General features: G+C 41.6%; 2 protein-coding genes and 1 pseudogene across 3 annotated transcripts; all 3 read left to right on the forward strand.

Annotated features, from left to right (window-relative positions):
- Nucleotides 1-589: 589 nt before the first annotated feature.
- On the forward strand, nt 590-94,019 carry MYZAP (myocardial zonula adherens protein). Of its 2 annotated transcripts, XM_004056249.4 has the most exons (13): nt 590-811; nt 12,974-13,060; nt 26,743-26,898; nt 30,304-30,396; nt 34,453-34,566; nt 38,360-38,512; nt 41,076-41,201; nt 42,258-42,386; nt 46,339-46,418; nt 48,079-48,184; nt 70,113-70,196; nt 83,650-83,750; nt 93,061-94,019. In XM_004056249.4, the coding sequence occupies exons 1-13, from the start codon at nt 737-739 to the stop codon at nt 93,155-93,157; spliced, it is 1,401 nt and encodes a 466-aa protein (XP_004056297.1). In that variant the 5' UTR covers nt 590-736; the 3' UTR covers nt 93,158-94,019. The 2 variants fall into 2 exon arrangements, with proteins under 2 accessions (XP_004056297.1, XP_055220013.2); XM_055364038.2 differs by lacking the exons at nt 70,113-70,196; nt 83,650-83,750; nt 93,061-94,019 and adding an exon at nt 54,787-57,465 and having other exon boundaries at nt 608-811.
- On the forward strand, nt 77,128-77,184 carry LOC115930868 (uncharacterized; annotated as a pseudogene).
- Nucleotides 94,020-113,672: 19,653 nt separating the features above from the next.
- Nucleotides 113,673-124,697, forward strand: POLR2M (RNA polymerase II subunit M). Its single transcript, XM_004056254.5, has 4 exons — nt 113,673-114,147; nt 115,900-116,544; nt 119,157-119,361; nt 121,679-124,697. The coding sequence occupies exons 1-4, from the start codon at nt 114,035-114,037 to the stop codon at nt 121,820-121,822; spliced, it is 1,107 nt and encodes a 368-aa protein (XP_004056302.1). The 5' UTR covers nt 113,673-114,034; the 3' UTR covers nt 121,823-124,697.
- The last annotated feature ends 138,469 nt before the right edge of the window (nt 124,698-263,166 follow it).

Raw genomic sequence — 263,166 nt, forward strand, 5'->3', positions numbered from 1 at the left:
AATGAGGTAACACACGCAAAGTGCTCTCCAGGCAGGCCCACAGTAATCATTGAATAAATATGGGCAGTGTGGCCCACTCCTACTTGCATTTCAGGTCTTAGCTTAGTCATCACCTCCTCTGAGGTTGGCTGTGTGCTCCCGTAGTACACGGTATCTCCTCTTCTACCACAGCCCGGCACCTGTCATCCCCACCACACTGCAAACTCTCCGAGGCCAAGAGCCAGTCGACTGTGTTGGCTGCTGGTGGGGACGCATAATAGGCATTCAGGAAACACTGAATGAATGACACGGGGTGAGGGTCCCAGTGATACGAGGGCGTGCAGAGGCTGTAGGGGGCAGTCCGGGGTGGGGGTAGGTCATGAGACTGAATGGGCAGGTGGACCTCAACTCTGCGGGGGACAGACAGAGCATGGGCGTCCAGGCTGTCCAGGGCTCCTTCTTGCCCTGGGACTGACCCTGGGAGGGCGCAGCGCCCTGGGAGAGGATGGTGCTCAACTTTAACCGGGTCGGCGCCCTCGGGAGAAAATGCAGCCTGACGGGTCGGGTGAGCGCGCTCGGCCCCGCCCCGGCCCGGCCCGGCCCCGCCCCCGGCCCCACCCCCGGGCCTTCGCGGTGCAGCTGGAGCTGCAAGTAGCCGGCGCCGTCCCGCGTCGCCCCCGCGCAGGGCGGGCCCCGCACGCTTATTCTGCCCGGGAGGAACGCAGGCGTCCAGCCCGCTACCGACCGCCGCTGCGGGATGCTGCGCTCCACGTCCACGGTCACCCTGCTCTCGGGCGGCGCCGCCAGGACGCCCGGGGCGCCCAGCAGGAGGGTGAGTAGCTGGGGCGGGAGCCGCCGCCGTCCCGTTCCCCCATCCTGGCCGCCCCCTCTAGAGGGGACTAGGGATGGGAAAGCTCGGGAGCCAGCACCTGGCCCCGACGCCCCACCCTGGCCTCAACTCCCCGGTCCTGTGCCGGCTCTGGCAGTGACCCTCCCTCTTGAGGTTTCAGGGGGCCCACCAGCTGGCAGGAGAGGGCTTAGGGGACTTTATGGAATTCCCAGAGATTTCCTCTCCTTCCTGCCTCTCTGTCAAGCTGAGTTTATTGGCGGCACCAGTTTAAAAATCAAGGAAGACATTTGTGCAGTGTCCCTACCTTGAGACTCAAAAGTAATGAATGTATTTAAAACTCAAACTTTCCTTCTTCCATTAATTAAAAGAAAGACGGGGTCACTTGTGTCCACTAGTGATAGGGTAATTCTGGAGTGGGGTTAGCCAAGGTGGGCACCACTGTGCAAACCAGAACAGCAGCCGGCCGCCCAGGAGCCCGACTGTGTGGGACTCCGGTTTATGTAAACCGCTTTCTTCTGTCTGATTTAAATATTAGCACAGTGACAACAATGGCAGCACTGAAAGCTTGGGACAGCATCTCCAGGGAAGGTTTCCCTTTGGAAGTGCTGTTTCTTTTTGATCTTTGTGGCATCTTTTCCCATCTCTCCAGATGCTCTGTAAAAGAAATGCTCCATCTTTCTAACAGGGTCAGCACCTTAGAGCCACAGCCAGGGGCTTGGCTTGTGGCTTTTTAGTTCTTCCATTTATCATGATGTTCAATACTTATCATTTGATACCTCTTTGCTCTGATTGAGACTTCTGTAATCGTGTTTCCTCAAGATTTAAACAGGTGATTAAGTCCAGAGCAAAACCCCCACTGGTCCTGTCTGCGTGCAGGTCTTGGACCTGCTTATTTGCTTTTACATGCCTTAAGCGAGTGATGGTGGTCACCTTATAAGCTGTCTTTCTTAGCTCTAGAAGAAAGATGTGTTACTCTTGGGCATGGGCCAACTGATGGATTCTGGGGTGTGTGCGTGCGTCCACTCACCAGACACTTAGGTTGTGTACACACGCGCATGCGCGCGCACACCCCCCCCGCCCCCAGAATCCATCAGTTGGCTCATGCCCAAGGTTGACAGAACTCAAGTTGTCCAATCATTAGCATCATAGAATAAGATCTACACTGGGTCCAAGGTGGTTTCCAACCACAGTCCCGGCCTTACTCTAAGTTGGGTGTTTGTATTTTCCTATGGAAATCTTTCTCATTTTGAACACAATTGCAACTGAGAAAGAATGAAGTCACTGAAAAGCTAACCCTGAGCCCTGAGAGGATCATATGTGTGACCAGACTGCATGAATTGAATGAAATTCTCTGTAACTTCCCTTCCAGAGGTGGGGATTTGTTGGGGTACCTAACCTAATACGGTGGGTTGATACAAATGTGGCTGGTATACAAATAACATTTCTGAAGATTTTGGGTCAAACATTTCCTTTGGAGTATTTATTTAATTGTAGGTGCTTTGGTGTCGGGCACATTGTGACACTCTTGAAAAGACTTTGCCTTTTGAATAAGATGGCAGACGTATTTTGGACTGGAGAACTCAGGGCTCGGGATCAGGCCGTTCAGGGCTGTCCTGGGTACACTGGTACTTGTTTCTGGAAAGAAGGTATCTAAAGGTTCTAGGGTTCTGCCCATCTTTGTGGTTTCTAGCTCTGCTCATGATTTGCAGATGTTACAGGTACTATCTGTGTGTGTGCTGGGGATTGTGTGTGTGGTGGGAAGCTGTGAGATGTTGATTAATTGATTTATTGAACATTCATAAACCTTTTTCTGTGTGGTAAAGGGCTGGCATTGGGGTCCGCCCTACCTGTAGAGGCAGACATTTTCCCAAACTCACATCAAACAAAGTGGTGATGGTTATAGTGGGGTGAAGAGTTTACAAAGTTCTGTAGAAGCTAAAATAAAGGTTCTTCCTGAGGCATCAGGGGAAGGCCTCTCACTACAGGTTTGTTTTTTTGAGATGGAGTCTCACTTTGTCATCCAGGCTGGAGTGCCATGGCACGATCTCGGCTCACTGCAGCCTCCACCTCCCAGGTTCAAGCAGTCCTCCTGCCTCAGCCTCCCGAGTAGCTGGAACTACAGGCGCACACCACCATGCTTGGCTAATTTTTGTATTTTTAGCGGAGACAGGGTTTTGTCATGTTGGCCAGCCTGGTCTTGAGCTCCTGACCTCAAGTGATCCAACTGCCTCGGCCTCCCAAAGTGCTGGGATTACAGGCATGAGCCGCCCCGCCCCGCCTACTGGTGATGTTTGAGTTTAATCTTGCAGGATGAGTAGAATTTGTAGGGGAATTGACATTATTGGGATACTGAAAGGAGGAAATAACCATCTCAATGGAATACTTGGTATATATAGTCATGTACTGCATAACCACATTTCGGTCAACAGCAGCCAGGATATATGACGGTGGTTGGAACAGTAGGCTATCTCATATCGCCTAGGTGTGTGGTAGGCTATACCATCTAGGTTTGTGTAAGTGCACTCTATGATGATTACGCAACGACAAAAATCATCAAATGATGCATTTCTCGAATGCATCTCCACGGTTAAGTGACACACGACTACTTTATCATGATGGCAAATTGGACCTGCTTTGGGACAAAATACCTATTGTTTAGAAAAGCAGGAACAGGATGACCTGAAAATAAAATTGTAGACCAAATAATCATTGGAAGTGTACCTTTCATTGAAAGTTGTTCAGCAAATACTGTATTGTTCTGTTATTCCTCTCTGATGGTGGACAAGTGATGGTCTTGAACATGTTAGCCATTAAAATTGTATTTCTGGTTCATCCAAAGAGCTCGTCAAATTGGGGACTGCAGGGGAAACCAGCCTATGTGGGTCCAGATATTTAAGCCAACCAGAAGTGGTGGTGACAGCTGACACTGAGCAGGGACTCCTGCGAGCCAGCTGCCAAGGGTTATGTGGCTGGCTGGACTGCCACCAGTTAGCCTTTGTTCAATGGCTGCCACCTGCAATTTGTATTTCCTTGTTATCTGAAATCATCTCTCAAGGAAAAAAAACAAACAGGTGGAGAGAGTAATTTCTGTCAGCTGATAAACAAAGCTCTGAAAGGGATTTATGGATGCCAACCAGCAGAAGTTGTGAAATTAAAAAAACTCCCTTCAAACCAGTTGTGCACTAAAAATAGTTTTATCTATGGCAACAGCAGGAAGACAAATTGACTGGAGAATAACCACAGCCAGAAGATGACCTTGGGGAATGGGGGGAAACGATTTTAAAAATATTGACCTTGCTTCATGCTTTTGAAAGGAATTTTATAAATGCCAGTTAGTCTTGCTAAATGGGCCTTTGAAATGGAAGGTTGGTTGTGTGGCTGGGTCGTGTGCTTTGTGGGGACGGCATGTGTTGCTTTATGGCTTCCCCACAAAGCACACAACCGGGTCACACAACTGACCTTTCGGCACAATACTTACTGCCGAGTATTTTTGGCTAAGCTGTTCTGATCCCAGGCTGTGGAATGATAGATCTGTCAAGGATCTTCTCCAGCACCTTGCTCTCTTGATAATAAAAGACTGTTGGCTGGTGTTGCTGCTATCGTGTCCCCTCACTGGCACAGAAAAAAAACAAAACCCAACAAGGTCACAGGATAGGACTGACTATCTCCTAGCCTGCCCTTGCTGATAGTTCTTTCTATTTGGCAAAGGCTTCCTCTGTTAAACACTGGAATGGGCCTCCTTGGCTAATGTGTCCCTCTCCTATGTCCCATTGCTGCCTGACTGGGCTAAGTTGTGAGGGTTTGGAACCATGGCGTCCTCTGGGCTAAGGGCAGGGCTTAAACCTGTGCCGGTCAAAAATGATGGTTGTAGGCTCAGAAAAAGAGGTGCCCAGCTCTATGCTTTTGATCTTTCACATTGCCTTGTTTGATAGAGGATGAACAGACCTGAATTCTGGAGACTCGTAAGGAAACTTGATTTCCCCTAGACATTTATGGAGATCCCATGGCTTTTCTACAAAGGATATGGAATGTGATTTTGACCCATTTGTCTCTGGGGGCACTGATGGAGTGCTGCGTTTGAGGTCCCTGTTGTAGTTTACCTATGCTGTGCATCCGTATCTGAACAAGAGACCTGGAGGCTGGTGTCACTAAGCCCTGGTCACTGGGGAAGCCTTTGAAGTCAATTAGCCTCAAATGTTCTTGTCTAATTGAGTTCAAGGAGCTGTGGGCCCAGGACTGACTAACTAGAGACCATGTTAAATATTTCAACCCAAGATACTTCTCAGCACTCATCATGCCTTATGGTCTTACGGAATTCCAGCACTTCTCCAGCACACAGAAGAGCAATACAGTGGTGTTTACCTCTTTCCCTCTTTGGTGAGTGACAGTTCCTAAGTGTCAACCACACTCCTGGCTCTTTTTCACTCTTAAAGGCCGGGGTGATCTTTCTAAAATGCTAAATCTAGTCTCCTGACTCGTCTGCTTCAAGAGCCTCCTCAGTACTGCCAGGAAAAAGTTCACACTCCTTAGTGTAGCATCCAGGCCCTCTGGTTTGGCCCGTGCCTGTCCTGTTTCCCCTCCCTATATGTGGTCTTCTCAGATATTCCAAATCGTTTGCCATTTCCCCGAGCTTTCAATGCTGTTCCTTGCCTCTTTGCTTTTCTTCATGTTTCTCCTCTGATGAGTGTTGCCTCCTCTAGGAAGCCTGCCCTGAAACCTCAAACCTCCTTCTCGTGTTCCCGTAGAGGCCTGTGCATGCCACCATTACTTGCGTCACCTATGATTACCTACTGGAAGACACGGCTTAGGAACCACCCCTCCCCAGGCTTGGTGGAATAGGCACTTAAAAACAGAAATCTCACCAGGTCCTACGTAGAGGAGCCACGGTTAACACTGAATTGGCAAATGGAAAAACAGGAAGAGAAGCCTTGAGTTAAATCCATCCCATCACCTCTGACCCACCTGGGCAGGAAACGGGTGACAAATACATGGGAATGCTGGCCCAGGTGAGGAGTATGACAGTTCTGGGAAGTCCTCCAAATATTCGAGTTGCCTCATCCTGCTGCACAGTTGGAGCTTCATCCCTTTGGTTCAGTCAGTGGTTGTCAACCGGTTATACACAGAATCACTGGGAGGCTTAAAATAGCCATGTCCAGGCCTCATCCCAAACCAATTAAATGGGAACATCTTAAAGTACAGAAAAGCATGAGTATTTTTTAGGAAGCTTCCCAGGCGATTCTAATGTGCAGCAAGGCTAAGAATATTTCTTTAAGCATTACTCCCTTCTATAGCTTTCTTGGAAATGCAGACACTCCTGGGACAGTGTTGCAGAAAGGTCCCTTGGGCCTTGTGGGATGAAGGGCAGGGTGGTGATGGGGCAGGGCGGGGGAGTCCTCGCACTCCAAGTCACACTGGCATCTTTGTGTGCCTTCATCCACCTGTGTTTTCTCTCTGGATCTTGGCGTTTGGGGCACATTGTGTGCCTGGTACAGAACACAGCCACAGAGAGCAGGAATGTTTTGTATGCCTCTGAGCTAAGAATGGTTTTCACAGGGGCCTGCAAAACCTAAATATTTACTGTCTGGCTCTCTACAGAAAAAGTTCGCCCCACCCTGATGTAGATAATTGGGCTGCAAGTTCAGGGCCACAGCAGAGCCAAGAGGTCTAATCTAGATGGGGCATACACTGTTCCGCATGCAGCCTGCTGCAGGCTCCTGGGATTTGATCCTTGTGCTGAGCAGAGTGTGGGGTCTGTTCCCCCCAGCCACACTTACAAGGGCCCCACCTTTTATCATTAAGGGGAGCTGAGCAGGGACCCACAGTCACAAAGTGGAACAGGCCTGAGAGAAATATAAATGCACTTGGCTAATTTTCTTAGGGAAATCCATCTTTGTAAACTGGCAAAACCCTGTCACCTCCCTGAATCATCTTCTCCACTCCCTTTTTATGTGAGATAGATATTTTTCCCCTGGGTGAGCCAAAGTGCCTGAAGTTGAGAGCATGATGTTACTGGATCCGCAGAGTACCCCCTAAGTGAGACCCAGGCCCTTGTCTCCACAAAAGGGTCAGAAACAAGGCCTGAGGGGACCCATGTAGCTCCCCAGGGGCCCTGAGTTGCCAAAAAGGGTTTTGTTGTGCTTTTTCTTGTGGAGGAAACCTGAATGCTACCTGTCCCTCCCTTGCTATCCTTCCCAGGGGGGTTGGTTTCAAGAAAGTGCAAGGCACTCCAGGGAGTTTCAGGTATATTCTTACTTTGTTTTAGTTCAACCTAAAAAAACTACAAAACCCAACACTGAGCGAGTGCCCATCATGTGTTGATACTATGCTAAGCACCGTAGGGGCTATATAAGTGGTGACGGTACAAAGCTTACTTGATCACTCCCCCTGTGTTTTCCCTTCCGTCCATTGTGTGGTGCATGGAACACTGGAGGCACTGAAAAATGACCAGTTGGATTATTGAAGTGAACTCAGATTTGAATGTTAGTCTCTTCCTCCAAAGATTTGAATGGCTCCTCATTGTCTTCTGACTAGAGCCAGTGCTTCTCTATCATGCATTTGTAGATTGATAGTTCAGCCCCTGTCTGTTTGTCCATTTGCCTGTCCTACCCAGGCTTAGGCTGCAGGTTCTTATTCTTGGAACTTGCCAACATCTGTGCGTTTGGCACAGACTGGAACGCCTTGCCTGATAGCTGTCTGTTGTTGTTATGACGGTGGGTTCTCCAAACCTCACTGACCTGTAAAGTCCTTTCTGTCCTTCTATACCCAGCTCAAATTGTATCCCGAGGGTCCTTCCTGAGGGACTTTCCCATATATTCCCACCTCCCATTAAGATTAGTGTTCTTCTTCCTATATTCCCATGATAATAAAGAATGTTTACAGAGTGCTTAATGCGTGCCAGAAATTGTCCTAAGCTCTTTACACACATGAGCTAATTTAATCCTCACAACATTCCTAGGAGGGTACAGTGTTGTTAGTTCTTTTTACAACTAGGGTAATGGAAGCACTGAAGACTAAGTGGCTTTCCAAAGGTCTCAAAGCTAGTAGGTGTCAGAACCAATATTGGAAGCCAGGAAGTACATTTCCACTATGATTTAACCACAAAGCTATCCTGTCTCTCTACACCTTGTATTGGTTATTGCAGGTGTTCTTGATTGCCTTGTTTGGGTATATTTCTAGATTATGTACTCCTTGGAGGCACAGCATTTTTTTTTTTTTTTTTTTTTTTTTTTGCCATCGTCATACCCTCATAGTCCCTAAAACTTTTCACAAGTAATGGGTGCTCAGTAACTGAGTAATAAAGTATGCTGAGTCCAGCTTCCTGCTTTGATCTCCTGGAAGGAACCCTTGCCCCCAGGGACAGCAGGTTCGGTAGCAGTGGTGTTCAGGGTAGGATGCAGTTCTTCGCATTGTGCATAACACAACCAGCTGCTTTGGGAACCCCTGGGAATAAAGTGCCCTACCTGCCTTTCAGGCACTGCCAAGCCTGGGGCATCTCTGGAGATTGTGTATCCGAGTTTCAGGAGACCATGGAGATCAGCCTTGTAAAATGCTCGGAGGTAAGGAATGCTGCCTTGATGTTACTCAGGGGGAGATTTTCCCATGGGGAGATTGCGGAAGGTGAATGAATGGAGGGAGGTAGACTGTACTCGGACAACTTTATGGGTGGTTCAGGGGTTACTGTCCTTAGCGCTTCTGTTAGGGATTCAGAGTACCTTTTAGACCTTTAGAATGTCCCCCTTGCTGCTCCTGAAGCAGTCCTGTGGAAGGATTAGTCTCTTTCTGGATCTGTCTCTTCCCGACATATTTTCTCCCAGTCTTTGTTATTACTATTACTACTATTATTATTTTAATCAAAAACTTACATATCTTAACATCGTTGCCACCAACACAGAAATCTGTTTCCTTAAGAATATCTTCCCCCTACATCTACGCAAGTTATCAGGGTATATTTAAAAAATTAAAATGGGATTATCCTTAATGTTTTGTTCTGCAACTTTCTTTTTTCCCCATGGCCGTACATTTGGCTATCTTGTAAGGAAGATATGTGATTCTGTTCTAAGCTGGGTTTAAATTGCTCCTGAACAGCCAGTCCATCAGTGGGTCAGTATTTATTAAAGAAAAACTAGCTGTGCTCCTTAATGTTTTGATCAAAGCACTTCTGTTGACAAGAGTAAACTTCAGACAGGGTGCTGCAGTAGCCTCAAGCACCAGCTGCAACTGCCAAATGTCTTTGAAGTCATATGTTTTATTTTACAAGTTCACTGTATTTTATGCATTCTGTTTACCTTGTGGCTTTGTATACCTCAGGGTATTGCTCAGTGTGAGAGCTTCATATAAGGGTTGCCCAGCTCATCATAGGAAGTGTGTTGAGGAATATAGATGGGCAGATGAAGAATGGGCTCAAGCCAGGGGAGGGACCATCTAACTTTTGAGTGATTGGACCCATGGGACCCCCTTTCTGAAAATTATGACCGTTAAGGATTACCCCTCTAAAATAATCAACCAACCGAAAGTCATCACTTACAGTGTTAATGTCTCTGATTCATTGACCAAATTGTTATTTTCATGGAAACAGGACTGTGAGGCTAAGCAGGTCTGTTTCATTTTGAAGCACATAGGATGATGATAATATCTAGATAATAGTAAAAATATCTGGCTGGGTGCAGTGGCTCATGCCTGAAATCCCAACACATTTGGAGGCCGAGACAGGATTGCTTGAGCCCAGGTGTCTAAGACCCATGTGGGCAACATAATAAGACTCTGTATCTACAAAAAATAAAAAATTAGCTAGGCATGGTGATGCATGCCTGTGGTCCCAGCTATTTGGGGGGCTGAGGTCGGAGAATCACTTGAGCCCAGGAGATTGAGGCTGCAGTGCTATGATTACACCACTGCACTCCAGCCTGGGTGACAGAGCAAGACCCAGTCTCAAAATAAATAAATAATCAAATAAAAATAAAAATATCTAATATTCATAGAGGCTTACTATGTGACACTCTCCCTTTATCCCATTTTACCCTTGAGATTCAGAGAGATTAAGTAACTTTCCCATAGACACACAGCTAGTAGATGTTGGAGCCTGTGTATGTGTGTATGTGTGATAGGCATATATGTACGTGTGTGCACAGTCGTGTGTGTGTTTGTGTGTGTGTGTGTGTGTGTGTGTGTGTGTGTGTGATGTGGTGCAGGAGAAAAGGACTTCCTTTTCCCTGCAGAATTATGCATGGACTAGACCCAGCCTAATAGGAGATTGTTGAGCACCACAGGTTGGGATTGTCTATGTGGTCTGAGTTACACTTTGATGCTTGTGCAAATGTTAGACTGGTTTCAACCAGTCTGAGGGGCCTGGAGCCAGAGAGTTGCCTTTCTCTGGAGGGACTCAAGATTCCCTACTCAAGATCAGTGTTGTTGCCCACCAGGAAAGAGAGCTACCCGGTAGTATGGCTTGGTTTCTTTTTGGCCAACATGACTGACGGTGAGCTTTGAAGGTTGCTTGTAAAGTTGGCCGCACAAGAGGCAATGATAGCCCTGGGGGTCAGGCCACATCTGATTTCGGGGTCCCTGGGGGATGATGCTTGCCAAGAGGAGGATGAGGATGGAGAGGGATCTTGAAACCAAGTCATGTGATTTAAAGAACTGGGGTTGTTTCGTCCAGAAGAAAGGAAGTTCAAGGGACAGGAGGACTGTCTAGAAAAAGGGGAATTAGTTTGCAGTCCGAGGACAACCCTGGGTCCATTAGGTAGAAATTCTGGTGTAAGCTCAGATCAGCAAGTTAGACGTGCCTGGTAGCAAAATGCAATGCCTTGGAGGGTGGTAATGGTGTATGTGGAAGTGCTAACATGGGTCCCAAACCTGGGCTCCCTAACCTGTTCATGGAAAATGAATAGGTTGGTGCCACCTGTCAGGTACATTTTCGGGTGTTGGGTTTCTTCATAGGTGGGCAGATTGAACTCAAGAGATTTTTGACATTCCCTGTAGCCCTGGGCTTCTAGGCTGCAGGGTGGTTTTGCTAAGAGGCCACCCTGTGGACCAGTGCAGATCTGTGAACCTGCCAACCAGACTGGGACGGGGGTGGAGAGGATTTGTTTGCTAGGGCTGCCATGAAAACTACCACAACGCCAGTGGCTTGAACAACAGAAATTTCTTGTCTCACAGTTCTGGAGGTTAGTGGCCCAAAATTAAGGTATTGGCAAGGTTTGTTTCTTCTGAGGTCTGTGAAGGAACTCTCTGTTCCAGGCCCTTCTCCTTGGCTGTTGATGGGTCGTCTTAATGTTTATACGATGATCGCCCTGTATGTGTGTCTGTCCCCAAATTTCCCACTCTTATAAGGACACCAGTCATTTTGATTTAGGGCCACCCTTATGTTCTCATTTTTACTTGATTACCTCTGTAAAGACCCTGTCTTCAAATAAGGTCACATTCTGAGATGCCAGGAAGGCGGTCAGGACTTCAATGGATGAATTTTAGGGGGATGCAATTCAACCCATATTAGGGAGCCAACAGCACTCCCGCGAACTGAGCCCACATTGCATTTCAGGCATGTGATGGGGGCCATGAGTATAAGAGCTAAGAAAGTAAGCCCCGGCGACTGCCTGGGTTCAAATCTCAGCTCTGTCATTTCCCAGCCATGTAACCCTTCAGAGGCTTAGCTTCCTCATCTGAAAAATGGGGCAGGTAAGAGAATCTCTTACCATAGGTTTGTGGTGAGGCGTAAATGAATAAATACCTGTAAAACACTTAGAAGATGCCTATACATGGTTAGCTATTACTATTATTACTGTTATTGTCCCCTCGTACTACAGATTATAGTAGTCCATTTTTCCCTCTGTTGAGTAGGAAAATGACTTTGCTCCTAAGTCACTCTTTGTCAACAGAATTTGATAAATCACACAAATTATAGCTTCTCTCACTGAATGGTATAATGCTTTTTTATTTTTAACAGAAATGGTGCAATTTAGACTTTAAAAAATCATTTAGGAATCTTTATCCGATATTTCAGTGAAATTTTTTGGCAGCCTTTAATAAACTGACATGAGAATCTCAGTGACTAGTGACAAATATTCATGGTGACATAGCTAATTAAGGAGTCAGATGTCTTACCAAAACTCATAAGCATTATATTTTCTTCTCCTAAGCCTTTCCAGCTAACTATCTTACTTTTAGTCTGTATCCAACAAGCAGGGACAGCTTTTTTTTAAAAATTGTAGCAATGTACTTGTGAGATTTACCATTTTGACCCTTTTTAAGTGCATAGTTCAGTGGCATTAAGTGCATCCACACTCTTGTGCAACTGGCACCACCATCTATCTCGAGGATTTTTTTCATCTTCCCAAACTGGGATTCCATGCCCATTAAATACTAACTTTCCCTGTATCCTTACCCCCGGTCACCACAGTTCCACTTTCTGTCTCTATGATTTTGATTACTCCTGGTACCTCATCTAAGTAGAATCATACAGTATTTGTCTTTTTGCCACTGGCTTATTTCACTTAGCATAGTGTCTTCAAGGTTTATCCATGTTGTAGCATGTGTCAGACTTTCCTTCCTTTTTAATATTGGGTAATATTCCATTGTATGTATAAATCATATTTTGTTTATCCATTCATCTGTCAATGGACATTTGGGTTGCTTCCACCTTTTGGCTATTGTGGATAATGCTGCTATGAACATGGGCATATGGACTTTTTTGAAAAAAAGTTGTGATTAAACATGTACATATATATTGTAGAAAAATTAAATATATAGGCAAGTAGAAAGCACCCTCCCTTCCCAATAGAGATATCCACTGTGTATATTTTGGCTTCTTTCCCTCTAACTATATTTTTGCCTATACTTGTGAAATGAGATCATTCTATACATATTGTTATGGAAACTGAGCCATTGGTAAAGAAATGTTTGAAATAGATCAAGTGATTTGGTAGTTTCCTTCCTTGAGCCCCAGGGTGGTGGGTGCCTGTGCTGTACCAGGCTGGCCTGGTACTGTGAAGATAAGGCTGGCCTTGTCTCCTCTATGGCTCCTGTATGATCAGGGCAGTGTTCCCCATTGGAAGTAGGGGAAATGGGCTGTGAGAAGCCCAAGGTCATCTGGCTCTTTCTGCCCCAAATGCTGACTCCTAACTGGCCTCTCCTTTCCCTCTCTTCTAGGCAAATGTTTGCAGACTACGGCTGACCGTACCTCCTGAGAGTCCAGTTCCTGAGCAAAGTGAAAAGAAGATTGAGAGAAAAGAGCAGGTAAGGTATCTCTGAGGCAAAGCCCCAACACGTTCCAGCCTCTATACCCTTAACCCACTCTCCCATCTCCTAACCAGGCCATTCCCAGAGGCTGAGTGTCTGCACCTCTGTTGAGGAGAAGGCCCTCTCAACCTTCCCACCTCATCTCCCATCTTCCCAGAAGACAGAGAGCACTCCCTAGCCGGCTCTGCCAGCGACGTGCCCTGCTCTTGTTTCTTGGTGAACACTATGGCTTTGTGTTGCCTTGAAGCTGCAGGGACACTGGCCTTAGTGACAGGTGCTGTGGCAGGGAACGTGGGTTTTCCTGAAACAGCCCAATCCAGTTGCTTCAAAGGGCCTATTGTGAGCAGCTGGCAGGGCTGGAACCTTTCTCAGCAGCTTGGAGCAGCAGCCGGGGGCTCTGCTCCCGCAGAAGAGAGGAAAGGCTGGCAGGCAGCATGGTGCAGGGAAAGGGCACTTTCTTGGCTGGGGGTAGGAGGCATTCGGCAAACATTTTTGTGCCAGCTCCTGTGCTAAGTGCTGAGGCGATGAAGATAAGTAAGTCCTTGCCTTGGAGGAATTTGCAGTTTTCTGGGTGAGACGATGATGTGATATTTCAGGTGTTAAGATCCAGCCCTATATGACGGAATCTGGGAACACAGAGAAGGGAATAACTGACTGCTTGGGAGGTGACAGTGAAGTTGGAGGCTTGAAGGATAAAGAGGAGGTCCTGCTGACCTCTAGGCCTGTGGTCCTGGCCGACCCATTTTACTCATTCATAATTATGGGGCACCTACTGTATTCCAGGCACTGTTGTATACAGTAGGAATATAGTAGGGAACAGAGCAGTAAACCAGATCTGTCATCCATGGAACTTATATTCTAGTGGGACAAGAATGGAAGTAGACAAAATAATTAAGTACGTTTTATAGAGGTTAGGAGGTGGTAAGTGCTGATGGAGACAAAGTAAAAGAAGGGGTAGGGGTGCCAGGAAGTAGGCAGTACTTTTTCTTGAGCATGTATTTTATATGATTATAAAATAAAACAAAATAAAATGATATAAATTTCATAAATGGAGTCATAACATAGTGACCTCTTGAAATACAAGCTTGCTTTAGAGTTAAGCACTAATGTGGTCAACTATAAAAAAGAAAGCTTCTCGTCGACTGCTAAGTGTTTGATAATGTCCCTAAGTTTACCGTAGGTCTCTGTCTCTCCTTGCCCTGTCCTCCCCACTTTCTACCAAGGACAGAGAGCTGCCTGTGCTGATGCAAATGATGAATGCCAGGGAAAGGAAGTAGGGAGAAAAGCAAATGAAGTTCTGACTAGAGAAAGGTGAGGAGTAAAATTGCTGATCTGCCTAAAAAGAGTGGATGAGTTCCACTAAAAAGATCCAGAAAAACAGCTAGTTCTGGGTTGCAGAAGGGAAAAGATGAGGGGGATATGGGACCTCTGGAAAATAAGGTTTCACTCAGAGATGAATGGGGTCCTAGTAAAGGACCTAGCAGCCAGTTTGAATGGGCTTTCACTGGCCAAAATGGGAACAGCTGGAGCATCAAAAAGAATAATGACAGTCATGGGTTATAACACATCGAATATTAAAAAAAATCCATACGTTTATAGTGATAATTGGAGAAGGGGAGTAGAGGCACGAGATCAGAGGATAAAATAGGGAAGGCTCCCTTTTTTTATAGAACACTAGCTAATAAGTTTAGAAAATCTTTGTTTTGTAACCTCCAGGTATACTCATCAATAGATGCAAAAATAAGTTGGTGAAAGATTATTGTAGGATATTCTCAAAGTATCACCCCAAAGGATTATTGATTCTAAAGGGACAGTGCCTTCACAGTGGAGTAGGCAGGTAGCCAGCATTTCAACCAAGTGATCCAACGTAACTTCACCAATAGTGGAACGAGCTGATGTTACATGACTTCTGAGGTGATTCACCTAAGAGGTGCACAACATCACGTATGTAATATTCATGCCAAACTTGTTTAACTGAATCTAATAATAAGGAAACAGAACCAAAATGTGGGACATTCTGCAAAACAATTGGCCTGAATCCTTCAATAAATTCAATGTTATTTTTTAAAAAGATGAGAATTTGTTGCAGATAAGAGACTAAAGAGACATAACATTAAATGTAATGAGTGAACCTGGATTAGATCTTGGCAACAAAAATTATATAAAAGATAGAGCACATGGACTCAGGAAGGGGAACATCACACTCTGGGGACTGTTGTGGGGTGGGGCGGGGGGGAGGGATAGCATTAGGAGATATACTTAATGCTAAATGGCGAATTAATGGGTGCAGCGCACCAGCATGGCACATGTATACATATGTAACTAACCTGCACATTGTGCACGTGTACCCTAAAACTTAAAGTATAATAATAATAAAATAAAATAAAAGATATACTGGGATGACTATACAATTTTGTATATGAACTATATATTACATATTATTGAATAAATGTTAATTTTCTTGTGATGATGGTACTATGGTTATGTAGTTGAGTGGCTCTTTCAGCTTCTCTGTAGCTTTGAACATTCTCCAAAGACAAAGTTTGGGAGTAAAAGTCCTAAGCAGAGAGTGGAAGTGGTCAGGCTTCAGCTGCTACACCCCTGCTGATGAACAGGATTGAGTGGGGCCATCTGTCACTAGGGAGTGTCCCCTTCTGTCCTCACTGCTCCTCTCCCTGCCTGTCCCTTTTAGAGCTGATGGCTTGGTCCAAGACATGGGTCTGGGCTGTGTCCAGGTGCTCAGAGCTGCTTAGAACACTTTTTGAAGAAGTGGCCTAAGCTGGAGTGAGGGACAGGACAAGGGCCTGGTGGCTGTACCTGTTGGTACAGATGGTAGAGGAATTGGGGAATATAGTCTTTTGGAGTTAGACCCAAGCTTCATGCCTTGGGAGATGTTCGTGAAAGGTTTCTGAGTGCCAAAACTGGGGTGGTAGGGGCTGGAGGACCCTGGAGGGTCTGTAACCACTGAAGAAGAATCAAGTAATCCCAAGGAAGGAGCCTCGTGTGTTTAGCTGTGTCGAGTGGAGTCAACAAATTGTGTGTCAGTTTGCCTATTTGGCTTGAATAGTGCTTTTCAAACTTGTCAATAGGACCCTCTTTTTTAAAAAAAAATCAGAATGTTTTACTGAGCCCTCATATGCAAACCAAGCAAAAGTGGTGCTAACGGGGGCCCAAGTCCTCCCAGTCTCCCTTTACCCCTCAGCCCCCAGACACCCTCCTGTGGTTGCTTGAGAACTCCAAGGCCCTGAGGAGCACAGGACAGGCACTGCTGGGATAGCGTATGCACCAGGATACTTCTTACACCAGGTGGACCAGGCATGCAGTCTAAGTGCCTATGTGTGGCACATTGGTGACTCATTGCAGAAGAACTGGGGTAGAGGGGAGGAGGGTGGGGCTGTTGTTTCCCTAGGGATGAAGTCCTTGGGTGGTGGCAGCCCTTGAAGTTTCTAGGGGTAACTGGGAGGCTGCTTTGAGTGATTTTATCACCATGTCCTGGCCTGGTTCCTGGCATGAGTCACTGAGGGCCAGGGCCATGCACTGTCGAGGAGACTCTGTAGGGGCCACTTCCTTGGATGTGGTTTCAACATGGCTTCCCCTCCTTGGAACCCATGGAATTGCAAGAGGCCAAAACTCTGGATGACCCTCCCTGGTCATGTGACTTTGGTTCCTTTGAAGGGGCGTCTTCTGTGTGCAAAGGCCAGGGGATTGGAGCTGGCTCAGATATGTGAGGAGAAAGTTGTAAATGGCCCGATCGACTTCTGTTGCAGTGAGACTTCTCAAGGATTTCCAGGGCCCTGTTAGAGCCGCACATGATGAGGGCAGCCTGGGCCTTCCTTAGTCTTTCACACTGTTCTGGGAGGTGTTTAATATTGCGGGGATGCCCCGATGCCATGGGACAGCTGGCCATGCATAGAGGCTGCTGCCAGTTGGGCCATTCTTCCATTTGCTGTTCTCCAGTTATTGGAGAAAGGAATTGCTCCCAATGTGGGTGTGTTGTGGATGGCGTATTTTGCCCATTTCCACAAAGGTGTGTTTGGAGGCTGCTGGATGCAATTACAACAGAGTCAGCACCTTCTTATGGAGTTAAGGGTTTGTGGGGTGTATTTGGAGGTTTTCTACCCCTAAGGCAGATGCCCTGGCTGCCTGTTCCTTTTAGTCCTTCAGGAGACATCAAGTGCCCCGACACTGCTTTATGCTGACCATAGATGAGGTCCCAAATGCACAGCTTCCTCATCTTTAAAGTAGACACAACAATGCCTGGTTTCAAATTGTAAATAAGCTAATATATGCAAAATGCCCACCACAGTGTCAGGTTTATAATATGGATTAAAGAGGTAATGACTAAACACTGAATCTCTTCCCTTTGAATGCCAAATCCAGTGGCCCTGGGTCTTTGTTTTTACCCCCTTAGACCTTCTGGAGTTATTCTCTTGCCTGAAGTTGCCTGTCTTTATTTTCCAAACACATAGCATCTCTTCCCTCCTCATAGCACTTGCTGAGGCCCTAGCCATGCTTGGAGTCCCTTCACTGCCATGTCTCAGTTTATCTAAGTCTTCCCTGTCCTTCAAGGCTCAGCTAAAGGCCCACTTCCCTTCTGATAACTTCCCAGACTTCTGTGTGCTGGGGTGGTCACTCTTCCCTTAACCTACAGGACACCCAGGCTGCCCCTTTCACTTGGCACCTAGCCATATGCTGCTAAGAACTCCACATAGGTATAGATATACATTTTTGCAAAATTTGTGTATAACATATATGTAGGCACATACACACACACAGAGAAATGAGGTTGAGTCTTTTTATTCTCTCTTCCCAAAGCCTAGGTGGCTGCCTTGCACATAGTAGGTGCTTAATGAATGCTTGTTGATTATGATGATTGAGTTTTATATTAGCTTCCTAGGGCTGCCACAGCAAAGCATGAAAAACGAGATGGCTTCAATAACCGAAAGTATTCTGTCACGGTTCTGGAGTTCATACGTCTGGGATCAAGGTGCTTGTGGTGCCCCCTCTGAAGGCGCCAGGGGGAGAATTCTTCTTTGCCGCTTCCAGCTGCTGGTAGCTCTTGGTAATCCTTGCCTTGTGGCAGCATCACTCCGATTTTCACATGGCATTTTCATGTGTCTGTGTCCAGATTTTCCCCTTTTTACAGGGACACCAATAGGGCCCAGTCTAATGGCTTTCTCCTAACTTGACCTGCTCTCCATATAATTCCTAGGTACTGGGGGTTAGGACTCCAGCGTATCTTTTTGGGGGACACTATTCAACCCATAACAGGTTCTTTGAGGAAATCACCTTGAATTATAGTAACAACTCAGATGAATTAGCTGTGGGCTTTTACTTGAATATTGAACATTAAAAATCATTAATAATATGGGAAGGAGGATGCTGATTAGTTTGTGGGCACAAATTACATGTTGAGAAATTGATAAATGTAGAATATAATGTTTATAAACATGCTGAACATTCAAATTAAAATTGGTAATAGTTTTGAAATTAAGTACCTGTTGTTTTCAAAGAACTCTCTAAATTTATGTATCCATATTCTTATCCATAGTCATGTGCAACAGATTCCTATGTGTATATGCAGGGACACACACACACAGAGACAGAACCCACACCAGCTATTGCAGACTTAGCATATTGAATCAGGGCCTCACTGCACAGTTGAATTTTAGGGAATCTGATCTGAGTTGATTCTGTGTCTTTATGATGGTAAAGTCCTTTGCAAATAGATAAAATAGCTTGAGGCAGATACTGTTTTAAATAACTATTAACATCCCAGCTTTGGAGGTGTCCTTCAGTGACCTATTGTTTTTAAAGAAGCTGTTTTCTCTCTAGATCTTTGAGAATGCTGAGTGAGAGAGAGAGCAGATGCGTGGGTATGGATGTAGAGTTGGGAACTTTCATAACCCAATAAAATGTTGAAAAGGAGGAAGTCCTTGCCAGTAGGTTTTATAGTCCTCTTTCCTTTAAAAGCCTTGGATGAATAAGCCTGCTGAGTTCTCGTCCTTGGCGTGACTGTTTATACAACCTCGCGGGCTGTTGCCAAGTGAGCGAGTGTGCTGCCATGATTCAGAGCTTCAGGTGGGGGCCGGGCTGCCCTTTGTGACAGCACACCAGGGACTCTGCGTGCCCCTCAGAGATAACAGCCCCTGGAGGATGGGGAGAGACCTAGAGTTTGAGTCCCGGCTTCCTCATGAACCCCTGTGGTGGTTGGGCCAGTCAGGTCATCTCTAGGGGTCTTTGCTGCTTCTTCTAGCAAATAGAAATGTTAGTCTAGAGCCAGTGTTTTTCCAAACATTCCTTTATTCACGTTGATAAATGTGGAAGTTCTATTGGTAAAGCAGTCAAGGAGCAGTGGGTGGAGCTGAAATAAGATCAGGGCTATGTTGGCTGCCTCCTTCAGGCCCCCAACTCTTCACCCTACAACCTTGTCAGACATGGAGGAGGAGCTGGGAATAGTGTCTGAAAACACACTGGACTATACAACTCTTTTCCATTTTTCTAACCTTCTGAGACTTTGTGATTCACTACCCATGAAGAGAAACCAAGGCCACTTTGGGGGTGAATATTTCGCTGTCAGAGCCACTTTGACAACTGTAATGAGAACAGCCAAAAGACCAAGAAGAAGGTGGACGGACAGACAGACTCATTCAGATAGACATGTAGAGTTGAGTAGGAACCCATATACTCAAAAATGTAAAGAAACCACACCACCAATACTAGAAACTCCCAGTATCTACTAGTATGCTATTAGCACACTAGGTGTTTTGTGTGTTTTATTCTGTGTATTCTTTAGACTGCCCACTGAAATTGGTGGTATGATCCCCATTTTAGTGTTAAGGACCCTGAAGCTCTTTAAAGTACAGAAAATAACTTTCTTAGGGGCACACAGCTAGTAGATAGTGGATTTGCAATTCCAACTCAGGTCTGTGACGGGCCATGTTGCCATGGGAACATTGACTTGCGTGCCTTCTCCTATCAGAGAAACTCTGTTTAGGATATTTACATTTTATCAGTCAAGGTTACCTAAGGTGTGTGCTATACCCCTGGGTTCCAGAAAAGCAGTTCCTGATTTTTTTTTTCCTCCTGTGTATTCTTCCCTTTTCCACGGGGGTTATTAGGCCTAAGCAACTATTGTCTGCGTTGAAGCTGTGTACTAGCTGCACACTAGTCTGCATGGAAGCTGTGCACTAGCTGTACGCTAGCACTCCTATCAGGCTGCTATCATTACAAATGCCACTCTCTTTGGGACTTCTGCTTGGCTAGAAGCTTTCCTTTTCCTTCTCATCTTAAGCTTTGAAAATGATCTTTTCTCCTGAGTTTACTTACGAAATGGGCACTATTCAGTCTGTGAGACTGTCAGAAATAACTAAATTAGTTTTATTTTTTAGAAACAGGGTCTTACTATGTCATCCAGGCTGGAAAGCAGTGGCTATTCCCAGGTGCAATCATAGTACACGATTGCCTTGAACACCTGGGCTCAAGTATTCCTCCTGTCTCAGCCTCTCAAGTAGCTGGGACTACAAGCATACACCACTGCGCCTGGACAAGTATTTTGATAAGCCAAAGGTTTCAGTTTTTCTGAGAATATTTATTTCCCAGGCTGTGGAAAGGCCCTTTGGGCTCAGAGGTAATGTTCATTTTTGTCCAAGAAAGCAAAACAGTGTTAAGTATGAGTAATGACCTGGGCCAAATAATTTGCTGAGATAGATACACAGGTTGTACAAGCCAGAGCACATTCCTGAAGTGCCAGCCTCTGCCTGCAAGATGGGCAGGGAACCCAGTGGCTCTGTGCTCAGCAGTCCCAGGTTAGCTGCTGCCCTCTGGCTGGAGAAAAGAGGTCTGAAGTAAGAAGTTTTGGAAATAACTTGGCTTCCAGTCTGGAAGTCACACGAGTCACATTATGGCCCTTCTCAACCATATTGGCAGCCAGGATGTGTGACCAGCTGCCCCTCCTGGCTGGTGGGGCGGGGGACTGGCTGTATTAGTCTGCTATTGTCAGTTTGATGCATGTTGAGCTGCATTTCTGCTCTTATTTCCCCTAAGAATGCTGATTGACCAAGGGATTTTCTTTTTTTGCACAGATTAATCCTCAGTGTCAAGGATGACTGTATACTCCAAATATTCCATCTTTCTTTTTCCCTTCAAAATGTACTTATGGAGCATCTGTTTATGCTGGGTACCAGAGATAGAGCAGTGAATAAGGCAGATGTTGTCCCTGGCTTTTTGGAGCTTGTTGCATTGTAGGTTCCTGTCTTCTCATTTAAGATTTGGACAATATCATTGACCTTGTTAATCCAGACTCTTCAATGGCCAGTAAATCCCTTAGGAGAGGAATTTAGGCTGAGTTAGTTTTCTGTAGCTGCTCTTTCTTTCTAAGGCACTGGCTGCCAGATGTATCTTTAGGGAGGTCAGCCATAGTATGGGGCCTGTAGGTAGATTTTAAGCTGTGAGTACTCACAGGAAACAGCTTAATCCAGAGATTCTGCGTATGTGTTGGGAGTATGGAATGCCCTTTCAGTCAATTTTCCTTCTTTGTAATAACTTTCTTTTTATTCTGCACTTTAATTAAGCCTTTTCTTTTCTTTTTTTTTTCGAGACGGAGTCTCGCTCTGTCGCCCAGGCTGGAGTGCAATGGTGCGATCTCGGCTCACTGCAAGCTCCACCTCCCGGGTTCACACCATTCTCCTGCCTCAGCCTCCCGAGTAGCTGGGACTACAGGCGCCCGCCACCACGCCTGGCTAATTTTTTTGTATTTTTAGTAGAGATGGGGTTTCACCGTGTTAGCCAGGATGGTCTCCATCTCCTGACCTTGTGATCCACCTGCCTCGGCCTCCCAAAGTGCTGGGATTACAGGCATGAGCCACCATTCCTGGCCAGGCCTTTTATTTTCAAGCAAATTCTGTCTAGTATTGTTTCATGCCCAGGAGGCTTTTAATAGAGTACATTTTTTAAAATTTGTTTTTTTAGTACCAAGTAGCATTATAAAGAGGCTTTTGATTTTTAATTTAAATTTAATTTAATTTAATTTTCTTGAGATAGGGTCTTTCTCTGTCGCCCAGGCTGGAGTATAGTAGTATGATCACAGCTTACTGTAGCCTCAACCTCCTGGGCTCAAGCGATCTTCCCACCTTAACCTCCCAAGAAGCTGCGACTACAGGCACACACCACCACATCAAGCTAATTTTTGCATTTTTTGCAGAGATGGATTTTCACCATGTTGCCCAGGCTGGTCTCAAATGCTTGGACTCAAGCAATCTGCCTGCCTTGGCCTCCCAAAGTGCTGGGATTATAAGCATGAGACACCGTGCCTGGCCATAAGGAGGTTTTCAAAAACTTAATTTTGGAGAGTTTCAAACATACAAAATGAGACTGGATCATGTAATGAGTCATTGGTCCTTTCTCCAGCACCAGCAACCTCAATACATGGCCAATCCTGCCTCATCTACATCCACGCTGTATAAGGAAATAAATATACATCATCTGTATCTCAGCATGTTTTTCTAAAAGAGACTGTTTCTTAATATCATCATAATGCTCTTCTGCCTAAAAATCAATACTTTTCTTATTGGGAGGTATTTTAAAGGATACAAGAGGAGAGAAATTTAGCCACAAACATCTTGCTCAACATATCAGCTTTTTTCTTTTTTTCCCCGTGTTCAGTTTTTGACCAAAAGCATACTGACATTTTATAAAAAGGATAGCCATCTATGCTCGTAGCAGCTTTTCTGGGTATACATGTTGTGACCGGGGTAAACATTAACTGTCTGTTCCTCCATCTAAGAAGAATAACAGGTATTCACTTCATTTGGACCATATTTATGTACCCTGAGTAATTCCCAGACCTCTCCCAACTTCTAAAGTTCCCTATTCATTCAGCAAATATTTATTGAGAGACTCATTGCATGTCAGTCACTGTTAGATCTGGGAATTACGGTGGAAAAGAAGACAAAGTAGGCCCTGGACTTGCTGCAATTTACAGTTGATAGGGAAGCAGGGCTTCCCCACACAAGGATACTGACATACACCAACAGTCGCTGGGCTGCAGCTGTGGTGAGTGTCGTGGGGAAGTGCTGTGAGAGTGGACCGAGAAGACCTCAGGGGTCTGAAGGGTCAGGGAAGGCGTTCTTGATTCTTGAGGAAGTGACATTTCAGCCCAGCAGTGCAGATTGAGGGAACAGCATGTGTGACTACCTTGAAACAAGAAGGAGGCTGGCTCCTAAAGGAACAGAAGGGAGGCAGTGAGGCAGGTGTGGGGTTGGGGATGGGCAGGGGAAGTGGAAAGAGCCCCCCATCCTGGGCCTGCCTCTTCCAAATGGCCCTGGGACCTGAAAGCAGGCTCTTGGCTTCCTACGGCTGGAGACCCTGGGATGCTACATGGAGACGTGAGTTGCAGTTCCTCTCCTGACTGTAGCATTGTAGTGAAAAAAGAGCTCCAATTTGGAAAGACATAGGCAGGCACTCGCAGGCTGTTACCCTGGAAGAAGAGAAGTCATACTATTTACACAGTAGGGTCATTGTGAGGATTAAAGAAAATATATATTTTATTATATATTATATATAATAAAATCACCTGACAACAAATTTCTTCCCCCTCCTCTTTCTTCAGTAACTTACTTCTTCACTTTTCCTGTCAGGGACCATCAGCTCCTTGGGCTGCCTCAGGAGTCCTCTCCCCTGGTGTGGCTGGTGCTGATGGCCCTGCTCCCCAGCGGGTAGAGTCCTGGGGCCATGCCCTTCCTGGGGGCCTTTTATTTAGACCCTGACATTTACACAAATGTTCAATTCAAACATAATGCTTTTTTCTTTTTGCCAAAAAACATTCAAAGTCTACCAAAGAACATAAAGGAAAAAGTGAAATCTCATTTTCCTGAGGAAACTGTCGTTAGAGATCTGGATTGCATCCTTCCAGCTGTTTTACATACACAAACACACAGTCTTCAAACAAAAAATGAAAATTTGAAATTTACGACTTTTCACTCAGTGTATCTTGATCTCTTTCTGTGGGTACAACTTTGAGACCTGGGCCACTCGGGAGTGTTCCACAGACCTCATTGTTCCTGGCATTGCTTGTGTTTTCCCCGCTCCGTGGCAGCCTCATCTCCCTGCCTGGGCCAGGGGCAGGATCCTCTGTGTCTGGCCACCTGAGTTTTCCTGCAAGCCAGTCCACCTCTGAAAGCCTTTGCTTTGCAGAAATGCATTTCACCAAAGCGTTGTGTTGTCATTGGCTTGTTTTTTAGGAACTGGGTGGAGTCCGTGACTGAAAGATCTTGCTTTTGTTTCCTGGTATTTGGGGAGTTTCATTAGAGCTTTTCCTCTTCCTGGTTATATGTCCAGTAAATTGGGGATAACTTAATGCCAGCTCTTGACTCTGCTGCAAGCCATATAACAGCTCAGTTACCCAAACTTAAGCACAAATGTAAGGATAGCATCAGTGCCTTTGGGGCCCAGCTGTAAGGGACTCAGGCATTTACCAGAAGCAAGTGCAAGGAATCACAGCTCCTTGCATCCCATGTCTTCCCAAGTGTGGGAAGAAGGGCAAGAAGCAATGGTTGTAGTATTTTCTTACTTTTTAAGAAGCTTACATTGAAACGAAGCAAAACAAAACAAAAAACAAGCAATATAGAAAGGTATAAAGAAAAAGGCAAAAGTCATCCTGATCTCTAGCACCCCTACCCCACCCATGGTTCCTTCCTTAGAGACCTGTAAGGTTAATCATCATCACATAGCTTTCTAGACCTTTCTTTGATTTTGCAAACTTTGCATGAATGGGATCATAAAGTACTTAAAGTACATAAAGAACTTTCTGTTCTGCCACAGTGAATGATTTTCAAATGCAGATTAAAGTTTTGTGTGTTAAAAAATACTTTGTGGGCCATGCAAGGTGGCTCATGCTTGTAATCCCAGCACTTTGGGAGGCCAAAGCAGGCAGATCACTTGAGGTCAGGAATTTGAGAACATTCTGGCCAAGATGGTGAAACCTTGTCTGTACTAAAAATACAAAAATTGGCCGGGCGCAGTGGCTCACGCCTGTGATCCCAGCACTTTGGGGGGCCGAGGTGGGCGGATCACAAGGTCAAGAGATCGAGACCATCCTGGCCAACATGGTGAAACCCCGTCTCTACTGAAAATACAAAAATTAGTTGGGCGTGGTGGCGCGCTTCTAGTCCCAGCTACTCAGGAGGCTGAGGTAGGAGAATTGGTTGAACTCAGGAGGCGGAGGTTGCAGTGAGCCGAGATTGCGCCACTGCACTCCAACCTGGCGACAGAGTGAGACTCTGTCTCAAAAACAAACAAACAAAATATAAAAATGAGCCCATGTAGTGGTATACACTTGTAATTCCAGCTACTTGGAAGACTGAGGCAGGAGAATCACTTGAACCCGGGAGGTGGAGGTTGCAGTAAGCCACGATCACGCCACTACACTCCAGCCTGGGTGACAGAGTGAGACTCCATCTCAAAAAAAAAGTGTTTTGTTTTTTTTTTTTTTTTTGGTGAATACATGGCAACAATCTCTGTGTAAAGGCAGTTGAAAAGTTAGCAGGACAGCAGAATTACCCTTATGGAATTTAGGTTTCTGTGCTGTGGGATTGTCGAGGTACCTGGGTCAGCCCCAGGGAAAACTGGGAGAAGGCCAGTTTGTCTGAAGTCTCAGTCCTTAATCTTGGATTTTTTCTTACTTCTGTCCCTTCCATGTTGTGGAGGCCCCTACTCTGTCCCCCTCCATCTAAACATAGCCTGCAGTATGGGGAGGTGCCTAATGTCAGACAGAATCACAGAGCCAGGCTTGAATGTAGGTGTGTGTCCATAAGCAAGTTGCCTAACCTCTCTGAACTTCAGTTTTCTCATCTATGAAGTGGAAAGGACAGAAAGGACAATTGCTGTGTCATAGAGTGGTTGTGAACATTAAATGTGCTTAGGATTATTTCTAGCCTATAGTAGGTGCTCAACAAATCTTAATTTCCCCCTTTCCTGCTTGATAAGCCTTCATTCTATAAAGGCGTGTTAAGGCTTGGACATGTTACTGTTTCTCAAGGGTATTTGCATTTCAACAATGACCAAAACTTTAACTGAAGGAATTAAGAACCAGCCAACAGGACTGGGAGGATCCTTTTGGGCTGAAGTCACACCACCTCTTCCTGGCTTTTCAGAAATATTTCATGAATGGTCACAACAGGTTATGTACTAACACTACCCCCTTTTCTTAGAACTTGGCCCCAGGACCAGCCCTACCCTCAGAGGACAGTTTGGCTGCTAGATGACTGCCAGCCTCAACCTTGTGCATTGTATTTAGTGTTGAGGTTGACAGCATATGGAGAGGCTGGGGTAAGGGGAAAGACAGCATTATTAAGAGCATGAGGTTTCAAATGCTTGCTCTTCTTACTAGGACAACGCAAGTCCGTCTGGTATCTTTGTGGGAATTACTCTTAGGTGAGTGCACAGGCCCTTATAGACATTAGCAAAGGGTGCTCTTCCTCCGGGGTAAAAGCAGCCCAAGCCTATGCCAAATCACCTTGGTGAACAGAGACCAGATGGGATTTTTGCTCCCTCCATCTCCACTGCCAGGCAATGAGTGCTGGGCACAATTTGCATAATCATACACAGTGGGCCCATTATTACAACTGTGCATGAGGCCTAAAGAGTTATTATTCTTTTTCTCTTTTCCTACTTTCTTTTAGCTTCTTGACCTGAGCAATGGAGAACCTACCAGGAAACTTCCTCAGGGTGTTGTTTATGGTGTGGTGCGAAGATCAGATCAAAATCAGCAGAAAGAAATGGTGGTGTATGGGTGGTCCACCAGTCAGCTGAAAGAAGAGATGAACTACATCAAAGATGTGAGCCATTTAAGAGTTTTTGCCCCCCATCTGTATTCTTTTTGTAGTATGCAAGAGGATGGAGTTGGAAGCATTGAAGTGAATGTAATAAGGCATTTTGAAAGAATTCTTAGTGTTATCATTTTGGCTGGAAATGTTTCTGTGTATCTTCATGGTAATGTTAAAGTACAGATGTAAATCTGCAAGGAAGGAAAGGTTGAGCTTCTGCTGGATGGATGTTACTAGGTAAGTATACTCAGGAGAGCAGATGGCTTCCTCCTTCCGTGTAGGGTTTGGAGGCTCTTGAGTGGTTTTTCTATATTGCACTTACCAGTCCCAAATGCATCCCTGGCAAGAGGAATAGGAAGACTGTGGCTGATTCAGATTAATCAGTTGGGTTGAAGCAAATGCTAGGAAGTCAACCACAATAGACTTTGTCCAACCAAGCCAATCAATGCCATTTCCTTGTATTTAATAGTTTATTTCCTATCTTTTAAATTACATGTTCTTTTGAGAAAATTTGGGAAATATAAACATGTATGAAGAAGAAAATAAAATCACTCATAATGTCACCATTCAACCAGAGCAATTGTTAACATTTTGGAGTATTTTCTTCTTCTCTCTCTCTCCATTTCTTTTCATTCCATCCTGTGTTCCCCTAGATTGACTGATTCCCCTCTTGACCAAACCACCCAGCTTATATGGAAGAGGAGACGGGCTGCTCTGACACCGATGGGCTCACATTACAGACCAGTAGCTTAGAAAGTGCTTGTAAGAGGCAGTGTGGGGGCAGGGAATCAATCTAGACCTGTGAGCTCACAGACCTTGCTTCGAGCTCCAGCTCTGTGTCTGGCCCAGCAAGTCACTTTTGCTCTGTGCAGGCTTCAGTCCTCATGTTGAGATTGTGGGGGTTGGCTGGGCTTTGATACCTAAGGTTAAAAACACAGCTCTGTGAGCCCCATTTTATTTTGTGGGTTTTCAGATAAGATGCAAACTCACGATGTCTTCGCTTTTGTGTGAGTTTTTAAAAGGAACATTTCTTGTTGAATTTAAAAAATAATAAATGCTTAGCAGAAAATATGAGGAAAAGCCAGAAAAATTAACACGCATATACATAATGTATATGACAGCCACCAACCTCAAACTCCTAGTTATCCCACCTTTCAAACATAATTTTTAAAATTTATTTTATTGTATATTTTCAAGACAGGGTCTCACTCTGTCATCCAGGCTGGAGTGCAGTGGCACAATCACAGCTCACTGCGGCGGCACAATCACAGCTTATTTCAGCTTCTACTTCCCCACTCTCAAGTGATCCTCCTGCCTCAGCTTCCCAAGCAGCTGGGACTGCAGGTGCGCGCCACTACACCCAGATAATTTTTTGTAGAGACCCAGGCTGGTCTCAAACTCCTGGACTTAAGTGAATCTCCCACCTCAGTTTCCCAAAGTTCTGGGATTACAGGTGTAAGTCACTGTGCCCGGCCTCCAGACATAATTTTTAACCATTCAGAATATTCAGTTCCTGAATTTCCTGTTAAGAATAGCTCAGACATTTTAACTTTCTTGTATTTTTTTCTCAAGGAAATACATAGACCTTCCTCATTTAAATGCTCCGGAGGTATGGCTCCTCCCTTAGTAACCTTCTAAACAGAGTCCAGAGTCCCAAATTGCCCAAGACAAAGGCAGGAGGAGATGTTGGCTAATCCTGAGCTGTGGATGACATGTGCCAAAGTCACGTGACCTGGGATTACCACCCTCCACTGTGATCTGCAACTTAAAACTAACTTTCAGGTCCCTCCTGCCATAGGTGGCTTCAGTTCCATCCCTGGCCTGGTCATTGCAGTATTTGCCTTCGGGAGGGACATGAAGCTCAAGATTCCACCCACTCACCACTGGGAGCAGCACAAGAGCCAGCTCAGGGCCACACATGAAAGCCGTTCTGCCTGCCTAGAATGAAAAGTTGTACTTTTAGCCTCATTTTCCCAAAATGTTTGTACTTCATGGCAAGAAAGTAGACTCAGTTTTTAGAATTCATGTGGGGAAGTCTGGGGATCTTGACTCTCCCTTCCCCCAAATCTCCACCAATATCCAGTAACCCCTAATAAACATGCTGTCTAATTTAAAACAATGTGCTTCAAAATTAAGCCTTCCAATACTATGTCCTAAACACTTACATTCTAACCAAACTGCTATCTTTAGGCCCTTCCTAAAACAGAAATTCTGGAGTGTGCTGGAGAAAACTCCCTTGAGACTTCCTGCCCTATCTGAGGGTTCCTGAGTACTTTCCCCATCCTAGGGATACCAGAAGAAGGGAGGAGACAGGGACTGTTTGTAAGGTCTTTTGTTGTGTTTTGAAAGTTTTTAAGGTCCTGCTAGCCCTCTGAAAGTAGTACTGTAGAGAAACTTGAACAGAGTTTGTGTAAACAAGTGTTTTTGGGATCACTTGAACTTTTGTTATATTTACTGCCTTGCGTGTTATTGGTGATTACTGAGGAACTGACTTTCAAATTTATGGGCTCCCCAGGGTTCATATTTTGCTTCCTTCCATTCCAGATATTTGATTGCTCTTTGGCAGTCAGGGCAGATAGAGGGAAAATTAGAGGTTGCTTTTTGGTTTCTTTGGTCCTTTTAGCCATGAGTCTATTAAAACACATTCTACTTGTAAAAACATGTGATGGGAAAAGGGCAAAACTTTGCCCAAATGTCATTTGAGGGTGATAGGTGAATTTCAACAAACCATTTTTTCTTCAGAGTTTATTTGGCTAATTAATATTTATTATGATAGTTATGTGTAATTATATATAATTTTATGTAATTAATATATATTAGCATATATTAATATATTCTATATTAATATATGCCTATATATTTTATTATGTATATAAAATATATACATAATAAAATTATATATATATAAATTATTTGGATAATTCCGAACTAGTTTCTAACTAGTTGTTGGGGGTGACCTTCTCCCTTAATTTCCTGTCTTGTTCTTAAGATTATTTTTATGTGGGGTCCTTTTTCTTTTTCTTTTTTTTTTTTGTTTTTTGAGATGGAGCCTTGTTCTGTTGCCCAGGCTGGAGTGCAGTGGCGCAGTCTCAGCTCACTGCAAGCTCCGCCTCCCAGGTTCATGTAATTCTTCTGCCTCAGCCTCCCGAGTAGCTGGGACTACAGGTGCCCACCACCACGCCTGGCTAATTTTTTGTATTTTTAGTAGAGACGGGGTTTCACCATATCAGCCACGGTGGTCTCGATCTCCTGACCTTGTGATCCGCCCGCCTCGGCCTCCCAAAGTGCTGGGATTACAGGCTTGAGCGACCGCACCTGGCCGGGGTCCTTCTTTCTTTAGAGTTTCTTAAAAGTTTTAGAAATCTTGTATGAAAATGTTATGGCTTGATCTCTAACTAGTATCTTTGTGCGCTACAGGTGAGAGCCACTTTGGAAAAGGTGAGAAAGCGAATGTATGGAGACTATGATGAGATGAGACAGAAGATTCGACAGCTCACCCAGGAAATATCTGTAAGTCATTATCTCAGTTGCTTGGAGGTAGGGAGGCATGGCAGGCTCAGAGTAGTCCCTCAGTGGCTAGTGCCTAAAGATATTAGAGTATCTAGTGTTCTTTATCAATAGAATTATATTTTAAATAAACTGAGAAAATTTTATCACAGAATGAAATTTATTACCTAAAGGGAAATTTTTGTGGTGAGAATAATCTTATTCATTTTCAAAGCATTCTCACCAAAGTCAGGAGCAACACAAGGAAGCCAGCTATCACTATTATTATTTAACATTGTTCTTGACATACTAGCCAAACAAAAGAAATAAACATATAGGTTTAAAAATGGCATAGGTAGATGTAAAACTATCACTGTTTACAAACTATATGATTGTATACCTGGAAAGCTCAAGTGAACATGAAATGATGAAAGAAAAACTACTACAAACAAATAAAGAATTTGTTATTTGTAGCAGGGTATAAAATTTTATATACACACACACACAGAGGATATAAAATTAATATATAATATGCAAAGAGGTTTCAATATACAAAAAATTCCCAAAATATCATCAAAAGAAAAATACTACATAAGTAGGAGTCAACTATAATAAGTGGAAAGAAACACCATGTGCTTAGAAAGGAAGATTCAGCATCATAAGATCCACATTACTGTACCAGTTTAATATGACCCAATAAAAAGACCAACAGGTTTTGTTTTTTATTAAGTGGAGTAGGTGATTCTAAGGTTTATATAGAAATTAAATAAAAAGATTGGGAAAATAATGGGAAAAAAGAGCAATGAGAGACAGTAGCCTTACTAAATGTTGAAAGAAAGTGAAAAAGCCTCAGAGAATGAAACAGTATTGTAGTGACACATAAATAGACAAACATCAATAAAAAGTACTCCAGAAATGTACCCCTATATGTGATAAATGTAGCATCTCAAAAAAGGAAGGAAAATGGATTAGTCAGTATGTGCTATTGGGAAAACTTATGTGCTTTTGGAAGTCTTATATCTGGCTAAATTCCAAAAGTATCAAATATTTAAATGTGAAAAATAAAACCCAAAAGTTCCAGAAGAAAAATATGTGTGAATTCATTTATACCCTTGGGGTAAGGGAATGCCTTTTCTTATTATGACATAAAATCCCAAAACCATGAAAAGAAAGGCTGATAACTTTGACAACTTTAAAATGAGAAACTCCTGCTGGTAAAAATGTCAAAGTCCAATGACCAGGAAAAATTATTTGTCCTTCGTATCATACATAATAGGCTCATTTTCTGAATATTGAAAGATCCCCCAGGAATCAAGAAGAAAAAAGCTACAACTCATAAAAATAGGCAAAAGATTTGTAACAGGTAATGTATACTAAAGGAAAGATGGAGAGCTCTTTTGTGTATGACAGGATGCTCTGCCTCACCTCATCGTAAGATAAACGCAGGTTAAAACCATCCCATAATATAATTTTTATCTATTAGACCCGCCAAAGTGCAAGAGTGGGTCAGGACATTGTTCACAGGCCTGTGGGCAAAGAAGAGAGTTGCCGATGAAAATGCAATTTGCTATTACTCTTACAGAGAACAATTTAGCATTATCGATCAAAATTACAGATGTTTAGATCCTTTGACCTAGCAATTCTATTCCTAGCATTTATTCTACAGATAGATTCTCACATATGAGGAAAGACATAAGGATAGATTTATTTATTGTAGCATTGTTTGTAATAGTAAAACAACTGGAAACCTAAATGTGTATCAAGAAGAGGAAAGTGGCCAGGCACGGTGGCTCACGATTATGATCCCAGCACTTTGGGAGGCCGAGGCAGGTGGATCATTTGAGGTCAGGAGTTCAAGACCAGCCTGGCCAATGTGGTGAAACCCTGTCTCTACTAAAAATACAAAAATTAGCCAGGCATGGTGGTGCAGGCCTGTAATCCTAGCTACTCAGTTGGCTGAGGCAGGAGAATCACTTGAGCCTGGGAGGTGGAGGTTGCAGTGAGCCAAGACTGTGCCACTGCACTCCAGTCTGGGTAACAGAGTGAGACCCTGTTTCAAAAAAAAAAAAAAATAAAGAAGGGAAAGTAAGATAAATGATGTATCTCTACAATAGAATATATGCGGTTGTAAATAAAAAAAAAAAAAGAAAAAGCAAGTAAGCCCTTGAAGGGGAGATACAGAAAGATGTAGATGGTGAAAAAAAGCAAGATGCAAGAAAATATGTAGGAAAAAATTGCTACCATTTGTATAGAACAGGAAGAGAAGATAAACATATCAGGATTGTTCTGTGTGTGCACAAAAAGTTACTAAAAGGATAATCCAGAAAATAACTAACAACTGTTTCTAATTGGGAGGCAGGGATGGGCAGGGTGGTAACTGAGCAGGGTGGTAATTTTTTATAAAAATATAAAAGTAACTTTATACTTTTGAAATGTTTGCACCATGTGAGTGTATTACCTACTCAAACATTTAAGAAAAATATCCTTCCTCTAGTTTAGCCAAGCTAATGCTTGTGGACATTTAAAAAAATTTGTTATTAATATTCCCAAAGATAAAAGTCCCTGTCTATATGACATACCTTCCATAAGAGTTAATATCTGTGGGAAAGAAGGGCAGTTACAACAGTCACGCATTAGAGTTCAATTTATGGCTGGGCTGTGAGATTAAGTGCTTAAGTAACACCTAGTACCTTGATTATAGGAGTGGGGCTATGTAAATTTATCTACCTAGCCCCTTCCTTGATTATAGGAGTGGGGCTATATAAACATATCTACCCAGCCCATTCCCACTGGCATGTGGGAGGACATTTGTGAAATTCTCATCTGCTTATGGAAAGTCATTCTGCCATGACTGTCATACACCAATGACTGTCATCAAAGCCAAAGTATTGAATTTGCAATAGATGCATAAACAAGACTCTGCTCCTCGCTTTCCATCACCATCTCCTACACACCCTCATTTTCTCATGCTAGAATTGTCCCAGAAACCCTGTCTCTCTGCCTACAGGTCTCCTCCTTCTCCAAGTCATCCTACCTACTGCAGCCAGATTAAGATTGCTAAATTATTGCTATTGAAACACACTGCTGAACACAAAGCTGCCACATGCTCCTGGGCCTGGCTTGCTGCTTCAATTCTGTCTCCACTCCCCAGAGTGCAGCTCCTGCTCTGCTGTGCCGGGGCTAGCTTTCTGCTGCTCCCAGAGGCCACATGGGGGGCCTTCCTGGGGACTTCTACTCTCAGTCCTAACAGTATCTAGCGTCTTGCCAATATCTAGGTCAAGAATGGCTTCTGACTCAGACATGTTAAACACACACACCCAACAAAGACAGCAGCAACAACAGCAGCAACAAAACAACTCTTTTTTTTTTTTTAAATGAGATGGAGTTTCGCTGTTGTCACCCAGGCTGGAGTGCAATGGCGCCATCTCGCCTCACTGCAACCTTGGCTCACTGCAACCTCAGCCTCCCGGGTTCAAGCGATTCGCCTGCCTCAGCCTTCCACGAAGCTGGGATTACAAGCGTGCGTCACCATGCCTGGCTAATTTTTGTATTTTTAGTAGAGATGGAGTTTCACCACGTTGGCCAGGCTGGTCTCGAACTCTTGACCTCAGGTGATCCGACCGCCTCGGCCTCCCAAAGTGCTGGGATTACAAAAACACTCTTGAGAATTGAGTGAGACCAAAGCATATTCTCTCCATGGTGACTGCAAAGAACAAGGTGGCTGCAGAAGTTATTTCAACTGGGTTCTAGTTCTAGGAGTGCCACTTCTGAGCTGTTTGACAGTGAGCAAATCACATAGCTTCTCTGATTGTTTTCTTCCTTACAAAGGACAACATTCTGACTCCTGCACAGTGTTGTTGAGAGCGCTAAATGAGGGTCTGTCAGTAAACACTATCCAAAGGAAGGTGATTCTTGCCCTTCTCTCTGGATCATGCAGATGTTGACTTTTAATTTAAAGCTTTGCTTTAGATATTGTTGAAGTAGATGTGGCTTCTAACAGAAGAAAGTTCCATCCTAACTGAAGATTGTGATGAACGTGTAGGGATTGATTTTGTGTGACTGTCTCCTCAATCTGTCCAGGTTTCCCATGCTCAGCAGGAGTATCTGGAGAATCACATCCAAACCCAGTCGTCTGCCCTGGATCGTTTTAATGCCATGAACTCAGCCTTGGCGTCAGATTCCATTGGCCTGCAGGTACTCATCTGCTTACTGCTATGACAGGGCAACCCAGCTTAATCAAGAGTGGGGCCTGTGCCTTTGTAGAAAAATAAGTCACAGAACATCCTCCGCTCATGATTCAGAATTCTTTAAGTAGAACCACTGTGAAGACTGTGCCCAGAAGACAGTGTAGGAAACTGAAGGAAGCATTTCCAAGCTGAGACTCTAAGGCTTTGTTTTTGCTCTCTGAAAAGGAAATTTAGACCCCAAGTTTAGTGTGAGAGATGTCGCTTGCTTCACCAGATACCCGAGTGGTCCTCAGCATCAGTGCCTAACCCCACACATCAGCCCTCTTCCTCCAGTCCCAGTGCCACAGGAAGTGCCACCTAATCACAGAATAACACAGACTTCACTAAGGACAATCTGTACTCCTTCATGGCAAGCAATATAAAAAAGGCCTGTAAACACTTTTTTATAATTAGAAATTATTTTGTATCAGAAAGAATCATGTATATTCCACGTCTTGTAGTAGCAGACAGGGAAACAGAAAGACCTGGTAGCTTATATTTGTGAAAATGCATGTTGTTATCTCACTTTGAGGGATTGTTTTCTTGGTTGATTTGGTTTACTAGGAGCTAACCATTCAAGTGCTTCCCATTCTTACTCTTACAAGTCTTATTCTTACATGCAAATTAATTTGAAAATGTTCAAAGCAAAGCATTGTATGTATTTGAAATAGCTTCCCTTGGTCTTCATTTCCAAATATATGAACAACAGTTTTTACCTCTCCTCCAAATTTATTTGGCTCTTATCTTTTTACCCTCCTCTCAAAAGTTCCAAAAGCTATTTCAAATCCTTTCTGGTTCTATATAAGTAATTTGTTAAATAAATAAATTTTCACGTTGGGATTCTCCACTTCCCCTAATTCTCTGATAACGGTTGGTATGGCAGCAGTGACAACAGCAGGGCTCGGCCACTGTCCTGGAGTGGGTCCGGGTGGCCTCGTGTTTGGGGTCATCTGCGATGCCCATTTCTGGTGGGGCTTCTGAGTCCCACCCTTTTCCTGGCTCTCTTGAGTGTATGCCAGCTTTCCCCTGGCCTCAGGCCAAGCCCCACTGGGTCTGGTTTGCTCAGCAGCCTTTGTTTTCCCTTCCTCCTGTGGTCAGGGGGGCTTGCCAAGGCTCCCTTTCCTCCCCTTTCGGACGCCGTCTCATTCCTAGCTCACCAGCAAGGGCTTTATCTCACCTGAGTTCAGACTTAGTTGGCATTTGTACTACATCTCTGGTTTTTCTTCCCAGAAAAAAAAAATATATATATTTGCCAGTATTTTCTGGCAATTCTTGTGCTTTGCCATCTGGCGAACACTCTGGCATTTACTGCAGAGGTCAGCTGTTTGAGCTGGGCCAGCTCTGACCCAGGCACCTTGACTGATTCCTAGTTATCATGCAGGCTCTTAGTCCTGGACAGCCAAAGGAGCCTTATAGCTAAAACCACTGAGAGAAAGAGAGAGAGAGAGACAAAGAGAGAGGGAGAGGGAGGGGGAGGGGGAGGGGAGGGGCAGGGGGAGGAGGAGGAGGAGAAGGAGAAGGAGAAGCCATCTCACAGCAGGAAACTCAACCTGCTAGAGGAAGAGGGCTGATGCATGGTGTTAGGCACTGATGCTGAGGACCACTCGGGTACCTGGTGGACTGAGTCTGAAGAGAGCTGGCTTCTTCCTTATGCAAGACCCCAGCCTCTTCCACTGGCCCACTCTGTCCACTTTCATTATTATTGACAGGGAGACCAGACCCTTGGTTTGATTCCATAGAATGTCAGAGCTAGAAAGAACTGAGAGGATCTCAGTTTTATGAATAAACAAACTGAGGCCGACAGAGAGAAATGACATGAGCAAGATGCCTGCCTAGTGACAGAGCCAGGATTAGAAGAATCCTGGTCTCTTGGACCAGAGTGTAGGTTTTTGTGTGGATACACAAGTAGAATCTGTGAAGCCAGTGGGGCTAGGGGAGTGGGTGGCTGGCCTAGGTGGTTTCTAAAGCCCCTTGAAGCTCAAATGTTCTGTGACTCCATGCTTCCAAATGGCTTCAGTATTTTCTTTAGTATCTAATCACGTCCTTCAGAAATTCTTTTTCTTGATTCAAGTAGGTTTAGGAGTGAAAGGCTTATATTGTCCAAAGTAGAGGCTGAGGAATTGAGGAAGCTTCAGAGACTGATCATCTAGACAAGAGCACAGAGGTGTTAGAAACAGTGCCCAACACCAGGGTTTTCACATCTTCTAATGTGAAATTGTAGATGACTGGGGACATAGGAGAAGATGCCTTTCCAATGGCATGGATTCTGTGGAGGCCATTTATCTCTAAGGAGAGTTAACCAAGTAGAAACCAAAGCAGTAAATAGCACCACCATTTTTTTTCTTTTTCTTTTTTTATTATTTTTTTAGAGATGGGGTCTTGCTCTGTTGCATAGGCTGGAGTGCAGCAGTGTGATATAGTTCACTGCAGCCTTGACCTCCTAAGCTCAAGTGATCCTTATGCCTCAGCCTCCTGGGTAGCTGGGGCTATAGGTACACACAACCATGTCTAGCTGGTTTTTAAATTTTTTTTGTAGTTGCTCAGGCTAGTCTTGAACTCCAGGCTCAGGTGCTCCTCCCACCTCGGCCTCCCAGAGTGCTGGGATTACAGTCATGAGCCATCACGCATGGCCAACACTATTGATTTAAACATCCTTGCTTCAGTGCGGCCTGGAGCAAAAATCACTTGTCTGCATTACCAAATTCTGTTCCTTAGTACTTCTTTATTACTACCCATCTCTGCCTAAGGGAGGAAGGTGAAATGTTTGCAGGTATGTGAGTATTCTCAGTCATGTTGTCACTATCCTGGAAGGCAGTCTAGAAGCACAGAAGGGATAGCTCTTTTAAGAAAAAGAGGAGGCTGGGTGTGGTGGCTCCCGCCTGTAATCCCAGCACTTTGGGAGGCCGAGTCAGGTGGATCACAAGGTCAGGAGTTCGAGACCAGCCTGGCCAATATGGTGAAACCCCATCTCCACTAAAAATACAAAAATTAGCCAGGCGTGGTGGCAGGCGCCTGTAGTCCCAGCTACTCGGGAGGCTGAGGCAGGAGAATTGCTTGAACCTGGGAGGCAGAGGTTGCAGTGAGCCAAGATCGTGCCACTGTACTCCAGTCTGGGTGACAGAGTCAGGCTCTGTCTCAAAAACAAAACAAAAAAAAAAAAAGAAAAAGAAAAAGAATAAAAAGAGGAATATCTTTATTCTATAAAGCTCGTATTTTGTTTTCTGATTTCATTGTGGCAATTTGGGAAATACAGAAAAAATAAATAAGAAAATAGATATCCATAGCCCTATCACATAGTGAAAACTATCATTCAGATTTCCTCCTAGTCTTTTTCCCCCCAGTGCATAAACATATATTTGAACCAATGCTTATATATATTTTTCAAAATGGGATTGTACTATACTTACTATTTTCAAAAGCTGTTTTTTTTCCCATGTGAAATGATGTATTATAATACTTTTCCTTGGAAGGACTCCATTTTAATCCATTTCCATCCATCCTAAGCAGTGGCAAGTGGTATTGGCAGCAGCTATGGGATGGTATGGGAGAGGCTTTCAGTCCCTCCAAGCTACAGGGGCAGACCTCTTGGCCATCATGGGAGACCCACAGTCCCTCACAGCACAGGGTCCCGGACTGGCAGCTGCTGTAGCCTAGGACAGCTACCCCAGTGGTTAATGATAAGGGGATGCCCCAGCGTGTGGTGCAGCCCATGTGTTTTCACGCCACCGGATCTGGTTTTGTTTTTATTTTCATCCTCACAGAAAACCCTCGTGGATGTGACTTTGGAAAACAGCAACATTAAGGATCAAATCAGAAATCTGCAGCAGACATATGAAGCATCCATGGACAAGCTGAGGGAAAAGCAGAGGCAGTTGGAGGTAGCGCAAGTTGAAAACCAGCTGCTAAAAATGAAGGTGGAGTATAAAAGCCTAGATTTATTTTCTATGAACCTTTCTCCTCTTTACTTCTCCCTTTTCTCTTCCCATCTTCAACCTTTCCATTTCCTTTTCTCCATTCTCTTCTTCATTGTATTTTTTTTTTTTTTTGAGACAGAGTCTCGCTCTGTCACCCAGGCTGGAGTGCAGTGGCACAATCATGGCTCACTGCAACCTCCGCCTCCCGGGTTCAAGCAATTCTCGTGCCTCAGCCTCCTGAGTAGCTGGAATTACAGGCGCATGCCACCTTGCCCAGTAATTTTTGTATTTTTAGTAGAGAAGGGGTTTCACCATGTTGGCCAGGCTGGTCTCGAACTCCTGACCTCAGGTGATCCGCCTGCCTTGGCCTCCCAAAGTGCTGGGATTACAGGCATGAGCCACCGTGCTTGGCCCAGATTGGGGCTGCTCCATAATTGCCTCCATTGGGCATGCCTTTCTTGGCCTCCAGTCCCTTCAAGGGCTCTTTAGACACTTGCCATGGGGCTGTTGTTATGTTACTGAGAAGATGCTTGGGATGCCCACAGATCTGGGACGTCAGAAGCCTTGGAGATCTCTCCCTTCACTGTTTAGATTTTCTTTGAGGTCCCAAGGCCTTTCTGTTTGGCTTGACAATAAAGAGCTGAGGGGCACACGATTAGCTGGTACTTGGGCTGTACCCCAAGTACAATATTCTCAAGAAGAAAATTGGTGGGTGACTAGGGACACTGGGGAATGTCCCATTTGGCCCCCTAGGCTGGGAGCATTTCTTGGCTGAACTTCTAATGCCCTAGAGGCATTAGTGCCCCTCCCAAATTTAAACCGTGGATAGACTTCCTACCTGGTGACAGGAGCAGATCCATGAATGGCTCCTGGAGGGCACTTAATAAATTATATCTTGGATGAATTCCTTTTTATGTAAGTCTGTGGTTCGAAAATTTTGCTCAGCACAGACTTAGGCTATCTTATGAGTAGCGTATCCACATAGTTTATTGCTCAAAGCAGAATATGTGAGAGAGTGAAAGGTGGTACTATTGGTAATTTAGTTAGGGAGACAAACTGGGAAGTGTGGGCCCCTTCACAGGGGTAGGCTGGGTGGGGAAGAGGGGCTGCCAGTCCGCCGCCCGGTCTCTGTATTGCCGCCCTGGGGATCTGCTGCCAGTTCACTTGGCCTGCCACAGCCATGGGACAGATCATCTCCTCTCTATGTTCATTTCTTTTCCATATAAGAGTTACTTTGTCGGTAAGAGTTACTTGGGGGGTGAAAAAAGTTTATGTTGCTAAAAAAGCCTGAAATTACTGATTTAAGTAATTTTTTTTCAGCTTAGGGGATTTATTCAATCATTCATTCCACAAATATTTATTGAGTGTCTATTCTATGTGTGTGTCCTGTTCAGTCCTGTTGGTTCCAGAGGTGGCCTGTCACCAGGCATCTGGGGACATCATTAGGCTGCTTGGCTATCTGGCTGCTTCCCCGGAGTCCAGGCCTTTAACTGCAGCCCACAGTTGCCTGTTTTAGAGACTGATGCTTGTTTTCATCCTGACAGTGGAGTTAAAAAGGTTTCTCCTACTCCTCCTATTTTACTCCCCAAATTGAAAAAAAAAAAAAAGCTTCAGGAACTCAGGGTATGTTACATGACCTGGATGCAGAGTGAATGGGCCTCCAGGGACAGAGCCCTTCCAGCAAGCTGTGCGTGCACTGCAAATGGAGCACACAGCACACAGGGTCTCTCTCAGCTGGTCATAAGCTCTGCTTAGGATTTTCCACTTTGGGACTTCTTGGTGCCAACACTTACCCAGTGATGAGAAGGGAGAAGTCAAGGGCGTCAAGAGAGACTTGTCACATCTTGGAAATAACATCATGTAACCTATTGAGTTTGAAGAATGCTTCCGTTTTCCAGAGTTTAGGTGTGCAGCAAACTCAGCTCTCTGCAGTAGGCAATAACCTGGAAGGAGGGGATGAGAGCAAACCTTCTGCAGCATAAAATCAATGGTGGGAAGTCTGTGTGTGAGAACGTGGCCTGGCAAACAGGAGGCACCAGCCACCACCAACCTAAGCCCTGCCCACCTGCAACTCCACTGACTTTTTCTCACCTCCTAAGCCAGGCCTGCTTCAGTACTAGGGGTGCCAGCTTAGTGTTCCCCACGCTAGGTTGGAATGTTTCCAAAAGCAACATTTAGGAAAGCACAAGGGTATGGAAAGGGTGAGTCCAGATTTCTCCTTTGAGCTTAGCTGGTCTTACCTAGAAACTGGCTTGGCCAATGCAACTGATGAGATTGCGTAGAGAAATAAGTTTCTACCTTTTGAAAAAGTCACTCATGTGGAGCATACCTTTGTCCTGAGAATGCCCCCAAAATTCGTGTGAAATGCCACTTTTTATTTTTCTGTGGCTCTGCTCACCCCTCTTCCTCCCTTTCCCTGTTAGGTCTTGCTGTGTCTCTCTGCTGCAGAACCCAGTGGATGGGCTCACTACCTCTGTGAGTCCCCACATGAAATGTGCAGTGGAAGCTGCCAATTCCGCTGGGCCCTGCAAAAGCTGTCGTTCTGAAATGAGTCTCGTTGTAGGTGGAATCGTCCCAAGAAGCCAATGCTGAGGTGATGCGAGAGATGACCAAGAAGCTGTACAGCCAGTATGAAGAGAAGCTGCAGGAAGAACAGAGGAAGCACAGTGCTGAGAAGGAGGCTCTTCTGGTGTGTGTCTTGTAGCTGCCGATGTAAACTTACCGGGAATTGTTGGTTCATTATTGTTGGTGATGTATACGTAGTAGTGTTTATTCTTAGAGGTGGGTTAGTGGACTCAGCCATGGGTAAGGGATCAAGGAATTATTCATCTGCTCATTCACTCCCCTCCCCTCTTCCCCTCTGCCTTTATTCATCCCCGTCCGTACTCAGAATAGCCCCTTGTCTCTGTCTCTAAATACACACCTTTTTCTAGCTCATCTGACAGTTTGCCAGCATCTAAGCAAACCCTGGGCTTGCCCGCAGCTGTGCCCTCCCTCCCTCCCTCCATTTGGTTCTCTCTACCTGAAATTCCCTCCTTCCCTGTCTTTGATCTTGCCTAAGCTCCCTAAAAGCCTTAAATGCCACCCTCTCCATGCCTGGAGTCTCTCCCAGTCATGGAGCCAGAAGCATTATCTGTCCTTAGGAAGCTCACTCACTCTCTCTCTGCTTTTACTTTGGAATTCTTTTATACCTGCCATTAGAGTGGGGCTGTGCGTCTCACATCTTGGCTTTTCCAGGAGATTATAAGTTCCTGAAGGCAGGGACTCCATGTCGGGCTCATCTGTGTCCGTAGAGGCTTAATACATGTTCTGATGATTGACTGGGTTTTCTTGTTGGTAGTGAGCTGATGTATTGCATTATGGGAGAAGGATCTGGGAATTCTGCATTCAATTCCAGATCTGGTTCTAATTCCCTTACACTTCTGGCAAATACAGTGACATTCTGAGCATCTACTCAATGTTATTAAACATTTGTAGGCCTCTTTTACACCTTTTGGATATAAAGACTTAAGGGAAAAAAGGGGAAAAAAGTAGTGAGGCCCATTAACCAGCCACATGATGTATCTTTATTCATAGGTGAGAACCAGAACCATGAGTTTGAGTTCATGATCTGTGAGACACTTTCAGGTTCCAAGGTCATGTTTTAAAGATAAATCATGATCTAGCAAGGCCCGAGCTGATTGGATCCCGGTGAGTAGCCTCGGTACTCCATGCCTGTACTTAGGAGAGTATATTTCTTTTGCAGGAAGAAACCAATAGTTTTCTGAAAGCGATTGAAGAAGCCAATAAAAAGATGCAAGCAGCAGAGATCAGCCTAGAGGAGAAAGACCAGAGGATCGGGGAGCTGGACAGGCTGATTGAGCGCATGGAAAAGGTAGGACACAGCGTTGGGCCTATTGCCCACTTGCCCAAACTTTTCCCTGTAGGTCCATCTGAGATACGAGAAGCCCTGGATATGGATTCCTCTCACCTCCAAAATTTGCAATTAAAAAAAAAAGACAAAGCTATAAAATAAAGTATAAGAAAGTCCAACAAAGTTCTCATTTTTCCCATGATAACTATTTTGATGCTTTTAAAAAATATTACTTGTGAAATTCTTTAGAAAAAGTAATATTTTAGCAGCCTTGCTTTGCTGGTGCCCCAGGTGTGAACTTAGTTTATCCATTGAATTATCAAGCCCTATTTAGGTGTTACATCAACACAGCAACCCTGTTGTTTCTGGGGCATGTGTCTCAAGGGTGGCTTTTCCTTGACACGCTGGGGACTTGAGAGAGTAGGGAGGCCCCATTTCTCTAGGTGTTGTAAGCAGGCTGGTGAGTGTGGTGGGGGAACCTGAGGAAGGCGGGAGCTCAGCTGGGATAATGAAGCCTGTCTAGTGAAAGGGAAGAGGCCAGGAATTAAGTAGGAAGTGGAGGAAGGGGAGGAAGTGGTGGGAGAAAGGAAAGAGGAAAGGAAGGAAGAGAAGGAAGAGAAAGGATGGGTGACCTTTAGCAGGTGACGGCTGACTTCTGGACCCAGGAGTTCAGGGCCAAGTCTGTGGCTGGTTTCTGGGAATGGCTCCCTGGCTGCATATGAGTTTGCAGAGAGCAGTGACCTGCCAAGACCCTGACATTATTAGCACCCTGTGACTCATTCGGGATGCCAGGAATCTCCAATCTGATGATGGAGGCAGAGGTGGGGCAGCAAGAGCAAGGTCACTGTCAGGCTTCATGTGATGCTGAGAAGAGGTCGCCTTAACTCATGGTGTTTGCAGCATAAGCCCCTGTACTGTCCCCTCATAAGGCGAGGTGTCGCCACTATGGGAACTGCATAAAATTCAGTTCTCTGGAGCTTCAGAGCTCACTGGGTGCTTCGTTTTAGCTCTTTAGCTTTTTACTTGGGAGAGACTTGGGCAAACTAAAGAGTCAATTACAATCTCACTTCTACCCCCTGGGAAAACAGAATCCCATCTTTTATTGAAGAGTAGGTGATTGACTTAGTCAGGACTAACATTAGTATTGACCAGAGGGGGTGGTGGTGAAGATTGGGCAACAAGGGGGCTTTCTAGAGCTTGCGTGAGCTTCCTGCCACATTATTGTCCTCCTACAACAGCAGAAGATCCCAGTTAACTCAGATGCTCTCTCTCTGGGCAGCAGGTTTTTCTGCAGCGTAAAGAAGCAAGGTGAGCAGGCAGCATAGCAGGGTGGTCTGGGGGAGATGCCGTCATACAGAGAAACCACAGGTAGTGGTCATGAACATAGGCTTTAGAATCAGACAGTCTGGGGATGTGAATCTTGTGTCTCTTTGTAGTTGTTTGCACTTACTTGATTTTTCCTAACTCAGTCTCCACTTATGTAAAATGCTGATAATGGTACTTCTTATTCTTAGGGCTTTTGTGAGCAATAAATGAGAAAAATCCACGCCAAGTGCTAAGCATGGTTCCTCGTATATAGTAAGGGTTCGATCATTTGTGGCTATGATTTTTACTCTGTTACAAGGTTGCCTAAGTGTCTACCCTCAGAGTCAGGTTGTCTTTAGCGCGACCCATTTATGCTTATCTTCATTGCTGTCTTGAGATTCTGAAAGTTTCTTGTCTTTCCCCACTGATTTTCACATGGAGCCCTCATGTGGGATGAATGGGTAGAGCCAGGAAGCTGGTAAGGCCAGCCCTCCCTGCCAGCATTTAGGAAACACAAAACCTTCCCCAAGTGGTGTTGGCTTCTTCTTTAGTGATTGGAAATTTATTGTCCTTTCTCTAAATCTTCCTTTCCATTTAGGCTAGGGAAATGCTCTATTTATTGAACTAACATTAGATAGGCCAATTTACACTGTTTCCTTTTCAGGGATAAATCTTTGAGAGCAGAAATCTGGCCAAATCCCTGTCTCACACTACGTGAATGGCATGTCCTAGGCAGGGCTGTGGCAGTGTATGTATCCTGCTCTCAGTTTTGGATTTTGCTCAAGGACAAACCATGTGCTTTTGAATGGCTTCTCTGCCATATACCTTAGTTTACTGTTTCTCTTGCTGAGCACTGTATTTCAAACACCTTTTTTTTTGATCAGTAAGAATCTTTTAAGGAGTGTTCTCTACCAGGGACCCTTCTGGGGAACAGATAATAGTCTATGCCATAATCTGGGCAGTGGTTTCACAGGTGTTTACAAATGTAAGAAATAATTGTGCAGTGTACACTTAAGATTTACTGTACCTCAATTTAAAACAAATTTTAAAAGTGTGCTGTAAGTTAGACCTTGTTCTACTTTATGACAGCCTTTTCCTTTCTTCCTTTTTTTTTGTTTTTTTTTTTCTTTTTTGGAGGGAGGCATTCACTTGTGAAAGCTTTTATCACTGTTATTTCGGGGCTAATGTAAAACTTCCAACCACATAGGGGCAGGAGGAATGTTCTGCTCAGGCCAGGCCATAAGAATGTGCATTTGTTGTAGAGATTTAAAAACAGTAACAAAACCCCAGTCAAAGTTGATCTACCTTTGTTATTTTAAATATTTCAGAGATAATATATTCTTCCTGCTTAAGGTGGACTGCTTCCCCACCCCTTTGGCCTACCTCTTGGTATACCACTGCTTATAGCTTCAGAAGTTGTGGCAGTTAAATTTTCAAAGATTTGCTTTTAATAATTTGGTAGAAAAGAGGTTTGGAATCTATGTAGCTAGTAAGAGTTTGCTGGGTGGAATTTCCGAACATAAAGATGAGCAACATTAGTTCTTAGAGAAGGACCTAAAGTAAAATAATCTCCCAATTAGTGAGCGGGATTTGATAAACTTCCATTTTAAGGAAATTTGTTACACTGACATCTGTAATGTATTTTTAGCACAATTTCGGTTATGACGGGCACCATGTTTTTATGAACATTTTTCAGCTTTGTCCAAAGAAATGATTCCAGACTCTTTTTTGGGCAAACTTCTAAATATACATATATATAGCAAAGTGTACAAAGTGCACAGCTTAGTGCGCGTATGTTTCCTATTGCTACCATAGCAAATTTCCACAAGGTTAGTGGCTTAAAACAACACAAATGTATTATGTTCCATTCCTAGAGGTCAAAGTCCTAAAATCCAGGTGTTGGCAGAGCTGGATTCCTTTTGGAAGCTCTAGAAGGGAATGCACTTCCCTGCCTTCTCTAACTTCTGGAGGCCACCTGTACTCCTCAACTTGTGGCCCCCTCCTGCAGCTTCAGAGGCAGTAGCAGAGCATCTTCCAGGCTCCTTCCCTCTGATTCTAACCCTGCTGCCTCCTCCTTAGAAGGGCCCGACTGGATAACCCAGGATCTCCCCATTTTAAGATCCTTAACTTAATCACATCTGCAGAATTCCTTTCTCCATGTAAGATAACACATAGCATTCAGGAATCAGGACATGGACATCTTTGGAGGGCCATTAATCTGACCACAACATATTTTTACAAGTGAATACACCTGTGTAAACACCACGAGTTAGAATATAGGATATTGCCAGAATTCCAGAGCCTCTTTTCTTGATGATTCAGAAAATAATAAAGAATTTTGCAGTATCACAAGCCACCAATTTAAAGTATTGATTGTCAGTATTTGGAGCTATAAATTTTCACTGATCCTGGGCTGATGGAATACTTTGGAAAATGAATCTTGAATGGTTTTATTTAGGATGTTTTGTCTCTGACCCATAAATATATCTATAAATACACAACAACAGACTTGGCAGTTTTGAGCCTTGTTTGGGCTTTGCTGAGCAGGTGTGTAAAACCCAGGGGGTGTCATATAGACTTGGACTCCCTAGTGCTAGAATTGCTAAATAGACATTCTCTGTCAAACTTGGGATCCATTGATTAAAATATCAGTTTCTGTTTGTTTTAGGAACGTCATCAACTGCAACTTCAACTCCTAGAACATGAAACAGAAATGTCTGGGGAGTTAACTGATTCTGACAAGGAAAGGTAAGACGTAATGCCTTTCGTCTTGTAATGGATTTAGGTTGTGGACACGCTGTGTTTTTATGACCTCATTTGACCCTTGCATTTTCATTTGTGTGGTTGTACCTTATTACAGACTTAAGCATACATAACATTGGGCTGAGAGTTTCCAATATGGAACAAGTTTCTTTGGAAGCCTCCAGCCACATCTTGCAGATCATGGCTGGTTGTTAGTGTAGTGGAACACATCAAATACTTTCACAAGTGCAAAAGTTCGGTCTATTAATGTTCTCCATCGCCTTGAACTCCACAGGATACACCTTGTTGATGAGAAAACTCATCAACTGTGACTAATACCACTTGCTTTGGAAACCAATTTAAAACATCTTTCTTTGTTTCCAAACTTTGCTTAGTAAAACCTTGCATTATCCTCTGGCAGTGAGTATATACAGCCCTACATGAAAAACACGGAATAGTACGCTGTCTGTTCTAGAAATCAAAATGCAGAGAGGCCATTCAGGGGTCTCTAGTGAAGGAAAACAAGGTTGAGATGATTTGAGTGTTTTGGGCAAGTGACTTAACCTCCCTGAGTCTTGCTTGTGCCACATGGAAATTCATCTTTAAACGGGGGAGACGGGTATGACGGTGATAACAGTGCCCATCTCGCTAGGTTACTGTTGTTAAGAGAACTGTTGGGCTTGCTGCCTGCCAAATAGTACGTGCTGAAAAAATGCCCATTTTTCCTTCCTCATTTGCAATTTCAGAGTTTTCAAAGTTACAGGAGGCTTGCTAGTCATTAACATAGTGCTGAGGCAGAGATGGGGCACGGGAACTAGACCACCAGACCTTTCCTCCAGTGCCCAGCCCCAGCGGCCCCAGAGAACTGAAGAGTCCAAGCAATGTTGGAGAATAAATTGTGCTGTTGTAAAACAAAAGTATGAAATGTTTTGTGATGTGGCTTGCTCTGTTTGGATGTAGAGAAGGTCTTTCAACTTGTCCCACATTTGCCAAAAATAAAGGATATGTAGAGCAACTGTGATTCCAGACTTTTCGGTATTCTGCCGTTGATTTCAGATATTTTATTGTGTTGCTGGACCCCTTCTTCCCCGTCCTCCCCTCAAAGTAATTTACTGGATGTTCCAATATGTTATTAACCCCAAAACAGAGAGCTTCTCAGATCTGTAAATGGTGCAAAAAAATTATCTCTCAGCCCCTGGAAAATAATCATCCTTATATGGGATAAAACTTGCAAATGAGAACTTGAAAAATAGTCCTGTGCTCCTCTGTTGTGGTAGTTTGTTAGTAATCACACTATTTTGTGTGGTCATAACATAAAGTAAGAAGAATGGATCTTAGAGTTTAATTTCTTGTTCTTGGAAGTATTTTTAAATGTTTTTAAATTTACATTTTTTTTTTTACCAAACCTTCCCCAAAAGATACATGTTGTCTATTTTTATTTATTTATTTTTTTGTGGAGATGAGGGTCTCAGCATATTGCCCAGGCTGGTCTCAAACTCCTGGCCTCAAGCAGTCCTCCTGCCTTGGCCTCTTGAAGTGTTGGGATTACAGGCATGAGCCGCCATGCTTGGCCCTCTTGGCAGTATTCTTTAAAGCTGTGACTGTTGCTACTGCTGTTGCTGCTTTGGTTTAGGACTCATTTGCTTTTTTCTCCTATTTGTGTTAGGTATCAGCAGTTGGAGGAGGCATCAGCCAGCCTCCGTGAGCGGATCAGACACCTAGATGACATGGTGCATTGCCAGCAGAAGAAAGTCAAGCAGATGGTCGAGGAGGTAAGCATCTGCAAAAGGTCACAGGCCTGGGATTGCTTCCTGTGGTGGGGAAGCATCCCCAGAACAAGTCTGCCTTGCCCCTCCATTTCCTGTGGCTCACAGGCCAAGGTGCTCAGGCCACTGCCATCTAGGCCCAGAGTGGGATTTCCCCACATGTCCCCCATGGACTGATGACGATGATGCCGCTAAAAGAGGGGTTTCCTCGGGTCAAAGGGTTACAGTTAAGAAAGCTGGAAAGTGCAGTTCATAAGCTCACCCACTGTGAAAGGACAGCGATAGCCTGAGTGGGTACCCACAGCTCAGGGGACCCAGGGGGGTGGTGGGAAGGGTGAATTTAGCCCAGGTCCCTGCACTGCCTCCACAGCCGTCTGTCTGTCTCTCTCTCTCTCTCAGCTACCATTCTTGTCCTTTATCGTTTTCTGGGTGTGTCTTTCATTCCCTTTCCTTGTCTGTTTCTCTCTTTTTTCTCCCTCCTTCCTCATTCTCTTCTCCCACTCCTGCTTCTTCTTCCTTTTCCTTTGCCACCATCCTTTCTCTCCTAACTGTCTCTGTAACAGGAAACCAAGCTATACATTTACTGTTTGGGCATAGTTTACTATTCCCTTTTTTCTAAATGAGAAAACGGGTAAGTTGAACATTTCTATTTCTCTAAGAGGAACAAAACTTTTTTTAACTTGTGTCAATATAATCTGCCTGTCTTGTGGTGATGTTCCAAAGAAGAAAGTCCGTGCTCTGTAAAGCTAATCACATATTATTGTAGTTTTCTTCTTGCTCAATTAAAAAATCCGATTGAAAAATCTGATAGAAAAAGAGCAGTTAGTACTAACAGGGTTATAAGAATTCCCTTGAGTCTAATTCTCTAACTTGCAAAGAAAAAAAAAGGTTTCAATTTAATCAAACATTTGGTTGGCAGTGGAAAAATGAAAACACATTTTCCTTATATTAAGTACTACTTTAAAAAGTTATGTTTTATTAATGAATTATTAAAATTAAAAGCATATCTACTTCTAAGAAATAATTCATGTACATGACAGACAAATGGAAGATTAAAATATATCTATTTTATTAATCTCTAAGATATTGGGGATATTAATGTTGGGGAGTTAAGGTCAGAGAATTGTGAGTATGGGAAGGGACATCTTTTTTTATTGTGTGTAGGATAAACATACACATTAGATAAAAGTTTGTCCGCAAATGAGAAGTGCAGTTATACTGTGCTGAATCATGTACATCTTATATTGGTTCACACACAAGTTTCTGGGGAGCAGTGGAATAGCAGAGGAAGCCATGCACGCACCTTTGCAATCGTTTTGTGCATCCAGGCAGGAGCACTGCCCTTAACAGTAATGGGGAGGGAGATCCTGCCCTATCGTCAACACTAGGTAGATGTCAGGAGTGTGTTTTCCAAGGAAAAGCATCACTTTGCCACAATTAGCATCTCAGTGAGCCTTGGCTGTCGGGGCATAGTTTTTCTGCTTTTGAATTTCACACCCACGAAGTCTGGGGCAAGGGTATCCCTTATTTTCCCCTATGTGAGTCTCTAACTGTGAGCACTACATTTCTCCCACCTCACCACAGGGGGGTGTCTGTGTCATTCTTGTATCTAATCGTTAGAGAACTATTGAACAAAACCTCATACTGGTTGGCTTCTGATTCACTTAAACCCTTACCTGTAAGAGGTTAAGGCTGTACCAGAATCAGAGACATTGTTTTTTTAAAAGACATTTTCAAAGAAGTTTAGAATTCTCTGTTTCCTAACTTACTTCCAGAATATAACAAACATACCAATTTGAAGGGAGTGAAGGAGTGCCCATACATACACACGTATACATATGTGCGTATGTATATGTGTATTTATACATGTGTATACATATGTATATGTGTGTGTGTAGGGATGCATATAAAGATCACTGTCCATGCTTTGCTTTTTTCTACCTGTGATTTCATATCTTCCAGATAAGCTTCTCTAAGCTTTGATGTGGTCTGTGGTCTGGAAGGCCCAGTCACTGGAAAGAAATCACCAGCTGAAATTTAGGATGCCATCAGAGTTAGCACCCCCTAGGGGCTGGCTGGGTTTCAACAGTGAATGTAGACCACCACCACCACCAGCAACAAAAAGAGAGAGAGACACTTTTTATTCCTAATAATTTTTACTGCCTGATTTAGAAAGTTTGTGTTTGCCCAGCGTACTACATTAACTTACATAAGAAAAAAAGGATAGCCTAGAATCTCAATTGCTATAGCCATTTATGTGAATATTTTTTTTAAAAGTTAGAAACATGGTCAAGGGGCATGGACAGGTGAGCACATTCAGAAGAGCAAGACCAGGTTGGAAAGGAGTTGAGAACCTGAGCAATTCAGGGAACTGGGGAAGACATGCCCAAGGAGAGATGGGAGCTGAATTCACATCTTATAAAACATGAGGGAATATGTCTTTGTTTTGTATTGTGAAGCAAGGCCAGGCCAGAACCACTGGGTGACACTTTCAAAGAGGCAAATTGCAGCTCTTCATTCACAACAAAGAAAACATTTCTAATACTGGCTGCACTGGTAAGGCATTTAGCCCTTCATCATGGTTACATTCTTTACAAAGTAAGAAGTTGATTTAGAAGTTCTCTAGTGTTCCTCCACAAATTCTGTGTTCTGTAACCTTAAAGACTGTGTGGAGGAAGTCTGGTAACTTCAGTTAAGTGTTCATCATATAAAGAATTCTCTATTGTTTACTATGCTGTGCCTGTTTTTGTGAGCTCAGCCTTATCATTATGTTGCATAATGAGCAAAATCAGCAAAGTCGTAACTAAATCACTTCAGATCACTTGGAGCAAATTTTGAAAAATCCAGAGTACTAAATTGGTCACTTGTGAAATGAATCTTGAACTCTGACTCTAGAAGAGAAGTATGTTTTCATCTGTGAACCCCGGCTCCCCAGGCATATAGGCAGCCTTTAAGTGTAGCGGATGTTAAGGACCCTTTTTCTTCCCTCACATGATGGGTCTGGGAGCTCGTCTTCATCATAGCCTCACTTTCACCATGGATGGAAGTCTCGTCTCCATCCATTGTTGGTATCATTTTGGCCATAATGTCCATGAGGAAACTTAGTTTTTTTAAATGATGGGCTTCTTTTGTTTAGCTCAAAATGTCCAGGTGTCACTACTGCGATCCTTGGGAATCCTTAAATGTTAAGCAACATGTTTCTTCTCACCTTAGTGGAGTATCATTCTATCATAGTAATAATAAATAATAAAATAACAAATAATGAAAAGTAACTGGCCCAGGTTTTGTCATCCTTAGCTCATTAATGACTTGATTTCCATGGTGGGAGACAGTAGGACTTGTACTATGTAGGAAGGGCTCATGGTGGGGGTGAGCCCTTTTGAAATGAAGGATTAGTATATATCTTACGGGGTCAAGTTCATTGAGAAAAGACAATGCAAAACGTTTTCTGTGAAATGTGGAAGCAAGTACCTCTCACTAGGCTAGGTCTTTCTACTGAATTAAGTCTCCTGTCATGGATGTCAGGGGGTCGGGTATCTCCCCCATCACTAGTTCTTCCAGCTGATTCTGGCTTTGATAAAAATGAGAAAACAAAGCCAAAAAAGCCCCACGTGTGCCTCTTATATCCGGAAAATATAGAAAAATGCCGAGGGACTGGAAAGAAAAAGCCCTCAAGGGGAAATTAATTCATTCATCCATTCAGGAGATACCCACCAGAACCCGCTTCGTGCTAGGGCTGGGTACACAGTGGGGAGTCATGCAGACATGGGCCGTGCTGGCACGGATCTTACCCACTGGTGTCACCCGAGTTCCAGGGTAGTCTTGCCTTTGGGTTTTATTATCCTGTTGAAAAGCTTTGTTGGGATTGGTCTTTGGTCCTGAATCAAGCTGCATTCTTTAGATTGCCAGGAAAGGCACTGGGAGAGCTGGGAGGAGTGTAAAAAGTAAGAGAGCATCCTGAGGCCCCCACAGTGCCCCTCTGCTCACACATCTTTGAGTGTGACTTCTTCAGTCCACAGAGTCATTCACACCCTCTTTACCTGCTCTCACCATGGCTCTCCTGCTGCCAACCAAAGCAGCTCTCCTGCCAAGGGGAAAGTGATCTTAAGGAAAAAATCAACTATTTGCCTTCCAAGAGGGTGGGTTTACATTTTTGCCAATGGGCAGGGATATTGTTTAGCTGAATAAACAGTAATTTCTTAAGAGGTTTTTTTTTTTTTTTTTTAGCTATATCCCAGTGCAGCCATTAGGCATCCTTTCATTTTATCATGTCTTTCTTTTGATTTCCCTTTGCCATTTGTGATATAGGAAATGTTTCTTCCAACAGGGTCTGAAGGGAGTTTCTTTTCATTTGCAGAGGAGGCATTTTCTTTAGACTTCTTTTGCTGAAAGCAATTACACTCTACCCCACTTTGCTATAATTGAGATGTTTAATAAGTGCAAAGGTGCAAGGAATTGATTTTCTCATTAGTGCTTCTCCACCCAAGCTACACATTGGAATCACCTGGGGAGCTTTAAGACATGCCTGAACCTGGCAGATGGGATGGAGGCAGACTGAGCACTGGGTTTTGTTTCATTTTAAAAACTCTGCAAGTGATTCTAATATGCAGCCAGGATTGAGAATCACTGTCCCGGATTCTCAGAGTGGTGGTCCGACTCTCCTTGCTGGGTTTCATGTCCATGCATTTGGCCAGCATCCCTCAGAAGCTCCTATGCCTGAGGTGGGAAGCTGCTGGTGAACTCAATAGGAAGGGCTCAGCAGAAAGCAAGCCAGGGAGACAGTCACCAGGGACCAGGAGCACAGAAGTGAGAAAGCTGGTCCAAGTCTGTGACTCTCTGGGCACTGTCAGGGGACCTTCACTTCTTGCCAGCCCCCGGTCCTGGGAGGATTCTGTGACAGCTCACTCTTTTTTTATTTTTTATTTTGTTTTAGAGACAAAGTCTTGCCCTATTGCTCAGGCTGGAGTGCAGTGGTGCAATCATACCTTCCTGCAGCCTCTAACTCCTGGGCTCAAGTGATCCTCCCCACTCAACCTCCCAAGTAGATCGACTATAGGCACATGCACCCATGCCCAGCTAATTTTTGTATTATTATTATTTTTTATAGAGACGGGTTTTGCTATGTTGTTCAGCTGGTCTTCCAACTCCTGGCCTCTAGCAATCTTCCCATCTTGGCCTCTCAAAGTGTTGGGATTACAGGCGTGAGCCACTACACCTGGCCTGACAGCCTAATCTTAATAGCTGTACTGGCCTGGTGGTATCCAGATAATACAAATTTCCCAAAGGCTGTTTAGACCCATCTAGAGAGATGTTACTAAGGTGGGAAGAGGTATGCTTGTTAAATAGATAATAGAAACTTAAAAGGACAGAATCCAATCCACCTAAGTCCTTGAAAGCTGGACTACCACTAACAGAGACTAAGAGTGATTCTCATGGATCCTCTTCCAACTGTGCATGTATGCACGTGTCTGCCTCGCCCTGCTTTAAATTATTCACTTCTGTCTATACAGAAGACGTTACAATTGGCCACATGGTACCCCTTTAGAAAGAGAAGGCAAAAACATCTTGGTGAAATACTTATATTAGCAATGACCACTTCTCAAATTCAAGGCAAAGCAGAATATTATTTGTGATTCCTAAGGAATGATTTTGAAAGTATTTAACGGTCATCTCTTAGATTTTTTTTAAAGAGTGATGCTGTAGTCATAATGCAGCAGTTCCTTGGGGGAAACAAACTGGATCAGGGAGAATAACAGATGAGTAATAACTCTTCAGAGAGTTGAGACTTTGATTATCTGGCTCTCTAGCCAGTTGGCCAAACAAGGCTTTACATTACTAGTCCCTAAATCCACATGCACCTGCCGTTAGAGACCTTTATGTGTCTACAACAAAAGATGGCCTAGAAAAATAGCAACAAGTATGGACTTTAGCATCAGACAAACCTGCATCTACTAGTTGTGGACCTTTGAAAAGTTATTAGTTTCCTTGTCTATAAAATAGGGTTAATAATAGTATCTACCCAATTTTTTCTAAGAGTTAAATGAGATGACATGTATAAAATGCACCCCATGTTAATTGGATCATAAGAAATAATAAATATTAGTGGCTGTTATTATTACCACCTGTAAATGGGTTCGGCTGTGTATACCTAAAGTTAAGTGAACTAAAAGCAAAAGTAGCTATTGTTGATTTCCTGAGCAATGCACAGGGCTGCCCTTTATCTTTCCCTTTGGGAGTCTTGTTGGCCACATTCAATCTTTGGGTATACTTCTCTCTTCTCTTTTGTGTTCTGTGCTGTTTTCTAGCTTAGCCATCAGTCTCTTCACAAGAATATTTATACAAAAAGCAATTTTTAAGATTTAAATTTACTTCATTGCAAGTATCTTCCATTTTTACATGGTTCAGTCATTTGCTGGCACACAATTTAATTCAAAACTGTTGTGTGGTGTGCTGAAATGTGCAACACCCGAAAGTACATTTTACTAAATGCCCTGTGTTTAGAGGATTTCAAGTACTTCTCATAATTGGTAATTAGCCAATGGGGGTAGGGGAAAGGAGCCATAGCACTGAGCCCACAAACCTAATCCACTCAATTGAACTGTCTCCAGATCATGTCGCACGAGCTCTTCTCCAGATTTAGTCTCCGGCTCTTTGGAAGATGATAAATTGGTAGCCTGCTCTGGGTTGGAAGCGATTCCTTTATTGTTCGTGATTAGAAGAACACTTGTACACTCTCTGCTGGGAAGAGGTGGTATTTATCTATGATGAGCCAATGAACAAAACAGGAAGGACATATTATTTAAAGGAAAATTTGACCATGTGGGGCTCTTGTTTGTGAAAACACCCACATACTGTCACCCTGACTTGTACAGCCTCAAACTGCAGAGTCAAGAGAACTCACAGATCCACAGAGTATTTTTAGGAACTTGAGTAGACATTGAAGAAGGAACTGCAATGAAAAAGACTACTGAAAAACCATTCAGAAAGATCCAGGTGGAGGCTTGGAAGATGAATCCTTACTTATGGAAAAGCTGCCAAAGACATCTGCTAAGGAGATGGGAAGAGAGCTTGAAGAATGTTAGTGCTCTGGGAAGGAGGTGCTCCCACCAGATCACCCCCCAGAAAGTACAGGAGCAGCCAGGTGTCCATGTGGTTTGGTTCTATTTGTATATGGGAGGTGGCCCTGAAGGTGTCCTTCCTGAATGGATATCAATACTCATCTTAGGACTCTTCTAAGAGGAGTTTAGCTTGCTTCTATCACCATAAGCATTTTGCCTGAATTGGTTCAACCAACTTCACGAAAAGGAGTGTATCTGATAAAGAGAAATCTATTTGGCTGAAATATGTTGAACTGAAACATCCTTCATGTATGTTTTATTTTTATAGAGGTCTTTCTTGAGATTGCTGCAGGCATTGGTGTTTTATCAGAACATGACAGTTTTGCTGAGAACTAGCCGTGGTAGCCGCAGTCATAGCAATGGGTGGCATGAGTCTACATAAGCTGGGAGATGGGGCTCGTGGAGTGAGTGCGTTCAGAGGCCCAGTGTCCCTCAGACATTGGCTAGTTCTCCACTCCTATCACTCCTTCATGGCAAAGCAGGCATGAAGATGCTTTCTTGCTAATATTTGCCTTTGCTTTCATTTAGATGCTTCTACCCAGCTTAAGCAAGGAGGGAGGGGATGGGAAAGAAGCAGATGAATACTTTTCCGCATTAGTTATTAACCATTAATATTGTTCACCTGTGCACGGTGCTGTGTTTAGACACAGATCCCCAGATACGATGCTGGGTATTCAGACTTCCACTAGGGAGACAGAGGCAGATTTGAGAATCTCATCTGGATGTTAGCTTAGTGTTGTTACCTACACTGTTTTTTAGGGACACCTTTATTGCTGTAATGTTTTTCTAAGTCTCTGGTGGAAAAGTCACTGGCATTTGTTCTAGCAGCATTGACTCATTGCCAAGTTTTAAAAAAGGAAATAATTAAGAGAATGCAATGACCTTTAGAGAAAACAGGTCACCCATGTAAGTCCCGCTTTCAGGGTGGTGTGCTTTCTTCTGCTTTTAGAGTTTCTTTTCTCTTTTGGCCTATGAACCGTACCTGGAGGCCAGGCAGGCCTTATTCTGGAGCAGATAGTGAGTGAGGTTCCTAGAATACTGCATAGCCTGAGAGTGCCTCCTAAGTGGATGCCCTCCACACCTCCTGCACTTGGCCCTGGCCCTGGGTCCTAGGCTCATTGTTGATCTTCTTAGATCTGGGTTCCTTGCATTGCAGGACCTACCTCAGCCTGCTCTTGTCTGCCTTTGCTGATGCCCCTCAATTCACCTCTTTCCTGCCTGTACTGTGATATGGTGTGAGCTTGACTTACTGCTTGTCAAACCTGAGTCATGTGCTGAAATCCTGCCCCGCCACCGCTTTCCTCCCTTAACTGGATCCTTAGTCTTGGACTTCAAGGCTACAGCTCTGTCTTGTGGCCACTCACGCCCCACCCAAAGGAGGTGCTACTCAAAAGTTTGAGGCAGGAGTGATTTATCGTAAATGACAATGTTATAGTTTCTAATTCTAGTGTTTAGCATGGTATTATTCACTTATTTATTTTAAAATCTTAGACAATCTATCTAAAATGTCAATTTTTAGAAGGTATCAGAGCACAATTATGGCAGCCTTTTTTCTGTATGTGTTATATGTATTGTTAAAAAAAGCAGGTTCATTCTATGACAGTATTGGTTTCGGTATTCACAATATAAATTGTCTTTTCAAGGGAAAAGATATTTTCTTTGGAAATGTCATTGAATCTATGTTCTCTTTATCAAAATTGTTCTAATTGACTTTGAACTGTTTCTCAGACACCTGGTGCCCAGTTTCTGGCCATAGAAACTATGTGAGGCTAAGTAATTCATGTTTTGGGTCACTACCAGTCACGAATGCTTCTCTCATTCCAAGGCTATGCATATGGATGTCACATTCCCATGTCAATCATCTCTGGAAGGTATTATTCGCCCAGTTTTTTAAGCATGGGAAACTGAGGCTTAGAGTCTTAAAAAATAAGTAGCTGGCAGTCTCTCAGCAAATAATGATGGTTCTGCACTACATACCCAGATCTGTGACTCCAAAGCCAGCCTTTGTTCTTTTCTTCTTGTTACTTTTAATTGGAAAAAAATTTAAATTGCAAAAAGTTGTAGAGTGATAAAAACAAAAAATCCATGAACGCTCTTCTAGGATTAACAAATGTTGCCATTTTGGCATACTTGTTTCTGTTTTTTTTTTTTTTTTTTTAAAGAAAAGAACACATCACAGATAAAGAAGAGGTTCTCTTTTTACCTGTCCCTGATTCTGTTCCTTTTCCTTCTTTCACCCTCTCTTCTTCTCAGAGGCAGTTTGGTCTCTAGGCCATGCCTTGATGATTTTACTGTGTGTGTATATATATATATATATATATATATATATATATATATAAAATTAGTATGTGGCTTAGTTTGTGTTTTAAATTTTATGTAAATTTTAATTTATAATTTTAAAAATAAATTGTATCGTACATATTTTGCAACTTATTTCTCAGTTTTGTTTTTGCTGTTATTCCACATAGATCTGGATTATTCATTTCAATGGCTAATATCCTTTTATTTGAATATATTGTAACTTATTTATCCTATTGATAGACATTTTTATTCTTTTACAAACAATACCAACATGTCTCCAGGCTTCTCTAACTAGGAAGTATACGTAGAGGAGGAATTGCTAGGTCATGGGATTGGCACAATTTCACCTTTTCTAGATATTGCCCAATCGCTGCCCACAGTGCACATACCTTTCCACCAGTCACATGTGAGAGGGCAGATTTTCCAAATGCTCATCACCACTTGGCACTGTGTGGACTATAATTTTGGCTAGTTAGGAAATGGCATCTCATTGTTTTCATCTTAATTTGCGTCAGCCTGATTACTCATTGAAACTTGTGAGGTTGAGAAACTTTTCTTAAGCTTATTGGCCATTCAAGTTTCCTCCTTTATGAAATGGTTGTTCATGTCATTTGCTCATTTTTATATTAGATTGTTTTTCTTTTTTCCAGCTGACTTGTAGGAACTCTACGTCTTATCAATATTAATCATTTATCGAAAACTATTTGGGTGCCATTATCTTCTCCTAGTCAATGTTTTTTGTTTGTGATATCTTTTATAATATATAAGTTTTTAATGTTGGCAGAAGTAAAGTTAATCTTTTTGGCTGTGTTGTGTGTCTTGTTTGATGTAAAGATAGTTTCTGTAATAGTTTTGAAGTTTGATTGTTCATCTTTAGGTCTTCAATTACAACCTGCACATCCATCCCCTCTATCCTCTTTCTTACTCTGTTTTTCTCCATAGCACTTATCATCCAATAATATGTCATGCAGTTTATTTATCTGTTTTGCATGTATATTTTGTCTGTTACCTGTTTCCTTCCACTAGAATGTAAGTCCCATGAGGGCAGAGACTTGCATCTATTTTGTTTGTGGTTGTATCTCTAACACCTGGGATAGTCACTGGCAAATGATAGTTGCTCAATAAATATTTGTTGGACAAATAATGATCCATGTAGAATTTATTTTTGTGTATCATATGAATAGGACTCCTTTTATTTTTCGCTCACGGAAAGCTTGTTTCTCTAATAGCATTGCCATACTGATTTTTTTCATGTCGCTTTCGTCAAGCTGGAGTTGTTTCCCCTGTGCCATTGTCTTTGAACAATCCTGTTTTCCTGCCCCTCTGCTGAAGACTGAAGGAAACCCATTCCTTGGACTTAAGAGTGGGAATAAGGATGAGGAGGAGCCAGGTACAATTTATAGGGAGCTTATGGGACAGCTGGTACACATTTAAGAAGAGCCTCTTATGAGCATGAGCGCAAAAATGGACATGAGTTCCTGCTCTCAGAGGACCTTCTGGCTGACATTTAAACTCATTTGAACTTGAGGCAGAATGTCATAGGTGCTGGAAACACAGAAGCTGGAAAACTTAGTGGTTAAGTTCATAGGCTTTGAGTAAATTCAGTCTGCTTTTGCATCCTGCCTCTGCTACTGACTAGGCTTTGTATCTTGAGCAAATTATCCTCTCCAAGATTCAGTTTCCTTATCAATAATATGGGAATGGTCATAACATTACCTCCTCAAGAGGTAGTTGTAAGGATTGACTGATGTGATGTGTGCTAAATGCTTAGCACAGTTCCTTCCAGTACAAACTAATTCTGATGTGGGTGGAGAGTCTTTAGGGAGGAGGTAGTGTTTGACCAGGCCTTGTAGGATGGGTTGGATTTTTCTAGGCAGGGATTGAATGGGTGGACATGTCAGACAAGATATAGAATAAATAAAAGCAAAAACATGCAGACCAGAAAATATAGGGTGAGTTCACAGAGCATTCATCTAGTTTGGATAGTACGAGGGAGTGAGAAATGAAGAGGCTAGAAATATAGGTTGACACCAATTGTGATGGTTTATTAGCACCAAGCCAAGAAGGATGTCCTTCATCACTCTGCTCATAATTCCTCAATGGCTCCCCATTGCCTGATCAGATCTGAGCTCCAGAGTGGTGCCTCTGGCCAGTGGGTGCTGGGTGAATAGGAGGGGAGAGGAGCACGGAGGACAGCAAGAAGGCTCCAAGGAGAGCCCTGGCTAGTGCTAGAGTGTGTTCACTTTCCATGCACTTGAACTTTAGGAAGCCCTTCCAAAATGCAATTTTTTAGCATCAGCTTTGTGCCAGATGTGGAGCTAGGGGCTTCCATATATATGTATTACATGATTTTGAAGCAGTTCACTCCCTTGGACACTCCTGTTCAGGATTTGGTGTTTTGTCTCTGAAACTGAATTCATCGAGAAAAGCACAGGGGTAAATAAGCTTCTTCCCCATCTCCATTCCATCTGCCTCCTCTTGAATCATAGAGGGAAAAAAAGAACAGCCTAAAGAATTAGGGCCCCAGCAGATCCTTTGTGACAGAAGATATCACATGTCAACCCTCCTCCCAGCCCTGCCAACTCTCCAGGGCAGCTTTGCAGCCATAGGTTGTCATCACTGGGAGGATGGAAGCAAGCAAACCTCTGAACAGGGTGTGGTGTGAATAGGACAGCCTGAGACTTGCCCTCACAGATGCTTACTTGGGTCGTAATATCAGCCCTATCAGCATCCAGATGATTGTAAAGGGAGTGAATGAATGATGAAAGTCTTGGCACCTTAGTTTCATGGTCTGGTGGGGATAACCACATAGGGTTGTTTCTGAGAATCATGAGCTAAGCCAGCAAAGTTCCTGGTAGCTTGCACGCTCCTCCTTTCTTCCTTCTCAGAGAATGTGCTCAGATTGGGAAGCAGTTTAACCGTCCTTCCCTGACATTTGTGCAGCCAAGTCATGTTTAGGTACCCGGGGGAGCCAGAGTGCTCCTCCTCTCCTTCTGGAGAAGTTGGGTTATCTTTAATATAAGATAGAAATCAAACCAAATTACATTATTTTACCTCAGAACCCCGTTGCAACCGATCCTTTTGAATGGTATAGTTCTATTATTATATATTACTTCAAACTTAATAGGAAAAAATTGATTAAAATATGTGCCATGTTCATATCTAGCCTGGCTGAATGCCACAAGACACATTAATTGAAAATGAATTTCCACAAACCCAATCAAGCGTCATGAAGATGAAAAATGTACCTTTTTCCCTCCATTCCTTCATTGATTTTTCATTTTCCCCACTCAGTGCTTCATTTAGCAATTTTTCAGTTTCGTTTTGTTGTGGCCTTAATTCATTTCCTTTACTCCCCCCCAAATGAGATAATATACCATTTTCTTCATCCTTATTAAACTCTTCTTTCATGCTGCATTAGTGCAGGGCAAATTCTGATCTTGTCATATTTCTCTATACATTTTTTTTTTTTGTTAAAAAGAGGCTAAGCTTTATTCTTTTTATTCTTACATTTTGTGGTGGCTTTTATCAAAGAGAATGGACTTTAAAAAATACAATAACCATGAAATTACGATGTTACAGGACTTCCAAAATATAATTAAGGAATGCTATGCAAAAATAAAACACTTTTTCTGAGGAAGAGTGTAAAATATCAATTATTCTAATAGTCACAGTGGGTATGTGGGGACCAGACACAATTCCTCTTTTGTTAAGAGAATTGGAAACAATGGTTTACCAGATCATAGAAGGATCAAGAGGTTGGGTTAAAGACACGGCACTGTCAGGAAAAGAGCAGGCAAAGGGAGACGACGGCTGAAGCCCAAGTGAGCTGTAGAAGGTTCTGTCCCTGACCCAGTCAGTTCACCATTTCCCTGGATTTCTAGGGGTTTTGAAAACAATAATGGGGATCTTCAAAGTATTTCCTTGTAAAATTTTCAAATTTTCAAATAATGTGATGGCATAAATTTCCCCTGAAAAGGCTGTAAGAACTCACAATAAAGTATCATATTCCTCTATTTTGACCTAGAATTCATAGCCCTAGTAATCTCGTTTCGATTAGATGCTTTGATTGGCAGTTATACGTCTTTGATAACATTTTCAATGTGAAATGAATTATTCTTTTGTTAAAGCCATTTTAAGCAGAATGTCTATAAATGAGGGCCCATGAGAAGGAATAACAAAGCAGGGGTGTTGGGGATGGTGGCTGGGGAGCTTTGGTGTATTTATTAACCTGTGGTTGAGTTTTGCGATGTGTGCAAGTACACACAGCCCCGACACTCTGATTTTGAAAACAATGAAATGAAAATGAAATGAAAACATTATAAAGAAATTTCAAATAAAATAATTTAAAATGTTTATTTCAGGGGAAGTTTATGCCATTACATTATTTGAAAATTTGACAGTTTTGCAAGGAAATAGCTTGAAGTTCCCCACAGAAATCCAGGGAAATGGTGAACTGACTAGGTCAGGGATGGAATTTTCTAGAGCTCACTCAGGCTTCATTCATTTAAAATGAAAACAAAATAAAACAAATTTTAAATAAAATAAACAATAATGTCAAATAAATGTTCAAATAAAATAAACTTAATGTGGATTTAAAATACTGAATTCCATGTTCCTTATAAGATTTAAACAGTTTGATTAAATGTGACCATCAGTTTTGTTTTTCGTTTTCTGTTTTTAAAGAGTTTATTTGAGCAGGCAGCACCAGGCCACATGCAATTGAGGGCTTCACCTAGGGGGCTTGAGGGAAAAACTTTTATAGGTGTTTATGGAAGCAAGACAAGGAAAATATTTGATTGGTTAAAGCAGAAAGTCCCTACTTAGGCCACACCTGTAATCCCAGCACTTCGGGAGGCTGAGGCAATAGGATTGCTTGAGGCTGGGGGTTTGAAAACAGCCTAAGTAACAGAGCGAGACCCTGTCTCTACAAAAAATTAAAAAATTAGCCAGCACAATTGCTCACACCTGTAATCCTAGCTACTTGGGAGACTGAGGTGGGAGGACCCATTGAGCCCAGGAGTTTGAGGCTGCAGTGAGCTATGATTGTACCACTATGCTACAGCCTGGGTTACAGAGGGAGACGCTGTCAAAAAAAAAAAAAAAAAAAAAAAAAAAAGTCCCTATTTAGAGGTTAGCTGGTGTTTTCTGATTGGTTAAATTTAAATTTCATTTTCCTAAGCTGTGACCATTCATTCTGAGATGGGTTTCAGTTTGCTTAGGTCAGAACCCAAGGCACTGGAGCCACCTCAGCCTAATGGCCTCCCAATTAATTATTTTAATGGTTCCCCTCTTTTGGCTAGCCTTTCATTGTGAGAGATTGATCAAGTTTTAGTGTGACATCTTCTGTTACCATCATGGCTGGTTTTCCTTTGTTTCAGCGGGAAACTCCTAAGTGTGACGTTAGTTTTAACCTACCTCCTATTATCAGTAAGAGGGGGCAGGAGGGGGAGTTGATTCTACACATGACACTCCCAGTACATAATCAAAGTGATGTGCACCTTTTATATGCTCTGTATTGGTGTGTTTCCTGTTTTACATAAGGCATTTTTCGTGTTTGTTATCCTTTGCCAGCTGGTGAAAGAAAATACCCCAAAGCACAATTTCTTAACAGCCCATGTCAAGCGCTGTCTGGTATTTAATACTTATTTGCTGCTGTGTTTTCTTCATTAATTTCTCTCCAAGTTCAATACGGAGTTATGTTTCATGAGTCTTGCACAATTGAGTGCTACTCACATGACTACAATGCTAGAGCCATCTCATTTTCTGTCCTCTGATGTGAAATGGACTGTGTCCTACATGTTACTAATGGGAAGAAATTCCAGGAAGTTGAGAAGCCTCACAACTTCCAGCTGTGGATTCCTCACTGAATCCATAACAGAACCATACTACACTTTTGTACAATTTCACTTTGGTCTGGTTGACGTATAAGCTCTTTTCAAAACATATTGGGGGGCCTTTTTTTTTTAACTATAGCAATCTGTTTCTAACGCAGTTTTTATTTAAATGTGCAGATTGGCAAGGGTGATTTCAGCTCCTGAGAGAAGTTATCTTTTATATGAGATAATTGATGCACTAAACACTTGTTCCCTGTGGGTTTGGGGTCTAGTACAAGGGAAAAAAGTCAACTAAGGATGGCAGTAACTATGATGTGTCCTAACACGGGTAGGTTCAAAGGCTGAGCTATCACAGAGAAGGGGGACACATAGCCAGCCTGGAGGACTTGGAAAGCGCTGGCCTAGGTGACTGTGGGTAGATTGTGACAGCAGCAGTTTTTCTGGTGGAAAAGGGGATGGAGGGTGGGGAGGCATTCCTAATGGAGCCACCAGCCTGTGTGTGCGAAGTCCTGGAGGTGGGACCATAGTGTGTACATGCAGTGCTGAGAGGATGGAGTGTCCTAAATATAGGGTTCATTGTAGGGACAGGATGGGCATGAAATGAAAGTGGGAAAATAGGGAGCACAGTGGAAGGGCCTCCCGTGCCATGCTAGTGAGTTCGAACATTAAAAGCGTAGGGGGTTTTTAATTGGGAGAGTGAGATATTCTGCATTTCTGGTGCCAGAGCATCTGTATTTTGCAAAAGCTCCCTCCATGGGTTTCCAGCGTGTGGCTATGGTAAGGATGATTACTTAGCTCAAACCACCTATGCAGGTAACTCGATTGTAGCTAATGTGAAAAAAAAAAGCCATGATCAGTTTTAAGAAACTAAAAGAACTTTTATTTCCCCTCCCTCCTTAAATATCAAACTGGCCTGTGTTCTAAGAGACTAACATCCTGCATGATTGATTGGGCTGCAAGGCCCATATTCACATATTCAGTCTGAGTTACAAAGAAACATGCTCATCAAAACAAAAATTAGAAAAAATTCTATTAACATCAGTTAAAAGGTCCCAGATTTTATGAAAATGTATTTTTCCCCTTGTTCTATAAGGGAGCCTACTGTTTCATATTTAAATTTAGCTGTTGCAAGATTCTGTTCTTGTATAAATCAAATAGGTGAGGTCCAGAAAATGAGTGCTTCTAATTTCTCAGTTCTTAATGCCCTGGTTTGAGCTTGGTAACTTGCGTCATTTACCACCACCTGGTGACAGCTAGAACTAAATGCAGCTTTGTGAAGGGTAAATTGAAGGTCAAACTTAAACATTTAATGCATCAAGAAGTGAGATCAAAGGTGCCTAATGGATTTCTTGCATACCAGCTATATGGTACCCTGGATTTTGGAGTAGCTCCTGATTTGGGGGTTGCTCTGGGGACATGTGTTTAGCAAGATCATCTTGGCCCAACTGGGCCTCCAAGCGTCTGATCCAGACAGTTTTCCCCCGGAAGTCTATGGGATGGATTGTTTAGGAATGGCTGGATGGATTTGTTGATTCATTCATTTGTTATCTGAGAATATAAAGATGATCAAGGTCTTTACTCTTGGGAAACTCACAGCCTAGGGAAGGAGAAGCATCAGTAATCATATAATAATAGCTACCTTTTGAGTGTTTGTCATGTGCTAGGTGCTACAAGAGACAATATTTCAAGGTTCTTTGAAGTTAGTAGTCAGAAACAATACCAGCCACACAAGTGTGTGACTTAAAGTTTGTAAAAAAAGAACCAAAGGCTTGAGAGTCAGATGTTCCTAGCAGGCTATCAAACCCAGGAGCATGTGAGTCTACTTATTTTAGAAGCTGAGTGCGTCACTTAGGAAAGGGATGGGAGGTTCTTCGGGGCAGACCACTGGGGAGACTAAGTTGGGATTCAAGGTTGGCACCCCTTGGGGCCAGCAGTGCACTGACTCTGCCAGCCTTAGCATCCTTAGTGCTCTTATCTGAACAAGTCAATTCAGATCACAGAATATACTAGAAAAGATGTTTCTGTAAGAAATGTTCCAGGATAAAAGCAAATCTGCACAGATAGCATTAATTCAGCACAATAGCATAGTTGTTTCTTGGAGCACCGTTGCTGAAAACCATGAGCCTTGTTAGAAGCTGCAGCACCCTCAAATCCTACTCCTGTCCAGCTCCTTCTCCCCAGAACCAAGTGTCTCTCCAGACTAGCATCAGCCCTCTGCTCTCTCATGAGAAGTCTAGAGACCTTCTCCTTATAGCACTCTCTCTAGGTGATGTATTAACCATTCACTGATTTATTTTTTAAACTACCATCTAGGGGACAGTGACCAGTAGGATCCTCTCAATATCTTACTATGAGCTGCTCATTAAGGTGTTTTAAAACCACATCTCTTGCTTTCCTTGCCTCACAAGCCACTCTGATTTCTTCAGAGATAGTGAAACGAGTGTATTTGAAATCACTTTTTACATCATTTGATTAAATATTACCCCTGACTTTCTTGGAACCTTTTAGTTCCATTTTGCCTTTCATTTAAAGATTTTAAAAGTTAACTTTAACAATCTTAATACTGTAAAAAGGAGTGAAAAAGGCATACCATGAGAGTAATTTTTGGAAACTATTTCTACAAAAATGGAAGGAAGTTTACACAAAACAAACTTTAACCCTACCACAACCCCAGAAGTATTGCATTTATCCAACTTCTCTTCCAGCTTTTACTTTCATCATTGTAAACTTTTGCTTTTCTATCCCTTGAGGCTTTTTGTAAACTTTCCGTTTTGCAGTATATTTGTTTTTAGTGTTTGTGTAGTATACTCCATCAAATTGATATTTCATAATTTATTACCCATTCCTTTAGTGCTAGACATTAAGGTTATTTAGTGCTAGACATTAATCGTCCATATTAATGGAAATAACCTTATTTCTCTCTATTATAAATAATGGGAGCAAGAACATCTTTATATATAGAGCTTTTTCCTATGTTTGAATTTTATCCTTAGGATAAATTCCCAGGAGTGGGATTAGTGGATCAAAGGGTATGAACAGCTTTATGGCTCTTAATATTTATTGCTAAACTGCCTGAAGGCTCATACTAATTCACAATGCCACCTGCAACACAGGAGAGGAGCTGCCCCTCCCAGTCCTGCCAACGCTCATTTCTTCAGTCAATAGTTTTGGGCAAATTTAATAGGTAGTCAAGGGTAACCATTGCTGTTTTTAATTGGTAATGTCTTTAATTATTATTAACATTGGACATTTTTTCTTACGGGTGTTTGTGTTCTATTTTGTATGGTTTACTTTTCATGTCAAACGATTACATTTTTTGACACCATGTGAAATTTAAAATATTTGATAATGAAAATGCCAAATGCACACAGAACAGAGACAGTAATTGATGGAGCCCTCTACATTACCCAGGTTCAGCAAAAAGCAAGATTTGGCCATACTTGCTTTATCTACTCCTTCCTCTTTTTTCCCCTCTTGTGCAGTGTTTTAAAGCAAATCCCAGACATTCTGCATATGTTTCCTATACACTTCACCGTGCATCTCTGAACATATGGACTTTTTCTTACATAATTATAACACTATCATCACACCTAACAAAATTAATGATAATTCCTTGCTACTATTTAATACCAACCTGCAATAACATTTTCCAAAGTGTCTTTTCTTCTGATGCTTTGTTCCAATCAGCATACACTGTGTCTACATTTAGTTATGTTTCTAAAGTCTCCTAATCTAGAGCATTGCTGCCCCCATCTCTCCCGACTACTTTTATTCCTACCTAAGAACTGAGTCAGTTGTCTTGTAAAAATGTTCACATTCTGGATTCGACTTTTTGTGTCCGTGTTAGTTCTAGAAGCTTGATTAGATCAAGTTTCAACTTTTCGGAAAGGCAAGAACACTTCATGGGTGATGCTGTGTGTTTCATCGTGTATCACTTCTGGGGTGTATAATGCCTGGTTATTCCACCTTGGGTGATGCCAAGGCTGATAATGGAGTCAAGTGGTGACAACCCAAAACATGATTGAATGTTTTTTCATCAGCTTTTACCATCATGGTTTAATCTACTGAGGATGGATGCTTGAAGCCATTATTTCATAGAAATTGCAAAATTGTGATTTTCTAATTCTGTCATTCCTTGGCCATTGATTAACTGGAATTATTCTGTCAAGTAAAACTAGGGCTTTTTAGAGTCTCAAAATGCAGTTTGAACAAAGAAGGCAAGACAGATGCTTTATTTTTTCCTCCAAACTCCTTTCCAAGTAAGGAGTTGATGCCTTTTTTACATCCATTGGAGTCCAGTGAGCTGTTACTGTTTTTTTCTGAAGAAATATAATACTCATGTTCTTTAATATCTTTATATTTCATGTGTTTTACTCAATCACACTCATTATTATTTTTGATGTTCAGAATGTTCCACCCTTGGCCCAAGGGGAGACACCTCATGTCCTTGTTTTCAGGCATAACAAGGTATCTCAGGTTCATCTAGTTTATTTTTTTGTCCCCTGAAATGAGCCATTCCACCAAGATGTCGTGTGTTTTTTTAGTGGGGAATGCTATTTAGAGACCACAATCTGCACATATTATGTTCTTATTGTTTCCAGGTTTTCTCAGTAGATAGAGTAGAGATACATATTTTACAAAAGAAAATAAAAATTATGAATTCATACTGATATTGTCATTTTAAATTGAACAAAATTTTGTTTACTTCTTTGATTTCATACTTGTATTGCGTTCTCTTACAGTAAAAATCTTGGTTCCAAACATGATGATACTACAATATATATCAAACGGTTTCAAAATAACTTCAGTGTTACTACTAACAATCTTCTCAGTGAATGAGAGATTACTTTGCAGCTCTATTTATCTTTAATAATCCACTAAGAATATTGAGTCAAATTACTGTATTCTAACAACACTTGGATTAATACTTCTCACCAATTTGATATACATCGTTTCTTCAATTCAGTCTGTTCTCAGATTTTAGGGTTCACTTTTTTTCTTTTTGGCTTCATTTTATTTTTTGAATCTATAAAATATGCTTTCAAAGTTAAACCTATGTAACAAGCCTTATGTTTATTACATAAACCTATGTAATAACTTATCCTGTCTCCTTCACGTAAGTTCTTCCCTTTCCCTATTGGTAGCTATTTATTAATAATTAGGGTTCATTTTGTCTTTGCAGTGTTTCTTTTGCAAATACATATGCATTCATGTGTCCCCACCTGTTTTACATCGAAGCGAGTATACTGTCTACCTTGCCATACACTTCATCAGTGTTTTTGAGATCTGCATTTTTTGGAAGGTTACACAGACCTCCATCATACCATGGTTTAACCAGTTGCTTGTTGATGGAGTTCTGTTTTGTGTTTCCTAAAATAACAAATATCCTTTGCTCATATCATTTCATATTTTGGCCACTGTATCTTTGGGATGTATTCCTAAAAATGGAATTGCTGAGTCAAAGGGTTAATGCATATGTACTTTTCCTAGATACTGCTATATTCGCTTCCATAGGAATGGTGTCATTTTGCATGAGAAGGATTTTAAAATTTGTTTTGTTTTCAGACAGGGTCTCACTTTGTCAACCAGGCTAGGGTGCAGTGGCACCATCATAGCTGACTTCCACCTTGACCTCCTGGGCTCAAGCAATCCTCCCACCTCAGCCTCCCAAGTAGCTGGGACTACAGGGACACACCACCACACCCAGCTAATTTTTTGATTTTTTGTAGAGGCAGGGTCTCACTATGTTGCCCAGGCTGGTCTTGAACTCCTAGGCTCAAGCAATCCTCCTCCCTTGGCCTCCCAAAGTGCTGGGATCATAGGAGTGAACTACTGTGCTCGGCCTGAGAGTGATTTTTTGAAATAATTTTGTGAGCACACAAATTTAATATACAGGATTTTTGGAAAGTTAATGTGTTATTAATGATCCTACATACTGTTCCCACTATTATGCATAACACGGCCTGGTACAGAGTACTCTGGTTCCTGCCTTCAGGGAAGCTATGGTTTGTCTAGGGAGACATGATGTATGATTGGAAAACAAAGAGTAGTCTAAGATAGAATATATTATAAAAACAAAGATGGGTCTTTTTAGGAAGCCTTTCTTGCTTACTCTGGGCCACATGAGTCTTCAGTCCTCTGAATTTCAACACTTTTAATGAGACTTCTAATGATCCTTTTTTCAAACCAACTTTTGACACTTGGTTGAACAAATATGAATGTATTGAATAACACAGCCAAATGTTTGAAATGCAGGCTGCCCTGTAAATTCAAGCTGAATAATCATTTTTTGGAGAGTTGTATCTACATTTCCCAAAGCATGTTCTCTGGAAGATCTTCTGGCTGTTTTAAAGGGTTACACAGCAAAATCAGTGTGGAAATGTTGGATTAATCAAAGCTGAGGAGCTGTGACTCCAGAATCATGTCTGCTGCCCCACGCTCACCTGTTCACACAATCCGCCTGTCATGGAGCGTCTCGCGTTAATACCGTTCCACGAAACACAGAGAATCAGTATGCAGGCTGTTTCAATGAAAACCATCCAGCCCCACTGGAAATGAGGAAAAATAGAAATAGAAATAAAAATAAATGAAAACCAAGGGCATCTATTGCAGTTGATAAACCTGTACTTACACAATTGTACATTTTTGATTAACAATTTTCCATTCCTTTCTTTCTAGATTGAATCATTAAAGAAAAAGTTGCAACAGAAACAGCTCTTAATACTGCAGCTTTTAGAAAAGATATCTTTCTTAGAAGGAGAGGTAAGGATCTGTGTTTCTTTAAGTTGATGTCTTCCCTACCGTTAAATTTTATGTTGCTAAGCCTACCACCGACACTTAATTAAAAATATGGCTATTTCCTGGCCTTATAAAATTGATTGAGGGTTAAGTGCCAGCCTTGAAAATGAGGTTCTGACAGCTGTTTTTCCTTTACCATCGGACTCCCCTCATTCCAGTTGCTGCTGACTTCTGCTTTTTGGCTCTAGTTTTTCTTATTAAAGAATCATCCTAGCAAGCCTGATAAGCTGTTGATTAGCACTGATAATTCCCCACATTTGTCCAGTGCTTTATAATTTGTGAGATATGTTCATATACATTCCTTACATTATCCTCTCTGCAACTTTAAGAAAGGCAAGACTAAGATTATTATCTCTGTATTAATACATGAGAAAACAGAGGCACAGAGAAGACAAGACAGGTGGTTTTGCTCAAGGTTGCCCAGCTTAATAAATGTCAGAGCCAGGCTGAAAGACTCCTAAATCCAGTGCTCTCCTATCACAGCAAGTGAAGATGTGTTAGAGGGGACTTAATTTTACCTAAAACTTTCAGATGCTTAGTATTCTTGACTTTCTGGCTTTTTGAAAGTCATTTGGGGATTTTGTATAGGTTCCAGAGAAGAAAATTATGGGGTTGGAAGAACCTTACAAGGAGAAGTCAAAATCTATTTGCTCTAAAGGTTCTTTATTAAGAGCTTGGCATTGAGCCTTTGCCTTTTGAGACTTCGTGAAAAGCTGGTTTGCCAAGCACCTGTCCTTGTCTGTGTTCCTCGTTATAGTCCTTCCACAGTGAGAGAGCCCAGCAGACAATGATAAAGTAAGAAGAAAGAGAAGAGAAAACTTTGATTAAGCCCTGCTGTGTGTTGGGCACTGTTAGTTACTTTGGATATGTTCTGTGTAACACAGAAGTTAAGAGTGGAATCCAACTTACCCGAGTGTGAACCCTGGATCTGCTTCTTATCAGCTGGGTGATGTGGGGGAAGTTTCTTATCATTATAAAGGAGGGATCATAACTGTGCTATGTGTGGGTGACAGTGAAATGAGAATGTATAGAAGGTGCCTGGCATGTACTAAGCACTCAATAATTTTAAACATATTATTGTTGTTCTCTCTTTATTAAAAGGGACACCCTCTGAGTTAGATGATATTTTCCCCCTTTTATAGATAGGGAAACTGAGGTTCAGGGGTATTAGGAAGTCTGCCCAAGGTTACAGTAGAGATGGGTAAGCCCGGATCCAGATCCTGAGCTCTGAACCACCATGTTTGAGTGGGTGGTGAGCTGAGCCTTCATTTACTCTGTTTTTGAGGGGTTGCCTTACAGCAGTCATAACCAGAAGTCCCTCATGGCCCGTAGGGGCCTGGCACCAGATTCAACGCCCAAGAGTCTCTGTCTTTTGAAGCTGAGTAAATGGGTATTTTCCCCATTTCCACTCCTGTCTTCTCTTCCACAGTCATTGGCTCAGTGCCAGCCTTGTGAATGAACATTTCTGTTTCTAAGATTCCTTTCTGAAATTGCAGCTCCCTGTGGGAGGAAGCACACCTTCCCCAGTAAGAGTCAGAAAATGAGTGCCCTAGTGGAAGCCCATGTGTCCAAAGAGAAGGCAGTCACAGGAGAGAGGAAAGACAGACTGACAGGAGAGGCAGAAGGTCCCCCAAGACAGTGCCCCTCACCCCCACCTCTGGCTGTGCTGCTAAAGCAAGCTCTCCTACTGGTAGATTCTTAAATGTCCAAGGGAATATTGCACATGGGGAGTAATCTTAGAAATAGCTATGTTGGTTTATGCTCAGTGTATTAAACTCATGTCTTACCTTAGTTTGGGTTGCTCCAGACCTTGAAATGTGGAGTCCAGATAGTTTATCTGGGAGGCGATCTCAGGAAGCCCCACTAGGGGAATGGGGAAAATGAGACAGGGAAGGGAAGAGAGCCAATAGCGGTGCCATATCAAGGAGGTTGCCCTGAGGACAGCTGAGGCTCGCTCCTGCTGGGGATCTCTGGGAGATGGTGTGGAAGTGGCCCTGAGCTTTCCTTACTGAAAGGCCAGAAAGCTGGGGCATTTATCCACTAACTCCCATCAGTCATTAGCTGAGGCCTGCTCTGGGGGGTTGTGGCAGTTCTAGCCTGCCCTCGGCAGAGCCAGTTAGACTCTGGTGGTCAAAGGAAGCCTCCAGATGAAGAATCACCAGTGGCCTGTTAGGAAACAGGAATGCCCAGAGGATGTAGGGGGGTGGGTGGCAGTGTCAGCTATGTCTATCTAATAAGCAAGACTTTGAAAACCAGTTTTTTTGAGCATATCAATAATGATTATCAATTTGATTGATTAAATTCCCTGAAACTATTTAAATTCCAATACAAATTTATTTTGACTAATTGCTTTTGGCCACTTCACACATCCACCGTAAACAGCAGACAATATATACAAAAAAAGTTGCATAATAACAAGATTTAATAATACATTTAGACTTAAACCTATTCTAAAATACTAAATATCATGGGTTTTAATTTATTTTGTCATTGTTTCTGTTCTTGTTTTTTTTTTCAAACCTTCCTGAGGCCATTGTTTTACTTCTTTCAATATTTTCTTAGGGCTAACATCATTTTGACACCTTTCAGACAGGTGCAGTCATCTTTGAGATCCAAAAGAGAAAGGATATCTTCTCTAAATTGCTAAGATTAGAGGATGTGGGTTACATAGGTTCTTGGTTGGGTCACAGGACCCTCAGTGGCTTCTTCCAAGGTGATTCAAACACAGGACTCCTTATCACTGTCTTTAGCACTATTAAAAACATATGCATTCTTTATCAATATTTCATCATACATAGCTAGGCCATGTAGAGATCTCCTCTCCTAGGAAATCAGAGGTGACATTCAAATACTTAGTTTTCCTCTTTGGCTCTCAGACTAGCTGATCATTTACACACACTCTGCCGATGCTGTTCCTTGCTAATTGTGGATGATCGCTAATGCTGACACGTTGCTGCCCAACTCTCCACCTGATTGCTCTACGGCACGGATGCTGAGCAGTCCTTCTCCAGGCCCTGAAGTCCTGGGGTGACTTAACTTACATGTTCTTTAGTTATTCTTTCTAACATAACAGAAAACTTTTAAATAGATATCTAATTAATACCTCCTAAAAGAAACCACAAAAGTTTTGGTAGATAAATCTGGTAGCTCCCCATCTTACTATTAAGTAGCTACATTTGTTAAGAGTGCAATTGCAGACTCCAGACTCAGACTACCTGAGTACAAATCTCAGCTCTGCCTCTTAGTAGTGATGTGATATTGAGCAAGTTAATTAACTGTCGTATGCCTTAGTTGGCTTATTGGTAAATAGGAACTCTCTCTGTGAAGTGGCATCCTCTCCATAGAGTTGTTATGATGATTAAATATGTTAATACTTAAGTGATTAGAAAAGTACCTGGCTCATGGTAAATGCCATATGTGTTACTGTTTCTTTAATTGCCTGGGTCCCAGGGACTCTTTTATTGTCATTGATAAATATTTTAAATTTTTAGCTATGTCCCATAATGAATCACTCTTTCTCTTTTGCTCATCCTCAGAGTTGGAGACTGTCATCAAACTCAGCTGTGTGATAATTTAACAAAGAGAATTTCACCTTTAGGTGAACATGAGCAGGGCTTGGACAAGCCAGGTCCTACTAGCAGGCCATAGGGCCCAGCAGTCCTTTGCCTGCAGCAACCTGAAAGGTTCATCCCGGGAGGGTGAGGCTGGACGTGAGTCTTATAGGCTGGCAATATTTCAGCTTCTTTTAGCAGTTGGCCCCGATATTTGCAGAATTCATAGGAGTTTGGGATTCATATCAAGTCTTAGAGTTTAAGTGTCATAAGCTGATGGTCTTGTATGATGTCATTACTCCTATTATTTATTCTGGCTCCATGCCCAGGCAGTATTTGGGGATTTATTGATCATGCCTGTGCTCCTCTTAGCCACAATGCTGTTGGTTTTAAAGAAGCAACCCTTAGTTTCAGATTGAAGAGCCTTGGCTCTTACACATGTCCTCAGTCCAGTTCCTAGCTGCTCCCCAAGAACACTTTAGCTGTTCTCCTTCTTGAGCTACGGGTTCAGGACTGCATGACATATCCAGCACTGTGCTGGAGCTGCTTCATACTGGTTAATGAAAGCCGAAGACATGCATCACTTCTCAGGTCTCCATTTGGGGATGTTATGTTGGTCGCTTGCAATTAGCTATGGAGGAGGTCTTTACACCACAGAAATTGACATATATCACAATCAGAGCTTTTTAACCTAGGGATTTTATTGTCAAAAATTTACTAGTGCACCATTAGTGTTATATAACTCTGCAGTTATACCTAAGGGCTTTGCGTTTTTACCCTGACACCTCTGCTTACAAGCAGAGTAACTCTGGGCAGGTAATTCTACCCCTCTGAGCATTAGTTTCAGCATTTGTGAAATAGGTATAATCCCTCCCACTTGAAAGAAATTTTTTATGATTAAATAATAGATACAAAACACTTAGAATTGTGCTTGGCACAGTGCAAAAGATGGACAAATGTTAATTCTTTCTTAATTACTCAACCTTTTGGAGACTTCGGTTCTGACTCACATTCTGCCATTATCTGTGCATGACCTTGGGCAAATCATGCCACCAACAACCTGGACTCAGTTACTTCATCTTTAAAAAAGGGAGAAGGCTTAGATCAACTCTGAGTTTATTACCATTTTTAATGTTTGAAAACTTTGTTGAAATGTTGAAATCATATTAGGATCCTAGACAAACAGTTAAGGGAACACCCTCTACCTGATCCTGGGCTCGGAGAAAAGGACAGGCCCTTTCCTAGGTCACGGCTGACACTCTAGAACCCTTCTTCTTTTCTTATAAAACAGAGAATATGGATTATTTTAGTCCCTGGATTCATCATTTGTGCTTACCTCGGCTTAAACTCATTAGATTTTGAACTCCCTCCTCCCTCTGCCCCAAATCCAAATGACACAGCAGACTCCTAAAAGCTTGCTCTAGCCTGGCCCTGTCAGACTATATTTTCATTAACCAATTTAAAATCTTCCTGATCCCGCTGATAAATGAGAACATGCGGTGTTCAGTGGACATAAACACGGGAACGATAAACACTGGGGATTACTAGATGCGGGAAAGAGGGAGGGGGAAAAGGTCTGAAAAACTGCCTACTAGGTACTATGCTTATTACCTGGGTGATGGGCTCAGTCATACCCCACACCTCAGCATCCCACAATATACCTTTGTCACCAACCTGCACATGTGCCCTCTGATTCTAAAATAAAGGTGAAAAAGAAAATCTTCCTGATAACAAAAATATGCCCATTCTTTTTTCTTTTTCTTTTTTTCAAACAATTTTTTATTAGCTCAACTTCTGGAGAAGAAGAAATATTCTCCATTTCCAATATAGAGAATGTTCTTAAAATAACATTGCAAGCATTTATCTTCATAAGCTTTCTGAAACTCTGAACAGATTTCGTTACACTTTTCTCTGTCAGATATACTACACTTACAGCTCAATTCAAAAGTCAGAGGAAAGGAGTCAAATGTCTTGGTTTTGTCCATCCTGCATTTAATGTGTATTGTGTAGCACCTGAGCCTCTCAGTGTGTCTGTTATGCATTCTTGGGACTATTATTAATTTTTCTGTGTAACGTTGGAGCAGCAGCACCAGGCACCGGGCTCCCCACATGCATTTTATGGAACACACATTCAGTGTATGTGCTACAGCCCCCGACCTGCCCACACCCCTGGGCCTGAGGGAAATGGTGGGGGAGGTGACCGCCAAACATTCGTGACATAATTTCCAAAAAATGTCCAGAGGTGCTGCACATTTTCTCCCTTCGTGAAAGGCACGTGTGCCTCCCAAGCCATTGGGTTGGTATTCGTTACACATATAAACACAAGGGGGTGGTGTTTGAAAGCAGGAAAACCATGGAATTTGCTTCTCAATCCCAGAAGCAATCTTTTTTGTAGCACAGTCCAGGCAGCAGTCTGAGGCTATTCTTTGTCGTTCCACTGTAGTCATATTCTGCAAGACTAAGAAGGAGATAGTCTTGATGTATTGTATCAAATCCGTTAATTTAATTTTTAAAGGCTTTTCTTAAATCTGCCCCACACTCTCTAACTCTCCTCTTACTGCCCATGTTCAGGCTCTCATCATCTTTTATTTTTTACCTTATCAACGTAGTTATTTATTAACTTACATAAATAAGTTTCTGTTATTTATTAACTTACATAAGTGTTTCTGTTTAAGCGTATAATCCACTGAGTTTTGACAGTGTTTATACCCATGAAATAACCACTACAATCAAGATAGAGAGAATTTCTATCATCCCACCAAAGATTCTGTTTCAGTTTGCAACCCAGCTTTCCATTCATCCCTAGGCAATTCTTGATGTTTTTTTTCTGTAGGTGGTGAGTCACTTTTTATCACTTTTGGTCACTATAGATTTCCATTTAGTGGGAATCCACTGTATGATTTCCATTTCTAGAAATGGAATCATACAGCATGCCCTCTTCTGTGTCCAGCTTCTTTCACTCAGCATAATGATTTGAGGCGCATCTAAATTGTATGCATTCCCTTTTGTTGCAGAGTGGTATTCCATTGTATGAATATATCGCAGTTTATTCATTCAGCTGACAAAATACATTTGAGTTGTTTCCAGCTCCGGGCTATTGTGAATAAAGCTGCAGTGAGCATTACAGTACAACTCATTATGTGAAGATAGTTTTAGTTCCTCTTGGGTAAATTCCTGGTAGTGGAATAGCTGGGTCGTAAAAGGAGGTATAAGTTTAACTTTTTAAGAGACCGTCAGTTTTTCAAAGGGGTTGTAGTATTTTAATTTTCCAGCAGTTTGAGTGTACCAGTGTCTCCATATCCTAACCCAGACCTAGTATTGCCAACCTTTTAAATTTAGCCATTCAGCGTTATAGCTCTTTTAGAATTTGTCTAGTAGGTTTTCTGGCTTTGAAAGCCCCAAAATAAAAATAAAAACAAAAGAAAATAAATTGAGCCATGCTAGGGGATATAGAGTGCTGTCTCATGTGGTTTTAATGTGCATTTCCTTGTCAACTGGTGATGCTGAGCATCTTTTCTTCTTTTCGAGAATCTTTTCATATGCTTTTTGCCATTTATAAGTTTCATCTTTTGAAGTGTCTGTTCCAATCTTTAGTCCATTATTTTATTGAGCTTTTAGTTTTCTTACTATTGAGTTGGAAGAGTTCTTTATATATTCTGGATTCGAGTCCTTTGTCAGATATATGTACTATGAACATTTTCTCCCATCCTGTGACTTACTTTTTTGTTTTCTTAGTGATGTCTGTTGAAGATATATATATATATATATATATATATATATTTTTTTTTTTTTGCAATGGGGTCTTGCACAGATACCCAAGCTGGAGTACAGTGGTGCAATCTTGGCTCAATGCAGCCTTGACATCCTGGGCTTAAGTTATCTCCTACCTCTCAGCCTCCTGAGTAGCTGGCACTGCAGGTGCATGCCATCACGCTCGGCTAATTTTTGTATTTTTAGTAGAGATGGGTTTCACCACGTTGCCCGGGCTGGTCTCGAACTCCTGAGGTCAAGTGATCAGCCCATGTCGGGCTCCCAAAGTACTGGGATTATAGGCATGAGCCACCATGCCAGGCCCTGTTGAAGAGATTTTTTTATTTTTGGTTTTCAATTAACCGTTTATTTCTTTTATGATTTTTGTCTTTTGTGTCCTAAGAAATATTCGCCTACTACAAGGTCACAAATATTTTCTCTTGTGGTTTCCCCTAAGAATTTTATGGTTTTTACTTTTTTATTTAGATGATCCATTTTAAGTTGATTTTTGGGTTTTGTGTGAAGCAAAGGTATCAATATTCTTTTTTTCTACACAGATGCCCAGTTGTTTACTTTTAATGTCTCTTTAATTTCTGATATTATTTGTACCCTCTTTCTCTCCCTATCTTATCCACTCTGTGTCTCTGTCTCTCTTTCTCTTTCTCTTCTTTAACCAGATAGTGGGTTATCAATTTTTGTTGATTTTAAAAAATAATTAAAATAGCTTTTGGCTTCGGTGATTTTCTCCATTGCGTGTCTGCTTTCTATTTTATTGACTTTTGCCCTGATGTTCATTACTTCCTTCCTTCTAATTATTTCGGGATTACTTTGCTCTTCTTTTTCTAGCTTCTTGAGGTAGAACTTAGGTCATTGATTTTAGACCTTTCTTCTTTTTTAATATAAACCTTTAAATCTATAAATGTCCTTCTAATCTCTGCTTCACCTGCATCCCACAAGCTTTGATATACTTTACTTTTATTATCATCCAGTTCAAAATATTTCCTAATTTCCCTTGAGATTTTTCTTTGATTTATGGATTATTTAGAGGCAGGTTATTTAATTTCCAAATAGTTGAAATTTTTGTTGATATTTTTATTTCTAATTTAATACTTTTATAGTCAGAGAACACAGCTTGTATGGTTTTAACTTTTAATTTATTGGGACTTATTTTATGGCTCAGCATATAGTTTCAATTAAATTTTTGTGAAAAAATATATATTTTGTGGTTGTGTATATCCTACAAATACCAGTTGGGTTTAGGTGGTTGATAATATTGTTTAGATAACTGACATTTTTCTTGGATTTTGTGTTAATTGTCCTATCAATTGCCGAGAGAAAGGTGTTATATATAATCCCTTACCATGGTTTTAGACTGTCTCTTTCTTTGTTTTTACTTTGTGTATTTTGAAACTCTGTTACTAGGTATATACACATTTTTGTTATGTCTTGATGATGAATTGATCTTTACAATATGAAATGTTGGTCCCTACCTTTGTTAATACTCTTTGTCTTGATATCTATTTTAACTGATATGAATGTAGCCATTTTTACCCTGTTATATTTACTGTTTACGTGCTATATATTATTCCAGCCACTTACTTTCAACTGATTTGTATCTCTGTATTTAAAGTACATCTCTTATAGAAAATAGTTGGGACTTACTTTTTTATACATAGTTATAGTCTCTGCCATTTAATTGGAGTATGTAGTTTACTAATATTTAATTATATTTATATGATTGGATTTAGAGCTACCGTTTCATTATTTGTTTTCTGTTTGTTCCTTCTGGTTTGTTTTGCTTATTTTGCTTGCTTGTTTGTTTTGTTCTTCCTTTTTGCCTTTTGGATTGTTTCAATTTTTAAAAAATACCATTTTAAGTTATCCATTGGCATTTTTGCTGTATCTCTTTTCTCTAATATGTTGGTGGTTACTCTAGGTATTGCAGTATACATCATTAGCTGTTCACTGTCCACCTAGAGATAATATTGTACCATTTCTTTTAAAATGTAGAAGTCTTGCCATGATATACGTTCATTTACTGCTGTGCCTGTGGTTATAATTTTATATGTATTGTATCTATATACATTATAAAACCATGATACATGATTATTATTTTTGCTTTAACAATCATATGTACTTTAAAGAAATTAAGAGAAACTAGATTCTTTCATATATACTCTATTTCTGAAGGTCTGAGTTTCTCTCTGATGTCATCTCGCCTCAGCCTGAAGAAATTTTATTTCGAATTTTGTGTAGTGCAGGCCAGGTGGTAAAACATTCTCTTAGTTTTTCTTATCTGAAAGTAAGGTTTTTATTTCGCCTTCATTATTGAAAGATATAGAGCTCTAAGTTGCCAGTTTATTTCTCTTGGTTCTCATTGTTTCTGGGTTCCATGGTTTTTAATGAAATATCTGTAGTAATTCAAATGATTATGCCCCTGTATATAACAGGTTGCTTTCAAGATTTTTCTTCATTTGTGGTTTTCAGAAGTTTGACTGTAATGTGTTTCTCTTTGAATTTATCCTGTTTGGGGTTTACTGAGCTTCCTGAATTTGTAAATTTATGTCTTTCACTAAATTTGGGGAGTTTTCAGCTATTATGTTTTACAGTAATTTTCTGCTTTAGTTTTCCTCTCCTCTCTTTCTTTAACTAAAAAACCCGTATGTTAGGCTTTTCAAATTGCTTCACCGTTCCACAGTGCTCCATTTATTGTTTTCAGTCTTTTGTTTATCTACTTTCAATTGGATAATTTATATTAATGTAAAGTTTACTGACTTTTTCCTTTACCATCTTCAGTCTTAAGTCCATCTAGTGACTTTTTAAAAAAAAATTCAGGTATTGTACTTTCCTGTTCTAAAATTTTCATTTAGTTCTTTTTTATATTTTCTATTGTTTTTTTTACTACTTCATTAATTGTAAGCATATTTTTCTTTGTCTCACTGATCATTGTTATGATGGCTGCATTAAAGTCTTTGTCTGAAAATTCCAACATCAGAGTTACCTCAGGATTGGTGTCTGTTGATTCTCTTTTCCCTTAGGAGTGGGTACCTATTTTCCTGACTCTTCATATGTCACATAATTTTGGATTATAAGCTGGACATTGTGAGGGCTTTGTTGGGTTCTTGTTTTAAAAGGCAATGAATTTAGCCAGACCCAACTACATCCTGCTTGTCTGTGATGCTGATGGCAGATCTCAGTTCAGTTCTTTAAACATTAGCTGCAAACTTCTTTTAGTTTTCTCCAGACATGCATGGTTCAGTGGTCTACCAGAGACTTGAACTGAGTCTGTATACAAGAATTTAGTGTTTTCCCCCAACTCTGACTCTCCTCTTTTGCCTTCTCCCCTGCTGTTAGTAGCCCTGGCATCCTTCTCCGGGTTTCTTCCCCCAGAAAGATGATCTTTCTGTTAATATTTTACTTTATCTGTACTGCCACCACCATGACTGTGCTGCTCTCAGGGCAAAGCTGCCAGCAAAAAGAAAAATAATAAAACACGGAGAATATAGAGAACTGCTTGCCACATGCTTCAAGTTTCACCTCATCTCCAAAACTTGCCTGTCTTTGTTCACTTCTCTAGAGATCTCATTAGTTGTTTCTAATCTGTTATTCAGAATGTACAGCTGTGAGTTGCAGCAGGATCAGTGTGTTGAGTGCATACTCCTCTCTACTGCAAGTGCAGCCCCCACTCTTTAGCTGAATAATTGCAGTGGTCTTCCTGCTGTCTTTAGTCTTATTTTCCTCCAATCCAACTTTCACTTGGGAGCCAGGTGGTTAAAATAAATTCTGGTGCTGACCTTGCTATTGTAAGATTGATTTCTAACTTCTTGTAGTGGCATACATAGCCTTTCGTTACTAACTTCTACACACCTGTGTAATGCAATAAGGTGCCTTTTCTCAACCCAGTGTGTTTCCACAGTTCTGGAATACTCATCATCTTTGCTTTTTCTTACTCTCTTTCCCTTGCCTAACTCCAGAAACTCCACCGCTGTCCCCATTTTGAGTCAGATGTCCCCTCTGAGTTCCCTCTTAATATTCTGTGGATCCCCCTATAATGTTACTTAGCACATCGTTCTATTATTTGCTGCTCAGTTATCTGCATTCCCCCAAGACCGAGCTCCTCAAGGGTTGCAAATCATGCCATATTTCTTTAACTTCTAACTCTTCCCTCACCTAATTTCACTGCCTGATATATAGTAGATATACAATAATTTTTCTACTGATTGCATTATATTCTCATGAGTATACATTTTTTATTTCTGTTTCTATGGGTGTCTGTTGTGCACACACAGAGTTCCCATGAAATAGAACAAAGGATTTGGGGTCACTTGTCCTCCATTCACTGTGTATCAGTTGCGGCATATTTGCTAACCTTGTCTTTTAGGCCCCCTACCTATAGGTATTAGACGCAGCATGCTGTGAAATCCTTATGATTAAAGTCTTTACACTAAGAAGGGATAAGGCGATGGTGTTACTGGAGTATCCAGCAAAGGCAGGCGTCTTCTGCCTTTCTCTTTTCTTATAAATTGGAGAGTTCAGACATTGCTGGGGAAGCTCGCTGTCTCTTTCTCTCTCTCTCTCTGTCTGCACGTGTGCGCGCGCGCGCGCGCGCGCGCGCGTGTGTGTGTGTGTGTGTGTGTGTGTGTGTGTGTGTGAATGCTGATGACTCTCCGGGAATAAGCCAGCACCGTTCTTCCATACTGGGGATGAGGTGATAGATTCAGAACCCATCGATCTGTCATAGCATGTCATCTACTAAGGAATCTGGAAAGCATTCTCTTCCTTTACACCATTTCTTATTTATCAGAAGGGATTCATTGACTTTTACATTGTACGAAACATGGATTTTCCCAAGAACTGATACGTTGCTCCTTGGTATCAACCTTTCAGAGCGGGAGCTAATGAATGTTTAACCCTCATCCTTTCTTTCAAAACAAATGAGCTTCTGTCTCCATAGAACTTTTAAACTTTCTTGTGTTACCTAGTGTCTTAGAATAGTGCCTCAGCTTCAGCTCCAACTTAAAGAAGAAAAGAACAAACGGTTTCATTTCTAGTTATGCAAATAAAATGCTCATTGTAAAATCATTTATAAATTTATTTATTCAGCAAATATTTATCTTGTATCTGCTGCATGCCATGCTTTGAGCATACAACCAGGAAGATAGATATGATCACTGCTTCATGAACATTTAGTCTAGCGTTACTGAAAAATATATAGAAGGACTTTTTAAAAAGCATCCCAGAATCTCAATACGCAGACATAACCACTGTTCACTTCTTTCTGAATATTTTTTTTTTTTTGGCATTTTTGCCCTTCGGATTTCAGGCACCAGCACTTCGTCTATTTTCATTTCAGTATCTTCAACTTCTTTGTCTATTTTCATTTCGGTATCTCTTGCTTCTTTGTCCTTCATTTCCCCCATGAGGCAAATCTCCAATTGCTGAGCATCTAATCTTCAACTTATGTAATGTTTGGCTCTGGCCCGAAAGAAAAAAAACTTTTCAGAATGTGAATTTTAATCCCAAGGAGCTTGTTCTACTTTATATGTGTGAGATTCTGAATTTTCCACACCTACGAAAGACTAATTAAGTTATAGAGGTATTTCCCACTGTTAAATTAAATTAACAGACTTGCTCATTTTATAGTTTAATGAGGAGGTGTTAAAAGTTGGGCTGTACCTTATTTATAATGGCAAAAACGTGATAAATATCTAAATGCCCATCAATAAGAGACTAGTTAAATAAATAATGTATCCATACAATGGAATACTATTAATGAGTTAAAATAGTTTGTTGACATAAAAAGAAAACTAATATAGATGGAAAGATAGCTACAACAAATTAGTGGCTGAAAAAGCAGATTATAACATAGATTACAATATTTTGTTTTCATTTATGTAAAATTGGATGCACATGTCTGTACATGCATAGAAAGCCATTTGTATGCATTCAGTCAATCTATTTCTTCAACAACTATTGTGTAAGTGATGCTCTGTAAATACATTGTGATAGTTGCCCATGTCATGGGGCAAAATCAGATAATACATATACATTGTATCATGCATATTTGGGGGGAACATATTTGACTTACTGAAAGTACCTTTTTTTCTCATCTCCAGAATAATGAACTACAAAGCAGGTTGGACTACTTAACAGAAACCCAGGCCAAGACTGAAGTGGAAACCAGAGAGATTGGAGTGGGCTGTGATCTTCTACCCAGGTATTTAGGAATTTCCTGATTTTTTTTTTATTCAAATTCCTCTTTGGCTGAAGAAAATACTTTACTGGGCTGTTCTTAGCAGAATTGCATTCTTCCTATCAAAAATATTTCTGCAAAGCCAAGTGGTGGCTGCTGAGAGGCTTGACTGGTTTCTGTAGGAACAGGGGCATTGTGCAGGGTGGAGGGGTCAGCAAAGGAGAGACCTGGGGAAGCCATTTAGAGAGAGATGGGCCCTGTCAGTGAGTGAATGCATTTGTTCCTTCCTTCCTTCCTTCATTCATTCAACTAATGCTCTTAGTACCTTCCCTGTGCCAGACAGTTATGACACAGAGAGGAGTGAGATTTGGTTCCTGCCCCAGAGTACAGTCTGGAGGGAGTGACAGGTATGTAGGCAGACATATATAACGGTGTGAGAGGGGCATCCAAGGTGCTTTAGTGATATACAAGAGGGAGGATCTAAACCTTGAACAAAATTCATCTGTTCCTCAGTACTGTAACAGGGTATTGTCAAGCACTGGATCCAGTTCATAAATACCTGATCTGCTTGAGTCATCGGCAGATATGTGATAACTATAACTTGGTTTGTTCAGTTACATTCCTGAGCTAGAGGACTGACCTGTTTATTGTTAAGCTGCTTCCATGCTTGTGTCTCTTCCTGGTGACATTAGAGCCTGTAACACAGTAACCTGCCTCTGATAACTAACTCACCATTCCCGTGTGCTCACAGCTGTGCCTGGCCTCAAGAGGACATAAAACAAGTTTACAGCAAAGATGCTAATGACATGTGACTTGTGATTTAGGTAATCAAAGTCACAAAAATGCCTGGTATCCTATGTGCAGGAGGGTGGATTCTTGTGTGAACAGGGGCACTTGTGTGTGCTTTGCTGGACATAGTAGTCTAGAAAAATGTCGAATCCTGGAATCTTGAGTGGTTACAGCTGGTGGGAAGTAGTAACGAGCCGATCACCAAGCCGGGGTGTGGAATACCTGGTTCTTGTCCTACCAGCCAGCAGCAGGATGCCTTCAGACAGGTTCTTCACTGGGGCCTCGGTTTCTCAACTTGTAAAGTCAGTGATTTGACTAGGTAACTTCTCAGGCCTCTATCAGCTCTAACATTGTACAATAAGGCCTCCTTTCCTTACTTTATTAATTTTTATTTATTACTGGTATTGTCATTTTTGTTAGTTAAAATGAATCACTTGCCATTCTCAAAGAATTTACCAAAAGCGGCATTAGGTTCTTTCTTTGACAGTGTCCTCAATTACATTGCTTGCCTTCTAGTAAAAAGGCATTTTTTATCATTCCAATATAATTAACAGAAAATGTTGAATATATATATATATATATATATATATATATATATATATATATATACACACATAGACTCCGGATCTCATCATATTGAGATATATTTTCATATATGAAAATATAACCAAAAAGAATGATCAATTGTGTTCAGAGACCTTTTTGAAATATAAATAATTTGGCCATTTCCCCCCTTTTTGTATTTTTCAAAAGCCAAGTGGCCTAGTCCACTCTAATTGCCCACATAATAAATCTTGTTTGGCTAAGACGGGTACAAAACTATGTCTGAAACCAATAAATTGTTTGTTTTCTAATTCCCACATTTTGGCTTAAAACAAGCTTTTCAATTTCTATGCCCAAGTATAGCCTGAAGCAAACTTTTATGGCTAAGTTATGAAACCACAAAGCGGTTTTCATAATGGAAGTGCTGACAGACCCTTAACTTATGGCCATGGTGAACTTGGAAGCCACTTCAGTATCTAAAAGCAGCTTTTCCATAAATGTAACATTTGGTTTCCCCCAGGATCCATCTTAGCAGTTTAACTACCTAGGTCAATCAGCAGAGGAAATGAAAACTACATATCCGTGTTTCCGAAAAGGCAGAATAATATTTCATTCGTTTCCTCGCAAATATTTATTAAGTGCCTACTATGTGAAAGGCGCCAGGCAAGTCTGGGTGGGGAGGAGCCCAGAATCTTTCGGTAACTCAGGGCAGTGGCCTTCCACCTGCGCTTCTTGGAACTGCCTTACTGTGAGCTGGGGCTCCTGGAGAGGCTTCGGGATGCCCGGGGGGATGAGGAGGGTTAGTGAGGGGCTGGACCGTGGGACCCTTCTTCCTCCCCAAAACAACTGAGAAAGTCAGCTTTTAGTTTATTTTGACTGTTGGATTCCAAGTAAGATTCTGTTTGAATAAATAGCTCTATGGGCAAAAACAAATTGGAACTCCCGGTCTAGTTAATCCCCGTGTGTTATGGATGCCAGAATTGGGGCTCAGAGAGATCAAGTGATTCACTGGAAGCCACATAGCCAGAATTAGAACCAGGCCTTCTTGAGTCTTGGTGCAGTACATGTGTAGTTTGAAAATATGTAATAAATAGAGAGCTACTAAATGGTGGTGTGTATGTTCTAACAAAATTCCTGGTTCATACTTGGACTTCAAATTTGCACCTAACTAATAAAAGATTCCATGGTATTGTCCAGAATGTTTTTTAGATTTTTTTTCTAGAATGTTTTAGACCAATACAAGCATTGAAATTAAGCCTGAGTTATGCAGAAGTGTTTTGTTCTTTGTCCCTATTCTTCTCCTACAAGGAATTCACCAGTGTGGGACAGTCAGGGAGGCTCAGGCTGTCCAGTTCCCTGCCCAGCCAGCTGCTAGCTGAGCTCAGCCTTGGGCAAGTTACTTCATCTCTCTAAAGCCTCAACTCTTTCATCTTTAAACTAAGAATGAAGAGGATAATATCAAACCTCATTGGGTTGCTTTGAAGATTAAATGAAAATGTGTACATAAAGCATTTAGAGACTGGGCATGATGGGTCACACCTGTATTGCCAGCACTTTGGGAGGCCAAGGCGGGAGGATCCCTTGAAGCTAGGAGTTCAAGACCAGCCTAAGCCACATAGCAAGACCTTATCTCTACCAAAAAAAAAAAAAAAAAAAAAAGAAAAGAAATAAAAAATAGGCCAGGCATGGTGGCTCATACCTGTAATCCTAGCACTTTGGGAGGCCAAGGCAGTGGATTGCCTGAGCTCCAGAGTTCAAGATCAGCCTGGGCAACTTGATGAAACCCTGTCTCTACTACAATACAAAAAATTAGCCGGGTGTAATGGTGTGCACCTGTAATCCCAGCTACTCAGGAGGCTGAGACAGGAGAATAGCTTGAACCCGGGAGGCAGAGGTTGCAGTGAGCCAAGATCATGCCCCTGCACTCCAGCCTGGGCCTGGGCAACAGAATGAGACCCCATCTCAAATAAATAAAAATAAAAATGAAAGCATTTTAGCATGGTAACTGGACCAGAGTTAAGCACTTAATAACTAATAGCTATTACTATTAATATTAACTAAACCCAAACTCTGATTTTCTATGTAGAACACTATATAAAATATAAAAAACTCTGAGTATGCTAAGATGATTTCATTAACTTTTTACTGGTGGTAATCATTGATTTTATGAAATGGATTGATAGCCTGATCAAGTATATAGTGCTTCAGTATGCATTGGGCTCTTCAGTTAAACTCTCTAGACACCCCGTCTAGACACTGTGTAAAACTCTGGGAGGCCCAGTGATTGATAAGGTCTCTGTCAGCTAAGACCTGAGAGTGGCCCCTGCGTGCTGTAGGCATGGGGCACTTGTCTCATTGTAGAATAGCATGGCCTCTCCTACTCACTCATCTGTACAACTGCAAGTGTTACATGCTGTGCTACTGCTAATAGCATTTTTAGAGCTGCTCTACTTTTGTTTTGTCTTGTGTGAAAAAAAAATTGCATTTAGTTGCCGGGTGTGGTGCCTCACACCTGTAATCCCAGTACTTTGGGAGGCCAAGGCGGGTGGATCACCTGAGATCGGGAGTTTGAGACCAGCCTGACCAACATGGAGAAACCCTGTCTCTACTAAAAATAAAAAATTAGTCAGGTGTGGTGACACATGCCTGTAATCCCAGCTACTCAGGAAGCTGAGGCAGGAGAATCGGTTGAACCCAAGAGGCAGAGGTTGTGTAGAGCTGAGATCGCACCATTGTACTCCATCCTGGGCAACAAGAGTGAAACTCCGTCTCAAAAAAAATGCATTTAGTTGATGCTCAATAAACATTTGTTGGGTGAATAAGTGAAAGATACATACCAAATGAAGAATGTAGGCAGGTGATCAGTATTATCACATGATTTATTTATTTAATAAAGGCCTTGGATGAAGTGATTCCTGCTTATGTTTTACCTCTTTGTGTGTGTGTGTGTGTGTGTGTGTGTGTGTGTGTGTTTCTCTCTCTCTCTCTGTCTCCTCACTAGAATATGAGCTCCATGAGGGCAGGGATTTTCATCTCTTTCACTAATTGCATTCTCCCTGGGACCTCCTTAGAGCAATGCTTGGCACATACTAGGCACTCAATATTTGTTGAATGGAGCCATCTCCCTGTAGCATTCGACAATCCTTCCTAAGAAGAAAGGAAGGATTCCTCAGCCTATTTCTTACCCTTGCAGGACTTTTCTCTCCTGGTTCTCCACCTATCTCCCTGGTCTGTCCTTCTCCAGCTTCTCTGATGGCTTCTTTTCCTCCTCCAAGACCCTCCCATGGTAGTCCACATGGCTCTATCTTGGTTCCGGTACTTCCTGCAAAGATTACATCAAGTCTCACAGCTTCACCTCTCCTCTCTTTGGCTGAGCCACAGAAGTGTGAACCTTTCTCTTGAATACAAGTCCTTGTTCCCCACAGCCTTCTGGGCACACTCCCAGCTGGTGTCTGCTTGGTCTTCATACTTGCCGTTGCGTGGCCGAGTGCGCCATCTCTTTCTTCAAAGTCTCTCCTCCTAGGAGTGACTAAGAATACTGGCTTGGAAGTTAGACCTGGGTTTGGGTCCTGAGTCTGCCTCCTGCTTTATCTGCAGCTTTGGCAAATTCCTACCCTCCTTGATTCTCATCTTGAAAAGGATGATTTTGGTGGCAATCCCTTTGGAAGCTTGTTGAGAGGATTAAGGGAAGTAACAGGCATAGAATGTCCAGTGGAAGTGCCCCACCTTTTCATATTTCTGTGGCTGCAGCCACTGCTTTCCCAGCTACCTAAACTCAGTATACTGCAGTCACTTCTGAGTCAGAGAATTATTTTGCTCCTTGACTCACTCACTCATACTGTGCTGTTCTTTTCCTTCATGACTTGACTCCTTCTTTCCCATTCCTCTTGCTGCCAGCCTGCCTGAGACTGTCTAATCTACTCAGTACCATCTCTCTGCCTCACTTTCTCCTCCTCAAATTCTTCCCCTCCTTCATCTAATCTTTGTTTTCCATAAATTTCTAGTGACCAAGGATCTCTTCATAAAGAGAGAGGGAAAGGGAAGGGGTGAGAGGAGACTCACTGTGGGTTCAGGAGTTTACACACACACACACACACACACACGCAAATGTATGTGTGTATTTAAAGACTCAGGAGTTTAATTTGAAAACTTTGATATATGTTAATTAAAGCCATTGAGAACAAGTGCAGGTCATCTAGCCTTCATTTACAAAGAAAAATGAAAAAACAAAAACGAAAGGAAAAGTGACTTTTCTTTCTTCTGCCCTGTAGTGAAACTCGGTTTCCAGCAAACCAGCAAACTTGGTTTTCATCAATTATGTCTTAATAGGTGCAATTTGATGAAAAATATTCCCCATGGTCATAAGTTCTCAGCACTTAGTAAGTGCTTTAAAATGCTTATATTTTCGTATTTCTGTTGCAAAGACCAGAACACAAAGTAGCTTTTTGTCAAAGCTTTATTTGCTGATTCTGCTATTGTTTTCCCCAGGGGAACTGCCCCTTTATTGATTAATAAAAGGTTAACAATAGCCTAAATGTGTTAAGGCAAATGGTTGGGTTTCAGTTTTGTGGTTGAGGTTATTTGTGTTCTTAAAATCCTGTTGTTTCCTAGTGATCAACAAAATAAAATACCCCACTTCTTTTTTAAAAGATCGGGATATGAGAGCCTGTTTTTGAACCTAGAAGGTTCACCTTTATAAATATTTCTGCATTTTATGGGCTTTCAGGATATTGTCATTGGAGACTGTTTCTGTTATGTGGAATTTTCACAGGAGTTGGCACAAATAGCCATCTGGCTTCTGCCCCTGGCATTCCACTAAACTGCCTGGTCAGGTCAGTGGGGCCTCCTGGATCACCAGGTCCCATGGATTGCTCTCTGTGGCAGGTGACACTGGGACCACTTACTTCTTGAAACTCCTCCAACCTTTGGTTTCCTTTGTAATTCATATGTGGGGTAATAGCTCTGTGGCTGGCTTCTGTGAGCTGCTGGATTCATGGAGATGACGGAGATGTGGCTTTCACCCTTAAAGAAATTATACCTAGCAGTGGACACAAATGTGTAGACTAACAAGTGCAATAAGATGCTATAGAGGCTTGGCGTGGTGGCTCACGCCTGTAATCCCAGCACTTTGGGAGGCTGAGTTGGGCAGATCATTTGAGGCCAGGGGTTCAAGACCAGACTGGCCAACATAGTGAAACTCCGTCTCTACTAAAAACACAAAAATTAACCAGGTGGTCATGGCACGCACCTGTAATCCCAGCTACTTGGGAGGCTGAGGCAGGAGAATTGCTTGAGCCTGGGAGGCAGAGGTTGCATTGAGCTGAGATCGTGCCACTGCACTCCAGCCTGGGCAAGACAGAGAGATTTGGTCTCAAAAAAAAAAAAAAAAAAAAAAAGTGATGGAGGTGTCAGAAGCCTCTATAATAGTGATGTTCAAGGTGTATATGGGGATTGGGTGGAGAATATGGAGAATCTCCTGGGGGAGATATGCAAAGTTTAAAATACACCCCCGCCATGCTTTTAATACATCCTCTATCACCTGGTGAATGACTGGATGTGGGAAGTTAGGGGAAAGGGATTCGACTCTTAGGCTTCATATACACATTTTGTCATCGTGTTGGTTGGGATAAGGAATGTAGCTATTTGAAAGAACCCACAGATCTTGGTGGCTTAGCATGGTAAAGATTAATTTCCCATGTCACAGTTTAAGGCCATTTGGTATAGGTTTCACTCCACACAGTCTTTCAGGAACCCAGGAATTCCTCCATCTAGCAACCCTGCCTGAGCTTTGGAGTCCTCCTGGATTCTCCACTTGTATGCTCTACATAAAAGGGAAGAGAGAGAGAGAGAGCGTGGGGGATTATGTAGATTTTTGTGGGTTAAACCTGGAAGTAGTAGAAGTCATTTCTGCCTGTTAGTCACATGGCCCACCTAATGGCAAGAGAAGCTGGGAAATGTAGTTGAGTTATGTGTCCAGGAGGAAAAAGAAATGGGATGTCTTAGTCACCCAATCCTGTTAACTATAACTCTCAAATGTCTCCCTAAAATCTCCCTGCCACTTCCCATCAAGTGCTTCCGTCAGAATTCAAGTTCTCGTGATCTCTCTTTCACCTCCTGAAGAGCAAGAATTTTCTAACTGACCTGCCTTCAGAATAATCCTTCCCTAGTCAACCCTCGATAGTACCAGAGGAATCTTGCTAGAATAACAATATGAGCAGATCATGGCCCTCCTTAAAAACCTGCTGTAGTTCCCTGTCCCCTTCTGAACTCCTTAGCCAGGGACATGGGACCCTTCTCCACCAGGCCTCATCTTCTGCCACTCTCCATTGTGAACTCTTTGTTCCAGTCATTCCAAAGGAGCACACGGTTTGCAGTTCCACATCCACAAACTGTGTGCTCACCCATCTCTGCCTTACACATACTGCCCCTTCTTCCTGGAGTTCCCATCCCCACTTTGCCCACTTGATGAATGCTAGGCATCCTTCAAGATTCACCTTCTCTGTGTGAATTTCCAGATGTGAATTTCCTGGTGGTGCTAAATTGTTCTGCCCTCAATTTTCCCATCATGTGTTCATGCTCATTTTGTTCAGGTCATGGCGGGAAGGGAGGCTTGAGAGTTAATTGAAGGGACTGTTGTGGATGTTTGGGCAACTTTAAGGGAAATAAACAAGGGACAGTGGCAAGCTCTGGAACTAGCAACAGTGGAAGCTGTTACCACCCTTGCCTGAGGAGGCAGGGGAGAAAGCTGGGGAAGAGAACAAGTTGGGGAGCTGTAGCTATGGGCCCTGGTAGAGGGATGCCGCCAACTACCAAGCTGCAGCCTGGCTGGGAAAGGAAAAATGTCCTGACCTCTTTGTCCTCTCATTCCCTGATCCCCTGCTACCACCTTGCAGTAGGCCAAAAGGAACTGAATTTGAAGGGCAATTGATGCTGACTTCTCCGGGCCACAGAGTAGGGTGGAGAAGGGGGAGAGTAGGGCTGAATGGCAAAAGAAGAATGCCCAGCACAGCTGTTATGTCTCTGTTATAGTTCCTAACACAGTACATGAAAATTTTTTATGTACATATCTTTCCCACCAGGTGACAAGTCCCTTGAATGCATGTTTCATATTTTTCTGAACCATGGATGCCTAGTACAACCTTTACAGGTTGTTAAAAATAACTTTTTTATTTTTAACCTGTCGTAGTCTGTTCTGGCTGCCATAACAAAGTACCATAAACTAGTTAGCTTATAAACAACAGAAATTTATTTCTCACAGTTCTGAAGGCTGGGATGTCTAAGACCAAGTTGCCAGCAGATCCAGTGTCTGGCAAGGACTTGCTTTCTGGTTCATGTATAGTGTGTTCTTGCTATGTGCTCACATAGCAGAAGGGATGATGATGAATATTTCTGGGGCCTCTCTTTTTTTTTTTGAGATGGAATTTAGCTCTTGTTGCCCAGGCTGGAGTGCAGTGGCATGAACTTGGCTTACTGCAACCTCTGCCTCCCGGGTTCAAGCGGTTCTTCTGCCTCAGCCTCCTGAGTAGCTGGGATTACAGGCATGTGCCATCATGCCCAGCTAATTTTGTATTTTTAGTAGAGACAGGGTTTCTCCATGTTGGTCAGGCTGGTCATGAACTCCCGACTTCAGGTGATCCCCCTGCCTCGGCCTTCCAAAGTGCTGGGATTACAGGCGTGAGCCACCATGCTGGGCCTGGGGCCTCTCTCATAAGGCCACTAATCCCATTCATGAGGGCTCCACCCTCATGACCTAATCACCTCCCAAAATCCCCACCTCCTAATACATCACCTAAGGGGTTAGGATTTCAAAATATGAATTTGGGAAAACATAAAGTCCATTGCAGGGCCTGTTTGTAATATTTAAATGAAGTATTAAGCTGCATTATTGTCTTTTTATTTTTAAGCGCTTAAACACCATTTTCTAGAGTTGTCTTACCATGTGAAGCATATGGGGGGTTTTGTTTTGTTTCATTTTCCTGACCTGCCTTTTCTCATTTCTTAGCCAAACAGGCAGGACTCGTGAAATTGTGATGCCTTCTAGGAACTACACCCCATACACAAGAGTCCTGGAGTTAACCATGAAGAAAACTCTGACTTAGGCACTCAGAGGCATACACTTTTTACAGATGGACAAAAGCTCTGGAACCCTGTGGCTTCAAATCCTTTGGGAAGGGTGACTGTTGTTTCCCCTACACACAGTGTAAGCCGGAATGGAAATTGCTGAGGCTCTGATCCACTTCTAAGACAGGAAGGAAAGTGAAGGCAGAGTGAGCAGGTAAGAGAGGGATATACAAGGTCACATTTCAGACACCCACTCGGCATACCCTGCTGTACTGCATCATCATTTGTTTTCTTTGTAGACACTGAAATCCTATCAGGAGGATTCCCTCACAATGTATTTTATTTGCTAGACTTTGGTTGGGAGGGAAAAGGACATTAATTTGAAGTTTCATGTTATTCATGCCACTATTGTTTGATAGAGCATGAAGGTTTTGTTTACCCATAAAAGTATTAGAGGCAGCGTTTCTCTGGTACAGAGAGGCCTGTCCACAAGGAGCATGGGCACCCAGCCAAACTTGAACCTGGAAGGGAGGGTTCCCGGCCTGCAGGTGCTCTTTCCTCTTGGTCCCAAGCATCTGTGCAGGGTCGTGGGAGCCACAGTGAGAGACTTGTGTGGGCCAGACAAGCTTCATTCTGATGTGCTAGTCCCTTGGTTTAATTTGTGCCTTATGCATTCATTGGACCAGCTGAAATCACTGTATTTATTCAACTTGCGATTTTTTTTTCTTTCTCACTTTAACTTAAAGAGAGTTTTATATGTCATGGAAATTTAATCATTTAGTGTTCTCAGTATCAGTTGGTGTTTTTGTTAAACAAATGAATCATCTGTTCATGCATGCTCTACTTTGATATTATAACCTATGTCACATGTGTTTAATAAATACCATATATTTTGTTCTACTAATGTTGTCTCTGTGTTTCATCCATGACCATGTAGAAGGGGCAGAGAGCAGATCAGGCTCTGGAATGAGTGTCAAAGTCAAATCACATGATCTTCCAGACAGTACAATCCATACAAGCATCTGTAAGCCATAAGATTGACTGTGTGTGTCAAGGGGAGGGTGGGGGGCCTATCTGTCTTTTTAATTCCTGAACTTTAGTTAATACACCATGTGGAAAAAGCAAGATACGTTAATGATCACAAAGTACAAAAATAGATTTTACTTTTAAAGCTTTCCTCAAACCTCCCACCCCTTACTGTCTCCACTTCCAAAAAACCAAAGAAATAAAAAAGTAAGAAAGCAAAGCAACTCAGTTAGATAAATCACTGTGAGTCAGAATCATGCTAAGAGGAAAATGTGCATTTGGGAGCCACATTTGTATTTAAACACTGTCCGTGGGACCTTGGGCGAGTCGTAAAAGCTCTCTGAATATTAGTTTCATCCTTTAAAAACCTCGGATCATCACACCTACTTGATAGGCTGACATGAGTGCCACATGAGGTCATTCCCACATAGGGACTGGGCACTGCTAGGCACATAGGCAGTGATTGCTGTCATTCTGGAGGTTTTAGAGCACTGCTGATTGCTGGTTGAGTCTCACCACTGGAGGTATTCTAGCAGCAAAAAACCATGTTCTGTGGCAGCCACCAAGGAGGAGCACTTAGAGAAAAAGCTGTCCTTAGGACCAGGAGATAGGGAAGCTGGACTCAGAGAGAGGCAGAGAGTTCTAGGAGCCCATCCCCCTGAAGAAACTGGTCTGGAAGCAGTTTCTAAGTGAAATGCAATGACTTAAAAAATGTCAATTTTAATGAGACCAAGGTAGGAATGAAAACTACTCTGCCAATACTTCCACATTCGCTTCTTTCTCTCTCTCTTAAAACAAGCAAGGAAAAGAAAAACTTAGTAATTTTAAATTTAAAGGATACCAGGGACCATTCTACAGCTCGGGCCTTTGTATTTTAAAATATATCTTCAACATATGGAAAATTCTAAATATGATTTGAACTACTCAAGAAGACTATTAAAGAGAGTTCCTAAATTGTGCAGACTGAAACTGAAAGAAGCTGAGAGATAATCCTTCCAGATCCTTTGTCAACATTAACTCTAGTGCCCCCCAACCCTCCATCTAAAGGACTGATATTCATCAACCTCTTCATGAGCAGGGGTATTACATAAAATTGGGAGAATGAACTCTAACATTTCATAGTAAATTTATCTTACTGAAATGGAAAGCAGCAGTGTATGTAAAGGGTTTTTAAAAAATAAAACAACATCCTATAATCTTCCAATTAATATCTTCATTCCAGTCCTTCCAGACTTTTAAAACACACCCGCTCCATTTTGTTTTTAAAATAAATATAACCCTATACCGAGAAGCGGAATCATGTGATTTTTAAGAACGTGGGAACACTCGAGTCAGCTATCTGAGCTTAGTCACTAGTGTGTATGTGGGTAAGTCACAAACCTGTCTGAGGGCCTGTAAAATTGGAACAGTGAGAGTTCTTTCCTAATGGGGTTGGTGTGAAGAGTAAATGAGTTAATGCCTGCATGGTTCTTAGAATAGTGCTTGGCACATGACAAGCACTTAATATATGCTACCTATTAACATTACATACTTTTGTAGCCACTCTTTGCTTACTTTATATATATATATAAATATATATATACACATATATACACACACTTTATATAGTTTGCTTTATATATATACTTTATATATAGTAAGTTTGCTTACTTTATATATATAGCAAGTTTGCTTACTTTATATATATACATATAATATATACTTTTTGCTTATTTTATATGTATATATACTTTATATGTGCATATAACATATATGTATATAATATATATTATATATATTATACACATATATGTATACAATATACACATATATATTATATAATATATGTATACAATATACACATATATATTATACATGTATACAATATACACATATATATTATACATGTATACAATATACACATATATTATATATAATATATGTGTACAATATACACATATATTATATATAATATGTGTAAAATATACACATATATTATATATAATATATGTGTAAAATATACACATATATTATATATAATATATGTGTAAAATATACACATATATTAATACATATATAATATATGTATATTATGCACATATATATGTGTATAATATACATATATATTATACACGTGTATAATATATATTATATATGTGTATAATATATATTATATATGTGTATATTATACACATATATGTGTATATTATATATAATATGTGTATAATATACAATATATATTATATATAATATATATGTGTATATAATATACAATATATAATATGTGTATATAATATACACATATATGTGTGTATATAATAGTATATATAATGTATATAATATATACTATATGTATATAATATACAATAATGTATATAATATACGTATATATAATATATACGTATATAATATACGTATATATTATATACTTATATATTATATACGTGTATATAATATATACATATACACGTGTATATAATATATACATATACACGTGTATATAATATTATATACACGTGTATATAATATGTATCATATATACGTATATAATATATCATATAATATTCGTATATAATATATCATATATATACGTATATAATATATCATATATGATATATAATATACGTATATTATATATACATGTATGATATATTATATACATATATCATATATAATATATCCGTATATTATATATGATATACGTATATATTATATATGATATACGTATATATTATATATATAATATATATTATATATATAATATATATTATATGTATATATTATACATATAATATATATTATATGTATATATTATATATATAATATATATTATATGTATATATTATATATAATATATTATAAATATAATATATACACATACATATATATGTGTATATATAAAGTATATATACATATAAAGTAAGCAAAAAGTATACATATGTATTATATATAGAAATATATACATATACATAAAGTAAGCAAAAAGTGTATATATACTATATATATAATCTACACCATTGCTTCTTATAGGTAATTGGATTCCATTTTTTGATGTCCCATAATTTATTTGACCCATCCCTTAGTGTTGGAATCTTGGATGTTGTCTTTACTTTTCTTCAGCAGTCCTCTGATGAACCATCTTGTGCACACGTTTTTGCACACTTGACTGATTATTTTCTCAGGATCAGTTCCTAGAGGAATTGTCTGGTCAAAAGGTGTGCACACTTTTGGTGCATATGGTCCAATATGGCCTATGGAAATTTGAATTCATTGAAATTCTCACTAACAGGCTGAGAATGTGACTTCCTGACTCTTTTGCCAACATGAGGAATGAGAAACAGAGTGTATAACATGGCTTTCTTTAGGCAGACCTGCCCCCCAAACAGGTGGTGAACAAAGTTCCTTCAGCATATTGCCTGTGGATATCAGAACTCAGGGACATGCAGGTGTGAGCTGCGGGCCTGGAGGTGTCCCTAGGGCCCAGAGAGTGCCTGGGCAGCCGACAGGAAACTGGATGGACTCAGAAGGAGCAAGTGTCCGTCAGGATCCAGGAATCAAAGAAGGCCTGCCGCTTAGTGAGCCAGCATCAAGAGCCTGTCACTCAGGCCACATGCCTAAGATGCGGTTTGACTCTGAGTGGGGCATGCCCCCTATTTCAGGGATAGCCTGGGAGAGAGGATCAACATTTGGGAAGTGCTTGGAGGGTGCACCAACCAAGGCTGACCCCTGAGCTGGTCCATGTGTCCACTGTGAGCACCCACTTTCTTCCCAGTGAATGCCATCTGCCTACTCCAGGAACTCTAGGATGGTCACCAGGGCAAGGAGTGAGGGTGATAGGAATGGGTCCTGGCTCAGGCCCCACTGGGCCATGGTGCTCTTCTTGACGGCCAGACTGAGAGGGCCAGTTCAGTTCACCCAACACATGCCAGGGTCACCAGGGCAAGGGGTGGGGGTGACAGGAATGGGTCCTGACTCAGGCCCCACTGGGCCATGGTGCTCTTCTTGACAGCCAGACTGAGAGGGCCAGTTCAGTTCACCCAGCACATGCCAGGTGCTTGGAAGACAAAGACATGCACCTCGAGACCCTTGCTGTCTCCAAAATCTTTTCCAGCAAGTCCAGGCCCTCCTGATCTTTCCCATCTCTGAATCCCAGGGGAACTTATTTTCAGCCCCTTCTTTATTCTTACATCTCATGACCAATCTTTGTGTCCATTTATTATCTCTCCAGTGACATAAACTCCTCAGGGGCAGTGTCCCATAAGGGGCACACTAGTCATTTGGAGGGAAGCCATTGTAAACCTTGATAAGCATGAAGAAATCTACAAATGAGGAGTATTCCAGAAAAAGCCTCGGCTTTGGGGAAGTAAATAATACCAGGAGTTACTGAGCTGGACACAGCACACATACACTGAGTCTTTACAACAGTCCTGCCTGGAAGATGTTATCACCACCATTTCATGGATAAGGAAATTGAAACTCAAAAAGATGTGAAAATTGTCTGAAACCACTCAGACCTGTCTGATTTCAGAACACAGGTGGGAGGCCTGGAGTCAGTCCCAGGTCTGCCATTAAATCACAATACCTCCTTGGTCAGGTCACTACAGCACTCTGCAGCTCCGTGCCCCAGGATGCAGCTTTTTCGATGAAGTAAATGGAATTGCATCCCCCACCCAGGCTTGCTGCACAGATCATGGCATAGCATTGACAAATTTCCTAGCAGTTCATCAGAGATATGCCAATAATTGATACCTGCTACTGTTACTAGTAATTACTGGGAAGCCAGTATTGCACCAAGAATATTTGCAAACCCAAGGATTTCTTCTTATTGGACACAGAGATTTAACGAATGCTAGCGAATGGAATTGTGCAGAAGACAAACAGGAGTGAGGGAAATGCTACTGGATAAGCAGGAGGTTAAATAAACTGTATCTCCTTTTGTTTAGATGTGAATTTAAGAATAATCTATTTTACTTTGTCAGGGAAGGAAAGGCCTGAAAGGGAGACTAAAGGTGAGTTGCTAAAAAAGAGAGAACAGAAGCAAAGAGACCAGAAGGTGAGTGCTGCTAAAGCTTGGGGTAATTCGTTAGGCAGGATTAGATAACTAATACATGGTGTGAAAAATATAGTTGCCTTTTGTTTTTGCATGCAAATATCTAATTGTTTTAGCACTATTTGTTGAAAAGACTACCCATTTTCCACTGAATTGCCCTTGTACCATTGTTGAAAATAAATTGGCCATATATGCATAAATCTATTTCTATACTCTCTATACTGTTATATTGGGATCTAGTTGCTTATCTTGACACTAATACTATGCTGTCTTGTTTGCTGTAGCTTTATCATCGGCCATGAAGTCAGGTAGCACAGGCTCTCTAATTATGTTTTTCTAAGTTGATTGGGCTATTCTAGGTCCTTTGCATTTCTATATGAATTTTACAGTCTGTCAATTTCCACAAAAGTGCTATTGGGATTTTCCTTGGGACTGCATTGAATAGACAGGTCACCAAGGATAACATCAAACCCTTGCTGTGTCAGGCCAGCTCCTAGCAACACTGCAGCCCAAGTTGGGAGCACTAGGTTGGCTCCTGGATATCAGTGACTGCTCTTCCCTTCCTTAGCTGGAAAGGTACTGGGAAAAACCTCCATAGTGTATTTTGGTAAAGGTATAGTATAATCTTTGTGGGATTCCGAACAAAATATTATAAGAAACATTCATTTGTGCCCAAGGGCCATAAACTTGATGTAATCTGAATGCAATAAATTATAAATAAATGGCAAACAGTTCTTGATGGTTTTCTCTTAATTTTTCAAGTTTTAACATAGAGCGTTTACAGGATTCACCTTCCTGATTTAGGGATGGGAGGGGGGTTGAGAAATAATTAGTAGGCAATTTTTTGGCCCTGGGACTTTTCTTGTAAATGTTTTCTTTGGCAGCCATACTCTTGAGAACAGGAAGTTACTCTCTTGTTACAGATTTAAGACTTTTCTGAGCCAAATAACAGAAAGCTGGATTAGTTCTGAAATGAAGTGGGGGGGAAAAAAAACAACTCTAGGCTCTTGCTGGAGATTAATGACATCTTGCAAATATTTTAATTCTCCCCTTTCCTCTTAACTTGCTACCTCCTAAACAAAACACACTCAGACTGAAAAAAAAAAAACAAAAACCTTAACTGATCACTTTGTAGCCCAACCTTAAAATAAAATATCTTTATGGTGCCCACAAATTTATGTAAACATTTTTGGGGTGTTAAAGGGAAGGAAAACAGGGCTGTCTTAAGTTGATCCTTTTTTTGTTACAAAATCCCCAATATGAAATTTAGAGCATAAAATGTAGTTGTAAAGATGCTAATTTTTCTATGATAATCACAAAGATTCATAATTTTCTTTGATCTTTTTAAAATGGCTTTTTAAAAATAGATAAAAGTGTTTAATCAAGCTTTGAAAACTATGCCTATATGTTGTTTGAGATGGTTGCAATCAATTCTTTAGGAATTGTTCCAAATGACAGGATTATATCCTTTGACTAGAGCATCTCTGACTATAAAACAAAGCAATTATTTCCTCCAAAAAGACTGAGTCCTCACAGAAGGGCATGCTAAGGTAGAAATAAAAAGAAATTCAATTTTTACACTTGATTCTAAAAAAAAGTTGTAATCTTCATGAAGTTTATAATCTGGAGGAACGTTAATTCCGTGAATTATCTGAGAACTATTTGTGAGGATTCTTTTTAAAATTGCTTCAAATGTAAAAGTTTTTATTTTTTGCAAGGATTCTTAAAACACAGAAAGCCTTATAAAAACTTTGAGATTGAGAAGTAAAGAACGCTTTCCTGTAACAAGTATATATCTTCTACTAGTAATCTAGGAAGTTTCTATGGTATTAACTGCAGCCTCAGAAAATAAAAGAGTTGGGCTAAGTGTTTTATTTACACTTGCCTCCTGCACCCAAATTCAAATGCCCTGGTACCCAAGAAGTTTGCCTACAGTTGAGAAGGGTAGGATAATAGGGCCAGTAGCTGATGGGAGCAGGGGAGGATGCTTCCCTGGGCTATAAGAACATGCCTATCCTAAAGTCACTCAAATTCCTAAGTCTGAAAAACACTGTGCTGCCAAACACACCCATCTGTAATTTGAACGTGGCCAAAGACCCACAATTTGCCACCCTTGACTTGCATTATCTGATGTTTTTCTTTCTGTATATTATGAAGAGGATATTTATTCCTTCATACTAACTTTCTTCAGTCTGCTTGAGGTGATGCCCTTCCACATTATTCATAATAGTTTCTTGTCTTCTACTATTTTTGACAACTTCACTTTTTTAACCTTATAAACAATTTTAAATTACTCAGAGCTGTCATCCATTAGATATAAAAATTAAATGGAGCCCAGGAATTCTAGGTGATGGGAAACATTATCCAGGGCTGTAAGACATGCACAACTATGGGAGTCCAGCAAAGGCTGATAAGCCTGGAGCTCCAGCAATGTTGGGTGAGCGTTTATTTAAAGGGAGCTACTTGCTTCCTGGTTTGACTGCATACCAAATATATCTTCTCAACATTTATGAGCTTAAATAGATGCAGATGTTGCCAGAGAATGTATTATAACATTCATCATCCTAGAATCATATAATTTAAGTGTTGAGAGGCATCTTGGACTTCGGTTCAATACTCTCATTTTAAGCAGGAGGAAGCTGAGGTTCAGAAGAGTTAACTGACTTGCCACAAAGTTAGTGGTCCACAAACCCTGCCCCATAAAAACATTGTTGAGGGTTGACAAATTTTACTACCACCACCTCCGTTCTCTCATCCGGATTGCTTTTATTGTCCTATACACTATGCTTGACTATTATCTCCTCCCAATTTTCAAGAAGAAAATTAATGAGGATTTTTTGTTTCCTGAATAATTCTTCTATATATTTCGTGGGCATCCCTTACTTCTCTCCATCTCCCCACTGTTGATGATTTTCAGAGCTGTGTTCTTTCTCATGTAAGATGGAAATTAAAGGTGACCAGACACTGACTTTGGCCAGGTCTAGTGAGAGGAGAGGGGTTAGTTGGTTTTCTCTAACTCTAGCCTGCTGCTGATCACTAGTTTATTTATTTCATGGCCTCTGATGGACATCAGACTCCAAATAGTGAGAGCCATGGTGTGCTGACACTGTAGCAGAAATCAGTTCTTTCCATTCCACTAAAAAGACAACTACCTCCTTGGTGAAACCTGAAAGGATCTTATGAAATCTCATCCTGTAGTGACTTTGCAAATCACCTCACTCCTCCTTTTCTGTTTTCTCATAAATATATGTGCAGACTATCTTTCCTCAACCACAAAGGAAGTGTAAACATAGTTTATCTGATGTTTTATGAATTAAATAATTTTTATAGCCAGACTTATATGATGTACTTGATGTTTTATGAAAAATGTTCAGTGAGGCCCATTTAAGTGTAGGACAGTCTGCCCTCCAACATAGAATTTGAACCAATTCTAAGCAAAGTTTGGCTGTTATATCCTCCTACTTTCCTGCCCTACATACTCTCCAAATCCTAGAGATGAGTACTCTGGGGTCTTCCTATTATCCTAAACTCACTGATGTAATTGTCTGGTGTGTTCTTCTTCTCAGATTACTCAAAATTCTCTCCACTTTCTCCCTTTCCCTCCTGAACAAATTTCACTCTTTGGGTGTAGGTCATCGTCTCAGCTAGGCTGTTATGAGGAAGCATTTTGGAACTAAATAATACTCACATGTAAATGACTAATAGATCATTTATGTTCTCAAAGGAAGATCTTTGTTCACATATAATCTTCTTATTGGTGGAATTTCACTCAATGTGTCAAAGGGAAGGAAAATAAGTCAAGGAGAGGGGAAGGTATTTTTAATCTTGTTTAAGATTGTATGTCTTAAACTGAGAGGAGGGGCCTTAGCTACAATGTCTATATAGTCTGTGTCAAAGATCGTGTGCTCTTTCAAGGATTTTTTTCCCAGTTTGTGAGTTTTTTCATATTTAAAAATCTTACAAAGTTTTATTATTCAATCACAATTCAGTTGGTCACATTTCTAACCAGCAATCTTCATTAAATTTATTAAAAAGTAAACTTACATGAAATTTCAGAGTACCAAACATTTAATAATTTAAAAAACTATATCTTCCCACACTATCAAGATCATAAAACACAGTGGTGGCCTGAAATGGGACATTCGTCACTAAAAAACACTTCAGCCATGTGATGGTATTAACAGAAAAGGCTTCTTTTCCACCAACTTGAACCTCACTTGGCTGAGATTTTCTCATCACAGTCTTTGTATTTTTTTTTCCCATGGGCAACTGCCCCCTTGATTAATCCCATTTCCCTTAGTCCTAGTTTTTCCAGGCAGCTGAGCAAACAAAGATGCAGGCAGCCATTTTAACGTGCTTCCTCCCTCAAGCCCTCTGGGATGGGCCGTCTGTTCATCCTGTTCATAAACCAATGGCCTGAATGGGCTTGGAGGAAGCAGCAAGGATCTTCTGTCAGGATTAATTTTAATAGGCCATAGTCTGTCACCCGGGAACCATAGCCCAGGCAAATGGCTTTAAATTACTATTTGCTGATAAAAAGGGAGATATGAGCTGAAAATTTGGTTCCTCATTTCAAACAACTTGGATAACTAATGCAAGAATTTACTTTTAGTGTGGAGTGCAGGCACTTTACAGCCTAAACCCTTGGGTAGCTGAGGAAAATCTTTTGTTGCCATGGGATCACAGTGAAATATAAAGAGGGGAAATGTGGCATTTTGTAGAAGTATAGAATTTTAGAGCTGGAAGGGAAACAAAAAAGGTATCTGTGACTTCCTAAGGACTTATGTTTAGAGCTTTATGTTTCTGATTTCTGTGCAGAGAAACATGATTCCTCTTATTGCCCCTTCTTATTTTTTGTCTCCCTCTTTACCAATTCCTTTCTCTTTCCTTTTTTCACTGTTTTTCTCATACCCAATTCCAGTTCCTTGTTCCTTCCCTTGGTTCCTCATCCCTCACCAGTCAGGCTCCTGTCATTTCTCTGTGAAGCTCTGCACTGGGGGGCACATGGGGTAGCATGGTGAATGTAGCCCCTAGGCAAACAAGTCAGGAGGCCCTAGCTCTTGTCTCTTCCCCTGTAAAGTGTGAGAAGGCAGTTTGGGGGACTGACTGGAAGGGATGGTTTTGTAAAATGACACACAGATGTCAGCCATTATTGTTCAATAAAGTCCTCTGTGTACCATTCATAAGTAATTTTTTAATTAGCTATGGCCATTGTTTTGGTTTGTTTAAAAATTCATAATGTGGCTGGGCATGGAGGCTTACATCTGTCATCTCAGCACTTTGGGAGGCCAAGATGGGAGGATCATATGAGCCCAGGAGTTCCAGACCAGCCCTGGGCAATATAGCCAGACCCCATCTCTCTCCACACACACACACACACAAATCAGCTGGGCATGGTGGTGCACACCAGTAGTCCCAGCTACTTGGGAGGTTGAAGCAGGAGTAACCTTTGAGCCCAGGAGTTTGAGACTGCAGTGAGCTATGATTGTGCCACTGCACTTCAGCCTGGGTGACAGAGGGAGACTCTGTCTCAAAAAAGAGAAAAAAATCAGTGTGTTCCATACTCAAATGGATGCTTCCAAGAAAAATCATGGAAGAAAATAGAATTTGCTTCATACTTCTTTATGATCCTTGGTTCCCATCTCTTCCTTTCCAGCCAGCTCCCCTCAACTCTCATAGATCATATCACTTGCTCATGGAGAAAATGTTCTCCACATTCCTTTACAAACATGATTGATACCATAAAAAATGTTTGGTGCAAGTTCTGTAATCTTTCTTAAATAGCCCAGCCTGAGCACTTGAGCAAGAAGGCTGGTGGCTAAAATTAAACGAAACATAACAAAACCAAAAACAGGCTGGGCGCGATGGCTCACGCCTGTAATCCCAGCACTCTGGGAGGATGAGGCGGGCAGATCCCTTGAGGCCAGGAGTTTAAGACCAGCCTGGCCAACATGGCAAAAACCTGTCTCTACTAAAAATACAAAAGATTAGCCGGGGGTGGTGGTGCGCGCCTATAGTCCTAGCTACTCGGGAGGCTGAGGCAGGAGAATCGCTTAAACCTGGGAAGTGGAGGTTGCAGTGAGCCAAGATCATGCCACTGCACTCCAGACTGGGTGACAGAGCAAGACTACATCTCAAAAGAAAAAAAAATGCAAAGAACAAAAACAAAACCCAAGTGTCAATGAAGATGTTGAGCAACTTCATTGCTGATGGAGTGCAAAATGGTATAGATACTTTGTAAACAATTTGGTAGATTCTTAGAGACATTCATTTACCCTATGACCTAGTTATCCCACTCCCAAGTGAAATGGAAGCTTATGTTCATGCAAAAACCTATACACAAGGTTTATAGTGACTTGATTCATAATCAGCAATAACTTAAAGCAACTAAAATACCTTTCAACTGTTTAATGTATAAGTAAACTCCTACAATGGACTACTGTACCCATAGAATACAACACTACTTAGCAATAAAAAGGATCAGGTTACTGATACCTGCAGTGGCATAAATGAATCTCAAAACCATTATGCTAAGAGAAAGAAGGCAGATTCAAAAGGCTACTGTATGATTCTACTTATATGACATTCTGGAAAAGGCAAAACTCTAGGACAGAAGACAAACCAGTAGTTGCCAGGGATAGGGGTTCAGTGGAGAGGCTGACTACATTTTGGGGGGCATGATAGAACTGTTCTATATCATGATTATGGTGGTCGTCACAAAACCGTATGCATTTGTCAAAACTCAGACCTGTACACTAAAAAGGGGGGATTTTACTACATGTAAACTATATCAATAAATCTGACAAAGAAAAGAAATATACAGTATTAATTTGCATGTTATTCATCTTAAAATAAATGGTATTGTTCTGCAACTTGCTTTTTTCACTTAACCTTAAGTTTTGGAGATTAAACCTTGTTGAAATCTGTAGATTTAGTTCCTTCATTTTAATTGACGTAGTTTTCAGTTTTTGCTACCACTATAAACAATGTGGCAATGAATGTTCTGACACACGTCTTCTTTAGTACATACACAGAGTTTCCTTAGGAAGGCTAGTACATAAATGCTGTGTGTTGGATTGCAGAGTAGGCACGTCTTCCACTTTACTAGATGTGACTGCATATCTTTCCTAAGTGTTTCTGCCAGTTCAGTCTCTGTAACACATGAGCTCCTGTTTCTCCAATCAGAAAGAGTTTGGAAGTTTTAAGATTTTTTTACTTTGCATTTCCCTGAAGTTGAGGATCCTTTTTTAAAGCATGTTTTCTGGTTTTTCCAGTTTCCTCTTCTGTGAACTGTTTGTATTTTTCCTTTTTTTTTCTGACTTGTTTTGCTTATTGATGTATAAGAATTCTTTTTGTAAAGTGTGAGTTTTTGTATTCTGGATGCCAGCTTGCTGTTTATATGTATAATAGCCTTTACCCTTCTACACTACAGAAGTTTTTGCCTTAATGTAGTTAATTTACAAATTATTTCCTGTAAAGTTTGTAAAATGTGTCTTAAGAAATCCTTCCTAAACTTGTGATCATTAAAATGTTTTTCTGTAAACATTATTTTTCAATTTTAAATAGTAGTTTGTTAATTCCTCTGGAATTAATCCTCATGTCTATTGGAAGTAGGAAACTATTTATATTAATACTTTTTCCCATATACACAACCAATCTCTCTAGCACTATTTATGAAAATTCACTCTTTCCTCACTAATCTTAAATCTCAAATCAAGTTCCCATGTATGCATGGGTCTATTTTGGTGTTCTCTATTTTGTTCCATTGGTCTATTTGCTGCAACAATTATATAAAATTAATAAAATGTAATTAAAAGGCCAGGCACACAGTAGGGCCAAAGCAAAAGCTAGCTTCCCCCCCCTCCTCAGTCAGCTCTCTAACCCTAAAGTCTGGTCATCAATGAAGTCTTGGTTTTTCTAAAAGAATGATGCTGTTTGGCTCCCTTGTTGGTGATCTTTATTCCCACTGACTTCATCTGGTCCAAATCTCTGGCCAGCCTCTCCTTTAAATTCCCTTTTGGTACTAGCTCCCCACTAATCATCAATCTGCTGCCTGCATACCCCCAACTTGGCCCACTGTCACTATGGCCAAGTCTAGGCATAGAGGCTGGACATGCTTCTGCATTGCCCCATAATACCCCCACCCCCTCATTCTCCAGCAATCCCCATGTGGGGGTCGGGCCATTTCTCATGCTGAGAGGCCCAACAAGTGTGCAGTTGAACACTTTCAGTCTTTGTACATTGACACTAATGTATCCCACATTAGTAATCCAAGTGAAGGAAGCAAAATTAAATTTCTTAAAGGAAAAAAGGCTGGGTGTGGTGGCTCATGCCTGTAATCTCAGCAGTTTGGGAGGCCGAGGCGGGCGGATCGCTTGAACCCAGGAGTTCAAGTCTAGCATCGGCAACATGGTAAAACCCTGTCCCTACAAAAAAATTTAAAAAAAATTTAGCGGGGCATGGGACACACACCTGTAGTCCCAGCTACTTGGGAGGGAGGCTGAGGTGGGAGGATTGTTTGAGCCAAGAAGGCTGAGGTTACTGTGTGCCATTATACCACTGCACTCCAGCCTGTGCAACAGAGCAAGACCCATCTCAAAAAAGAAAAAAAAGGTCAGAATTTAAGAGGGGAAGAGAGGGTTGAAGGAGGGAAATACAAATTCAGTTTTGGACAGGTTGAGACTGAGAAACCTTTGAGACATTCAGGTGGTAAGGCCTTTACCCTGACTCTAATTCTAGTCCCAGAGCAAAACCCCAAAAGACTCCTGTGCTTAAAAGCCTGGAGAGATTGGTACCTTGGAATTTATGGTAAGAGAGAGTTTTAGGAAGGAGAAACTGCTCAACAGGGTCAGATGTTGTGAGAAGGGGAAGGACTAAGATGTATTCCTTGAATCTGACAGCCATGAAGGGATCCATGGTGCTTGCAAGATGGTGAAGAAATGGAGTCAGAGAATGTGGACAATTCTTTTAGGATACGTATCTCTGAAAAAAGAAGGCAGGTGGAAGCTGGGGGCAGCTTTTAACTGCTTTATTGGGGTATAACTGACATGCTATACACTGGACATGTTTAAAGTATACAGCGCAATAAGTTTTTTTTAATTTTCTCTTTTTATCTCTAGAAGTAAGTTTTGACTTATCAAATGAATACACCCATATAACCATCACCACAATTAAGGTATTGAGCATCCCCGTCACTCCCAAATGTTTCCTCCTGCCCCTTTGTCATCCTTCCTCCCAGCCTCTCCCTGCCACCCCACAACATCCGATAATCACTGATCTGCTTTCTGTCACTATAGATGAGTTCGTATTTTTTACAATTTTATATAAATGGAGTCATACGGTGTGTAATTTTTTCCTGGCCTCTTTCTCAGTATACTCGAGATTCATCAGAGTTGTTGCATGTACCAGAGTATTCGATTATATGGACAGACTACAACGTGTTTATCCACTTACCTACTAATGGATTGTGTCAAGTTTTGGGCTATTACAAATAAAGCTGCAATGACACTTATGTGCAAGCCTTTCTATTAATATATGCTTTCATTTACCTGTTTCTCTTAGGTAAATACCTAGCAGAAGAATGGCTAGGTCAAACAGTATATTTTAAGAAACTGCCAAACTGGTTTCCAAAGAGTTTGTACTATTTTGCATTCCCATTAGCAGTGTATCAAAGTTCCAGTTGCTCTACATCCTTTACAACACTTGGAATGGTCAGTCTTTCTGGTAGGCATGTATTAATATCTCATTGTGATTTTATTATTTCTTTTTTCTTGGATATAGAGTCTTGCTATGGTGCCCAGGCTGGTCTTGAACTTCTGGGCTGAAGCAATCCTCCCACCTCAGCCTCCTGAGTAGCTGGGATTACAGGCATGAGCCACCATGCCCAGCTTCTCCACGTATTTTTAATTTGCATTTTCCTAATGGCTAATAACACTGGTCTTCTTTCATGTGCTTATTTTTCACTTATATATCTTCTTTGGTAAACTGTCTTTTCAAATCTTTTATTCCCTAATCTGGGAAGTGGTGCCCATCATTTCTACCATATTTATTAGAAGTGAGTCAGTTAGGTCCAGTCAACATTCCATGGGAGAGGATTACATTGGAGTGGGACACTGGGGGCCATCCTAGAGGCTGTCTACCACGTGTGGCTTCCCATTTCTTTTAGGGTAAAATCCAAACTCCATATCCTGGTCTACAAAGCCCTGCTAGATCTAGCCCCAGCCTTCCACATTGCCTTTTTTTGTTATTTGAACATGCTGAGCTCCTTCTCCTTTTACGGCCTTAGTATCTTCTCTTGCCTCTACTTGGGATGTTTTTCCATCAGATTTTCCCACAGTTGATCATTTGTCATTGAAGTCCCAGCTTAAAAGTTACCTCCTCAGAAAACCCAACCTCAGTCACCCAATCAAAGTAGTCTACCAGTCACTCCTTATCAAATCACTCTGTACTAATTCTCTATGTGACTCTTAGTACAGATAGAATAAAAGTTTCGATGTAACAGGAAATTTCTTTACCTCATTCATCGTTATATAACCAAATCCTAGAATAGCGTTTCACTTGTGATAGACGCTCAATAAATATTTACTTACTGAACAAATGAATGAGATCTCCAAAGAAGCAAGAACAGATGGGATCCATGGTATAGCTGAAGGGATTAACCTTGGATAAAGTTCCTGTTACTACTGCTGTTTAATAAACCACCCCAAATTTAGAAAAGGGATAGTGAAGATGTCTCTGTTCCACAATGTCTGAGGCTTCAATTTGGATGTCATGAAGGCTGGAAGTGACTGGACAGTTGGGGCTGAAATTATCCAAAGTTTTGCTCACTCACATGTCTGGTGGTTGATGCTACCTGTTGGCTGAAACTTCAGCTTGGGATGATAGCCAAAACATCTACGCAAATGCAGACTTCTTCATGGCTTGCTTGCTGAGTTCCAAGAGTAAGCGCTTCAAGAAAGCTAGGTAGAAGTTGCATCACCTTTTGTCATCTAGACTAGAAAAATCACTTTTGCTCTAGTTATAAGCACGCCCAGATTCAAGGATAGAGAAGAATAACCCCATTTCTTGACAGGAGGAGTGTTAAACTCACATAGCAAGAAGAACACATTTAGGATGGGAAATATTGTTGCTGCCATTCTGGTCAACTCCAACTATATCATGGCCAGTTTTGTGGCCATTCATGCCCCAACAATGACAATCAATGCAAGAAAACAGAGGAGAACAGCCTGGAAATTCTAAACATTTATGTTTATCAGTTTTACAATTGATTGTCAGTTTTTATCTTCAGCTAGGTAAGGACAAGTGGAAATCACTCCCAGGTCTTGTTTTTGTTCAAACAGTGTCCTTGTGTAGCTTCGTGGCAGTGGGATGTCTATAGGTCATCTTGGCAGCACCTCACGTGACTAATGAAATTTTCCTTCCTTTAATTCTGTTTTGAATTTTCCTTCCTTTCAAGCGCAGCCAAATTTATTAGTTTACTCTGAGAGCAACATTCAGGAGATTAATCCAAGTACCACTGGAAAAGTGATTCATCTTTTTAATGAGCATTGAAAAACACAAACAAAAAAACCCCAAAACACTTGCCCAGATTCATTTATATAACGGATGGGGTCTTTGACAGGCAACTGGAATTCTTTAGCAGAGATTAGCTGTCTGTGGTTTGTGGGCTCCATTTCCTTTCAAGTGTTTGGTTCAGCTGCAGACAGGTATAACCTGTAGCACTCATTGTTTCTCTCTTTAGTCTTCATTTCTCCATTGTTAAATTTCTCCATTTTATATCTTCTTCTCTAGACACTGCTGTGAAAATTTGTGTCCTAGATATTTATTTTTTGTTTCATAAATTATAAAAGAATACTTTGCCTATTTTCCTTTTGAAGTGTAAATAGGCTGCAAGTAGTCTGCTTCTGTTGTAGAGTGATGTTTTCCACTTGCCATGCTTCTTGGTTACTGACAAAATTAGACAGTTTGTGCTTGGGTGCTGGTAGGAATTCAGATCTGTATTATGATATCTTGAAGCCCTAAGCCATACTGTATAAAAGATTCTATCCCAAACCACTGAAAAATCTACACAGTAATTATGATTAATTATATAAAAAGCTTAAGATTTGCATATAAGAAACATTTCATTAAGAGAAAGAGGAATATGGGGGAAAGGTGAAAGAGGAATATGGGGGAAAGGTAGAGAAAAAATATGAGAGAAGGAGATTGTGTCAATTACTACATGCTATGTTCCTGAGTGGAGACAGAAAAAGTACAATTATAGCTCCCTCACAGAAAGGACTTTACAATTTTGTTAGGAAAGGAAAAAGAAATCTCGATGCATAACACAATTAGAGAAGTATAATATGCTTCATGCAGTGAGGTTCCAACTTTAACTAAGCCCTACAATTGTGCTCAAAAGAAAGAGAAGTTTGGTTTGGAATAACATAGGAAGGTTCAGGGAGGAGGTGAGACTTCAGCCAAGACTTACAATTGGCAAGGGGAGAAGAGATAGCCTTCCACAAAAGGGTAACAGAAGGGGGCAAAATTCTGAGGCCTAAAAGAAAGGCATCCTTGCCTTGGGGACACCTGTGGCCTACAATCAGCACATGGGGAGTTCACTACTGTGGGAGAAATAAAGGCCTCCAGCTGGGGTCCAGGGGTGGGGTGAGGGAGGCTTGCGGGGTGCTTACCACTGTAAACCAAAAATAAAACTTGAAGGTCCGCCCTCAATCGTCTGAATGGACTTCCTCCTGTAGTCCAGGGTCCTCCAAATTTAACCTAAAAGACTGGCTTAGGCCACGATGGGAAGCGGAGGTCAGACATGCCTCATTATGCCCTTCTTTCTTTTAGAATCCAGGAAAAGCTACACAGCATTTAATATCAACACATACCTTGAATCTGATAAGAAACACAACTTACTTTCTCTGAAGCCTGCTAACTGGAGGCTTCATCTGCATGATAAAACTTCGGTCTCCACAAGTTCTTATGCTAACCTAGACATTCCTTTAAATCAATTACCAATCAGAAAAAAACTTAAATTTACCTATAACTTGGGAGCCCATCTTGCCCCACACCCGCTCTGCTTTGAGTTGTCCCACCTTTGTGGATTAAGCCAATGTTTATCTTAAATGTATTTGACTGATGTCTGATGTCTCCCTAAAATGTATAAAACCAAGCTGTGCACCAACCACCTTAGGCACGTGTTCTCAGGATCTCCTGAGGGCTGTGTCATGGGCCATGGTCACTCATATTTGGCACAGAATACATCTCTTCAACATTTTACGGAGTCTTTTTTTTTTTTTTGTCAGTACCACAGACAACCACCTGACTCGAGGACCTTACCTATTTCTCATTCAGCCAATGCTCGAGCAGGTTATTAACGTCCTTGAAAGCAAGTCTTATACAGAGAAAACTTATTTTGATATATTAATGAATCTGATCAGAATGGACCAGATTGGGGGGATAGATAAATGGTTGCAATTGTGCTCCCTGGAATAGCTTTGGAGTTTACCTAGATCTTCTGTCTCTTTAGGACAGAGCTGCTTGTGTTTATACAGCATCTTATACAGGATTGCGACAACTTCAATTTCCTATATCAAAAAATCGGGGGAGGGCGGTGGTTTTGGAGGTTATGGGGGTGTTCAAACCTCCCAAGTGACATCTGCTGTGACTGCATGTCTTCCTACTCTTTCCATTGGGATGCACCTCTGGTAGCTGAACTATAACGAGAAGGTAAAAGCTGTGTCCAATACCTATTAAGCTGCCTTCTTCTCAACAGCTGGGGAGGTGGGGGGGGGGGGTGGGGCGGGGGGAAGTCTTTTCAACAGTTTTACACATTTGGAAATAGGCCTAAAGTGAAGAAGGGGATTTTCAAATTGGTGTGTTGGAAAAGGGGCTGGGCTTTTGAGTTTGAAATCTGGTGCTGTCACTTACTGGTTTTGTGCCCTGGGAATATTTATTTCAGTTTTCATGCCTCTGTTTTTCTATAGGCAAAGTAGAAAATTCGAAAAGGTCCTCAACGAGTTTGTACAGCTGCTCCCACTCCCTCATCACCTCTTGTGGGCCTTTGGAATGTATGTTGGAGGAGACATTTTGGATTGTTGCAATGACTTGGGAGTGCCATAGCACGTAGCAGGCAGAAGCCAGAAACACCAAATGTCTTAACAATGCTTGAGGCAGTGCCACAAATGAAGTCCTTTTCCAAATGCATTGAGCCCCAAGAAAAATCGCTGATTCTGAGGAACCTTCCAACTTTAACAATTTCAGGACGTCCCTAAGCTGAGCTAGGAGGCACCACGCACAGGCCAGAGTCTCCCAAATCCTGTCCCGCACTCTCTCCTACCTTATTAATGGCCAGCTCATCTTTCAAGTTTCGACTTGAATTTCACTTCTCAGAGATATCTTCCCAGGTGCCCATCCCAACGTTACTATTATATCATAATTTGATTCTCCCTCCCCCCATCCCCCCGCCAACTCTGTAAACCCCAAGTATAACACAGGACGTTGCTATTTGTTGACTAACACATAGTGCTTGGTGAGGTCACGCTGGCGCTGAATACTTTTTGTATAAACCGACGAACAGCTGATGACCGCATGAATGCTCACAAAAGGGGAAAGGGCGCCAAGCCGAGGCGCCGGCGTCATCCGACGTAACTTCCGCCCTTTAACGCTCCTGCGGACGCCCCCTTCTCCCGGTCCGTGTTTGTTTCCGGCATTTCAATAAAGCTCGATTCGGCTCGAAGAAGACCCCGTTCTTCCGGGAAAATGGCGACTCCCGCTCGTGCCCCGGAGTCACCGCCGTCCGCGGATCCGGCGCTAGTAGCGGGGCCTGCCGAGGAAGCCGAGTGCCCGCCGCCGCGCCCGCCTCAGCCTGCGCAGAATGTGCTCGCTGCCCCGCGGCTTCGAGCCCCAAGCTCCCGAGGACTTGGCGCAGCGGAGTTTGGTGGAGCTGCGGGAAATGTTGAAGCGCCAGGAGAGACTTTTGCGCAACGAGTAAGCTGGGGTCCCGCGGAGTCTCCGCCAGGCTCCTTCAGCTCGAGCTCCCTAGGCGCTCCCCTCCCCTCCCGCACTCTGTTCCCTTCCCTGGAAGGTGACCTTGACTCAGTCACATTCGCTTCAGTCCTACGGGCGAGTGGACGGAGGGCTTGCTGCGGCAGAGCCGTGCCTCTTCCTGGCCAGGCACGTATGCCTGCGAGGATAGCTCGGATTGAACGGCTACCTAACGTTGCAGGGAGTTAGTAGCCCCTGGTCGGTTTTATTTACCCGGGGACTGTGGTGGTTCCACGAGTCTGCATTCTAAACCCTTTTGTCGCCCGCACCCCTAACCCCATAACAAATTGTCAGCTTCATCTCTGGATTCTCTGCTTACAGGAACCGTAGGAAATGGGAAGAGTGGGATATGAAGAGGGGTTTATTAGGCCGGGAAAGTTCGACCCTCATTCAGCTGGCAGATTGAACGGATTTTAGCAAGGGAGCCACGTAATAAAAGTGATTTTGTTTTTTAGGCAGCTTTGTTCAGCAGCTTGTTGCAAAAGATGGTTTGAAGGAATAAAAAGCAGAAGACAGTAGAAGGATATTTTCAGAGAGGCTTCCCACCAGACAGTTGTAAGAAAGTGAGCTAGGAAGGGATTGGGAGAACTTTTAAGCATGGACTAATTTAAATGCAGTTGACAGAGATGGCTGAAGTTTCCGATCTATATGGAAGACCACTAGCAAAAATAGGAAAATTCAGGGAGAGGAATAGATCCAAGGTTGATTTTACTTAGGGTGTGCAGAGTTGAGAGGAGAGCAGGACAGACATTTAGTTAATCGAAAACCAAACACTTAAAAGCTGGAGAAGTAGTCATGAGGCTCAAGAGAGAACCCTGGAAAAATATAGAAAACAGGAATTTCAGCTGTAGAGTGTTGTTAATAGTTGAAATTGTGGGGATGAATGTAGTGTCAAAAAGAACAGAGGACGTAAGGTGTAATTTTTTCTCTCCATTTATTGTATAGTGAAAAGGGAATCAGAAAAGGAACTCTGTCATCCAGCAAAAGGGACAAATAAATAATTGATTGGGATCAAGACACGTGTTTTGACCTTGTGAAGAATAGGTTTTGAATGTATAGCAGTGAATTAACTTTTTGGTCTCAGGACTCCGTTATACTTTAAGAATTATTGACATCCCAAAGAGCTATTTTATGTGTTGTATCTAGCGAAATGTATTTACTTATCAGAAATACATCTGAAGCCTTTAAAACATAAGCATACACAAGCACACATTCTATTCTAGAACAATGATGTCATCACATGTCATGTAGCCTCTGGAAAACTCCACTGTACCCATGCGAGAAAATGAGAGGGAAATAACATCTTAGTATTATTATGAAAGTAGTTTTGACCTAATAGGCCCATCCCCACACTCCACCCCATCCCCAAATTTTGGAGATTGCACTTTAATGACTGCTGGTTCTTGGAATGTCTTATGTGATTATTATATGCTTAAAATACTTTTGCCGAAATTCTAATTTGCTGAGACAAATGAGGCATATATTCCCTATTCTTCCTGCATTCCCTTGTTTTTTGGGCTATTTGGATAATGACCATTTTAATTGTTTTATTCCTGTTCTGGGGCAGTTAGAAATCAGATATTTGACTTAAAAATCAGCTTTTTTTTCTTTGAAGATAATGCCTTGCCTTTTTAATGTTATATCTCAAGTTAAAAAAATGGCTGTAATGTAATAGTATTCTTTTCCATTTGACAGAAAATTCATTTGCAAATTGCCCGACAAAGGTAAAAAGATCTTTGACTCTTTTGCCAAACTGAAAGCCGCCATTGCAGAATGTGAAGAAGTTAGAAGAAAAAGTGAACTGTTTCACCCTGTTAGTTTAGACTGTAAGCTAAGGCAAAAAGCAATTGCAGAAGTTGATGTGGGTACAGATAAGGCCCAGAATTCTGACCCGATACTTGATACTTCATCACTAGTTCCTGGATGTTCCTCTGTAGATAACATCAAGTCATCTCAAACCTCACAAAACCAGGAACTTGGACGTCCTACTCTTGAAGGTGATGAAGAGACTTCAGAGGTTGAGTACACAGTGAATAAGGGCCCAGCTTCCAGCAATAGAGACAGGGTACCACCTTCATCTGAAGCTAGTGAGCATCACCCGCAGCATCGTGTTTCAAGTCAAGCAGAAGATACTTCCAGCAGCTTTGACAACCTGTTTATTGACAGGTTACAGAGGATCACCATTGCGGACCAAGGTGAACAACAGTCAGAAGAAAACGCAAGTACTAAGAACTTGACAGGCCTTTCTAGTGGGACTCAGAAGAAACCTCATTACATGGAAGTGCTAGAAATGCGAGCCAAAAACCCAGTGCCCCAGCTGCGTAAATTTAAAACCAATGTGTAAGTACCATCGGAAACAGGCCTGTAACAGGAACATGATATTTGTTAAACTCAAAAAGTTACGAGAAACTGGGTGTGGTGGTGCTTGCCTGTAGTCCCAGGCTACTCAGGAGGCTGAGGTGGGAAGACAGCTTTGAGTCCAGGAGTTGTAGACCAGCTTGGGCAATATAATAAGACCTTTTCTCTTAAATAAGTCAGGAGAATGCTCGAAGTTCCGTGGGCTTTGTATGAGAACTACTTGTAGTTAGGAAATAACATGTTGTGGAAACACTGAGACCAGCCTGGCTGGAGTAGAAGATTCATGTTGAAAAATATTTAGTTTTGAAACCAAATAGTCGACAAGGTCTTAAATAGCACATGGGGGAGTGTTAAATTTCAGGATGCTTAGCCAGTATTTCATAATAAACACAGAGGTGGAGAAAATTTATTATGACTTCTTTTTTTCAGAACCATTTTTTAGTGTACAGCTTTGATTAGTGTACTATCAAAGTGTACTCTTTTTGATTAGTCTGTGAACTAAGGGTAAAGCAATTGCAGGAGCTGATGGGCTTTCCAGCAGAAATTATTTGCATGCTCACTGTATGTAAGCAAGCAGCAGGTGTTGTGGGGACACAATTAAGTCAAGATTCTTAAACTCCTTTGCCTTTTTTGATGTTAAATCTCAAGTTTAAAAACATGACTGTAATGTATACATGTGTAATGTAATACAATACCATGTTCTTCAAGGAGTTTCAGAGCTACATGAGGACCCAAGGTTTACACACTTGGAAAAGAGTTAAGCTACATAATAATAACAGTTTCAGGGGGAAGGAAGCTGAGAAGAGGTTTGAAAAACTGTGAAAATAGATTCAGGCAGGATAGGCAAAAACTCTGCTTATCAGTTCCTTGCCATAAATTTGTTTCTGAAATTTCAGGAAAAGTAAAATCTTTTTGAAAATAATTGCTATTTACTTGCAGCAAATGTAACATTCAACTCAGGTAACTGGTACCTTCTTCCTATATTGTATTTACAAGTATGTAACATCAAAGTTAAATCATTACTACCTTTCTTTGAAAAACAGAAGACCTCTAGTGAAAAGTACCTAAAACATGCTTCTTTTTTGTTAGACTTTAATTCTACCCCAGCATTCATTTTAACCTCAAAACATTTTATTTCTGCTGTATAGAAAATCAGGATTATACTACATTAACGTGATCAAGTACTCTCTTGTGTACAGTGGGGTATCTTTCTTCACTTCCAGGATGACATTTTAGAAAACTAGAACCATCATCTAGTCAATAAATAAAACAGAATACATTAATCCCAGTTCTGTATTATGGTCATTTAGCTGGGAGTGGGAGAGAGGTAAGGGAATAGTGAAGAGGGCTACCAAGAATTCAGGAAGTTTAAGAGACAGGGAGCCTCCTGTATAATAAGTTAGAGGAGAACAGGAAAGGCAGGGCTTTGAGGAGTCCTTAGGCCATAGACAGGTAGGGATTGAGAGGGTTCCATGTGAGAGGTGGCTTGGAGGTTGGAAGAGGTGGGGTCAGGTAGTGTCCTTTGGGTCCTTTCTGCTCTTCCTTCTGCATACTCTTCTGGCTTCATGTATCACCTGGATGCTGGAGGCTGACCCCTGTGCACCTCTATCCCAGATCTTCCCAGAACTTTAGGTTTGCATAGCCAATTAACCATGAAACTTGATCACTTGGGTGTTCCCAGGTACCTCAGCTTAATGATGTACAAAGTGGAACTGCTGTTTCTTTCCAAGGTAATTTCCATATTCCCTAATAGTGCCACCACCTTCTTGGTTTTCTTCCCCTAAGGTATCTTCGATTTTTCTCATCTCCATATCTGCTAGCCATGAAGACCTACTTATTTCTTTGATCTTCATCTCTATAATTGTTCTTCATCTTCTGTCGAAGTGAAGACTCTCATCTCTCTCGGGCTGTAATTGTGGCCCCTTCTACCTCTAGTCTTAACTGCCAGTCTATCTCCACTGCTGCCAGAGTGAAATTTGTAAGATGGAAATCCGAACTTGTTACGGAGAACTCTTCATTGCAGTCTGGGCCTAGGCTACTTCCCAGCCCTCTTTCTCGCTGTCTTTTCTGTGTAGCCAGAAAAGCTGAGTCTCTCTACCTTCTGTACTTCCTCTCACTCCCCTTGCTGGGATGCACTTCTCTCCTTATTTACTAGGTAAGCAGTTATTATTCCAAGACTGTTCAAAGCTTTTTCGAAACTTTTCTTATAGCCTCCCTGTCTCCCACTAGAACTGGCCATTTCCTTATGTTCCAATGTATCTTGTTGAGATATCTGTCACAGTATCTCTGGTATTGTATTGCACTGAAACTTGTGTATTTCTTTCTACTGGGCAATAAGCCCTTTTGCAAATGTTCTTTGAATAAATGAAAAAAAAATTCCAGATGAAATACAAGGTTTGAATAAGGAGGGAAAAGACAAAGAGCCTGTGTGCACACAAACACACCCCTATTTGTTAGAGCAATGAATACTGGTAAATTACTATTACCTTTGGAGGAGAATTAATTGCTAAGGTAAAGGCCATTTGTGTGAATGTTTTAAATGTGTCTACAAATAAAATAGTCTGATTGTATAACACAAGTTTTCCTTTCATCAGGTTACCTTTTCGACAAAATGATTCATCTAGTCATTGCCAGAAGAGTGGGTCTCCTATTTCCTCAGAAGAGCGGCGGCGCAGGGATAAGCAGCATCTTGATGACATCACAGCAGCTCGGCTTCTACCACTTCACCATATGCCCACGCAGCTGCTCTCCATAGAAGAATCCTTGGCACTTCAGAAACAGCAGAAACAGAATTATGAGGTATTTAGAGTATTTTTTTTCTTGTCTGTTTGTTGGGTGCTGCTTACATAAGCTAGAATTTACTCCAGGTTCAAGGAGGAAGGAATGGAGTAGAGGGGATTAGGTGCTTCCATGAGCTCAGATCTATGCCACTAGTTTTCAGAGAGTCACAAAGTTGCTAGAACTGCAGGAAGTAGCTAGAGATGATCACAGCTACCTTCAACATTAAAGTGGTGATTTGCCTGGAGATGTGGGGAGACTTGTAGAATTTCATGTCTTAAAGCTCATTTACCTGCCTGTTCCTGTTAGGATAGAAGTAGCATCGCATCTCTCCCTTTCACCTTGTAAAACTCATGTGACAGCTTCTCAGTGGTGGACTCAAACCCAGACCCCTTGTTAGAGAATGAGGAGAATGTAGTTCCCAGGCTTCCATCTCCTGCAGTACAGGGGAGGGCATAGAAGGAGTGGGAGGATAATGTTGTGTAGCCAGCAGACAGTGAGACACTGCTTTAGAGCATAATCCGCAGGCCCATGTGAAGAGAGAAATATCTCCTGCTTTTGGCAGCTTAATCAGTTTTGCATAGCACTTTGTTTCCATGTGTTTTGCATTGAACTTCAAACATGTATGTTGAGAGTTTGTATACAGAATAATGGGATGGGAGAAAATAAGTGTGAAGGACCATAGGGGAATAGAAAAGTTTAGAAGTATTTAGTAATAATTTTAGCCTCCAGGAGAACAGTATCCTGTCTCACTTCCTAGGTATTGATTAGCTAGATTTTAGTCAGGTACTAGTGCACCAACTAGTATAACACCAGACTGTTCAGGAGTTCGAGACCAGCGTGGGCAACATAGCTAGACTCCATCTTTACCAAAAAATTAGCCGGGCATTGGGGCATGCAACTGTGGTCCCAGCTACCCGTGGGGCTGAGGTGGGAGGATTGCTTGAGCTCAGGAGGTCGAGGCTGCAGTGAGCCGCAGTCACACCACTGCACTCTATACAGCCTGGGTGACAGAGTGAGACCCTGTCTCAAAAAAAAAAAAACAACAAAACAGGCTGTTAATCTGCCTTGGCTTTTCATAAAAGCCTTGGCATGGATTGGCATTTTCAAGGTGCTCTTTTTGAAAAAAACCATTTTTCTTTCAGTGCATTAAAATTACTGTCTAGTTATGGCTGTAGCATTGAGGAAGTGTTTATTGTCTCTGAGCTCTTAAATGCCTGTCCTAAGATATTTTTAGGTTGAATTAAACCCTTCATCTTTAAATTGTTTTTTTTAGCAGAGAAGTTGTAGTGGTAATAGCTCCCACTTTTACTGACCCATATTGCTTGAAGAGGAGGACATCAAGAAGTTCAAGAAAGCATGAGAAAAGGGAAGAACTGAATTAGGAATGACATTGCCACCTACCATCAGTTGGTGGTAAAGTCCTTGGGAGTTTTTAAGTACATTGCCAGTGTCTGAAATTTACTTGGACTTTTTATTGGATACTAGTTGCTGTAGGACTTTATTTGGAGAGGGATAGTCAGCTTTTTAGTAATTTCTTGATTTTCATTTTGCCATTGAAATGTAATTCCCAAGTCTAGAAGTCATGATTGTAATTAGGGAAGAAGGTTCTGTCAGTTGTAGAAATCTAGACAGCATTAGTCCTTTTTTTTTTTTTTTTTGGAGATGGAGTCTTGTTCTGTCACCCAGGCTGGAGTTCAGTGGCGCAGTCTCAGCTCACTGCAAGCTCCGCCTCCCGGGTTCACGCCATTCTTGTTCATTCTTGTGAACCTGGGAACACGCCGGGTTCACAGGCACCCGCCACCACGCCCGGCTAATTTTTTGTATTTTTAGTAGAGACGGGGGTTCGTCGTGTTAGCCAGGATGGTCTCGATCTCCTGACTTCGTGATCTGCCTGCCTCAGCCTCCCAAAGTGCTGGGATTACAGGCGTGAGCCACCGCACCGGGCCCCAGCATTAGTCATTTTTGACATTTGATAGGTCAAATTGTTATGTGAGTGTGTATACATGTGCATGTGCCCACATATTTAACGCATCTGTATTTATAAGTATTGTAGTGCTAAGCTCATTACGCAGTTTCTTATATAGAGGAGTGTATTTCAGTGCAATGTTGTATATTAATGGAGGTCAGTAACTCCAACTCTAGCAGGCTGGTGGCTGTCAGAAGCATTACCCAGTTGTGTCTGATAGGGCACAGCCATCAGGCTTGTATTGCCCAAGGGAGCACTCAGTGAGGTGTCAGTGCCCCTCTTATTGCTGATTCTAGGTAACTTCCCATTGAAAAATTGTAAGGAAGAGATGTGAATGTGTAACTTTGTGCTTTGCTCTTTGTTTTAAAGGAGATGCAAGCAAAGCTCGCAGCGCAAAAATTAGCTGAAAGACTGAATATTAAAATGCGGAGTTATAATCCAGAAGGGGAGTCTTCAGGGAGATACCGTGAAGTAAGGGATGAAGATGACGATTGGTCCTCTGATGAATTCTGAAGATAATCTCCTAAATCACTGACGTTGAGATGTCATCATCTTACATCAGACTTTCTAACTAGTATCAAGATCAGTGTCAGATATTGTTGAGGGAAGTAGTTTTATAAAGTTACACAAAGGCAGTTATTAAAAAAAGCCCCGTTTGTCTTTCAGAAGATGACTTTCATGTGCTTGAAAAGTTTAATATTTGAATGTTGTGTTTAACCACATGGTATTAAAATTTTGCAATATATTGTGTATTGGTCTGATATTTTAGTATATAGTAGAACATACTTTTTTTTTCTTTAAGCCAAATGAAAAGAGGTAACTTTGCTTTTTTCCTTTTTCTTACCTATCAAATAGCATTTATTACATGTCTTTCAGTGAAATACTTAGTTGTTCCAGGCACCTAAAATCAATTAGGAAGACATAGTTCCCTTCTTTTTTGGGTAATGAAGGGAGCAGTCTAAAGAATTGTATGCATGTTTGCATGGGGTTATTGAGACATTGGATGTGAAATACCTAGGAAGACATGCATGGAGAATGCTTAATAAATGCTCTTCTCCTTTTTCTGTCTTCCCTTAGGAAGAACGTTATCTCTCTTCTGATTAGGAAGGACTTCCCTTTTGAGTAGATGCTGGAAAGTGGAGGTTTTTTTTGTTGGTTTGTTTGTTTGGTTTTGTGGTTTTTTTTGAGACGGGGTCTTGCTCTGTCGCCCAGGCTGGAGTGCAGTGGCACGATCTCGGCTCACTGCAACCTAGGTGGAGGTCTTTTTAAATAACCTCATGTTACTTCAGGCAAATCTGGTGCAGGAGAAGCCCAAGCTAACTGAGCTGGGTGAAGGCTTGTGCATCACCTGGCTTGAGTTCCTTGCTATCACAGATGATAGGTTCATGTACACAACATTAATGTTTGATAAGGAAAGCATTTTTTTTTTTTTTGTTAAAATTGAGTTGTCAGTACTTTACTTTTTTCCCTCCAAAGAGGTATATATAGACTGCAGAAACTTCATTCCCATATATAAACGTTCATGTCATTTTAGAGGATTATATGGTTGTCTCCAGAGAAATTAACTTACATTATCAAAAAATCTTTGTCTAATATATTGGAGTCTTTAAAAGTGTTGAAGAATAAAATATTAATTAGAACAACTTCAAATGCTAAGGTGATGTTTTACCGGGACTTAATTAAATATAACTTTTTTCTTTCGAAAAAGACTGTTCACATTTGCTTACAGGTGTAATTATTGCTTTCATTCCTTACCCCCCTCAAGCAAATGTGAAAAGTATACTGACCTAAGATTCTCATTAGTTTTAGTTCTTAAAAAGAATAGTAAATGATTTCACAGCGTAAAATTTGATGTTATTTCTGGAAGCTGGATGATATGGAAGAGCTCATGTGCCTGGACACACAGTTCCCTGTAATCCTACCATCTAGGGAGATAACCTCTGTTAACATTTTGATGTTGTGTTTTTGCTTATTTTTCTATGCATAGTTATGCATTTATATTCTCAAAAATGAAATCATAATGTACATTGCTTTGTAGTCTGCTCTATATATTGTCAACATGTTCCCATATTAAATATTTTGCTTTTTAGATAGCTGTAGGATATTTTATTTCATGGGTATACCATAACTTTAAGATTTATTTCCTATTCAGCAATTTGATTATGTATTATAATCTGTAAATAGTGATATGATTAACATCTTAATTACATCCATAGAAAATGACTTATTTCCAGAAGATACCGCTCTAAAAATGAAATTGTTAGGTGAAAGTGTTTTTGAGAATTTTTATATATATTACTCACTGCAGAGATCATGTTCATTTACATTCCCATTAGCAATATATCCAATGCTCAGAATTGAAAATTACTACTTAAAATCTTTGCAAATTGAATAATTACAGAAAAGGGCTACATTTAAAATTTGTATTTGTTTTTCTTACTTAGTGAAGGTTGTGTTTTTTTTCATATTCATTGGCCATGCTATATTCATTCTTTTGAGAATTGCTCATTCATATTTTTTCTGTTGCTTGCTTGGAGAATTTGCTCTTTTTTTGGCATATAAGTTCTTAAGAATGTCCGTCCTTTGTCATATATTGTAACTTTTTTTAGCCTTATTTGTCATTTAACATAGTTTGTGATATTTCAGTATAGAAGTTGTTTTCTTTTGGAGTCTACCTTTGTGTATGTGCTTGAAACTATTTTTGTAATCCAAGAATGGATAAATGTCCTTATTTTCTTTTAGTATTTTCTTATTTCACTTTTACACCTGTCTTTAAAAGGAATTTAAATTTTGTTTATATACATTAACTAAATCAATACAAGTTTGGGGTGAAAAGGAAATTTTTAACCCATCTCAAATGTATTTGGGTATATTATATAAGGTAGGGATTTGATTTTATTTCGAAGAATTTACCAATTGGTTCAGTATGTGAAACCACCATTTCCCCTCTGATTAGTAATGCTATTTTTATAGAATATTAAATTCTTATGTGTCTTTTGTGTCTTAGGCCAATTTCTGGGCCTTCTGGGTTTTTTCTACACTGTCAATAATTATCGCTTTAATTGGTGTTAATATTTGGTAGTACACAGGTTCTCCCTTGTTCTTTTAAATTTTGTGAAATATAACTTACAAATAAGTACTTAAAACAGAGTTTAATGGGTAAAGCAACAGCTGTGTAATCACAAACTAGATGCAGAGGAGGTCTTGCCAGCACTCCAAAATCTCTGTGTGTCCCCTCTTGACACTCACGGTTTCCCCCAGAGCTAACTATCCTGACGTACGGTAATTCTCCCTCTGTCCTTTTAAGAATTATTTTACCAGTTATGTGTGTAACAATATGGTTTACATTTTGCTCACTTTTGACTTATATAAAAATAGAATAATACTATATGTTGTGTTTGGTGTCTTTCAACATCGCATGTAAGATTCGTGTCACATGGTGTGTTTCATTCATATTCATTGCTGTATAATGTGCTATTTCATTAATACGGCTATTATTCCACTTTGATGAGTGCTTTGAGATTTTCAGTTTTTGGCTATTATTAAGTAATGCTTCAGTAAGCATCTTTGTGTACATAAACATGTTTCCATAGGATGTGTACCTAGGAGTGGAATTGCTCAGTTTTAAGGTACACACACCTTTAAAATTTTATATTCCCACCTCTGCTTCCATGATGTATGAGAGTGCTTGTTTATCAACACTTGGTGTGGCCGGATTTTAATTTTAGCCAATATGATGTTTATATAGCAGACGTTTGTTGTGTGTGTGTGTGTGTGTTTTCTCTCTCTCTTCTGAGATGGAGTCATGCTCTGTCACCCAGGCTGGAGTTCAGTGGTGCGATCTTGGCTCATTGCAACCTCCACCTCCTGTGTTCAAACGATTCTCCTGCCTCAGCCTCCCGAGTAGCTGGGACTACGGGCGCATGCCACCACGCCAAGCTAATTTTTTGTATTTTTAGTAGAGACGGGGTTTCACCGTGTCAGCCAGGATGGTCTCGATCTCCTGACCTCATGATCCACCTGCCTCCGCCTCCCAAAGTGCTGGGATTACAGGTGTCAGCCACCACACCCGGCCTCATTGTGGTTTTATTTTACCTTTTCCTGATTGGAAATGGCATATGAGCATTTTCTTACGTTTATTGGGCACTGGATTTCTTCTTTTGAAAAGTGCCCATTCAAGTCTTTTTTTTTTTTTTTTTTTTAAAGAGACAGTGTTGTTCTGTTGCCCAGGCTGGGCTGGAGTACAGTGGCATGATCACAGCTGACTGCAACCTCTAACTCTTAGGCTCAGGGGATACTTCTGCCTCAGCCTCCTGGGTAGCTGACATTACAGGCAGGAACCACTGCACTGGACTCCATCCGAGTTTTTTCTTTTTCCATTGTGTTGTGTCAGCTGTTTTTCTTCTTATTGATTTGTAGGATATATTCTGGAGACTAATCCTCGGTATTCAATCAAATAATTTGGTATTTGGTTGGCTATATGTGTTGGAAATATCCTCTCCATTTGGGGGATTATTTTTCATTCTCTTTTTTTTTTTTTTTTTCCCAGAGATGGGGTCTCACTATATTGCACAGGCTGGTCTTAAACTCCTGAGCTCAAGTGATCCACCTCAGCCTCCTCAAGTGCTGGGATTACAGGCATGATCCACCACATCCAGCCCACATTCTCTTCTTGATGATTGATAAATTCTTAATTTTAATGGCAAATCTATCTTACGTTTAATGCCTTTTGTGGCTTGTTTAAAGGGCTTTTCCTATCCTGAAGTCATGAAGATAATCTTTTATCTTTAAAAATCTTTATAATTAAAAAATGGTTTATAATGTTGACTTTCACGTTAGGTCTTTGATTCCACCTGGAAGGTATTCATGACTGTGTGAGGGAGGGGTCCTTCTGGACAGCCCTGGTGCTAGCATTACGGAGTGCAAACGCAGTCATTCCCAGCTGCTCCTCCGTGCACTCCTGCCATAGATCAAGCATCTGTATATGTCTGCATTACCTTCTGGATTCTTTCTTCAGTTCCGTTAACCCATTTGTGCTAATACTCCATTGCCTTGTTTATGATAGCTTAATGATAAGGCTGGATCAAGGCCCGCCATCTTATTCTTCAAAGTGCCTTGGGAATTTTTGGCCCTTTGCATTTTCGTATAGATTTTAGAATCAGCTTGTCATGTTCAATACACACAAAATCCTTGGTGTAGTGCAAATTCTCATTCATTTTCAAAAATATGTTTGATAGTCTGTCATTGATTAACTTTTCTAACAATCTATATATTGAAATTTAGGAGATAGGGGATTTGGAACTTTGCCCTTGACTAAAGTACGTTAGACTTGTTCTTTCTATACCGATGACTATTTTTAGTTTCTTTGAGTTAAATAGAAAATTCAGAATGCTGTTTTAGTGTGACTACCTGAAGTATTGTGTAGTTTTGACTGAGGAAAAACGGAAGAGAAAGGATTTTTTAAAAAGTCACATTTAGGTTTAAACTGGGAAAATGGAATGAATGCAGTAGTTGTGAACTCTTGCCTTCAATTTTCAAATGACTGTGTCTAGGGAAGGAAGGAAGCGCTAAAGCTTGGGGCTTAACCTAAATCGTGGAAGATGTTACGAGGATTAATCTCATTATATAATAGTCATCTACAGGAATGATAATTCTTCATTTTCACAGGACCTGTCTCTAATCCACATCGCATTCTCTGGGGAGCCAGGCTGTGAGCTAATGTGGAAGGTAGTTTGTGGGATTATCTCCCTTTCCTATAACTGGGAGGTTGAGGTGATTTGTTCAAGGTCGCTCAGAGGCAGCCAAGAAAAGAACCCAGCACTCAAGATTTTAGGCCCTTGACTGCATGGCCTTGCAGGTGAATACCACAAATCAAGGCTGCGTTCAGGTGTTAACACGTGCTAACGCCAGACAAGAGCTCGGATTACTCTGGGGGTGTTTGTCAGGTCTCCATGACATTCTACAAGAGAGCTTTATTCTTCTGATGATTTTTTTTATTTGCAGTGTTTTGTTTTTAATCATCTTATGGCTGTGTGATCATTTCAGTCACTGCTGGAATCTTCATTCCTCCCTCCTTACTTGATGGTCAGCTGCATAAAACTTTTCAGGAGAAGAGATAAAAGGAAAAGTAAAGTGTCATAGGCTTTACTCAGAGGACCAGGTCAATCTGGCAGTTTAGCCTTCCCAGGCTTAATGACATAGTTTGTAACACTAAAAGTAAAGTTGTTAGGACAAAAATAATTCTGTCTTTGCACAAAAAAAGTTGGGAATGCCTGTGCCAAATAAAAGGATTATATATCCAGCTTTTATGGGGAGCATATAGTCATTTAAAAAATATGGCAAATCACATTATTGGCTAGCTGCTTGCTAAAGGGGGGTGGAGTGGAGGAGTTTCTTAAAGCTATTATTTTAATTTCTGGCTAAAGTGAGGAAGCTTTGATACTGGGCTGATGAAATAAACCTGGTGTGGGATAATACTGAACCAGGGCCAGACCACAAATCAGACGCGATTCTGAAAGTACAGCATAAAAGCCTGAACAATTAAATATGATCTATTACTTCCCAGATGGTTTTAGAAAACTTGGAATTTGAAAAAAGGCAAAAAAATTTAAAAAAGAGGGTAAGCCACTGGAATAGCATTAGATTATTAGATTTAGGATTTAAATACCACTATTTCCTTTGAATCCAGTGGGAAGTTATGTACTCTCATGACTATTAAGTCTGTAAGATGAGGTCAGTGACCCCTTATCTAATGTATGAGGTATGTTTTAAGAGAACAAAATTTCAAAGTGTGGTCTTTATAGAGCATTTTGAGGTCTAAAAGAGATTCTGTATGAAAACCTTATTGTAACGATGGTAACAATTATGATTGAAGTAGTTTAGAAGGTACCTTTGGCCATATGAAGTAAAATGTTTTAAAATCACCACCATATGAAACTTTTAATTTAGTGTTAAAATTAACTGAGAACAATAGGGACTCCCTAAGAAAGCTATTTTGACAAGGGGAAATTAGGACATTGAGCTAAGGAGAGATCCAACTTCATATGGAAAAATTTCACATTATTAAGGCAAAAGAATGAGAGTTGTAAATCAAGTCCTTATTTAGAGCATACAGAAATACTCCTTAAAAGAGGGAGACTCAGCTCAGTGCTTATAAATTTTGTCTGAAAATATTGCTAGTAAATATATCCTTTCTCCTAATCAGTACCACGTATATTTGTATTGAATTAAATAGCTTTTCTAGTGATTGTGTTGTAAAAATGAAAGCCTATCTTCTGTCGATATTTAGATTTTTAATAAAAAAGATTTTTTTCTCCCCTTTGGTTACTCTTAGTGGGGTAAAAATGAAGCACCATTAGAAACACCGTAACTGGCAACAGAAAACAAATCTTACATCGAATTAACATCTTCAGTTTTCAGGGAGGGAAGGAAGCTTAGTTATTTGTTCCAAACCCTGTAAGTGAAGAAACCGAGGCACAGAGAAGCACGGAGACTTGCTATGATTGGGCAGCTGGTTCCGACACAGCCAATTTTTTTCTTTCCTAGTTCAGTGCTCTTTGATTAATATGGAGTCCTCTGATAATTAATTAACACATGTTTACAAAATGATTGAAAAAGCGCAGTGCCAGAAATCTAGTTTCTAATTTTAAAACTATAGATGTTTTTAAAGATAGTCATAACCACTGCAACTAGGTCCGGTACTACAATTTTCTTGAACATGGGTAATGTGCTGCCCATTATTTATAAGCATGACCCCATTTTCCTTTTCACTGCCTGACTTGGTCTGTTTTGAATGTGCCCATTTTCACACCTCTTCCTTTCCATCTTCAGCAGTTCCACTTCCATCACCCTACAGAAACTTCTCACCTGTCCTTCTGAGACCTCTTAGTCTTTTATCAGCATCCAAGGGTAACAAGAGTCTTGGGGTCTGAACAGTATAGCTGGCTAATTAGCATCAATCAACTCATATCAATATCTCAGTGCATATCAGTTTATTAGATGATTTTTTCCTGAAGGAAGGTAGGGCTTAAAGCAATGGTAAATGGAACGGGCAAGTTTTTTGAGGGATGGAGGGTGGTAGGAGAGAAGAGAGAAAATGGAACATGAAAGAGGAGGAAAAGGATAGGAAGCAGCCTGGAGGGGCCCTGAACAGCCAAAGGGTAGCAAGAAAGCATAATTTGGAAGAGTTGTCTATCACACTGTCAGCTCCTCCCTTCCCATTTTCTCTCACATCCACTTAAATTTTAAGTATTTGCTCCAAACATTTTCCTGAAAAAGCTTTTGTCAAGCTCACCAGTGACCTTCATGCTGCTAAGTTCAATAATCAATTTCCAGTTGTTTTTCTTGACCCCTTAGCAGTTTTTGATATAGGTGATCTCCCCCTCTTTCATGATACATTTTTTTTTTCCTGGTTTCTGGAAAACCACTTCTGGGAGGTACAGGCATACTTCATTTTATTGTGCTTCCCTTGATTGTACTTCTCAGATAAGGCATTTTTTTTTAAACCAATTGAAGGTTTGTGGCAACCCTGGGTTGAGCAAGTACATTGGCGCCAGTTCTTCCAACAACGTTCTCACTTCATGTATCTGTGTCACATTGTCACATTTTGGTAATTCTTGCAATATTTCAAATGTTTTCATTATTATTATGTCTGTCCATGATCTTTGATGTTACCTTTATAATTGTTTTGAGGTGCCATGAACCATTCCCCTATCAGATGGGGAATTTAATTGAGAAATAAATACATGTGTATTTTCTGACTGCCCCACCCACTGGCCATTCCCCCAACTCTCTCCCTCTCCATGGGTCTTCCTATTCCCCGAGACACAGCAATACTGAATTTAGGCCAATTAATAACCCTACAATGGCCTGTAAGTGTTCAAGTGAGAGGAAGAGTTGCATGTCTCTCACTTTAATTCAAAAGCTAGAAATGATTAAGCTGGCCGGGTGTGGTGGCTCACGCCTGTAATCCCAGCACTTTGGGAGGCTGAGGCGGGCAGATCACCTGAGGCCAGGAGTTCGAGACCAGCCTGGCCAACATGGTGAAACCCTGTCTCTACTAAAAATTCAAAAATTAGCCGGGCGTGGTGGCGGGTGCCTGTAATCCCAGCTACTCAGGAGGCTAAGACAGGGGAATCGCTTGAACCTGGGAGACAAAGGTTGCAGTGAGCCGAGATCCCGCCATTGCATTCCAGCCTGGGTGACAGAGTGAGACTCCATCTCAAAAAAAAAAAAAAAAAAAGAAATGATTAAGTTTAGCGAGGAAGACATGTTGAAAGCTAGATAGGCCCAAACTAGGCCTCTTGCAAAAAACTATTAGCCAAAGTGTGAATGCAAAGGAAAAGTTCTTGATGGGAAATTAAAAGTGCTACTTTAGTGTACACATAAATGATAAGAAAGTGAAACAGTCTTATTGCTAATATGGAGAGAGTTTTAGTGGTCTGGATAGAAGATCAAACTAGCCACAATATTTCCTTAAACCAAAGCCTAATCCAGAGCAAGGCCCTAATTCTTTTCAACTCTGAAGGCTAAGAAAAGTGAGGAAGCTGCAGAAGAAAAGTTTAAAGCTAGGAGAGGTTGCTTCATGAGGTTTAAGGAAAGACACCATCTCCATTAACATAAAAGTGCAAGGTGAAGCAGCAAGTGCTAGTGTAGAAGATGTAGCTAGTTATCCACGAGATCTAGCTAAGGTCTTTGATGAAGGTGGCTGCGCTAAACAGATTTTCAATGTAGACAAAATAGCCTTCTATTGGAAGAAGATGCCATCTAGGACTTTCACAGCAAGAGAGGTGAAGTCGGCTGGGCGCAGTGGCTTACGCCTGTAATCCCAGCACTTTGGGAGGCCAAGGCGGGTGGATCACGAGGTCAGGAGATCGAGACCATCCTGGCTAACACGGTGAAACCCCGTCTCCACTAAAAATACAAAAAATTCTCTGGGCGTGGTGGCGGGCGCCTGTAGTCCCAGCTACTCCGGAGGCTGAGGCAGGAGAATTGCATGAGCCCGGGAGGTGGAGCTTGTAGCGAGCCAAGATCGCGCCACTGAACTCCAGCCTGGGTGACAGAGCGAGACTCCGTCTCAAAAAAAAAAAAAAAAGTAAAAAAAAGAGAGGTGAAGTCAATGCCTGGCTTCCAAGCTTTAAAGGACGAGCTGACTTTGTTCCCCCCTAGGGGTTAATGCAGGGGTGACTTTAATTTGAAGCCAGTGCTCATTTACCATTCTGAAAATCCTAGGGTTCTGAAAGATTATGCTAGTTGTACTTTGCCTGTGTTCTGTAAATGGAAAAACAAAGCCTAGATGATAGCACGTCTGTTTACAACATAATTTATTGAATATTTTAAGCATACTGTTGAGACCTGCTACTCAGAATGAAAGATTGTTCTCAAAATATTACTGCTTAATGACAATGCACCTAGTCACTCAAGAGCTCTGATGGAGATGTACAAGGAGATTAATGTTGTTTTCATGCCTGCTAACACAACATTCATTCAGCAGCCCATGGATCAAGGTCTAATTTCTGCTTTCAAGTCTTACAATTTAAGAAATACATGTCATAAGGCTATGGATAGTGCCATACATAGTGATTCCTCTGATGAATTTGGGCAAAGTAAATAGAAAATCTTTTGGAAAGGACTCACCATTCTAGATGCCATTAAGAATATTCGTGATTCATGGGAAGAGGTCAAAAATCAACATTAATGGGAGTTTGGAAGAAGTTGATTCCAACTCTCATGCATGACTTTGAGGGGTTCAAGACTTTAGTGGAGGAATGAACTGCAGATGTGATGGAAATGACGAGAACGAATTCTATTAATTCTGTTAGAAGAAATTCTAGTTCTAGAATTAGAAGTGGAGCCTGAAGATGGTACTGAACTGCTGCCATCTCATGAAGCAATCGTTTTCATTTGCCATCATTTCAGAACTTGAAATGATGAAGAGTCGCTTCCTGTGGCAGAACAAAGAAAGTGATTTCTTGAGATACAATCTACTCCTGGTGAATATGCTGTGAATATTGTTGAAATGACAACAAAGGATTTAGAATTTTTTTGGGGTGGGGGGTCTCGCTCTGTCACACAGGCTGGAGTGCAGTGGCAGGATCATAGCTCACTGAAGCCTTGACCTCCCAGGCTCAAGCAATCCTCCCACCTTAGCATCCTGCGTGTAGCTTGGATTACAGGTGGTGCGCATCACCATGCCTGGTTAGTTTTCTTGTATTTAGTAGAGATGGGGTTTCGCCATGTTGCCCAGTCCGGTCTTGAACTCCTGGTCTTAAGGGATCCACCCGCCTTGGCCTCTTACAGTGTTGGGTTTACAGGTGTGAGCCACCATGCCCAGCAGGATTTAGAATATTTCATAAACTTAGTTGATTAAGACGTGGCAGGGTTTTAGAGGATTGATCCCAATTTGGAAAGAAGTTCTGTGGGTAAAATACTGTCAAACAATATCACATGCTACAGGGAAATCTTTGGTGAAAGGAAGAGTCCATTGATGTAGCAATCTTCATTGTTGTCTTGTTTTAAGAAATTGCCAAAGTCACCTCACCCTTCAGCGATCACAACCCTGATGAGTCAGCAGCCATCAACATTGAGGCAAGACCCTCCACCAGCAAAAAGATTATAATTCGCTGAAGGCTAAATTATAATTGTTAGCACTTTTTAGCAATAAAGTATTTAAAAATTAAGGTATATACGTTTTTAGACATAATGCTATTACAGAGTTGATAGACTACAGCATAGTGTAAAGATAAGTTTTATATGCACTGGGAAACAAAAAAAATCTGTGTGACTTGCCTTATTGTGATATTTGCTTTATTGCACTGGTCTGGAATTGAATCCATGTTCTCGCCAAGATATGCCTGTGTTCAACAGCCACTTCCTGTTAGTCTCCTTTGCAGATTCCTTCTCATCTTCACAATCACTTAACATTGAAATCCTCAGGATTCTCGCCTCTTCTCTACCATGCTTGCTCCTTCGGTGACCTCATCCAGCCTCGTGGTTTTAAATACCATTTATATTTGATGACTCCCAAACTTTTATCTCTAGTTCAGACCTCATCTCTGAACTCAACTGCAACAAAAGTGCTCTGAGGAGAGTTGGAAGCTCTTGGGTTAGGAATCAGGGGATAGAATGGGGTGGTGGTGGCAGTGGTGGTGGTGGTGAAGATGGTGGCAGAGTTCTTGCTTTGGTATTAGCCAAGTCACTTCACTTCTTGGGATTTGAGTGTTTTACTTTCTAAAACGAAGGATTGCACCTAGTCAGTATCTCCCAAAATATGTGTCTTAAAACAAAAATCCTGAGAAAAATGGAATCTGATGCTCAAATAAACTACCATGCTCTGTTGCCTGGACCAATCGCAGGGGCTTCTGATCTGGTCTCCCTGTTCCAGCCCTTGCCCACATGACAGTGAGGTCTCATCATGGCAGCCAGCATGCGTCGTAAAGCCAGAAGTCAGATCAGGTCATTTCTCTGCCCTGAGCCCTCCAGTGGCTCCCATCTGACTCAGAATCAAAGCTAAAGTCTTTATGGTGACTTACAAGACTCCACATGCCCCCGCTTCCAGCACCTCTGACAGTATCACTCGGCCCCAGCCACATGGGCCTCCTTGCTGCTGCCGGAACATGGCAAGAGTGTCCCTGCCTAAGGGCTTGTGAACAGCTGGCACAACTTCTTCCAAATTCCTGTTAATGTTGATATTTTGACCTCTTCCCATGAATCATGAATATTCTTAAAGACATCTAGAGTGGTGAGTCCTTTCCAGAAGGTTTTCAATTTACTTTGCTCACGTTCATCAGAAGAATTGCTATGTATGGCATGATCTATGGTTTTATGACATGTATTTCTTAAATGCAGCTGCCTTGAACATTCACTCCCCAAATATCAGGGAGGCTGGTTTCCTCCTTTCCTACAAGGATTGGTTCAAATGTCACCTTATCAGGGATAACAATGAATATAACATAGCCCCCTACTGCTTTATGTGTCTTCATAGAATTGTGTGTTTTTCTGTTTGTTTATTGTCTAAGATCCCCCACTAGAATATGAGTGCAGGGATGTTTATGTGTTTATTGCTACATGTCCAGGCTAGAATAGTGCTAGACACATAGTGGGCCATTCAATAACATTTGATAACTGAATGAATGAATGAATGAAATGAGAGGAGACAATGAGCGGATGGAGCGGAAGAAGGGCAAGCTTGGAGGGCCACATCTGCACATCCCTGAGGGCCTGTTTGCTTCCGTGTGGAGTAACCCTCTCCCATGTACCTGGCAATTCGTTGTGGAGGGGATGATTTTGCATCTGTGGTTTCTCTTGGTTCTTATGCCTGCCCTGACGTAGGTATTTTATCCCAGCATTCTCCAGAGAAGGAAACTCAGGGCTAGCGAGGCAGGGGCTTTCCTGAAGTCACACCCTCTTAAGGCCTGGGCCTGTTTTTCTCTAAGTCAAGCACCCATTTTCATTTCCTGAGCAGCCTTTGCTGTTGTGCTGTTTGTTTGAATTCCAGGCAGTTAGTGCCTGGCTTTCACAGAGGACTAGTGAGGATGGGGTGGGGAAGAAACCAGAGCATGTCACCAAGGCCCTCACACTGGGCCCTGGGCGGACCCTTCCTTTGGTCCCGACAGCAGCGCTGTGACCAGCTGCAGCTTTCACAGGTATTCTCCTTCATGATCAGGGAGAAGAGGGGAAACAGAAGGCAAGAAGCACAGAAACAGCCCAGGGTAGAGCCCCTCTCTAGCTCACGCTCCCTGATCTTAGACTGTGCCTTCTGCCACCACTGCCTCACCGGTAGCACCAGCCCTGCACTTAGGCACCTGCCCGTGCCAGCAGCTCAAACCCACCCCTTACTCACAGGGCTACGCTGAGCGAGTTTCTTAACTGCTGTAAACCTCCTCTGTCTGAAAGGTGGGAATAATCATCATAGTATCGCCTTCGTAGGCTTGTTGCAAGGATGAGACAGTCTTGACATAAACAACTGTTACTCCTCTGGCTTCCAGCCTGTGAGGCGGGTTCCATCTTAACATCTTCCCGCCCACCTCCTGACTCTGATTCACTGCTTTATGGAAGAGAACAGAAGAGTCAGGTTGCCCACCTAGAATCCCTCCATGAGGCATGGCTTTGCCTTTTGGTTCTCAAGACTGATCCCAATTCATATGTCACAGAAGCCACAGCATTCACAGAGGAAGACCTGGACATTTCCTTCGGTAATGAGTGTTGTCCTGTCACACTGTGGTTCCTAAGTTTGGAAGCTAGAGTGGAAGGAATGGAGTTCACAGGATGAGAATATGCCTGAGGTGATGACATGGGCACTCAGCTTTGGAGTACCTGTGGTGGTCCTGCAGGAGATCTTGCAGGCAGGTCTAGGGGGCCACTGGCAAGGCAAGCCTGACTTGTGGGAGAAAGGTGGTGGCTGGTGACTAAGGATGAGGCTCCTTCATAAAAGAACGTGGTGAAGCCCATCGATGAGATGCCCAGGGAGGCCGGGCACAGTGGCTCACACCTATAATCTCAGCACTTTGGGAGGCTGAGGTGGGCGGATCACCTGAGGTCAGGAGTTGGAGACCAGCCTGGCCAACATGGTGAAACCCCATCTCTACTAAAAATACACAAACTTAGCTGGGCATGGTGGCACACACCTATAGTCCTAGCTACTTGGGAGGCTGAGGCAGGAGAATCGCTTGAACACAGGAGGCAGAGGTTGCAGTGAGCCGAGACTGTGTCACTGCACTTCAGCCTAGGGGACAGAGCGAGACTCCTTCTCAGAAAAAAAAAAAAAAAAAAAAAAAAAAAAAAAAAAAAAAGCTGCCCAGGGAGAGCACAGAGCAGGAAGAGAAAAGGACCAACGACAGAGCCCTGGGAGGCACCATGGCAGGTAAGCAGTTTGGGCTTCACATGCAGCAGACCATGCTGGACTCAAATCCTGCCCTCGCAGACCTTCTAGAGCTGCCACAAGCACACAGCATCCTTATCCACAGTAGACAGGACCACAGGAAAAAGAAAGCACCAATGGCATCAGTCACAAGCATGGGGCCAGTAAGACGCCATGAAAGAGAGGGTCAGAACCAGTTCTTGAAGCAGGGTTTAGGATATGGATGGATGATACAGAGATGGGTAGACACAGCATTTGCAAAGGAAGGAAGCAGGAAAATTAAGGACATCTGGGAAATGGAGAAATTGGTAATATCTGGCCAGAGGTACCTATAGAATAATGCAGACTAGAATTAGAATGCAGAATAATTTAAAAAGTATATGGGTCACAGATTGAAGTTTAGGGGGATTTTGAAATGCATGCGAAGATGGCAGACACCGAGATGGAGATTAGTGTGCGAGACAATTATTAGGCAGAGCTCCTGAAAGAAACACCTGTGAAAGGGAAGAAAAAGAAGCAGAATTGGGCAAGGGAGAAGCTGGGGTGCCTCGCTGGGCTGTGATGAGATCTCAGCAAAGGACTCAGGCAACCTCACAGGGAGGTCTGGAGCTTGGGCAGCCCTTCAGTTCAGTTTCCCTGTCAGGGGTGTAGTGGGTTGAACAGAGGCCCCAAAAAGATATATCCTAGTCCCAACCCTCAGTACCTGTGGATGTGAGCTTATTTGGTCTTTACAAACGTAATTAAATGAAGGAGGTTAAGGTCAGATTATCCTGTACTTAGAGTGAACCCTAAATCCAATGACTGGTGTCCTCATAAGAGAAAGGAGAGGGAGATTGGACCGTCAGACATACAGGGGAGAAGGCCAGGGGGAGACAGGAGCAGAGATGGGAGCGATGCATGTAATACACGCCAAAGAACGCAAAGAATTGCCTGCAGCCGCCAAATGCTAGGAGAGAATCATAGAACTGACTTCCCCTCAGAGCCTCCAGAAGGAGCCAACCAGGTTCCTGCTGACACCTTGATTTCAGCCTTCCAGTCACCACAACTGCAAGGTAACACATTTCTGTTGTTTTATGTATGTATGTATGTATGTATGTATTTATTTATTTATTTTTGAGACGGAGTCTCGCTCAGTCAGCCCAGGCTGGAGTACAGTGCCGCGATCTCGGCTCACTGCAAGCTCTGTCTCCTGGGTTCACGACATTCTCCTGCCTCAGCCTCCCGAGTAGCTGGGACTACAGGCGCCCACCACCGTGCCCAGCTAATTTTTTTTTTTGTATTTTTGGTAGAGGGGGTGTTTCACCGTGTTAGCCAGGATGGTCTTGATCTCCTGACCTCGTGATCTGCCCACCTCGGCCTCCCAAAGTGCTGGGATTACAGGCGTGAGCCACCGTGCCCAGCCTGTTGTTTTAAACCAACCAGTTTGTGGTAATTTGTTATGGTAGCCCAACAAAATGAATACAGGAAGCCAGGCCTTTCTACCATGCACGATCCATCACTGGCTGTGGACTGCCCCTGGAAGGATGGGTGTCCTCGGGGGAGCCAGCTGTCTTCAGCCGAAGCAATCCTCAAAGAGGGCTGACAGCTGAGGGCCATTCTCTGGCAGCACTCCCAGCAGCTGGGGGATTAGATTCTTTATTCCTGAAGGGGATCTGGGTGGCACATTAGAGCAGCCACTTCCCTGACCCTCAGTTTTCCCATCTACATAGTGGGAATAACAATAAGACCTATCTCATAAGGTTATTAGGAGATTAAATTAGATGATCATACTAATAGCGAACATTAGTGAGCACTCACTGTATACATGCCAGACACATCAAGTACCTGAGTTCAAATTCATCTGTTGCCCAGCATATTGTAAGCCCCTGGCAAACAGTACTTATTATTAGTGGATGTGTCCAAGGTCACCCAGCTGTCACAACCAGGACAGAACCCAGATTTCCTGACTCTTGGGCAAATGCTTCTTCTGTAATAGGTCCCTCCTGCATGTACCTAAATATGTCTTCTTTTCATGATGGCCATAGTAATTTTATGCAATGAAACAAAATTTGTGCTGCACAAAAGAAATGCTATTTTGCCTCATCATCTGAAAGGAAGAGCTGTGAGTTGTCTGAAATTCGTTCACACTCTCTCAGGCAGACCCTGTGTGACCAAAGACATTAATTTGCGGGACAGGCTGGGGCAGGAGAGGCTGGGCACAGCTCCCTGCTGCCTACAGCTAATTGGCCTCTGCGGCCCCACGTTCCAGTCCCAGCATCTGCTGACATGGCATTCTTAAGAAGAGGGGAGAGGCCAGATACTATCATTTTAAAGAGGACAAAGTGAAGGACAGAGAGATTAGCTGATCTGCCCCCTTAATTATGCGGTGAGCTCGCAATGGAGCCAAGGATTGAATCCAGATTTCTCAAGTCCCAGATGGGTTTTTTCATCAGGAGGTCCTGCCACATTCCTTCTCTTGGAACCGCCCCCTCTCTGGATCCCAGAAACACATACCTGGGTTGAGTTCATGAGTTTGTGTGTGTCTCTGTTCCCTTCATGTTATCTTGATTCTTAAAAGGAAAGGAAAAAATGCACTTACCCTTAGAAAATGATCACTTAATTGAGATTAGTAGGATGATGCACACATTTCTTAAATGCTTTTTTTTTTTTTTGATACAGGGTCTTCTGCTTTGCGGCCCAGACTGGAGTGCAATGGTGTGATCATAGCTCACTGCATCCTGAAACTCCTGGGCTCAAGCAATCTTTCTGCCTCAGCCTCCTGAGTAGCTGGGACTGCAGGAACAAGCTACCACACCAGGGTAATTAATTTTTTTTTTTTTTTTTTGATAGAGACAGGTTTTTGCTCTGTTGCGCAGGCTGGTGCTGAACTCCTGGGCTCAAGTGATCTTTCCACCACAGCCTCCCAAAGTGCTGGGATGATGGTCCTGAGCCACTGCATCTGGCCTAACTGCTTTTAACCACCTTTATTTTTCAAGAATTTTTGGCTTGACACATCCAGAGCCCAGACAGAAGAGGCCTTCAGATTTGACCCACGCATTTCTTGCCAGAAGAATTTATATATGAAGGCGTTGTGCAAGTTATTAACGTTAAAAGGAATTTCCTCTTCCAGTAAAAAATCTGAAATAAAATTAATATTGGCACAATCTGAGACTAAGAAGAGACAGTGGCCATCCAGGAGTTTCCATAGGCCACGCTCCAATGTGGGCTTTCACCACTAGAGGGCGTGATCTGAATTGTGCACTCAGCGTTTCTTCCAAGAGTAATCGTTCCCAAAAAGGTAATTTACCAAAGAATTACTTACTGTCGACTTTAGATACATATCCCAATTATGTCTCCCCTCCCAACTAAATTCTAGATTTAAGAAGTATGGACAGTATAAGAAACAAAGCAATTTGCAAACGTTTATCTAACTGACCACATTGTTTCTATTTTGGTTACTCTTTTTGGGAATCCGCCAAAGTAAATACCCTCCTGTGAGTTGGCTTGGGGTCGGTCATCCGGCCTGGTCTCCTCTGCCCAGCCCCTTTATCTCAGCCTGGATCTTCTTTGGAAACAGAAATCATTTTCTCTTCCATCTTCTGGTGTTGATGTTTAGTCATTCTTTCCTTCAAAGAGCTGAGAAGTCCTTTAAAAGCAAGACACAGCTTGTTGGTTGGTTCATTTGGTCATTCATTCGTTCCATGGATGTTCACGAACATGAACATACCATGTGATAGACTGTAGAGCTAATTCCTTGACCTCTTAAAATGAACAGTGTAGGGGGAAACCATAATAGTTAAAAATAGGGAAGTGTACTGGAAGGGTGCTATGGAAGCATGAATTCTACTTGCCCCTGCTCACCTTCACAAAGGTAACTGATCATCCATACTCAAAAGAGACCACACAGTGCTAGAATTCTCATGGCACATCACCAGGTAATGCTGCATTACCTCCACTGTTGGCTTTAAAAGTGTATTTCCTTTAGGCTAAACTCGTAGTAAAAATAAATCTATTAGCAGGAGAGCAACAAAAGTGCTCTGAGGAGAAAAGTCCTGGGCTATTGGGCTAGGAATCAAGATATATTGGGTGGTGGGGAAGGGGGTGGGAGGGGAGGTGACAGCTTGAGGGGGTGGGGCAGAATTCTTGCTTTGCTGTTAGCAAATTGAGTGCTTGGCCAAGTCACTTGACTTCTTGGGATTTGCATTGTCCAGTTTCTAAAATGAAGGAGTTGAACCTGGTCAACGTGTTCCAAAATGTGTCTCTTAAAACAGAAATCTTGAGAAAAACGGAATTTGGGGATCAGATGGGTTTCGGAAATACAGCGTAATATCTGCCCCTTTTCACCCACTCTCCCATGGTAATTCCAAATCACCTTAGCTTATTAAAGGTTTGAGAGGTCCTAGAGTAAAAAGCCTGCTTAAATTTATTTAATTCAGTATTTCCCAAATGTATTTGCCTGGAGATTTAGTTTTATGTGATAGCTATTAATGTAGAAATGCTGGACTAGATATTCACTGAAAAGCCGATAAACATTTATTGAATGACTACTTTGTTCTAGGAAGCCACCTCTCTGGCTGTATTACATGAGTCTGTGAATTTTATGATTTAATCAAGTAAACAGGAGATTTTCCTGTAGGTTACATCTTCTAATTAATCTGTTCACAGTTTCCAGAAGATACTGTGTAGTATCATTAGTGGTTTTTCACATTTGTAGCAAACTTTGTCTTCACTTTATATTGGAGTTCAAAACAGATTTAATTCTTTTTAATTAACATGGTGAACAGCAGAGGATAAATAGTGTTGACCCCTTGCTGGTCTTAACTCCCCATCTGATCGTAGCTTGGACCAACCTTCAGATGCACTGGGCTCTTTTGAATGTTCATGCAAATTTCATTTATTCATGTCCCCCCTTTTTTTCAGTTCTAGGTACTTTAACAATTTGGATAAAATTCATTTAGTTTTGGAAAGGAGAAACTTTTAGTACATGCTTTCTTTTGTGCAGCTGATGAAAAAAATCCCCATCTGGTTAGCTAAAAAATACAATCATGTTGTCTTTTGCCACTTTCACACGAAGGAAAAGGACATCATATAATCTATCTTTAGAGTGTTCTCCCAGGTGTCTTACTCTGCAGAAACTTTAGGAAGTGAGTTTTGACAGAGGGCCTGGTTTCCTTTACTTTAAAGTCATTTTACTTTAGGTTTGCAAAAGAAGACAGGGTACATGACAGAGAGGGAGGGGAGAGAATGCACACGGGCCATGGTGAAAAATCCCATTGCTGATTCTAACTTTGCCTTACATAACATTAGGAGAAAAGAATAGGCAGGAAGTTGGAATCTGCAAGTAAGACACTCTAAAATCTGGATTCTGTATTCTTTTTTATTCTCTTAAATTGACTCAATGCTGCTGGTTGTAATGTCTAAGTGATAGCTGCTGATAAATATTATCTTTGTGAACACACAGGGCATCATCAAATGTCAAGTCTGCAGACTCATTTTTTATGCAAGCCTAGCAGATTTTTGTGGATATGGGCCAGGAATTTTAATGAAAGAAAACATCAAAGATGCAAAAGAAATGAGAATATTAGTCAAGGAAGATACACAGCGATGCTCTCTGATAACCCCTAGTATTGACATTAGAACTCTGTGGGAGCAACTTAAATAAACATCTGGACACTGAGTTTAGACATTTTCAGTGACAAATCCCAGACAGATCTTTTCGACTTGCAATAATAAATATTTCAGAGGCTATATGAATCAACTGAAAATCCTGTTTTCAATTATTCTAGTTTTATAAATAGAGCATAATTATTCAAGTATAGAATTTCTTTTGAAGATTAGGTGAATTTTATATTTCCTTTGTCCATATTATACTTCAGTTTTATTATTCATATCAAATTTATGTCTGTGTGTTCAAAAATAATATAGTTAGCTTGCCAGATACTATTAAATCAGAATCCAGCTGAGCTTGATTTTTTGTTACTTTATTTTCAGGAAAGACCGTTTTACAGCCCTCAGTACTGCAGTTCCATGAACTTGTTCAGCTTGGCAGCCGCAGCTAAGGACACCCGTGGTAGTAAAAGTGGGAAGATGGGCTCCCTGGCTCTTCTTACGAAACTCTGATTGTTTGGAGCAGTTTGACCATCATTTAGCCAGGAAGGCACCAGAAGGATGGCGTGCTGGTAATGCTTCAAGACAGCCAAACTTTATAAAAAACCAGGTGGAAGTAAATATAGCTAGGCAGTCAGTGACCAAAGCTACTCGGATGGGCCTGTTGATTGCTATTGTAAATTTTATAATATGAATACAGGCTTTTCTCTAGAGATTGAAAATAAGAAAGGAAAGTGAACCGTGATGAATTGCGTATATTACCTCCCGAGAGCCTAAACGCTCACATGTTAAAAGTTAGCATCTGCGGCAGGTAGTCCTTAATATTTATGATCCGCTCTGGCATTGAGAATGGGACATGAGAGGGACGTAATGGTTAGAGACTGGCTAGATAACTCTCGTTACTTGGTGCTTGCCAGGGTATCCTTTGTGAAATAGTTACGTACACTCGTGCTTTTCCTCCCAGTCCCTGAACAGAATGACACTTATGGACCGGGACTGCCTCATCCTTGGGTCTGACACAGATGCCCTTTTAAAATGCTTTGAATAAAGAAGCCCTAGTTCTGCTTCTGACAGTTTCAGGGGAAGGAAGCTTTAGGCAAGCCACAATGTTTCTATTCATCCACTATCAAATCTATAATTTGATAATAGTAGCTAGTGTTCACTGAGCCCCTACTAAATGCAAAACACTTATTAGGACCTACATTAAGGAAATACATGTATATAATAGAAAAAGTCACATAGAACTAGAAGGCTTATAAGGAAAAACAGAAATCCTCTTCTCAGTCTCATTCCATCCCTAAAGCAACTACTTTAGTTATTTCTCAGTTACTTATCTCCAGATTTATAAATAATGTGCTTATAGTGCTATTGTTTCATTTCTAAGATAGACATTATCTACTGGATGAAGAGTGTGGTTTAGGTCTTATACTTCATCCATTCCCATTCTCTTACACTTCCACTCCCTTCATCCTTTCTATTTTAAATTAAATATTCAGTGTTTATATTATAATGACTATAAATAATATTTTTATTAATATTTTCAAAGTGTAGTGAGTTTCCTTCTTTACATGACTTGAGTTTGCTTTGGAATCTATAATCACTTTGTTTGTTTAATTTTCTATGTGTCTAAAAATGAAGTCTCAAATTTTCCAGCAGAAGCATAGAGCTCCTTTCTGTATTGTCAAATGAGTCAAACAAACTATTTTTCCATTCTCTTTGACTTGGAGGCTTCCCTGCTGGAGTTCTCTGTCCTTCTGCATTCTGGCCCGATGGGTCTAGTGATCTACCACACTCTGTCATTCTTAGACTTCCCTTCACTCTGACCCAAGGAATTCTCTTTACCACACTCCTGTATATGATCTGCTTTCTGGATCTCATGTCTTCGTCTTTCTCATTTTTCTCTCCAATGTTGAGAAAACACATCTTTCAGCAAATATGAAAGTTGCGAAAAGGCAGCATGGGAGACAAATTTTTCCATACCTTGTATGTTTGATGATTTGATTTGTAGTTTGGCTGGGTATAGAATTCTAAGTAGGAAATCATCCCCCACTTAGGATCTGGAATGCATTAATGACTCTACTGTCTTTTAGCTTCGAGTTATGGAGGAATTCAACGGCATTCTGATTCCATATCCTTTACATGTGACTCCCCGCACCCCTTTCTCACTCTTCCTCTCTCTTCTGCACTCAGCATTTAGGTCTTTTTTCTTTTTAATCTCTAGGATATTAAAATTCCATGAAGAACTCACTCAATCACTTTGGTGTGAGCACCCTCCACCCCTTCTTTTTTGTGGAGATGTGGGGAGAGCTGGTGATTGTTGGGCTCCTTTAATCTAGGAAAGTCTGTCTTAATTTCTGAAAAATGTTTCTTGTATTAGTTAGTTGATAATTTACTCCTTGCCAGTTTCTGTCTTCTCATGTTGGAACTTCTGTTAGTCAGGTATTGGATCTCCTGGATAATTACTGTAATATTTTAATTCATTATAGTTTTCAAAAGTTCTCTCTTTGAATTATCTGTTTCTTTCAAGTGCTTCCTGCCTGCCCCGCCCCCTGCACCCCATTTGCTTTTGGTCTCTATCATGTTAGAGGCTCTCTTCTATCCTTGCTGTCAGGTGAATTACTAAAAGGTTGCGGGGAGGTTCTGTGGGTGGGCCTGGAGTGAGGGGGCACCCAGCCTTTGTTTAGGAGATCCTCAGGTGTCAGCATCTGTCCCTCTATCAGGTTCTTTGGAAAGTCCCCTGCCTTTAGGGTGTGTCCCTGGCTGCCAGCATTTGGAGGATGGTGCTAGGAGTCTCCCATTCAACTTGCAGTCATTCATTCTATCCCCCTATTTTTGATAAATTGCCCCACCCTTCCTTCAGCATGCACCCTTGTGTATGCTTGAGTGTCTACTGAGTGTCCTTGAGTTCACCCCTCTCTGGTCTCTCTCACCAGCTGCAGGGGTTGGACAAAGGGGTGTGGGGGTCTCTCCACACTTCATGCACATCATGAGCAAGTCCTATGGATTTTTGGCCCGCCTCTCAGTCTGACTTACAGAGGATCTCACTGCCTCCCTCTCTGAACCTTTCTAGGATTCAGTGGTGTAAATTGGCTTGCTTTGTATTGGTTTCTCCCCTCTGCAGACAGTTTCATATTAGCTTTCTTTACACTAGTGAATGGGTAGATGAGTTGGTATTTTTTAATTTTAATTTTTATTTTATTATTATTATTATTATTATTTTGAGATGGAGTCTTGCTCTGTTGCCCAGGCTGGAGTGCAGTGGCGAGATCTTGGCTCGCTGCATGCTCCGCTTCCTGGGTTTGCACCGTTCTCCTGCCTCAGCCTCCTGAGTAGCTGGGACTACAGGCGCCCGCCACCACGCCCAGTTAATTTTTTGTATTTTTAGTAGAGACGGGGTTTCACCATGTTAGCCAGGATGGTCTCGATCTCCTGACCTCGTGATCTGCCCGCCTTGGCCTCCCAAAGTGCTGGGATTACAGACGTAAGCCACCGCGCCCGGCCATGAGTTGGTATTTTTAATACTATTTTTATCAATCTATGTTCATTTCAGCAGGGCTGCAGGGTAGAATGAATTTAAATGCATGCTTCAATCTGCATTGTCTAAGTGGAAATCTTAAACCATCAATGCAACAACCTCATAATGTGAATATTATCCCCATTTTACAGACGGTGAAACAAGCATAGTGTAGGCCAAACAGCTAGGAATTGAGAGAGTTGGATCTTAAGGCCAGATGTGTCTGACCTCGTGTCTTGGAGGACTGAACTTAGTCATCTCCAAAGCAGTGGTTCTCAACTCTATTTGACATTAGAGCCACCCAGGGAGCTGTAAGAAATGCTAATACCTAGGCCACACTGAAACCAATTAAATCAGAATATCTAAGGATGAACTCCAAGCACTGATATTTTTTACAGCTCCCCTGGGAAATTCTAATGTGCGTCCTGGATTGAGAACTGATGCTCTGAATGTTCTTCCAGCTCTAGGGTTCTATCACTTTCCTTTTAGAGCAGAGGATTAGTGTGCAGTGTGACAGTCTGAATCTGTCTGGGAGGCTCCTCAGGCCATTTCCTCAATCACCTTCCATCCTTTCCTCCTTGGGCACTTTTTTACTGGCTTTATTCAGAGAGAGACGTCAATTTAGCAAATAAAAATACAGGACACCCAGTTAAATTTAAATTTCACAATGAGAACACATGGACACAGGGAGGGGAACATCACACACCGGGGCCTGTTGGGGGGTGGGGGGCAGGGGGAAGGGAGAGCATTAGGACAAATACCTAATGCATGTGGGGCTTAAAACCTAGATGACGGGTTGATAGGTGCAGCAAACCACCACGGCACATGTATACCTGTGTAACAAACCAGCACATTCTGCACGTGTATCTCAGAACTTAAAGTTAAAAAAAAAAAGCAAATTTGAATTTCAGATAACAATGAATACTTTTTTAAAGTATAACGTTGCATGTAATATTTGTGACATACTGTACTTTTACTGAAAAATTACTTGTTGATTCTTTGAAATGCAAATTGAACGGAGTGTTCCTTCTTTCATCTGGCCACCCTATATTCAGAGCCCCAGTGTGCAGAGCAATGGAGGTTGGTGGGAGCTTTCCTCTGGAAGTAGTCCAACTTCGGGTCTTCTGTGCCCCCCAGGCTCCCCTGGACATGGCCGCCCCTCCCGGAGGAGAATCCAGTGCCTGGGCAGAAATGATGCTCCCATTTTGCTTCCTTTCCCTCTTATAAATAGTATAAGTATTCTCAATGCCAGCTTAAATGCTACCTTTTCCAATATATCTTCCCCACGTTTTCTGGTGTCCCCATAACACTTTGTTTGGTAGTCATTAACAGTTGCAGTTATGGAGCTTCATGCCCCATGTTGTGAGATGGCACCTGCCTGCCTCCACCATGTGACTGAAAGCATCTCCAGGGAAGAGATCTTGTCGTTCACCTTCCCGTGCCCTCACCACTTGTGTCTCCAGGTTTCCAGGGTTTGGTAGTGGGACATGGGGGCCCCTAGGAATGTGGTTGAGAAGTTATGTCTTCATTGCCCTTAGGCTTCTCCCCTAACCCCTAACAGCTTTCCCTTGCTTTGGCAAATCTCCTTTTCCTGTCAAGCAAGACGTTAGGGCATACACCTTAAGGGGGCAGTCACTCTCAGGGAAGTGCAGGTTCAGGGTCAGTAATCGTATGGCCCTGAGACTGAGGGCCACCTTAAATTTTACACCCCTTGCCTGGCTTGCCCCACCCCAGGCTGGCCCTGCCTCTTTGGGAAGGCAGCACCCACCCCTTGGCCCAAAATAAAACAGGCCTTGGATCACTCAAGTAGTGAGGTGTGTTTCACAAGCTCCATGTGTTTGGTTTTTGTCCCCCTTGCCCATCCACTGCATGTGGATGCTGAGATCTGTTTCTTTGGTCCATAGGCCACCATTGCATTGCCAGCACATGAGAGTAGGTGTGTGAAATGTACACCCTGGGTACACAGAATTGCCTGCAGACAAATATTTATTGACAGTTAAGAAAATGCATTAACAATGAGCATCAGTTCCTGTCCTTAAGGTATGTAAGAGTCTTATACCTTATGGTATGAAAGAGTGTTAATTATATACCTTTTATATTCTATGCCTCTCTGTTAACAAAAATATATTCCCTCCAAAAAGAAAAACATCACAGAGCTTTCTATTCTGCATTATCTTGAACAGAAATAGGGTCACTGATGCCCTTAACAGACTGTGCTGCTGTAGAAAGCCCTTAACCTTACAGACTTTGGTTTCTTCATTTGTACAACGATGGGGGATCAGGTGAAACAATCTCTGGAACCCCTCTGTATTTTAAAACTTCCACAATTTCCCTATCTTTGTATTTCATTGTCTACTAAACTGGTACTTAAGTCTTATGAAGCAACAAAAATATTTCAATTTTGGATATCTTTCTTCGTTTATCACTTAATCTAGTTCCATATCCTGGCATACTGCTTTGTCTAAAACCTATATTTTAATTTTTTTAAGTGCAATTTATCCTTTATAACTCTTTTTCATGTCCCATAAAAATGATGGATAAGGGAAGGTAGATAAAGCTGCAGATCAAACTGAAATTCTGATAATCTAATAAATGCTTTGAGCACCAATCTTGCAGTTTACGACCTCTTGCCAATTGATTTATGGCCCCGTAGTAAATTTTCTCTCCCACTTATCAAATATTTATTGGAACATCTTGTTCTTAACAGACAAAGTACTGTATAAAACATCTGTCAAAACAAAAGCCAATTCAATTAAATATCTTTTACTTCCAAATCTACTTCTCTGGTTCTCTCCAGCATCCAGATTGCAAAACAACTAGTCATGTTATGCACAATGTTTGAGCAAGTTTTCAGAAGCAAAAAATGTATACTAAAGTTAATTTGAAAGGAGTGAAAAATCCCCATTTACTTCACAGTGGAGGGCTGGCCCACCCAGTAACTCCTGATCTTTTCATCAGTAATGGCTCTGTTACTCATTTTCTCCTCACAGACCCTATAATTTGCAAGATTTTCTTGAGAAACAAACTTCATTTACTTGGTAGTCACTCGTTTATTATTAGTCCAAAGATGTATTCACCACTAGCTCCCCTTGTTAGTCAATGATAATCCATGTCCAGTCACAGAGTTGATGTAATTCCAGCTAAAACAAAGGAAAATAAATGTAAGTACAATTTCTTTTGGCATTTTGAAATACTAAAATAATCTAAGGGTCTCTCTGTTACTGTCTTTGAAGAAACAACTAAGCAAGTGTAAACTCAGACATTTTTCACTCAGATTCTCTTTTTTTCTACTGTCAGCTCCCACCAGAAAAAAAGAAAACAGCATTTAATTTTCCAAGAGTGGTAGTGGTAAGAGAGCACTTTGGGCTTTTTGTAGCAGAGATTCGCATCTGTACTTCCTTGAACATTTTCTTTATGTGTGAGTGAGAAATGCTCAAATTTGTGTCCTCCACCCCTCTTTTTGACCTGCAAACCTCTGAGCTACGTTCTGAAGGTCAGTTTATGGAAGATTTGAATGTGTGGCTTAGTGAGCCTGACTCGTAAGATTTCCATAGTTTAAATTTCTCCAGAATTCAAGGTTCCAATATTATTGTTGTTGCTAAATGCTCCCCAAATGTAGCATGGATCAATGACATATTGAAAGCATATGTATGTTTACCTCCATATTGATGTCATTTCCTATAACATCGGGAATTATGTGTGAAGTGCAGGGGGGCGGGGTGCAAGTGAGGAGATCTGACAAGCAGAAGCAAATGCAAAATGTGTTCCAAGAGATGGCTCCATAGGATTTTCAATGCTAAAGTTGAAATCTGAAATATACACTCGACTTAAAGAAAAGACAAAGCATTCTGTGGATGGGCTTTAGTAGTACCGGAGCCATTTTCTCTTCCGTGTATGAAAATTTCTTTTCCATAGGAAATTTTGGAAACAGTCTTAGCTGGAAAGTCATATTAATTGCCACAATCGTAGCTACTTTCCCCCTGGACTGAACCTTTCAATTGTGATATTCCCATCGCCACAGGGAGCAGAGATAGAATAGGATAACTTTAGTCAACAGATTTTCAAACTTGTTCCCTTCTACCTCTTTTACACAAGTCCCCTTGCTGACAACTGTAGGGAAAAGAAGGAAAAAATGCAGGTTAGAATAACATAGAAGTGGGGTTTTGCAAATGGTGGATTTTTGTCATCTCTGGCCTGGGTGCTCCGAATTCCTCTGTGGACAGCATGTATTTTAATTTCCATCTTTAAAACTCAGCTACTGAAGGCCAAAAGTAGTTTTTTAAACCTTGCAAATTGTCCTTGGGCATTTAGCATTTTAAATGTTAGCCCTGAGTTTCTCTAACACTGAAAAAGACTCCACTGAAAGCAGATGGACTTGCAAGTCCCTCCATTTGACTCCCACGGTCCTGGGGCCCCTCCAAGCAGTGCAACCTCCAGAGCAAGTCTAGAGCAAAACTGGGAGGAAGCACTTTTTTTAGAAAGGTCGTGAAGTCATGACTTGCCATGCCCGTTTCCCCTGCCTTTGTCCTGGGTGAAGCACAGCTGCACCAAAGCTGCCCACTCAGAGACCCCTCAGGGCCCTGTCTGCCTGTCCCAGCTGCGGCCCTCACTGACCTGCTTTCCGTGGGCCCAAGACTCCTGACCCCGGGAGAGAATAGGCTCCCAGACCAATTAGCCCCCATTTGGTATTTACTGGCTAAACGATATTGGGCAAGTTGCTCAGCTTCTTATACCTCAATTCCTTACCTGTAAAATGGATTTTGTGCAGATCAAATAATATGATGCATGTAAAGCACTTAGTAGAGTGCTCAGTACTTATTAGGGGTACAGGAAATGTTAGTTCTTATTATTAATGTGATTAACAACTGTTGCAGGGAAAGTGTCCGTGTGTGATAAGGCCTCAATATTTTCCTTTGTATTTCCACATCCAGATGTGTTAGGCAAGAGTGTGGAACCCCCTGGACCTTGACTTAATGGCACTGTGGTAGGCTGCCTGAGTCTAGAGTGTGTGACAGGGAAGGAGGCCTTGGCTGCCTTTAGCAGCCAGAGCGTGAAAGGCCACAAGATGGCGGTGAAATACACCAGAGAAGGCTCATGAAGGCAGCTGGAGCTCTTTCTTGCTGGGTGCAGAGTCTTGGGGATACAACTCTAGCAAGACAGAGCCCGTTCCTGTCCTCATGAAGCTTCTGGTTTGGCAGGGGAGAGAGTAGCAAACAAACCATTGCCCTGCAATTCTCCAGCAGGGGTTTTCTTGTTTGTTTGTTTTTTCTATTTTACTGGCTACATGCACCCAACACAAAGTCTGGGCCCCTTCTCCCTGCTCTTCCCTGAGCCCTCTCTGTCATAAGTCCCCACTACACTCTTAGGCTCTGGTCCTTGAGCTCACCTACCCCCTTAACCAAGTCTGGTCCCTGTAACTGTGCACAACCAGCAGAGAGTGAATTTGTTTTGTCCTGCAGATTCTTCATGTTTCTCAGTTGAGTTTTCAGGTTAGGGTCTGACTCAGTGGGGTCAGTTCCTAGGGAAGCTCCATCTCCCTAATATTCCTACTGAAAAGTAGTTTCAGGAATTCAGATAACATTGATTGAACTTGCAGTATGTGAGAAGCACCATGCTAAGCACTCAGTATACACGATCTCATTTAGTTCTCTTAGTCGACCTTTGAAATTGGTACTATATTTACCCTAATCTTATAGATGAGGAGATTGAGGCTAAACAACATACCCAGATGTCAGAGTTTGTCAGCTGCAGAGCTGGGATCTGAATTCTATTTATGTTCTCTCTGGTTCCATGCAGCTTCCGTGGGGGCACAGGCACTTCTTTCTGCCTTGAGCCTTGCCATTTCTGATGTTCAACTTTTAGCCCATCCAAAGCTCTGTCTCTTTGACATTCTAGGACTTTCTCAGCCAGGAAGCAGCCAGCCCTCTGTCCCCAGGATCTGTGTCCTGCCTGCTTCCTCTCAGTCATCCCAGTCTGCTCTCCATGCTGCCCCACTGGCTGGTAGCTCTGGTCCCACCTCTGCCAAACATCTCTACACCCTCCCAGGGGCGGCTCAAATGGCACAGATGGCTCCTCTCTTCCACCTGGCTCTCCAGGACTGCTTCCCTCACATCTCCTGTAACACTGTACACTGGCCTGTGCAGCTTTTGTCTTTGCATCTGAAGGGTCAGCTGTGCAAGCTCTTGTCTAGCTGTCTATTGTCCTATGACTCCTAGCACTGAGCACCACACACTGAAGGCACAGTTTTGCCTCGGGCCCAACGTCTGCCTGCCCCATTCTGCAGATGTGGTGAAAAAGCAGAACTCCAGGTATCCTGTTGATCCAGCCTCAGCGGATGATTACTGCTGGTTTGTTTGAGTTTTGCTGTGGCCATGTTGGACAGTCAGTCAATAAACAAACCCCAGGAAACCGCTGACAACCCACGACATGATGCCTCCTTTGGCATCATCAATTACAAATTGTGCCATATTTGTCACTTGTCCTACCTCTTCTCTTGGGAACCCAGTGATCTGTCGCTTGTCCTTACACTGTCCCAAACCTGCTTGCAGAACGGTCATTCACACTCAGTTGTGACCAAGTGATAGTGCTCCTTTTGCTCCTCTTGGTAGGGGCATGCAGCCTGTTTTAACCGGAACCAAAGCTGAAGCTAAAGGAAAGAAGGGTCGATGGAAGGATGGCAAACAACCTCAGGCAAGGGACCATGCCTACCTCCAGGAATTACACCTAGGCCACCTGATTTCATCTTTATCTTGACTTTTGATATTCTCTAAGGGATAATTTTCTGCAGAAAGATCTCAGGGTGGGGAGGCTGGGGCCCTGTTGACTGTGAGAGTTCCTTCGCCAGCTGATAAGTGTGTCTGTCAGCTCCCAAAGAAAGGGGCGCCCCATAACCTGACCTTGCTCTTCTCCTCTTACCTTCTGGGCGGCTCCTTCATGGGCTCCTCGCCTTCCTCTCACTCTCCAACAATGGGCTTCTTTCAGCCCTGGCCCCTTCCCTTTGCCATTTCCCTCTCTCTGAGCTCGTCTATTCTCATGGTTTCATTAGCACCTCTTTGCAGATGACGGGCAAGTCGACCTCTTCAGCCATGACCCTTTCCTGTGCCCCACACCGCATTTCCAACCGCTGACAGGACATCTCCACTCTTAGGTCCGAAGGCCCCTCAGTGTGCCCAAGGCAGCATCCTCCATCCTCTCACTCCCTTCAAGATGGCTTCCTCAGTGGGCATCCATTCAAGCAGGCCTCCCACCAGGCTTCCTAGAGTCCCTAGCTAGCAACTTTGGAGTCATTTATCAAGTCTATTGAATGCTGGTCTTGCATCAGGCATCAGGCATCAGGCATCAGGCTTGGGCTAAGGGTAGAGAAATGAATAAAAGTCACTGAGAGACCTTGAGGGACTCAGCGTAAAGAAGAGAAATGCAGAAGAATTTAAGACAATCACAAGATTGAGAGAGGTGTGGAGGGTGCTATGCAGGGCAGCATTCCATAAATGCTTCTTGGTGAGGAGGTCTTAGTCTTGGCTGGTCTTGCTTTTCCTTCCTGTTCCCACTGCGGCCATGTTGGTTCAGTCTCCTGTCACTCACAACAAGATTAACAGCAGTGTTCTCTTCTCTGTCTCCTTGATAGTAAATTTCTCTTCAGTGCCAACTAATTTTCCCACAATATTGCTCTTACCAACTCTCAAGAAAAAAACCCACTTTGTGCTCCATCCTTTCTCTGTGGCCTTATTTTATTACAGTGGTTAGCAGGTGAGCTCTAGTGTCAGGCTCACCGTGCTAGAATCTCAGCCCTGCTACTTAGTTGCTCGGTGACCTTTGACAAGATACTTAACCTCTCTGTGCTCTGCTTTCCTCATCAGTAAAATGGGGATAATAATAATACCTATCTTATTGAGTTGTAAGGACAGAATGAATTAATACAGGCAAAAATTATAAGCCCTGAATAAGTGGTAGCTATTATTATTGTTCTTTTCTATTGCTTTTAAGTAGAAGGGGCTCTCTGTTCCTTTGAGGCCTCCTTGAAAGCCTTGAGGAGTTTTCTCTCTGTTCTCCATGATGCTACCCTTACCCAAAACACTGGCTTCTCTGATTATGTTGCTCCTGCCCATTTCTCAGAGCCAGATCAGTCCTCTTAACTTACATGGAATGTTCCCCAGTACCTGAAATAAATAAAACTTTCTTTACAAAAACACATGGTAGGCCAGATTTGGCCTGCGGATTGTAGTTTGATGAGCCCAGCTCCAGATGAGAGTCAGTTTGCTGGACAAACTCACTGCTCAGCAAGCCTCTCCGAATTTTCCTCCTAGGAACAGATGCCTTCCTCGTTGTTTGGACTTGAGTCAGTCCTGGCAAATGTTTAAGTGGCCTGGAGAGCTAAGGTGAGCAAGCGCTCCTTGTCTGACAGCTTTGTTCCTGAGATCAGCCAGAGCAAGGGAGGATGGGACCCAGGGGGCTGAAGACATTTAAGCAAAAGAAAACCAGAAGTTCTTCTCATCCCTTTCTTCCTCCCTAACCCACGGTCCATTCCCGCTGCCCTCAGCCCTGGTCCCAGAGGTAAATAAATAGACGTTTTATAACCACCTCGGACAGATTTTTGTTATTAAGAAAGGAAATTAAAAGTCTCTTAAGTGTAGATAATATGGAGCTTGCTAGACAAATTGACAATAGCCAGGAAATTTGAAACGCAGGGCTCCAAGCTCCTCCACCAGAGTGACTTTCGTTTGTGATCTCTCTGGGCTTGCCTGGCTTCCGGGTGTGACGGTGCAGCCTCGAATGTTCTGTCAGTGGACGCCGTGGTTTTCCGTGAGAAACACATTCTGTGGGCTGTGCTGCTTTGCCCAGTATTGATGAGGCATTTGTGAGGACCCCTCCTCCTCCTCAGGCCCCGCTTCCCCTTTTTCCTCCTTGAAGCTTGGGGGAAGGCAATGAACTCCCCCAAAAGAGCCCAAATCCCTAAGCTCTGAGGCACCCTCTTTTAATGGAATCCTCTTTTAAGGGATACAGAAACATTTCTCTCAGGAACTAACTGTCCTGCTTGCATTCTCCATAACCCCTTTTGTTGTCACCAGGGGAGTAATTATAATTTAAATCGATGGGTACTTGAGAGAAGGCGAACGATTTGCCCTCCCTTAGCACTTGACATTTTGAACATTGGACAATGAGAGGTGACTTTGTTTATTTATTGAGCTATTATGGCTTAGTGCTTAGAGGAGTTCCTGCCAAGATCGGAAAGAAACCTCCTTTTTGGATTATGTCTTTAAGCACAAACTGCTTTGTTACTGGTCAATATTTGGGGGCAAAATCCAGTGAAAGCTATGTTCATTTGATATATCATACATTTCCCTCTATCTCACTGAGTATGCCGAAAATAAATGCTGTCTTTAGTATTTCCGACATCTGGTCTTAATATTTGAAAGTCTGTGTTTCATGTACTTTTTTGATAGACAACATTTTTTTGTGGAGCATTTTGTTATTAGAGTATGTGAAATGTTGATATTAATCTGAGCTGCCCTGGTCTTCATGGAACACAAGGCCAGTCTGAAACAATCCTTGGGAGCATCTTTGGGAGAGTATTTTTGGGATCAAGCAACATATTTTGACATCCTTCCAAGGGCATTTGACTGTGTTTTGTGGAAACACTGTGTACATTTAACCTGGAGGACCGCTGGGCAGGTTTGCTGCTCACATCCAATCTCTCCAATCAGTATATCTGGTGCTACTATGGTAGGAACGTTGACAGGTTCAAAGAACAGATGTCAGGATTGACCTCCTCCACTCCGTGTTCCTGGACCCAAAGGAACTGAAGGGCTCTGTGAGTAGAGGGCTGAGCTGTGTTTTGAAGGGGCCTTCAACCCTTTCTGGATTTGAATGGACATAAAAGCTGAGACCCATTCTCAAATAGCCTGGCTCATGCAGATCTTTTTTTTTTTTTTTTTTTTTTTTTTCTGAGACAGGGTCTCACTCTGTTACCCAGGCTGGTGTGCAAGACACAGCCTTGACTCATTATAACCTCTGTTTCTTGGGCTCAAATGATCTTCCCACCTCAGCCTCCTGAGTTGCTGGGACTATAGGGGCACACCACCATGCCTGGCTAATTATTGTATTTTTGTATTTTGCACTTTCATCATGTTGCCCAGGCTGGTCTCCAACTCCTGGACTCAAGTGATCTGCCTGCGTTGGCCTCCCAAAGTCCTGAGACTACAGGCATGAGCCACTGTGCCTGGCCCCATGCAAGCAGCTCCACAGACTTGGCCAGATCTGATGGGTACCAGCGCTCTGGTCATATGCAGAGTGATGTCCACTATCCCTGTTAGCTGCTCTAGGAAAAGAACCTGCTGATGAAAGTAAAATGTATAAAGTTCATGAGAATTAGGGTGGTGTGGAAGAATTTGGGATGAGAAGGTATGGTGAAGTTGAGGCAAGGGGATGTGACAGTCACCAGCATTTTAGACTTGGAAATTCTTAGACCTGGCTAAGGTCACAGAACTAGTTACTGTTAACTAGACTAGATCAGGGGACCAGAGCTGTGTGTCCCCACTTACAAATCAGCTGGGACCAGAATAGAGAATCTGTTCGTCCCTGGTCAGAAATGCTGATTGCATTTACACGTATTTTTTTCTTTTTCATATAAATTAATAAAGTGTCAGTAAAACTTTCTAATGCAGATTCCCTAGATGAGTGTAAAAGAGCTAAGACCAGGACACTGAGAACCCTAGGGACATAGTCAAGTATTGACTCCTGCAGAACAGCCCCCTGAAGCCACCTCTTCTCAATCTTCTTTCCGTTGCATCTGCTTCATTGCAAGAGAATACTATGGTCTTGCGTGTGGTTTCTTTCTTTCTTTCTTTTTTTTTTTTAAACATACAAGTCTACTTTGAATTAAACTTCATTACTGAATTCTTGATTCCCAGATGCTCTCTTCTTAAGTTCACTGAAGAAGAAAATTAAATAGAAATGCACACAGTATAACAGAAATTTGTCATCCAATTGAATATATTAAGGTAGAAACCCTGGATGAAAAAAATCCCAGAGTATTCTTGGTCATAGTTTGGCGGTGCCTTGAAAGAGAAAAGATCTTGTAATCCCCAGGATGACATTCATTTTGGCAACCACTCATAAAGACTTCTTATAAAGTTACAGGGTGCTCTTGGAACCATGGTGGCCTTGTCCAACTTGTTTAAATTCTACTTGTTGATGAAGAATCTCCAAGATATGTGGTTAAGAGAAACGACCGTGGTGTAGACCAGGGTGCATAGTATATGGCTATGTGGTTAAAATTAAAAAGAACATCTGTAAATGTGCATATATGGAATATATAGGGAAAGATATACAAAAGCTGGCAAGCTTGCATCAGGGAAGATGACCCCAATGGCCAGGGTCCAGGGTAGGAGAGGGACTTGCTTTTTACTGTATAGTCTTTTGTATCTTTTGAAATTTATACCACGTACCTGCATTATCAGTTCCAAAAAATTAGTTGAAACCAGTAACTGAAAAAATAACTACTTAATGAGCCCTCTGTGTACCCTTTTGGAACCCAGCTTTCTAAAAGAAGACAAAACCTACCAAACCAACTTATAGAGAAAAGTACTCTCACCCCTAGCTCGTTTTCATTCCCTGGCTGACCTACCAGCAGAACCTCTGCCCCGCTGCGGCCCAATACCATCATTTTTAATGAAGTTAATTTTTATTTTTATTTTTACTATTTTGATAACCACTTTCTGTGAAACAATAGTTTTTTTTTTTCAAAACTTGGCTCATATCTCCTTTTATGTTAGCAGTCATGGCATAGAAAAGCTGCCCACAGAATGACATACATCAAAAACAGTTTTCTGTTTAGACGGATAGCTTTAAGTGTGTGCAAACAGGTGCCTCTATGTGTGGAAAGAAGACATGCTAGATTATTTGGGGTCCACCTGCAGAGGAACGAGCTAATTTACAGAAGAGTGAGGCAGGCTCTGCACTGAAGGCCAGGGTTAAGGCATATAGCTAATGATAAAATAAATGAACGTGACTTTCTAAAAATGTCATGGGGGAGAAGAAAATGAGGAGGAAGGGAAAACTGGCTTCTATAATCTTGTAATGTTACAAATATAATTGCCATGTGACTCAGATCTTCTCAGAGGTTAGAGGGCATAGGTCACTTTTTTAGTGGTGCATCTTTGTCATTAGACGAAGAATAATTGGGAGGAAATGATTTCACCCCAGAGTTTAATTTCCTCGGTCACTGCTTCATTTTCTTCCGTAGATCCATAGGAATCTCCTGGGAGTAAAGTGGAGCCTGTGCATTTCCTAGAGTTGGGCTTTTTGGGGTTTTGGTTTGGATCTATGGTGTTGCTCTCTTGGGGACAGAAAGTATGGACAGGGCACAGGCACAGAGACAGGTCGCTCTCTGTGTTTCATTCCCGTCCTGCCACTTTCTAGCTGTGTAGCTTTAGATAAGCCACGGGACATTTGTGGATTTGAGTTTTTGCATCTGTACAATGAGTTACTAATACTAAGCTGGAAGGGTGCTAAGGGGACTGAGTGTGAAAATTGGTATCCAGCTCTAAGAAGCGTTTCCTTTCCTTTTGCAGGGAGTGCTAGAAGGGAGACTGCTGTCCCCACAATGGCTGCAGCCCCATTCCTTTTTCCAAGCTGCCTGGGTGAACATTCCAGGATCCTGACATTCTGTGGAAATTGATGAGTGCTTGCTCAAAGGTCGATGATGTGCTACAGATGGCATCACCTGTTAGAGACAGAGTTTTCTCAAGAGGAGCTTTGATTTCCTTTACTTCCCGAACTGCTATTTCACAGTCTCTCAGTAGATGTCAGCAGCACAGCAAACATCTCGGTGCCCAACATGGAAGCAGGTTGGTTCAAAAACTTTTCCAATTAAAGAAAAAAAAAAAAAAGAATTAGTTCTTTCCTTTGCAATTTTCTTCAGAAGCCCCAGAACCAAAATGGTAAGATCTAGTGGCTTCAAAGTAGATTCTTGAGAGGATTACTCAGGGTGTGTTTGCATTTTAAAGACAACCTTTTATTCCCTGTAATGAAAACATCACCCCTGAGATGGCTAGGGATTATAGCAACCTTTTTGGAATTTTCTGCGAGTTTATCTCACATTTACACTCTAGGCAAGAGTGAAATAATAGAAGATGTCCAATATTTTGCTTCTTCCTGTGAAGTAAATCAAAACCCTGGGAATGTTTTCTCCTAAGTTAATTAAGTGCTGTCTCCTTATCTATATCTTCATTATATTCAATTAACCCTCTGATTGCTACTGCAGACAACTGCCACAAGCTCAAAGAATAAGGCAGAGTTTTCTCATCAGAATGAAAGAGATGATTTGAGCTGCTCTGGAGGCTGAGGCTGGAGAATCACTTGGGCCTGCGAGGCGGAGGTTGCAGTGAGCCCAGATTGCACAACTGCAGTCCAGCCTGGGCGACACAGCAAGACTCTGTCTCAAAAACAAAAACAAACAAACAAAAAAAGAATGAAAGGGATTATTTGAATTTGTGCCCTAGCAGTATTTTGAGGTGATGTCCACCCAGGCTTTGCTTATGACATTTCCTACCTAAGCTGACTCCCCTTCCTGCTCCCTCCATTCTTGCCTGCCCAGCCCCAGGTATGATAGGAGCAAGGTCAGCACTGCTAAAGGTGGGAATGTCTCCATTGATTTACCTACCCTTTTGTCCCCAGTAATATAAAATTTTGCTCTGAAACTTTACTTGAGATTAAATTGGCTCTTGGGTATTATATTTACCTTGCTTCTGTTCCTCATGGCTTTTTACTGTGAGGAAGTTTGCTCCTTGATTCGTCATGTTATTTTTTGGCATTAATGTTCATTTCTTGCTGTTGCATTTAAATGGTATGTCTCTTGATCACTGCATTTTTCGGTGCCCCCTTCAATTTTACACCAAGGAGTGTGCCTCACTTGCTCCCCCTAGTCCTGGCCCTGGGAAGAATGCACCACCAGGTTCATCCACAGCAGAGGGGCCCCATGGGCTTCTCAGAGGCCCCGTGGGTTCCCAGATGGGCAGTGTTGTCTCACCCACTGTCTTCAGGAGGAGCTAGCCTTCCTCGGGAGAAGGCTCCTGCGCCGCAGGACTGAGTGCAGGGCTCGCAGAGCCTGTTGGGGGAGCTGGAGCCAGTGTCTCTGCACACAGTGGGCGGCCACTCTGATTGCCCATCTAAGGAAATGCTGGGGTCCTGTAGGAGTCAGCTGATGTAAACTCCTACGGCCTTTTGGTGAGAAACCAAAAGCAAAAGCAAAGTGTGTTTCTCCATTTCCAGGATTAAAATTAAGCAAAACCAGACTTTCTTTTTCTTTTTCCCTTTATTTTTTATTTTTATCTTTTGGTACGTGGAGGTAGTGCGAATGCCTGTCTTAGGCAGCCAGGGAAGGGGGCAAAGGATGGGTCCTGCCCAGTGCTGGGCAGTTGCCAGCTGGTGGCTGCAGCAGTGTTGCTCCTCAGACCCAGGGCCAGAGCTGGCAACATCAATGGCAGAGAATAAAGCTCAGTGGGTACGTGGTGCCGGGAGCCTGGCTGAGCGGAGACCTCCCAGTGAGGGCTGCCTCCTCCCTGTGCCCCAGGCTCGTTTGGATCTGGAACTGCAGGTGCATACACGCTTCTTGTAGACTTCTTATTGAAAAAGCAAGAGTGGACCAGAGTATTGTTATCAACATGGTGTCATGAAACAAGGTCAGACTTGGATGAAGAAGGCCTGATTGCAGGCCCAGCCCTACCCGTGGCTGGTTGTGGTGCCTTAAGCAAGTCACTGGGCCTCCCAGAGACTCACCCCCAACCTGCAAACTGGGGAGAATAGAATTTATGCTGCCCACCCTAGAGATATTCGTGAGACTTGACTGGTTAATATTTGCGAAGGTAAAGGTGTGTATAAGGTATAAAGACTCCACAAATAGAGGCATGATTGCTGTTGTGGTGGTTATTGTTATTATCATTTGCTCCAACTCACAGTCCATGCTCTTACTATGTTGCTTACTTCCTAATTAAATAGGGAATTTATATATTTGAGCCTGCCATGGTGCAAGGTTCTGTGCTATAAAGCAGATAATGTGTCTTCCCACCAAGGGCCTAGGAATAGGACAAATATATAGAAAACGGGAAGGTATGCTAGAAAGGGACACTATTTCAGGAGAGACAAGCAAGGGAGGAGCTGTTGCTTCCAGTTGGAGGAAGCCGGGAAGACTTCATGTGAAAGTAGTACTGGAGCTGAGGCGGTAAGAAAGAGGTGGGACATTTGCAGAGTGAGCTGGGGGGGATGGGAAGGCATTGCACAGTCAAACAGAAGCTGGGCCCTGCTGGGGAATGTATAGGGAAGCTGAGCCTTTCTTTGGTTGGACTGTGGGCAAATGAAGCGAATAGTGGGGCAAAATGTTGGAAAGTATGTAGGGGCCAGTCTGGTAGGGGGTGGGGATCTGATAGAGGTTGCTGTTGGCTTGACTAGATTGCCTCTAAAATTCAGGTGTTGCTAATGTGATGTTATGAGGAGCCTTTAGGAGATGATTAGGCCATGAGGGCTCCTCCCTCATGAATAAAAGAGGCTTTGCGAGCATTGGGCTTGCTTGTTCTTCCACTGCGTGAGGATGTAGCCCTCATCAGACCCTACATGCTGGTGCCTGGATCTTGGACTTCAAGCCTTCAGAACTGTGAGCAATAACTTTCTGTTCTTTACAAGTGACCCAGTCTGGTATTTGTGATAGTAGCATCAGTGGACTAAGACATGCTGGAAGGAGCATGGGCTTGGTTATTTGGGCAGCTTTGTCCCTGAGAGTGAGCAGGAAGCAGCAGAATGTGATGTCCATATTAAATCTGTGTGAGTAGGACGCAGGTCCTCTGCTGGTTTTTCCAGGCTCTGGGTACCACTGTTTTGCATCCTTTTCCTTACGGGCCTCACTGATGTATGCTGATGGACGAGCTCTCAGGGTGTCCAACCTGCCTTGGATTAGAAGATCCTTTATCTGCTTCCTCAGGGCCTTGGGGGCTCAGAATGTGAGCAATCCAGTAAGTCTGTGTCGTGCACCTTCTGTGATTCAGACCCTGGGCCAGGGCCAGGGGTTCCAACTGTGAATGAGATTCAGTTCCTACCCTGAATCTAGTGGGAGAAAGAGTCGGGGATTGGGGGCTGTCATGCAGGGTGGTAACTGCTAACCAGAGTGTTGGGGAGCACAGGGCTGGTCCCTAAAGGGGACTTGGGAGCAGGTGGAGAGTGAAGGGTCAGGAGGGATTTAGAAGGGAAGGAAACTGAGCTGCAACCTAGAGTCTAGGTAGAGTTATCCGGCTAACGTAGTGAGGATGGGCTAGGCAGGCTAAGCATGCTCCAGGGGTTGAGAGGGCAGGATGTGGGGGAACTTGCAAGAATCTGAGTGGAACTGGAGCCTAGCATTCAGGGACTGATGCTGTAGGCAGGTCAGAGTGCTCAGTTTTCTTCTGAGGTCTGATTGTTGTAGAGACTTGGTCAGATTTACCCTATAGAAAGGGAACTTTGGGTAGAGTGAGGATGACTTGAGAATTGGCACAGGAATGCAGGACATATCATAGATTCCAAGTAGGATCAGTAGGACTTGCTTTGAGGTTGGGAGTAAGGCAGAGGGAAAGTCAGAGACTGACACCTACTAAATTTCATCTTAGACCTCTATGCTAAAATGTTGTCTGTGAGGATTTTAGATCAATTTAAATTTAATCCTCTATTCATTCCAAATCTAATGGGTCTTAAATGCCCCCAAGTGTTTGAACTTCACAATTGTGATCTTGACTGTTCGCGAGCGCTAGTGTTGGACGTTCCCATACTTTGTGACGTTAGCACTACAGAAGGGACCCTAGAGAGCAATACCCAACCTCCTCCTTGTACAGGTGATGAAGCTGAGGCCCCTGAAGTGGAAGAGGCTCATTTGAAGTCTCTGACCTTAAAGCAGGTGAAATGAGTGGTTGGGGCTGGGAGGTGTTTGCTCACCAGGGTGTCGGGGAGGGTCTCACCTTTCTCTTGGCTGTCTGTGTTGGCTGTCAGTATAAGGCCCAATGTCATCTCTGCCTCCACTCTATGTGTATCCCAAGTTGTGTCTGCTAGAAACAGAAGCTGATTTCAGGGCAACCCCATGGCAGTTCAGCGGGGCTGACAGTGTCTCCCACGTGCAATGCTATGGAGCAGCCATCACCCACCTCAGCATTGCTCTGCTATGAAAAGCCTTCCTGTGTCATGTGTGCCTGGGAAGTGCTGCACCCTAGCCATCTCCCCCTTGGCAACTCACAATACGTGCAGCACACTAAGGCATCTAAAGGGATGCTTACTTAGCTTAATTTATCCCAGTGTCTCCCAATCTTCTTTATCCATAGAATCCTTATTTTTTTCTATTAGCATCACAGGGAAGCAGAGTCTGAAGAACGCCTGGGAAAATGGTCTCTAGGTGGTTCTAATATAAGACAGGTTAAGGCTTTGCTGCAGCTTACGAATTCCCCCAGGTGATTCATATGCACACTTAAGTTTGAGAGGCCTTGTTCGAAGTCACCTGTTCTCAAACGTGGCAGGCCATGCATTGGAATCAAGTGTGGAGCTTTCATAAATACAGATACCTGGGTGCCATTGCCAGTGGTTCTGGGGATAAGGCTGTGGGGGTAGTGAATTTTTAACACTGGTATGGTAAAGTAAGCATAATATAAACTTTATCACTTTAATCATTTTTAAGTGTACAACTCGGTGGCACTAAGAACAATCACAATGTTGTGCAACCATTATCGTGTCCATAACTTTTTCATAATCCTAAACAAAATTCTGTGCTCAAACAATACGGGCAATGGAATTTTAAAAAGCTGTCCAGCTGATTGTAAATGCACGAGAGTCTGAGAACCAACCATCCAGACAAACTGATCACTACATTTAGAATGTTCACCAAAGGCTGTGAGCCCTTTTAGAGTGAAGCCTGGGCTTTGCACCCCAAAAGACTTTCATTCAAACATAGACTTTCTGATGTTGCCAGGTCAACCTCTCAGAAGGTCTGTTCCATTTACATAAATGTGCAACAATACCTTGGAGTGTTGTGGCAACAATTATCTGAGAGCCTAAGGAAAGCATCTGGTCTGGCGTCTGGCCTCAAAATGTCAATGAAGAATCACAACTATTATGCTATGTTATTTGGAAAGGCAGTTTAGCATTGCAAAAAGAACACAGGTTTTGGAATTTATCTGAGATACCTGAAAAATCCTGGCTTCACTTATTTAACAAGAATAGGTTATTGTATCACTCTGAACCTGATCTCTTTTCTGTAAAATGGGGATAACACTACCCACCTCACCTCATAGTATTGTGAGAATTAAATGAGACAAACATGTATGGTGCCTGGCACATAGTAGGTGCTCAATAAATGGTGGTAGTTATTTACCTACAGGAGATGTGTCATTACTTACTATGAATGGAGTGCTTCAATTTTCTCTATCATTTGTTATCCAAAGATAAAAGAATCATAGACTTTTAACACTGAAATAGTTTTGAGATGAAAAATTAGTATTGAGGCTTTGAAATGTCCCCCTTTTATGCAGTACCATATGGGAAGCAACTGTTATATAGTTATTAGAGTTCAAATATCTGGGTTCTTATTAGTGGTTTGTTCTTGAGAAAGTTAAACTCTCAGGGAATTGGCTTCTTCATCTGAAAAAATGGAACACCTAAAAATGATATATGTATATCAACACATGTGTGAATTTGAATATGAGAAGTTTTTCCGGTCTCATGCCTTTCAGGGACCTATCAAAATTTCGTTCTTTCCATTCCCCATGATTTTGCTAAGTTTCCAGGGTCCAGGATAGGCCTCCTCCTCTTCCCTGCCGTCCCCAAATCAGGGCCTCTTCCATTGCCTGAAGGGTCTGACATACGCATAACACTTTTAGTAATGATCACCTTGTTCTCACAGATATCCATTAAATCAAAAATTCTTTTCGGCATCCTCTCCATTTACTCTGAACCCTCAACCACATAAAGATCTTTCCTAAAACAGGATCAATTTTGTTTGGGCTGAGATGATTCTGGTAATATATACACAGTCTGAACCTCCAGGAGGAAATGTCAACATGTTATTAATACTATTCAAAATATATACTGTCACATATGTTTTCCAATTTCTAATCGTATGTGTCAGTTTATTCGATCATTGTGTGGCATGTGGGGTTATATTTGTACTTCTCATGCATGCTTTTTACAGTATTGTAGTCAGGATGAATTATGCTTGAAGGTTTGTAGACTTTTTGTTCTTGATGGCCTAGCTTTGATTTATCATCAAAATGACCTTGGTTACATGATTAAACCAAATGTTATCTTCTTTTCATGGATGTTTTGGAATGTATCATGCTGATAAATACTAGTGATTTAAGATTGAGCACCATGCTAAAAAATGTCTCTTTCATTGCTAGATGTTGTGTTTAAAAGACATCAATGAAAATTAAGACATGGAGTCATATTACCGAAAATAGTTCAAAATTGCTGAAGAGTGTGTGCGTGTGTTGAGAGGTAGTGGGAAGTAAATCTGAGGGGTCCACAGGGATGAGGTCATGAAGGGCCTGAAATCCTAGGCCAAAGATTGGCACTTTATTCTGTGGACTAGGTGTCACAAATATGAATGTGACCAGGCAGCAAAGAATGAAGCAACAGTGAATGAAGAGGTCTAGTAGAAAAAATGATATCTTTGACTCTACTTTTTCTAATCTGACACCATTTTCTAATACAATGTGTAGGACAAAATTTCATGTCTACAAAGAACGGTGCATCCTCGTGTTTCCATAAGAGTGGCCCTTGTGAACTATTTTCCACTCTTGACAGAGGCAAAGAGAAATTTGTCTACTATAAGAAAAATCACAGTGTGCATGGCACACAGTGTGATGGCAACACATTCTCACTTCAATGTTGGGGAGGCAGAGTCCAGGGGACTGTGACTGATCATACCCTTCAGGCTCTGCCGCCGGAGCTGTCCGGGGAGGGGTCTGCTTTTGTTCAGTTCTAGCTAAGGTGGTGTTTCTGAGGGAACACAAGCCCCATGTGGATAGGTCTGAGTTTCTGAGAAATGTCAGAAATGTACTTTGTGTGAAATCTCTCATTTTAAATGTTTGCCCACCAACATGTGCATGTAAACCACAGGCACATAACCCACATCTGTAAACTGGATTCCATCCAGGGATGGCCAGCTTTAAACTAGTGCAATCAAAGGGCTTTAAGGATCTCAGTAATGTGATATATTTACATTTCAAGAAAATTTACATCTAGTAGCTGTTAATTCAAAGGGTGCTCTTTGGTTCAAGTAACATCATTGGCGTATTTTTAAAAAATGTATTTGACAAATACTCATATGATAACTATGCCCAGGAACTGTTCCAAATGTTTTGCAAAGCCTGGGTACAGTGACTTGGAACTGTAATCTCAACCACTTGAGAGACTGAGGTGAGAGGATCTCTCCATCCCAGGAATTCGAGGCTGCAGTGAGCTATTTGATTTTGCCACTGCACTCCAGTCTGGGAAACAGAGTGAGACTGTTTCTATAATTAAGTAAATAAATATTTTGCCAACATTTACTACTGTCAACAGACATGTATGATCAGTCCTATTCTCCCCATTTTATAGACGAGAACTGAGGTACAAGGTCAGCTAGTAAGAGACAGAGCTGGGATTTGAATTCACGCAGTCTGGCTCCAGAATATGGTGTTTAACCACTATGCCATGTTGCCTGTTAACAGTAACTAAAATGGTTTATAATGTATCCAGAAGATTGCGTATGTGTGTTGTGGAAAGTAAAGGTTTGACATATGATTATATTCTGATTGTGGTTGAAGAAAAAGTCTGTTGGTTAAACAACATTGCTAAAGGAAGAGAATATTGGTTCCTTTAGAACAGTAAGAATTAAGGTATCTGTTGAAAGAGTAGAAAACTACATCAGAGTCACATGGTAGCCCTTCTCCACCTGCAGCTGCCTGTGCAACTCCTTTTCGCCTCTTTGAGAGACTCCTGATAATGTGAATTTCCAGCTTGCCTGGAACATTAACTACCTATGTATTCATTTTATATGGTTGCTATCACAAATTACCATAGTCTTAGTGGCTTAAAATAACACAAATTTATTATCTTTCAGTTCTAGAGCTCGGAAGTCCAAAACAGGTGTTATAAGGCTAATATCAAAGTGTTGGCTAAAATCAAGGGCCGCATGCCTAGGCTTTCAGGGGGAATCTGTTCCATGCCTTTTATAGTGTATAGAAGCCACCAGCATTCCTTATCTTGTGGCCCTTTTCTTCATCTTGAAAGCCAGGTGGCATCTACAGATCTCTCTGCTACTCTGACCCTCATGGCTTTCTCTTATACAGACCCTTGGGATTCCACTGGGCCCATTTGAATAATTCGGGATAATCTCCTATTTTAGTCTGCTAGGGCTGGCATAATAAAATATCATGGACTAGATGGTTGAAACAACAGAAATTTCTTCTCTCACACTTCTGGAGGCTGAAAGTTGAAGACCAAGGTACTGGCAGAGTTGGTTTATCCTGAGGCCTCTCTCCTAGGCTTGCACATGGCTGCCGTCTCACTATGTCCTCACTTGCATACACCCGTGGAGTCTCCTCCTTATAAGGACACCAGTTATATTGGATTAGGGCCCCACCCTGAAGACCTCATTTAACCTTAATTATCTCCTGAAGGGTTCTATCTCCAAACATAGCCACCTTAGGGGTTTGGGCTTCAACATTTAAATTTTGTATGACATGGATCCATCTCAAGATCCTTAGTCTTATCACATGTGTGAAGTTCCTTTTGCTGTGTAAGAGAACATACTTGCCAGGGACTGGTGATTAGGACATGGACGTTTTCGGGAGTGCCATTACTTTGTCACATCTTCTGAGCCTCAAATTCCTAATCTGAAGAGTGAGTTATCCTCTAAAATATCAAACTCAAAAATTCTACAACTCTAATTGCAAGTTCAGAGAACATATCTAGGTGGAGAACCCCCAAGCCCTTTTTTCTCTGTGAAAAATCCAATTTTTTTTGACATGAAGAATTAGTCATGTAGCCTGTGAGAACTCTGAACAGCAGGAGGATGAGTACCCTAATGTTTGTCCTCAGTTCTGGTACACTCTAGGGCCCCTTGATGTGTGTCTTACTGCCCATGTGGTGAGGGCTGGGGAGTGGGGAGGTGGAAACCAACCTTCTTGTTTCTGTAGAAAAGGGTGTCCTAAATACCAATTGCCTATTCAGGTCTCTTCTCCTGCCCAGCACTGAGAATGGGGCTCCTCTGGCTGCTGATTCCCCTGAGGGACGAAATGTTCACTTTTCTTGAGGCCACAGAACAGGTAACTGAGGAGCCAAATATAGGCTCTAATGGACTTAAGGAAATACGACAACTAAATGCAAAATTGGACCTGGGATTGGATACTGGGCCAGAAAGAGATGATTAGTAGGACAATGGATGATGTTTGAGTAAGGTCTATAGCTCAGATAAGTGTTGCAGACATGTTAATTTTGAAATCTTGATGATTGTACTGTGGTTATATAAGATGTTTGCATGTGGGGAATCAGAGATGAAGTGTGTTTGGGAATTTTTTGTACTGTCTTTGCAATCTTTTTGGAAGTCTACTTCAAATTAAAAAGTTAAAAAATAAAAAAAATGTAAAGTAACAGACTCTTGAGGGGTGCTGGTAATCATGTACGCTTCCGAAGCACGGGAGTGAGCCCAGCACGTGCACAGAGATAGGCCTCTGGGAGGGTCTGCAGCAGCTGGGCTGAGAAACCCATGTGCTGTGGCTGTTGTCCTGATTTTCCTGAGGGGTGCTGGCTTACATCAAAATAACCCACGAGAGTGCTTTTGCTCTGATATAATTTCCATATGAGGAATGCTGTTGGGAGGACCTACCCTTGGATCTTGTGGTAGGGGTAGGCACAGGAGAACTTTGGAGCTGGACATGAAAGCTCAGGTAGTCTGGGTCAAAATCAAAGTGTGTGTGGCTCAGTGGGCTAAAGGAGTGGACATTCCACTAATAACCAAATCCCCACAGGCAGATCACAAATTTACAAAGAATTCAAATACCAGGGAATACACTTAGTGCTAAACAAGTAGGCTAGGCACATTCTCAGCTTGCTTTGGTGATTGAGAGGCCCTTCAAGATTTTATAGGAACCACATAATAGGCACCAGTGGGTACTGATGATACACAGAAGTGTTGGCTTTCACCCTTCTCTAGAAAGAACAGAATGTCTCAATTCCTTCTGATCTTGGTATTCTCTTTCAAGCAGAACTAACTCATGAAGTAAAAATTTCATCTGGGACTTTTGGTATACTTAAAGACTACAATAATGATCACGAAGGGGATGATGACTACAAAGAGTAGTAGCCATCAAACTTTATTGCTTTTCATAATTCAGAAGAATTTGAATACACTAATCTTTGTAAGTTATTAGGAGTATAGAGTGGAGGTCAAAAGGGTAAGAATGCTTCAAGCAGAATAGAGAAAGATCAAACAGACCTCTCCACACTGGGAAGAGGCGTCGGTTAACTTTATCTGGGAGCAGTAGAAGATGAGCTGTGTCAAGTACAAACCCTTGGGACCCAGGGATGAGGTCCTGGGAAACAGGGTCGAATCGGGGTCCTGGAGTCTGGTTTGAGCAGATATGTCTCTCCTTGTCTTGGACAGGAGTGAGGAGAATATGGGGAGAGGAACAGTTTTTTCTTTCACAATCTTGGGACTCACAATATGTATCTCCCCTGCCAAATGGCTTGTTCTTTATTTGTGCTATTTGTGATATGGTTGCTCTTGAAAATTTTTCAAGCTGGGCCACAGCTCATGAGTTTGGCTCATGGGTCAGCTACCCTAGTGCTAGATGGTATGAACATCTTTGGCCCTAGTGGCTATGGTCAGGGGTGCAGGGTCGCATGCAACTACTTTAGAAAATGTAGAGTTCCCAGCTGGGCGCGTTGTCTCATGCCTGTAATCCCAGCACTCTGGGAGGCTGAGGCGGGCAGATCAGCTGAGGTTAGGAGTTTGAGACCAGCCTGGCCAACATGGTGAAATCCTATCTGTATTAAAAATACAAAAATTAGCTGGGCATGGTGGCCCATGCCTGTAGTCTCAGCTACCTGGGAGGCTGAAGTGGGAGTATTTTTTAACCCAGGAGGTGGAGATTGTGGTGAGCTGAGGTCACGCCATTGAACTCCAGCCTGGGAGACAGAGTGAGATCCTGTCTCCAAAAAAAAAAAAAAAAAAAAAGTAGATTTCCCCACTGTGTCTGCCAATGGTTCTCTTCCGAGGAAACACTCCTAGCTTCGTGCTTTGGAGCCATTTCTCAGGAGAATCTCTCTGGAGAATGATTTCCTCCTTGTTATTCATCACGGTCCTTTCAAACTGAATTAAATCGTCCTGCTTTTGGATTTTTGTTTGCTCAAGGAACTTAATTTTACTAAACTATTCTCTCGCATTTATGGGATACTTTTCCCTCAAGAGCAAAACTGGGGCAACTTCAGAGCACACATGTGATATAATACCTCTCCTGGGCACTACCAGTCTGAGGACGAAGTAACTGACATGAATGTCAATAATGAAGTTCCTATTCTCATTCCCTCACATACTCGAGTCTTCCAGTCCCCTACAAAGTCTCCCCAAATATTTCTGACTTTACCAAGAGAAACCTCTCATGTGGCCACGAACCAGCCTGTTGTCTGTAGTCCCCAGGTGGCTCCTGCCATGTTCTTCCCTCCCCTGCCCCCGTCTTGGTCTGTGCAGGTGGCAACACCAGCCTCTGTGCCCAGAGTAGATTCTGCTCCCACAGACACCCCTCTCAGGGGCTTGGGTGCCTAAGTGGAGCGACAAGAGACCTCTCCTGCTGTGTGATGTTTGTCACCTGGATCCCAAAGTAGCCCTACTGTTACTGTTTCATCCAGTTCCTCTTGACAACACCCTCTTTCCTTCTGCCCTAACTTTCTCTCTCTGGAGTCCTGAGAGATTTGGTAGGGATGGGTCCATGTGACAACTTCCTTGTTCTCATCTCTCTCCTTTATCTTAGTAGACCCTGCAAATAGCTGCACAATTTTTCCTTAGCCCCAAATTGGAGGTCTCTACTCAAGTCAGCTCATATACAGTCAGGACCAGGAACCCAGGCAGACCTCAGATTCCCTTTGATATGCCCTAGCACACTGTGCTGTATAACCAGTGAGCAGTTCCCTTTAATGTAGAGAAATTCTTGAGTTAAGCTTGAGAAGCAGTGAAGTAATATTCTTGACTTGGAAACCACAAATCTAGTAAAGTGAAGATTTTCTTCATTCTTGTAACTCACTAAAAGTCTTTCTACTTAATTGTATTTTTTATTTTATTATAAAATGTACATAAAATTTACCATCGTAACCAATTCTAAGTGTACAGTTTGGCATTAAGTACATGTACACTGTTGTGCAACCATCACCACCATCCAACTCTAGAACTTAGTTTTTCCAAACTGAAACTATGTACCCATTAAACAAAAACTCTTCACTCCCTTCAGCCCCTGGCAACCACCAGCCTATTTTCTGTCTCCATGAATTTGACTGCTCTAGGTACCTCATGTAAGTGAAATCATACAGTATTTGTCCTTTTGTGACGGGCTTATTTCACTTGGCATGATGTCTTTAAGGTTCATCCACATTGTGGCATGTGTCAGAATTTCCTTTTAAAGGTTTATTAATGTTGTATTGCATTTATATATCAGTTTATCCATTCATCTGTCAATGGACATTTGGTTTGCTTCTATCTTTTGGCTGTTGTGAATCATATTTTTAATTTTAAATTTTCTAGTAGCCTCATTAAAGAGTAAAACAAGTGAAATTACTTTTAAAAATGTCATTTAACCTATATCCACAACTTTATAATTTCAACATATAATCAACATAAAGCATTTATTAGTAAGATATTTTATTTTTCATGCAAAGTCTTTGTTATCTGGTATGTATCTTACATTTACAGCACATCTCCATTTGGGCTAGCCACATTTCCAGTGCCCAGTAGCCACATGTGGTCATTGGCTATCTTATTAGATGGTGCAGATCGAACTCATCATAGGGGTAGAGTTTGGGGATCCTAACAAGACCCCCTTTCCATGTCCTTGGATTGTCTCTGGGAGAGCCAGTGTCTCAAATGAATCCTTGGCATGTTATAGATTGTTATCACTTCTTAGCTAATTTCTCAGACACGTGCCTGGAGTTCTGAATTTCTGTGGCTCCAAATGTTTTAACTCCATGTTCAAGAAGCCATTCCAGCTGACATTTTGAAAATGAAGGAGAATGATTTACATCCTTGCTGGGCAGAGGGACACATGCCATTACTTGCATACTCCAAGTTTGTTATGCACTCAACATACTCAGGGCACCAGATATATTTTATTTATATGTGGCCCAACATACTGATTATATTTCATATGGACCTGCATATGCATCTGAAAATAATACTGCACCACAACCTTTTGTTTATTCATAAATCCAATGATGACCCATTGGGCACCTCTCACGGGCCAGGCACATGCTAGGCACTGGGGGGTCTGCCCACAATGAACAGAACACAGTTCCTGTCCTCAAGAGGCTTGAGCTGCAGCTGGTGGTCTCTCCCTGGCTGCAACCTTGACACTGGTTGCCATGAAACGGGCATGCTCCATCCTTCTCAGCCTGGGCAAACCTCTGCAGTTCATTTCTCCCCTCTAAGCTGAAACTTGCATTCTTTTGATTGTCCATGCCAGTGGTAAAAGAAACATTTCTCTTTGGAACTTTATAGGTTACTGTGTCACGTAAATGACATGGGAATTTGGGTTATAAATATCAGGGTGAAGATTGTCAGAAAATTACCAAAAACTGAAGCTCACTAAATGATAGCCAGGGTAGCTAGGGTGAATTTTCTCCACATCCCCAACTCCCACAATGGGCGTATGGGTTTTATTTCCCAAGAGTTTTGTTGTGTTTTGTTTTTGTTTTTGTTTTTTTTGGATAATGAGGGCCCAGGTGGCTTAGTCCATGTCATGATCAGCGTGCTTCCTACACAGAGGCTTCATGATCTATGGTGTGAAGGCGTCAGGTGAATCTGAGCCTAATTTTTTTCTGCCTATTCAAAAAACATGTAGGTGATGCCTGAAAATGCCCTTAGTCCTCTTTCCTCCTCCCTGTTCACATTCATGAGAAAATCAGATTGTCAGGAGTTAGAACACGTGGGCCCTGCCCGAGAATTAACTGATTGGTGTGTCCTTTGAATTGAGGTCTTTGAGCTATATCCACATTTCCTTAGGGAAAATTCCTTCAGATTAGTACGTTCTAATTAGTTACCTCATTGTGAATAAATGCTTCCATTCAACTGATGTCTAGAATTTTAGGTTAAAACTGTGTGGATTTGAATGGAGGCTATGCTTCGCTTCAAGTTTCTGGGGACCTCAGGTAAGAGTTTAGTAGAGGCTTCCACTTCTGTGAGTCCCTGTTATATCCTCTCAGACATGGTCCTGGAGGTGGCCAGGGGAAAGTCAAGTTTATCTGTGTTGTTGTTCCCACCATCATCAGCCAACTCAGGAACCTGGCCCCTTTCTGTCTGCCCAACCATGTATCATCCCCTTGGTGCCCACACAAAATCTGTCAACTCTGGGCCCTTCTTCTACACTTTTCTTTGTTGAGCGTGTCTTCCCATCTTTCCAACACCAGCTCAAGCATCACTGTCTTCTTGAAGCCTTCCCTGAGAGACATTCTAAATAGTCCATGCTCTGTTCTTAGCGTCATCTGGTTCCTCCCATTTGACTCCTGCCTCAGCTCTTAGCAAAGTGTTGATGGTACATAACCTCAATATTCCTAAGTCTTTCTGGGCTGTGAATGTGGATAAGGTTCCATCAGCATGAATGCTCACTTCCTGTTGACTCCAACCCCTACTTGTTGTGGGGGGATAAATTCAATTTCTTGCAACGTCTTGCAAATCCTCTAATCTTGCAGCTTCCTTCTCAGTAGAGCACTTCATCTTACCTGCCCTCCTGAATCAGTCAAGGCTGCCACTCACTGCTGGCTTCTGTCACTCTGGGTTCTACTCTGCAGCCTGGTTTCTGCTCCCTAAGACAGGCTGGCATGGCTGCCCTCCCACCCTGCATGGGCCTCTGGGGCACCAAGACTTGCCTGCTGAGCCGCAGAGCAGTGCTGACTTGGCCTGTCCCAAAATTTTCAGTTCTCTTGGTGCTGCTTTATGGGGCCAGCCTTCCCTGTTAGCACCAGGACATGTGTGTGCTGCCAGGGGAGCTGGCAGGGCTGGGTTCAAGGTCCGCCCGTACCCCATCACTGCACCATCTCTAGACCCTCAGGCTCACTTGTGGAATCTGGATTGTCGGACTTGTGCCTCAGTTCTTCTGCCACAGCCTTAAAAAATTAAGGCAGAAAGATGGGGAAGAGAGGTTGTTTGATGCTGTGTTGAAAAATGTAACTTTTATATCCTGAGACAAGTTATGTTCTATGAAAGTTCTCCTGTCCCCAGCGCTTTCTCTTTTAGACATGGATCTCGGACATTTCTAACATGCAGTTCTGAATCTCTACCTGAGAGGTGGTTGCTGCAAAAATAGAACACTGCCCTTGGGCACTGAGGCCCTTTTGAAGCATCTCCTCATGATAATAAAAATACTAATGCCTGCATGGGAACTGTATATCTGTTAACTTCTTCAGTTCTCCGAAGGCATTATCTACCCCACTTCCTAGGGAAGGAGCCCAACTACACAGCTGGGGAGAGTTCTGCAGTTAGGCCAAAGCTTGGTGAATGGAGCACAGGCCCCCATTTGCTCCTCCAGCTGGGCACAAACGTGTACAATCACTTGGGGGCGGGCATAGTCTGTTCTAATCACGGGAGTCCTTGAGGCACTACAGCAATGTCTTTCTATTTCATGAGTAAAATTACAGGAGGCAGATGTTCTGCCAAATCCCTGTCAACTCCAGTGGGGAAGGCACCAGTTTCAAGAGGCCAAAGAAGAGACCCAGAGTCAAATGAGACATGGGATTTTATTGGGGACTAAACACAGGGGGCAGTGTTCGGTGGTTGTGGGCTGGGCAGAAAAACCACAACTGCTTGTAAAAGGCATGCAGTTTGTGTAGCATTTTCACTTAACACCCTTCACCCTAACAACCTCCACCTGGCAACCTTCATTTAACCTAAAACAAAGGGCCTTGATCCCCTCTGTGGCCTTTGTGCCATGGAATGGGACAGGCAGGGGGCTCAGGTGTTCTCATAGATAAGAAATGGATCTCTGAGTTGGCCACTCCTGGATTCCTTAGCTCAGAACTCTGAACACACATTCAGGTGTATCTGCTGTACAGGGTCATTCTCAGGGTATGCTCCAGTCAAGTTATCTTTGTCAGGTGCAGCTACCATACAGCAGGGACATGGGATGGAGCCATTGTTCTGCCTGTTGAGGGCTGGCCTTTCACGGAGGCAGTACAAGCTGCTGGTTCTTTCATGTGCTTTCGAGGGATACAGGTACCTCTACGTGCTGCTTGAAATCTCCCCATGAAGCCTGGGATTTTATTAGGGACACATTTGACTTTGGGCTTCGCTCCTCTCAGGTGTGCACATCTTAAGTAGGTCTCTTCATCTTTCTCATCTTTCTGAGACCTGTTTTCTCAGCTGAAAAGTCGAAGGATTGGATAAGGTCACTGATTTTTTTTTTTTGATTGAGATGAATTCATGTACTATGAAATTCACCCATTTAAAGTATACAATTTATAGTTTTTTAGTATGTCTTCAAGGTTCTGCAGCTATCATTACTATCCAATTCTAATACATTTCTATCAACTCTAAAAGAAACCCTGTATCCATTACTAGTGACTCTGAATTCCCCATTTCCCCTGACCCGTGCCAACCACCAATCTACTTTCTGTGTCTATGCATTTGCCTATTCTAGACATTTCATATAAATGAAATGTCGTTACGTGTGGTCTATCGGGTGTGGCTTCTTCCAGATTCATTCATATTATAGCATTGATCACTGGTTTTAAATCTTTTATTTGAAAAGTAAAATGCCCTGAAAAGAAATTGTGGTTGGAACCTTGATAGGTAACTCCGTGACCACCTGAGGGCCCTCCCAGCCTGGCGGCAGCCTCAGGAACACATCTGCAGGACTCGCGGGCTTCACAGAACAGAGTTTGACTGGCTCTGAGCTCAATCATTTCTCAAGTGCCTTTAGGTTCAAAGACCTTGTTTCTCTGAGGTTTTCTTCAAAAATACAAATCATCCTGCCACACTTACTTAAACTTGAAATAGTTTCCAACACCCCTCTCTAAAACAATTTTGAGAGGTCAGAAAATTGAGCCAATGGGAGTCAGATGGGAGAAAAGCAAAAGATCATTTAGTAGCTTTGACACTGCCTTGGAGAGGCCGTGGCAGAAGACAAACTCCGGATATCTTGGGCAGTGGCAGGCATCTGCAAAGAGAGGCCAGATAGAAAAAAGGTATGAAAGGCAGTGGAAGAGGCTGCTTTGTAATATTGCTGTGGCCAGGGCCCCAGTGATATTTCTGAGAAATGTTCTGTTCTTTGAGGCCAATAAGGATTGTATGGTCTGCAGCTGACTGGAGCTCTTCTTTCCCTGGGACCTGATTGCCTTTCTGGGCAAGGAAAAAAAAAAACCACATAAATCTCTGTCCAAAGTCAATTATCTGAGATTTGGAGTAGTGCAGCCTGCCAACGGAAACTGCAGGCCATGTGTATGCGGCCTGGTATGTGGGACGCCTCAGAAGCTTTTCTGGCGCAGCCCTCCATCCTCATGGGAGCCCTCAGGCAGCTGCAGCAGCCTCGTCGGCTGTTATCCACCCGGCTTGGCCCTGAAGGGAGTGAGTGAGTTTCTTCTGAGTCACCATCCGCCATCTTGGTCCTGCTGTGAAGCCATGGCGGGGACACATCTTTTCTCCCTGCATGGTGCCTGAATCCACCACGGTGCCTGAGGAGAGCTCTCGATGGGAGTTGGGAGAGCAGAGCTGACCAAGGAGATGAAGAGGTTTTAATAAGGGCTCTGTCTTCTTTTAGGGAAGTGCTAATATGCAAGTAGTGTTTTCTCTAGGAACCTCAGTTTTCTCATCTGTAAAATGATTGACTTCCCATCTTGTTCCAAAGGCAGGTCTTTTGTAAATTCAAGGCGTTAGACCAGATGATCTCTATGTTCTTTTTGTTCTGCAGGTTCTAAAACTCTTCTGCAAGGTGGATGCTGACTTAGGATTTAGAGCCTTTCAAATATCCCAGCAGGTTCTCCAACATAACTGAATAGCCAGCTGCCTTGTCACTTCCTTTCTCTTAACCTTATTCACCCAATAGGCCCAGACTTCTAGCACTTAAACTTAAGTCCTCTTAAATATGCCTGCCAGATGAGGAGGCTGATCTAGATTAATGGAGAGTTAAGAGATGTGAGAACCTAATACAATGTGTGCATCTTAATTGGATCTTGGATCAAAAAAAACCCCAACTACCTACAGTGGACATTTTTGGAACAATTCAAGTTTTGAAACAAAGCTCCCCCAGCCTTCCCCAGAATGCCTTCTTTACTCGGCTCATCCCTTCCAACTCCCACTGGTCCTCTGGTGCCCAGCTCATACCTTTACCCCAGCAATACCCCCCAACCCCAGATGCTCTGGCTTGCACCGACTTCTTCCTCCCCTTGCCAGTGCACCTCACTTCTCCTGAACTCGCTTCATATTTGCCATTGCCTACAGCCTTCCTGTCGATGGGAGTTGCTTCATCTGTACATGAATGTGAAAGTAGAAGTTAGAGGCCAAGGGACCCAGCTTCTCTGCTGTTCCCAGGCAACACGATAGTTTTGCTATTGAATTTGGGAAAGGTCTTCAAATTGAAATTTACTGTGTTTTTCTGCTAAAGGCAAAGTTTCATATTCTAGGCCTTCTGCTAATTTTTCAGAGCTGAGGGCAACATGGGTAAGATCAGCCTGGGTCCTGACAAAGCCCAGCCACCCCCAAGTTCAGAGCCCTGTGTTTATTTTACAACAATCAGAAGCACACAGACTCCTTTGCAGACAGGTTAATATATCAGGCTAACTTGTGCAACGCCCCTGCTCAAACATGCCTGGTGCAAGGATCTTGAACACACTTTAAAAACTACCTTGGTAACAGGATATTAAGATGTGCTTTCCTTGTTTCTTTAGAAATAGTCACCAAGGCCCCAGACTAGAGGCAAAGAGGCATTACTACCTCCCATCCAAAAGAAAGCCCCCGAAAACTGGCCAAACCACCCCCTAGGTCTTACAGAGAAGGGCCTGGGCCAGCCTATCACAATCAACCAGTCCCTTCTCACTAGCTTAGGGGGACACTAACTGTGGCTCACTAGCTTAGGGAGATACTGTGGTTTTTATCCCCTCCCCCTGCTCTCCTGGCCTCCAAAGTGTGAGGGGCTGCAAGAAAAAAATCACATCTAAAGATGAGCTCAGCCTGCAAGGGGAGATGGCACCATTATCCAATTGCATGCCTGCTTGGGCAACAGATCTGTCAGTGTCTAGAGACATTTTGGGTTGTCACGGCTGGGAAGGTACAATAGGTGTCCAGTGGGTGAGGGCCCAGGGATACTTCTAAACATCCGACCATGCATACGATAGTCCCCCACAACCAAAAATTATTCGGCCCAAAATGTCAATAGTGCCACTGCTGAGAAATCCTCTTGTTAAACAGGTATTGATCAAAAGGGAAGGGATGTTGTTACTCCTGGGGACACCTTCATAACCGCATCATGTCCTCATGTCCTGGGCTGGCACACCTACTGATAATCTGTTCTGTGTTTTTGTGTTTTCTTACACAATCTATTCAGGTTGTATCCCACACTTTTAGGGACTCACCTCAGGCATTATGACCTGCTAACTGTGTAATCCTACATAGGTGCTTTTGAAAGGTGCTGTCTTAAAAATAATAAAAAAAATTGCTGCACATTAGAATCATCTGAGGGAGCTTTTAAAGCTCCCAATATAAAAGCTGCATCCCATGTCAATTAAATTTGAATCTCTGGGGTGGAACCTAGGAGGCTGAAATTTTAAAAACTCCCCCAAATGATTCCAATGGTTTGCCAAGTTTGAGAATCTCTGCTCTCACTACACATGCCTTACTCTCCTGCTGTGTGTCGTTAAGTGAATCTTTCACCCTGTATCTAATTATTCCCAAATGTAGGGCCATCATTTGGAGCGTCACACTGGCTTTTGCTCTATTGGTGGCCCTTTTCCCCTGGCCTTGTGTGGATTGCCTGGGCTCTCAGCCCTTTGACAGTAGTTCTGTCTCTCTAAAAATGTGTCTCTGCCTTCACTGTTATTACCACCAGTTTACTCTTTGTTTCATCTGTTGCTCTTCCCCTTTGCACTAGACTCAAACTGCTTAATGCCCAGATCAATAATTTTGGCTGCTGTGAATGCTGGAACATTGGGAGGTTTTTTAAAATGATTTTTAAATTAGGTAATATATAATGAGAATAGAAATAATAATATATACATTGACAAGCATAATAATCAAACACCTGTTAGCTTGCCTATGCCACCCAAGAGCTCGATGACTGCCCACGGCCGGTGCACATAGTACCTCTTCATCCCTCCACTTTGCCACCAGAGTCAGCAATGTCTGGTGTTTTGTTTATAACTGTCTTCCCATTTGAGAAAAAAACTTTTTGGAAGTACAGATGGATTCTTGAACAACATATTATTTTGTTTTGCTTGTGCTTGCACTATACTACAATGGCAGCATGCTGCATGTGATCCTTCGTGGCTTTTTACTTTCTGGGGTGTTTTGTTGCTATGATTCATCCTTATGTCACCCAGGAGGAATTGATTCATTTTCAGGGCTGGATGATATTCCATTGTGTAACTGTACACAATTTATTTACCCATTTACTGTCAATGGGCATTTGTGCTATTCTTGCTTTTTAATCATTGTGAACAGGGCCGCAGACATGCTCTTAACACTTCTCCTGCTATATGTGAGCAAGGATTTCTCTAGACCATGGCTTCTCAAACTTCAGTGTCTATACGGATCAGCTGGGGATCTCATTAATATGCAAATTCTGGTTCAGTTTGGGAGGAGTCCTGGAAGGGACAGCAATGCTGTGAATCCACAAACCTCACTTTCAGTGACAAGGCTCTGGCACAGGATTGGCCAACTTTACCTGCTGATACCACATCCTTCTAAAGGGGTGGTGTCGATTTACTCTCTCACCAGCTATGTATTTTGATACACATCTTCTCAGTGACTTGCTATTGTTATCTCCCAGTCTTAGTTTGCACTTTCCTGACATTTATTAGGTTAAGCAATCTTTTATGTTTATTGGCCCTTCACATATATCCCTCTTTCTGTGAAATGTCTATTTGTATCTTCTGCATGTTTTTCTTTTGGGTTGTTGGCCTTCTTATTAATTTGTAGGGGCTCTTACCCTTCTTTTGTTCTCATTCAAATCCTTCATTTCTTACATGTGTCACAAATATTCACATCCAATTTGTTTTTTCTCTTTTACCTTAAATTTTTTTGAGACAGGATCTCATTCTGTTGCTCAGGCTGGAGTACAGTGGTGCGATCACAGTTCACTGTAGCCTCGAACTCCTGGGATCATGTGATCCTGGTGCCTTAGCCTCCAGAGTAGATAGGACTACAGGAACAAGACACCATGCCTGGCTAATTTTTTTTTTTTAAATAACTTTTAGTAGAGACAAAGTCCTGCTGTGTTGCCTAGGCTGGTGTTAAACTCCAGGGCTCAAGTGGTCTTCCTGCCTTTCTTTTACCTTTCTTTATGGTGTATCCTTTGCGTGGAAATTCTTAGTTTTAATATGGTTGAATTTATCCATCTTTTTTTATGTTTAGAGGATTTTTTGTATGTCTTCAAATTCTTAATCTAATAAAGTCTATAGATAATAGTATTGTACCAGTGTTCTTAGTTTTGATAATTATACCATGGCACCACATAAGATGTTACATTAAAAGGAAGCCAGGTGAAGAATACAAAGGAACTCTTTGTACCATTTTTGCAGCCCCTCTATAAGTCTAAAATTAATATTTAAAATGTTAAAGTTAATCCCTGTCCTAAGGTTATAAAGATACCTATATTTGATCCTAAAAGTCTTGCTTTTCACATTCAAGTCCTTGGTCCATCTGAAATTGGTTTTGTGTTTGGTGTAAGGTGTGGATTTAATTCTGCATTTTACCCCATGGATAGTCAGTTGTCCTACCGTCGTTTCCCAAGTAGTGTCTTGTTTCCCCAGTTCTCTGCATCACCGTCTTAGGCATACATCAGATCTACAGAGGGGGGTGGTTCCTTACAAACCTTCAAGCTATAAGCAACGCAAAGATGAAATTCTATGAAGCGTGCTCCTAGGAAGACATAGCACAGTGTCCCGAAATCCAGGTGCCCTTTACTCTGCGGTATTGCCTCTGGGTGCAGCAAGATCAATGGGACCTTTTGCCCATGAGTTTGCAGCTCATTTCAGGGCTTTCAGTCGTGCCCTGCTTAAGTTTGTGCTTTTGACTCTTAGACTTTGTCAGACCTGTCTTGTTCATGTTGTCTTTTGACCCACAGACTGTTGAAGTTAGAAAGGAACATAGGGATGAAGTTTCCTAGCCTTTTCAGTTGAGAGTTAGGAAAACTTGAGTTAACCGACGTATCCAAGGCTGGGTACTTGGTTGATGGAAGAGTTTAGATCAGACCCAATTTCTTGACTCCTAATTCTACATCCAGAATTGTTTTCTCTCCTGTGTTATTCTTTCCAAATACCAGCATCACTAACTACTCAGCCACTCAAGCTAGCAATTCAGAGACTCTCCTCGCTGTTTCCTACTTGCCACTCTGCACTTTCTATTATGGCCACCTTCCGGTGATTCTGCCTCTGAAATCTTTTTCAAATGTATTCTTTGACATTCATTCCCATGTCCACAGCCCTATTTCGTGCCCTTCTCAATGCTTGATTGGATTACAACAAGAGTCTCTTTATTGGCCATCTTGTTTCTAGTCATTTCTTTCCGTAATCCATTCACTTTCTTAACTACTCTTAAAATGTAAATTCTAAAACGCAGACCTGGTCGTGGCTTCTTGCCAAGAGATGACTCAACTTTTTTTAAGTTCTGGTGTAAATGTGCAGGATGTGCAGGTCTGTTACATAGGTAAACGTGTGCCATGGTGGTTTGCTGCGCCTATCAACCCATCACCAAGGTATTAAGCCCAGCATGCATTAGCTACTTTTCCTGATGCTCTGAATCATCTGCTCCCAATCTACCTTCTCTTGTTCATCTCTTATCACCTTTCTCCTCTCCTCCAGGTACCAGGGCTATATCCACATTGAAATATTGGATGCTCCGAAGAAATGCCACATGTATCTGGGCCTCTGATACTTAGCACACGCTCTGTACACTTGGAACATCTTACACCGTTTTCTACCTATTGGAATTGTATTTACCCTTTAAAACTCAGTAAATGCTCTCTCCTACATGAAGCCCTCCAGAATGCCCTAGGTGCAGCTAATCACTCATTGCATTTTATATGATCCTATGAACATATGCTGTAACAATGGGACTAATGTTTCTGTATTTCTTACCAATCTGTGAGCCCCTTGAGTCTATAACCATATTTTTTTTATCTTTGTACCTCAATTGTCTGGCCCACAGAAGACATACTGTTATTGATTGAATCATTAAAACAAAATATCTAGAACATCTTTTTAATATTTAAAATGTTTTAGTCTGACACATCCTTATTTTGGCATTGCTTATGTATTAGAATACTTGTAGCAATTACAGAAATTCTATCTGCATAAACTTAAGTCAAATAAGAGACAAGTATTGGTTCACATGACTTGCTGTGAAAAGGGTAGTGTAAAGCTGACTTTCTGGGCAGCTGAAAACAAGGATTCAAATGTGCTCAGAACTCTCTACTCCAGATTCTACCCTGCACGAGGGCTTTATTCCTTCCATGGATTTTCTTCCAGGGAAGTTCTGAATCAATATTAACAGCAACATAACAGAGATGAAAGAGCTTTACTCCTAAATCCAGTGTGAAACATTTTGGAGAACTCTTATTGGCTGAATTTGGGTCAAATGCTTGCCTCTAAACCATCTGGGAAAGTAGAGTCAGCTAAGGGAATGAAGAAATATGGCTAAAATAGGGAAGAAAGCAGACACCCCTCAAAATGACAGGGATAACACTGACAGATGATGAAGTAGACAGTCCCTTCCCCCTAAGTTTATGTCCATTTAGAGGATAAGAGAGAGAAAATGACTTTCTTGTTCAGTCATAGAGTTTGGACAAGAAAAACATAGTATTTGCACACTCCGCTGGAATACTTGATGAAGTGAATGTGTCTCCCTGTAATGAAGTTATTCCATCTTTTGGGCAATGTCTTTGAGCTTGACAAGTACCAGGGACTTTAATTGAAAATTACTTTGGGAATCTTGCCAGACATTACAAATTAAAAATATGAAAACCTTTCTCCTGGGTCAGGAGTGTAACAAGCCCCATGTCAAATGTCATTACCCCACGTGCATTCTAGGACTGTGCAGGTGGGAAGCTAAGTGTTGATTGCATATTTTAGCCCAAGAATAATTTCCTGAATGGCAATTTGTTCCTTTATTTGATGAAACTGAGGTTTTCAACAGCAGTAAAAGGCAATCTTTCCAGAGTATATTTCCATGGGTTATGAAGATTGATTATGCTGTTTAACGAGAGATTCATTATTTGGTTATTTGGACCATGATTTATTAAAAAAAAAAGGTAAAAAGCTAATGATTTCCAGTTAGGCTTGTCCCCTGAACAGTGGTATTTAGCTCAGCATTGCTTCTAATTGATAGTGCTGGGGGGGTGGGGAGGAGGGGGAAAGGGGGAGCCTGGAGACCAAGGCCTGCTTTAAGCTGAGCCATTGGCACTTTCTTGGACGGCAAAGGGGCCCCCTAATTGCTTTGGATCTCAGGACTGAATCCCCCTCCTCACTGCCCCAAGCTTGAGGGGGTTGGAATTTTGACTGTGTAGGAGAACAAGGGGTTGGGGGCAGAGAAAAGGCTTGGCCAGGGCAAAACTGACGACCAGAGAGGACACAGAGCCTAGAAAAGACCCAGGGAAAAGCAGAAGGCAGAGAGCTGTGAGGAGGAAAAGGAGAGGAAGAATCAAGGAGGAGAGTGTGCGTGCCAGTGTGAAGGAGACAGAGGGAGAGGGGGTCCTACAGAAGGATTCAGACCTGGGCAGCAGACTGCGAGACGGTGGCAAAGACTGAGGTGAAAGAGTTATAAGTGAGCCTCAGCTCATGTGTGGGTGCGGGTGTGTGTGCAGGACCCTCAGCGGGGCTAAGGCTGCCTGTGTAGACCATGCCCAGCTGCAGAGAGGGGCAGCCTCTCTCAGGCCACACACTCCTTAACAGGCCATTTCAGCCACTGCAACCTTAAGGACTCTCACTTTAGAAAAACAGACAAACCAATCAACCTGTTTGCAGCTTTGAGGATAAAAACAAAAAAACAAGAAAAAAGGGCGGGGTTGGGGGGGCATGTGGGAGGAATATCGCTCAGATCAAGGAGGAAACTTGCTCTGCTTGTGTCTGTCGTCCTCCAGACACCTGCCTCTGCGGTGGCACCTGCACTGTCTGACCCCATGGAGGGACAAAGAAGCGCCAAGAAAGGGCCTTGTTCCTGAGGTCTTCTCTGTGGGGGAAGCTCAGTGGTGAGAACGAAGGGGCAGACAGGAAATCCTTTGTTTCTTGATACAAACCAGCCCTAAATACTAGAAAATTGCCAGAAAAATCCCAGAGCGAGAGCTGAGACGATGATAACCATAGTTACTAATTGTTGGGCTGGGAAGTGGCTGGGCCCTGACAGTCATGATGTTAAACCTTCTAAGGACCATGCAGGGCAGGCTTTGTTATTGTTCCTTTTTTTTCTTTTCTTTTCTTTTCTTTTCTTTTTTTTTAAATGGTGCTGTCTTCTCTCTTCTACCTTGGAGGAAACCAAGGCTCCAGAGAGCTGGGTATCTTTCCAAGGCCTTGACTCTGGGAGGTGATGAGTCAGGGTTGGCTCTAAAGCCCAAGCTCTTTTCTTCACACCCTGATGCCGTCTAGCCTGTCCATGGACCAATTAGAGCCAGTGACCAACAGGTGAGTGCGCATTTGGACACATTTGTACTAGACTTGAGAACCATTCACATCCATCAGTTGGTTTCACTTTAAGGCCACACGTGAGGCAGAACAGGCCTCCCAGAGCAAATGAACAGGAGAGGTAGCAGGAACATGGAAATGCCTTCTAAATGGGGTCTCTGGAGTTTGGAAATCCAGCTTTGCTGGCCACCCTGTCTCAGGAGAGGGTGCCTCTGACCCTGCCTCAGATCAAAGCACCAGGGTCCCACTGAAGGAGGGATGGCTTTCTTGCCAGGCTGTAGGGGGGAGCAAATAACTCCATCCTTGTGATCAGGGAGTGGGGAGCAATGGCACATGCAATGGAGCCCTGCCAAGGACAACCCCCGATTTGAACTACAAAGCAATCCAAACTAGGAGAAGCACAGTCACTGGGGACAGAACATCCTTTATTGTTCCTTTGAGATGGTCCCAACCCAGTTTCTACAAAGTCATGCCTTGAATTCTTTCAGCATTCTTACATTTTCTTATCATGTCTCAGGGAAAATCCTAGCCTCTCAGCACCCAGGGATCTCATTTTTAAAGATATAATTAGGAAGTCCAGTCAAATGGTTCGTTAAAAAATTCCATTTTCTGAAAATATTGCTCTGTAGTAACAAATTTTATAAGTTGCTGTTTTGCCACGTCTCTCTTAAGATTTGCATGAAATAAGTTCTTTTTAAGTCCATACGGGATGGGGAGATTGTTTTTTCACACTTTCTACATGTTATAGTTTACTGTGGAGGAAAGGAAGATTTGATGAGCGTTGCTTTGGAACTGAGAAACTCAGAGCTGCCTTTTATGGTGCATTTTCAAGTAGCAAAGGCAATACTTGGCCTGGAGTACCAAGAAGAGCTGGGCAGTGGTAATGAGACTTTGCTGCACATTCAGAGTCTGCTTGGGTTTCATTCATGGAACTATAAATGAGAAACTCAAATTTCAAAATATAACCAGGGGATGGTATCAGCAAGATGGTAGAATACCATCACTCTCCCACCCCCAACAAGAGTACAACTGGAAACTATTGAAAAACCAGAATACCACCCTAAATTCACCAGAACTTGGGGGGAAGCAGAGAAACCCCCTCAGCCCACAGAATCGAGAGACGCCTAGACTGATAGCTAGAAGAGAAGGTCTTAAAAATTACCACCATAAAGAGATGATCAAGGTCTGAGGTGATGGATACACTACCCTGATTTGAATCATTATACGATGTCCACATGTATTGAAATTTCATACTGTAACCCCAAAACAAACAAAATTATTGTGTCAGTTATAAAACAAAAGTTAAAAATTCAAAAATAAAGGACATAAATAGGGCAAGAGACAGAGGAAAGATGATGTGAAGACACTAGAAGACAGCTATCTATATACCAAGGAGAGAGGCCCTCAGAAGAACACAACCAGCCATCACCGTGGTCTTGGACTTCCAGCCTCCAGAACAGTAAGAAAATAAATTTCAGTTGTATAAGCCACAAACAACACACATAAACAATAGCTCCCCCCACCCCGCCCAAGCACACATAATCAGAAAAAGGGACACAGGAGAGAATGCATTGGCCGTGGACACACCCAGGATGGGTGTGTCTCTGTTCTTTGTGCTTTTTTTTTTTTTTTTTTTTTTTAGTGGGGTGATTATGAACTGCTAAGGTCTAAGACTGTGCCGTTTTTGGTCTATTGCTGTATTCCTGAGCTGCAGCACTGGGCTTTTCTTATGTGGTTGGACAACCTATGCCCTGCACAGAACTGCCTGGATATTGGGGGTGAGAGTGCTGAAATGCAGCCTGTTCCCAGTTTGCCAAGCCAAGAGGCCTGGGCCTGCCTTCTCCTTTCTAACTCACACAGTCTGGCTTACTGGAAGCTCTGCCTAACACAGCACAATGTCTGGCATATCAATTATGTTTTTAAAAAATTAACTGGCTGGACCGGGCATAGTGGCTCATGCCTGTAATCCCAGCAGTTTGGGAGGCCAAGGTGGGTGGATCATCTGAGGTCAGGAGTTCAAGACCAGCCTGGCCAACATGACGAAACCCCATCTCTACTAAAAATACAAAAATTAGCCAGGTGCGGTGGCACATGCCTGCAGTCCCAGCTACTTGGGAGGCTGACGCACGAGAATCGCTTAAACCCGAGAGACGGAGGTTGCAGTGAGCCGAGACCACGCCATTGCACTCTAGCCTGGGCAACAAGAACAAAACTGTCTCAAAAAACAAACAAACAAAAAAAATGGTAACCGGCTGATCTTGTGCAAGCCATAAAAACGGTCAGTTTCTTTATCAATGAATTTATAGTATTATAAATGCTTAATTTATAGGACAACTGGGAAGTTGGGATTAAAAACAGAATATACTTTGCAAAGTCGTATATGACTGTAAGATATTCTTTTAGTGTGGCAAAAGCTATAGAGCTTCTATCTTATCAGTAACTCCCAAGTCAATTATCCATACAATAGTCAAATTTGTAGCTCCATTTTTATATGCCCCAATTTTTAGTTCACAAGGAAAAAAAGTACCAATCCCAATGTACCTTTCAGTCTCATTAACCTAACCCATAGAACATTGGTTATTATTTACTTTCTGAAGTGGAAATCTTAACAATACCCTCTCTGAAATAATTGCTGTTTTGCAATATTAGAAATATTTCAACAGTGACAGCTTGGAAATGTTTTAACTTTTAAATACTTAAACCAAATAATAAATAAACCCTTGTGATTAATGTTTCCAGAAGGGATGAGTAACATTATCCTTACAGCTGTTCATGATATAATATCAAAATGAAAAACATGCACGAGAAAAACAGCAAGCCCATGCTGACTTCATGTCACTTTTTTTGCAAATAGTTCTAATGCGAAGACATCCTTGGTAAGACTCAACCAACGATATTTCATCTGATCATCATTTAGCCAAACCACAACAATACTCCTGAGGCCTCTTCAGTTTCACTGACAGCATCTGTCATTTCAGTTACTGCAAATGTGATCTCTTGCAATGATGCTAGCTGGGGCACTCTGTGGCCCGAAAGGAAAATGAATCTCTTTTTAATAAAAATTTTAATGTTTTATTTTTGAGGGAGGACATAATAGTAGCTTAGAAAGAGAGGTTTTTGATGGGTTTGTTTAGAAGGCTTAGAAAATAAAACCAAAACATGAATGTGCAAAAATGCATATGTTACTGATTTAACTATGTACCTGAGCTTCTAAATTGTTAGAATTCCTGTTTACATCCAAGGTAGTTTTAAAGAACAGAAGGCAGAGCTATAACTTAAAAAATCCCTAATCTTAGTAGTCAATAATTTATTAGCAGAATTCTCCAGCAACTTATAATTTTATGAGAATAATAATAACTACCATATGTGGCAGGCTTGCTCTGTGCCAGAGGGTCTGTGCCACAGGGTGTGTTAGGTGGCCTTAAATGCCTTATCTGCATTGACTTTGTGACAGTCCCCTGAGGTACGTACTATTTCTCTCATTTGGAACCTGGCACAGATTGGTTGCTGAGCAGGACTCCAGCACAGGGTTGCCTGATCCAAAATGTTGCGCTTGCCCACCCTGGAAGTTTAGATGCCAAGTTACGACTGTCAAACGAATTGGTGAGGAGACAGTATTGGCAGAATTGGTGAGGGTCTGGAACTGTCAAAGAGTTTTAGGTTGTGAATATGAATTCCACTTCTTAGCTCCCTCTGCCCCTTGGCTTTTTTTTTTTTTTTTTTTTGAAATGGGTCCTTGTGATGGGGTGGGGTGGGGATGGGAGTGCCCTCCTGAAGACCTGGCAGTTGTGTCTCATCTTTCCAGGTACATCAAAATGACATCCCTCCTGGATGGCACATCCTCCCCAGACAGCCTGCCCATTCCCTGGCTCTGACAGGCTAGCAAATCCCTGATAACCTCAGAATGCCTCAAGTTGTGTCAATGAAGGGCATTGAGGCTTTGATGTTGGACAGATGCCCCATGATGGATGGGCACTGGCTGATACAGTTTCCCACAGTGGCTCAGAAGTGCGAAGGAGAAAGGAGGGCTGAGGTGCCAGCTCCAGGCAGGCCAGGCACCCCAGATGTCAGCACCTGCCCGACTGCCTCTGACATACCCTCAGACATACTTTTGGCATGTGGAGCCCCAGGTGCCTTTCTTCATGTCCAGATAGGATGACTCATCTTAAGGGGTGTGGCAGGAACTGAGCATGTGTACCACCACCTGAGCTGCAGTTCTTGTTTCTGTAAGAGAAAATGCTCCCATGTTATCCTGCTACACTCTAGACCTCAAAGGTGAGGCAGAGCGTGAGTCAAGGGATCTGAAATGAAAGCAGTTGTAGTGAAAAGCCCATGAAATATAGCGCTCAAGGGTAGCTGAGTCTTGCAGGCTGTAATTTATGCTGTTTCCTGCTTTGAGAATGTATCCCAACCTTTTGGTTACTAGAAAGCCTCAATTTGAATAGTAAAATACCTGAATTCTGGGTCCTCTAACTTCTCTTCATGTGTGGCTCAGTCTAACCTGTAGTTGAAGACTCAGACACCATGCCTTCCAGGAAGCCTTCCTTGATGTCTCCAATTCTACATTAATTCCTCCAGTATGAGCTTCCACAGTAACTTAATCTTACCCTGAGGTGTCTATATCAAACTGCTTCCTCACTTGAGGGAAGGCACCAGGTCTTGTTTACATTTTTGCTCTATATCACTACAACACAAGAGAGAATGTGATAAAGGTTGTAACAGACCCAGAAAAACCACTCTAGGAGCTCTGAGAAGAGTAGTTCATGTAAATACACACACATATACATATAGTTCATGTAAATATATGTATGTATATACACACACACACACACACACAGCCTTCATCAAGGAAGAGATTGCTCTTAGGATGTTTTCAGATTCAAGATGCTGTAAAATTTGTATTGATGATTGCTTTTCTTTCCATCCCTTGTAATTTCTACACTTACAGCTCATTGATTGTTCTTCTCATAGCGTTAAAGTCTTCAGCATCTGGCATGAGTGGCTTGTTTTTTGTTGTTGTTGTTGTCGTTGTTGTTAAAAAAAAAAAAGTATGTTAAACTATGTTGAGCAGATCCATTGAATAACCACATTCAGCATACCTAACAGTCATAGGATGTGACTTCATTTGAAGCACAGCGATATCATTTGCTTGGATCCTTTCCATGGTCTTGTTGGGTCGAATGGCTTTGGTTAATTGCTGTTACGAACAAGCTGGGGTTCAGGCAGGTTTAGGTCACCAGGCAGGGCTCAGCCCACAAACCAGAACATGGATCTCCTAAGCCCCAGTCAGGGTTCCTTTCCTTTTGGTAACAGCAGGTCCCCTTTGGCCCACAGTCGACTCACATTTGTTTCCCCAGGGTGTGGATGGCTACAGGAAAGAGGCCAAGTAGAAGCTGGGGGTGCAGGAGGTTGGGCCAAAGTCAGAGTCCTTGAAAGATAAAGGTTGAACAACCAGGACAGGAGACTGTCAAGAGTGAGAAGAAGAGTCCTGGGCTGGCTGTGTGACCCCAGCAAGCCATGCAACTGCTCCAGCCATCGGAAAACCTGTGCACTGTTGGTCTCTGCAGGACCTTCTAGCATGTATATTCCATAAGTCTAATTCTAGAAACTCACAATTTTTGAACATAATGAAAAGAATGAATCAAAACTTGGAGTTTCATCATCTAGCTCTTTTGCTGTCACCCTCTTTGTATGACAAAGCATATCCCCTGGAGGGCAGAGTCTATTTTCTCCGTATTTACATAAATATATTGAAGGAGACCACCTTGTCTTTTTTTTTTCCCCCTCAAATGGGAAGTAGCATTATACATTTTCCCTATTATAAAGGAAATTTTGAAATACAACTCTTACATAAGAAAATTCACAAATACATAAAAGAAGCAATCCATCTATAACATTAGGAAACTACTATTTTTACGTCGTTACATTTTTTCCTATGCCCATATACACATGTTAGTAAATATTTGTATTTTATAAAAATAAACTTATTCACATGATTTTGAAGGCTGCTGTTTTTATTTAAATGTATGGCAAATATCTTCATTTCAATGAATGGGGTCTAACACACATCTCAATATCTGTGTAGGGGCATGATTGATTTATCCAGTACCTAGTGTCTTAATGTCCAGCAGTATTTTGCTATAATAAACAACACTGCGGTAAATACGCTCATGAACTCACTGAAGGCCTCAGCATCTGGACTTACAGAAATGGCTGATGAAGGTGGGATCAGGAAATAGAAGCTGGGAGCTGTGGCATTCTGGTGTTCTCAGATGCCGTCTGTGAGCCTCAGGAAAGCAGTCAGTTCTGAGACCAAACTAGGAGTTTGAGTCAGCAGTGGAGAAGAACTGCTTAGTGTTGGAACTGGCCTCATCCCCAGGGATCCTTAGGAGTGGCAATGACCTAAAGCTTCAGGACATACTTCCTGGAGCTGGGCATCTCCAGTGGGCTAAGCCTAACGGCATCTTCCAAAGAATAGACATTTCGCCCAAAGGAAAAAATGACTAGTTGTATTTTGAAAATTCCTTACACATTAGACAATTGTCTGTTCATGTTTGGAGGCTACTGGAGCCTGCTGTTTGTGCTACAGCCAATGAGTGTGAGGGGAGAAGAGAAGGAAACACCAGGATGTGCGGCTTTGGAGGCTTGGTCTCCGGAGGGGAAGTTGCTGTTGGTGGGTGGTGTCAGATAGACTAAAGAAAGGAAAGTAGCATTTGTGGAAGGTCCCAGAAGTTTCATGTCCCTTCTTATACTGAATTCTCACAGCAGCTTTTAGAGTTGTTCTCCTGTTTATGGATGAGGAAATCGAAGTGAGCGGATTCGGGTCACTATTCTAAGGCCAGCTCACAGTGGCAGAGCTGAGAGTTATTTGGACCTTTGTCTTTCTGGCACTTTCTATTAAATCACGCTGAGAAGTTTGGGAATTGTTCACAACCCCATTGAAGTGAAAACTGATTAATATCAATTTTGAGAGTGATGAGTTATTAATTACACATGTAAGAAAGCTGAAGCTAATGATGATGTTAGGCAGCAACTCACCTTCCATCTCATGTGGTTAGACCCTTACTTCTAAGTTGCTATTTTGCCTTTAGACTGTGAACCTCATCATGTGTGTTGACATTGTGGCCAATGAATGTGGTGCAGGCTGGGATCTGGCTTCCACGGGGCTCTTAACCTCTTCTCTGTGCTCAGAGACTTTACAACAAGAGCTTAGAAATAAGTTCGCCTCTGGGCTGAGACTAGGGAAGGAGTCTGAGAGCACAGAATAGCTAGAACATTCCTTTAGTTGTCACTAGTGCATTTCCCGCTGTGGTAAAGATCACACTCCAGCCAGCCCCAATGGTCACAAAGTCTCTGATGTGCCCATTCAACTTTTTCTTGTTACCCTAGTCCAGGGGTTGGCAAACCAGTTTTTGTAGGTCAGACAGTAATTCGTTTAGGCTTTGTGGGCCATACATCTGTCACAATTACTCAGCTCTGCCAGTGAAGTGAAAAAGCCATAAACAATACATAAACAAACATGACTCTGTTCCAATAAAACTATTTGGCCGGGTGCAGTGGCTCACGTCTGTAATCCTAGCACTTTGGGAGGCCGAGGCGGGTGGATTGCCTGAGCTCAGGAGTTCGAGACCAGCCTGGGCAACATGGCGAAACCCTGTCTCTACTAAAAATACAAAAAATTAGCCGGGTGTGGTGGTGTGTGCCTGTAATCTCACCTACTTAGGAGGCTGAGGCACGAGAATCGCTTGAACCCAGGAGGCAGAGGTTGCAGTGAGCCAAGATTGCACCACTGCACTCCAGCCGGGGTGACAGAATGAGACTCTGTTTCAAAGAAGGGGGGAAAAAGTTTAGCCGGTGGGCTGTGATTTGCCAGTCCCTGCCTTAGCCCAATAGGTTTATCAAAGCCCCAAACCTTCCTTTTTTAACTCAAGATAATGCTTCAGAATACACATTGTCTCAAGTTTACTGACCTCTGGGCACAAAGAATGTAGACATGGAAGGCCACTAACATTTCCCTGCTACTATTAGTGAACAAAAGCTGCATTCTACCAAATTGCCATGCGACTGAACACAGAGCCAGCGTTTTTGCAGAAAAAGTTGAATGGGCACATCAGAGACTTTGTGATTATTGGGGATACTGGGGATTTTCTGTGGTTGCTGTTCACACCTGGTGATCACAGGTGTCCTGAAGAATGCTCTTACCTAAGAAAAGCCCGTCACCTGCTCCTTCTCCTGGCACGGTGGTCTGAACTTGGGACTGGCCAACCTCACTGGAGGGAAATCCATCAGCTCCAATACCCCATTTTGTTTCCCCAGTTGTTTCTGATGAGACAGAACAGTAATGCCCAGGGTCACATTCTCCTAGAGTGTCTACTTCCTAGAAGAGTAGAGAATACTTATGACTAAGACACAGGAACCTTGGGTTTTCCCCCTGCTGCATCTCTATTTAGCTCCTTTACTTTGAGCAGACTGCTTCCCTGTTCTGGGCTCAGTTTTCTCTCAAAAGTCATCTTTATCATATGCAAAAGAGTGAAGTTGTACCCTCACCTTATACCATATTCAAAAATTAACTCAAAATGGATCAAAGACCTAAACACAAGAGCTAAAACTATAAAACTCTTCGAAGAAAACATAGCAGAAAATCTTCATGACATTGGATGTGACTCCAAAAGCATACATAACAGAAGAAAAAATAGATACATTGAACTATATAAAAATAAAAAATTTCTGCGCATCTAATGACACAATAGAATGAAAACGCAACCTGTGGAATACAGAAAACTATTTGCAAGCCGTATGTTTAATAAAAAGTTAATATCTAGAATATATAAAGAACTACAATTCCACAAGAAAAAACATACCAAAAAACTAAAAATAGGCAATGGACTTGAATATACATTTCTCCAAAGAAGACATAAATGTCCAGTAAGCACATGAATAGATGTGTAATACAGCATTAATTATTAGGGAAATGCAAATCAAAATCACAGTAGGTATCACCTTATACCCATTAGGATGGCTACTATCAAAACCAGAAAATAGCAAGTATTGGCAAGGATGTGGAGAAATTGGAACTCTTGTGTTGGTGGGAATGTAAAGTCCGGTCGCTTTGTAAACCAGGATGGTGGTTCCTCCAAAAATTAAAAATAGGATTACTATATGATCTAGCAATTAGATTTCTGGGCATATACCCAAGGAATTGAAAGCAGGGTCTCAAAGAGATATCTCTACATCCATGTTCATAGCATTATTCACAATCAACAAATGGTAGATGCAACTTTTGTGTTCCTAGTCACATGAATGGATAAATAAAATGTGGCATATATACATACAATGGAATATTCAGCCTTAAATTCTGATATGTATTACAATATAAATGGACCCAAGGATATTATGCTAAGTGAAATAAGCCAGTCATAAAAAGACAAATACTGTTATGATTCCACTTACGTGAGGTACCTAGAGTAGTAAAATTCATAGAGACAGAAAGAATGGTGGCTGCTAGGGAATGGAGAGAAGGAGAATGGGGAGTTGTTATTTAATGGGTCTAGAATTTCAGTTTTGTAAACTGAAGAGTTCTGGAGATGGATGGTGGTGATGGTTGCACAACCGATGTGAATGTATTTAATGCCATTGAACTGTACACTTAAAAATCTAACATAGTAAATGGTATGTTATGTTTATTTTACCACAATTAAAAATGGAAAAAAAGCTTAAAAAAACTCATCTTTAGATGACTGTCAAAGTCCCTTCTGCTCTAAAGTTTTATGTTTCTACTGTGCATATGGGAAGGGGGTTTGGAGGATACAGGTGCTCATATGAAACAGGATTGGCGCTTCCATTCCTGATCACAGTGCCGTCCATCTTATAGCTCTTCACAGGGAGGACAGTTCATCTGCAAATGCTTGGTCTCTTGGGAGCCTTATGTTATTGTGCCCATCTCACAGATGAAGAAACTGAGGCTAAGGGGGTTTCAATGCCTTTTCTGGGGCATTGAGTTAATACATGGACATACAGAGCTCAGTCAAGCCTCCCCCATTACACTTCTTGGAAGGCTTAAGGATGGCTTTGTAAGATGTCACTGACACCACGCTCAGCAGGTCACCTGAGAGGGCTACTAGAGAAGCAATAATATTTCCTTTTTGAGAGAGGAAGAAAATGTGGGTCCTAGGGCAGGCAGGATCACACTGCCAGGAGTGAGGTTGGGCTGGAGTGCAGGACCATGAGTTAGTCTCTGTCTGTCACCTCCTCCAGAAACAGGGACCCCAGGGTTAAAATGCTTCATGCACTGGTGCTAAAAAGCTGAGCAGGAGAGCCAAATGAGTGGAATTTCTCTCTGGATGGACAAGATGACCAACTTGACCCAACAAGCTGTCTTGATCAGGAAGCATCCACTGAGCCGCTAAAAAGTGCCAGGCACAGAGGTGAAGCAGGAAATAGATGGGGCAGGTGGCTCTGTCGTGGTGCTCACATCCCACTGAGGAGACACAAAGACAAATGCACGCACATGACATCTTCAGGTAAAGTCCAGCGAGGGAACCAAATAGGATGATCTGATGGGGAGTGACAGAGGAGAAGGAATCGGTCTTTGAGGAAAGGATGTTTTAGTTGTGACCTGAAGGGAGAAGAAGAAACCACAGATGACAAGCAAGGGGCAAAACACACCAGGCACAGGGGACAGCAAGCACAGGTGTCCTCCCACTGGGCAGAGCTTGGGGATGGGGAGGAGGCCGGTGTGGGTAGGCAAAGTGAGGGACAGGTATGCAGAGGGGGTAGCTTGGAAGGTCATGGTCCAGAGTCTCGGTTTTATTCTGGGAGCCCCGAGAATTTTTTAAGAGTTTTAAGCCTACGTATGGGAAAGGGGGTTCTGCCACTGAAACTCCCACAACTTAAACCTGACAGAGGAAAACGGGGAAGTTCCCCATAGCTGCTCAGCCCATTGACGCAGCTTGGCCTAGCACCTCCACAAAATATTCCTGTTATCCATACGGAAAACATCTAGTCAACTTACTTCAGCAGTTACAGGATGCATGCATTTTTCAATGTTTCTTGTAGGTACCATAAACCTTCAGTTTTATGAGGAATGAATATTGACGCTGAACCATAAACAGAGCTGGGCCAATTTGATTAGAAAAGTAGCAATTTCATGCCAAACACGTAGTTGCCTCTTTTCTTTATTTTTCTCTTTCTCTTTCTTCCCTTTTTCCTCTTTTCTCTTTCTTCTTTCTCTCCCCCACCAACTCACGCTCTCGCTCTGAAATCTAATGCCTGGGACAAAGAAGCTGGCTCTCCCTTGGATGACAGCAGCTTTCACATGTACTTTGGAGCACGTGTCCTGAAATCTGGGGACAAACTTTGCTTTGTCAGTGGCCTTGACCTCTGAGAAGGTACCTCATAATGAAGGGAACACTGCCCATTGTGAATGCCTTGCAGAGTGCCTTGGATGGGAAAAGACTGCAAAAATCACCAAAAAGTTAAATAATCACCACCCCTTCCCCCACCTCCCCAGCAAGGCCAACGACAGGAAGGCAAGAATGCTTATGGTGCCAGAACCTGGGGAGAGAAAGGATCTTGAAAAATAACTTCCGGAAGAAATGAAAGCCAAAAATCTCAAACATCCCATCCAACAGGAAATTATAATCAGCTTTAAGAAATTCCAGGGAAATTACCCTGGGACAGTTGAAAATTTGGCACAGGGATATCAGTTGGGTTGAGGAGGAGCTGAGGATGGATTTACAAGTTCCCCAGACATTCGGGGGTGTGCTCAGTGTCCTGACAGTCTCCCAGTATCCTAGGAGGGCAGATACATCAGTGGTATGCAAGAGGGATCCAGTGAAGGTGGTATGGACAGCTGTCATTTTTGCTACATGACTTCCTGCCAGCAGTAGCTATTTACTGGGCATGTTCTAGATGTCCAGCACCCTTCTAGGCACTGGGGATACCTAGTGAACAAGACAGCCTGAGTCCCTGCCCTCTCTTTACTTTGAGAATGCTTTGCTTCCCAATTGGAGAATTTCATGAGTCTGCTTATCAGAGTGACCTGCCCTCCCCTAGGAAAGGACCAAGAAAGTAACCCAAACTAGATCATCAGATGCACTCACCCTGAAATTTCAATCAAGAGTCTGCCTCTTCAGCCTTCCCCTAAATTCTGTCAGCTGCTATGTAGCCATGTGATAAATGCCAGTTCTGCTTGAGATAGTCAGTGTTGCTGTCTGCTGCTTAAAACCAACGATCCTTCACTATTACAAGGTGGCCAGGAGGAAGGAGTTGGAAACAAATGATTGTCTTTGCAGTTTAGATCAAAACTCAGAGTTGCCAAATCTAAAATCTTGTTTTTCTACCTCATAATCTTTTGGCTAAATTATTAACATAGCCCTTTTCTGGTCTCTTTGCTGTCAATTTCTTCCAGCGCCTCTGGTAACTGGAAGCTGGCAAGGGGAGCTTGGGCTTTAGGGAGTCATAGGTGAAGTCCGTAGAGAGGTGTTTTTACCGTAAATGCCATGATTCCTGCAGCCATAAAAGCCGAACAAAGTGATTATTGGAAAACGTTTCCCTGTTACTCCAGAACTATCAGACTCTTGAGGCTGGTAGACAAGGCCTGCCAAAATTGGGTCCCAGCCTCCCTCTGTAGCTTGTCCCGATATCCTTACATATCCATTGTTGAGGTTGTGTGGGGTCACTTGTCATTCCCTAGCACTCAACAAAGTGGCTTGTCTCAGTGCCTTTGCACAGATCTTCCCTCAACAAGAATGTCTTTCCATGCTCCCGTGTTCTTTGAAAATTCGACTTTATCCTGAAAAACTCAGCTGCAGTGTTATCTCCGGTATAAAGCCACTCCTGAAAGCCTAGAGGGAAGAACCATGTCTCCCTCTGTGTTCGCACAACTCCTAGCTTGCACTGCTGCCATTTCCCTGCTTTTGACCCTGCGTTCATTGTATCCATATTCATATGTGTCTAGAATTGACACCGTCAAGGTAGGGCTTGTTGTCTTTGGTCTCCCAAAGCTTAGCATAGTGCCAGGCTAAATAGACAGTATGGGATTGTTGAATTAATTTACTTTAATTACTAATTATAGGCCTCTAAGAATTACTAGTTGAATTTGATCTGATCATGAGAGTGCAGACTGCGCACTGCAATATCAGTGCTCCCTCCTGCAGTCTCGTCCCTGGCACTGACTGGCCGCTATCCTGTCCCATCCCTCTGGCTTTTCTCATTCAATGGCCACTGCCTCCCATCCTGGACAGACTGTAATCACCTAGTTCACCATGGGGTACCTAGTCCCTCGCACGATGCTTAGCACATGCCAGGGGTTAAGTTCTAATTGAATAGATGAATGCACAAAATGAGCTTGATCCTTGTTTACTCTGGGATGAATCCTGCCTCAGGCCCACCCCTAACATTTGTGAGACCAGGGAACAAGAGGAGGAAAAAAATTCCACATACCATGTGTCTGAATATTGGAAAGTTACAAACCAAGCTACAAAACTGTTCTAAGTTCATGCCTGTAATCTCAGCACTTTGAGAGGCTGATGTGGGTGGATCACCTGAGGTCAGGAGTTTGAGATCAGCCTGGCCAAAATGGTGAAACCCACCTCTAGTAAAAATGCAAAAATTAGACAGGTGTGGTGGCGCATGCCTGTAATCCCAGCTACTCTGGAGGCTGAGAAGGAGAATCACTTGAACCTGGGAGGTGGAGGCCACAGTGAGCAGAGATCGCGCCGCTGCACTCCAGCCTGGGCGACAGAGTGAGGCTCTGTCTCAAAAACAAAAAACAAAAAAACCAAAACTGTTTGAACTCTTTTTAATCCTCCTACCCTGACAAGGATGCCTTCATAACTTGGATTTCTCCACTCTGCACTGGTACAAGGTGGCCTAGGAAAGGCTGACTCCAGACTCGGGGGCCCTGGTCAGCTCACTCCTCTTCCTCCCCTGGCTGGCCTGACACCTTGACAAGCCTCACACACCCAAGCTGTGGCCATGCTACCTCACAAAATTGCTGCTTACAGCCATCCTTTGGCTACCCCTTGGACCTAGGGTTGCCATATCGGTACTGTCTGGCCTGGAGAGGATAAACCCAGGGATGAGGACCACGCAGGCCGGGAAGCAGGCTCAGGAGCATTTGGGCACGGATTTCTGGGATCCTGTGTGCCAGAGCATAGTCCAGAAAGGGAGATGTGGGCTCCAAGTGTGTAAGTGCCCCCAGCTTGCACTGTCCTCACTTCACGGGAGGAAGAATGGCTGGAGAAGGGCCAGGGTGGATCCAGGGCAGGGACCCTTTATGCCCAGGTCTAAGGAAGGTACTGCTCTGCCTTTATTCATTTTTAAAAAACGTTTGAATATCTTTAGGAATATAAGTGGTTTTTGGTTACACCAATGAATTATATAGTGGTGAAGTCTAGGCTTTTAGTGTGCCTATCACCCATACAATATACATTGTACCCAACAGGCGATTTTTTAGCCATCACCCATGACTCTATTCTTTAACCTGGGAAATTGACCCATCAAGGAATCAAACAGAAAGACCTTCCCTTCCCCCTTTACAGAGAGGCTGCTTCTACTCTGGTTTATCCTCAGGGACTGCAAATGCATCAGTAGCCCAAAAAGAACCAGAGCAATGGGGCACCAGGACACGCATGGGTGAGAGTGAAGCCTGAGCTTCTGCCATGACCACCACTGAAAGGATGAGCTGCGACAGGTGAAGCCCTCTCAAGGCTGGAGTGGGAATCCCTCTCAGACCAAATGTGCTTGGGCAGGAAGGTGTAGAAACCCCTATTCCTTCATGGGATTTCTACCATTAAGCAGTGGGTCCTGCAACGTCGCCTTGGGCAGACCCAGGTGGGCAGGAGGCCCGAAGGCTGACAGTGATGCTGCAATCTTCTGAGCAGAGCAAAACCAGTGCCTGGCGCTTTAAAGAAAGAAGGAGATTTTCTGCACAAAGGCTTTCAAATGGGCTCCTGCAGACAGCTGTGGCCAAGCTTTTGAAATATTTCTAGCCTCTGTTTTCCTGCTGTGAAGTCTTTGGAGAAACAGCTCAGCAGCAATGAGCTGTTTGCTATTCTGGGGCAGTGGGTGTGCAGATGAAAGGGCAGATGGGATGGGGAGGAATAATTCCCCAAGCGCCCATAAAATTTTTGATCTTTGGCCCCTGCTGTAAAGTGATTCTGGGAATGCCGGTCAGACAGGAGAGCCGGGCTGCGAGGTGCTGGGGTTTCCTGTGACTTCCGTCTTCATCACCCAGGGCACCAAGATGGGACTCCTGTGGCTTCTGGAGGCTTCAAGACCTGTTGGAACTCGGGAGAATCTCAGGCCAAATGACACTGAGAACTGGGGAGGTCTTAGGAGTCGGACCCTGTCTACATAGTTGATTCAAAGAAGTAAATATTCCACCAAGAAAGCAATATTTTGCCTGTGATGATTCAACTCTCTCAGGCTCAGGTGAGTCAAGGCTGTTTGACTTGCTGAGCAGAGAACTTAACCAAGAGAGTCATGAGACCTGGAATTAACCCTGGACTTTGTCACCATCTGACTGGGTGACTGACCACATTACTTGATCTCCCTGTCTTCATTGCCTAACCTGGAAAATGAGACCATTGGGCCATTTGTTCTAGAAGTTACCTTCCAGCTCACAGATTTGAAGTTAGCTTTGCAGAAGTAGTGGAATCCAAGGGGCGGTCTTGGAAATGCCTTCATATACTCCTTACATTCCACTCATTCCCTGATTTTCATTTTTCTTCGGATAATAGTATAATTTACTTAATTAAGGTTGGGAATCTGACTTTGGCGTCAGAGTAGATTTCAGTTCAGTGTCAGCTTGGTGGTGGATAACTGTGGGACCTTGGATGTGTGTTGGTTCTCTCTTGGAACCTCAATTTCCTCATCTATAAAATGAGATATCGCGTACTTCCCCAATGGTTGGGAGAATTCTATGAGATCATGGCTGTAGGTTCTGGCTCAGGCGTGTTCTCTACCTGTGTAGAGCAGCGTTGCTCCCGGGGTTAGCAAGTCTGCGTGGGCTCCCTGAGGACCCTATGGAGGACGTTGACTATATTCTGATTGGGGCTTACTGGGATCATTGCTGCGGTGGGCACAACCTCTCTCTAGACAAAGTGTTAGATTTTTTTTTTGACAGGAACCCCATGTTCGGCAATAGGTGAAGCTGAGTAAATAGCCTAAAGGCAAGATTTTCTGAAGCAGCTCCATTGTGGCCCAGGTAAAGGCCGCGGTTCCAGGAGGTGTGGTCAGGGGTAGAGTGACAGCAGTTAAAAGGTTTATTTAGAATGGGAGGCAGTGGTGGTACCGTAGAAAGGGTGCTGCATTTGGAATCAGATTGGGCTAGGACTCTGTGTAATTGGATGTTGTGTCCCTAGTACTTAGTGTCATTCAGCTGGGGCTAAATAATTACATGCTTAATGAAAGGAAGGAAGGAGACAAGGGTGCAAAGGAGGAGGAACTAAGCCTTACTCCTTGCTCTGCCGCTTGAAACTTGGAACCTCAGTTTCTTCATTTGTAAAATGTGGTTGATATTTACTGCAGAAGTTTGTTATGATTCACTGTGACACAGCATTTTAATCTGTAAAGTATTACTTATCTATGATAATAATAACTAGAGCAGACAATTGGAGGAAATAATAGAAAGTGAACATAGAAACTGAGGCAGATGTCAGTCAGGCTGAAAATCTGATAAGCAATGCCATTTTCATGATGATTAACCAACCAGGAAAAAGACTCCCAACTGTATCTTAATTTAGCACGGATATTGATTCTTTGGATTTATTTTCTTCCTTCAATTTACTTCGTTTATTTTTTGCAGAAAAGAGGCAAATAAATAAACTTACTTAGGATATTTTTCTTTGTTATCTGGGTTTTATCTAGAATGTTGAAAGTCCGCCCAGTGACTCTCATTCTGTATTATAAAGATGTTGAGATTTATGCTCATTAGCAGCATTCTCAATCGTGAAGGAAATATTCAAGTTTATTTCACATCACTTACATCCTAAGGCATTTTGCAGCTTTTGCTTTCCTGAGACCTGTGAAAATCTTTTGTTCTTGAGAGCACTGCCTTAAACTTTTTTTTGTTGCCACCTCCATGGTTAGCACAGCAGTAATTCTAGACCTGCTATGTGCCAGGCATTATACTAAGGAATGAGATGATATCATGAACAAGACACAGACTTTTCTCTCAAGAAGAATATAGCCTAGTGAGGGAGACAAAGGAAAAGGCAATTACAACAGTAATAATTGCTCACATACAAATTGTTTGGTTGATTATCAGTAATTGTGGAAAGAAAATTCTTTTGGGCTGGCTATGAAATAACCTGGATGTGAAATCAGTCAGCCTACAATCAGAATAGGAGAAAAAATTAATAGTTCAGATTTTGTGCCTGCGTGAGTGTTTTGCACATATTATTTTAAGTCCCTGCTTTCTCAGTGCTTGAGAAACAGCATCTTCCCATTTTGCAGCGGAGATGACTGAGACTCAGAGAAATTAGGTGTGTTTGTTAAGTTACAATGGTTAGATGCACGTAAATCTTGATCTTTCTACTACACCATATTATAATTAAATAATGTGCCTAAGTAAATAAAAACAATTTTTTTACTCACCCCCACCCCCCGACTTAAATGCATCAGGGAATTCCTGAGGTCTAGAGTCAGGGCGTCTTGGGTGAGGCACTTGAGTCTGGGGCAGGAGCCTGGCAGCCCTATTTGGCTTTATTTGCAGTAAGGCAAGAGTGCTACCTTCCTAGCATCAGCCTGTGTGATGACGATGCAAATGTTCTCAGTGGGTCTTGGCAGCAGGGAGAAGTGGTTAAGGCCCCGTTTGGCTTCAGCAGTGCTGAATCTGAGTTCCAAAGCAGCCTTTGTATCTGTGTGACTCTGAGCAAATTCCTCATCTGTAAATCGGGAATAAAAATAATACATACCTCATAGGATTGCTGTATTTAATCAGATAATATCTATAAGGTGCTCATCAAGCGTGAGACACAGTAATAGCTATTAGCTATTTTCCTTTATCCATCAGAGGTTTCTAAAGATGGAGTCAGATGGCAGAGGAACACTTGGAAAGACTAAGCGCAGAGTGAACTTAAGCATTAGATTGGTAAGCTGAGCAATTCAGTACACCAATAGGCCAAGGTATGTGTCTTCTGGAAGTTCTAGGACCCTCATAGACCATCTTTAGGTTTTCTTAGTTCGCATTTCATGGTGCCCAGCAGAGTAGTAAGATGCTCTTAGTAAATGACTTCTTTAGTGTGTAGTACTAATGAGAGGTAACTTACCAGTGGAGGAAGCCATATCCCCTTCCAATATCAGTTTCTTAGGAGTCCTATTTCTTTAGCACCTGATGACACTACCAAGACACATGTCAGGGAGGTGGTCTGCACAGCTATCCCAGGAGCTGCTCTGATGTGAAGGGAGTTCTCCACTGTTTCTAGGGTACACGATACTCTCACCTAGCAGAACCAAGATCCTGACTCTAAAGGGATTGTGCAGATGTTAACTTTCCTAATTCTTCTGGTAAGTTCTGGTCTCTGTGGCTCTTCCTGTCCAAGCTGTGCTTGGGCTATGAATGAACTGAGCAGGGGCCTCTATCCACCTCATCAGCCCCCAGACATCTGGGATGCCTTGAGGGAGCCAATTAATGAAAAGCATATCTCAAATGCAAAGATGTCCATTCAGTAGTTCTGCTTTATAAGAAGCAGAGTAGGTTTTTTTTTTTTTTTGTAAAATTCTTTTTTTGTCCTCTCTTCACTGACATACTTTATTGTTTTTAGAGGGTAGCATATTTAAAGGGAAGTTACATCACTTAAAGTATTTTATTGCAAGTAATGGAAAAGTTTAATGTAATACTGGCTGAAACAATTTAGAAATTTACCATGTCATATAACAAGAAGGTCAGAAGTAGAATGGTCTCCAGGGCTAATTCAGCTGCTCAGTGACGTCATTGAGGATCCCAGTTCTCTGGGCCTCTTAGCTCCACCATGCTCTGTGTGTCAGCTTTTGCCCTCACCCTGGTACTCCTCATCCAGACGAGACAATGTTCAGAGGAAGAAAAAGATAATATATTTCATGTGTCTGTATTTTTGGACCTAAGGACCTGGCAGTCTTCCCCTCACATTTTATTGGTCAGGATTCTGTCCCTTGCCCATCCCTAGCAAGGGGAATGGGATGACCATCATTGGCCGAAACACTTGGGGTAGAATGGGTGTTGGGTTGAGAGGCCATGACCCCTGTGGTAATCACAGACACTGTTTGAAGCTTGCAGTTTAAGGTTGGTGCCTACTCCAGCACCACGAATGCAATAGGCTTTTAGCAGATAGTTGACCATGATGGCATCAAAGATGTAGGTTTTACCATTCAAACCTGTTTAATTCTACTGCTGTGTTGAGGCTCCCTAATGCCTTAGGCTAGTCTAGACAAACTGTAAGGCCTCCACATGGTCTCTAAACTTGTGATGCCTATCTGTGCTATAGCACAAAAGCAGGAACTTGAGAGTGGCCAAAAGCCCCACTCCGTGGTTTGGCAGGCCCACTGAGGGCTCCTGTCCACATCCCTCCCTGCAGGCGGGAGAGACTATTAGTGCAGAGCTGGCTTCCTCGATCCAGCGCATGTAGAGAGGGAGGAATTCCCAAGGTATGTTGCTCTGAGCTGGCCTTTCTGGTTTCTGTGGCTTCACTTGCCCACTGATTAACTGTGAGTATCACATGAGGCCTAGACAATATCACCATGGTCATTTGAATAATAAAATCAAGCTATTTCATCATTTCACTTTTCCTTTGAGGGGGAAAAACATTTGGAACACAAGGCCCATCAAGACCTTTCCTGTTTCTGATGTCTCTATCACAGACTTGGCTGCAAAGGTTAAATGTTTTGGATTACAAAATGTACATTATATGGGGGTCTTCCTATAAATCAACAAGGCAGGTATGTTAAACACAGAAAAATATCTACAGCTGTTCTCTTACTCATCCTGCTTGTTATTTAACTCAGTCTGGGCCCTAAGGAACATTTTTAGTTGTACTGTCAACAGTTTCAAAACAAAGAAGAAACTGCGACTGGCAAATGAGGAACCCAGCTGGCCCTCTGTTTAGGCTCCCACTGCATATACTTTAATCCTGACACCTGCAAGCTATTTAATCAGGATTTACAATTGAACATGAAGGATGAGGGGTCCGCAGGGCTGTGTTCTTAGTGTTTGGATTGCAAATGATGGAGAAAAACTTTGTTATCGGATGTTGTAGTTATTTGAAGTTGGGTGCCCTCTAACCCACAGGGAACCCAGCATCATTTATCACTCCCCAGAAAAAAACTCAGCTCAGGCGGACGCTGCCCCTCACAGCATAACATTCTATTTTTGCTTTTCCTGTATTCTAGAGTAAACAAACTTGAAACTTATGAACAATGAAAAAAATAACTTCCAGAGAGCATATGGCAGGAGAGAAGAGTTCGAAGTGAAATAATGAAAGCACAATATTCATTTAGACACACAGCAAAATGTAGACGAGGGCATTTGCCTACAATCTGGCCAAGGTGTGCCATGTTCAGAAGGTTCTCTACTTAAAAACGTACCGACTTTCACGGAAAAGAACAAAGTCTTGAGCCAGGGCAAAAGTATCGGAATTTTGCCTAACACAACAGATGGAATTTATAGTTGCTTGTAAATGAACAAATTACCCAAATGTATTTTAGAAAATGCACTAATTTTGGACTTGGGAAAATTGCCTTAGGAAAAGCCCTGAAAGTTTAGAATGGAAACTTTCTGTAAGTCGAGGAGCTTCTGTAATAATGTGACTGAAAGGAGTCTACAGAAATGGCAACTGATCACTACTTAGTGAGTCCCAACTGGGCCATTACAGGAGAGATGAAGAAGCAGAAAAGATGAACCAGGGCAGAGTCCCTGCCCTCATAGAACTTCTAGACTGTTTGAGGGGAGGAGAATATCCTGGTTTAGACAATAAGAAAAAAAGTTAAAACATGTACAATAAAAAGAATCTCAGAAGAGACGATCATTGCCAACTGGAGTAGTAAAATAAAACTTACGGAAGAACTAGGAGTATGAGTTGAAAATACAAGTGACTGAAGCATTGATTCCAACATATTCTAGTATGAAGAGACACAAATGATATTCAATGGATGTTTACATTTAGAATCCATTAATTGAGGAATACTTCATAAAAACCTAGCTCGAATTCATGTACATTAAAATATGTTTGCATTTTTCACCATAGCAATATTTACAAGGATTTGGAAAACAGTACAACGAGGTCCAAGATAGAGTACTCATCCAATGTTTAAGATACAGTATGCACATGGCTTCATATCCCTTCCTTGTAAAAGCTCTGATCCTTAGTCCTAGGGCCATGAAGTCCACTGCTTAGTAAACACTGGCTTAGATTAGTGTGTTTGGGTGTTTATGAAACTGCCCTAATGGGTATTAGAGCCCAATAAATTGGGCAGATTGTCCTGTGGATACCTTCAGACACACTTTAGGGACAGTGGCCAAAGAGGACAGGGGCCTGGCTGTAGCTTTAGTGGCAACTTTTCCTTCAATGTATCTACCAGCAATTTAGTACTTACAGCAGTCCCTTTCTCTCCATCCACCTGTTTCAATATGCCCAGGTTGATGAGTGACATAAGTTCAAAGGAGTCTAGAGAGGCAGGGCTAAGAATGATGGCACAATTCTCTTACCTTCTACTGGGTCTGGACTCACTTAAACTGAGAATTCCTTGACTGTATACCTATGCCACTTTAAAAAATATGTATTGATTTATTTAAATCGACAGCGTGTTCCTGCAAATCTATGTGACTTTTACAGACCACCAGAGAATTAGGTTTACTGGTTTCTCTTGAAAACTTTTTATCCAAATGAATAAAGGAAATGTGCTCATTTTTTTGAATGTGAAAGTAACAAATGCTTCCTTATTTTCATAAACATTCAAAATACAGCAGCAAGACTCAGAAGCAAACTTAGCCAGTATTCTGCTGTGATCATTTTGGCACATATCTCATTTTATAATCTAATGTAAATCAGATAATTTTAAATACTGATTTTTAGTCACTGAATAATATTTGATCACATGACTGTTCCATATATATTTAACCAATCCCCTCTGTGTTACACATTTAGGTTGTTTCCATCTTTTTAAACCTTAATAAACAATGTAGTGATAAATATTTTTAAACATAAATCTTTATGCCTAGCTCTAAGAAAATGCAGCTTTATTTGCCCAAATGCCTTAAACTCTGTAGTTTTATTCGGGATTTTCCCATCTCATTTTGGCTTCCTATCAGTTTCAGATTCCATTTTTTTCCAGCTTTATTGAGATATGATTGACAAATTATGGATATTCAAGGTGTATCACTGCGATGACTTGAAATCCATATACACCGTGTAATGATTACCCAGTCAAATTAATGAACACATCTATCGCCATCCATAGTTACCATCTGTGTGTGTATGTATGTGTGGTGAAGACGCTTAAAATCTGTTATCAAATTTCAAGTAAACAGTGTGTATAATTAACAGTAGTCACCATGTTATACATTTGATCCTCAGATGTATTCATCTTGCAAATGAAAGTTTGTACTCTTTGACCAACACCTCCCCATTTTCTCCATCCTTAAAACCCCTACTCCTTGACAACCATTGTTTTACTCTCTGCTTCTATGAGTTTGGCTTTTTAAGATTTCAAATATAAGCGAGATCATATAATATTTGTCTTTCTGTGTCTGGCTTATTTCACTTAGCATAATGTCCTCCAGATTCATCAGTTTTGTCACAAATGACAGGATTTCCTTATATTTTATGCCTGAATAATGTTCCCTTTTGTATATCACATTTTGTTCATTTATTCGTTGATGGATACTTAGGTTGTTTCCATATCTTGGCTATTGTAAATAATGCTGCAATGAACATGGGGGTGCAGATGTCTCTTTGAGATACTAATTTTATTTCCTTTGGATATATACCAAGAGGTGAGATTGCTGGATCATATGGTAGTTTCATTTTCAATTTCTTGATGACCCTCCATACCGTTTTCCATAATGGTTGTACCAATTTAAACTCCCATCAACAGTACGCAAGGGTTCCCATTTCTCCAGACCCTTGTTGACACTTGTTATCTCTTGTCTTTTTGATACTAGGCATTCTAACAGGTGTGAGATGATAGCTGATTGTGGTTTTGATTTATATTTCTCTAATGAATATTGATACTGAGCACCTTTTCTTACACCTATTGGCCATTTATTGTCTTTAAAAAAGTCCCTTCAGGTTCTTTCCTCATTTTTTGGTTGGACTTTTTTTCTCGTTTTTTTTTTTTGCTCTTGAGTTGTGAGATCCCTATATATTTTGGATATTAGCCCTTTATCAGGTATATGGTTTGCAATATTTTCTCCTGTTCTGTAGGTTGCCTTTTCATTTTGCTAATTGCTTCTTTTGCTGTGAGGAAGCTTTGTACTTTGATGTAGACCCACTTGTTTATTTTCGCTTTTGTTGCCTCTGCTTTTGGTAGCAAATCCAAAAAATAATTGCCAAGACCAATGTCAAAGTATTTTCTCTGTGTTTCCTCCTACTAGGAGTTTTATGGTTTCAGGTCTTACATTTAAGCATTTAATCCATTTCAAGTTAATTTTTGTATATGGTGTAAGATAAGAGCCCAAGTTCATTCTTTTGCATATGGATATTCAGTTTCCCCAACACCACTTATTGAGGAGACTATTCTTTGCCCATTGTGTATTACTGGCACTCTTGTCAAAGATTAGTATATTTGCATGGGTTTATTTCTAGACCCTCTATTCTTTTCCACTGGTCTCTGTGTGTATATGTGTGCGTGTGTGTTTAACCAGTACTATACTATTTTGATTACTATAGCTGTATAATATAATTTGAATATGTGATGTGTGGATGTGTGATGCCTCCAGCTTTGTTGTTCTTTCTCCAGATTGCTTTGGCTATTCAGGATCTTTGTGGTTGCATGTATATTTTAGAATGTTTTTTTTTCTGTTTCTGTGGAAAATGCCATATGAAATTTGATAGGGATTGCATGAAATCTGTAGGTCACTTTGGTAGTATGGACATTTTAACAATATACTTCTAATCCATGGACATGGAATATTTTTTCATTGTGTTTTTTCAATTTCTTTTATCAATATCTTGTAGTTTTTGGTGTATAGATCTTTCCCTTTCTTGGTTAAATTTATTCCTAAGTATTTTCTTCTTTTTGATACCAAGGGCATACAAAGGTTAAGATAATAGAATTAACTATTATATGTTAACAAACTAGATAGCCTAGAAGAAATGGATAAATTGCTAGAAGCATACAACCTACTAAGACTGAATCATGAAGAAAGAGAAAATCTGAACAGACCAATACTGAGCAAGAAATTCAGTCAGTAATCAAAAACCTCCCAACGAAGAAAAGCCCAGAACCAGATGGGTTAATGAGTAAATTCTACCAAGAATTTAAAGAAGAATTAATGACAATCCTTCTTAAACCTTTAAAAAATTTGAAGAGGAGGGAACACTTCCAAACTTAACTTTAGAAGGCCAGGATTATCACTGTACCAAAGCCAGATAAGGATACAAGAATAAAAGAAAATTATAAGCCAATATCCCTGATGAACATAAATGCAAAAATCCTCAAGAAAATATTAGGAAACCAAATTCAACAGTACATTAAAAGGATTAGATGCCATTCTCAAGTGGGATTTGTCCCTGGGATACAAGAATGGTTCAACATATGCAAATCACTAAATGTGATATACCACATTAACAGAATGAAGGATAAAACTCACATGCATCATTCAATAGATGTAGAAAAAGCATTTGAGAAAGTTTACCATCCTTGTATGATAAAAACTCTCCACAAATCAGGTATAGAAAGAATGCTCCTCGACATAATATGGGTCATACATGACAAACCCACAGGTAACATACTCAGTGGTGAAAAACTGAAAGCTTTTCTTCTAGGATCAGAAACAAAACAAGGATGCATATTGTTGCCACTTCTGTTCAGTATAGTTCTGGAAGTCCTAGCCAGAACAATTATCAAGAAAAAGAAATAAAAGACATCCAAATTAGAGGGAAAGAAGTTATAATATGTGACATGATCATGTGAAGTTATGTGTGACATTATATGTGTGGAAAACTCAAAAGACTCCACCAAAACACTGTTAGAATAAACAAAATCAGCAAAGTCACAGGATACAATACCAATATACAAAAATAAGTTGCATTTCTATATACTAACAACGAGTTATCCAAAGAAGAAATTAAGAGAACCCATTTACGAAAGCATCAAAGAATAAAATACTTAGGAATAAATTTAACCAAGGAGATGAAAGATTAGACTCCATTTGGGATCTATATTTAGGCCTTGGCAAAAGTCCACCAATAGAAGGCAGAGGGGTTGCCTCTTGCTGGATAAGTTGGAAGAGTCAGAAGAGTAGAAAGTTGTCCATTGTCTTCCTCTTCTGGGGCAGCTTAACTTACAGTTTAATTTTTCAGTTTAATTTCTTAGTTTATAGGTTACACACGAGGCCTGTTAACTTACAACTTGGAAGAGTTTCATTATTCTCACCACATTTGACCATATAAGTTATTGTCTAAAATAGAGTACTTTGACAATAAAAGGGGGTACTACTATTAATCATGCTAGGACAACAGCATACATTAGGATTGTCCCCAGTAGACCTCAGTATGTGGTTACATTGTGTTCATTTAACCCTTACGTGTATTCCTCATATCTGAGTTTTCTGAGCAGATCCACAAATACAGTCAAGAATGGATTACGTTGCTAAGATTTGAAGGACATAATTTTAGAATTTTGATAAGTTAGTCAGAAGTTGGGCTAAATCAGGCTAGCATGATGCTATCAATGAACAAAAGTTTGATCAAGCAAATAGCGTAACATGGAGACTTGTATGAGAAAAATCCAGGTACCATTTTAATATAATGATTTAAGCAGCTGGTCAAAGAACTTTGAGTCATCAGCACTTTATTACTTTAAGTAATTGGTTTTATTTTTATTTGTTAATTTCTTATTTCCCATACTAGACTTTTCTTTTTCTTTGGTCTTTTTGCCCTTAAAATGATGTGGTTTTATAACAATCCATCTGAAGCGCTATGGCTATTAAGGTCTATTTATGAAAATGGGCTCTTTTACAGCTAAGAATTACTTAGGGCCATTCTAAACAAATGGAACTGTGGTAGCCTTGATTTGAGACAAACAAAATTAAGGAAACAGAACTATTTGCAACAAGATATTAGTTTCTTACGTCTTGTATTCAGGAAAAGCTTTCCATACTATATTATTTCACTCTGTCTACTTTCAGCTTGATATTTGCATGCTGATAACCCTCTTTCAAAATAATCACTGAGCTCTTAAGGAACCTAAATACGTCAAAGGCAGGGGAAGAAATGGAAAAGTATTGTCTAATAATTACTTCCTCAGAGTGTGCCAGACCCAGATAACTTCTCAGATTTCCAAGGACTAGAACAATCTATGTGTTACCACATTCTTTCAGAAAAGGGAAAGGTAAAAAATTTTGATAATCAATTTTAAAATCAACATAATCCTAATACCAACATTTGACAAATAACATTAAAAAACCTATAGCTCAGTCTCTTGTTAATAAACATGAAAAAATCCTACCTAGTAGTATTAAAAGAATAATATACTAGAATACTTACTGTGCTATGCAGGAATTCATGGATGGTTTGGGGGATACAGGAATGTGTATGTTAAAAGGTCAAAGGACAAAGTCATGTTATTATCTCAATATATGATCAAAAGGCTTAAAATTCAACATCCTTCCTGTTTAAAACTTTCAATTAATTTGATATAGAATGACACACAATGCAGCCTTAAAATTACACAGAAACACACATCGCTCTTCCAAACCAATAGCCACACAATGTAATTCTTAATCATGAAACACTAGAGGCAGTCTAATTAAAGGAAGAACGAAGATACAATACTATCACCACTATTTTTTATATTATGAAAGTTCTACACAACACTCTAAGTCTTAAAACAGAAAAGAGTAGGTATTTCTATTTGCAAATAATATGATTATTTATCTAGTCTGGGGCTGATAAACTCTGGCTCAAGTTCAGCCTATGGGCTGCTTTTGTAAATGGTTTTTTTTTGAAACACAGCCATACCTTTTTGTTTATGTATAATCTGTGGCTGTTTTCACACTACAAGAGCAGAGTTGAATAGTTGTGGCAGAGACCATGTGGCTCACGTAATCCAAAATATTTACTTTCTTGCTCTCTACAGAAAAAGAATTGTTGGTCTCTGATCTAGAGTACAAAGATAGTTTTATAATATACAAACAAAAATAAATTGTGTGTATGTATATATAAGTGTATATATGTGTATATGTATGTGTATATGTCTATATATGTATGTGTGTGTGTACATATATATATATATATATATATATATTTTTTTTTTTTTTTTTGAGACACAGTTTCGTTCTTGTTGCCCCAGCTAGAGTGTAATGGCGTGATCTCAGCTCAATGCAACCTCCGCCTCCTGGGTTCAAGAGATTATCCTGCCTCAGTCTTCCGAGTAGCTGGGATTACAGGTGCCTGCCACCACACCCGGCTAATTTTTGTATTTATTTTATTTTTTTTTTAGTAGAGACAGGGTTTCACTATGTTGGCCAGACTGGTCTCGAATTCCTGACCTCAGGTGATCTGCCTGCCTTGGCTTCCCAAAGTGCTGGGATTACAGGTGTGACCCACTGTGTCTGGCCCTGTATATTTTTTAAAACATGAAAATAACACATGTAAACATATAAGAAAGAGGCAGGCCTATATGAAGAAAATTACCCAATTTTAATCAAGGATATAAATGAATATGTAAGTGAATCGAGAATATAATGTATTTTTCAATGGGAAGACTGAGTGTCATATAAATGACAATTCTTCCCATATTATAATTTTAAAGAAATTTTAATTAAGAATTGCAGTTTTAAGGGGAATCAAAATGATTCTTAATGTTCAAGGATTGTAAAAAAAAAAGAATTAACTAACAGATAAATGGACCCTCAAATATACAATGCCAGACATATAGAAGTTTATTTCTTATTCACGTAAGTCCAAGATGGGTATTTCAGATAGGCAAGCAACTCACTCCCAAAGAGAAGGATTCATGGACCCAGACGCCTTCTACTTTATAAATCCTCAGTCTCAACCTTGGCTTCCAAGGACATCTTTGGGATCCAAATTGCAGACAGCTGAGAAAGGAAAGGGGTGCGGAGAGCTGCTTATGTGAGGTTTTGCTTTTCAAAGCTGTTCTGGAGGTGGCACACATCACTCCTCCTTACTCCTTCAGTCATATAACTATTATGCAGCCAGCTGCAAGGAAGTCTGGGAAATGTGGTCTACTTGCGTGCCCAGGAGCAATTAAAAGTAAAAAGGGTCTAGTGAACAGCCTGCAAAGTCTGCCATAGCACCAGATAAACAGGTCCGGAAGCAGACCACGGCGTATGTCAGAATTGATAATGCGATAAATACGGCATTTCAAATTAGTAAGGAAATTGTAGTCAATTAACAGACCTAGGATAAATATCCATTATGTTTTTACCCTTATGCTACACAATAAAACAAATTCAAGATGTACTACATTTAAGTATATATGAAAAAGTAAACCCTAGAAATATTTATATTAACTAGAATATATTTACTGTATTATAGTAATTATACTGATGAGTAGTTTATTTGGTACTTTGGTGGGAAAAGTTTTTCTAAGTATAAAAAAAGGAAGGAACCATGAAAGGAAATTGGCAATTTGAGTATCTAAACATTAAGAATTTCTGTATGTGAAAATTAGCAAAACATCAAAAATATAAGTGTCAAAAGGACAAAAATATTTTCTAATTACAGCCAAAAGGTTAATACCCTTAAAATACAAAAGATCTTAATAATAAGAAAAAGATGATTTCTTCAATTGCAAAATAAGAAATAAGATGGAAGTGGCTATCAAACATGTAAAAAATTAAATTTCTGTAACAATCAAGGACAGTTTAGACATGGTATGACCTATAAGCCCTTTATGAGTCTGTTTCTCCTTCTATGAAACTAGAACAATCATAGAACCTACCTGTTGGGGTTCTGTTAGGATTAAATGAGAAAGTCCATGTAAAGATTCCAATAAACATGCCACAAATATTAGCCATTGCCATTTTTATTATTCAAAGTATTCATGGTGTATTTTTAAGTTAAAAAAGATTCAAAATGTACATGTAGTACGATGTCATTTTATTAAAACACCACTCAGGTGTGCACACATAGATACACAAGGAAACACTCTAGGATTTTAGAAGTTGTCTTTTGATTGTGGCCTTAGGAATAATTGTTATTTTCTACATTTCTACATTTTCTAAAATTTTCACAGGAATATGTATTGATATAGCAATTTAAAAATTTTAAAGATATCAGTGCTCATCTTTGATTAATTATTGAATGATCCCAAATAGTTTCTTAAATTTGCCTGGGGCTGATTTGTTTCTGAAGCCAGAATCCATCTTCAAAACTGCCACCCAGAGCATGGAAAAATCTCTAAATTCTTTGCTTCACTTCTAGCCCAATGGCAGAATCTCTTTTTCACTTTTCCAAATTGTGTGAAATTCTTACCCAGAAAGGATTTAGAATGCTAATTGAAGTACTTTGCTAAAACTGGATTGTGACAGACTAATTCCAAATAGGGCAAAATGATGCAATACGGGTACCTCTGTGGAGCAGGGACCGCTGGTGTGGGGGGCACCTTGCTCATTGCAGTCCTGGTGCTCCTTCCAGGTACTGTGTTCTAGTTCTGCTCCTCAACCGATTCTCTTTCTTATCTCCCATGTTCCCTGTAGTCTTGCCCCTTGCCCACTGCTCCTCTTTTGTGGGAAAGTTACTAAACCTGAGTTTCAGTCTCCTCATCTGCAAAATGGGGTGAATGATGCCTTTGCCATGGGATTGCTTTGCAGACACTTAGCACAATGCCTGACATACAGTAGATGTTTATTAAATGGATGTTTTCATTCCTGTGTTCACTCGTCAAATGTCAACATATAGAATGATGTATTCACTTTTTCCTGTTTCTGGTATAGGAAGTGGAGAACAAGCTCTGGGATAGAGATGAAGTTCACCTTTGCCCACATCTGGATAGGTTACTTCTAAATAACTTCAATTAAACAAGTGTTCACCAAACCTGTATTACAGCTTGTCCCTGAAATGAACAAATCAAGGGCGTATCTCCAGGTCACCTGGGGTAGTATGCCTATTGCAGTGCCTCCCTACTCACTGTCCCTCCCCCACAGCCCCTGCCATAGGCATAGATGGTCATATATTGTGTCAGGAGAGCCACTGCCTTTCCTGAGCACACCTGATTAGACCAGGATGGGCTCCTAACTCAAGGGCCACCAAATGAGCTATGGCTATGTCATGTCTGTGGCCCATGATGATGTCAGGGGGAAACTCTTTTTACTCTACTTCTGTTATTCTGGAAATACTCTCCTGGCTTTCCTCTGTCCTAGAAAGTGACTTACCTGATCATCTGGGGAGGGGGCTGTCTCCAGGGGCCATGCATTTTGCTGAGTCTCCAGTGGTTGGCCCCTGAGTGGTTTGCAGGACAGGGTAAAGGTTCCCATTTCAGATCCTACTGCCTGTGACAAGTGGTAGTGTGCCCACACACAGGATCTTCTTAGCAGGCCCATTGGCTCTCCACTGATTCATTCTCCAACTGGATTCCATCCACAAAAAGGGTGATCTGTTGGCCTCCATTGGCTCCTTGTTTTATTTTTCAGTTTATTCAAAACTTGAGTAGAGAAGACAAGTTTTCCTTATTGGAGGTGGCCTCTATGATCTCAACATATCTAACATGAAAAAAGCAGATGGGCCCATCAAATCATCTATCAGACATATAGAGACTGAACTAGGCAGCACTTTTCGTTAAATCCCCAACAGAAAACTCTCCCACATGTGCAGATGGGACATGGACAGGCATATTCACAGCAGCACTGAGGAACTGGCAACTAGCTACATATTTATGAATAGGGGATTGGTAAATGTTATTTCTTTTTATTCTTATTTATTTGATGGAATATATATAGTGGTTAATAGAGATCAGCTAGATTGATATGTGTCAGTATGGATGTAAATCCAAATCATTATGTTGAGTGAAAAAAGAAAGCCATACCATGTGATAATATTTATGAAAGTGAAAACATACACTTAAAGGAGAATAGAATGCATTGTCTGTGTGAGAGAGAACTAAAAAGTCTCTACATCAACACAATGACAGTGATGGTAACAGGGACAGTGATTTGTTCAGAAGAGAGAGAGAGAGGTGGGAAATAGGATTTGGTTGGTCCAAGAGAGTTTTGTCTGTAATCTTTTGCTTTGTTTTTTAAAATTACACTTTACGTTCTGGGGTACATGTGCAGAACGTGCAGGTTTATTACATAGGTATACAAGTGCCATGGTGGTTTGCTGCACCCGTCAACCTGTCATCTACATTAGGTATTTCTCCTAATGTTATCCCTTCCCTACACCCCAACCCCTGGCAGGCCCTGGTGTGTGATGCTCCCCTCCCTATGTCCATGTATTTTCATTGTTCGACTCCCACTTATGAGCGAGAACATATGGTGTTTCGTTTTCTGTTCCTGTGTTAGTTTGCTGAGAATGATGGTTTCCAGCTTCATCCATGTCCTTGCAAAGGACTTGAACTCATCCTTTTTTATGGCCGCATAGTATTCCACGTACCACATTTTCTTTATCCAGTCTATCACTGACGGGCATTTGGGTTAGTTCCAAGTCTTTGCTATTGTGAATAGTGCCACAATAAACATGTGTGTGTATGTGTCTTTATAGTAGAATGATTTATAATCCTTTGGGTATATACCCAGCAATGGCATCTCTGGGTCAAATGGCATTTCTGGTTCTAGATCCTTCAGGAATCGCCACACTGTCTTCCATAATGGTTGAACTAATTTATACTCCCACCAGCAGTGTAAAAGCGTTCCTGTTTCTCCACATCCTTTCCAGCATCTGTTGTTGCCTTTTTAATGATTGCCATTCTAACTGGCATGAGATGGTATCTCATTGTGGTTTTGGTTTGCATTTCTCTGATGACCAGTGATGATGAGCTTTTTTTCATACGTTTGTTGGCCACATAAATGTCTTCTTTCGAGAAATGTCTGTTCATATCCTTTGCCCACTTTTTGATGGGGCTGTTTGTTTTTTTCTTGTAAATTTGTTAAAGTCCTTTGTAGATTCTGGATATTAGTTATTTGTCAGATGGATAGATGGCAAAAATTTTCTCCCATTCTGTAGGTTGCCTGTTCACTCTGATGGTAGTTTCTTTTTCTGTGCAGAAGCTCTTTAGTTTAATTAGATTCCATTTGTCTATTTTGGCTTTTGTTGTCATTGCTTTTGGTGTTTTAGTCATGAAGTCCTTGCCCATGCCTATGTCCTGAATGGTATTGCCTAGGTTTTTTTCCAGGATTTTTATGGTTTTTGGTCTTACGTTTAAGTCTTTAATCCATCTTGAGTTGATTTTTGTATAAGGTGTAAGAAAGGGGTCCAGTTTCAGTTTTCTGCATATGGCTAGCCAGTTTTCCCAAAACCATTTATTAAATAGGGAATCTTTTCTCCATTTCTTGTTTTTGTCAGGTTTTTCAAAGATCAGATGGTTGTAGATGTGTGGCATTATTTCTGAGGCCTCTGTTCTGTTCTTTTGGTCTATATATCTGTTTTGGTACCAGTACTGTGCTGTTTTTGTTACTGTAGCCTTGTTGAATCGTTTGAAGTCAGGTAGGGTGATGCCTCCAGCTTTGTTCTTTTGGCTTAGGATTGTCTTGGCTATGCGGGTTCTTTTTTTGGTTCCGTATGAAATTTAAAGTAGTTTTTTTCCAATTCTGTGAAGAAGGTCATTGGTAGCTTGATGGGGATGGCCCTGAATCCATAAATTGCTTTGGGCAGTATGGTCATTTTCACAATATTCTTCTATCCATGAGCATGGAATGCTTTTCCATGTATTTGTGTCCGCTCTTAATTCCTTGAACAGTGGTTTGTAGTTCTCCTTGAAAAGGTCCTTCATATCCCTTATAAGTTAGATTCCTAGGTATTTTATTTTCTTTGTAGTAGTTGTGAATGGGAGTTCACTCATGATTTGGCTCTCTGTTTGTTTGTTACTGGTGTATAGGAATGCTTGTGACTTTTGCACATTTATTTTGTATCCTGAGACTTTGCTGAAGTTGCTTATCAGCTGAAGGAGATTTTGGGCTGAGATGATGGGGTTTTCTAAATATGGAATCATGTCATCTGTAAACAGGAACAATTTGACTTCCTCTTTTCCTATTTGAATACCCTTTATTTCTTTCTCTTGCCTGATTGCCCTGGACAGAATTTCCAATGCTTTGTTGAATAGGAGTGGTGAGAGAGGGCATTCTTGTCTTGTGCCAGTTTTCAAAGGGAATGCTTCCAGTTTTTGCCCATTCAGTATAATACTGGCTGTGGGTTTGTCATAAATAGCTCTTATTATTTTGAGATACTTTCCATAAATACCTAGTTTATTGAGGGTTTTTAGCATGAAGGGGTGTTGAATTTTGTGGAAGGCCTTTTCTGCATCTATTGAGATAATCATGTGGTTTTTGTCATTGGTTCTGTTTATGTGATGGATTACGTTTATTGATTTGCATATGTTGAACCAGCCTTGCATCCCAGTGATGAAGCCAACTTGATCGTGGTGGATAAGCTTTTTGATGTGCTGCTGTATTCGGTTTGCCAGTATTTCATTGAGGATTTTTGCATTGATATTCATCAGGGATATTGGCCTGAAATTCTTTTTTTCTCGTGTCTCTGCCAGGTTTTGGTATCAGGATGATGCTGGCCTCATAAAATGAGTTAGCAGGAATTCCCTCTTTTTCTGTTGTTTGGTATAGTTTCAGAAGGAATGGTACCAGCTCCTCTTTGTACTGCTGGTAGAATTCAGGTGTAAATCCATCTGGTCCTGGACTTTTTTTGGTTGGTTGGCTATTAGTTACTGGCTCAATTTCAGAACTTGTTATTGGTCTATTCAGGGATTCAACTTCTTCCTGGTTTAGACTTGGGAGGGTGTATGTGTCCAGAAATTTTTCCATTTCTTCTAGATTTTCTAGTTTATTTGTGTAGAGGTGTTTATAATATTCTCTGATGGTAGTTTGGATTTCTGTGGGATCAGTGGTGATATACGCTTTATCATTTTTTATTGTCTATTTGATCCTTCTCTCTTCGTTATTAGTCTGGCTAGCGGTCTATTTTGTTGATCTTTTCAAAAAACCAGCTCCTGGATTCATTGATTTTTTTTGAAGGGTTTTTCATGTCTCCATCTCTTTCAGTTCTGCTCTGATCTTAGTTATTTCTTGTCTTCTGCTAGCTTTTGAATTTGTTTGCTCTTGCTTCTCTAGTTCTTTTAATTGTGATGTTAGGGTGTCGATTTTAGACCTTTCCTGCTTTCTCTTGTGGGCATTTAGTTCTGTAAATTTCCCTCTAAACACGGCTTTAAATGTGTCCCAGAGATTCTGGTATGTTGTGTCTTTGTTCTCATTGGTTTCAAAGAACATCTTTATTTCTGCCTTAATTTCATTATTTACCCAACAGTCATTCAGTTCAGTTTCCATGCAGTTATGTGGTTTTGAGTGAGCTTCTTATCCTGAGTTCTAATTTGATTGCACTGTTGTCTGAGAGACTGTTTGTTATGATTTCCATTGTTTTGAATTTGCTGAGGAGTGTTTTACTTCGAATTACTTCCAGTTATGTGGTCAATTTTAGAATAAGTGCAATGTAGTGCTGAGAAGAATGTATATTCTGTTGATTTGGGGTGGAGAGTTCTGTAGATATCTATTAGGTCTGCTTGGTCCAGAGCTGAGTTCATGTCCTGAATATCCTTGTTAATTTCCTGTCTTGTTGATCTAATATTGACAGTGGGGTGTTAAAGTCTCCCACTGTTATTATATTGGAGTCTTTTTGGAGGTCTCTAACAACTTGCTTTATGAATCTGGGTGCTCCTGTATTGGGTGCATATATATTTAGAGTAGTTAGGCCCTCTTGTTGCATTGATCTCTTTACCATTATGTAATGGCCTTCTTTTTCTCTTTTGATCTTTGTTGGTTTAAAGTCTGTTTTATCAAGAGACCAGAATTTCAACCCCAGCCTATTTTTTTTTTTTTTTTTTTTTTTTGCTTTCTGTTTGCTTGGTAGATCTTCCTCCATCCCTTTATTTTGAGCCTATGTGCTTTTTTGCACATGAGATGGGTCTCCTGAATACAGCACACCAATGGGTCTTGACTCTATCCAATTTGCCGGTCTGTGTCTTTTAATTGGGGCACTTTGCCCATTTATGTTTAAGGTTAATATTGTTATATGTGAATTTGATCCTGTCATTATGATGCTAGGGTGGCTATTTTGCCCGTTAGTTGATGCAGTTTATTCATAGTGTCGATGGGCTTTACAATTTGGTATGTTTTTGCAGTGGCTGGTACCAGTTGTTCCTTTCCACGTTTAGTGCTTCCTTCAGGAGCTCTTGTAAGGCAGGCCTGGTGGTGACAAAATCTCTCAGCATTTGCTTGTTTGTAAAGGGTTTTACTTCTCCTTTGCTTATGAAGCTTAGTTTGGCTGGATATGAGATCCTGGGTTGAAAATTCTTTCCTTTAAGAATGTTGAATATTGGCCCCCACTCTCTTCTGGCTTGTAGGGTTTCTGCTGAGAGATACACTGTTAATCTGATGGGCTTCCCTTTGTAGGTAACCTTACCTTTCTCTCTGGCTGCCCTTAACATTTTTTCCTTCATTTCAACTTTGGTGAATCTGACGATTATGTGTGTCTTGGGGTTGCTCTTCTCGAGGAGTATCATTGTGGTGTTCTCTGTATTTCCTGAATTTGAATGTTGGCCTGTCTTGCTAGGTTGGGGAAGTTCTAGATAATATCCTGAAGAGTGTTTTCCAACTCGCTTCCATTCTCCCTGTCACTTTCAGGTACACCAATCAAACGTAGATTTGGTCTTTTCTTGTAGTCCCATATTTCTTGGAGGCTTTGTTAATTTATTTTTACTCTTTTTTCTCTAGTCTTGTCTTCTTGCTTTATTTCATTAAGTTGATCCTCAATCTGATACCCTTTCTGCTGCTTGATTGATTCGGCTATGGATACTTGGTATACTTTATGAAGTTCTCATGCTGTGTTTTTCAGCTTCATCAGGTCATTTATGTTCTTTTCTAAACTGGTTAGTGATTTGTCTAACCTTTTTTCAAGGTTCTTAGCTTCCTTGTGTTGGGTTAGAAAATGCTCCTTTAGCTCGGAGGAGCTTGTTATTACCCACCTTCTGAAGCCTACTTCTGTTAACTTGTCAAACTCATTCTCTGTCCAGTTTCATTCCCTTGCTGGCGAGGAGTTGTCATCCTTTGGATGAGAAGAGGCATTCTGGTTTTTGGAATTTTCATCCTTTTTGCACTGGTTTCTCTCCATCTTTGTGGGTTTATCTACCTTTGGTCTTTGATGTTGGTGGCCTTTGAATGGGGGCTGTGAGTGGACGTTCTTTTTGTTGATGTTGCTGCTATTCCTTTCTGTTGGTTAGTTTTCCTTTAACAATCAGGCCCCTCTGCTGCAGGTCTGCTGGAGTTTGCCTGGCTATCACCAGCAGAGGCTGCAGAACAGCAAAGATTGCTGCCTCTTCCTTCCTCTGGAAGCTTTGTCCCGGGGGGCACCCACCAGACGCCAGTCAGAGCTCTCCTGTGAGAGGTGTCTGTCAGCCCCTACTGGGGGGTGTCTCCCAGTCAGGATACCTGGGGGTCAGGGACTTGAGGAGGCAGTATGACTCTTAGCCGACCTCGAATGCTGTGCTGGGAGATCCGCTGCTCTCTTCAGAGCTGTCAGGGACGTTTGAGCTGCTAAAGTTGTGCCCCTTCACCCAGGTGCTCTATCTCAGGGAGATGGGGGTTTTACCTATAAGCCCCTGACTGGGACTGCTGCCTTTTTTTTCAGCAATGCCTTGCCCAGAGAGGAGGAATCTAGACAGGCAGTTGGCCACAGTGGCCTTGCTGAGCTGCCGTGGGCTCTGCCCAGTTCGAACTTCCTGGTGGCTTTGTTTATGCTGTTGACACTGTGAGGGTAAAACTGCCTACTCAAGTCTCAGCAATGGCGGACGCCCCTCCCCTCACCAAGCTTGAGAGTCCCAGATCGACCTCAGACTGCTGTGCTGGCTGCAAGAATTTCAAGCTAGTGGATCTTAGCTTGCTGGGCTCCATGGGGCTAGGACCCACTGAGCCAGACCACTTGGCTCCCTGGCTTCAGCCCCCTTTCCAGGGGAGTGAACGGTTCTGTCTCGCTGGTGTTCCAGGTGCCACTGGGGTATGGAAAAAAAAATCCTGCAGCTAGCTTGGTGTCTGGCCAAATGGTTGCCCAGTTTTGTGCTTGAAACCCAGGGCCCTGGTGGCACAGGCACCAGAGGGAATCTCCTGGTCTGTGGGTCGTGAAGACCATGGGAAAATCACAGTATCTGGGCCGGAGTGCACCATTCTTCATGGCACAGTCCCTCACGGCTTACCTTGGGTAGGGCAAGGAATTCCCTGACCCCTTGCACTTCCTGGGTGAGGCAATGCCCCACCTTCCTTCAGCTCGCCTTCCTTGGGCTGCATCCACTCTCCAACCAGTCCCAATGAGATGAAATGGGTCCCTCAGTTGGAAATGCAGAAATCACCTACCTTCTGCATTGATCTCGCTGAGAGCTGCAGACTGGAGCTGTTACTATTCAGCCATCTTGCCAGCAAACCCAATATTTTGCTTCTTAAAAGAGAATGCAAGCACGTATTGTGTGATTTTGAAAAAGCATACATTATAGGGAAAAAGGAAGCAAATATGACATAACGCTAATAGCTGTTAATCCTGTATGGAGACAGAATAGGAGTGTTACACTATTCATTGTTTGTACAAATAAACCTTAGAGAAAACAAAAAGAAATGAGGGGCATCTCTTGAGGGAATATTCTAGAGCCAGGAAACAAAGAAACACTGCCAGGTGTGGCAGTGAGAAGACTGTCCTGTGGTGGAGGAGAGGTCAGAACGGTGGAGGCCATCTTCAGTACTGTTGAAGGAGACCCAGGGCAGAGTGAGTGGTGGAAGCCAGGACGATGTGGATAGAGGAAGCTGCAGAGGGCAGGGCCTGGCCTAGAGGCCCCTGAGGCTGAAAAGAAGAGAAGACGAGGCCCATACGAGAGAGGATGGTGCGGTTAGGCCTGGCATGTTCTCCATTTTGACCTAGTTCTCGTTTCAGTCCTTATTCCTAAAGTAACCCCATTTTGTTCTGGTAATAGCTTAAGTGTAACCAAATGAACTGTACTGAGGTGCTGTGTGTGTGCTTCAAGTTCTTTTACAAGAATCCTCAAGATTCCACGTTTACCCACATCTTCAGATATTTCTGGGCCCCAATACTGGATATTTCAGATATTTCCAACCCTGAGAATGCTGAGCTGATGTGATGGCAAATACTAAAGCCTCGATGGGTGCTCCCTTCTCTGGACAAAAAAAATAAACTTTTTATTTTACAACAGTTTTCAACTGACAGAAAAACTACAAAGATAGTTCATAGAGTTTTCATATCCTCCACACCCAATTTCCCCTGTTATTAACATTTTATATATGTGGCACACCTGTTATGATTAGTAAACCAATATTTATATAATATTATCAACTGAAGTCCACAGTATCCAGATTTCCTTAGTTTTTAATGTCCTTTTACTGTTACCGGATCCCATCTAGGACACCACATTACACCTTTCTCCCGTAAGGGTCCTCTCAGTTCTGACAGTTTCTCAGACTTTCCTTGTTTTTGTTGACTTGGTAGTTTTTCATGAGGACTGGTCAGGTTTTTGCAGATGCCCCTCTGTTGGGATTAGTGTGATGTTTTTCTCGTGATTGGACGAGGGTTACAAATTCTTGGGAGGCAAGTCACCGAAGCAGAGTGCCCTTTATCTTATTGTATGAAGGGACCCCACATCAAAGGACGTACCACTGTCAAAGTGCACCTGGCAAGTTACACTTGAAAAGTTTTCTAGGCATTCTGTGATTCTCACAGAGATTCCCGAGAAGTGATTGTCAGCGAGGGTAGGAGTCGTCTCCAGTGCGGTGAGCCCTGACCCCCGGAGCACCCTGTGAGATCTTCCATTTTGAGAAAGGCCTGGCTCAGTCTGTGGCTCCATTTTTGCAGGTCTCCATCAGAGCAGGAACTAGGAAGTGGTGGCATCCCGAGTGGCTGATTCTGGTTTCCTTGGGCTTCCAGTAGGAAATAGGAAACTCCTAGGGACTAGGGACAGTTCCTGGGGCTCAAAGGAAACACGCTAGTTAAAACCAGCTTCTCCTTTCCCAAGCAGTAGGGAGGGAGATCTTGCAAGCACTAACATTTACATAAACATTTGAAGAAAAGAAAAATGTCGTTTCTCATAGCTGATAAAGGCCAAGGAAATATTTGAGCCCTTGCTATTTGCAGCAGTCCTTTGGTGTCCTAACTGATTGTCTGTCACAGACTCTCCAGCTACTATTTCAAAACTTTGTCAGCCTTCATCCGCCCTCAGCCACACCCCAACGGACAGCCATACCCCACCTGATGCTCTTAGCCCCAGGTAACTGCCTCCTGTCTTATTGGGAGGATGAAAGCCAGGTGTCCTCAGCTTCCCCGCTACACTTCAGCATCTCCCTGTGTGTCCTCGCTTCTCCCTTCTCTCCATTGCCAAGGATGAAGGCCAATCCCTGCAATTCCCACCAACCCCACAGATACATTCATCTCCCTTAATCCGCCCCTTTCCACTGCCTCCTCCTGCTCAGCTCATCATGCCCTAGCTGAAGACTCTTCTCCCCAAACTTGTGCCTTCTCCAACTGTGTGAAAGAATGACTGCCAAGACTGTTGATGATCTGACCCTTACAACCCGACCCCCACATTGCTGCATTTCTTACCGCTAAGCCCCAGCCCAACCAAACCATTGTTAGTTCCCAGATAGTGTCAGGCTCCCTCTTCCTTCTGGGCCTCTGAACCAGCTGTCTCCACCACCTGAAATACAGTGTCTCCCTGCTGCCTTGCGCCCTGCCTCATTGGTTGGCTAACTCCAGGGCTTCCTGACTCCCATCCTGGCAGGCCTGGCTTTCAGAGCACTTCCTCCGAGAAACCTTCCTTGACTCCCAGAAACCAAAGCAGGGCCCCTCTGTGTTCTCTCAGCACACCTGTGGACCCCGTCTTAGCACTTATCTCACAGCATCAAGACTGCATGTTTCCATTCTGGGTTCTATCTCCCACTGGATTACAAGCCACTTGAGGGAGCAGAGAACATCTTGCCTGTTACTACATTCCCCAGAAGCTGGACTTGACAAATAGCTGGAGCCCAATAGACATCTGTTGAGTTAAAAGAACAGTTATCTTGAACAGAAACTCTTGAGTTCCTACTGGTTACGCTTGATCACCCATACCCCAAACTCTTATTTTTTGAGACAGGGCCTCACTCTGTCACTGGAGTGCAGTGGCACAATCTGGGCTCACTGCAGCCTCTATCTCCCAGGCTCAGGTGATCCTCCCATGGTAGCCTCCTGAGTTTCTGGGACTGCAGGTGCTTGCCACCACATTTTTGTACTTTTTGCAGAGATGGGGTTTTGCCATGTTGCCCAGGCTGGTCTCAAACTCTTGGGCTCAAGTGATCCACCCACCTCAGCCTCCCAAAGTGCTGGGATTATAGGTGTGAGCCACTGTGCCTGGCCCAACCTCTTTTATCTGCCTTCTGCATCTGCTACATTGTGAAATGTTCTTCCAGATCACTTCCCCAGTGTAATGTCCATTGGTCCCTTCTCAGTCTTGGCTTACTCAGTCTCTCTGAAGCCTCTGATACTCTTGTGTAATTTCTCTTCCATATAATTGTCTCCTTCTTTGATTCTTGGAATATTGTTCTCTCCTCACAGCCCCTCACCTCTGTGACTTCTCTTTCTCAGCCTCCATCAATCCCTTCTGTCCCCTATTTTAACAGGTCTCAAATCACCCCTGTCATCTCTACTGTATTTCTCTTCCTTGGTTCCCTGTTTCTGTGAAGAGCATCAGCATCCTCTATGGCATAAAGGCTGGAAATCACAGCATCCTCTTCCACTTCGCTCTCCACTAATGAAAGTGTCTAACTAGGAATAGCCAAGTCTCTAGCACGTTCTGCTACCTAACTATCACTACACACCTCCAACCTTTGGTGTAGTTCAGGCCTTCATCCCTTCTTGCTTGGGTTTGTGTGTGGGTGGGTGGGTGGGGGGGTGTTGATTTTGTTTTTTAGAGACAGAGTCTTGCTCTATTGCCCAGATTGGGTGCAGTGGCACCATCATGGCTCACTGGAGCTTCAAACTCCTGGGCTGAAGTGATGCTTCTGCCTCAGCCTTCTGAGTAGTTAGGACTATAGGCATGTGCCAGCATGTCTAGCTAATTAATTTTTTTTTTTTTTTTAGAAATGGAGTCTTGCACCAGGCATGGTGGTTCACTCACGCCTGTATTCCCAGCACTTTGGGAGGCCAAGGTGGGTGTATCATTTGAGGTCAGGAGTTTGAGACCAGCCTGGCCAACATGGTGAAACCCTGTCTCTACTAAAAATTCAAAAATTAGCCATGTGCCATGTAGTCCCAGCTACTCGGGAAGCTGAGGTGGGAGGATCACTTGAACCCGGGAGGCAGAGGTTGCAGTGAGCTGAGACTGCGCCACTGCACTGCACTGCACTCCAGCCTGGAAGACAGAGCGAGACCCTGCCTTAAAAAAAAAAAAAAAGATGGGGTATTGCTATGTTGCCCATGCTGATCTCAAACTCCTGGTCTCAAGTGATGCTCTTGCCTCAGTCTTCCAAAATGTCGTGTTGGGTTTACAGGTGTGAGCCACTGTGCCTGGCCTTTGCTTGGGTTATTGATGACTGTCATCACCTCTAAATTGGTCCTACGCCTGGACCCCCTCCAATGTTTCCCATATAGCCTTTCCTTTACACTGTTCTGGCTGTGATACACCATTGCTCAAAATGTCCAATTGCTGTCTGTTGTCCTTGGAATAAAGCCCAAACTCCTAAGGAAGAGTTCAGAAGAGTTAAGAAGGAAGATCCTCCTCAATCTGGCATGACCAATATTTCCAGCCTTGTCTTCTAACGCATGACTTCTTGTACCTCAACTATTTCCTGTCCTTTCTTGCCTACCTGCATCTGCTTCCACCTAAACTGTTCTTCCTCATCACTTCATTTCTTCATGTGGAATTCTTACCAAGCCTCATTTAGTGTAAAGTCGCTTCTCTCATGAAGTTTTCCCTAATCTTTGGGCTCTGGGTTCTCTTTCACTTAGGCACTGTTATATTTTGCTGCCTTAAAAAATAAATCCTGAAATCTCAGGGGCTCAACCTAGTACTTATCACTAACATCAGAGTCTGGTGTGAGCCAAGAAGCTCTCCTTGGTAGGTCTTTTCCAGTGGTGACTCAGGGAACTCAGCTGCTTCCCTCAGTGAACTCGTACATTCCAGGATTATCCAGTTCCATGGGTGAGGAGGAGAGAGGGAAGTCCTGGAAGAATGCATACCTGCTTTTAATGGCCTCAAGCCAGGAGCTACCTATCACTTATACTCATAATCCCATTGGTGAGAGCACAATCATAGGGTCCCAAACGAACTACGGGGGAGGCTGGAAAATGTAGGAAAGCACATGGATGTTTGGTTCACACTGCTTTGCCAGTGGCTCCTCCAGCAAGGTCACCAGCTGTCGCAGTTTGCCTGGGACTGTCTGGGTTTCAGTACTGAAGAGTCCCATGTCCTAGAAAAACCATCAGTTCTGGGCAGACAGAGAATGTTGGTCACCTCCAGTCCTTTGTTTGTAATTCTGCACAACAATTTCACAGTTATCTATGTTTCTACTTCATCTAGATCTAGATTACTAACTTCTAGGAAGCAGGGACTGGATCACAGGGATCTTTTTCATCCCCTACCAGGTCAAGAATATTGTGTGTACAAAGTAGATAACCATAAATGTAGGGATAGGTTTTAAATGTCATTTTGTTTGTTGATTACATGAGTAATACACATTTAGTGTAAAAACAGGTGAACAGACAGAGAAAAAACAGTTTTTAAAATTACCTTAATTACTAGCCCTGTTTAGAAATTACCATTTAGCTTTTGGAGTACACACATACTCACATGCACACATGCCTGAGAATAGAATATATGGGAATTATAAAGAAAAATTAGATGATATTTCACAGGCTGTTCTGTAAGTTCTTTTTCTCATTGAATAATATATTATAAATGTCTATAGCATTAAATTGAAAATGATATAATTAAATGACTTGCATTTGTTGAGCCCAAATTGTAATATATGCGGGAATGCTGGTATGATTAGCAGCTGTATCACGTTCTATAACTTGGCATGCTAACCATTTTGTATAATTGAAAGGTTGTGTTTCCCTTTTTGAAGTAAATGCAAGGGACATGAATTGTTCCAGAACACAGCAAAAGATAGACAGCTACCCAGTTTATTACATAAAGCAAGCACAACCTTGGTACGCATAACCGATCAAGATATCATTAGTGTATTAGTCTGTTCTCGTGGTGCTAATAAAGACATACCAAAGACTGGGTAATTTATAAAGGAAGGAGGTTTAATTGACTCACAGTTCTACATGACTGGGGAGGCCTCACAATCATGGTGGAAGATAAAAAAGGAGAGAAGTCATGTCTTAATGGCAGCAGGCAAGAGGGCGTGAGCAGGGAAACTCCCCTTTATAAAACCATCAGATCTCATGAGACTTATTCATTATCACGAGAATAGCATGGGAAGGACTGCCCCCATGATTCAATTACCTCCCACTGGGTCCCTCCCACGACACATGGGAATTATGGGAGCTACAATTCAAGATGGGATTTGGGTAGGGACACAGTCAAACCATATCAATTAGCAAAATAAAACTACAGAGCAAGATCACTTTAGGAATGTTGATCTTAAATGAAATACAAGAAAATAATGTAAAATGATATTGAATAAATTAATGATGATAATAATGCAAGCTAACATTTGTAGAGGTCTTTCTATGTGCCAGCCAGGGGTCGGAGTGCTTTATACACACTGTGAAGTACCATTGTAGAGATGAAGAAACTGAGGTACAGAGAGGGTAACTTGTGCAAGTTTATGTTACTAGTAACTGCACACAAAGATCACATCGGGCTTTGGCTCCAGCAGTGCATGAATTGACCATTTCAAGGAAATGTGATACAATGTAGTACAACAATAGGTTCAACAAGGAAAACAAAGATAATATTGATAGACTTCGATGCTTGGAGACAATGCCTCTTTTAATGAAAACGTTACAGAAAAACAGGAGCAGAATATTTGTTTATACCAAGGAGTACATTTTTCAAACTAATGCATTATTCTGTTAAAAATCAAAGCATGGATTCCTCATTTCTACCTACCAGCAACCAAAATATCAATCACCTAGGAATATTTTATAGGATGTACTATTCCGGGAAATTAATACTTGTTCTTTATATGAAAATTTGGATGGAAAGGCTAGAAAATCACAATGAAAAGAATCCAATTCTCTCATATACCCATTCTGAGATAAAAAAATCTCCCGTATAACTGTTCTGAGATAATTCCTTAACATTTCTATGCATATAATTTCTTTTCCATACTGAATTAGGATTATACAATTATACTGTTGTGAAATTCAGTCTCTTTTCAGTTAAACATATACTTTGAAAAATATCTTCTCATTAAATACTCTGTCACATGTGAATTTTAATGGCTGTGCAGTATTCCCTCAAGAGGATGGATCAGATTTTAACCTCCAGTGTTGAACGCTTGGGTGGATTCCGTTCTTCAGCTGTTATAAACAACAGTGCAATTAATATTCTTGTCCCTAAACTCACTTCCACAGCTCTGACATTTAATTTAGGTTAAGTTCTTAGAAAAGAGTTCCAAAATTTTTAATGTACATTGCCAAAATACCTTCCTAGAATATTTGCACTAATTTATACTCCTACCAGTAGTATAGAGTGTCATGTTCCTCACTCTTTCACTTTCATCTACCAATATTATCTACCTCCTTATCTGCAGGTTCTGCAACAACTATTTACATAGCATTTGCCTTGTATTAGATCGTATAAGTAAGCTAGAGATGATTTAAAGTATAGGGGAGTTTACATGTGTGCATATGTTATATGTTAATACCATGCCATTTTATATCAGGGACTTGAGCATCCATGGATTTTGGTATCCATGGGAGTCCTGGAACCAATACCCCAGGGATACTGAGAGATGACTGTAATTCAAATGAGATATGGGTGACATATATGAGATAGATGTGTGACACATATGTGTCGTATGTGTGACAGAATGTTACTGTGAGTTGTGATTACTTTGAATAAAAGAAGAGATGCATCTTGCACTTGAATAGGATGAATATATAATATGAAGCTGTCCGTTCCTCCCAAAATGTAATACAATGCCAACAGGAATTTTCTTAGAATTTTCCTAAATGATTCTGAAAGTTACCTGGAAGAATGAGTAAGGGAGAATTCCAACAAATGTTCTAAAAAAGAAAAGTAAAGAGAGGAGGCATCCCCATTAAATTTTTAGAAAGCAGTGTAATAGTTAAAGCAATAGCCGAGCAAACTGGAGCACATCCCCTTCTGATGAGTGCCAAGCAACTCTTCTGTATGTGTTAGCTGATGGGGAAAGGGGTCTTTCCACCAGCTGATAAAAACTCCTGGAGCTCAAGGTTGTCAAAACCACTTCATTCCCCAACTGTCATTAAGAGCAGAAAGAGATCCAAATAGAACTTGGTTGTTTTCCACAAGGCCTTGCTTTCCATGGGAAGGGGACGTCAATGGTAACTAGAAGTGCTATCATTGGGCCAAGCTGCCTCTCTTATCTCATAGTTTATTTAATATGATAAAAATAGCTATGTCGGTATCACACTTTTAACTTTTTAAAGAACGTTCTGTTACACAAATTGAGTGCGCAGAGAGAACTGGGAGGCACAACTCTATCTCCAAATGATAGCCATGGTGCTCTGAGAATTCTTGTGATTGTGTTGAGGGGTGGGTATGGGGCGGCAGTGGCCTCCAGCTTGGCCAGCATTGACTGTGTTAGAGTTTGCTGACTTAAAGACAGAAAAATAGAGCTGTCTGTGCCCCCAACTCAGACTTTGAAAATACCAGGGATTAAACTCTTTCCCTGGCTGCCCTTGTTTAAAACATGTTCCTCTGAGGACTCATGGTCAGTCTCTATAAAAACACAAATTCATTTGCTAAAATCCATCTGTAGGAGACTTTCCCATATGATGTTGTTCCACAGCTCATTTGATGTAAAGAATAATTTGAAAGGAGGACACCAACAACACGTAATGCATTTAGAAAGGGAGAGAGATACACACTTACCAACCCACCTCACACAGGCTCTACAAACAGCAATTTCAAACTAGTTGGCATTGACACCCAAGCCCTCTGAGTTCAAAGCAAGAGCCACCTCAGAGTTTCCACCATCTGAAGAGGACCTTGGCTTTTTGCTTTGAAGTATTTCCTTTGAAGGTCAAGGTAGAGGGGCCTTGCTGACTAAACAAATTGCTAATCTATAGAAGGATGTGGCCTCTGCTCCATCACACATTTGTAATGTTCACATGAGGTTAGCAAAACAAATGGTTTTGACTGTAATGCGTGAGCTGGGGCCGGCCTTCCTTTTCAACTTGTCCCTGTCACTGGAACACTTCTGAAGGATAAGGTGGGACCCAGCAGGGTCTAAACCAGTTACTGAGTTAATTTCAAGTTTCTTGAATCCCCACGATCATCCAGTCAGAGTTTGTGTCTGCAAATAACTGCTGATTGTCAAGATTATGCAGACTGGACTTAGAAGACCTGGCTCAAAATCCCAGCTGCCCTTCTGAAGCAGGGTCATCCCTGGCAAGTCTCTTCCTGGTTATACTTATCCACCTACCTGTACTAATTCCTGCTGAAGAATTTCTTAAGTAGAACCATTTAAAAACCCAACATTTTCTGAGATTTTTTTAGCCTAGAAGCCAAAAGTAGGTAAGACTTACAAACTGAATCCAAAGAGATAGATGTCTTGGCACATAAGACAAACTCCATCCCTGAGACAGGCTGAGCCTCGGCAGAGTTTTGCTAATGAGAGTGACTGGGTAGCTAATAAGTGTTCAGTAGGCAGCTCCCTTATACTCAAACCACCTCTCTGCAATGCAACAAGCATCACTAGAATATTTGTACTGAATGAATCATTTATTTTGGTATCTCCAGTCCCTAGCACAGGTCTAGGCATATAGTATTAGTTGAATTCAGTTAATTAGGAAATGTAGCATGTTCTCTGTACACTCACTCCTACCCCCATCCACACAAATATTTGGCTTACATTGTGAGTATACTAAAAATAATGTGTATTACAAATTGGATCTTAAAGACTTTCTGCATCTGGAGGAAATGGGTTGTCTAGAAGCATCGGAAAAACTGGACATGTCAGATAACTACAAGAAACTTTGATCAAATATTTTGTTTTGAGATTGATGCACGTAACACATACCCCCAACCTCATCTTCTCTGATACAGTCACTCATGGGATTTGAAATGGATGTTGCATATGCCAGCTACCAAATGGCCTGTCACAGAGCCCCAAAGAGTCATATGTTTGGATAAAGTCCCTCCAGCCCCTCTGTTGTTGTTTATCTCGAGTCCTAAGTCAAGGCGCTTCTTCCATCTCAGTTTTTTTTTTCCCAAGTAAATACCACCCAGAAAGCTAGGAGATAAAGAAAGTGTGCAAGATGGGTGGGGATAGGCTATATGATTTTGAAAAGGTAAAAGAACAGGCTTGCTTGGGGCTAAAAGAATAATTTTGGCTATTCCAAATTAGGATTCCATATGTAAATGCGAACATAGATAAATAAATATTTTATATATACATTTATATATACATTTATATTTCTATCTCCCCCTCCTATCTATCCATTCATCCATGACATTTGCTCCTATATCTGAGAGCATAGGGTGTATAAATTTTAAAATTTTAAACAGCTACCTTAGTGCTCGGGCAAATGGAGTCAGTTTTCTCTATATTCACAGCAATTCGTATCTTTCTAAGGCACAAAGGTCACTGAATCTTCATTAAGACCCTATAAGGTAGGGAGAGTGGAAATCATTTTCCTGATGTGAAGGTTAACTAATATGCCCAGGTCACCTTGGGAGGCTGACCCTCCCCTCACCCAGGAATCTGACTAGGCTGAACAAGATTGGATGCTCTTCCCAGCCCCTTGGTGGTCTGGATCATAGAGGAGGGTCACGAATACCCTTTGTCCCATTCCTCCAGATGCTCTCCTAAGTGGGCGGTGGGCTTGTCACCCTGAAGCCTTTCGGGCTCTCCTGTGAGTGAAGACCCCTGTGTGGATACTCTGAAGAAATCTGTCAGGAGAAGGTTGCTGAAATCCCAGTGTGGATACTGGGTGTGCCAGTGATGTGTCCACCATTTGGTCGCTTCAAGAGATGTTGGTTCAGCTGCTTGGGAGGGATGGGAATGATATCTGGGGATGCAGGGCCAGAGGCCCAGATTGTTTCTGAGACATGGCTTGATGGTTGTGATTAATTGGGGAGACTGAGGTGGAACAGCTTCATAAGAGATAAAGGGGTTGATGTGTTAGAGACGCGGGAAGGCCCAACCACGAATTCTGTTGAAAACAAGCAGTATTCCAACTTTAATTATTTAAAAAAGAAGTGTTTGCAACAATTACTTCATGTTCAATTCCCCTTCAGCCTATTTTCCTCATTGCTACCAGAAGTAAACCAGGCACTGTGGGTGTGACTTTGATTAGAACCCTTCAATTGTGTGGAATGTTAGCTGGAGTTTTCTTCAGCAGTAGAGCACTGGGTAATTTGTTCCTCTTCTTCCCTCTACTTTTCTGTTCCCCCCCACCCCACACACACTTTTTGGGTATATTTTTCATATGTAGAAAACAAATATTATTGTAAAACACTTTAAATGTATTTTAAAAGAAATCCTTTGACATATTTCTTTGCCCTTAGAAGAATAAAGTGTATATTTATCCCTGATGAGAAGACCCTCCCTCCCTGGTTCCTGTCTTCACTAGTGTATATCCACCTGTGAGCTGCATATGCACCTCCAGGTTGTGGCTGCTCCCCACCTCTCTCCCACCACAAGCCCTCGATTTTGTGCCCTTGCCCGTGTTGTTCTGCACAGAGGCCTCTTGCTCCTGTGTCCCCCTGCCTAATACTTTTCTCATCCTTCAAGACTCAGCCTAGGCATCATCTCCCAAATGACACCTGCTTTGACCCTACCCCCCAACATTGGCAGGCACAGCCATAGTCAACAGACACACAGTCCTGAACAGTTGTTAGAAGTTGGTTCTGATAAGACTCATACCTAGAGCAAAAAGGGAAATGTGAGCATATCAAAGACTCAGAGTGTCTTTGTGGAATACACAATGATCATCTAAGTTTGATTTCCTGCTTAACTTCAGGATTGACTCACAATATAACTTCCTGGTGGGAAAGACAGAAAAAGTAAATTTAGAGTTATTACAACAAATATAATCCATTATTTTATATAGGGTTTAGAGTTGACAAAATACTTTCATAACGATGTTGTATTTGACTCACAACCAATGCTCTGAGCTGTGCATGGTACAAACTCAGTTTGGATGCCAAACATTTTTGGAGATAAGGATGTCAGGGTTTAGAGAGGTAAGTTAACTGGTTCACAGTCCCACATGTAATTAGCACAAGAGCCAGGGTGAAATCAACTCCAAATCCAAATCCTCTGTTCTTTTGTTATATAAAGGGCCTTTATGATAAGCCACAGTGTTGGATATACATTAACATATACTGAGTCGAGAATCCTTCTAGGGTTTGAATTGCCTCTGCTCTTCTCCCACACTGCCCCCTTTTCAATGTACACATCTTGTCACCCAGCTCCTGATCACCATGCCCAGAGACAGGTAGCTTACTACGTCCTCTTCCACCTTTTAGCAACTTGGATAAATCAAAACTTTGATTATAGAATTCCTCATGCCAAATACTATGCTCAGTGTTTTACAAATTAAAAAATAATCCCATGTGATAGATTTGCAGAGGAAGAACCTGAGCTAGAGAAAAGGTTAAGTATCTCATTTATGGTCATACAGCAAGTTAATCGCAATATTGGGATTCAAACACAGTTTGTTTGACTCCCACCGTATTATGTTTGGCCAAAACCAGACTTCCTGTGGTTTTTAACAGTTGGCTTTATTTCTTGGTGCCCCTCAAAAATAGTATAAAGTCTCTTTTAAGTGAGAGTACTACAAGTGTTGACAGGCGGCAGGTAGCTGCTTTGTTTTCTTAGAACCTCCTCATCTCAGGCCAGAAATTACCACAGCCCCTAAACAATTTCAAATTCCCTCTCCAACACTCCAGTCACTCTCCTTTGCATCTTTCTTTCTTTTCTTTTTTTGAGACAGAGTCTTGCTATGCTGTCTAGGCTGAAGTGCAGTGGCTATTCACAGGCACAATCATTGTACACTACAGACGTGAATTCCTGGGCTCAAGCAATCCTCCCATCAGCCTCACAAGTAGTTGGGACTACAGGCATGGGCCATTATGGCTGGCTTTCTCCTTTGCATTTTTGCCATTCTATGTCTTTGTGAAAATATGGCACACAAAATGAAACATAATACTGTAGGTATGGCTTGACAGAACTATGTATAACACAATTAAATTTAAGTTATCCTCTGTTAATAAAACCCCTGTCTATTTCACATGTGCCAATACTAAGCTATGGTTCCTACATCCTGACCTTGGGCAACAGTTTTTTTGTTTGTTTGTTTGTTTGTTTTAACTCAAATATAGAACTTCACACTTAACCCTGGAAAACTTCATTTTAAATTTCCCCTCTTTAGGGCCTGTCAAGATCTGTTTGTTAAGAACCTGTTTCTACTATCTCTCATATTTATTTGCTGCTCCACTTTTGTATAATCTACAGGTTCATTTCTTGTGTATTTTCATGCTAGATATTGGTTTAAAACAATAACAAAAAGAAAACATCCCCCAGTTTGACTTCTATCCATTTACTATAGACATTCAACCCTTTATGAATTATCCTAATCACCGTTGAATCCTGTTGATCTTTTCTCCAGTTTGTCCACATAGTTATCAAGGAATCTTTTACCAATCTTGTTGAAATTTAGATATATTGATGTGGTCATCTTGCAGTTCTATCCCCAATAAAATTTATTTATCCATTCATTGGTTGCCATTTACTTACCATTTCACAATACCAAACACAGTAGAAAATACAATTATAAACGTGACACAGTTTAAACTGACAAGATGCTTATATGGTAGATTGAGTGAAAACACACACACAAGATGAACATATGAGAGAAGAATGTGGTCAGCCAGTGAGAGGGGTACCTACCATCCAAGGTTCTGTGGGTCTGACCAACGTAGAGACAGAATGGGATCAGGAGAGCAAGGGGAGCTCCTGTAGTCACATGACATTTGAGCTTCAAGAGACATTAGGAATCATCTAAGTCTGATCTTCCTTCTGAGGAGGAAACAAATCCATAACTTGGAGGGAAGCTGCCTGAGATTACAGCTAGGCAGTGGCAGAACTGGATTCTTTGGATCTAAGTTCCCTCCTCTTTTTACTACACTGTCTTCTCTGGGTTCCCATTTCCATCTTACCCCTCTAAATATGTGTATCTTAGGATTAAAATTAAAATTATACAAATAAGCTTCAGATTTTGATTTGTAAAACATTTTCTGTGAGTATAGAATATAATAGACTCATGCTTGGTTTATGCATTTGGATTCCAAAGTCTTCATTAAAAGATAAGTCAATGAGGAAGCAAATCAATTACCTGTGAATACCACTGCCGCTGATGCCCGCCACTCCCTCTGCGTAGATCTGAACTGCTTGCAGCCACTCTCTGAGCATGCATCAGCCTGTTCTCCATCCCTTTCCCTTCTCTGGCATGTTCCCCAAAGCATACTTGAAATGAAATTGAAGTCCCCTACTTCTCAGTTTTAATTCAAGCCTTGGACTCTAACCTGGTTAGCCACAGGTGAAACTACTATGTCATTTTATTCCTTTGAGGGAAATAGAAAAATGAAACTGATATTTAAGACGTAAGAGGACGCATTCAACTTAGAAAAGAAATGAGCTAAATGTGAAAATGAACTACATAAACAGAAAAACAGTAGTTAATAAGCAAACAGCAGATTTGCTTATTTGCAAACTCTAGCAAAAAGAAACTTTAGGGAACCTAAAAAAACACAGAATTAGAAAAGGAACAATTCACCTAAAGAATATAAAACAATCATATAAGTGAACTGTATATTTGTAAATACTTCACATAAGTGATTTTTCTAAAAAAAAGTATTAACCAAAAGTAGAAATCCTGTGAAAAAATTAATAACTGTGGAAGTAATGGAGGCTGTCAAACGGCCATCCTTAAAAGGATCCCAGACCAGGGATTCACTGCCTAATACTTCCAGACTTTCCTTCCAGACATTTAAGTGATAGATAATTCCTGTGTTATATAAAACCTTCCAGAGAAAGGAAATAGGAGGAGCTTCCTAATTTCTATGGCCTCATTCCGAACCTGGTAAAGCCGGTGAAGTAAATAGGCAGTTGAAAACCGTTAAGAACAAAGAAAGTTAAAGACCAACCTATCTTGATTTAACGAAATAGCAGATAGAATTAACTAATACATTAAGAGATGGATATATCACAAGCTAGTTGAGTTATCCCAGGAATATAAGAAGGTTCCACATGAAAAATGCATAATATAGCACATTAATTTTAAAATATGCCCCTTAATTGATTAAACACCATTCAAAATTCAAAACAGTTTAAGACTAGAAACCTGTTTCCCTAAGAAGGTGAAGAGTAGCTATGCCAAATACTTAGTTAACATTCTATTATATATTGAGCAAATATTTTTGGAAATATTAAATTAACAAATCTTATTTCCCTTTCGAGTCTTATTCCCCTGGTAGCCCTCCATTTCCCAAACTAGAAGGCGCTACTTGAGTTCTACACCTAACGTAGATTTCAAATTCTGTCTTTTCTTTGACATAATGGAAACCCAGTCTGAATGACTGTTACCAGAGATCTCCCACAGATTGACATCTTGGCCATGGAGTGGATGTTCTTCAGTGGGGGAAGGATATGACAGAGGAAAAGTTGCTGTTACCAGCACAAGGGTGTGGAAGGAAGCTGGGGGAGAGGAGAGGAGATAGAGCTTCAAAGCATGTAAGATGAGAGAATGTGCTCCTATCTCTCTCCTGGATTTTTAAAGCCTGGGACAAGAGAGGCATTGGGTAGCATGAGGGACCCTGATGATTCTTATTTAGGCCTCTGGGGGCTGCAATTTGCAGATGGTACCTTCACCAACATGGGGAGGGTACCCTGGCCCAGCATTGCATCAGAGACAGGAGGGGTCTTGAGCAATGTCAGAAGCTCTTCTGCCCCCTCAGAGAAGGAGCTGGAGGGAAGGGAGTGGAATTGGGAGCAGCGATCCTGACAAGGGCCTCATGGGGAGAAGCCCGGTGACCTGCAGCTGAGCTAGATGAAGCACATGGTGGGAACTCAGAGGGTCTATCTACAGGTCTAGAACAAGCTTGTCCAACTTTGGTCTGCAGGCCACATGCAGCCCAGGAGAGCTTTGAATGCAGCCCGACACAAATCTGTCAACTTTCTTAAAACATTGTGAGACTTTTTGAGGTTTTGTTTTTTTGTGTTTTTGGTTGGTTTTTTTTTTTTTTTTTCTCATCAGCTATCATTAGTGTTAGTGTATTTTATGTGTGGCCCAAGACAATTCTTCTTTCAATGTGGCCCAGGGAAGCCAAAGATTTGACGCCACTGGTCTAGAAGCTGAGGATTATTGGGTCACCAGACACTAACCAAGCCACCAGAGAGACCAGCCATAGCCCTTACGATGGCCACAATATCAGCAGTGCTCAGGCAGTCAGGGTTGTGGGGAGCACCATAGAGAGATTAGTGAGGATCTGAGCGTGCCACACACATTTGAGGATTTCTTTTCTACCTGCATGTGACACAGGCAATTGTCTACAAGATCAATGATTGTGTGATCCTGTAGACTAACAGCATAACTAATCAGTACAGCCATGTAAGTCACACAGTCAGAACTGATTTATAATCTAAATATTCATCTTATAATTTGATTAAAGAGTCACATATAAAATTTAAAAGTTGGAAACGAAAGAATATTTGATGGTTGGAAGAATAGCAGCTTTCTAAGTTTTGGTGAAATAAAATTAATTTGAAAGGAAACATTTGCAAACTCCCCATAGGTAATCTAAGAGCTTCTACCTAATAACATAAAAATGGAGCTTAAAAAATAGTTTTAATGTACTACATAGAGGGTTCTTCCTTGACAAAATAAAGAAAATTTACCTTTAACATATGCAACATTTATCACTAGTGCCTAGCGGTAAGATATTAGTTATTCCCATTAGGAATAAAGCAAAAATGTGGACATTTGCCTTTATTGTTAATTAACATTGTTTGAAAAATGCTGAGTAATAATTTAAATTAAGAATAGTAAAAAAGTACAAAGAAGGGCATTACTTAATGATAAAGAGTTCAACGAGAAGACTATCTTAAATATATATGCACCCAACACTGGAGCACCCAGATCCATAAAACAAGTACTTCCAGACCTACAACAAGACTTACACAGTCACACAATAATACTTGGGACTCAACATTCCACTGTCAGAATTAGATCATCATGGCAAAAAACTAACAAATTCTGAACCCAAACATGACACTTGACCAATTAGATCTAATAGACATCTACAGAATACATCACTCATCAGCCACAAGATACACATTCTTGCCATCTGTACATGGGACATACTCCAAGATTGACCACGTGCTTAGCCATAAAGCAAATATCAACAAATTAAAAAAAAAACATGAACTCATACCAGTCACACTCTTGGATGTCTTGGATCACAAGGGGATACAAATGGAAATCAATACCAAGAAAATCTCTCAAAAACCATACAATTACCTGGAAATTAAACAACCTGCTCCTGAATGACTTTTGGGTAAACAATAAAATTAAGGCAGAAATAAAAAACTTACTTGAAATAAATAAAAACAGAGATGCAGCTACCAAAATTTCTGGGATACAGCAAAACCAGTGTTAAGAGGAAAGTTTATACCATTAAATGCCTACCTCAAAAAGTTAGAAAGATCTCAAATTAATGATCTAACATCACACCCAGAGGAACCAGAAAAACAAGAACAAACTAACCTGAAAGCTAGCAGAAGAAAATAACTAACTAAAATCAGAGTAGAATGGAATGAAATTGAGACCCTGAAATCCATACAAAGAATCCACAAAATTAAAAGTTGGTTTTTGAAAGGGTAAACAAGATAGACCATTAGCAGATTAAAAGAAAAAAAGATGCAAAGAAGCACAATCAGAAATGACAAAGGTGACATTAGAACTCATCACATAGAAATATGAAAGATCCCCAGAGACTATTATAAACACCTCTATGCACACAAACTGGAAGATCTGGAGGAAATGGATAAATCCCTGGAAATACTCAATTTCCCAAGATTGAATCAGGAAGAAATTGAAACCCTGAACAGACCAATATTGAGTTCCAAAACTGAACCAGTAATAAAAAAAACCTATCAACCCAAAAAAGTGCCAAACCAGGTGTATTTTCAGGCAAATTCTGCCAAATGTACAAAGATGATCTGTCACCAGATCTATTGAAACTACCACACAAAATCAAGGAGGTAGGACTTCTCCGTCACTCATTATATTAAGCCAACATCACTTTGATACCCAAACCAGGCAAAGATGCCACAAAAAAAGAAAATAAAACTACAAGTCAATATCCCTGAAGAACACAGATGAAAAATCCTTAACGAAATACTAGCATATTAGAAAGTTAACTCATCACAATCAAGTAGGCTTGATTCCTAGGATGCAAGGTTGATTCAACATATGCAAATCAATAAATGTGATTTACCACATAAACAGAACTAAAAAGCATATGATAATCTCAATAGACGTGGAAAAATATTTCAATAAAATCCAGTATCCCTACATGATAAAAAACCCTTGAGAAACTAGGCATCGAAGGAATGTACCTCAAAATAACAAGAGCCGTCTATGTCAAACCACAGCCAACATCATACTGAATGGCAAAAATTGGAAGCATTCCCCTTCAGAACTGGAACAACACAACGATGGCCACTCTAACCACTCCTATTGAATATAGTACTGGAAATGCTGGCTAGAACAATCAGACAAGAGAAAAAAATAAAATGCATTCAAACAGGAAAAAAAGAAGCCAACTATCTCTTTGTGGATGATAGGATTCTATACCTAGAAAATCTCAAAACTGCCAAAAGTCTCCTGGAACTGATAAACAACTCCAGTAAAGTTTCAGCATACAAAATCATTGTACAAAAATCAGTAGCATTTCTATACACCAATAATGTTCAAACTGAGAGCCAAATCAAGAAATCAGTCTCATTTGCAATAGCAACAAAAAGAGAAAATAACTAGGAATACATCTAACCAAGGAGGTGAAAGATCTCTACAAGGAGAACTATAAAATGCTGCTAAACGAAATCATAGGTGACACAAACAAATGAAAAACATTCCATGCTCATTGATTGAAAGAATCAGTATCATTAAAATGGACATACTACACAAAACAATCTACAGTGCTATTCCTATCAAACTACCAATATAATTTTTCACAAAGGAAAAAACTTTTCTAAAATTTATATGGAACCAAAAAAGAGCCTGAATAGTTAAAGGGATCCTAAAGGGCGGCGGTGGGGGGGTGGGGGGAAGCTGGAGGCATCACATTACCCGACTTCAAACTCTACTATAAGGCTATAGTAACCAAAGCAGCATGGTACTACTTCAAAAACATACACAAAAACCAATGGAACAGAACAGAGAATCCATAAGTAAAACTGCACACCTGTAGTCATCTGATGTTCAACAAAGCTGACAAAAATGAGCAATGGGGAAAGGACTCCAGATTCAATAAATGGTGCTGGGATAGCTGGATAGCGATATGAAGAAGAATGAAACTGGATTCCTACTTTTCACCACGTACAAAAATTAAGGAAGATGGATTAAATATTTAAATGTAAGTTTTCAAACTATAAGAAGCCTAGAAAAAAACCTAGGAAACACCAATCTGGACATTGGCCTTGAGAAAGAATTTATGACTAAGTCCTCAAAAGCCATTGCAACAACAAAGATTTGCAAGTGAAACCTAATTAAACTAAAGAAACTATCAACTGAGGAAACAGACGACTTACAGAATGGTAGAATATATTTGCAAACTACGCATCTGACAAAAGTCTAATATCAGAATCTATAATGAATTTAAACAATTGAAGAAGCAAAAAAAATCCATCCAAAAATGGGCAAAATACATGAACAGACACTTCTCCAAAGAAGGCATACAAGCGGCCAAGAAGCACATGAAAAACAGCTTCACATCACTAATCATCAGAGAAATTCAAATCAAAACTTCAATGAGATACTATCTCACACACATGGGGTGAGATGACATCTCATAGTGGTTTTGATTTGCATTTGCAATAGAATGGCTATTATTAAAAAGTCAAAAAAATAGCAGATGCTGGTGAGGTTGTAGAGAAAGGGAATGCTTAAAAACCAGTGGTCCCCAACCTTCATGGCACCAGAGACCAGTTTCGTGGAAGATAATTTTTCCACAATTTTTCCCGTGGGGTGGGTGGGTGTTGGGGATGGGGGGATGTTTGGGAATGACTGTTCCGCCACAGATCATCAGACATTAGATTCTCATAAGGAGCACGCAACTTCGCAACCTAGATCCCTTGCATGTGTGGTTTGCATGATAGGGTTTGTACTCCCATGAAAATCTAATGTTGCCACTGATCTGACAGGAGGTGGAGCTCAGGTGGTAATGCTTGCTCACCTGCTGTTTGCCTCCTCCTGTGTAGCCTGGTTCCTAGCAGGCCACAGATGGGTACCTGGGGTTGGGGACCCTTGTTATAAACTGTTGGTGTTCAGCCACTGTGGAAAGTAGTTTGGAGATCTCTCAAAAAGCCTAAAACAGAGCTACCATTCAACTCAACAATCCCATTACTGGGTATATATCCAAAAGAAAACAAATTATTCTACCAAAAAGACACATACACACATATGTTCATGGCAGCACTATTCACAATAGCAAAGATATGGAATCAATCTTGGTGCTCATCAACAGTGGATTGAATAAAGAAAATGTGGTAAATTAACACCATGAAATACCATGCAACCATAAAAAAGAATGAAATCATGTCTGTGGCAGCACCATGGATGCAGCTAGAGGCCATTATCCTAAGTGAATTAACACGGAAAACCAAATAGCACGTGTTCTAACTTATAAGTGGGAGTTAAACATTGGATACCCATGGACACAAGGCAACAATAAAAACTGGGGACTAGTAGAGCAGGCAGGTAGGAAGGGGAGAAGGGTTGAAAAACTAGCTGTTGGATACTATGTTCAGTACCTGGGTGATGAGATCATTCGTACCCCAAATCTCAGCATCACACAATATACCCAGATAACAAATCTGTACACATACCCCCTGAATCTAAAATAAAAGTTAAAAATTCTGGGTAACACAACAAAACACGAAATAAAAATAAAAGATACAATGATTGTAAACGAAAAGATAAAACTATCGTTATTTGAAAATAAGATGATGCTCCTGAAAAATCCAAGAGAATTGGCTGAAAATGCTTTAGAATAATGGTTCCCAAATTTATCTACACATTGGAATCCACATGGGGAATGTCAAAAGACTCCAGATGCTGGAACCTCTCCCAGAGGCTGTGATTTAGTTTGTCTCAGGTGTGTCCTGAGTTTTGGAATTTTTAAAGATCCCTAAGTGAGTCTAATGTATAGACAAGTTTGGTAACAATTGCTTTATTATTGATAAGCTCAATAAATTGGCCATATCCAAGGCAAATATAAAAAAAAGGCTTTCCTATCAAAACAAGCAGTTAGAAAATAGAACAGGAAAAAAAATCTCATTGGTGCTGGTGACAAACATATACCCAAGAATGGTTTCAGCAAGAAAAGTGTGATTCTTTTGCAAAGTAAATTAAAACATTATATTAGGGGACTTTTTAAAAAGTCTTAATTAAATGGAGAGATATAGTTTGTTTATAGAGACAATGAAGATTTGCACAATATCCCAGGAGGATTGGAGAGACAGGGATAAGAAGTGAAATCCTAAGAAAGTAACTTCAAATTTGCATAAATGAGTTAATAAAAAACCAATACAAATGTTTTGTAAAAATAAGAATGAGGCCGGGCGCGGTGGCTCACGCCTGTAATCCCAGCACTTTGGGAGGCCGAGGCGGGTGGATCACGAGGTCAGGAGATCGAGACCATCCTGGCTAACACGGTGAAACCCCGTCTCTACTAAAAATACTAAAAATTAGCCGGGCGTGGTGGCGGGTGCCTGTAGTCCCAGCTACTCGGGAGGCTGAGGCAGGAGAATGGCGTGAACCCAGGAGGCGGAGCTTGCAGTGAGCCGAGATCGCGCCACTGCACTCCAGCCTGGGCGACAGAGCGAGACTCCGTCTCAAAAAAAAAAAAAAAAAAAAAAAAAAAAAAAAATAAGAATGAAAGGCATTTGCCTTACAAGGTGTTAGAGTGGATTTATAAATACTATAATTCTGGTCCAAAAATAAGATTAATGGAAAAGAATAGTTTAGAAACAGGTCTTAAAATATTTAGGAGTTTATTGATGCTGAAGAAAATATGACAAATCAGTGGGGAAAATATTCAGTAAGTGGTGTTATAAAAACTGAACTACTGAAAAATTTTAAATATTTGGATTTTTCACTTTAACAATAAATGCTTACTAAATTATAGGGTTAAATATTTGAAAATAAAGTCAGAAAACAAAAGAAAAAATAGATCAATATTTGTTGATACGTGGTTGGGAGAAGATTTTTAAGCCCAAAGTAACAGAAAAAACTCATCTAAAAATTAGAAATTATTGCACAAAAATTCAAAACTCTGTAGAAAAAATAAGCAAGGCAAACTGGAAGAAAACATTTGCAGCAAATGACAAAGGATTAATATCCTTAATTCATAAAAAGCTCTCAAAAGAAAAAGTCATAAAAGAAAACTGATCAAAAAAATGAAAAACAACTCTTAAAAATATATACAGATCATGAAAATATTTTAGCCTTCCTAGTAATCCAAGAAATACAATGAGGTACCATTGTTTACCAAATTAACAGGAATAAAAATATATATACTCACCGAAGGAGAAAGTTTTGTGATAGCCAGACAAACACTCATGGCGCCTTAGGTTGATCTTTATTTTTCTGGCAAGCAAAGTGGCAACATACACCAACAATCTTAAAATGTTTTTCCCTGACACATAATCCTCATTCTAAGACTCTATCCTACGCAAATAGGAAAAGAAGAATTTACATCCAAGAACAGGCTGAATGATATTATTTGTAATAGTAAAAAAAATAGGATCAATCCAAAATCTGCAGACAGAAGAACAAAATGAACAGACAAGGTACAGTCATATGGTGGAATAGCGTGCAACATATATATTACTTTTGCAGTCAGATAAAAATACAGTGAAAACGTATCAACGTTAGAAAACAAAGAAGGCAAAAAGATGCTAAAACTTAAGTAGTGAAGGGTAGTGGACTTTTTTCTATTTTAAATTATTTATTTATTTTTGAGACGGAGTTCTGCTCTTGTTGCCCAGGCTGGAGTGCATTGACGCAATCTCGGCTCACTGCAACCTCAGCCTCCTGGATTCCAGCGATTCTTCTGCTTCAGCCTCCTGAGTGGCTGGGATTACAGGCACCTGCCACTATGCCCAGCTAGTTTTTTGTACTCTTAGTAGAGATGCGGTTTCATCATGTTGGCCAGGCTGGTCTCGAACTCCAGACCTCAAGCGGTTCACCTGCCTGGGCCTTCCAAAGTGCTGGGATTACAGGCGTGAACTACCACGCCTGTGGTCTTAAATTATTTTTAATATAAATATTTGTTTTTAAAACCAACAAACGTTTTATAATTAGGAATAAACAGAAGAAAAGGAAAATAAATAAGACTAATGGCTAATATCTGTAAAAGCCCATATTTATAAAAGCATCAGAATCAACAGATAAATGGGAAAAGGACAAAATAAATTTAATAATGGAAAGTTAACAATGTACATATGAAAAGCCATTCATATTCAACTTTGCTAGTAATAATAAGAAATGCAAGTTAGGCCGGGCATGGTGGCTCACGCCTGTAATCCCAACACTTTGGGAGGCTAACGTGGGAGGATAGTTTGAGGCCAGGAGTTCAAGACCAGCCTGGCCAACATGGCAAAACCCCCTCTCTACAGAAAAATAGAAAAACTAGCCAGATGTGGTCACAAACACCTGTAATCTCAGATACTTGGGAGGCCGAAGCAAGAGAATGGCTTGAACCTGGGAGGTGGAGGTTGCAGTGAGCCAACATGGTGCCACTGCACTCCAGCCTGGGCAACAGAGCGAGACTCTGTCTTGAAAGAAAAAAAAAAATGCAAGTTAAATCAAGTCAAGGCACCAGTTCGTGACTAAAGTTAAATTAAAAACTTAAAATAATTTCCAATGTTGAACAGGTTAGAGTGAAATTAATTACACTCATAAAAAGCTGGGGCAGTGTAAATTAATCCAACTGCTCCGTGAAAGCAATTTGGTTCCACACATCAAGAGCGGTAATCATGTTTATGTCCTTTGAAAACTCTAATTTCATATTGGGATATGAGTCTCAGGAAATTATTCAAGAGAAAAGAAAAAGATGTCTACTGTACTTTTAATTAAAATATATTGAAATACATCATAAAAACAGGATACATCATGTTACATCAACACTACAGACTCTTGTGAGTGCTATGAAAATAAAGAAAAATCTACGATTTCTATCTTGAGTGGGGAATAAATGCAGAAGGGAAAATTACAGCAGACTGATTATGACATTAAAAATAGAAACTAGGAAGAAGGGCAAGAATGTGTTAGGATGGCAACATCATCTTTATGTAATTTAATTGTATATATAATTATGTAACAATTACATGTAACTAAATTACACAATGTATAAATTATATATTATAAATTATAATTAAATTATGTAATATATAAATTATATGTTAGATATAATTATGTGTAATTGGTTTAACAATGCACAGAAATCAGAGGGAAAAAGAGAGGGAAGGGAATAAAGGGGAAAACAATATTTATACATTAATTACGCATACATTTGAACATCAATTGAAGATAGAGACCTTTTATATATATATATCTGCAAAGCAGATATTATCCTCATTTTCGTAAATGAGTCAACAGTAGCTTGAAGGGGCAAGTCACTTGCTTGAGGTTACATGCATTTTAGTTCTAGAGTGAAGATTTAATCCCTCTTCTGACTCCGCTGTGCCACCCAACTCTAAATGTATATAACACTAGTGGCTACCAGCCTTTATGTGTCATAGACCTCTCTGTGTTTGATAAAAATACCGTTCCCAGAAAAACTCATATGAACACACAGAAATTTGTGCATTCAGCACCTTCCAAGGGTAAGGTCATCATAAACCTTGGTTTATGGTTGTTGTCTTGGGAAATTAATAGAGCCACTTTTCACTCTCAAAGTTGTTCTGGTTTGGATGATAAATTACATGATTGTCTTTAATTATAGGTCATGCATATTCCTTTCTTTTTCCTCTTTCCCCCAACCCTGCTGGTCTGTTCTTGAATGTTACCACTGGTGTGTCTTAAGCAACCAAACTGGGGGCATTTTCTCCACCAATTTAGTGTGAGGAGGGAAATTACCCAGTGCCTGACCATCTATCATCAACTCACACCTCATCTTATATCATGTAACCAGGTTTCACTTTGGAAAGTTAAAAGCAGACCCCTGAGAAAACTGAACAGCGGGTTGTGTGTAAGTTTTGGCTGGATAAAGGGGAAGTCTTGGGCATGCATGCAGCCTCTGGTCCAGACTCACAAGCTCCCTTCAGGTGGGACTCTGGATGCTTGGGTGGGGGTTAGGAGAAAATGAGTCCTAGAGTCATACAGCAATACAGTTCTGTGAGAAGGTCAACCAGCAGAAGATAATGCCTTTACAGATACCCCAGCCATACTCCATGGCCATATGTGGTCTGCCCTCAAAGTTGTCTCTTTAAAATAAACGTATTTAAGCAAACAAGAAAACCAGGGCCACAGTCCATTATAGTGGGAGGGGGTCTGGAGCATCAGAGGAGAGAGCTGGTTCCTGGAGAGCCAATATTGAGCATCCTCATGCTTGCTACATTGGAGACAGATGGTCCAACCTCTCCTCTTGGCATGGAGTCCCCCAGACATGTGGCTGCTGAGATTCCCACAGAAGAACAAGGCAGATAAGCATCTTGTTCATCAAAGCTCTCTTCTCAAATGCAGAAAATATGCTAAATATCAGCAGTAGCCACAGAGAGCAAAGATTTCAAGGAGATGTGGTGGACCAGACACCATTTGTCCACATTAGGCAAAGCAGTAGAAAGAGATTAGATACTGACTCCAGAGGAAGGAATGGTGGCCATTGCCAAGGCCTCCACTTCCTTAGGACTGCTGTGGGAAAGATGTGCTTCCTTAGGACTGCTGTGGGAAAGATGTGCTTCCTTAGGACTGCTGTGGGAAAGATGTTGTGCTTCCTTAGGACTGCTGTGGGAAAGATGTTGCTTTTTTGGTTGACCTGAAAGTCCAGAGAAAATTCTGAGAAATCACAAAGGATATTAATGAGAAGGAGAAGACTGAGGCTGGAGAAGATTGCAATGGAGAAGCATATGGCAAAGAAATCTTCCTCCTTCCCTCTGGCCTAATTTACCCAAAGCAAGGCTTCTTGACCTGGGGATCCATGGACTCAAATGACCCTCCTGCCAAAAAAAAAACAAAAACAAAAACAAAAAACTACTATTTTAAACAGTCTCTTCTAAAAGTTATCACTTTCTTTCATTATCAATATGGGTAACCAGCCACAGCATTAGGAACACTACCTGTGGCTTTGTTACCAATCAAAATAATAGATATTTTCATAGAATATTCCAGTTGTTGCAGGTATTTTTTTTTTTAAACTATTTTAGGTTCAAAGGTACATGTGCAAATTTGTACATAAACTACATGTCACAGGGGTTTGGTGTACAGATTATTTTGTCACCCAGGCAATAAGCATGCTACTGGACAGGTAGTTTTTGGATCCTCTCCTTCCTCTCATCCTCCACCCTCAAGAAGGCCCTGGTGTCTATTGTTCCCCTCTTTATGTCCATATGTTCTCATCATTTAGCTCCCACTTATAAGTGAGAACATGTGGTATTTGATTTTCTGTGCCGGTGTTAGTTTTCTTAGGATAATGGTCTTCAGCTCCATCCATGTTTCTGCAAAGGATGTGATCTTGCTTTTTTTTTTTTTTGATGGCTGTGTAGTATTACATGGTGTATATGTAGTAGTATGTATATGTAGTATTACATGGTGTGTACACATTTTGTTTAGTCCACAGTTGATGGGCATTTAGGTCAATTCTCTGTCTTTGCTATTGGGAATAGTGCTGCAATAAACAAGGGTGCATATGTCTTCATAATAGAACAATTTATATTCTTTTGGTTATATACTCAATAATAGGATTGCTGGATTGAATGGTAGTTCTGTTTTTAGCTCTTTGAGGAATCATCACACTGCTTTCCACAATGGTAGAACTAATTTACATCCCCACTAGCAATGTGTAAGTGCTCCCTTTTTTCTATAACCTTGCCAGCATCTGATATTTTTTGACCTTTTAATAATAGCAATTCTGACTGGTATGAGATGGTATCTCGTTGTGATTTTGATTTGCATTTCTCTGTTAGTGATATTGAACATTTTTTCCTATGCTTGTTGGCCTCATGTATGTCTTCTTTTGAATAGTGAATAGTGTCTGTTCATGTCCTTTACCCACTTCTTAATGGGGTTGCCTGTTTTTTGCTTGTAAATTTATTTAAGTTCCTTATAGATTCTTGATATTAGACCTGTGTTGGATGCATAGTTTGCAAATATTTTCTACCACTCTGTAGGTTTGTTTCCTCTGTTGATAGTTCCTTTTTCTGTGCAGAAGCTCTTTAGTTTAATTAGGTCCCGTATACCAATCTTTGTGTTTGTCGTGATTGTTTTTGGCATCTTTGTCATGAAATTTTTGCCAGGTCCTAGATCCAGACTGGTATTTCCTAGGTTATCTTCCAGAGTTTTTATAGTTTCAGGTTTTACATTTAAGTCTTTAATCCATCTTGAGTTGATATTTGTACATAGCATAAGAAAGGGGTCCAGTTGCAGGTATTTCTAAATATCATTTATGCTCATTAATTATTGGAGTAGTCCTTGGGGATTAGATTCACCGCTAGATGTTGTTTTTGCTTAACACATGAAGGATGCATATATAATACTATATCACAAATTTAGTTCTTTTGGGTTAAAAAAATTTAATAATTGTACTTGAAGGTAATTGATTTTATCATATGACATCTTTTATTTTATATATTTAATAATGTTATTTTAAGATGTAGTTCCATGGGCTTCATCACACCACCAGGAAGTTCATGGAATAAAAATTAGGAAACCCTGGAAAGTAAAAATATAAGAATATTTCATTTTCATCTTCAATTGCTCTTATAGCAGTTGTGCAATATTTCTATAGTGAATTGATAAATAATTGTGCATAAAAATGACTGAGCCATTTCTCATTAGGCAGTGCTGAATAGATTCCTCCAGAGAATCTCTCTGACAATATTGTCTTCATTTAAATACTCGTTCTTATTTTGAGAACTCTTTTCCTTGTTTCAATTTGAATTCATTTACTTCTCTCCATAGGCTTTGTGTTTTCAGATCTGCGCAATGACTATATATATATGGCCCCAACAAATGGGATCTTCTCACTTCTAGTCCATGAACCTGATCAACAGCTTAGGTTTTGGTGTATTCACTTTTCCCAGTCTCCACCCTCTACAATGCATGAGCATTATCTGTATTTTGGAAATTGTTACACAAGATGCTGAGGCAAGTACAGGAAAATCAGACTTTCAGAGGTGTATGGAATCTGAAAGGGGTGTGGAGACACAGATGACAATGCTAATGGAGTGAATGGGGTGAGCTGATAGCATGCTGAAGCCTGCTGTGCCAGCTTCTGTGTTTTATATAAGTTCTCATTTAATTCTTTACTTAGTTAATATATTTTCTGATTTAATTTACAAAATAATGCTTTGAGGCAGATATTAATAGATGCATTTTACCAATGAGAGAACTGTGCACAAAAAGGATAAGTAGGAACATACAGCTAATAATGCCTAAGTCAGAGTTTGAATCTAAGCTGTGTTCACGCCTCATGCTTTGCCATCATTGCCTCTCTCAGACTTATAAATCTCCCCAAATCTCTGATGCATACAGTAGTCCTCCCTTATCTGCAGGGGATACATTCTAAAACCCCCCAGTGGATGCCCAAAGCCATGGATAGATCAAGTTTAATTTATAAGTTATGCACAGTAAGAGATTAAAAACAATAATAATAGAATGATCACAACAGTATAGTGAAAGTTATATGAATGCAGCCTCTCTCTTTCTCAAAATATCTCATTGTACTGTACTCACCCTTCTTCTTGTGATGTCACCTATGTGACAAGATGAAGTAAGGAGGATGACATAGACATGGTGACACAGTGTTAGGCTACTGTTCGCCATCTCGGTATCTCAGGAGGAGGATCATCTGCTTCAGGTGATTCTGGGTCATTGAGTTATGCTGATGTTGAAGGTTGGACGTCAGGAGCAGAGAATAGCAATAGTTGGGGATCCTTAATAGTTGAAGATTTTTGTTTTTCCTGAAAACTTTTGGAAGAACATTATAATTGGAGGTTGTGGTTTCTTTCTTTTTAACTCACCATAGTGTTGTTGCAGAGGTTGTAATCCTGATCATACAGGTGACTTTGATACTACATTTCCTCCAAGGATCCCATTCCACAATTTTGTCCTTTAATGCCTGTGCAATTGGAAACACTTTGGAAAAGTTAATGTCCACATTGCTGACTGTGATCCAGTTTCTTCCTCATCTTTCTTTTCCTCCGAAGGTTATTCAACAGGTTCTTGCAATTTCTTCTTTGTAAATACATCTTGATGACCCTCAGTATGTTCTTCCCTGTCCACATCAAGCATATTGGCAAATTTTTCTCCACCAACTCGTCTTGCTGTATGAATGATTTTCCTAACTTCTCCATTGATCCCTGGGAAGCATTTAAAATCATTCACAACTTCACTCTATAAGTTCCTCCAGCAGGCATTTACTGTTCCTGTTTTTAATTAATCCATTGCAGCTTTGATGAATGTTATTGCATCACCAATAGTAACTGACTTCCATCACTGCATTATGTCCAGATTAGGGTCTGCATCAGTTGCTGGTCAACTGTGACCAAATAGAAGGGGAGTGTATGTGGCCTTGACAAACAGAATGATGCCCAGGTCAGGGGGCTGAAGCAATGAGGTAGTATTTGGAGTTAAAAATATAGCCTCTACATTTTCATTATCATAGCAGATTCAGGATGGCCACAGTGTCTATTACTAATAGAACTTTAAGTTCTAACCCTTTGTTTTCTAAGTACTTTTTTTTTTTTTTTTACTTCTTAGATGAAACATTGGTGAAGATATTCTATAAATAAGATGTCTGTCACCCATACTTTCTGATTATGTTGCCAGAATACAGGCAGATAATTTTTGTTCTTGTGCTTGAGAGCACGTGTTCTTTGCTTTGTATACCATGCCTGGCTTTATCATATGCCCTGCAACATTGTCACATAGCACCATTTAATCTGTCCTTCCATGTTGTATGCCTGGGGCTTCCTTTGCACTTTATGAATGTAGGTTTTATTGGGCATTGTATTCCTGAAGCATCTGGTTTCATCACAATTGGAGATTTGCTTTGGATGGCATCCTTTCCCCTTAATTTCTTCACTTCCACCAGAAATGCGGCAGCAACTTCCTCCTTGATACATACAACCTCTCCAGTAATTTTCATATTTTTCAGTCCAAAACTATTCCTGAATCTGTGTAACCACCCCTTACTTGCAGTAAGCGGCTTGGTATCACTCACTTCAGAGGATCCCTATTCCTTGCTGAAATGTTCACATAGGCTCAACGCTTTTTGGTGCAACACATTGCCATCTATTGGAGCACATTTTTGGCTCGTGTTTTCCACCTGCAAATGTAATGCATTTTCCATTTTTATGCATTTGCCTTGCACTGTGGCTGTAACTTTTGCAGTCTGACATGCAATGGTAAAACCAGCATGAATTTTCTCTTTTTCACAGTTTCATGGATAGAAGCTCCATTCTTACTGTGGATCTCAGCAAACTCAGCCTATAATTTTTTTTGTTGTTCTTTCCATTAGTTGAGAACTTTTACCTTTTCACTTGAAGGAAGCATTTCTTTTTGGCATATTTGCATTTCCAGCATCACTATACTTGGAGCCATTGTTAACTAAATTACCCGAACACAAGCACCACAGTACTGCAAGTCGCCCCCAATCTTTCCTCCAAAATCTAGTAATGTCCAAATTTGAGAAATCGAAATGACGGGCCAGTTGTTAAGTGTAGTTTAGGAGCTGCTTCCTTGGGAGTCTGTAATTTGGTTGGTTTTCCTCTGAGCTCTGGGATAGGCTGCTGAGATGAGAAACTGGCTGCCTGCCTGCCTGGCTGCCTGGCTGCCTGGCTGCCTGCCTCTCTTACTCCAGGTCCTTACCTTGTATTTAGTTATAATAATTCTCAACACATGTGTGTTTTAATTAACAATGGCAGTTGGATGTGTATTGTCCATGCTGCAGGGTCATTGTAGCTGTACAGATGTTCCTTGACTAGTGATAGGGTTTCATCCTGATAAACGCGCTGTGAGTTGAAAATACCACGAGTTGAAAATGCACTTAGTACACCTAAACTACTAAACAACATAGCTTAACCTAGTCTATCTTAAACATGCTTAGGACACGTAAACATTAGCCTACAGTTGGACAAAATCATCTAACACAAAGCCTGTTTATAATAAAGTATTGAATATGTCATATTATTTATTGAAGACTGTACTGATAGTGAAAAACAGAACGGTTGTATGGGCACTCAAAGGTATGGTTTCTACCAAATGTATATCGCTTTAGCAGCATCAAAGTAAAAAATAATGCATCAGACTACCATTAAGCTGAGGATTGTCTGTCTGTCCCACAGTGGGCATTGGGTGGGAATATCCATCTCCGTGGGTGTTGCACTTCCATTCTATTCCCTTTCTCCATGATCCAGGGCAAAGACTATATCTAACTTGCCTGTGTGTTCCCAGTGCCTATCATGGTGCCTGGCCTAGGGTAAAAGCCACCCTGTGATATACAATAAAAGGAATATGTCCATGAGGCAAGACGTATTTGGTCTATTCATCCTGAGGTCCAGGGTCAAGATCACAGTGGAAAGCTAGGGCCACCCAGTGCACGGCAATTTTTTTGAACACCCCAAATGAGTATTTTATGTCTGGTCTTCATAAGCTTAAAAAAAGAAGACACATGTAATCCCAGCACTTTGGGAGGCCGAGGTGGGCGGATCACGAGGTCAGGAGATCGAAACCATCCTGGCTAACACGGTGAAACCCCATCTCTACCAAAAATACAAAAAATTAGCCGGGCGTAGTGGTGGGCGCCTGTAGTCCCAGCAACTCGGGAGGCTGAGGCAAGAGAATGGCGTGAACCAGGGAGGCGGAGCTTGCAGTGAGCCGAGATTGTGCCACTGCACCACAGCCTGGGCGACAGCGCAAGACTGTCTCAAAAAAAAAAAAAAAAAGAAGACACAAACTAAGAATGTGTAGCCTTACTCTGCTTGTATTATGTAAAATCGACTCATTAGTCACTTAGCATCTATATACAGCAACGTACACAGCCCTGATGATAGTATGATTCTGGTGTCATCTTGACCCCTCCCATTAGATTATTAGTGAATCCCTTATCAAAGCGTGTCTGGGAGGGCAGTTCTCTCTGCTCTGTCTCCATTACTCTTTTTTTTTTTTTTTTTTGCTGATATCTTCATGATTTGCTATTCTACACTCCTTTTGTCTGCATGTCAACTGCCTCTGGTATTAGGGTTTCTTAATTATAAGGTAATCATGACCTCAGTATTTCCATCCAGTGTCTTCACTGTCTGTATTTCCGTCTAAGGCTCTGACTTGGTGCTTTTTACATATTAAGGTGATGGTTCAAAGTGCATATTTGGGGGCCCTGAAACCAGAAACTCTAATTCAGTATGTTTGTGTAGGTGACCTGTGAATTTCACTTTGAGAAACACCGCTCTAGCTATGGCTATTCTTAACTTAACGACTATAATTATCTATGCAATGACAAAATGTCAAGTGTCTTCTCCTTCTGTGTATCCTCTGAGGAAATTTCCTGCCATAGATAGCTACCTTTACCTGGGAAAATGCTTTTTCCATGTCAGTTAGTTTCTATTATAAACAGTGGAAAATTGATAGGTGTATTCATCTGCTCGGGCTGCCATAACAAAACACCACAGACTGGGGTGGCTTAAATAACAGAAAATATTTCTCACAGTTCTGGAGGCTGGGAAGTCCAAGATCAAGGTGCACACCAATCTGGTTTCTGGTGAGGACCTACCTCCTGGCTTGCAGATGGCTGCCTTCTCATTGTGTCCTTGTGTGGTGGAGGGAGAGAGGGTGAACTCTCCTGCATCTTTTCTTATAAGGCCACTAATCATATCAAAGCAAGGCCCCATTCCTTATGAAATTGTTTAACTTGAATTACCTCCTGAGAAGTCTATCTCCAAATAGGGTCACATTTGGGGTTCTGGCTTCAACATTAGGATTTTGGGAGGACGCAATTCAGTCTGTAGAAGTAGATCACCTTGAATTTTTGTGGGAGTAAACCTTTGTATCTTGGAGTTATCTGACAGAGGTTTCCCCTAGCACTGAAAAACAAAGCCAAAATTTGTTATTGTTGAAGCAACCTGGGAGTAATGTGAGGGACTCCGTCGGATTGTGGGAACTACAATTAATTGAGACAAACTTCCTGGCCCACCTTGTCTCTATGCCCATGTTGCTGCCTTCTCAATTCAAACGCTCATAGAGGACCAATGGAAGACAAGATATGCAAAGAGCTGCAGGGCAGGCAGGAAGAACCTTACTATCCCTGCCCCCAAGAAACTTGATTGGCACCTATTAAGGGAAATGGGAATTTATACCGAATTACCTTGCTAAGTAACCTCATAGCTACCCAATTCTATGGAAGCAATCATTTCTGGAAGGACCAGGGAAAGCTCTAGGAGATGAGATGTTTAAATGAAGATTTGAAGAATAAGAGTTGAATTTTGATAGGCAGAGATTGGGAAGTGGCAGAGAAAAGGGAAAGGAGGAGAGGCTTTCTGGAGAATAAAAATTTTAGCAAAAGCCCAGGCTGGCTACATAATTGGGGGTCCCAGCGCAAAATGAAAATTAGGCTGTCTCTTGTTGAAAAGGCAGAAAAAAAGTGCCGCTGCTTGTATTAAAATAGAAAGCTTCTTCCTTTCTTCAGTTCCTCTCTTGACTTGTCATGGTGCCTTTATGTATTCTTTCTCCATTATCAGGGTGCTTATTACATTTGCTATTTAATGTCATTCTAAAAGAAAAACTAAAAACTTAAGTTATTAGCATGCATTTTACCATTCATCTTTATATTGTGCAATGCCGATTTTAAATGGAAATATAAGAGCACTTAAGTCATATGCGGTGTCAAAATTATGCAATTTTTATTTTATGCCTGACACATGTGTATGCTTCAGGTTCTTACCAGAACAATGGAAACACTGTACAAAACCTACTCAGCTGTTTGGATTTCACCTCTTGATGACTGCACATTCTACCAATACTTTTTTACTGTGGCTTACTGATGAGTAAAAGACTGAAAGGAAAAGGAACTCTGGGTTTTACCCCATCTTCTCTTTTCCTTCTCTGACATCATTTTCAGCATAAGTAGTTGGCTTAAAGGAGAAGTAACACGAGCAAGAAAGAATATGACATAGTGTTCCTTGGTCATTGTGTTTCTGAGAATACCATTGTCTTCTGTATTTGAAGCAAGTTCTGGCTCAAATGAAAAACATGAGTGTTGGGGCTGACAATTTACTCAGTTACAGAAGTAACATTTGCACTGGCTTTGGGTTTTGCTGAACACCCACTCATTGGGGGGCCACCAGGATCCAGTGCCCGTGGGCATCACAAACACGCTAGGCAAGGGTAAAATTATTAAGAATTTAAAGATAGCAAGAGAGGAGCATTAAAGCAAGCTCAAGGTATTCTGAGTATGGGGCCTGTGTGATTGCACAGGTTGAACGCCCTTGAAGACAACCGTAGCAAAGGCATAGAATAGAAAAGTATATTTTTGGTTTCGAAACAGTGGATTAGTCTTGTTTATCTTGAACATAAGCATTAAGACAGAAAAACCTAAGAAATAGAATTTGGCCCAGAGAGAGTGCCTTAAATACTATAGCCAGGAGTTTGGGCTTTCTTTTGTAAGAAAAATTTAAAAATGTAGACTGTGATACAGTTGTGAGAGTAGAGATTTTGAGTAGAATGGTGACACTCTCTGGAGTGGGTTTAAGGGAGAGGACACCAGTAGCAGCTTATAAAGTAGGTCACAGAAGACAGCACTGATGAATGGGGAGAGACGGCCACAGGTCATGACAGCACACCAAACTAGTTAGGGCTGTGGCTGGGAGTAAGGAGAGTCGGCCCCGACACAAAGACACACTTTGAAATTCAATTTAGAGCAGTTCTTTCTGCAGTGCTTGTCTGGTTTTGTTTTCAAACTTAAAAGTTTATTTTAAAAATAAAGCTTTCTTTTCCCATTGGAATTCTGAAGTTTCACATGTCTGCAAAAAAATTACTTGGGCTTTAGAAATTTACTTTGGAAGCTTAAGGCTGTCAATCAACTTATAAGCTATACCCAAAGTCCTTGCGACTCTCAATGCTGCTGTCCCTGAAAGCAATGCTAATGTCCCAATGCCTGGTAATTATATTAGAAAGCTATGTTTGACGCAAGTGAGGTTGAAAAATTTTCTACCCTAAGTAAATTCCTCTTGTCTATTTCAGGACACACGGAAATGATGTAGGGGTGAGGGTAAAACAAAAATCTAACTGAAAACCTCCTTTAGGGGAATTAAAGGATTAAGCTCTATCTTCAACTAGTGTTATCAAACTTTTGGAGGTGATCCTGTGAACAGATACACATGGCAGCTCACAGAGGCAGGGTTTTGTCCCAGTGAGCTGGGTGTTAGCTAGGCAGGTAAAATTTAGTCTGTGCCTGATCTAACTCCTGGTTCTAGATAAGGAAAAGCCATATATGTATTTATTTATTGTATCTAAAAAGACATATCCAAGGGAGGAGATAGGCAGGGTTGTCTAGTTCACACCTTGTTAGGAATGTTCCTTGACAATGAGAAGGGTCTAAAGGGGGTGCACAGTCATCAAATGCTTTGTTTGGGTCTGCCTTAGAGTCTCCAAACACTTGCCAAGGCCCAAGGGCCAGATACGTGTCAACATAAAAATTTGTTATTTTGACAGAAGCAAATATTTTACCTTGGCTTTGAGGAGAAGAAGTTTCAAAATATTTCATCTGTAAGTTTAAACAAGGGCAATATGCCTGATATAGGTTTTAAAAACACTTCTTCCAACAAATTCTGACTCCAACGATACTGTACATGTCTCAGTACTTTTGTCTCTCTCAAGCCTGTTATTATTTTCCATTATTTGCTTTCTCTTGTGTTCAAGGAGAATCAGGTGGCGCTGATCTCTTCATCCACAAGGGCATGGCTGCAAGCTCTTGCTGGGCCACCAGCCCTTTACACAGAGGTGGACTTTTGGTGGTAGGATTGCTAAGTGCTCTAGCAGACAGACACTCTAGGCTTGAAAAGGGCCTGCCAATGCCAAGGAATGAAGAACATCTGTCACCGAGCAATTGGCTCCCTCCTGATGTGTACAGAAGCCAATACCATGGCACCATCTTCTGAGAAAAGCAGCAGCTTTATTGCAAGGTCTACCAGCAAGGAAATATGGGGCAACACTCAAATCTGTCTCATCAAGCTGGTGTCTAGAGGCAGGTTTTAAAGACAAAGAGTAGCAATGAGGAAGACAGGAAAATGCAAGGAGACACAATCTGATTGGGCTACGCCGAGAGACAGTGCCAGGTCCTTGACTCTTAAGTTCATAGTGCAACAGAACAGGGCACCCCTCACTTCTTAATTTGGTCCACACTCCTTGGTCTGGGTACCTAGGTTCCGTATGCAGTTGACTTTTTTGTTCCAGTCAGCTCTGGGGGCACTAATCAGGTACACTTTGTTCATCTGTACATGCTCAGGTTACAAGACTCGCAATCGCTTATTATGACTGCAATCAGAGATCAACTGAGGTTATAAATCTAGAAAGATATGACATTGCAAGTTCAAGGTAGTCATGGCAGATCTGGCAGGACTTTGAAGTCCTCAGGGCTGGCAATGTTGGATGAAACATCTTATCTTGGTATAAAACAATGAATCCCAACAAAGGGCAACTTGTCCCTAGAGGACGCTGGATGCTGTTCAGAGATATTTTTGATTGTCAATGCTGGGCTATGGATGGGGATGCTACTAGCATACAGTGGGTAGGTAGTGGCTAAGGATGCTGTTAAACATCCTATAAATCACAGTATAGCCCCCCACAACAAAAAATATCCAGGTCAAATATCAATAATGCCAAGACTGAGAAATCCTAGTGTAAAGTAACTGTTGATCAAAAGAAAAAGGAGGGATATCATTATATGTGGGGATACCCCAACCATGGCATTAAGTTCTAAAAGATGTCCTATATGAAGGAGCTGATATTCCAGACAGTAAGAAGGAAACTGGCATCTGGAGGGGTAATGCGTCTTTCAGGAATTTCTTCTTCCCCTCCGTGAGAATGCATCTTGAACTGTCAACATGTGCTCCTGTAACAGATGTCTGTTATTTTTGCCTGTCCAACATCCATCCCTTTTCCACCTGCGGATAGCACCTTGATTTCTTTCGAGGGGTTATTCTACTCTTAGCCATAGAGTGAACATGAAGACTAAGCTGGGCTCCTCCAAGACTTTTGCAGAAGAAATGACATAAAGATGGCAATTGGCTAAGCCAATTTATTCCTGAAGAAACAGTCCTTGTGTTGCAGTACCTAAATACCCAGAAAAGGTACTGCAAATATCTCTTCAAAGCCTGGTAGCTGAGTTTTATTTTTTTTCTGTTATCTTTCCAATAAATTTCTGCTATGGACCAAATGCTTGGATCCCCCCAAATTCATATTGAAGTCCTATTTTCTAATGTGATGTATTAGGGGATGGTGCCTTTGGGAGGTGATTAGGTCATGAGGATGGAGCCCTCATGAATGGGATTAGCGCCCTTATAAGAAGAGACACAAGAGAGATGATTTCCTTCTCCACCATGTGAGGACACAGCAAGAAGGTGGCTATCTACAAATGAGGAAGAGAGCTCTTACCAGACACTAGGTCTGCTAGCACCTTGATCTTGAACTTCCCAGCCTCCAGAACTATGAGAAATAAATGTTTGTTGTTTAAGTCATCTAATAATTTGTTACAGCAGTTGGAGATGACTAGGATAATTTTTTGTTATTTGTTTCAACTAGTGAGAATTGTCTTCAAACAAAGAGCCAAAATGCTTCTAGCTCATTGTTCTGGGTGCTGGGTGATATTGTGGATATGAATATCAGACTTGTCAGCCACTTCATAAGTGTTTATGTTCTAGAGATTGATAAAGGAAATAACTAAACTCCCAGCCCAGCCTGCACCTCTGATGCTGAGTTGTTTAGTGTACAGGAAGAATGGTAATAACTTTATGTAAGTTCCCAGTAGCCTTGAAGCATCTGGTCCCATGAACAGGTAGATTTGCTAAAAATGCTAAATAAAGAGGTCATTGGCTCAGAAAAACATTCTGAGCCAAAAGCAGTGACAAAGCACTGAAGGAACTGAGAAAGTACAACCTAAAACATCCCAGATCTCTTCCTACTTGCATTCCGGGAAACCATTTTAATTACTCATGTGGAACAACATGACTATTGATTGAGGAAGATAATACCGTGTGATACTTAGAGATACTTCATAGAGGATCCCCCCAAAATTGAATAAAAATATGAAATTTATTTTTTTACTCCATTGTGTTTTTATTTTTTAACTTCTAAAAGAATACTTATTTGTGTTTAAAAAAAAAAAAGATTCCTTCTTTCCTTCATGTCCCTTCTTATTCTCTAGAAGAATAACCACAGTGGAATTTGGTCTATAACATACCACATAGAATTCCAGACATCTCCTCCTTCCTAGCCGAACATAGACAGTTTTTTGTTTCTCTTGTGAATCGTAAAATTAGGATTACATTAAACATATTTTTCAGCACTTTTTTCATAATCTGTTTTTGACATCCTTTTATGTCAGTACATATACGTCTTATTTCATTACTTTTTGATTTCTACCTATATAACAATGTTTTATTGGCACATTGCTGCTTAATTTCTGAATCATTCATTTAAAGAAACTGATTAAAACATAGTGGTGATTCCACCTCTGGCTAGTTTGTGTTTTTATTCCAGGTGAAGATCCCCTGACCTGCTGCACGTGATACATGATTGCTGTTGTTACAAAAGGGCAGAAATATGCCTTGAGTATTTCCGCTGACCATCAAACCTTCAGGGCAAGAGGAAGACCCTGAATGAACTGCTCAGCAGAGAAAGATACAGAGTCCTAGAAATGCATTCGTAGACCAAAGGAAGCAGAGCAGCTAATGTCTCCCAAGCATCCCTTCCCCCAAACCTGCAATCAGCAATAATTTCGGAGAAATAAAGCAAATGGATTGCCACATTCCTACATGTCTATTACACTTGACTATTCTTTGCAGGAGCTACTCAGGACCAAATGTTTGGAAAGGAAGTTGGCTGGCCACAGTATCTTTTTTTTTTTTTTAAGTTATTTTGCTGCAGCTGCAAAATAGAAAAAGAAGAAAAAATCCAACCTTCTCCCAACCAGAGATCATTTTGGGAAAATTCTCCAACTATTTATTTAAGTAAAAGAACTTTCACATTACACATTTGTGCTTACACATGCTGAAACCTCTTGATAATCTGTTGAGGGCTTTACAAATTTTTTTTTAACTTAAAAATGTAGAGATCTATTTTTTTTTTTTTTTTTGCAAATGAGTGGCTCCTTTGATTCAGGATTAAGTGTTGCATTCCTTGGCTTCTGAGGCTATGTATCCCTGACTGAGCCCCCAAAGATGGCTTGTTTTCTTAGGGGTTATTCCCATGTGGGCCAACAGGCAACATTAATATTTATTATGACAAAGCACTTTCCAAAGTCTGCCTCAATGTCTGTGTTTAGCATGTGCAACCTTGGCCTTCCCTTCAGTCTGTATAATTGCTGGCCTCTATTCTAGCCAATAGTAAGCAAACACTCTAGTTTGGGGTAATATTTTAATCGCTGTCTTCTTAGCATGGTACTGCAGGTCTTTGGGTCCTTCTGAATCTGCCTGTCTGCCCTCCAGCCTCATCCATCACACTGGGAGAACACTGAGCCAACATGCAGTCCAGGGTCACAGCACTGAGCCTCCTCTGCCTTCAATGCTGTTACCTTCTCCACCTGGCCAAGCTCTCCTCCTCCTTCCAAACCCAAATCAAGGCCCACTTTGTTTCTAAATTTTTTTGGGCCACTTCTTGCTCTTGCCCTGTCTAGGGAGAATTAAGCCTCCACAATTAGGTGGCATTTTGTTTATACTCTTACCACATATACAGTGTGCTATGGTCTGAATCTTTGCACTCCCAAATTCAGACATTGAAACCTAACCCCCAAGATGATGGTGTTAAGAGATGAGGCCTAGGGGAGGTGACCTAATCACCCTTGTAGATTTATTAAGGACGCTCTTAGTGCCCTTATAAAAGTAGCTTGAGGGATTTTGTTTGCCTCTTCCACCCCGTGAGGATACAGCAACAAGTTGGGGCAGAAAGTGAGCTCTCACCAGACACTGAATCTGTTGGCACCTTGATCTTGGACTTTCCAGGCTCCAGAACTGTTAGCAATCTATTTCTATTGTTGATAAGTTACCGAGTCTAAGGTATTTGGTGGTAGCAGCCCGAACTGAGACACTGTGTAATTTTAGTTATCAGTAATAGTATTATCATTATAATAACAGCTATCTTTGGTTATTAGGTTGGTACAAAAGTCATCATGGTTTTGGTCATTACTTTTAGTAGCAAAGACCATAATAACTTTGCACCAACTGAATACTAGCTTCCAGAAATGGAGCTAAGGACTTGTATTAGGTCATTTAAATATAATTTGATTTTGCCCCATTTTTCAGAGGAGGAAATTAATGTACAGAGGTGTTATCAAGTGGCCCAAATGCTCACACCAAGCAAGTGGCAGAGCCAAGCATCATCCCAGCCAGTCTGAGTCTGAAGCCTGTGGTCTTTACCCCTGGGCTACACAGCACATTCATGCGTGTCCTCGTCTTTTTGTTGGGTTGGGAATTTTGATGGAAAGTTTTCTCCTTCATCCACATTTGTGTTCACTGTCCTACATATATGGGGCCCTCAACATTGCAGCACTTTATTTTTCAGGTGAGTTTTCATCCAGACATTGATGGCAGAAGCTTTTTGGAGAGAG

Source organism: Gorilla gorilla, chromosome 16 (assembly GCF_029281585.2).
Source record: "Gorilla gorilla gorilla isolate KB3781 chromosome 16, NHGRI_mGorGor1-v2.1_pri, whole genome shotgun sequence".
Classification (NCBI taxonomy): Eukaryota; Metazoa; Chordata; class Mammalia; order Primates; family Hominidae; genus Gorilla; species Gorilla gorilla.

Excerpts from the sequence above, each read along its gene's own strand:
- MYZAP (XM_004056249.4), top strand. The coding sequence starts at position 737 with ATGCTGCGCTCCACGTCCACGGTCACCCTGCTCTCGGGCGGCGCCGCC. Across the intron at positions 46,419-48,078 it reads ACTGATTCTGACAAGGAAAG|GTATCAGCAGTTGGAGGAGG; the intron begins GTAAGACGTAAT and ends TATTTGTGTTAG. Across the intron at positions 48,185-70,112 it reads TCAAGCAGATGGTCGAGGAG|ATTGAATCATTAAAGAAAAA; the intron begins GTAAGCATCTGC and ends CTTTCTTTCTAG.
- POLR2M (XM_004056254.5), top strand. The coding sequence starts at position 114,035 with ATGTGCTCGCTGCCCCGCGGCTTCGAGCCCCAAGCTCCCGAGGACTTG. Across the intron at positions 116,545-119,156 it reads CGTAAATTTAAAACCAATGT|GTTACCTTTTCGACAAAATG; the intron begins GTAAGTACCATC and ends TCCTTTCATCAG. Across the intron at positions 119,362-121,678 it reads AGCAGAAACAGAATTATGAG|GAGATGCAAGCAAAGCTCGC; the intron begins GTATTTAGAGTA and ends TTTGTTTTAAAG.